At 43.3% G+C, this 288,358-nt stretch overlaps 1 protein-coding gene across 1 annotated transcript; it reads right to left on the bottom strand.

Moving 5' to 3' along the window:
• Window positions 1–50,219: 50,219 nt before the first annotated feature.
• On the bottom strand, window positions 50,220–175,769 carry LOC126154436 (uncharacterized). The gene is made up of 6 exons (XM_049916136.1): window positions 175,546–175,769; window positions 138,710–138,773; window positions 131,326–131,496; window positions 119,252–119,434; window positions 73,149–73,318; window positions 50,220–50,835 (listed from the first exon to the last, which is right to left on the bottom strand). Exons 1-6 carry the CDS (start codon window positions 175,767–175,769, stop codon window positions 50,220–50,222), a joined length of 1,428 nt encoding a protein of 475 aa, XP_049772093.1.
• Between the last annotated feature and the right edge of the window lie 112,589 nt (window positions 175,770–288,358).

Here is a 288,358-nt window from a genome sequence, read left to right as displayed (position 1 = left end):
GAGAAAGTACATTTCTGGCACAATTGGACTAATAGAAGGAATCAGTTGATAGGACACAACCCAATCATCAAGAAACCATGAATTTGGTAAAAGAAAGAAGTGGGGGGGGGGGGGGGGGGAGAAAAATTGTTGAGGGAGATCAACGCTTGAACATAGTAAGGAGCCTTAACTGGATGTAGGTTGTAGAAGCGACGTAGGGGACACACAGGGTACATTAGCGTGGAGGGCTGCATCGGACCAGTCTTAGGACTGATGACAACACACAAGACGAACAAAAACTTGATTTCGAGGATTAGGTTTTCATAATGCTCAAAAGGATCATATTTAAGCACAGTAATTTTGAAATTATATGTGAATATAATATTAAGTAACTATAAATACTTTGGTTAACTGAAACGACGAATGCCAGTTGATGGTGCTAACAACGTCCTGTTTTATAGTACCATGTCAAAAGATGGCATAATTCGTCAGAAACCTATAGTAACAGCTATTAAAACGTGGTTCAGAAGTTTTTTCATAAAATGAATTCTATGTTGCAATTGTATCCTGGTCCGATGTACTTTAACATGACCACTTGTAAAGATAAAGAAGTTTTTTCATAAAATTAATTCTATGTTGCAAATGTATCCTGGTCCAATATACTTTAATGTGACCACTTGTAAAGATAAGAGTGAAGAATAAAGTACATACAACATGTGAGTTATTAAAATTTTAAAGGTTGCGTTGTCTCTTATTTATTTTTTTAATTTTTTTTTGAAATTTGTGGTAAGGCCTTATGGCACCAAACATCTGATGTCATCGACCCCTAAGCTTACACACTATTTGATCTAACTTAAACTAACTTACGCTAAGGGCAACACACACATCAGTGCCCGAGGGAGGACTCGAGCCTCCGACGGGGTGAGCCGCTCTTATCTATTAAAGACAGTGTAAAAATATAAATCGCGGAAGGTAGGGGATAAACCACATCCGCATTTTAATTTGACATGAGATGAATAGACTGCTAATCGCGACGAAGACTCGATGTAGACTTTTTTCCTCATCTGATGATTACACATATTCTGTTGAGCACTCTGTGAACAAGAGGAGAACTGGTAAATTAATATCAAGGAGTATAGGTCGGTGTTTTCTTCGAAGTGACATTGTGGTTACCATGTTACATTCTTCGAAAAAACTTTGAAAACATCTATTTAAAATGTGCGTTGATGGTTTGCAATATTTGTATCAACAAATGAATTAGAGTGCACTAACCTACTCCATTAGTAAAATTTGCTTAACAGCTTTGGAATTCGGTGCACATTACCCTGAAACAACTCAGTGGAGAAGTAATAGAGCGCTGTATCTTGAGTTCTTGTAACTTTTTCCGTTACGAAATTATGAACAGTAGTACATATTTTTCAAGTAACACCTTGTATTTTATACTTGTAACCTACTTCCTCTCCTCAACACATGTTCAAAAATTGGTCACAGTGCGCCAGTCACGTAAATATGACTTTATTAAAAACGCAACGCAAAACTGGCTTCGTCTCTCCTGTAGTAGCACACTATGTAGATACGCAGTTCGTCCACTTGCTGGGGTTGACAGTAAACTAATGGAAACACAAGGAAATGCACACTGGCCGCATAGCCGACCACCTTCAGTTGAAGGTGAATACAGTGTTATCCAGCGGGGACAAGGTAAAAACACTACCGTCTGTGGAGAATGTAAATTACTCGAACAATATTTTGTTATTTACGGAACGGGTATATCTAAACGATATGTTGTCTGCAGTAAAGGCAGGTTTTAATTAAAAACTGCATCATTACTCTTCATTGAAGGTTGGCGTACTGCTACTCAGGTAGATGACCTCTACAGAGAGCAACATCTTGATAAGAACTCACCTTCCATACGGATGTTTTCTCGTCCAGTTGTGACACTTCAGGAAGCGGTAAGTTTAAATACAAGGCAACGTAATCGCCGTAGAAGAACGGACGAAGCAGCCGAAGTTATAGTTCACGCTTTTCTTTCAATGAGTCTGTAACGGAAAAAGGAAGTGGTGGTACGGCTCGATTGAGGTGTGATTATCATTAATCATAAATATATTTTACCCCTCGCTCGTCATTTCATAGCTGAATGCTCGAGATTCGTACCAAATCGTCTGAACATTATTTAATCGAAAGTGCATCTCCATAACACAAAGTAAAACGCATTTAATGTTAGTGGTCGCCAGCAGACGAATAATAAACAAAATAAAACAACTTTATAGTAATTTGACACGTCACTGAGAATACTACCTGGACTCGACAGCGATTTAAAATTAATTGAAATTGTATCACAATGTAACCACTAAAGTTGTTATTCAGTCAGCTAAGGCTGTACCATTCACAATTTCAACACAATTATTAAAATATGACATTTCTGTACAAATTAATTCCCTTGCCTGTGCGGGTCGTATTTCTTCACTATGTGCTTGTTTCGGCTAGAATGCCAAGGCTTAGTGCATACGTTGATGTTAAAATTAATGTAACTTTCTTACGTCTACGCATTCTTCATATACAGTTATTTTACACTTTTACTTACGTCTAATGGACTGTGCGGCTGGTCCCGGCGGAGGTTCGAGTCCTCCCTCGGGCATGGGTGTGTGTGTTTGTCCTTGGATAATTTAGGTTAAGTAGTGTGTAAGCTTAGGGACTGATGACCTTAGCAGTTAAATCCCATAAGATTTTACACACATTTGATTTTTTTGAACTTACGTCTAGCTGGAGTGACGGTCATCACGCGTTTTGGAACGGATATTTGCCTCATTGACAAGTTATACGCATCACGTAATTTCGTCTCGGATAAAAGACAGCTCTCACTCCTATGATGCTTTTTTATGTTTACAGAGTACGTATATCTCTGAAGGTCATAGATGGTGGTTGTGAGTCACATATATTAGAATTTTGTTGTTAACTCCGGTTAAAGGTTTTCAATTGTTTTTGTGTATCATGTGGATTTTATTCGTTTTCTTTCTGTAAAATTTGAATAATGTTTTCCAAATAATTTTTATATTTCAAATTGTTTAGTTCGTTGAGAATGTCATAGGGATATTTATTCGTACATATGTGTGTAGCCGGCCGGTGTGGCCGAGCGGTTCAAGGCGCTTCAGTCTGGAACCGTGCGTCCGCTACAGTCGCAGGTTCGAATCCTGCCTCGGGCATGGATGTTGTGATGTCCTTAGGTTAGTTAGGTTTAAGTAGTTCTAAGTTCTAGGGGACTGATGACCTCAGATGTTAAGTCCCATAGTGCTCAGAGCCCTTTGAACCATATGTGTGTAAATTTCCAGTTGTTTCAAAAAGTTCATATTAGGGCCTTTAGGTACAGTATGTAGTTTAAACATTCTACACACAATACCAGAGATGCGATTTGAGGGCGACAATGCAAATAATTACAGGAAGGAGTTCTGAAATGTGTGCAATAATTTCGTCAAATTAAACACTTGGTTGATAAAAAATGCAATAGATGCTTCAAAAAGCCAATACGGCATAATTTAGGCAGTAAAGGAGATTCTTAAAATCAGTCTTTGAACATTAAAATACTCGCAGATTCCTTAAATAAGTCGATACGAATTATTTTGAAAGGGAAATGGGATCTTTGGATACTAATTGTACAGTAAGCTTAATGGACATATAAGTACATTGTTGAATAGTGGAATAAATTGTTTCAGTGAGTCAATAAACAAACAGAGTAAAGAAATTAACAAGCTAGAAAGTATTTGTAGGAATATCGATGAGAAAAAAATTGATCATCAAATTAAGGTAGTTGTGAAAGACGCAAGGGGGAAGATCCACATACCGAACTGAATCAATATGTAAATGTTTATCAGGGATACACTGTGCACATTCAAAACAGTACTGAATCACAGTTACACGATTACGAAATAATACATCATGATAAATTGTCCGAAACGGTAATGGCAGTTAATACAGAACTCTATGAGAAAACTCAGAGCTTGGGGATTAACGTAAAACAAAAGATGGCGGAGCTCAAAAGCAAAGAGGTTGACAGTTTGAGTTCCGAGACGACGTGTGTGCATCCCGCAAGGGTCAGGGGGGAGTGAGGGGGGGATAGCTGCTGGACAGCGGCAAGGAAGCTTATAGAAATACTAAATTGGGCATTAAGCTATCCACTCTTCAGCCGGTTGTCACTATAACATCACCACGAAGAACGTTGTTCCCCCAGATTTTTTAAAAGTAAATGCTTTTCTGCTACTAAAATGTTAATTTTAAAAATAGACTGCCGGAAAAATATAATAAATCCTTTTACACGTGTCCAATTCACTAAAGATTTATTGTTGGAACAGTGCAAATGATGTCCATGTAATATTTACATTTACAGATAAATAGCTCAAGGTGTCCTGAGGTACCAGGAATAGACCCCTGCTGGAACACCCGTGTCGCTTCCACTGAGAGCAATGCTGGCGCTGACTTTGGCATCCAGTCGATCGTACAGATGGCGAACGCTGTCCTGGGATGCGTTGTTCCAGGCCTATTGGACCTGCTCACGTAAATGAGAGATATTGGTTTACGAGTCACACGAGTCACATCTCCTCCCATCATATCCCGCACGTGCCCTATTAGAGACAAGTCTGGGAATCGTGCTGGCCAGGGAAGTTGCTGCACGTCGAGATTCACGGGCAGTGTGTGGGCGAGCATTATCGTGCTGGAACAACAAATCTCCTTCATCTTGCAAGAGCAGCAAAATAATGGGTCAACATTCTGCACGTACCGAGCGCTGGTTAGCGTCCCCTATGGAAACACCAAATGTGAACGAGAGTTGAAGCTCGTAGCATACCAGACCATAAGATTTGGAGTGGGACCAGTGTGTATGTCTTGGACAAATGCACTGTACAGGCAGCGCTTTACAGGTCTACCTCGCACGCACAAACGATCATCACTTGCGTGCAGGCAGAGTCTGCATTCATCGGTGAGGACCAAAGTGCGCCATTCCGTCTCCCAAGTGATCCTCTGATAGCACCAGCCGAGCCGTGAACCTCATTGTTTTGGGGGAGTGAAAGATGGGCTAGAGGTGCGCATGCTCACAGTCCCTCTTCTAATAACCGTTTTTCAACAGTCCGTGTTGACAGGTACGGGGTCAAAGGCCCTCGTATCTGTGCTACGATAGCTGTGCGATCTGCCGCTGCTGCCCTTACAATGCGACGATCCAGGCGGGCATCTGTGCTGCGTAGACGTCCAGAACCTCGTCAACAGATGTGAGGATGTTCACGTGATCTCTGATACCAGCATCACTGCACACTGACGCAGCACGTTCAGCTAGTGTGGCAATTAGAAAGGACCATCCCATTATTCTGAGGGCTACAACCCTACCGCTTTTAAACTCTCTCAACTGGCTGTAGGAAGCACAAGTGCATCTCCGTGGCATGACGACCTGCTTGCTTCACACGGTTGCACCACACTCAGCCTTTTGGCTGTGAGCATTCCGTACTAAGGGGTAGACACAGATGGCACTCTGGTAGCTATGCCACTACACTGTCTGTTTGCGGACGACGCTGAAACCTTTATCAGAACACCGTTATCGGATCAAAATCGACGTCGTCCTTCCAAATGTATCAGTTTTCTTTCCGGTAGTGTTTGTCATCTTCTATGGTACCGGTAAGTGCGTGTCCGGCATATCAGTAACAAATCAAATGACGTGTGTATTTTGTCACCGGTCTTCTTTTTAATTAGAACCATTACTTTAAAAATTCAGGAGCTTGGAACACAATCTACTGAAAGACGTTAACACAAGGAATTAAGTGTTGCACGTACGACTTACTTCAAACAAAGCGAGTTCGCCTTCTTGGCAGTGACACTAACGAACTTTGGCATTATAAGTCTTTAAACGCTGCAACATAATATTGTGGTGATGATTTAATTGTAAGAACAAGAAGCTGCGACCAGTTTCGCTTAAAGATTTATTTTGCTCTTGAGCGTTGTTAAACTACAATGCTGTTAAGGCATGTACATTAAATGCATGTCATAGTCAAGGACTCATATTTTACGTTCGTTTTCTCCAGAATATAACAGCGATAGGTACAAGGTTGGAGTCCTGGGAAAGAAAAAATTAATGTTTCGTCTCGTCATTTCAGTTAAAACATCTAGCTACTGCCGAAAAAATCCGATATGTCACAGTTGATTGTGCTTCGATGACAATCCAATTAGGTTCTGGGTTCGAATCCTGTCCAGCACAAAGCTTTACCTCACGGCATTTCAAGTAAGTTGCTTGTGAAGAAGCAATATTTAACATCTCTCGTAATTCGTTAACAAGGACAATAGATGCTGGGTAGCAATTCGCGTCCGTTAACAAAGTTTACGTTATGTAATTTAAAGTTGATATTTACTAACTGATACTGTCTAAAATAGAGGTATATCACTCTCTGTATGCCTAGTCAGGAATGACTGTTAGTTTCCGTCAGTCACGAAGTCTCTGCTTAGTCTGCATGACCTGGGTTTGAATCCATATGCAGAACGAGACGGTTCGTCGTGTCATTTGAAGTTCATACATATTCTCAACGTGCTTCTTGTGAATAATTTAAATTTTTAATGTCATTTTGTGTTATATAATAAGTACGGTATGTTATTTTGAAGAGGAAATCATGAATACGACGAACTTACTATGTGAATTACCTATCTGACGTAATAATGAGAGTGGTAACATTTCATGTATGTCATTTATTGTAATAAATGTGAACTTACAAGTCTGGAGAACCGTCTTATCTGTGATAAGATGTTCCCTGATATTTGTAGTACATTGGTATTACTTTACATCTTGATTTATTGCGATACAGAGCAGTGTTTTCTAGTGGTGACTTGTTGGAACCATTTTCAATAGTCAAAGGACTGTACTGAGGGGTGATTAGAGGAGCTGCTAGACAGCTCGGTATTTTGGTTGCATTCGAATCAGGCGAAATGCAATTCAGGTCGTTTGGGTACTTTTGAGCACGACTGTACGTAGTTGTATCGATAGTTGTTAGACTGGTGTGATTTATCGATTAACCTAAATTTAACGGATTCCATATGATACTCAGATACACTGAAGGGCCAAAGAAACTGGTACACTTGCGTACTATCGTGTAGGATCCCCGCGAGCACGCAGAAGTGCCACAACACGACGCGGCATGGACTCGACTAATGTCTGAAGTAGTGATGGAAGGAACTGACATCATGAATCCTACAGGGATGCCCATAAATCCGTAAGAGTAAGAGGGGTGGAGATCTATCTCTTCTGAACAGCACGTTGCAAGGCATCCCAGGAATGTTCAATAATGTTCATGTCAGGGAAGTTTGGTGGCCAGCGGAAGTGTTTAAACTCAGAAGAATGTTCCTGGAGCCACTCTGTAGCAATTCTGAACGAGTGGGATGTCGCATTGCCCTGCTGGAATTGCCCAGGTCCGTTGAAATGCACAATGGACATGAATGGATGCAAGTGATCATACAGGGTGCTTACGTACGTGTCACCTGTCAGAGTCGCATCTATACGTATCAGGAGTCCCATATCACTCCAGCTGCACGCACTCCAAACTATTACGGAGCCTCCACCAGCTTGAACAGTCCTCTGTTGGCCTGCAGGGTCCATGGATTCATGAGGTTGTCTCCATACCCGTAAACGTCCATCCGCTCGATACAATTTGAAACGAGACTCGTCCGACCAGGCAACTTATTCCCAGTCATCAACAGTCCAATGTCGGTGTTGACGGGCCCAGGCGAGGCGTAAAGCTTTGCGTCATGCAGTCATCAAGGGCACACGAGTGGGCCTTCGGCTCCGAAAGGCCATATCGATGATGTTTCATTCAATGGTTCGCACGCTGACAGTTGCTGGTGGCCAAGGATTGAAATTTGCAACCATTTGTGGAAGGGTTGCACTTCTGTCACGATTCTCTTCAGTCGTCTTTGGTCCCGTTCTTACAAGATCTTTTTGCGACCATAGCAATGTCGGAGATTTGATGTTTTACCGGATTCCTGATATTCACAGTGCACTCGTGAAATGGTCGTACGGGAAAATCCCCACTTTATTGCTACATCAGAGATGCTGTGTCCCATCGCTCGTGCGCCGCCTATAACACCACGTTCAAAGTCGCTTAAATCTTGATAACCTGCCATTGTAGCAGAAGTAACCGATCTAACAACTTCGCCAGACACTTGTTGTCTTACATAGGCGTCGCCGACCGCAGCGCCGTATTCTGCCTGTTTACACATCTTTGTATTTGTATATGCATGCCTATACCGATTTCTTTGGTGCTTCAGTGTAGATGACCTTAGACATTTCATTGTTTATGATTAATTTCCACTACATACATACGTCCTCTAAATCATTTGGCAACTGGCTTTGATCTTCGGATGCCTTTACTAGAGGGTAATCGACAGCATCATCTACAATCAATTAAAGATGGCTGCTCATGTTGTCTCATAATTCATTTGCAAAGATGAGGAACAGGAGAGGGCCTAAAACACATCCATAGGTAATTGATGCAGTTTATGATGGAACATGTGTAACACAACACATAATGAAATGTGCATGGAAAATCTCTGAGCTACAACAGGTAGGTACTTTATTTCCAAACATAAACTGATTGTCATCTGAATTACATATAGTATATACTCTGTGCCGAATTTATAAAAAGTCCGAGGAGTTTAAGTGACATAGATATATTAACAAGTTCACAAATAAAAATAATAATTGGTTGCGGCTCGCGGCCTGGCGGAAGAATACAGGTATTTGGACTTGAAACTTACTTCCAGTAAGTGTACGTTCCTTTCATCTTCACTTTTTTTTGATGCTATGGATAAGTAATTGGAAATAAACTAGAGTTATCTATTTTCTAAGATCTACTGCTCATGAAAGAAAAATTAGTCAAAATAGAGGCAGTGGAAGCCATGAAAAACATAGAAAAGTAACGATCATCACCTAAAAGTGACGATGAACAGCAGTTAAATTAACCATTGCACAATGTCAGCCATATTATGTATCTTCTACATGTAGTGGTATTCTGTAATACGACAACTGGTTTGTAAGACCAGAAATATATTTCTTCGACGATGATATGTCAGAGACAGATCAGATACATTTCATCATATCAACATGCACTTGACAATAGTTCCAAAGGTCGAAGTAATGAGTGTGTGAAATAATTGAACAATTAACATTCAAACGGCGGAAATTTCTTTAATAAACTGTTCTTCAACGGTTGTACACTGACCAGTCATGTTAATATTACCACCTGTAAAAAACCTGTGTAGCCACATTTTGCAGCGTGGACCGCTGCAAGGTGTGCAAGGACAGAGTCAGTGAGGACGGCACCAGCACGATGTCGAGCCGTGCCATCTCCAGTGCCGTGGCCAGCTACACTAGATTTCTTGGTTAAGGATCCATAGCGGAAACAGCCCGACTGTAGTAGTCTCTATTAAGTTTAAATCGCTGTAGCTTGGCGGCCAGGGGAATACGGTGAAATGATTCTAGCGCTCTTAGGACCGCGCACGAGCACTGCGAGCTGTGTGACAGTTGCATTGACCTGCTGGTAGAAGCCATCGAACCAAGGAAAAATAAACTGCATGCCCAACGATAGATGCATACTTGTGTTGATCCTTTGTGCCTTTCAGAATCCCGAGATTACCCAGCGAGTGCAATGAAAACGTTTCCCTTAACATACCTGGAAAGATGAGGGAAAAAAGGGGGGAGGAGAGTAAAAACGAAGGGGGAGGGGGGAACCAATGGAGCGAGAGGACTCATAAGGGGGGGGGGGCTGCAGGGCAGACATGAGAGGGAATGGGGAAAGGCAGAGGAGGGAAATGCAAAAGGACTCAGGGTAGCGAAGGGAGGCAGAGAGAGGATAGTTGGGAAAAAACAGGATGGAAGTGGGGAGAGGTAGCCCAGGAAAAGGACAGAGGAATGGAGGGGGAGGTGAGGATCAGAGTTGACAGGAGGGATAAACGGAGAGGACAGAGGAATGGAGGGGGAGGTGAGGATCAGAGTTGACAGAGAGAAGGCTTCATCCGGGAGGGGAAGTCGCTGGAAGCCACCTTGGGAAAGAAGATGAAGTGTGTACAGATGGAGGGTAGGGGGGACACAACGGTGAAGGCGTGGCAGAGGGCTGGGGTTGGAGAGGACAGGAGAACCAGGTGATGAAGGGGATCAAGTAGGCGGGAGGTGTAGGGTATGCGGATATGTTTGAGGAATAGGAGCAGAGTTGGTAAAGGAATCAGGTCATAGAGGATCCGTATGGGGGACAGGAGGCATATACGTAAGGCGAAGCACAGTGCGTGGCGCTCGGGGATCTGGAGTGACTTGCAGAAATTGGGGGGGGGGGGGGGGGAGAGGGACGGATATCCAGGTAGGACTGGCATACTGGCATAACAGAGGTTGTGACGGATTAAGGATTTCTAAGTGTAGACCCCGTGGTCTGGGGGTAGCGTCTTTGACTTATAATCAAGATCGTCTTCGGTCCCGGGTTCGGTCCCCGCCACTGCCTAAATTTTGATAAATAATCAGCATTGGCGGCCGAAGACTTCCGGCATAAGAAGTCAGTCTCATTCTGCCAACGGCCTTGTCAAAGAGGGCGGAGGAGCGGATAGAGGTTCAGGGCACTCTCTTTTCCTAGGGGTGGGAAATTGCCCCTAAAGGCGGAAGAATCAGCAATGATCAACGACATGAGGATGCAGAAGGCAATGGAAACCATTGCATTAAAGACACGTAACGTGTATCCACAGGACATGTGGCCTGTAATTGAAGAAGTGTCATGATGATCTCTCCATTGGCAAAAGATTCCGGAATAGTCCCCCATTCGGATCTCCGGGAGGGGACTGCCAAGGGGGAGGTTACCATGAGAAAAAAATTGAATAATCAACGAAAGGATAACGTTCTACGAGTCTGGGCGTGGAATGTCAGAAGCTTGAACGTGGTAGGGAAACTAGAAAATCTGAAAAGGGAAATGCAAAGGCTCAATCTAGATATAGTGGGAGTCAGTGAAGTGAAGTGGAAGGAAGACAAGGATTTCTGGTCAGATGAGTATCGGGTAATATCAACAGCAGCAGAAAATGGTATAACAGGTGTGGGATTCGTTATGAATAGGAAGGTAGGGCAGAGGGTGTGTTACTGCGAACAGTTCAGTGACCAGGTTGTTCTAATCAGAATCGACAGCAGACCAACACCGACAACGATAGTTCAGGTATACATGCCGACGCCGCAAGCTGAAGATAAACAGATAGAGAAAGTGTATGAGGATATTGAAAGGGTAATGCAGTATGTAAAGGGGGACGAAAATCTAATAGTCATGGGCGACTGGAATGCAGTTGTAGGGGAATGAGTAGAAGAAAAGGTTACAGGAGAATATGGGCTTGGGACTAGGAATGAAAGAGGAGAAAGACTAGTTGAGTTCTGTAACAAGTTTCAGCTAGTAATAGCGAATACCCTGTTCAAGAATCACAAAAGGAGGAGGTATACTTGGAAAAGGTCGAGAGATACGGGAAGATTTCAATTAGATTACATCATGGTCAGACAGAGATTCCGAAATCAGATACTGGATTGTAAGGCGTACCCAGGAGCAGATATAGACTCAGATCACAATATAGTAGTGATGAAGAGTAGGCTGAAGTTCAAGACATTAGTCAGGAAGAATCAATACGCAAAGAAGTGGGATACGGAAGTACTAAGGAATGACGAGATACGTTTGAAGTTCTCTAACGCTATAGATACAGCAATAAGGAATAGCGCAGTAGGCAGTACAGTTGAAGAGGAATGGACATCTCTAAAAAGAGCCATCGCAGAAGTTGGGAAGGAAAACATAGGTACAAAGAAGGTAGTTGCGAAGAAACCATGGGTAACAGAAGAAATACTTCAGTTGATTGATGAAAGGAGGAAGTATAAACATGTTCCGGGAAAATCAGGAATACAGAAATACAAGTCACTGAGGAATGAAATAAATAGGAAGTGCAGGGAAGCTAAGACGAAATGGCTGCAGGAAAAATGTGAAGACATCGAAAAAGATATGATTGTCGGAAGGACAGACTCAGCGTACAGGAAAGTCAAAACAACCTTTGGTGACATTAAAAGCAGCGGTGGTAACGTTAAGAGTGCAACGGGAATTCCACTGTTAAATGCAGAGGAGAGCGCAGATAGGTGGAAAGAATACATTGAAAGCCTCTATGAGGGTGAAGATTTGTCTGATGTGATAGAAGAAGAAACAGGAGCCGATTTAGAAGAGATAGGGGATGCAGTATTAGAATCGGAATTTAAAAGAGCTTTGGAGGACTTACGGTCAAATAAGGCAGAAGGGATAGATAACATTCCATAAGAATTTCTAAAATCATTGGGGGAAGTGGCAACAAAACGACTATTCACGTTGGTGTGTAGAATATATGAGTCTGGCGATATACCATCTGACTTTCGGAAAAGCATCATCCACACAATTCCGAAGACGGAAAGAGCTGACAAGTGCGAGAATTATCGCAGAATCAGTTTAGCAGCTCATGCATCGAAGCTGCTTGCAAGAATAATATACAGAAGAATGGAAAAGAAAATTGAGAATGCGCTAGGTGACGATCAGTTTGGCTTTAGGAAAAGTAAAGGGACGAGAGAGGCAATTCTGACGTTACGGCTAATAATGGAAGCAAGGCTAAAGAAAAATCAAGACGCTTTCATAGGATTTGTCGACCGGGAAAAATCGTTCGACAATATAAAATGGTGCAAGCTGTTCGAGATTCTGAAAAAAGTAGGGGTAAGCTATAGGGAGAGACGGGTCATATACAATATGTACAACAACCAAGAGGGAATAATGAGAGTGGACGATCAAGAACGAAGTGCTCGTATTAAGAAGGGTGTAAGACAAGGCTGTAGCCTTTCGCCCCTACTCTTTAATCTGTACATCGAGGAAGCAATGATGGAAATTAAAGAAAGGTTCAGGAGTGGAATTAAAATACAAGGTGAAAGGATATCAATGATACGATTCGCTGATGACATTGCTATCCTGAGTGAAAGTGAAGAAGAATTAAATGATCTGCTGAACGGAATGAACAGTCTAATGAGTACACAATATGGTTTGAGAGTAAATCGGAGAAAGACGAAGGTAATGAGAAGTAGTAGAAATGAGAACAGCGAGAAACTTAACATCAGGATTGATGGTCACGAAGTCAGTGAAGTTAAAGGAATTCTGCTACCTATGCAGTAAAACAACCAATGACGGACGGAGCAAGGAGGACATCAAAAGCCGACTCGCTATGGCAAAAAAGGCATTTCTGGCCAAGAGAAGTCCACTAATATCAAATACCGGCCTTAATTTGAGGAAGAAATTTCTGAGGATGTACGTCTGGAGTACAGCGTTGTATGGTAGTGAAACATGCACTGTGGGAAAACCGGAACAGAAGAGAATCGAAGCATTTGAGATGTGATGCTGTAGACGAATGTTGAAAATTAGGTGGACTGATAAGGTAAGGAATGAGGAGGCTCTACGCAGAATCGGAGAGGAAAGGAATATGTGGAAACCACTGATAAGGACTGATAGGACATCTGCTAAGACGAGGGAATGACTTCCATGATACTAGAGGGAGCTGTAGAGGGCAATAACTGTAGAGGAAGACAGAGATTGGAATACGTCAAGCAAATAATTGAGGACGTAGGTTGCAAGTGCTACTCTGAGATGAAGAGGTTAGCACAGGAAAGAGAATTCGTGGCGGCCCGCATCAAACCAGTCAGTAGACTGATGACAAAAAAAAAAAAAAAAAAGGGTGTGGACAATTTTAGAGGGGTCCAGCCAGAGAGGAGATTGAGTAGTCGGAGATGGTTGCGGGCTTTGTATTGGATAGAGCGGAGATGAGGGATCCATGTGAGGTGACAGTCAAATGGTGATGCCAAGGTAGGTTAGGTGGGGGACAGGCGGATAGACCAGCACAGATGGTAAGGGAGAAATCGAGGAGCCGAAAGGAGCGAGTGGAATGACCTACGATGATTGCCTGGATCTAGGAAGGATTGATTTTCAGGAGCCACTGGTTACACCATGCGGCAAAAAGGGCAAGGTGATTCTGGAGAAGGCGTTGGGATCGTCGGAGGGTAGGAGCGAGGACAAGGAATGCAGTGTCATCGGCATACTGCAGGCGGTGTACTGGAGGGGGGGGGGTTGGGGTATATCTGACATGTACACGAAGTAGAGGAGAGGGGAGAGAACAGAGCCATGGGCCACACCTGCAGAGGGGTAGAAAGTGCAGGAATCGGCGTTATTGATGGTAACATAGAAGCGGCGGCGGGAGAGGAAGGAGGCAATCAGAGTAGTTGACAGGAAGGGGTAGGTCTGGAGTTTAAACAGGAGACCGGGATGCCAGACACGGGCATAGGCTTTTTTTAGGTCGAGGGAGACAAAAATGATGGAGCGACGGGAGAGGAGATGAGTGAGGCATAGGAGTTGATCATCGGCAGAGAAGGAAGGTCGAAAGCCACATTGGGTGTTGGGGAGGAGGTGGTGTCGGTGGAGGTGGTGATGGACGCACTGGGTAAGGATGGATTCCAACAGCTTGCTGAACACTGAGGTGAGATATATAGGGCGATTGGAAGAAGCATCAGATGGAGTCTTGTTGGGTTTGGAGAACATCAGGATACGGGAGGTTTTTTCACAGGTCGGGGTAGAAGCTGGCGGCAAGGATTACGTTGTAAAGGATGGCAAGGACTGCAAGGAAGGCGGGAGGGAAGTGTTTGAGGTGGCGGTAGGTAACGCAGTCATGGCCGGGAGCATTGTTGCGTATAGTGCGGAGTGTGCGGCTGATGTCCTGAGTAGTGATGGGAATGTTAAGTTCAGATGGTGGTGTGTGGCCCAAGTACTGGAAGCTGGGAGCAAGGGGACGAACAGAGGTATCCGTACAGTCGACTACGTCAGGGAAGAGGGAAAAATCAAATTGGGGTTCATTTGGGATGGAAAAAGGGGACCGATGACCTCAGAAGTTAAGTCCCATAGTGCTCAGAGCCAATTTTGATGGAAAAAACATTGGATAAGTGAGAGGAAAAGTGGTTGGCCTTACTGAGGTTGTCAGGAAAGGGACGGTCATCAAGGAGGAGAGGGTACTGGGGGGTGGGGCGGTTCCCAGTAAGGTGGTGGAAGGCAGACCAGTACTTGGAAGAGTTTATTGGGAGAATGGTATTGAGTTGTGTACATGTCTGTCGCCATGCGCGGCGTTTCTTCGCAGTAAGCATGTTGCGGATGTGTCGTTGTAGCTGCTGGTGGCGGGTGAGTATTTCCCAATCACGAGTGTGGAGGAAATAGCGGTGGAGGTGGTGGGATTCACGAAGGAGAAGGACCGCCTGTGGGCTGGGCAGGAGAGTGGATGGCTTTGGTGGGGATATGGGTGGCGACTGAATTAGACAAAGTCTTGTACAGGAAGGCAACAGTGCGGAAGATGTCATCAGGAGATTGGAGGGTAAGGTCATGACTTTCGACCTGGGACTGAATGGAGTCCCGGTAGGCATCCCAGTTGGCACAGGAGTAATCATGGTCACGTTTAGGAGGGATGTCACAGCGAGGAGCGGGCCGGGGTTCCTGCCTTCGTCGCCGGTATCAGATACAGCCATTTTGGCATGCATGGCGGCACGAGAACAGTCTATAAACTTAGCCAGTTCGGAAATGCTTCCACATTTGGCGCGTAAGCCAGTTACCATGAAGGTAATCACTCTTTTTCCGCATTACGACAACGACTGCACTTTTTCCCTCCTCCCCCCCCCCCCTCCCCCAACCCTCCATATACCCTCCACTGTTAGTGCTGCCACCTGCCGCCTGTGAATGGTTATTGCGCATTGACGTCTAACACGGGTGGTGGTCACATTAAAGGGATTGGAGCGTATGTAATCGTATAAGATAGTTATAGAAACCAATGAAGAACTGCGAAAACAAATAAATGTCACAATTGGCTTAAGTCAGGACTGCGGTATGTCACGTTTAATGTTTAATATTTATATCGACACTACCATACGAGAATGTATAGTGAGCACTATGGCTTTAAAATAGGACTCGAGGAAAATATGACCCAATACTCTGGAGGAAAGAAGAAGACGAAGTGGTGACAGAAAAAGCGAGTGTTTCTGCTTCTAAGAAGTTATACTGTTATCAGCCGACTGGGTGTGAAATAAGGATGACTGAGACGAAGTGGTGGGTGCAAATCTAATATTTGGCCGATAAGCTAAGAAACAAAATGTGACAGTATTGGACTCGGTTTTTGTATTAATGTGGTATGAGACAGTTCTTTTTTTCTTCTTCATCTTCGTTCTTCTGACAGTATGAGGAAACACCGACTGTTGCGATTCACACCCTTTGTCACCCAGATCTTTATTTCAGAAACAACAAAGGAACAAACAGCATAATTACTTTACCTGTGTGGTTCCCTTTTAATCTGTTTCACAATACTCGAGCCGCCAAGTGAAAGAGATTGTAAAATTAAATTTTTTCGGAAGAACACGGCCAATGATTTATTTAAATACACGCATACAATGTAATTAACGAAAGATAAAGCTGGTAAAGTTTAATTCACACAAGTGTGTCACAAGCAACACATTGTTTATTTTTCCCTCGGCAGCAGGTCAAGTACTGTAGTGTAGATGCAAGGACGCAAAATGGTTGCTATATATTGACAGGCAGAGATCACTTTGTGGCATAGTTATGAGCGTGCAGAAAACATCTGGTAGTAAATTATGCGATGTTTGCGGGAAGACTGTTAGAGAAAAACCAACTAACTCACTGAGATGGGTACATATTAATGTATTAATGATCAAGCTACCTGTACCTATACCCTTATCTAGGTGTAAGTATTTCAATACTTGGGTAAGTCACGTATCACTTTCGTGCTGAGAGCATGCTGGAAAAGTAATTTTGGTGGCCTGCCTTCCCATTGGCTCGAGTGAGTTCAGGTATCAGAGCCCATCAAGATATGACACGGTAGTGACGCAGAGATCTTTGTCGCTTCCTATCGATCCTTATGACACGTTAACTTCGTGAACAAGTGACTCGCACAGAGTGCAGCTGTACAGAATGTGTGAATTATGAAGCATGTCGGAGCGTATGGCGCGGATGTGTTTCAATGGGATTCTATAATGGGTCAGTAAGGCTTTTGGCAAGCGGAATTCATCGTCTTACGTGGTTTTCACAGTACTTGTAACCAGCCAAAAGTGTGTACGAACGAATACGATTCATTGGTTTATATTGTCTTCTCTCATGCTCTAAGCGTCCGATGGCAGTGTTTCTGCGCCAATGCTGATCTGTGCTTGTGGCATGCGTTGAGCCACGGTACCCTAATGGAGCCGTGGCTTCTGTACGTCACAGAGGTGCTTCTGGATAGTATGGACTCTCCTTGTTCAGCTCTGAGTCGATCAATGATAGGCTTTGCTGAGGCTCATCTGTTCACTGTACCAATCTGCGACAGTGTTCGGTGGGCCCTGTCATCAATACTTGGTTGCCCACAACAGTTGAATCCGGGGAGGTACTCCTAGCACATCCTTGGTTCTGTAGAGCGTGGAAAGTCCAGATCCGCATGTTCAGAGATGGACTGTCTCTTTTCCCGAACGCCCGCGACCTGTTCGCTGTCAAATACACTGACATCATCCGTCTTGTCCATTCTGCATTCGACTGTTGTGCCAGAGATCAATACAAGGTCTGACGACATTCCCGTTACTTGCTGCGTCAAACTATTACATTCGTAGATGAATCACTCACTAGCATGTCTGGATAGAGACACAAGAGCGCATGTTATAGTAAGGTTTGCCTCAAAGTGCTGTTTTACCGCAAAAGAGTAAGGGGCGAATCAGCAATGTTGTAAAATGTCGTTTATGTACTAACGAGTGCAATATTTCGTTGTTCATGCTCATACATTATTGTTTTAGTATTAGCAGGACCCTGGCCGCGCGGGGTAGCCGTGCAGTCCAAGGCGCCTTGCCACGGTACGAGCGGCTGTCCAGGTCGAAGGTTCGAGTCCTCCCCCGTGCGTGGGTGTGTGTTTTTTCCTTAGCGAAAGTTACTTTAAATTAGATTAAGTAAAGTGCAAACCTAGGGACCGATGACCCCAGCAGGGGACCCCATAGGAACTTACCACAAGTTTCCAAATGTTAAGAGTTTTCCAAGTTGGCAAGACATCTAACTTTCTTACACATTTGTATTCTTTCTGCGTGGGAAATGACAGTTCCGATCATCTAACGTTATCTTTTCTTTTCCATTTGCTCAGAATCCGTAAACAGCAACACCTCTTTCAAGAGACCAGAGCACGTCATAGAACAGTGGTGCTGTGAACGGCAGACACACACACTTTCATTCGCCATAGTGAACACACAATGGTGTCGCTATTATATCACTTCAGTAATAGCATCGCGGACAACAGAACCATTCGTCAGGCGGACGGAAACAAATGTGTCCGTCACTCGTCGTATTTAGAACGAACGGAAGCTGCTGAGATTAAGAGCTCACTCCATCAGCGGAAAACATGTCCCCGCATCAGCAGATTCATCACTTGAGGGACAGAAGTGTTCGAAATCGGCGTTATGAGACGCGGGCGTTGCGATGATGGATGCAACATCGTTTCCGAGAGTCTCAGCTCACTACTCGTTTGCGATCAATCGCCGCCAAAAATATATTGACGCTCACCCCATCTGACCTTTCAGTTCTTTGTGATTTAATACTACCCAAAGCAGTCGACATGTCCCAGATTCTCCGTGTTCTTTACATAACACGTCGTATCCTGAATACAGTGCAGTCGTCATGACGCCGTCCATCCAGTATGCCCAGAGGGCTGTTAAAGTCGGCCTTGCCAAACGGATTCGTTAGGTGAAGGCGTTAAAATTCAGCCGCTCTGTTAGTTACTATTTCTAACATTAAATAACAAACAAAATATTTATTGTGGTAATTAGTAGAGCTTGTTTTCCCTACGTAACCTAAGTTTGTTATTCATATTTTCAGGGACTCTTATGTTAAAGGCTTTTTCTTCGTTTTATTTATGACAAAACCTGGGCAAAAAGTCTACTAGGTAGTTGGTAGACTCTCCCCCTTTTATCAGTATCCACATGTGAGAGTGTGTATGTCGTATGTCTGGTTCTTATATCAAGCTATTTCATAATGTGCGTATGTGTGTGAAATTTTGAGAGATTTCCTAAATTACACTGCAGCGCCAAAGAAACTGTTACATCCATGCATATTCAAATACAGAGGTGTGTAAACAGTCAGAATACGGCGCTGTGGTCGGCGACGCCTACATAAGACAAGTGTCTGGGACAGTTGTTAGAGCCGCGTGTAGTGTCCGCGCGGTTTGAGGCACTATGTGACGGATTGCGCGGCCCCTCCCGCCGGAGGTTAAAGTCCTCCCTCGGGCCTAGGTGTGTGTGTTGTTCTTAGCATAAGTTAGTTTAAGTAGTCTGTAAGTCTAGGGACTGATGACGTAAGCAGTTTGGTCCCTTAGGAATTCACACACATTTGAACATTTTGAACAGTTGTTAGATCCATTACCGCTCCTAAAATGGCAGATCACCAAGACTTTATTATAGTCGATGCACGAGCGATGGGGTACAGCATCTCCGAGGTAGCGATGAAATGGGGATTTGACAGTACGGCCATTTCACGAGTGTACCGTGAGTATCAGGAATCCGGTAAATATCCGACATCGCTGCGGCCGGAAAAAGACCCTGCAAGAACGGGACCAACGACGAGTGAAGAGAATCGGTTAACTTGACGCAAGTGCAGCCCTCTCGCAAATTGCTGCGGATTTCAATGCTGGGCCATCAACAAGTGTCGCGTGCGAACCATTCACCAAAACGTCATCGATATAGGCTTTCGGAGCCGAAGGCCCACTCGTGTACCCTTGATAACTGTACGACACAAAGCTTTACGCCTCGCCTTGGCCACGTCAACACCGACATTGGACTGTTGATGACTAGAAACATATTGCCTGGTCAGACGAGTCTCGTTTCAAATTTTATGGAGCGGATGGACGTTTACGGTTATGGCGACAACATCATGGATCCATGGACCCTGCATGTCAGCAGGGGACTGTCAAGCCGGTAGAGGCTTTGTAATAGTGTGGGGCATGTGCAGTTGGAGTGATATGGAAACCCTGATACGTCGTGATACGACTCTGGCAGGTGATACGTACAGAAGCATCCTGTATGATCACTTGCATCCATTCAAGTCTATTGTGCATTCCAACGGACTTGAGCAATTGCAGCAGAACAATGCGACCCCACACGTCCAGAATTGTTACAGAGTGGCTATAGAAATCCTTCCGCTGGCCATCGAACTCCCCAGACATGACCATTAATGAGCATAAGTGGGATACCTTGCAACGTGCTATTCAGAAGGGATCTCCACCTCTTCGTGCTCTTATGGATTTATGGGCAGTCCTGTATGATTCTTGGTGTCAATTCCCTCCATCATTGTGGCTCTGTAAACTTTTCCGGCGTAATAATTAGTTGTATCAATTTCGAGTCTCCAGCGGGAACATCTCGTCATCCGGCGGTCCGCTTGGCTGCCAGCTTCAGGTGAGTAGGCCGTCGCACTATCTCGCCGGAACTGAAGTAAAATACATCGCGGCGTCTCTTTTATACACCAACCGTGGGTCCACGGCGCGTGCGAGAAAATAACTGCCCTCTAGCGACAGGCACAACAGCACGCCGATGGTAAAAACCCGTGAAATCGATAAATCGATGTCAAACACTATCGATAGTTTTTGAAGACCAAGGTACATTGAACCGCATTGAAGCGCAACTCTACCCTTAGGATGTTTGCGCTTGGTGGTAGGCTACACTGGCCGAATGCGCTTACTACGTATAATGTATCACTATGATTTGTAGGATTATCGGTTTACAGAGTGCAGAAAAAACAATTTGGCCAGAAGTGTAGCATCAAACGAAGGAATCTGAGTGTAGGAACGAGGGCTATATGCATCAACATCAGTTCCGGCTGTATGACAGTCTTCATACACGAAACTTGTTTCTGTTTGCCAGATATAAACAAATCACATTCTACTCACTATTGCTAGATGGGACTGGTGCGCAATGCAGAACGTTGATTGTAAGTACCCTTTCATCGACTAGAGTAGGTACCAACGAGTGAGTGAGTGTTCTAAAGCAGCAACATCGAATATCGTTTCCCATGGAATGAGCTAAGTGACATGCATTTGGCCTGTGGCGCTGCTCATGGCAACGCAAGAGCGGCTAGCGGAACTCACCAGGAACGTTATCCACATCACAGGCTGCCTCAGCAAAATACATTTGTGTTAGTTGACAGACGTATGAGAGAGATCATGGTACAGGCAGGAGACGCACTATTGGTACAGTGAGTATGACGAAGAATGAACTTGGCGTGGATCGGCGTCATGTCTCGAATGTCGTACGTGAGATTGGTCAACAACCTTTCCAGCGACAAAAGGCACAAGCCCTGGGTCTGAACGACTTCCCTGGACGTCTGGAATTTATTTGCTGATTCCTACAGCTAGTAGGATGACAGCCGCACTTCGCTGAACGGGTATTGTTTATGGACGATTCTTGCTTTACTCGTGAATGCATTTTAAAATAACACAGCAGCCACGTTTAGGCACTAAAGAATCTTCATGCTACGTATGGTCCTTAGCCATCAAGAGCGATTCGCTGTGAGCATGTAGGCGGGAATTGTGAATGGCTCACTCATTGATCTTTACAACCTCATGAGCTGAATGCTCACATTTACCCTGTGTTTTTGCAACAAGTAGCGTCAGCACTACTGCAGGATGTACTCTTAGAGTTAGGCAGAACATTTCGTTCCAATATGACGGCGCAACTCCACATTTTGCACTTGCTTCTGAAATCACTTAGACAGGACATTTTCTGATGCATTGATCAGACGCTCTGGACCAAGAGGGTGGCCTCCAAGTACGCCGGACTTCACACCAGTTGATTGTTTCCTCCGGGGCAGCAATGCAAGATAGCGTGTGTGCAGCGTCAGTCGAGGATGAACGGCACTTGATGGCTCATATTATGGCAGCAGCATAAGTGATTCAGATTACTCCTGAGTTATTGCAGAGAAAACACCAATCCCTGTATCTCCGCGATGTTCTATGCCAGCGTGAAAACTGTGGTCAGTTTGAACATTTACTTTCTCTTTTTAGGATATGTTGTAGCATGGAACATGGACATTTGATTGTTAGTGCTGTACGGTACTCCAGCTAAGAGCGGTGCATTTGTATGTAATGTCTTAAGCTTTTCTTGTTCTCATCGTCACGACCATTTAGTCCAAACATTTCGTTCGCCTATACATTGTCTGTGAATTACGTTTCACTTTTAGTAAAGACGCCCATACGTCAGTTTTCAATTACGATGATGTAGCGTTGAAAATAAGTAACTGCAACCCCTAGTTCCCATTCTCAAATTCCTTCATCTTCATCTACCTCTACGTGATTACTCTGCTATTCACAATAAAGTGCCTGGCAGAGGGTTCAATGAACCACCTTCAAGCTGTCTCTCTACCCTTCCACACTCGAATGGCGCGCGGGAAAAAACGAACACTTAAATTTTTCTGCGCGAGCCTTGATTTCTCTTATTTTATTGTGATGATCATTTCTCCATATGTAGGTGAATGCCAATAGAGTGTTTTCGCAATCGGAGGAGAAAACTGGTGATTGAAATTTCATAGGAAGATCCCGCCGCAACGAAAAAACGCCTTTGTTTTAATGATTGCCACTCCAATTCACGTATCATGTCTGTGGCACTATCTCCCCTTTTTCGCGACAATACAAAACGAGCTGCCCTTCTTTGTACTTTTTCAGTGTCAACCGTCATTCCCACCTGATGCGGATCTCACACGCACAGCAAAACTCCGGAATAGGGCGGACAAGCATGGTGTAAGCAGTCTCTTTAGTAGACCTGTTGCGCCTTCTAAGTGTGCTGCCAATGAATTTCAGTCTGTGGTTTGCTCTACCATAACATTATCTATGTGATCGTTCCAATTTAGGTCGTTTGAAATTGTAATATCTAAGTATTTAGTTGAATTTACAGCCTTCCGATTTGTGTGACCTATAACATAATCGAAATTTAACGGATTTCTTTTAGTACTCATGTGAATAACTTCACACTTTTCTTTATTCAGGATCAATTGCCACTTTTCGAACCATACAGATATCTTATCTAAATCATTTTGGAATTCGTTTTGGTCATCTGATGACTTTACATGACGGTAAATGAAGGCATCATCTGCAAACAATCTAAGACGGCTACTTAGATTGTCTCGTATGTCGTTAATATAGATCAGAAACAATAGGGAGCCTATAACATTTTCTTTGGGAACGCTGGATATTACTTCTGTTTTACTCGATGACTTTACGTCTGTTACTACGAACTGTGACCTTTCTGACAGGAACTCACGAATCCAGTCGCACAACTGAGGCGATAATCCATAGGCACGCAGTTTGGTTAGAAGACGCTTGTGAGGAACGGTGTCGAAAGCCTTCTGGAAATCTAAAAATATGGAATCAATTTGACATCCCCTATCGACAGCACTCATTACTTCATGAGTATAAAGAGCTAACTGTGTTTCACAAGAACGATGTTTTCTTAATCTGTGCTATGTGTCAATAAATCGTATCCTTCGAGGTACTTCATAATGTTCGAACACAGTATATGTTCCAAAACCCTACTGCAAATCGACGTTAGTGATATGGGCCTGCAATTCAGCGAATTACTCCCATTTCCCTTTTTGGGTATTGGTGTGACTTGAGCAATTTTCCAGTCTTAATGTACGGCACTTTCTGTGAGCGACTTGTTGTATATAATTACTAAATATGGAGCTATTGTATCGGCGTACTCTGAAAGGAACCTGATTGGTATACAGCCTGGACCGGAGGCCTTGCTTGGCTTTATTAAGTGATTTAAGCTGCTTTGTTACACCGAGGATAGCTACTTCTATGTTTCTCATCTGGGCAGTTGTTCTTGATTGGAATTCCGGAATATATACTTTGTCTTCTTTGGTGAAGGAGTTTCGGAAAATCGTGTTTAATAACTATGCTTTAGTGGCACTGCCTTCAGTAACTTCACCGTTGTTATCGCACAGTGACGGTATTGATTGCGTCTTGCCACTGGTGTACTTTATGTATGACCAGAATCTCTTTGGGTTTTCTGCCAGATTCTGATACAGAGTTTCGTTGTGGAAATTATTAAACGCATCTCGCATTGAAGTACGCGCTACATGTCGAACTTCTGCAAAACTTTGCCAATAATGGGAATTTTGCGTTCTTCTAAATTTGGAATGCTTTTTTCGTTGCTTCTGAAACAGCGATCTGACCCGTTTTGTGTACCGTGGGGGTTCAATACCATCACTAATAAATTTATGTAGTATATGTCTCTCAATTGCTGTCGATACTATCTCTTTGAAATCATTCCACATCTTTTCTACGCATACGTGATCAGATCGGGAGGAGTGGAAACTGTCTCTTAAAAAGGCGTTAAGAGTTCTTTATCAGCTTTTTTGAATAGATGTACTTCGCGTTTCTCTTTGATGGTTGTAGGTATTTGATACTGTCTTTCTGCCCCACGATTTGGTCAATTTTTTTCCCGCATCCTTTACTAGTGACGTGTGATTTAAAGTAACCTATTACTACGAAGTTTGAAATTTTGTTCAAATGAGACGGAACTGCTGAAATAACCGTAGACTTCGTACCGTATTCGACGACCTCTCCGTAAACCAGCGACCGTCACTCATCTTTTAGTTTGTTGAAGTTTGTGATCTCGCTCCCTATACAGCCCGCACATTGGGAGGAGGATCAGAATTTTATTTATTCGGAGGAAAAAAGGGGAGTATCTAACACAAGGAGTTTTAGGCATTCAGTTGTGTTCGCTTTCCTGTTGTTGTCCTTTCTTGTTATCCTGTCATCGTCGTCGTCCTCGTTCCCCCTTTATCCAGCATCAAGCCGAGTTGGGACGTTTATCGTAGATTTCCACTTTCCTCTGTCTTTCCGCCATTTCTCTTCTTCAACTGTTTTCTTCCTGTCATGATTCCTTCTTCTTAAAGTCGACTTTATTGAGGCAGTCCCTCTTATCCTCAAACTTAGTCTCCACCACATTCGTTTTCGTTATCTTGGACTCTCTTTACGTGTCCAAACTATTTCAACCTGTTCTTGCCAGTTCTCTCAATCAGATTCCCCACTTCAACTTCCGTTCCTAACAACTTCGTTTCTCACTCTCTCTCTCCTCGTTATGTCTAAAACACTTCTTAGGAATTTCATTTCACTGGCTTGGATTTTATTCTCCTCACTTTTTTTTTATTTTCCAGGTCTCCAGTGTACACATATTTTGTCACAGTTCAGTTAGGACTGCCTGCTTGCAATTCGAAACTGCAATGGTATTTCGTGGTGAGTTGTGGCGTTATGATTCATGATATTTCAAAAACAGCTGTGTTGGAAGGCATAGCGTTAGCATTGCTGCAACAGACGTCCTAGCCTCAACTTTATGTTTCTGACACTCAACGGAAAATGGTAGTAGTGCAGTGAGGCATCATCACGTTTTTTGAGTCCACCAGCTTTTGAGGGCGACAATTAGTCGAATTCGACCCAAATATCGAGATGTATATTCCTGGTTGCTTCTCCATGACGACATCTCAGCCCGCAAAGCGAAGATTGTGAGTGGGTTTTTGGACAGCAAATGGAGCACAGTCCTGGATCAGCCACCGTATTCGCCGGATTTGGACCAAGCTGGATTTTTTTGCCCACATTGAAGCTATCAATTAATGAAAAAAGTTATGGTGCAGTTAAGCACGTCTAAGAAAATTATATTGCACTAATAAGTAAACTCCTGAAAAGGGCTGCAATGACTGTTTAAAAACACTTTTCAAACGATTTCAGCTGTGTTTTGAATCAGGGGAGACCATTTTGAATAAAAACTGTGGTTTTATGAACATATTCTATGACCGTTTTTTGCGCGTAGGCGCAATCCTACCAGAAATATCTTGTACAGCATTTCCGTTCACTTCGTTGGTAGTTGGCTTCCTCAGCCCGTCACACACTGGTAAAATGCACTGCTTTGTTATCTTGTATCGTCCTATTATACTTCTGTACAACATGATTTATAATAGTAAGCTACTTGTCCTGTTAAATTCGGAATAGTTGCAAATATGTATCCTGAAACATACGCCGAATAAGACACTCTCTTCTGCATCAAGTTTGGTGGCAGGAAATGATGTTACAACACTATACGTCGGTTTTTCCATTTAAACTGCCATTTCCCAGCCGAACACTCCGAACTCACGCTTCTGTTTGCCTCGAGTTACCGCTTACGAAAATGTTTCGCGTAATATATCGCTACTGAGTTCTTCAAAGACACTGGTAGTCTGAGAGACGGACAGCTCGGTACAGAAACATGTCTGCGATTTAGAGTACGCGGAAGAAAATCCCATACACTTACCAAAATAAGTAGTTGAGTCAATGGCGCTAGGCTAGCGTTCCTGTATTGAAGCCGCCATTTGCAGAGCAACACTGTATTTGCACTTAGTAAATGATGTCAAATATCTTATGTAACGTTGCATGCATAATGATTTAATATATGCAAATAATTTTAGTAACGAGTCTGCACTCCTGAAGTTACAAAATAGGGTGAAAATGAAGTGGTTAGTTCAGTTTATACTGGGGACTACAATTGTTCAAGTCCAAGCTAGATGAATGAGAAACTCGATAAAACTGAGGAATATATGGTAGATAAAATTATGCCATGAAAATAAATTAAATACTGGCAAATAATCGCAAAAGACTGACGCACAGTACGTATCAGGAAATATTGAACAAGAATCAGAAGTGAAAAACTTTGTGAGTGATAAACTAATCTCACTATCTGCTCCTTCATAAGTTTCACGCAACTATGTTGTTCCAAAACTTGACGCATTTTCATTCATACGTTTAAGAACCGAACTCTACGTTCTTGAATAGATACTTATAAATTAAATATGAAGGATCCTGCGTCAGAGGAAAGAATTTAATTCATGGATTGTTTGGTCCTAATATTAAACTGTTGCTTTCTACAATCAACTAACCATTGTTGCCATGTGTTCCTGATTATCCAATGACATAAATAAATCGCAGCCATACATACCAACAGAATATCGTGACTTTTACAATGAATGCTAGCTTCAACCTCCACAACATCTGGTGACCAATTATGTTGCTAAAGCGCAATACATAAATACAAGATGTTTATTCAGTTTCTAACAGAGTAGCTTTGTGATGTAACAGAAGTGTCGTAAAACTATTTTACTTTTATTTCAAATAACATATTCTGTGTCGAAATTTGTGAATCATTAACAGTAGTATTTTTTTGTTCCTGAGGACCCCTGGCATAGGATAGGTAGAAAGAGTCCTACAACTTAGCAGTTTAAAACTTTTCTGTAGTACGGGTTAAAGTTTCTAAATTCGCTACAGACTGTTGCTGTTGTGTTCTTCAGTCCAGAGACAGGTTTAATGCAGCTCTACATGCTACTCTAACCTGTGCAAGCTTCTTCATCCCTAACAACTGCAACCTAGTATATTCATCCTTCGGTCTTCCTCTACAATTTTTACTCTGCACGCGTCCCTCCAATACTAAGTTGATGATCACTTGATACCTCAGAACTTGTCGCGCCAACCGATCCCTTCTTCTAATCAAATTGTGCCACAAATTCCTTTTGTCCCCAGTTCTATTCAGTACTTCCTTATTAGTTACGTGATCTACCCATCTAATCTTCAGCATTCTTTTGTAGCACCACGTTTCTAAAGCTTTTATTTTCTTCTTGTCTATTTATCGTCCATGTTTCACTTCCACACATGGCTACACTTCATACAAATAACTTTCAGAAAAGGCTTCCTGACACTCAAATCCGTTCTCGATGTTAACAGATTTCTCTTCTTCAGAAACGCCTTCCATCCCATTGCCAGTCTATATTTTATATCCTCTACTTCGACCATCATCGGTTATTTTGCTCCCCAAATACCAAAACTCATCTACTACTTTAAGTGTCTCATTTCCTAATCTAATTGCCTCAGCAGCACCTAATTTGATTCGACTAAATTCCATTATCCTCGTTTCGCTTTTGTTTGTTCATCTTGTATCCTTATTTCTACTGACTATTAAAACCAATTTACTGCCTTTTGTTTTCTAAGTTACTGCCGTTCATTTCAGAAACAGCCTTCTCCATCACTTCTAAAAAAAATTGTAGGCTTCTGTATTGGCCACATGATATCGGACAAGATGTAAAAATACATGCACACAGTAGCAAGATACCCCCCAATAATATCCATAGGTCTCCTCGCTAGACTGCCCCTTACAGAATGATTTCTTCTTTCCATGCAGCATATGACCGACTGAGTGGAGAACCATACCGGCTGAATGGAGAACCATTATTTCAGACAAGGACGATAAAATTGTATATGGTATTTCGCAGCTGATACATATACTCTTACAAAAACATAATTTAATTCGTTTCAGCTGATACATTTACTCTTACAAAAACATAATTTAAATCGTTTAAATAGTTAATATTGTAATTTAATATCCTGTTAATACGCAGACTACACATGTATCCAAATAGTGATTCCGTGTGTCGTTTGTGATATGTTACAATACAGCATCACCGGTCTATTGCGGTCTAACTGTGTTGGTGAGGCAGTAAAATTATCCACAGGGCAGTGACTGCATCACTGCAATTCACTTTGGAGGTGTGGCGGTGGGACTTGTAGTCCCGTACCACCCTCTGACGGTGACAGTACTACATGAGTCAGGCAGAAAAATTTAGCCTAACGTGGGCAGGTATGATTGGAAAGTATTGGACGTAGAATGGGGGCTAGTCCCGCCAAATGATGCGTCCGTGGTGGGCGTGCCAGACCTATCGTTAGCCATGGTCGGAATCCGATTCCTCTAGGATGGTTAGGGGAACCGGATGTCGATGCCAGCGGCGTGGAAGTGTGGTCCCAACGTGGCGTAACCCATGGACAGTGTCCCGCAAGGCATCCACTTTCTCATAGAGCCGCCGCGCGTTGTTGCGTATGGTCGTCTTTAGGGGGACGATATCAGCTTCCTCGTGGAGAGTGACAATTCTCGTGAGTGGCGGGGCGTGCAGACTCCACCTGAGCACCTTGTTCTGTAGGCGCTGCAATGTCCGCATCCTGGTGACACTAATCGTGGCCCATGCAGCAGATCCATACGTGAGGGCAGGCAGGATAACTGTTCGGTAAATGCGGAGCTTGGTATGCAGGTTAAGTTCCCTACTGCGAAAGAGCGGGTACAAAGCCCTAGTTAGCTTTTGCCCCTTGTTGGTGACATACTCCGCATGACAGTGGAAGAGCAACTTGTGGTCCATCTGGACCCCGAGATAGGTGGTTGTCGGGGACCAGGGCACCTGCACACCTGCAATCGAGATATTGCGGCGGAGGACTGGGCGCCGTTTCGTGAAGTAAACTGCCGTAGTTTTGGCGGCATTGAGAGCTATTTTGTTTGTACGGCACCAGGTGATAGTGGCGTCCACCTGTCGCTGGAGGCGGGCGACGACGGCGTCAGTAATGCGGCCAGTGGTGTATACTGCTGTGTCGTCAGCGTATTGTGCAAGGTGGCCCTCGGGGATGACCGGCATATCATTGACATAGATATTAAAAAGGATGGGAGATAGCACCGATCCTTGCGGAGTGCCTGCCGACAATTGGCGAATGCCAGAACGCATTCCCCGTTGAGCCACTAGAAAAGTCCTGCCACGGAGGAAGTCATCAACGATCTTGACATAAATATCCGGAATAGGGGTCTGTGTCAGCATCTTGTGTACGAGGTTGTCTTGCCAGATTTTGTCGTAGGCGTTTTGCAAGTCCAGAAAAACGGCAGCTGTCGACTTGGCAGTGTTGAAGCCTTTGCTGATGTGTTCAGTGATCCGTAGGACCTGAAGTTCAGCAGAGAGGTGCGAAGTGAATCCAAACTGTTCAGGACGGATCGTCCCAGCTGCTGCAAGAGGTTGGGAAAGTCGGTGAAGGATCACAGATTCAAGGACCTTCGCCATAGTGTTTAGGAGGCTGATGGGCCTGTTGTTGGTGGGGACTGTAGGGTCCTTGAACCTCTTGGGGATCGCAGTCAGCTTGGCTTGTTTCCACTGAGGGGGGAAAAGGCCAGATGTGAGACAACAGTTTAAAATCTTGGTGAACAAGATGAGTGGTGTGCGGGGAAGGTGGCAAAGATGTTCATTTAAAATTCCGTCTAATCCAGGGGCCGACCGGCCACGTTTCCGTCGAAGGATGCGCTGTATTTCTGCCATGGACGTAAGACGGGGAGCAGACTGGGGTGGGTGGTTGCGGAAAGCAGCAACAGCTGTCAGGACTTCATGTTCTTCCTGTAATTCGTTCGGAGAAAGGTCCTGGACCAGAGGGCGGTTTTGGGCCTCGAACGCATCTGCCAGCGTTTCCACAATTTGCAGGGTATCATAAGACAAGCCCGCTGCTGTGCGAATAGGATGAGCAGTCGCTGGCTTAGAACGCCGCAGGGTGCGAATGACAGCCCAGTCAGATTTTTGGTGGAGTAGGAAAGTGGACATCCTGTCCTCCCACTGTTCAGACCTCCATTCGGCGAGCCGGTGGCTGAATTCGCGTTGGAGGCGTTTCATTTGGCGTTTGTCCTGAGGGTCACGAAACTGCTTCCACCTCCGGCGGTAGCGGTTCTTCTGCACCTTCAGCTCTCGTAACAGAGGGGGCAAGTCGTCCAGGGGTGTTAAATTTCGAGGTGCAGTGGATGTGGAGAGTTTCACTGCTTTCTGTATTTTGGCAGTAAGGTAGTCCACAGCACGGACTATATTGGCCGGTGTTGTCAAATTGAGGTCGTGTCGAGTGGTGTTATTTAGTACCCTGGCAAACTTGTCCCAATTGGTGAGGGTCGCAGTGGAACGAACATCAAATGAAAGGGCAGCATTGGTGAGGTGCAAGAGTACTGGCTCATGGTCAGAGGCCAGTTCGTGGAGAACTTCCAGTGAAAACTGAGCGGTGATGTTTTTGAAGATGGCCACATCCAGAACGTCTGGCTGGCAGTTAGTACGGACTGGGATATGGGTAGGTTCGTGGGGGCCATAGACTGATATTGATAAAGTATCCTCCAGGTCAAGGAGGAGCCGGCCTTTGGGGTTAGACACGCGAGAATGCCAAGCTGGGTGCTTGGCATTGAGATCTGCCCCAATGATGAGCCTGTCGAAGGATGACAATGTGCGGAGGTCTGCTTCCAGCAGCGGCTTGTTTGGGCTCAAATACGCTGCTGCAAAGGTAATGGCACCAAGGCGTGTGGAGATGGTAACTGCTGTGGCCTCTATGTGTTCCATTGGCTGGAGGGGCTCTTGGGTATGGGCAAGAGCTTTGTTGAGGAATACAGCTGTGCCTCCACCACGGCGGTCGTGGCGGTCAGAGCGGTAACATACCATGTTGCGAAGGCGGAAATCGTCTGCCGGTTTCAGGTGTGTTTCTGTGACCAGTAAAACATCCACACGATAGTCATGGAGGAAAGTGTTCAATTCTGTCTTCATACGTTTTATGCCATTGGCATTAAAAATGCAAGTGACAAGATCCCGAGGGTGCTGGTGGTGGTGTGGAGGTCCATTCGCCATTACAACAATATTTGACTAAGCCCTTCCACTAGGGCGATTACCTTGGAGAGCCCGTCCTCCGACTGACGGATTTTTTGTGCAGTGTCGCGAATAACAGCCCGGATGTGGGGTTTCGTGAAAAAGGTGATGACCTGGAGGATTTCGCGCATGTCCGCCCGAAAAGACGCATCAGTCTCCACCACTGGGGGAGGGTCCCGGGTGGTCTGCTTGCCCCTACGGCGCGCAGGTGCAGGTGTAGTAGTAGGCAGAGTGGAGGTAGGGGCCGAGGGCTGAGATAGAGCCACAGATGGACTGGAGGGAGCTGCAGCTGGCTCCTGTAGTTGGTGAGTAGTGGGAGCTGTCACGGAAGACAGACAATGAGGAGGAGACCGGGCTGCAGCAGCAAAGGATGTCGTGGCAGTCCGGGCAGGAAGCGGCACAGGAGCCACCGAGCCATCTGGTGCCTGAGTGGCTGGTACCAGAGTGGCTGCTGAGGACAGTGCACTAGGCTGATCCCGCAAAACAGGATAGTTGGTCATGTCCCGTAGCGGTGGGGGAGGTCGATTTGTTCTCGGTTTCTTTTTGGGCGGACGAGAAGACTTCAGTGCCTTCTGGTAAACAGGGCACCCCCTCCAGGATGCCATGTGGTGGGGATCGTGCGTCGTTCCCAAACATCTCGCACAGGTAGGTTTCTCCAAAGCAGGGAGTGTGCAGTTCTCCACTAAATGTGGGCCAGCACACTTAACACACCGCAACGGCAGGGAGCAGTAATTCCCAGTATGTCGTAAACGTTGGCATTTGCGACAGATGGCTGGCCCGTTGCGGCCCTCGTACGATTCAATCCGGACTTTCGTGTATAGAAGATACCGGATTTGGTAAATCCGCTCTATGTCCTCCCTCCGGGAAAGGGAGACGACGTGGGTAGGGCAGGGGATCAATGCCCTGGTCTCAGGATTCCTCTTGCTATACTGGTGGACCAAAGGATCTTCGAAATCGAGTCGAAGCAGTTCTTCCTTGACCTCCTCTGCCGTAACCTCTGGTGGCAAGTCCTTGATCACGATTTTGGTGCGGCGATTACCCGACGTCTGGTGGGTAAAGTAAGGCATCGCCTTTGATTTTACGAAATCGAGAATGGTAAGATAGTCGTCCCTACTGTCAAGCAGGTATTTCACGTGATCTTTTTGGTAAACAGCTCTCAATTGGCCGACAATGAGCCGCTGGAGCTCAGTGTTCAGTTTCGTATAATTAGTGACATTATATACCACAATGGGGGGTATCTTCTCTTTCTTCAGGGGGCTTGACGGGATCTCTTGAGAAGGACGGTCGGGAGCATGAGCCATTTCCTCATCCACAGGACCATCCGGTGCGGCGTCCCCCGGCAGGGGGGTATCGGAACACGATCCGCTGCCACCACAGCCCGCGTGGGCGGAGGGGCGTCTGAAGCGACGGCCAGAGGACTTTCCGACTGGGTCAGGGTGACCAGAAGACTCGCCACGGTGGCGGGACGGCGTAGAGCGAGGTGCAGGTACAGCCGGGTGGTGGTCAGACAGAGCTGATGTGTTCGCCGCCTCACTACGAGAGAGGTCAATTACTAGGCGGTCAGGTGAATCGTCGGACGACGACGACGACGACGCGGATGAACGGACCCTGACACGCGACGGAGGACAGTCTTCATGATGATCGGTTTCAGTGCCGGTGGTATCAACCGGCGATTTGTGGCGGTTGGCGCGATTCAAGCGATCCTTCGCCCGTTGTGAGGTGGGCCGAGCATTGTGCGCGACGGGGGGCCGGGACGAGCGGCGTATCCGGCGCGGTTCTCCCCGAAGGGCGGCGGTGCAAGGGTCGGAGGGTCGCGAGGGCTGCTCCGCGAGCCTCTCCATAGTGGACTCGGGTCCGCCTGATATGGCCAGGGGCCCGGCACGAGAGGACTACGCACACCAAAAATCTCCCAGCTATCCTGGGGTACTAACTACTAAGACACCAACGCCGAAATATAAAATATACCAGCGCTGTTATGCGGTGTAGAACTGTAACGATACGACACGATAACGCACTCGCATTAAATAACACTTTCAGGGATCCAACCTGAAGCACGATCCAAATAGCCCGGTTTCTTTCATTTTGTATAGTGCCAACGACGATTTAGCTGCGAGAATGTAGGTGAATACCTATCATTCTTCTATATGTCAGTCTTCAGTGAAGCGACTAAAGGAATGCAACAAGTTTAGTGTGTACGTTATTATATTACTACCTTTTGGTATCTAGACTTGAGAGAGAAGGGAAGAATGGCTTTCTGCAGTATCCTGCCTATTGTTAAGGCAGCCACTGACGTCGATAAAGTTAATTAAACCTATTTACGGCTCTAGATGTGAAAAATAGCAGTTATTATCATTTGAAAGTCGTTGAACGAGTATAGTCAATACATCTGATGAAATGAAAGAATTTATTATTTACGAAGAATTGAGTTTCATAGAACCGTGGATTACAAACGGTGACTTTGTAATTATGGGAAAATTCATATCGAATTTTTTCTAGCGTTGCTGCAACCAAGGTCACTATTTCGGGAAGAATAATGGCCCGTGACTTTATTTGAGTATTTCCTTGCTAGCAGTCTGGCATCCACGCTTCATTTTTCACGAACTACATTTGTACTCAAAGAGTCCCCAGAAGTTTCAACTGTGTGATTACAACACATTTTAAGAGTGCAGGCAACCATATATATTCTTTCTACACGCTCTGCAGCTGAACGACGTGAACGTCCAGACCACCACTGCAGCCTTTATTAATTTTCAGTATTCATCTCACTTTACTTGACGAATAATAGTTAAATAACATCATGATCGATACTAATTAAACTGGTCATAATTAAAAGCAAACTCAGCGGAAAACCAAAGAATAAAATTCCAAATTTTAAATAAGAGATAATTCCTGCCACTATTAATTGCAGTTTATGAGATTTGGCCTCTTAATATTTCAAAACAACGACAGCTCTCTGATTGATTTTGTTAATCCTGCAACTGAAGACTAACATTATTCTTTGTCTTTTCAAAATCTGAAGATTCACTTGTTTTTCCACATTACGTAAATTTATTTGTTATTGGAAATTTTTTAATCAAAAAGTACTGCAAATGAGGAAATCTGAATGTTCAGACTGGGGTTTTCACATCCAATTTTACTCATTCCCGCGCCCAAATGGGTGAACCAACCAAAATATCTATCCGGTCTACAGTCAAAATGATTCCAGGCTTCCTGGATGAGTCATCAGACGCTCGAGCTTTTCACCGGAATGTTTTCTTTTGTTGACTTGTAAGAACGTGAAAACGAAAGGATCTGTTTGCAAAAGAGTGAAATAACCCCGCCTCATTCCCATTTAAGTAATAACAACTGCATCCTTGGCGTGAGGTGTTGACAAATAATAAGTTCCACTTTCACGGGGCTGTAAACTGTATCATATATAAATGATTTTACACGAAGAACTTTCAACTTATTAAAAACTACACTCCTGGAAATGGAAAAAAGAACACATTGACACCGGTGTGTCAGACCCACCATACTTGCTCCGGACACTGCGAGAGGGCTGTACAAGCAATGATCACACGCACGGCACAGCGGACACACCAGGAACCGCGGTGTTGGCCGTCGAATGGCGCTAGCTGCGCAGCATTTGTGCACCGCCGCCGTCAGTGTCAGCCAGTTTGCCGTGGCATACGGAGCTCCATCGCAGTCTTTAACACTGGTAGCATGCCGCGACAGCGTGGACGTGAACCGTATGTGCAGTTGACGGACTTTGAGCGAAGGCGTATAGTGGGCATGCGGGAGGCCGGGTGGACGTACCGCCGAATTGCTCAACACGTGGGGCGTGAGGTCTCCACAGTACATCGATGTGGTCGCCAGTGGTCGGCGGAAGGTGCACGTGCCCGTCGACCTGGGACCGGACCGCAGCGACGCACGGATGCACGCCAAGACCGTAGGATCCTACGCAGTGCCGTAGGGGACCGCACCGCCACTTCCCAGCAAATTAGGGACACTGTTGCTCCTGGGGTATCGGCGAGGACCATTCTCAACCGTCTCCATGAAGCTGGGCTACGGTCCCGCACACCGTTAGGCCGTCTTCCGCTCACGCCCCAACATCGTGCAGCCCGCCTCCAGTGGTGTCGCGACAGGCGTGAATGGAGGGACGAATGGAGACGTGTCGTCTTCAGCGATGAGAGTCGCTTCTGCCTTGGTGCCAATGATGGTCGTATGCGTGTTTGGCGCCGTGCAGGTGAGCGCCACAATCAGGACTGCATACGACCGAGGCACACAGGGCCAACACCCGGCATCATGGTGTGGGGAGCGATCTCCTACACTGGCCGTACACCACTGGTGATCGTCGAGGGGACACTGAATAGTGCACGGTACATCCAAACCGTCATCGAACCCATCGTTCTACCATTCCTAGACCGGCAAGGGAACTTGCTGTTCCAACAGGACAATGCACGTCCGCATGTATCCCGTGCCACCCAAAGTGCTCTAGAAGGTGTAAGTCAACTACCCTGGCCAGCAAGATCTCCGGATCTGTCCCCCATTGAGCATGTTTGGGACTGGATGAAGCGTCGTCTCACGCGGTCTGCACGTCCAGCACGAACGCTGGTCCAACTGAGGCGCCAGGTGGAAATGGCATGGCAAGCCGTTCCACAGGACTACATCCAGTATCTCTACGATCGTCTCCATGGGAGAATAGCAGCCTGCATTGCTGCGAAAGGTGGATATACACTGTACTAGTGCCGACATTGTGCATGCTCTGTTGCCTGAGTCTATGTGCCTGTGGTTCTGTCAGTGTGATCATGTGATGTATCTGACCCCAGGAATGTGTCAATAAAGTTTCCCCTTCCTGGGACAATGAATTCACGGTGTTCTTATTTCTATTTACAGGAGTGTATTATATCACGAATAATGTATAGCATCAATGCGTAATTAACAAGCGTTAAAGAAAATTCAGATGCTTTGTGTATGAAACGTAAAACAAATCTGTAAAACCGCATTCATTTTACAGAAAGAAGCAAATGATATTTTAAGGATACGGCGACTTCCTTTTCCTGTGACTTTCTTCTGGTTTCGCCGTCGATAGAGTGAGAGATAATGTTTCCCAATCCTATGTTACGTGCTTTCATGAAATAATAATACTTTTATTCTCAAAAATCAGGTGTCTGGCGGACATTGTAGATAACCCATTGGTTTCACAATAATGAATTAATGTTTTGCAAGTGGTTGTATTGGGAAATCGCGCTCACATTGTTTGAAGGTTTAAGTGACCGATTGCTCATGGCATTGTGTCCTTTAAGTATTTTACTGTCCACAAGTAGAACCTGCAAATATATTTTAACGAGGCCCAATCGAATATTCGTTAGCATCTTTGTATGTGGAAGCTACAATGGTATTTATCAATGATGATTCTCAGTAGCCACTAAGACCTGATACGTCGAAGGAATATAACCGGCAATAATATAGAGATCTGAAACAACAATGACTGAGTGTTCTAGAAAGACTGAACCAGTTGTGATGTGTGTAGAATTGCTAACTACATTGTGTCATAGGAAAACTTATAAAATTAAATAATACTCTCCCTCTTACCCGTCATCAAGGGAAGATGCGTTACAATATCAAATATTACTTGTTGCGACTAAAGACAAATTCTATGATTGTTTTCCTAGCTTGACAGCTAGAAACCTCAATAACTATTGATAGATATTTAACGGAAACTTCGCTGTACATCCCTTGAATGTGTACAGACTTCTCTGAGCGTTATTGTAGCAGGATCAAAGTGGCACTCCATAGAGACTTTGAGGCGCAACAGAGATACCGCTCCAGGCAACTCTCCGATATGTACTAAGCACCCTATTGGTACTGCAACAACGACTTCTCGTACTATCTACTAACTGCTACTTCTTCAACTGCTTTCTGGGAAAGGTTCAGACTTTCCGTGACTCTTCCCTGATTTCTGAAAGCGTCCAATCTTGGTTGGAATGATTCACAGACACAAGCGGCCTTTCTACCATTTCCGCTTTTGCCTTAACCGTCTGGTCACTGTTACCGCTGCTGTATACGCTTCACTTTCCACCAAGCATGCATTGTGTCTTCCCGACACCACACCTGTACGTTGCTTAACATTTTTATTTAATAAAGATTTTTTCTGTTTCTAGCATTCATGACTCTTACCTAATAAGTCATAATAGTACTGTTTTACTGTGTCACAGAATCGGCTCCAGGTGAAAAATAATACACCAAGCAGTCGAAACAGGTGATAATCAAGTAGAAACAATGTAAAGAATGGAGAACGCAAACAACTGCAACATATATAACGGTAGACAAAATGTTCTTGGTTTTTTGCAGCTTAGCGGATTTGCACACACATTCCGACCACGGGTAAATGTAATCAGTATGGGGTGTGACCAGCTCTGGCAACAATACAGGCCTGACCAAGTCAGGGCATGCTGTGAATGATGTCGTCAATCTCATGTTGAGACAATAACGGCCATTCTTCCAGCACAGCTGCTCACAACTCTTGAGGAATGGTTGGTTGATGCTGACGTGATGTAAACCGTGTCCCTTGTGCATCCCAGACATTCTCTATGGGATTCAAATCGGGAGAGCGAGCAGGCCACGTCATGCATGTAATACCTTCCGTTTCCAAGGAAACATCATCCACCTGTGCCCTAAGAGGCTGAGCATTATCGTCCACCAGTATGAAGTCTGGGCCCACAGCACCTTTCAACGACCGCACATGATACCCCAAGATCTCGCCACGATACGTAAAAGCAGTTAAAAATTATCGATCCACAATTTTGTGAAGAGATATTTGAGGGGTCAACATAATCCCTGCCTCTCCTCCTCGATATCAGTCTCTTTCCACAGTGTTGGGCGCCGAAATCGTGTTCCACTTTCCCTCCTGAGCAGAATACGTCGAGAATCATTCTCCAGATCAAATCGGGACTCATCTATGAGAAGAACGTTGGACCACTTTTCGACCGACCAGGTGGCATGTTGACGACTCCACTTTAGACATTCCCTTCTGTGAAGACACGTCAGAGGTACCCATACAACACGTCTCCGACAATAAAGACCATTCTGCCGTTTGCATTGATACAACACGTCCAGTGGATGCTACGAGGACAGATGCCAGTTGCAGTGCAGTACCAAGGGGTACAGTCGTGCCCTTACAGACAAATAACGGTGCTGCCCTGCCCTGGTCTTCGGGTACAGTTTCGATATCTATAAACTGTCACTACATCCGAGAGACAAGAGAGTGATTCGCATAACGCCATAGGTCTACATCAGTTTGCGGCTATTCTGCTTCCGTTCTTCCTATGGACCTCCACTGCAGAGAGTGTGTAGGCGTCTTCTCTGTGCAGTTGTACGCCACGGTTATGGATGTGAGACTCTCCGACAAACACTACCCCGTTTGACAGGTGTATGGTATCACCGTTGGGTGATTGTCCGTCGACCTGAATGCCGTCTTCCGTGCAGAACACGATCCTAAGGACGTCTGTTGACAGTTTGTGTGATTATATCGTGAACTACACACAGGATGGAGGAACAGCGGTTTGTTCTTTTTGTTTTGGACACCAGTGTAAACAAGCAAATGCTGCGGATTCGCGGACTCTGCACTTGTTGTGTTTTACTTTTAGAGGCATAAGGTCTATGGCTGACGGTCTTGTTACCAACGGTGTTGTTTTATTCTATGAGTTCTCAGGATTGCAGCCGGATTATGTTGACGTCTTGCCACAATATTTCGGCTGCTATCGTACAGCCATCTTCAGGTGAGTGCCCGCCACTGGACGGTAGTCTCCCTGATCCAGCTGCAATTCCGAAACCTCATAGAATATTCAGTACATAAAGGAAACTTCAAGAATCGTAATGTTATCTTTTATGCAGACGCATTTACTCCACAGTGTAAAGTGCTTTAAACATCTTACATGCCACTTATCTTGAGAATTACTGAAAGCTTGTCACCAGAAATAGCGGTACAAGAGTTAATATTATTCCCGATGCAATCCCGAAAAATAATGGAATGTGGAGTGAATGATGTTTCAGTATTTTAAACATAGCTGCGCAACAGCAACGGTTCCACGTAATAAGACTAAAAACAGCCGACCAGTTGCAATGGATAAAGTAATCTTTACCTAGGTTTCGACAGATTTAAATCTGTCTTCTTCAGAAGGCGGCAGTATTACATTAATATGGAATGATGTATCATCGTCGTTTTTACAAATATCTGCATAGATCCATTAGGGCTATATTTTAATTTGGACTAATGGATCTATGCAGATATTTGTAAAAACGACGATGATACATCATTCCATATTAATGTAATACTGCCGCCTTCTGAAGAAGACAGATTTAAATCTGTCGAAACCTAGGTAAAGATTACTTTATCCATTGCAACTGGTCGGCTGTTTTTAGTCTTATTATGAATGATGTTTGATAAGAGGCCGCCTAAGTTTAATCACATATTAGTTTGACATTCCAGTTCTTCGGGAAAAATTTAATTTGATCTATGGTGATGCGCCTTCTGTCTTATTTTAAACCCAGTTTGTGTGAAAGTATAATTTATTTTGCCTGATTACACAGTATTGTCGACGCCTTGCAATTAGAGGGCTGTTAGAGCTATGACCCTTTGTAGAGTCAGAGAATTTTCAGCGAAATACCATGTATCGTGGTAGTGAGTCCAAACTAATAATATTTAGGACGGAATTTCCAATTGTGACATACAATGATTGGACAAAATCACGAGAACACTGCGAAAAATACACGCTTGAACATAAACGCAGACGCTAGCCAAGCCTGGAGGTTGCGCTCGTGTATTTCATTGCGAACGCCACCTGTGCAATGTACTTAATACGTTGAAAATTTAAATCGAGCTACGAACAGTGTTCTGTTTGGCCGTCAGTACATTATGTCGGAGCTAAATGAATTCGTACGTGGGCAACCGTTGATACTCGTATTGTGGTTGCATGCGTAACCAAGGAAGCCGATGTGTTTGGTGCTCCAAGAGCCACTCTATCGAAGATTTATACTGCATACAGGGAAAGCTGAAAAACATTATCCGCCAAGTCACAACGCGAATGAAAGTGTGTGTTCAGTGATCGTGACGGAAGGTCATTCAAGAAGATTGCGACAAAAATAGGGAGACAACAGCTGCAAAAGTCACTTCAGAATTCACCGTCGCAATCGCGACCTTACCAGCAGAAAAACAACATGAACGGAGCACCACAAGCTGGGAATTGCAGCGGGAGGTGGAATTCCAAAACCAGCCTTGAGTGATGCAAATGCCCTTAACAGGAAAATGTGGTGCTGAAGCCATAAAACTTGGAATGTTGGGCAATGGAAGAAACCGATTTGGTCGGATGAGTCATGTTTCATACTGTTTCCAACCACTGGGCGAGTTTACGTCCCAAGAGTGAAATGTGGTAGAGTTTCGGTGATGATTTTGGCAGCCATATTGTGATATTTCATGTTCCCCGTGGTTATCCTGCAAAGTCACAGTACTGCCAAGGATTATGCGACTATTTTGGCTGCTCAAATCCGTCGCATGGTACAACGTTTGTTCCCCAGCGGTGATACAATCTTCCTAGACGACAGCGGCTCCGCGCGGGATTAGCCGAGCGGTGTGAGGCGCTGCTGTCATGGACTGTGCGGCTGGTCGCGGCGGAGGTTCGAGTCCTCCCTCTGGCAAAGGTGTGTGTGTGTTTGCTCTTAGGATACTTTTGGTTACGTAGCGTGTGAGCTTAGGGACTGATGACCTCAGCAGTTAAGTCTCATAAAATTTCACACACATTTGAACATTTTTGAAAGACAGCGCCCCTGTACACAGAGCTCGCATCGTCTATGACTTGTTTTGTGAGCACGAGGATGAATCATTGCATATCTCCTGGCTATTACAGTCACCAGATCTTAATGTCCATGACCTTCTGTATTCTACTTTGGAGAGAAGGGTACGTGATCGCTACCCACCTCCATCGCCGTTACCTGAACTTACCACTGTTCTACAATAAGAATGGTATCTGTTCCCTTTAAAACCACACAGGACCTGTATTTATCCATCTCGAGAAAACTGGAAGCTGTTTAGAATGCTATCTGTTTTCCTACACCGTATTAATGTCGTAATGTCTTATGCTTTTGGTGTTTCCATAATTCTGTCCATCCCGTGTACCTTACAACCGAAGGAAATTTCCCGTAAATCGTGGTCACAATCGTGTGATGAGAACTGTTTTTAGTTTATATCTGGAACACATAAAAAAATTTAAAATCCAGTTTCTGTGAAAGTATATATTATTTTTCGTCATTACACAGTATTGTCGACGCCTTGCTGGACATGGGCCTCGTATGATGGCTGCGCGTGTGGATGGGACTGATATCTGTACTCTGATCACAGGATACGCACATTAGTCATCGCTTTTCCAACAGATCTCAAATTTCTACAAGACGTTATTGTTCTTCTTTTATATACCTGATGAGGTGGAATTTACGTATTCGTTCGCGTACTTCGTAGTTATATCGGTAACTGATAAGCGTTATTCTGAAGCTGCAATTACTCTTTTTATCGTTACTAATAAGGACTCACGATTCAGAATCGTTCATCCGTGTCCCTATCATCACACAGTTCTTGTTGCTCTCTACAGTTGCCCTCCTTACGTTGTATCTTAAATTTATATTTATCATTTAAATTTCTCGACTTAGTTTTTACTATTAATTTCCTCAAAGGATGAAAATATAATGCATGGAAGTAAGCTTTGAAACTTATTTGGTGAGACACCATTACTGAAGCGATGTTATAGTAGTCCCTAGTACCCATGGAATCTGTTTTATCAAGCGATATTTCAAATTTATTCCCTTCGATTGCGTTCTATAATTGAAGCAGAGGGTTGTTGGAACAAATCTTTAGAACAAGAACGTATTACTTGATTATTTGCAAGTGTCAGAGTGCAATTGTAGCTATTCGTGTCGATTTAACTATCGATTATCAAAATGTTTATAATTCATTATCTTTTGGCGTAATATATGTATACATTACATAAAACTGGTGTCGTAAAAAACATTTTCGTACACCCATGTTAGTATACACTGAAACTATTTCCCTTGGACTCTTAGTAGCTCATGTTTGAGTTTTATCGTAGATATTCTGCGTTTTATATATTTATTTATTTATTCATCAACTGATCATCTTACAACTATATAGGATTATCATTATATCTGATGATATAATGATAATAAATAACTCAAATATACATACACAAAGAAAATATAATGGCGTTTTTGCGATTGTAGGACAGGTGGTTAACCATGGAAAAGCTAAATCAGTAAGGCTGTGCAGCAAAATCTCCGTCTTCCCGAATATGAAATCGGTGTCTTAAAAACTGCGCTGCCCCATTTGATTGGTCTCAGTTGTACAATTTTCCTTTGATTACACACAATTTTCACAAGATAAACTATAATATCAAAAACACTCTTGGGCTGTTTCTTTGCATCTCTCTCCACTACCACACACCCGCTGGCGTCTCCGGGACAACTAACACGCCGGTATGCCCCTTCCACTCTCTTCAGTCTACTAATCCTACGAACATAAAAATACTACTGTGGCTCATGCACGTCTCCACGCCGTTACTTAATTAAGTCTGAATTAGCACCACCCCACCCTTGTAATGACTGAGATGTAGAGCTAAGGAAAATGGCAATACATTAGTACCATGCACTGTAGAACTATGCACATGATTATTTTAAAACGCATTACATTTTTAATTATGTGTGTCATTGTGACAGAGTGTTCATTTTCTTTATTAAATTCTACTCTTATATTTCTACCTTTCAGTGTGTGGTATGAATTTCTTATGAAAAATGTTTTAGACGCCTTTCTCAATATATGTATTTCAGTAATCTTTTTCTTCTTCTTGGAATATGTATCATATATTTTTTACTCCCACATATAAAATGCTGTTGAGTTTTTTTTCCAGTTCTTCGCTGGAAAATATGAGTCCAACTCGATTTTGCTCAATTATTATATGTAGTGAACTAGTGAACTAGTAATGCTGGACTATTTTTTTGTTTTAGTTGTTAGTCTTACTGTGTTATACTGCAGTGTGAAGACTGGTGTCCGTATTCTGTATCTTTGATTTCCGCTGAGGAGCACCACTGCAAAACGTTTGGGGCTACATTAGGTACCTTAAAATTCTGAGAAAAAGAGAGTGATATATATATATATAAAACTTTGGTAGTGTTATTTAATTGTTCCGTTATATGCACAGTACATATCATTCAGATAGGTAAAAGAGATTTCGTAAGAACAGAGTATTAGAAAGTACAAGAATAAAGTTCGTATCAAGTATATAACAAGTTTTGCAGAATTGACTTGCGAGGGTACAACTATTTCCAAGCCTTCTGGCCGACGGCACATGTTTATGTGGTTTCTGTTGGGAAGATGTACCAAACTTGAGGATAATGCAAAGACGTTTTGTGAGCGAACTGCGCCCTCTTCTATTGAATTATTCACCAATGGAAAGCAAGCTATTGTTAGAACGTCCTGATAACGAAGAAGAAATATTAGTTTTGCATAAGTGTGATGAATAAGCTACACCATGGAATCGAAGGCTGGGACATAGTATATCCTCGCAGACAATTCGTGCTTTCATTTAGAGATTAGGCCAGACGTTCCTCCGACTTTCATTCCACTATAGTATGTGAGTCTTCTTGGTAAGTGATCCCTTTAAAATTATGTTAGCATAGTCTACTGACCTTACGCTCTTTAAAAAGGTTTTATTGACCTTAACTGCTAATACAATAAAAGACGTGTTCCTTGCACAAGTATATTTTCTGGATTTTTATGTAAAATAAATATTATTTTTTTCCATATCACGATGTATAACAGTTGCAGCCTTCACACTGCCTGTGTCGTAAAATGATCTGTATATAGTTAATCATTGCTTTCTGTTTTCGTTATCTTGTTACATTCATTCTGATGACCGCAGCGTGATAAATTACTACGGTGTTGAGCCATTTTAAGAAAGCTGAAGTGGGTATATATCGTACACCAAATCTTTTTGCGAAACAGTGGCTGAAGGAATGATGAAACATCTATTTTTAAACATGTAAAAATTGAACATATTTGGTTTCCTGCATAACAGATCGCTTCACAATACAGGCAGTTCGCTGTTTACCTGAGATGGCGTCAAATTATCCGCTCATTACCTAATCCTATTTTCTGTAACTGGATTATGAATTACAAAAATTCAAGTTTTAAAATATTCTGTGTTCAATACAAAAATTTCTAACTTTGAACTAAATTATGCTTGCTATGCATACTTTATTTGTTGTAAAAAACTTTCGTTCTTTTGAAACTGTTTTAACTGGAGGCTTATTTTTTCAGTACTATCAACAACCATGAGATGGTTTCTGCGAGAAATCTGCACAGCTGGACAATGTCGTCGTGATACAGATGGCAATCAGCAAATGTGTGGAGTTCTATGTAACGGAAGTCATGATATTTTGTATCGTGAACTGATTGGATATCACTTTGTCACGAGGAGTGGGATATTATTTACTGCTAAATAGAACTCGTTAGAATTGAAAGGAAACTCGTTAGTGACAACAGTACCGTTCATCACACTGATTGGTTAGCAGTATTTGAGAAAGTTCATTTATAATTCTCTTCTCACTTCTGTTATTCAAATGGCACGAAGCCCTCTATACTACCACTTCCGTCGTCAATAACACACAGCTGATTTTTTAATTTATCTAGAACAGAGAACATAGGACACATTCTGGCAGATATCTGATATCAAATATTTAATTCTGAAGCAATCAACGGGGACTGAATTGAAATGATATTTTAAAAACGTAATCAACATTTTTAAAGAGTCAATTTTCATATAAATTCAAAGACTCGGCTGGGTAACTTCATTTTATGGAATTATCTGAGAACAGTACACGAAAGTATACGTATATTCCACGGTCACTGTTCATGGAGAACGTAAACGTGAAGTCCCCCCCCCCCCGCCACACACACAAACATTTTAAAATTTTCACAATGCTTTCTTGCGCGCGGCTTCGACAATAAATCATATCGTCTTATAAGCTTGTGAGAAATGAAGGTCATTCACGAAATTGGCTCTCCCATCCGATTACCAATACTGCTTGCTATTTTTCTTTAGTGTTGCTAGTGATAGTACTGAAAAAAATATTATTTACTAATATGCTCCAGTTTAGAATCGGATCAAGTATTTTACTCACGAACGGCAGGCAAAAGGATTGAAAGAATTATTTATATCCTGAAATTTTGCTTTAAATACACGTTTACAAAAGCCAGTCGACAGTTTGCAATAACGATGCCCAAACATAATGCCTTCACTGTTGAGAGGATACATTGCAGAACTGCAAACATTAGAACACGTGAGGCTTTTTTAGCATGGTATAAACCTATTATCTGAACTCTCTCGTATATATTATGACAAAAAATTATGATAACTCAGTAGTTCTAAGAAATAAGGAAGCAACTAACTTAAACTAAATATTATATCTAAAGCTGCAATCTGAAGGCACAGTTTGCCCATTCTGACTGAATGTTTAGCCACAGCGTCTTTTCTTCCAGACAGTGACAAGAGCAAATATCGTAATTCTGTAAATATATGTCTCTTTAATATATGGTATGATTCCAAAAAGGACAAATATATAAGGTGCTCCCAAACAATAAAAAGATATTGTCTTAAACAGTGCCAAAATTACACATTAGAACACTAACTTTACTTTCTGGTAAATATATGTAGTGTAAATCGTAGCATTCGACGAAAATATCATCACGCAACATTTCGATGACACGAGTTGACTTAAGCATGATGTCCTTCTCCTTCTTCTCTTCTTCTTCCTCCCTCTCATCTTCACCTTTTTTTCTCCTCTTTTTCACCAGACTTGACGAGATTCGAGTAGAAGCAGATGCTCAGGACTGGAAGCATAGCGTTAAAATAACCTCGCGCAAACTGTCTGAACATTACATGGAACATCTCAGGAAAACGCACCGTAAGTCCATGTTCCGCACCATAAGTTCAAGTTCACCATCGTCCGTGTTAAATGAGCAGTTTTCACGTAATGAAAAGAATGCACAACCGGTCAGCAAGAGATACAGCTCTTGCGGAAACCACGGATTCGGGCTCTGCACTGGTGTAACCAGCTGGTGGGTCTTACAGAACGACTTTGCTGCCCGGAACGATGTCCTCAGCCTAGAACAACTGTGTACGGAAATTACTTTGCAAAAAGCACTTGTTTTTGCTCTTAACAATGGGCACGCTTGTAAGGCAATAAATTAGAATTAACAAATCTCATAATTTACGTGTTAATTTTTTTCTTTTCGATTTCAGCATTCAAGATTGATATTTGCGTTCTGTAAACTAGTTAAAGTCTTTTGAACACCTCTATCGGAAAGCCTCAAGTAATAAAGACGTTTACGTTTACTACTAAAATTTCAGAGATGTTCATTTCAAGACTTTTCTGCTATCGTCCCAATAGTTATGCTGTAATTTGAATTAAGGAGGCATTTGTAGCGCTTAGAGAAGATACTGAAGAATGGCACAGATTTGAGCACTCGAAGATCCATTCGGCGTTTGGAATGCAGAGGCTATTGATGACTGATAGAGGCCATGTTATGCTTCTTTATTACATGAAATAAAATACTCCATTTCGTAGAAGTCGATCTAATTACCAGCGATCAATTTCGTCTTGAAGATTATAAAACTGAACTGTAATGTTCCTTAACTAACTTCTCACTGGCACTGTAGGGTCATCAGGCCCAGCAGTGTAGAATTAACAGTATACGCTGAAGCGCCTGAAAACAAATACCGTAGCACGTGAACACGTACTGATTTACAGAATCAACAAATGTTACCTTATGGCTACTGAACTTCAGAAGAGTTATCAGATGTAGGAGACAATTGGAAGAGGTTTTCAGTAACATAGGAACGGAGTCGCCCTATTCATACGGAGAGACGACAGGTAGACAATAGTGAGTTGCAAGGTGTACAGGTTCTCGCATGAGGCAAGCAACGCGTGTTATGAATAGTAAGTTTGCGTTTTTGCTGTGTAGTATGTAAGTCAACAGCTAAACTCAAGTAATAGTTTCGCGTTTTCAGAAATGAATTCTTCGCATTGGATATAGAATCAGAATTACTGGGGCACTTCATAAGACATATTTTTACCGAAATTGAAAATAAATGATTTATAAAAAAATTGGGGTAGTGTTCAAATTCAATGATGACAATTTAAATGAGCAGCTAGTAGGAAACTATATGCTGGTGTTGTTGGAATACCCGCGAAGAGGCAGTTTTTACACAGCGGGAGGACCATTTAGACAGAAGTCTGGAAGTATTGCTACTCCTACACTATTAGTCTGACACTGACACGAACAGTATTTACGATAAAGTGTAAGGAAGAAAATGCGCAGGTTGCCTACATTCAAGCGAACACAAATCGACAAAACGGGTTATGCTTTCCTACGGTACCCTCGAAAGACATTGTGAATAAATAGAGTTACGAATACTAACTCGAGGAAGACTACAGAGGAGTTCGCTCTTTGTATTTCACCCATACTGCAACTGGTACACAAACTGCTAGCTAATGATCCAACGGAGAGCTTAACGTCATGAAAATTTTATGATAATTGCCGAACAGGATGATAGTATATGGAAAAGCATCATTATGAGTTACGAAACGACACTGAATTTGTCTTATGATTTGAGTGTGGACAATGTTCGGAGATGACATGCCGAGAAACGTACATTTAGAATGAATGTGGCACCCAAAAGAGAACATATTTTTGTGTTTACTGTAAGCTACATGTGTTTGGCCTACTTTCTTTGTCGAGGGACAATCTAGCATCCCGTATCGTTCAATTCTTGGGACAGCGATAAATTCCACATGGTAAAAGGACAGTTACTCTCACCGCCAGACAGGTCCACATCATATTGTCCTACAAATGCTAGGCAATAGTAAATCGTTACCTGGGTGATAGATTGATTTGTCGTGCCAGATCTCTTAGTGTGTGATTTCTTCCTGCGGAGTTTAGCAAAGCATGCGTCGCTGCCAGAACTGAGAGTCCGTCGAAGAACAGATCTGATTGACCCGATTCGGCTGTAAGAGACAATTGTCTGAATGTCTGCCTTACTGCAAGTGAAGTTCGCTTTTAGTGAATCCGAGATAGGCGTAAAAATGATAAATTTTGCGCTTGAGTAAATGGTGAGATGTAGCGTAGGTGAACAATAAGCTTTATGAAATTATCTGGACACTGACTGGCGAGAAACAGTATCTATTCGATACCCGACGTAAGAAATGTCAAACACTTAGTTGTAGTGGGGCAATGAGTGAACCAAACGGCGAAAGATGAAAATTTGTACCGGACCGACAGTCGGACTCCGATTTGCCGTCTTACGCGAGAGGTGCTCTTAACCGCCTCGGTTATTCGAGCACGCCCCCGACCGATCCAAACTTCCACATAACTCACGCAATAGAGTAGCGCCCCTTATCCATGAATCCACTTGCTCGCAGACTGTATTTTCGCAAGGTTTCTGATAGTGTTGTGCATCCGCACTGAAATACCGAAACTTCGTATGGCGTATGCACTATATATTATATAATATTATATACGGATATTTTCTGTTCTTTCAGACAAGCATGACCGAAAGAACAGACACCATCGATATATAATATCTATCCGAGTCTGGTGCTCAAATCAGCTAACGATGTAGCATACTAAACGTATTGTGTACCAGTTGTAATTGAGCATGTGTGCACTGGTATATTTTGAATCTTCGACCGGGTAGAAGGCAAAAATCGCAGGGGAAGACAGAGATGGAATGTATCCTACACATATTTAAGGACGTTGAGTGTAAGTCCTAGTCCGAAAAGAAGAGAATGACACGAATCAAAAGAACGATGAATGAAAAAAGAATAGGTCACGTCAATACTATTCCTTCTAGCTTTCGTTGTCGCCTTGGGAAGCATCACTGCGTTGCGGAGGGAGGTTCGGGGATCCAGTTTCCTCACTGTGGACAATGGTTTAAGTTTTAAATGTGTGACTACTGTGAGCTCTACAGTTGTAGGGTGGGACTGTATGTATAAAGACTGTAAACGATTTAAGAAAGAATAATCGATTTGAAAGTGTGCTTGAAGGAAGGTAAGTGATACTTCCAAGACAATAATCAAAGGCTACTTGGGCACTTATAAAAAATATATATTTTTTTATTCTGCACGAAATACCAGACCATGTTAACAGGACGTAATAGCCATATTATACTACATCGCGGAGTACCGTAATGTGTGTTGAAAGGTAACTGTGGAATGTACAGTCCAAATTTGGGTAACGTAAATAATGAAATACCAACCAAGTGAGGAGATATGTTCATTCCTTTTTGATAAAGGAAGAGATTTCAGCAGAAGGAGTCTAGAAACAGTAAAATCCCGAGGTGCTGCGCGATTTCCGACATTCTGAGACAGCATAGCGTCAAACGAGACCCACCAGCGAGCTGAGCTGGCCGCCGCACGTACCGCTTACGATACGAGTGCATCGTGTCCCCTCGGCCCGGCACCGACGTCCACAGCCCCTCCGTGGGGGGCGGAGACGTTATAGTGCCCCGGCCAAGGGGACACGAGCAATCCTCACGTGCGCACGAACTTGTAGACGACGCCGAAGACGAGGACGCTGACGAGTACCAGGACGAGCGCCGTGACGACCTTGGCGAAAGCGTTGAGGCCCGACTCGCCGTCGCGGCCGAGGGGCGGCCCGCCGCCGGCGCCGCCCCCGCGCCCTGCGGCCGACCCGCTGCCCCCGCGCTGGTCGCTGCGGCGCCGCTTGCCCGCCAGGCCGCGCGCCAGCGCCGGGAAGGCGAGGCTCTGCGTGAAGGTGAGCTTGTGCAGCGACTCGCTGAGCGAGTACGGCCCCACGGAGCCGCGCGCGGCGGCGCGCAGCAGGGCGTACTCCAGGTCGAGCGCGTCGAGCAGCGAGTAGCGCGCAGAGCTGCGCCGCCGCTCGCCGGCCACGCCGCCGCTGTCCGAGGTGCGCGACGAGCAGGCGGCGCCGTTGAGGCCGCACAGCCCGTGGTAGCTGCCGCCGAACGCCGCCGGCAGCGCCGCGCCAGGGCCCGACGCCGCCGCCACGCTCGTCAGCGACGACGCCGACGACGACGAGCAGGACAGCGGCGCCGACGCCGCCGAGTGGTCCTCCAGGGTCTGCAGCTCTGGCGAGCACCGCTGGGGGAGCTGCAGCGACAGCAGCCTGACGGCACAGGGGGGACGTTATAATGAAACAGGTTTCAACTGGAGTTCTAGCACTACAGAAAACTACTGTAAAAAACTACCAGTGCTATCCAGAGAGTAAGTTCCGATTAACCGCGAAATGGAAACCACTGTCATAATCAGAAATATTTTAGCTACAGCTTCCAACCACTGCTCTACATAGTCACCACTCCGACTTAGACATTTGTCGTAGCGCTGTAGCAACTTTATAATACCCTCTTCATAGAAGGCAGCCGCGTGTGCTTCTAGCCAATTCTTTACTCTCATCTATAGCTTGTTGTCTGTGCGAAAATGTTGTCTTCATAGCCAGTAGTTAATTTGAGCAGATATGAAACACAGAGGGAGCCAATTACGGGCTGTAGTGCGGGTGATCGAACACTTCCCATCGACAAAGCTGCAGGAGCATTTTCATTGCCCCTGCAGATTGCGACCGAGAATTGTCACGAAGTAGGAACCGTATGACAGTTCTGTAATGTGGGCTGCATAGCATTAGGCGAAATCTCTTACCAGGACCTAATACTTGGCGGGAGACACTATTTTCTACGCATCTGTATGTGCTCACTATGCGCTCAGAACTGTAAAGAGCGAAGTGATGCAACCGGCTAGAGACACTGTCGAACACATACGTGCAAAGCTTAATTAGACTTTCACAGTGGTTTCCATTTCTTGACCGATCGGATCTTGTATGTTGTATGTTGACCGGGGACCTAGAAACGACGGAGAGGCTCTGTCCCCGCGGCAGCCGCAGTGGTCCACAACCCCACGACGACTACCGCAGTCCACTTCACCACTCCGCCGCCCCACACAGAACCAAGGGTTATTGCGCGGTTGGGCCCCCGGTGGACTCCCCAGTGAACGTCTCACACTAGACAAGTGTAACCCCTATGCTTGCGTGGTAGAGTAATGGTGGTGTACGCGTATGTGGAGAACTTGTTTGCGCAGCAATCGCCGACATAGTGTTACTGAGGCGGAATAAGGGGAACCAGCCCGTATTCGCCGATGCAGATGGAAAACCGCCTAAAAACCATCCACAGACTGGCCGGTTCACCGGACCTCGACACAAATCCGCCCGGCGGATTCGTGCCGGGGACCAGGCGGTATTTTGCGCCCGGAAAACCGACTGCTCTACATAGTCACTCCTCCTACTTGTCGTAGCGCTGTAGCAACTTTCTAATACCCTCGTCATAGAAGGCAGCCGTCTGTGCTTCCAGCCAATTCATACGCTCATCCATAGCTCGTTGTCTGTGCGAAAATGTTGTCTTCATAGCCAGCAGTTAACGTGAGCACAGATGAAACACAGAAGGAACCAATTACGGGCCATATTGCGGGTGATCAAACAGTTCCATTGAAAAAGCTGCGCCGGCCGGTGTGGCCGCGCGGTTCTAGGCGCTACAGTCTGGAACCGTGCGACCGCTACGGTCACAGGTTCGAATCCTGCCTCGGGCATGAATGTTTGGGATGTCCTTTGGTTAGTTAGGTATAAGTATTTCTAAGTTCTAGGGGATTGATGACCTTATAAGTTAAGTCCCATAGTGCTCAGAGCCATTTGAACCATTTGATAAAGCTGCATGAGCATTTTCATTCCCCCTGCAGTTTACGACCGAGAAGTGTCACGAAGTAGGAATCGTAAGACAGTTCTGTAATGTGGGCTGCATAACAGTAGGCGAAATCTCTCACCAGGACCCCATACTTGGCGGGAGACACTATTTTCTACGCATCTGTATGTGCTCACTATGCGTTCAGAACGGTAAAGAGCAAAGTGATGCAACGGACAGGCATACTAGAGACACTGTCGAACACATATGTGCAAAGCTTTGTTAGATTTTCACAGTGGTTTCCATTTCTTGACCGATCGGAACTCACTTTCCGAATATCCCTCGTATAACTAAGTGCAGACTACTGTAGTTTCCATAGTAGCTTTGGTTATTTATAGTCGAATCCGCGCTACCTGCACGTCAGGTGCGTTGCATACCTTTTGGGCGTTGCCTAATACGCGATCAGTGTCTTACTACTAGTCCGCCGCTCGTGGTCTCGCGGTAGCGTTCTCGCTTCCCGAGCACGGGGTCCCGGGTTCGATTCCCGGCGGGGTCAGAGATTTTCACCTGCCTCGAGATGACTGGGTGTTTGTGTTGTCCTCATCATTTCATCATCATCCAGGAAAGTGGCGAAATTGGACTGAGCAAAGGTTGGGAAATTGTACGGGCGCTGATAACCACACAGTTGAGCGCCCCACAAACCAAACATCATCATCATCATCAGTGTCTTACTAGACTCCACTCTAAACCGAAAGTGGTGAACTGTCTAGAACAGGAGTAATCAAATTTTTAGCTTACCGGGGCCACATTGTAAGGAGATGGATATAAACGATCCTTTACTCTAAAAAAGCAAGATGGAATTGATTTCATACGTTATCCATGAGACTTCAGTAGAGGAAAGGTGTAAAAATGGGTACAGGTGTAATTCTGGTCACCCCTCGCAAAGAGGGTATAGTAAGTGCTGCAGTCGGGCGACCGGACTGTAAGCGGTGCCTGTTGTTGACAGACGATAGCAGTTCTAAGTTGGAAGCATTGTTTCAAGCAGTGTAGTTACAGCGTCGGCTATTGTGTGAATTGGTTTTTGTTCAGGACTGCAAACGTTTGGCAGGTATGTGGAACTGTTTTATTTTTATATACATCTGGTTAGTTTAAAACAATTTCTCTGTGATATCTGGAATAACGGAATCCTAAGCTACTCTTAGAAGCAAGTTATACGTTACACACGCTTTTAGGATAGACGTGATAGTGGCCTTGGTGCTTAAGAATGGTTGGTGTAAATATGGGCCCATTGGGTTGGTGTAAAAAACGGCCCCTATTTAAGGACGACCCATAACTACACCATCTCTTCTCTTAAACATTGTATAATATTAAAATGATTTTATGGGAATGTGGTTAGCCGAATTTTGTTTAAAGTTCATATATACAACTCACACAGCAACAAACAAACAAATAGAATTTTCAGATTGCGATAATAGACCCTAGCGCTTTAGTTCGCCGTTGCAGAATGCTGGCAGCAAAGAAGCGCTATGAATGTAAGAACCAGAGGCATCAGTAGCATAAATCTCAGGTGGTATGTCCCATAGCAGCTGTGAAAGCAAAGGAGGCTTCTGTGATAGGTGCTGTAAAACATTCGGAGTGCCTCGTACCACTTTGCGCCCGAGAGTTCTTAAACTTGATAAAATCCATGAGCAAGCGGTTCAAGAGACAAAGCTTGGAAGGAAACCGATTTTAAATGCAGACCTCGAAAAACAGCTAGTTTCTTATCTTATTGAGATGGAGCAAAAATTCTTTGGGTGCATTTTTTGGGTCTGAGAAGAATGGCATTTTTACTTGTCCACAGAAATAGTTTGACAATCCCTTTCAGAGGAGGAGAAGCAGGACGAGCTTGACCTGACCTTTTTCTTGAGAGACACAAGGATCAGATGGCAATTCGTAAACTTTGTGGAACTTCATATGACGGAGCCTTAGACTTCAATACACGGAATGTGAGGGTTTTCTTTGATTTATTGTCAGAACGCTTTTAACAAACACTCGTATCCAGCAGACCGAGTGAGTGGAGTCTATATTTTGTAAGGATACAAAATACACAATGGCTTCACACTGAATGATGTGCTGTTTTAATTACGTGAAAAAACAACAAAATAAACAAAGAAATGAAGAGAAATTGTCTGCTTTAGGTTTCTCTCTTACACGTTCATTTATGTTTCTTTCCATACCAATGCTACCGGTACTACCGGTAATGCCACCATTCATTACGTCGTTTATGTAGTGTACCAAAAACTACCGAATCATAGTTCTGGCGAAGTACAGCTTTAGTTGCAACATGTAAGGCTAATTAACCATACGTGGCACTTAGATGTAACCCGTACAACCACTCACAATGAATAACAGTGTATGATGTTTCAAAATGCTTCATCCGCTTTGGGAACACTATATGGTGGATAGTCATAAAGTTCTAATTATAATATTTCAATGTGAGTAGAGGCAAATGCGTGTGACTCTTAGGAAATAGTTTTGTTTTAAGCCACAAACTGATTTAACGTGGAAACGCGTTTAGCTGTGACATTGATTCTGGCGTCATTGCGAAGAACTTACCGAGCACTACCAGGACCCAGACTGAGACAATAAAGGTATCCACCGGAATATAAGTGAAAATCGGTGCTGAATTTAATTACAAAGTAATGAAAGATGTTGTCTCATATGACTCTTGTATATGCTCGGAATTATACAATACGGAAGTCAGAGGAAAGCTCGGATCGAAAGCATTGCGAAAATCCTGAATTGGCCTGTGCCGAGCGATTGCGAGAGCTACGACAGCGTCGTAAAAAGAAATCAATAAACGGCGCAAAGCGATTGCATAGCGGACCCATCGGAGTTACGGCGGACAACGGTGGTCCAAAATCGTGATTTATCTATTGTTTTACCATTACGATACTCTGTGTAACCACTGTATAAAACACATTACTCCACTCCATGCAGCAACAGAGGTTAATGTTCCGAAAAAGGAAAACAGTCTCTGATGCATGTGTTTTATTGATAATGACGCGCTGTGCAACGTTAACGCGCATCTTCAGATTTTCTTGGACAGTCGTGACCGCTCGTCAGGATAATCTGAAAATGCGCTAACCGCGGGGAAAGCATCATTACTACGAAAACACCAGAAACAGAGATTGTTTTCTATTTTCGGAACATTGTATGAAAAAGACTGATAATTAATCTACATATTCATAAGAAACTGACTTGATTTTCCTCGAGAGTATGGCACTGCATCTCATACTGCCGCAAGGGGCTTACGGGTCTCGAATTGCTCGATTGGCTTCCAAAGTCACCAACTCTTACAGTACGTGCATTTTTGTGGGTGTTTGTGAAAGTTTCTTTGCATGTTACACCGTTTGCAACACCTTCGGGTTAATTGCGACGCTGTATAGAGACAACAGCCAACGCAGTAACCCCAGATGTCCCCACAAAAATATGGGCCGAGTTAGCCTATGCGCAAGTGGTTTGGCGTGCATCCAGCGAAACGCACATTGAACATTTGTGAAAGGTAAATCAAAATCTTGATCTTAAATGTAATTTGCATGCATGTAACAGATATTTCTTTGGAAAATCTGATGATTCTTTTCAAAATAGAAAGGTAAAAGTATTTCTTTTGAAACAAATGATTTTCGTAGATTTACATTTTCAACAATGTCAATAGATGTTGTAATAAAGATGTATTGTGTGTCAACTTGGGATGGACGGAAAAATACGAGTGAGGTCCTAGAAAGAGCCTGCTCACAATTCCACCTGAGCGGAGACAGCAGAGACCGTTTGCTAACATGATCCTTTGTTATTAATATGATAACGAATTACCGACGGTGTATCTACGGTGATTTGGAACGATTATTGTTATTATCTTGCGAACCAAATCGTCATGATTTTGTAAGTTGCACTCAGTGATAGTTTCTAACGTTTCGTCCAACTGTGTTCTAAGGAAGGCCGGTCTCGTGACCCATAAAATGCTTTTGGCAGCGCAAGTTGCCCCCTACAGTACACTGCCAGAGAGCAGTAAGCCAGTCCCTGCAGTTCTTTTCTTAGCGTTCACAAAAATCATCGAAGATGAGTGATTAATGAAGCTGTCACTAAGCGATACCTAATTGTTCAAGGAATGTCTCTAGAAGAGAATAGATCAGTGATTTTTAGAACTTTTGTGGCATGTGCTGCACATGTATAATTTAACAGTTAGTGGAATTGTGTGACATGTTAAATTCTGAGTTCATATTTATAGTGCATCTTGCTCCGACTTCAAGGAGTACAGCTGCAGAGGCGGCAGACGTAGTGGATGCAATCCAGCTGAAGAGGAAATGTGACAGAGATTTTCTCCGCCACAAACACAACATAAACAGTATATGTAATGAAGATTTTATATAATTTGTACATCATTAATTTTTTATTTTCTTAAGTGTAAGGAATTAAATGTATTGTGGAAATACGTTTTATGTTCTGTCTGACTCTGTATGCAATTCAAGCATAAAAGAGAATGTTTTGGTCCCATTGGAGAAATTTTATCTGAGTGAAAATTTTGTTAAGACGCAAGAAACAAATTTAATCTTATTAGAACTGGGACACGGATGTGCAAAGAAGAACGGGAGGGACAATGTCGTTTAATTTGTGAAAAAGAGTAATAATTTCGCGGAAGGTAGGCAGTTTTCTTTGTAAAAACAGTCTAAGGTGTTACTGTACACGACGATTATAGTGCTCAGACAATGAAAGCAGTTTGCGCGCGCAGAGGAGCAGAACCCCGGAGTTGCTATCAAATTGTCATACAGCAGCATGTAAGAGATACGGGATTTTTTTGTAAGTTTTTAATGGAGAAGAGAAGACAGAAGAGGAAGAAGTCGCAAGAGACAAAATCTAAAGACTTAAAGTCTCTTAAAAGATTTTATCAGTGGGTCTCACTCAGCGGGACGGTGCTCAAGAGCCGAAGGGGGAATAAGCAGCATTTTCGTAAATTAATCTGTTCATTTACAAGACATCTCGCCACCATATTATCGTGTTTTCATGGAGGGAAGAACATCTGACGTACTGCAGTGCTTGCTACAGTCGACTTCTGCAGAAGATACATCTCATGAGAGCAAACAAGTACATTTCTCTGGTGGCAGCCATTATTTCGACGTCAGTGACTCTCTGTCTCGGAACAGAACATTACGTAGTACACTTCTTGCAAAGATAAATGACAGTGAAGAACGCTGGAATTGAATAAGTTATTTTGGAGCAAGAACAATAAATCGGACTATGTTAGATTTTTACATTCAAACGTAGAATTATCTCTCAGTCAAGTATTTCGCCGATGCAGTGATATCGTACTCACTTTACAGAACTGTATTAAATGGACCTCATGTTGTTCAACTGCTGTTAGTAATTTTGCAAGTTATTTTGAAAAAAAAATACATCTATTTATACCATACCATGTCAACATGTATTAACTAAACTGGACATGACTGACACGATCCCAAAAACTACAATCAAAATCTTTCGATAGACACTTCATGTCTCAAGTTTCATTCCGATTGCCATTTTCTCACAGTCTTTTGATTGGCATTTCACGTACAGATTGCATAATAAATCTGAGTTATTCACATTAATGTGTACATTCTTAGTCCTAAAGTCGATCTGACTATAATAACACGCAGCAGTTAGGTCAAGCCGGAGAAGCAATTTATCTATCGCAGTAGTTATATAAATACTATAGCGATTCTATATCTGTACCAGTTTCATGTAAGTCAAATTGTGTACTTTTATGTGAAATTAAGTCAGCCACACATAAGTAAGGCGAATCTGTTAGCAGTGTACTGAATTGTTTTGGAGAAACAGTAGCAGACGAAGAGGTAGCATCCTGCGTGTGTTCATTGAAAGTATTTTCCAGTTTTACTCAAGTTGTCTATCCGGCACATTAGTTTGATAATCATTTTAGAATTCCGCGTCACCGCGATATTCGTGGATTACTCGGCCTGGCCGGAACCTTAGAACGGCAGTCAAGCAGCGAGTTCCCATGACAGCACAGGGAAAATCTTGTCTCACTGCCTTCATCGTGGTCTACATGTTTTTCTGTTGGTTACTGAGGTGCCCCTGAAATTTCACATATTCCGAGTCCTGCATATTTTAACCTTCCAGCAGACAGTGTTAAGTCTTTCCTCCTTCCCCTCCCCCCTTCCCGCCCCTCCTATTGCATCCTCACTATTGGCTCTTGACAGATCGTCAGTCTTTCTATGAGCGTATTTGCATTGCAGTACTTCGCAGAATAATTAACGAATGCGGTAGACGGTGTGTGGATTCTCGCCGTGCTCAGGGTATTTGATGTGATATGTGCCCTTTGGGCTATGCCTAATGGCGAGCACGACAGAGAATTGCGGGAATCTTGGGACTCTTGCGCGCCGTCGGTCCCTGGGGACAGTGTGCTGTGCGAAGGTAAAGTGATATGTCTTACGGGATGACTAAGATAAACTCTAAGCGGCTGAAAATATTGGAGAGAGCTATTTAGAGCTAAGGTAGCCTTCCGGGGTCCGTCGTAAAGAACAGTCGTTGTTAACCAACTTGACAGTATGATGAAAGCCCAGGAAACGAAGTCAAAATGCTACTTAAAATGATGACTCCTCGATACTCGATGACGCCTACTCGAGTGAACGCTCAAGTCCTTTCACTATTCCTCCCCTCTTCCCCTCCCCCCACCCTAGTCCCCTCAGATTATATTCTACAGCTCTTACCACGAAAAATTATGGGCAAAAAGCTATGGAAAAATTACTCCTACGTGCTTGCGAAAAGTGAAGACTGGACATATGTTGAGGAATTGAAACTATAAGTATATTGGGCCTATTAGAGATGATTTTAAACCAGTTGATGTCCCTGAGCTCAGGGGAGAAGGCCTGCATACCTTTCCCTTTTACAGCAGCTATTCAAGCAGCTGTGAAAGTGTATATTATATTTAATGCTTGCCTAAGACACAGCACAAAGGCTATTGGAGCAATGCACAGAATTTACGGTTTAGAGAAACGGGCGTGTGTGAATTACAATCATTCCCTCGGTGTTTATAACTTATCTGACGTTAAAATGAGGGAGGCTCTTCAAAATTATTAAGCAGAATGTCATTCTACACAGACTTTTATATTTTGTGTCCTCCTATATGCGTGAACGTAATTAAGAATGGAACACACTGAATCAGAATTCATTAAGTGATCTGCCTTTTAGTACTCAATTTTTAATATTATGACAAAATTCATCTCAAGGTAAATTAGTAAAGACAGTGATAATCTCGCTATTTCTTGCTTAAATTACACCACCACCATATACTTGCTGATTTATTACCTATTTGCTTCTTATAGCAATACTCATATCATTCCAGAGTGAATTTTCAATCTGCAGCGGAAGGTGTGCTGATGTGAAACAGCTTGACCGTTTCTGTGTGCCAGGGCCGGACTCGAACACCAAATCTTTGCCTTTCGCGGTCAGGTGCTCTAGTGGTTGAAGCAAAGCCATCGGGGCGGTTCGTTAGTAGTACCTGGATAGCTCATCCGGTAGAGCCTTATAAAGACAAAAGTTTTGGGTTCTAGTCCAGGTCCAGCATACAGTTTTAATTTGCCACGAACTTCCCAATAACTGATGATTATGTTGTGTAATGAAACAGTCTTCTCCCTACGAAATATCAAGGGCAAGTGAAGTAATCGTTTAGTTTGAAGTGTAAGGAGAACAAACGCGGCGCCGCACGCTCACACAGAGCTCGCCGCGAAGCCACGGCAGTAGACGCGTTACGAGGGCAGCCGGCAAGTGCTGTCGTATCATGCGTTCCCAATCGCACGGAGCTCTCGCCTCAGTGGTTTGCTGTGCGGCCTAAGCCGCAGGCGGCCGTTTGCGTGCTGCGCGGTCAGTGCTCTTTCATAATCGGATTAGACGGCCACGAGCATGTGGTCAAACTGCCCGATAAGAGAATAGCTGGCTAAAGCTCTCGCTGGCGTCCAGAGTCACGCGCACATGCGTAGGCTTCCCGCGAGAAAATGTTTTCCAGCCTACAAGCCGATGCACATCCACCCCGCATTTCGATGACTTCGTTAGCTACATGTATGAGAACAGTCAAACATCTGATTCAGTGTTGAGTCAGTAGATGACTCAATGTCTCCAAAAACAATATGCTTGTACAAGTTTCTTTCTGTTGCCTACTCAGCCATCTGCCTTCTTAACTAATAAAATGCACTGACAACTCAGCGTGAGTTAACGTTTTCGTTTCTTCATTCGCTTACTGTTTTCAGTTTTTCCTCGTACCATTTATAATTTTATTTTCTCACATCCCCTTGAACATTCTTGCTAGTCGTTTCCATTCCACAAAATGTGGTGACGGTTTGTACAAAGAGCTGAAGAATCACTTCATATCCCACTGAGCTCATCGTATGTTTTTAGTTAAACATCTCTAGCCTCTCCTAAAGTGCGTGAACAGATTTCTCTAAAGCGGAATTGCCAGTGCCATGGAGGAGCGAAACATCTTCACGTAGGCAGTGATTAAAGAAAGCATTCGAGTGCCACCATCCATTTTCAAGCTTACTGATGGGGCTGTCAGGGCAACAAAATTAATCTCTTGCAATGAAACTCACAATCGCAGAAGACGTGCTGAACAAAATGTGATCAGTTTCTGAAACCACTCTTCTGGGAAAGAGTCACAAGATACATTTCAGGAAACAAATTAAGTAGCTTAGTCAGTAGCGTGCTAAAATCTCATACGGATTATCCGAATTCGACCCTACCTGTATGTTCGATTTTATTTTATTTTGTTTTCTTAATTGTTTTAAAAATTACAGTAACTTTCAATCAAAGTTAATGACCTGAATTATCATCAATTAAATAATCAAAAATTTTATTTCGTTTATGAAACGACTGTCACAGGCTACATAAAATGTGAATTACACTCATTAATGTTGTATTTTTAAAAAAAGTTGAATAATTTCAAATACATTTTAATGGAGGTGAATTAATTACCTCTGCCACAAAATTCTGGGTGGAGTTTCAATTAAATAAAATTTTTTACAGTATAATGTTCGTTTGTCAATTTTGTATTTTACGTGCAAGCACCAGAATGATAATTGTCATAAAAACATTGAAAACAAAAAATATTTTGGCATCTTGCAACATGCAAGCACCACAATGACAACTGTCATAAAAAAATTGAAAACAAAATCATTTTGGCATCTTGCACAATTTATGGAGGACGATTGTTTACAGGAACAACTCTTTTTTAAAAGATCTGTTGAAAAACGTGCCTCATTGATATTCCTGAAAACTTCTTTTTCTTCATAGAGCCTGGAAGCATACCAGGCACATCGGATAGTTCCTTAAAAATTAGCGATGACAGATGATGATGGACTATTGATTGTATTTTTTATACAGTCATCACGAAAATTTATTTCTCTATTGTTTTAAATAAAATAACCTCAAACGTTTTATCATATGTTTTACTTATCTATAAAAATAGACCTCACGTGATTGAACGAGTGGAGTGCTTTTCGGAGGAATCACTTTAATTGAACATGCTGGTGATTCCTTGTCATCCTGAAAGATTCTGACGTACAATTCAGGCTTCGCTTGCCCACCCCAAAGTCAATAATTAACGGAAATCGTTCTTGACTCACATAAGACTTCAAACTCCGGATGAGAGAGTGAATATGCAGTTCTGTCGTTAGCTTCTCATTTCTCATGTTCCTTTACTGTTTTCTTATTTTTTCTTTTTAACTCGTGGACAAAAGTTAGCTGTTGCCTCTTGTAAGCAAACAAACACTTGAGGTAGGATGTTTCCAGAAAAAGCATATTGAGCGGTATATGTATGCGTCACTTCATTCAAGTCTTGTCTTTTAACGAAAGTAGTTTTACTTCCTTTGACATCCAGAGTCCTTTTGTACAACGACTGATACTGAAATCCTGGAAGCAGAAAACACCCGACATTGAATTATTTTGTCAGACCATCGCAAAAGTAGAGAGCAAAATGAATTTTTAAATACCCTACAATAAATACTTTTCCGGTCAGCGTTGATAACAAAATCTTTGTTGAAATACGCTAGCAATTTTAAAGTATGTATTCGAAAAGTGTCTGCAGCAGCCTAGGTTTCTTTGCCCATGTCTGTTTCTTTTCTTGGAACAAATCCTTTCATTTCTCGTTGACGAATACCGTGCTTATTTTTTAACCTAGGAATCCAGCTTCAGAAGCTTTAAATTGGAAATCTGTAAACTGTTGCGCTGCTAAAGCCGACTGATGTGTATTCCGTGTAGTCACTTGGTGATAATTCTCTCGGGCTTCCACTAAACGATCAAATTACCAGGAACTGATTGTTGCTTACTTATCAAATTGATTGCCTCCATTTTTTATTTCTTCTTCCCATTGGGATAAATATTCCTTCTTTTTTAACCGGCTGCATCCTTTTTTTGTAATTTTGTAGCTTCCACGTGAGGTGAGCCTGTGGGATATTAACGAAGTTAATTTTGTAATGAAAAGAAAGACGGTCTACTTCTCTTGCCTTCTTTTCTTCTGGTTCATATTCATCCGATGAACTTTGGTCTTAGTACTTTTCGAAAGGTTCACCTTCACAATTTTCAGTTTCGTGAACAAGTTCATCATCAGACACAAGTATTTTTTCAGCCAACGTGTCCACAGTACGTCTGTGAATTTCTTCACCCGTCAACATTGCATCACGAGAAATTGTCGTTGAAGAATCCGAAGTAATCAAATTATTTGCAGCAAGCAAGCTTCTGTAAGAAACAACCGCATGTTTCAACATTATCTTCAACACTTTATAATGAATCTGCAGCTTCTGATACTTTCGCGATGTTTTCATTGACGGACATTTTCAATTCACAATACTGTAAAAATTCCAATTATATTTCACAGTAAAGAACGCTCCAAACAGAGCGAAAGTCAGGAATGAACTGGCACTGTAGCAGGGAATGCCCATTGCCCTATTAGTTCCGTCCGGGTGCGGGCCTTGACTCTTCCTGGCCGTCTGCCTGTTTGTTTACACAATAGGGCAGCAGCTGTACTCTGTTTTTCCACAAAGACGCCGGTTCCTCGAATTTTCAACGAATATATATAACCTTTCCACAGCTTTTAACATCGCCAAATTTGGTAAAAACACTGTAATGACAGTAACTAACGCTTTAATTTGCCTCAGTTAAAAGGCATTTGAAGTTATTCAACTTTTTAAAAAGAAAGCACAGAAAAATGTAATTCACATTTTAAGTAGCACGTGTCAACCGTTTCGTAAACAAAATAAAATTATTTATGATTTAATTGCTAACACCTTAGTTCATTAACTTTATTTAAAAATTGTTATAATTTTTTTAAGAAAACAAATTAAAACTGACACTGCAGCTTTTTTTGCTTTAACTGAAATAAAAAGTTTTGCATGAATGCGACTTCTTTTTAAAGCCGGATTTTTTTGTTCTTGCATTCATGAAATTACAAACTACAAAAAAGGGAAGCTAATGCCACCACCACTTTTGCCCTACATATTTAATAAGCAGCCCCAAAAGAAAAACTCCACCACTTCAGGCGTTGGCCCCTATCACGAAAGACCCCAATAACTTCTACCAAAAGAAAAGGAAAAAGAAACAGGAAAGGAGGACACGTGGAAGGTACTTTTTAGTTTTTTAGTTTTTATTTTCTTGTTTTTATTTATGTTGTTTTATTTTGTATTTTCTATTTTATCATAAATGAACCCACCTCCGTCGTAAAAGCGCGCTCTCGCAATGACTGGCGTCGCTTGCGATATCAGCGGGAAAGAAAATCTCCTGTGTTGGTGACAAAACAGTAGATCATCGATTCATGTTTCCTCGGGAGTGTGTATGGGGGGTTTGTATCTCCAAAATGGAGGAAGGGTCATATGTTATCAGCTCTTAGCAAGGATGATCCAGCTGCTAGGGGGTTGTGAAAAGCGCTCCGCTGACAGTTCGAGAAATATTGTTGGCACTTTCTTGACTATTGCTCAATGTCGTTGCCAGAAAGCGAGGGCTGATTTGTCACCACTACCAACAGGTAGTGGACTGCGTGCCAGCTAATCCAAGGCACTGAATAGGACTTTGCACGCGGAAGATAGTCCATGTCTGGGAAGAGAATCACTTGTGGGATGATGCTGTGTGAAGAGCGCCAGCACTGCAGGACCAAAAGCCAAACATTATTCGACACACCGCACACACGTCGATGGCCATCGTCGTCTTGCACGATACATGTGGTGCATAATGGTGGTGGCACCAAGTGAACCCAGTTGAGACTGGCAGACGTTCTTCCCACTACCCATCACATACGAGGTGGATTGGTCGTCCAAGGCAAGAGTAGGGCCGTTCACTGCCCGCCAAACGGCGTTCCACTTGGCGAGGGGCTGTTTTTCTTCAATCACATTCGGCAGAAGCCGCGATTGCAGCGAGGCATGCACTATCTTGGCCATCGGTAGACGTGGAGGGAGAAGCACGATCCTGATGTGGCTATATTCAAGAAAGAAATAGCTCAAGTGGAAAAAGGGTTGTCACATCTTGACGTGCGTGCTTACAAAGAGGGCTGTTGCTCGATGTGACAGAGATTGAGACCTGCTTTGTCCTTCGAAAGGGTGAGGGACCCATAGTTGACTTTGAATAACAGGCCTTGACTTATAAAGGAACCCAGTAGGGCTAACATGCTTCTGGCCGTTGACGGCCGGAAGGGGGATGTCTGAGCCACATGCGGGATTCGCGACGCGACATAAACATTTTCAAAACGAATCCGTTGCCGTTTCGGAGTCGGTGGTCTCAGGGCTCTGTTCGGATCAGGCGTAATAAGCGTTTGCTGTTAAGGGCCACGAATCGCCGCAAGTTGGTTGTGGAATCAATACCCAGACATTGTACCACGCCGAAGATACACAGGGGAGCGACGCTTTCACTGGGCAGCCAGCGGCCAATAGGAAATGCGCGAGTTTTGCAGACATTAGGGGTGCTGCCAGAAGCAGTGCCGCAGGACTCCGCCCATTCCAGCGCTGCCTGAACATCGTTGCCGCTGCGCAGGAGGCTAGGTCAGGGCTGTAGGGTGGACGGGGTAACACTGTCCAACCCTCTTTTGCGACGTGTTCAGCAGTTCTCAGACTTGTGTGGGGCCGAGCGTTATCGTGTCGCTGTGCTGTGGATGGTCTCCCCGACCGTTGCAAATCGTGGAGCTCCGCCGAACCGCCTTCTGATGGCGACTTACTTCTGTCGACAGCAGATGTGCCATAGGCTTTGCACAAGCGTTTGCCAATATTCCCCACCGATTCTTTCTCTGCAGTGAGAAATTCAATGACGGCAAGTTGCTTGTAACGTACATCACCTACAGACGCCATATTGAAGCTGTCCTGCAGCTACGCCATCTGTCGGAAGTGACAGGAACTTACCGCGCACACTCAGGAAACATCAAATAACACAAACGTAACGTTTCGCGTTTGTAGCATTGTATTCTTCTGTGAAAAAAAGTGCGACCATTACTTTTTAGGAAACCCTTGTAGGTGTATCACGTCCAATTACCAGGGGCCTCGCTCATGCCAACCGTCTGACAGTGCATATATAGGCCGCATGAACGGAAAAGCAACTGGCCATATTTCAACGGCCCGTGCACCCCGGACAACGGTGCGCGAGAGATAGACACCGTCTATACGTCTGGAATAGTGGTTGGTATAGTGTGTGAAAACCGCCCTATTGCCATGTGCATACTCCCACGTGTCCACGAGTCGAAGGTTGGTTATCACGTTGGAGAGCGCCGGACATGGAACGTAGTGTCACAGTCGGTTCTTCGACGCCTGAGTGGAGTTAAAGTCCCCATCCAAGGTTAGGGCATCCAGGCGTGCCGTAAAGAAGGGCGCGACCGTTTCTGCGAAGAAAGCGGACCCATTCACGGCGTCCTCTCAATCCAGAGGGCGCATAGATATTAACGATTCTGACATCATGCAGAGTGCGTGCTATGCCTCTCGCGTTAAGGAGGAAAGTGACGTCTTCGGTAATTAGACCGTCACGGAGAAGGACTGTCAGGCCATTCCAATGGCAGACGCGTCTGAGACGTGAGGAGTTTATCCGAAAGGGCCGACGAAATCCTTGAAATAGACCTCCTGGAGGAGGAGGACAATGTCCATATCCGCCGCATCCAACGTATCTTGTAACATCGCCAGTTTATGGCGCCCACGAATGTTAGTGATGTAGAGAGTCGCCAGTCGGTACTATTGGGTCGCCACGTCCGCCGGGAAGATGGCGTCCACTCCGGCGGCGGCCGTCAGGGGCGAACCAGCCGCAGCATCCGTCGGATTTTTAGTCAGTGTGTCGCATACGTCCCGACCCCTACATCGGGACATGCCCTACCGCGGAACCAGGCAGTAACACAGCGTCATATTCTACATCATCAGCGCAGGAGCTCGACGGTACAGGTGTGGTGTCCCTCGACGGGTCGACCGCTGTACAGCCAAGTGGAGTTGGCACAGCAGGACGGACGTCACCCAGGATGCTTGCGGGAGGGTTCGGCGCCGCCGCGTCACTACGACTTGGAACTGTCGTGGGGTGAGGTGGCGGAATCGTCCGACATCTGTTGCGTCATCGCACATGTTGTCGACATCTCGTGGCCCCATTCTTTGAAGATAATCATCCGAGGGCGAACGGTGCCTCTCCCGGCGCTTCCGTGGGGCCTTTTGTTTATGTAAATGCTGTTCTGTGTCGAATGGGTGTGGTTGTCCTTCTCTTCCTCTCCGGTAGGAAGGAAGGCAGAAGTCGGTACAACGTCAGGCGTCAGATCCATCTCCGTGTTGAGGTCAGCGGTACTAGTCAGGCGAGTGTCTCCTCCCGACAGTGCCTCTGGTTGCAGTGACGTGAAAAGTGTCGGATTAGTCTCCACGACGTAGTCATCACCTGCGACTGGTCGCATGGGTAATCCCGAAAATCGGCAGTTGGTGGTGTGACCGCGGCATAGGTGACAGGAAGAACTGTGGTTGGCGCAGTGGAGGCATCGTCGTTCAGTGGTGTCTATACAATCCGGCGCCGGATACAGTTTTGTCGGACATGCCCTTCCTGGCCGCAACCAGCGCAGGTTCGGGGCTGTCCGTTGTGTATAATGTACATCTACATATACATCAACATGGATACTCTGCAAATTACATTTAAGTGCCTGGCAGAGGGTTCATGGAACCACCTTCACAATTCTCTATTATTCCAATCTCGTATAGCGCGCGGAAAGAATGAACACCTGTATCTTTCCGTACGAGCTCTGATTTCCCTTATTTTATCTTGGTGATCGTTCCTTCCTATGTAGGTCGGTGTCAACAAAATATTTTCGCATTGGGAGGAGAAAGTTGATGATTGGAATTTCGTGAGAAGATTCCGTCGCATCGAAAAACGCCTTTCTTTTAATGATGTCCAGCCCAAATTCTGTATCATTTCTGTGACACTCTCCAAAATTTCGCGATAATACAAGGCGTGCTGCCTATCTTTGAACTTTTTCGATAACTTCCGTCAGTCCTATCTGGTAAGGATCCCACATCGCGCGCCGGCCAGAGTGGCCGAGCGGTTCTAGGCGCTTCAGTCTGGAACCGCGCGACCGCTACGGTCACAGGCTCGAATCCTGTCTCGGGCATAGATGTGTGTGATGTCCTAAGGCTAGTTAGGTTTAAGTAGTTCTAAGTACTACGGGACTGATGACCTCAGATTTTAAGTACCATAGTGCTCAGAGCCATTTGAACCAACCACACCGCGCAGCAGTATTTTAAAGCGTAGTGTAGGCAGTCTCCTTAGCAGGTCTGTTACATTTTCTAAGTATCCTGCCAATAAAACGCAGTCTTTGGTTTGTCTTCCCCACAACATCATCTGTGTGTTTCTTCCAACTGAAGTTGTTCGTATTTGTAATACCTAGGTATTTAGTTGAATTTACGGCTTTTAGATTAGACTAATTTATCGTGTAACCGAAGTTTAACGAGTTCCTTTTAGCACTCATGTGGATGACCTCACACTTTTTGTTATTTAGGGTCAACTGGCACTTTTCGCACCATTCAGATACCTTTTCTAAATGGTTTTTCAGTTTGTTTTGGTCTTCTGATGACTTTATTAGTCGATAAACGACAGCGTCATCTGCAAACAACCGAAGATGGCTGCTCAGATTGTCTCCAAAATCGTTTGTATAGATAAGGAACAGCAAAGGGCCTATAATACAACCTTCGGCAACGCCAGAAATCACTTATGTTGTTCTCGATGACTTTACGTCAGTTACTACGAACTGTAACCTCTCTGACAGGAAATCACAAATCCAGTCACATAACTGACACGATATTCCACATGCACGCAATTTCACTAAGAGCCGCTTGTGTGGTACAGTGTCAAAAGTCTTCCGGAAATCCAGAAATACGGAATCGATCAGAAATCCCTTGTCAATAACACTCAACACTTCATGTGAATAAAGAGATAGTTGTGTTTCACAGGAATGATGTTTTCTAAACCCATGTTGACTGTGTGTCAATAGACGGTTTTCATAATCTTCGAACACAATATATGTTCTAAAATCCTGCTGCATTTCGACATTAACGATATGGGCCTGTAATTTAGTGGATTACTCCTTCTACATTTCTTGAATATTGGTGTGACCTGTGCATCCACCTGTATCCAAGTAAGACGGCTCATGCTTCATCAATTCAATTTTCACTTGACGGACGCCACAGACTACAAGGAAGATCTCAAAGGTTTTTCATGTTTTAGCCGGGTGACTGGGTACATTGCCATGTCGACGTTCGGTTAAACCTCGAACGGGAGTTTGAAAACCGTAATTGTACGCAGGCTGAAACCCGTGTGGTCAGTAATTACACAACCTACGTTCTCGTTGGGGTGCTTAAATTTGAGGATTAGCGCATAGCGGCTCACAGTTCTTTGATGCGCATCTTGCTAAATACAACATTCCCAGTGATGGAAAAGTGAATGTCAATGACATCCTGCGGATCCAGGTGAAGATCATTCCGCATGAAGTTCTCAATTTGGTAACGTCTTTGGTCGTGCATATTATGCTTGGTGTGCGACCTTGATCTTTATCCGGAGGTAAGAGTGTGCCATGACTCTCTCATAAGAACGACTCAATACACGAAACCCCGGATAGAGGTGAACAAACGCGCGCTTGAACTCCACAGCAGCGGACGTCCGTACCTCAAGGCTGCGCGAGCCGAACTGCAGGTAGGATCGAACTTGAATCGGCGGTATCACATGCTGGCGCTGTGCTGAATGAGTTATTTCACCTGTCCAATGGAATGTTACTTCTGATTATATAAGAGATGCGTATTAGCTTACGCGTAACACTTTAGAGCCCTTTTTCTCAGAATTTTCTGAATAGTGTTCTTTAAGTTCCTGAGAGTGGGCGCCCATTGAGGTACACTACCAGCGTGCAAAGTTTCATCCTGAACTGAATTTCCCAAACCGGAAGGCCCCCTTGTAGGTGGACTACACCTGTCAGTTTAGAGTAATCGTTTTGCCTCCACGCGTCCTGCTGCTCAGGAGATGATAAGCGTTAATGGCTTTCTCTTGTCACGTGTACTTGTAGGTACTAACAAATCTAAACCGCACGAGTTGTAATGCAGATAATTATTAGCCTGTGAACGACGTGAATACTGATGTAATATTGTTCAGTACACCGTCCTCAGTCACCAATATAAATATATGCACTTCTACCCGTTACATCTTGCACACTGATAAGACAAAACATATGACTACCGTCCACTGCGACTTTGAATGCAGCCTGGTAGTGTTGCACGCGTTTAACGCGGTAACAAAGGCACGCAATTGGAGTAGACCCGGACGGAGGATCACTTCAGCGAAGATATAGGCTGGAAATGGGGAAATCCATTGAGATAAACGACTTTGACAAAGGGTAGATTATCATTATGCAGAGCCTGTGAACGGGTATCTCGAAAATGGCGAAGCTGGTCGAATGTTCACTTGCTATTGTCGTGAGCATCTACAGAAAGAAATAGGACAGTGAAACCACCACTAGGCGTTAAATGGTTGGACTTCCACGACTCTTCATCGAACTTTATCCGCTCTGTAAAGTAGGATGGGTGGTGATCTGTGGTATCTCTGCCGAAAGAGCGCAATGCTGGTACACGCACAAGTGTTTCGAAGCACATCGTCTGTCTTACGTTGCTGGATATGGAGCTCCGCAGCAGACTACCACTACGTATCCACATGCTGACCCAACGACATCGTCAATCACGATTGGAATGGGCACGGGGTCATCGGGATTCAATCGTCGATCAATGGAAACGTGTCAGTTCTTCAGGTGAATCACATTTTTGCTACAGTAGGTCGATGGTCGTCTCCACAAACGCCGTCATCGAGGTGAACGTCGGCTCGAAGCATGCAGCGCCCCACGGACGCATGCTGGTGGGAATGTATTATATTATGGGAGACATTCTCCTGCGTTTGCATGAGACCTGTGGTAGTAATCGAAGGCACGCTGACAGATGCGAACCACCTGCATCTCTTCTTGCTTGATGTCTTCCCCGATGGTGATGTCATCTTTCAGCATTATAAATGATCGTGTTTCTGGTCCAGAACCGTACTACAGTGGTTTTGAGGAGCGTTGTAGTTAACTTACGTTGACGTCTCGGAGACAAAATACACCTTATGTAAATCCTAAGGAAACCATCCGGGTCGCTATCGGGCGCCATCATCGTACGCAAATCAGCGGCCCGTTATTTACGGGAACTTCATGACTTTTGTGTAGATATTTAATGCCACATACCTCCAAAAACCAACCAAGAAAGTGCCGTATCGCTGATACTCAGAATGTGTGATGGATTTCGTTCCAAAGACGAACAAACAAGCTATTAAGTAAGTGATCATAATGTTTTGACTCATCAGTGTGTATCGAACTCTACAGAGACGTTCGTCAAATAACGGGCAGTAAAAGGTTACATTTTGATTCTATTTGCAACTGATATGCATCAACATGAGTTGTTCTGTGACAACCACAAGCCGGAATCTCTTGCAATGGCTGAATCACATGCAGCGTCAGCGCATGAAGATTACCGATGGGAGGCTAGTATGTACGTAAACTTCATCCCATCGTATCGCAGACATGTTGTAGGGGTGACCGTTGAGACTAGTCAAGGACCCGTATTTTCCTACAGGCATAAGTGGTGTGAATTGCAGGAATATGTCATTTCGTACCCTGATATTGATGATTTTGAGAACAGTGTTTAATTTGCTTTTCAGTTACTGAGTTACTGGCGTGCATTCAGCATCCATTCAAAAATTACCAAATCAATCCTGTTGTCAATACATCCCTACTACCTTATCTAGGAATTGGAGGGATATTGGTCTCGAAAATTACTAGTTTGTTTGACCTTTCATCTGGTCAGCCACAGACACTTGTCGATCTGACCGCCACAAAGAGAAGTGAGACACAGCGCTGAACATCACAGAAAGTCACTCAGTCTACTAGTTGACTCTGGCTCTACACGGCATCAGTGGTAATGGCGCGTGACAACTCCAGGTCTCAACCCAGCGCCCAGCAATTTGTTCCAGATGGTTTGTCGTGACACACTGCCTGAAACGTCTGCCCGGACTTCAGCTGTCGCCATCTGTTTATTTTTCAGAGCCATTCGAAAAATTCTACCGTCTTCTCGTGGTGTGTCCTGGAATCATCGAGAAAATGGTTCAAATTGCCCTGAGCACTATGGGACTTAACTTCTGAGGTCATAAGTCCCACAGAACTTAGAACTTACTTAAATTTAACTAATCCAAGGACATCACACACATCCACGCCCGAGGCAGGATTCGAACCTGCGACGGTAGCGATCGCGCGGTTCCAGACTGACTGGAATAATCCATGCCCACTGTTCTATCCACAGTCTTGACCACTGTCACCAATCGTTCTGCAGTAATTGCACTAAAGTTGTCTCTGATATCCGTCGGTATGAATCTGCCACATCTTACAAACCAATGATTTGAACTTTCTCAGAGGCTGAAAGTTGGCGATAAAATGCACATGCACATCCATGGAGAATACCGTATTACGATATCCATCTGAAAACTTCCATAAAATTAGTCACACTGAATAACTATCAAATACTCGCTCCGTTCTTTATCTATATAAATAGGTTTTCTCTGTGCTGAAAATAAGGTAGTATAAGCCTAAAATTTTAATCAACATATTCCACAGGTTTGGAAATACTACAATGTCAGTCTGGTAGAGTTCAGTCAAACTGCTCATTAACTGACTCATCCCATTTTTGTCGGTATACGGTATTATGTACAGTGTATTTGGCAAAATTTTAGCAACTATGCTGTTCACAGACTATAAGTGCAGATACTTCTACTGGTCACTGGGGACATAGTATTGAGCAACATTACATTGGTATTTATGTCATTTGCATACTAATAATTATAGCTATTACAAGTCATATATTTTTAGGTTGGGTAGTACCTCCATGTACGTGTGGCACAAGAAAGCTATCGATGCCTATTTTCCTTGAGACAGCAGGTCAGGTTTTGAAGCGGGGTTACTTGGACGCAGGACGGCTATACTGACAGGCGTAGTCTACTTAGAGGTGTGGCTACGACCATACAGAAACCATCAGGTCCTAAAGCTCGTGACGTGTTTGTGAGAATACTGCTCGACGCAGGGAAAACGCAACCAACAGATTTATGTGTGTACATTTTAAGGTACCACACATAAAATCATCTGCACGTATACTCGTCCACCGTGTGTGTTACTTAGTGTGCTGTATGGACGCACCTGGCGTGGTCGGGATGCAGCAACGCGCTGGACGGCCTCCTGGGTCCAGGCGAAGGCGAACAGGCGGTCGAGTTCCCTCCCCCTCCCCCACCACCGCCAGGCACACCAACAGGGGGCGCGCCGCTGCTGCAGCCGGGCGGCGCAGGTGGGTTCGTCGGGCACGGGCTCACCTGCGACGACATACAAGACTCGCTCACTCTGACCCAAGCAAAACACATGGCGCTGCAGAAACCTCCTGTGTTGGTTACAAAACACGAATAAGTCGACAATCTAATTAATCTAGCTGCACACAATCCACGTCTATCGTAAATGTCTCATAAATACCAATGTTACAATATCAGAGTAGATTCGATATTTGAAATCGATGCCAACACCTAAAGTTGTATCGATACCTCGATAATATTGGGGCACTTGTAACGACACCGACAAAATCTAACGGTGTTAATTGATTCAGTAGGTATTTTTAAGTTTCTCCTTAAAACAAAGGAGTTTATTTAGAATATGATGCGAAACAGATAAGCTTTCGTATATTTTCAGGAAGAAACTTGCATGTAACGTAAAATACAAACTTACACATTTTAGGACGAATATACCATACACAAAAATTAGGCAATTAGGAAGGTAAGCAGTAAATACAACCATTCCAGCCTGAAACAAAATAGTACGTACATACTGTGCTATCCATTCGTACTATCAGAACAATATATTATCATAAGCTTTTCTTTAAAGCAAATCCATTCGTTTAGAACAAGACTTTTAAGGGTAAAATACTATTCTAGAATACGTACGTATTGCGATGCGTTTGCACGAGTATAAAATCGGTATTCCAACTACTTTTCTAAGGCAGTGGGTACATGTTTAATAATACTAGAGCATGTTGTTGAAACCTATTGTATTCATTAGAGGCAGCAAATGTCACCTAGTTTTCACCACTGCCATTTTCTTTTCTGTATAACACAAAGATAGTGCGCACGATTTAATTATCATTAAATAGTAGTGCAAACTTATTATTTCATCCAACAGCATTCAATACTTAAGGAACTGATAGCCTGACATTTCTTACAACTGAAATTATCGAATACTTGGTATCGTAACTGATACCATATACTGTGTACTCAAACAACAGAGTCGATATTTACTTAGTTCAGTGACTTTCCCAGACGGCCGAGGCCTTAACGCGCCACCTCCGGGATTAGGGTAGGCAAGCCCGCACCCTATCGAATCCACTTCAGGGATTAGCGAAGTTGGGCCAGCCAGTCTAGGTATGGTTTTTAGGCGGTTTTCCACATCCAAGTATGTAAATATTAAGCTGGTCCCCAAACCCATGCCCTGCCTCTGCTACACAATTCGCAAACAATTAGAGAAGGCTCTCACACTTGATCATGAGATTTACTGTAGACGAAGACAGACGGGGTACTCAAATTCCATCCTCGTGGAGTGGTGGCGTCAGTAAGGGCATCCGAGCACCAACTGTCGCTAATATTACCAAACCCGTGTAATTGTACCGATACACTAGAGAAATTGGAAAATGCAGGAGAAGAAGAAGGAGACGAAGGGGAAGAAGACTCAAATTACAAATATCGTTAAGTCCCTGTAAACCAACAAAGATTGGGACCACAACACGCTCTCATTTTCACTTTCGAACTCTGGCAACGGTACGTACAAGATGTCTAAATACTCTGTTACCTAAACCTACAGTGTGACAGTACAGATCCGGGAAAACGAATAGAACAAGGTTTTATACTACGATGATTGGCTTATATGTTGTAGAATAACAACCAATCATATGTGCCATGCATCCATCCATCATTAAACACTCGTAATTACGCATTATACGTACACGGGTTGAGACAGCCAAAGACAGGCCACCCTAAATATACCCAGAAAGAAGAAGTACAGGGTGTCCAGAAACAGCCTGAAAAGCTTGTAAGGTTGTTCCAGGGTAGGTTATGCTGAGAAACAATTGTTAAGAAATTCCGATTTAATTAGCATTGAAGTTAGCCAATCAGGCCGTTGTGAGCGCAGATTCAAGCGACCAGCTAGAGACGGTTTCGCCAAATATGTTCTTCGTTTGGTTCCCTAAAACCGATCAAGGGAGCGAAAGAAAAATTGAACATGGGACGGTAGTAAGTATCGCACCCGAGCCAAAGACTGATCAGTCTCGTGCGCTGTTATTTACGCGATGAGAACAACTGACACTAATTGTATTTGGCAGGCCTCTTGAATTTTCGCGCACAACGGCCTGATTAACTTCAATGCTAATGAACTCGGAAACGACAAAATGTATCGAATTTTCATCGTAACAATTATTTCTCAACAGATCGTATCCTGAAACACTCTTACAAGCCTTTCACACTGTTTCTGGTCATCCTGTATATTGAGGAGCGGTTTCCCCCAAGTTACAGCGGACAATGCGGCGAATTTCTCGACTATCGCTAGTAATTTTTATCGTTTATAGTCGCCGAATTGCGACAAGCACTTTATTTTTTCTAATAGAACTGTACACTTCCTTCTGTGACATTTGAAAGATTCGTCTATGAGAACTTCAACGACATAACACGCATGGAATTCTATCAAATAGTGTCAAGATAACAGCCCACGAACAACTGTCCAGCCGTCAGGAGAAAAGGTTCCACAAACGTTTACCCTGTCATACCAAATACAAATAAGCAAGTAACTCGGTTACGGTTCGCGTGTTTAGTGTCACGGCTGTCTACCAAATGCTCAAAATGTTGACCTTGACCATTGCTGCACGCTATAAAGTGATTCTGGAGAAACAGTACCGTACGGTGAATTTCAATTGGAGTTAACGCCAGCATAAACCCATGTTATGAAGTATTTCATGCCTTCGGGAATTGTCAATGTTTCTTAATAGTCCTCTTGTTTTAATTTTCTCTGCAGATAAAAGTATATAACCGTTAAGTCTGGTGACTGTGAAGACCATTTTGCATTTCCCGAATGAGTGTTTGTCTTTACATGTGCAGAATGGGAGGGACATCTGTCATTTTGGTCCCACTCTAATGCGTCATGTCCTTGGGATCTCTTCCAGCGTATTGAGATTCCCATCAATGAAACAGAAACCAATAGTGTGGATCTTGACAAATATGCACCAAACATTGATAGATCAAGAAAGTTGTTTTTATCCACTTCTTTGAGTCAGCGTAGATTTCAGATAACAATTAGTACATATTGCGAAGAGTGACTTTCCCATGATTTGTAAAAGATGCTCCTCCCTTAAACAAAATTTGCACAGGTATGACCCATCACTATACGCTTTTCGTAGATAACATTTAGAGGACAGCAGTCAATTTTGAAAGTCATTGCCATGAATCTGTAGATGTAGCGAAATATGAAGGAATGAAATGCGCTGTTCACGGAACATTTATTTGGTTGATCCCTATTGTACTTCCCAGATGCCTCTTAGGAACATTTGTATTATGTGTTACTGCTGCGGAAATATTAGTTTCACTTGTCTTATTGGTTGCTCTTCTATTTCTTTCGCGTATTTTAGTCTCCACACTTCAGGTTCTAGAACTCTGTGTTATGATGTTTGCAAAGACAGATCGTGAGTGCTTGGCATGTTCTGGATACTCTTCGGCATACAACCGCTCCGCTGCTTTAATAGTTTGCCAATATTTGCCATAAACGATTTTTACTTTTTCGACTGTCGTATCATTGTGGAAGTCTCAGTAACTTTACTAGTGTGTTATCTGAGTCCTACAACGGCAGAACCCTGACTGATGGGCTTCGAGCGCACAGGCAAACACCAGAACCATATCTGAGTGTCCACGTATTTAGCTAAGTGGTAACGCGCTTGCCTCCTGTATAGAGGTCCGGGTTCTATTCCAGGCCGCGTTGGAAATTTTCTCCTGGATTTTGTGTTGTCCTCATCAGCATCTCATCATCACGGACTTGCGAGTCACCCAATGTGGCGTCATCTAAAATAAGATTTGCAACCCAGCGCCGAACTTCCCAGGTTAGGGCCAATAAAGCCACACAGTAATTTCATTTCATATCTGAGTTACGTTTTTACGTACATTTAGTACAATAGGGCAGACGTGTAATGAATCTTTTCTCCTGACGGCGGGCAGTGGTTTGCGGCGATGTAATCTTGGCGCTATTTGATCAAGTGCCGTATATGTTAGTCGTTCAAGTTAGAAGATTCTTTCAAATGCCACATAAAAAGTATATAGTTCCTTTAGAAGAAAACACAGTCGGTGCGGTAATTTGGCGAATATAAAAGATAAAAATTAGTAGCGAACCTCAGGAAATTTGCCGCATTGTCCGCTACAATTTGGCGAAAACCACACGTCCATATATTTATTCATTGTGGATGTTTTGGGGTGATCTTCTTAGCTGCCTCGCCGTATTAGTTCGATTTATTCGCATACTATGACCTCAGATTTGCTAGTTATGTAGGACAAACAATGTTGAGCCACATTTAAACCCACAATGAAGCCCGCCGATGGATTTGAACGGACGATCTCAGCGTTATGTGACAGCAACATCACCCATGGAAGTACAGGGCATGGAAACGTGAACACACAAAACATGCTTGTTCCTCACTTGGGAGAGGGTTTCAGGAGAGAAAATCGGTAACATTCGTTACTACATGTTACAAGTGTTACATAGTGACGTGTTGATAGAAGAGCTTGAATTGTCACTCTATTCACTAGTAAGAAGTTGCTTCTTAGGTAAGAGATTACCTCAAGAAATGTAGCCCTAAGTATGGTACAGGAACTTGCTGGGTTAAGTATCAGGTTCTGTTCTTCTAATCCGGTACACCCCAATTTATCTGTCACAAGCATTAAAGGACGTAGGAACTCCATCGTTCTTGAACGATGTGATTTGATGAACGTTCACCACTACATTCTCCTGAAGTTCTGGCGATACATGACTAAGGACGCGTAATACATACGTGGTGGTAGCATGTCCGGCCCAATAATATAATCACTAAGAATATATGTATGGTGTCTCATTGGTGACAACTATTTGTAGACACGGAATAGGTTCTACCGTGCCCAGATGTGTCTCTTGTCCATTCTTTCTCGTGTAAACAGGGCTTCATCCAAAATCCATATCCTCGCAATAGACGTGTGAAAGCAGACCGATATTTATTGAAACACTGAAGAAACACTTTTTCAGAAGTGACAATGCATGTTCTCAGAGAACCACTCACGTGATTGGGCACCGGGAGAGGCCTAAACGCGCAAAGTGCCCTCGTGGAAAGTCCTCGGAGATACATTACGCAGAAAATTTCTCGTCTCTCAAATTATCGGAAAATTGTACTCAGGAAGAAAGGAGACAACTTACCTATAGAAGTTGTTAACAACCTCTCGAAGAGTATCCCAACTAAATCCACATAAAAACATATTGGAAATGTCTCGAAGAATCCATTTTGAAAGGTATCATATAGTAACAAAATAATGAAGCAATTTGGTACAGATGGTAATATGACATTTCCCCTCGTTTTGGTGCCAGAAAGCAGCACCAAATGTTTGTGAAAATGTTTTTGATACACTCTGTACATTCTCCAATTCGCTGTGCAGTAAATGATAGCAGGTGTCTCTCATATTATAAAACATTTCCGCTGTTGTTCTATTTGTCTACAGGGAGATTAAAAGTTGCCTGCATGTTTTATCATTACACGAAAATACAGGGTGTTCACAAAAAGCGTCGAAGTTGTAGTACTCACCTAAAGAAAAAGAATAAATCCAATGAACATGAATCCATAGATGCATACCATCTGAGTTAAGACCAAAACTAAGAGACGGTAAAGCATAATTTCTCCGATAAACACGTTTTTCCAGAAGGTGTTTAACGTGGCGTCCATTCCTGACAATGCACCGTCCGGCATCAGGAATGATGCACCCTTGAAGTATAACCGGTTGTTGTTGTTGTACGAGTACCTGCTGGCACTCATTGAAGACGCAAACCTATAGTGTTCGCTCATCGTTGACTGGCGTGGCGTAGACCAGTTCCTTCAAATGTCCCCGTAAGCAAAAGTCTGGGGAATTGTATTCTGGTGAACGTCCAGGCAAAGATGCACCCCCCCGCCCCCAGCCCCGACGAATCCAGCGGTCCTGAAATGTCTGCGTCAGATGTTCGCGCACATAGTGACGAAAGTGTGCTGGTGCGCCATCATACATGAACCACATTTGTATTCGTTGTTGCAAAGGAACAGCCTACAACACGGTAGGCAAAACATTCATGAGAAAGTTCACATAATATGCCCCAGTTAACCATTGTGATAGCACGTACGGCCCTGTTAACCCGTCGCCAAGTATTCCCGCCCATACGTTGAATGATAATCGCTGTCGATACTTTCTTTCCTGAATTTCTTGGGAATTTACTTGTGTCCATACATGCTGATTACAGATGTTCATAACATCATCTCTTTTGAACCCTGCCTCATTGGTAAATACAGTCTTGGAAGTGAACAGTTGATCTGCGGAACACTTCTGCAACAGCCATTGATAGAACCGCCATCTGCCAAAATGATCCTGTAGCCTTAAGGCATGAACGCGCTGTAGATGATATGAGTGCTGCAATTGTTCATGAAGTACCCCAGGATAGGAGAGTGAGGCATGTTTTCTGGTGCTGCTATCCGTCGGACACTGGTCCCAGGGATTTCTTCCACTGAACGTACCACACATTCCCCCATGTCACGCGTGCGGACTGTGCAGGTCGTTCCAGTGTCCTCTACCGAGGTGCAAGGATACATTTTTCCCTCAGATGGTGGAAAAGTCTGCAGAATAGCTTATCAGGGAGCACTCTGCACTGTGGATAATTTTCAGCGTAGAGGTCACGGGTTCGAAGGCTACGTCCATTTGGTAAACCACAGCAGAAAGTAATATCCGCTTTTTCGTTTGTCGAATTGTAGACGTCCATTGCTAACGATTGGTGGAAGAGAGAAAATGTAACTGCACTACATCGTTTTTGTGTACAAACAGCGCTATAACAGTAAACATGTAATTGAATCCGCGTTTGGAAAAAGGTAAAACACCATGTTACGTACCCAGGGTTCACAGTAATGTACAATAAGGCACACAAACACGACAAAAACTAGCCTGCAACACGACTCGAGCCACACAACCGAGTACTCTGAGTAAGACATCATAGTACCCTCTGCCGACACGGCTGAGGATGCACCAATGCAACGACTGTGCTAATATCTGCAACCAAGAGTCGCGCAGCCCTTCCTATAAACACGTGTTTATCTCGTAAACTATGCATTTCCGGGCCCATGTTTATTGGACTTATTTTTCTTGCTTCGATGAGTACTACCACTTTCCAAAGTATTCAAGATTTTTTTTCGAGTTCCTGTGTAAAATGTCAAGCATGCGAACTGTACAATAAGCCGGCCGCGGTGGTCTAGCGGTTCTGGCGCTGCAGTCCGGAACCGCGGCACTGCTACGGTCGCAGGTTCGAATCCTGCCTCGGGCATGGGTGTGTGTGATGTCCTTAGGTTAGTTAGGTTTAAGTAGTTCTAAGTTCTAGGGGACTTATGACCTAAGATGTTGAGTCCCATAGTGCTCAGAGCCATTTGAACTGTACAATACCTCCACAGTCAGTCTTCAAAGATGCAAGGGTACCTGTGTCTCTCGCACGCTGGAACTGTATAAATACTTCTTCCTTAAATTAACAGCTTTTTGAGAGGAGAATGTTCACTTTCCGTCAGCAAGCTCCTGTATGTTCCCTGCGGATGACGGGAATATTACATTGTAGACTACAGGGGTCAGTTACTACCTTTGGACAGAATTACGAATTCTTCAAGCTCTGTTTTCAAAATGACGTCATGAAGACTACGATGCTTTTATCAGGGATTAAAAAAGGTCTCTTTTAGAGATATATACCGTTTTTGAGAAATTTTCCAATAAATTGGCATTCCATGCGTTTTTCTTATGTGTGCTTTTATTTCTTTATTACACTTGGCACTGCTTTGTACTACCGAAAGAGGTGGTGCAGTTACCACACTAGACTCGTACTGGGGAGAGCGACGTGTCAAACCCGCGTCCGGCCATCCTGAATTAGCTTTCCATTGATTTCCTTAAATTACTGTGCGTGGATAATATATTTGAAAGGGCGCGGTTGACTTCTTTCTCAATCCATTTTAGTCACACTTTGTGTTCCGCCCCTATTGCCCATGTTGTCGACGGGACGTTACACTCCCATCTTCCTTCCTTTTCTTTTTTCTTGTTTCGCATTGCTATCTCTACATGTTTATAGGTCTTACAGCGGTCGCAGGATTGTAATAAAATCCGTTGTCGGATTCAATGCACTTTCATGGATTTATTGTCTTTTATTTATTGACATTTGAAGAGAGTTACCGTTCCGTTCACCACGTTCAAAAATGGCTCTAAGCGCTAAGGGACTTCACATCTGAGGTCATCAGTCCCCTAGACTTAGAACTACTTAAGCCTAACCTAAGGACATCACACACATCCATGCCCGAGGCAGGATTTTAACCTGCGACCATAGCAGCAGCGCGGTTCCGGAATGAAACGCCTAGAACCGCTCGGCCACAGTGGCCGGCCTCACCACGTGCACATATTGTCTAACGCATTCTGGACGTTGGCACCGTTGTTGAGAGATCATTCTTCACTATACATATTAACATGATCAGGGAAGAGCTTGACGGTCAGCTCGATTACAAATAGGAATATTATCTGCAGTCCTTCTGCATTTTCTTCTCTCACCTCACAGCAGGTACCTACACCGCATGCCCGCCTGCCATCTTCAGCACTGCATTGCCTTCTGTTCGTCCATAGTGTTTCTACTAGATCACATATTAGAACAGAAGCTCCATATTGTCGTATATTTGTTACCTGTTGACAATTCAGCACAGTGTCGAACGCTTTTCTAGCAAGGTGGAAATCGAATTTTCTCTGTCGGCAGACCTATAAGTCAGAGCGAAATATAAAATCTTCACATATTGAAACTGGTCCAGAACCGTACTTCAAACTTTTCCTAATAGCAGGAATGCGGAAGTTAGTGAAGTTAAAACAGTTTTGCGCCCAATGACGGCATGAGAAAAATGGGCATGTCGTAATTACAAAAAAAGAAAAGAAAAGAAAAACTATACAGTCCGATACTTTGTAGACCTCTATGAAGAGACAGAAATATATGCTCACCTGAAAAGAAAAAACCCAGGGAAAAACCGTTAATGGGTAATGCACATTAGGGAGCATCAATTTGTTCGATATCTGCCGCCTGGTTATTGATAACTTCTTTAAAGATCTTCCATAGGTTTGCAGCTGTAGCTAGTTGTTCGTAAACATACTTCTGTAAGTAATTGAAGATGCGTCTAGACTATGCGATAGCACTCAGTGGTTTTCGGTACTTCTAATTTTACTCGTTGGAGGTCATAAACTTACGCTAGACTCGGACACCTCGAGCATTGAAAGTATTTTACACTTTTATTGATTCCAAATAATTACTTTCAGCTTTTATGTTTAAAAACATGCACTTATAATTCTGAAGCACGTCGGAATATAACAGTTTTATCTACAGCATGTTAACAATTTTTGAGATTGAACGTTATTATAATTACGAAACACCCATTTTCTGATGACGTCATTGAGCACAAAACTTCTTTAAATCGACTAGACTTCACTGTTTTTATCATTTGATGTTGATTCTCTACAGCATAACGAAAGCTGTGTATTATTTTTGACTTGTACTGAATACAAAAAATGGTTCTGAGCACTATTGGACTTAACTTCTGAGGTCATCAACCCTTGAACTTAGAACTACTTAAACCTAACTAACGTAAGGACATCACACACATCCATGCTCGAGGCAGGATTTGAACCTGCGACCGTAGCGGTCGCGCGGTTTCAGACTGTAGCGCCTAGAACCGCTCGGCCACCCCGGCCGGCGCACTTGATTATGACCTAATTTAGAGACCTAAACCTGTCTTGTGAATTTAATACATTTCTAAAAAAAGCAACGCTTTTCATTAAATGATCAGTGTTGATTCATAAAACGCCACAGTATCAAATGGTGATGAATGCGTGACTATTTCATTGTAGCAAATTTCTGCAAACGTAAGATATTTCATCCTAATATACGTTTTACACAATGTTACCGCCAAAAAAATATTTAGCAATTTGGAATGGATCTTCTTAAGAGCAGGTATTCTTTAATAGACGGCAGGTATTCACAAGCTGCTTAAAACGAACGCAGCTTATTTCTCGGTCCTGCCACAGGTGCCAGCGATGACAGCCGCTTAGCAATGCAGGTGCGCCGCGCCACTTGTTGCTTCCTGCTTTGTGTAAGCCCACTGGTGAAACGTGATGTAAACAAACTCGCCTAATGCGAAGGCACATAGGCTTTCAGGCAGACCAAGCGAAATCGGATTCTCCGTGAGGGTATCACTGTGCTGTTGAGATATGACACGCAACAGCTATAGGTGTCCCTGAAATGAAACCGAAAGAGAGATGTTAAATAACTCTCAATGGCTGTTGAAGTCAGTAAAAGCTCTAAAGGTGCAAGTTTGCGGAAACAAATCATTCGTGGCGTTGCGAAAAGAACCATTACTTCATTCGCTTTGCGTGATTTGCGGAAACTGTGAGAAACTTAAAACACGATAGGAGTGCCAGAGCTTAGAAAATTTTTCTGGAACAGAAGAGCAGTTTGCAAACCACCTCGGCAGGTATGTGGTTCTCTTTTCAATAAAAATATAAAGCAGCACTCTAAGTAAATCATTTATACATCCCGCATTTTTCTTCTTCAAGTAGAAGTAACGCGAATGAGACACATAAAGAGCTCAGGATACATATAATCTTAGGTTGATTGAAAATGTGTAATTGCCTGTCCAGAGTTGATCGAAGTCATTCTTTAAGTTTATGATGCATTACGGAATGGTGTGTCGAATCGTTAAAACTGAAATATTTTTGGCGAATGAATTTCAAATCACCGGCCAGCCATTCTGGTATTGGTTTCTGTGGTTTGCCCAAACCATTTAAAGTTTATATCGAGATGCCCAAACATATATAACATGGCTCGAAGGAACTTGGACCACACATAGAAAAAACAGCTAGTGAGGATAGCTGAAAGAAATATGCCATAACACGAACAGAAATGACATATTTATTCAAAGACAATACTTGCACTGAAGTCAGCGATTTATGAAGGTCCCCGTGACATTACAAACGGCGATACATAGTCCATAATACCATGTGTGATCAGCGCGGACGGCAGCGCACGCTCTGCAACGTGTTTCCACGTTGGCCATAAGGTTGGTAAAGAGTTCGTGTAGTAGGGTATTCCGTTCCTCCATCACGTCTTTGTCAGTTGCTGGGTGCTAATTGGGGCACGTGGTCGCACTTCAATATGTCTCCTCGATGCAACCCACGTGTGCTTTGTGGGATTTCAGTCGGGGGAACGAACACGGCAGCCCATTCGTCAGATTTCCTCTCGCTCCAAAAGCTCCGCCACGTGCGTTTTTCGATGAGGTCGCACATTGTCATTCATAAAAATGAAGTCAGTGTCGAATGTACCGCTGAAGAGACACACATGGGGAAGGTGTACAGTGTCACACTAAACTTGAGCAGTGAATGTATCACATTCAAAGATTTGGAAGTCAGTACGCCCATGCAACGTTATGCGCCCCCCACACTAAAAGACCTGGACCACCAAAATGATAATGTTCGCCAATGTCCCTGGGTGCATTACGTACTTCCCATCCACCAGCATTTGGAACATGATCGTTTTGGTGGTCCAGGTGTTATGGCATAGGTGTACTGGCCTCCAAATCTTTCAGCAACTTACACCTACTAGTCAACGTTATTGTGACACTGTTCTACGTCTACATCTACATAGATACTCCGCAAGCCAACGTACGGTGCGTGGCGGAGGGTGCCCTTACCACTACTTGTCATTTCCTTTCCTGTTCCACTCGCAAATAGAGCGAGGGAAAAGGGACTGTCTCTACGCCTCCGTATGAGCCCTAATTCCTCGTATCTTATCTTCGTGGTCCTTACGCGCAAGGTATGTTGGAGTCAATAGACTCATTCGGCAAACAGCCTCAAATGCCGGTTCACTATATTTTGTCAATAGTGTTTCTCGAAAAGAACGTCGCCTTCCCTCCAGGGATTCCTATTTGAGTTCCCTAAGCTTCTCTGTAACACTTACGCGTTGTTCAAACGAACCAGTAACAAACCTAACAGTCCGCTTCTAAATTGCTTCGCCGTCCGCTGTGACCGAGCGGTTCTAGGCGCTTCAGCCCGGAACCATGTGGCTGCTACGGTCACAGGTTCGAATCCTGCCTCGGGCATGGATGTGTGTGATTTCCTTAGGTTAGTTAGGTTTACGTACTTCTAAGTTTAGGGGACTGATGACCTCAGATGTTAAGTCCCATAGTCCTTAGAGCCATCTGAACCATTTTTTGAATTGCTTCAATGCCTTCCTTCAATCCGACGAGGAACGGATCCCAAACACTCGAGCAATACTCAAGAACAGTTCGCACCAGCGTCCTACATGTGGTCTGCTTCAGAGGTGAACGGCTCTTTCTTGAAATTCTCCCAATAAACCGAAGTCGGTCATTCGCCTTCCCTACCACAGTTTTCACTTGCTCGTTCCACCTCATATCGCTTTGCAACATTGTGCCTAGACTGACTGTGTCCGAACGTCACAGGTTTGATCTTTGTCATCACCCGCATTAACTTACATTTTTCCACATTTTGGGCTAGCTCCCATTCATCACACCAACTGGAAATTTTGTTTAAGTCGTCTCGTATGTACCTACCGTACACCACGGCATCATGGGCTAAGAACCACAGATTGCAGTCCACCCGGTCAGCCAAATCATATACGTATTTAGAGAACAACAGCGGTTCTATCACACAGCCCTGGGCCACTGCTGGAGATATCCTTGTCTCTGATGAACACTCACTGTCGAGGACAACATACTGGATTCTATCATTTAAGAAGTCTTCGAGCCGGTCTCGTATCTGTGAACTTACTCTATATGCTCGTATCTTCGTTATCAGCCTGCAGTGGGGGACCGTGTCAAATACTTCCTTGAAATCGAAAAATATGGAATCCGCCTGATCTCTTTTTCTACGTGCGTCTTTTCAGTGGTGCTTTCGGTCCTGGCTTCGTTGTTACGGATGTGAATGCGTTAACGTAACGAACAGCTCAGGTGGGGAAGCTCTTGGAACGAGATTATACTTAGCGACTAGTCTGACCGGCCCGGCCTCCCGACTGAAATCCTATCGGGAACTTGTGGAATACCTTGGGGAGGGCTACTGCAGCACGTCCAAGTACACAAACAACTACGCAGCAGTTGTCAGTTGTCAAACATGCTCGCGGAGGAATGGAACGTTGTACCACAAGAACTACTTATCAACCTTCAGGCCGGCATGGGAGCATGCTGCAGAGCGTGTATGGACGTCAGTGGTGATAACCCATCCTATTAAGAACCATATCCCGCAATTTGTAATGTCCAGGGCACCATGTCAAATTCTGATGACTTCAGTGTAATTGCAGTCTTTGAATGCAAGTGTCATTTTCCTGTTTCATGTGTATTGTTTTGGTTACCTTCCGCACTATGCAGTGGTAGTTCTTTCTACAAATTTTTATTTGTGGGACAGCCACAACCGTTTTCTACCAAATTTGTAAAACGTTTTTGTTGTCTTACGCGACTGAAATGCCTGGGCCAGCAGGACAGAGCAGATTAGGTTGTGAAAAGGAGCCAAAATGAGTTCCTGTCAGTTGCACTCAACATACAAACTTTATTTGTTGACACACAATATTATACAAGGATGCAAAACACTCAAAACTTTAATGGACCTCCTTTGATTAACTTTAGATCGGCTGAAGGCCACACTCAAAATCCAAGACGCAAGATCTAAGTAATAAATTGACATAGAAGGTGCTTCTGGAAGTGTCACACAAAAATATTTCTAAATCTTCAATCTAAACAGGCTGAAGGCCTTAGCACTTTAATTTTAATGGAACTCGTCTGGAAGCCGCATATTAGGCAATAAGAAGTGTTTCAATCCAACGGTGGGAGGCCTTATCTTAAAACAATTGAAGCAAATTCGGCTGAAGGCCCCATACAAAAACATCACAATCGTATGCCTTAAGGGCAAGGCAAGAACATTAATGTAAGAGATATTAAAACTCGGCTGACGGCCACACATCAACACGACAATTTAACTGCTTAATCCCTGGATAGAAGAGTTTCAATTTTAAACGTCAGAAGGCCGTGTCTCAAAATATTTCATATAAAATAAAGAATAACAATCTTAGGAACATCAATTTAAGAGATATTAAACTCGTCTGAAGGCCACATATCAACAAAGTAATTAAGCAGCTTAAAGCCTCAAAACATTTAATCTCATGTAAAATTGGACTGAAGGCCCCATATGAACGAATAACAATCTTACGCCTGAAGAGCAAGACAGTAAAATTAATTTAAGAGATATTAAAACTCGGCTGAAGGCCACACATCAGCCAAATAACTAAATCTCAAACAGGGAAGTTACTATGTAACAGACACGGAACGGCGCTCAGAAGTTTCCAAGGGTCGGCCTGGAATTGTAACACTAACACCCGTTTAGGCGAAACATCCAGCCTGACCAACAATCTCTAAATCGGAAGGCAACCCAACCGACAGACAGCCGACGAACCAACCAACTACCTGATTTCGGTCACCCTACCAAAAACACTACAACCAAAATGCCAGCGAGGCGAAGAGACCAGTAACACTCGTCTTCAAATATTGGTTTGTTAATAAGCCATGGAAGAATAACTACTGACATACATGAACATCGCAACGGCTCTGGAACTACACGCCGTGGAGGACAGGATCAACATGGTAAGAAAACATTCACTCGCTACTCTGTCGCAACCAACCAACTGGCTACTGCAGTACGCAGACAGCATTACAGCATTTAAAGCATTGCTCAGTCGAACTGACACTGGGTACACAGTGTTGCACGAAACACTTCCACAAGAAACTCGAACACTCGTGAAACGAATCACTAATGAACAGCTAGAACAAATCACCGGCGGGCACACACACAAATCCGAAGGACGGTCGGTGACGAAACGCGCGTCATCTGACCAGACGACCGACCAGCAACCAGCCAAGGTCGTTAGCACTTATGTGCGTCCGCTGTCCGTCGGGAACTGGAGACACGGCGATCCGGACACACTAGCTCGGACTCAATCATGCAGAGGTAACTCTTGCCCATTGGCCACGACGTCTTCGTACGAGAAGGAACCGAGCCACGTCCAGCAAGATGACCCAGTGAAGAGGACCAGAAACGGTCAAAAGACCAAACACACGTCGCCGAAAGAGGCGACCAACTGAACGACCGACCAACGGTCAATCCCGCTGCCATCTCCGTCCGTCGGACAGTTCATCCTGTGACGCGTGCGTTCGGCGAATACTGGCTGTCCGCGCCTCCCTAGCGCTCCTTCCCCGACTGCTGCTACGTCCCGACTGCACTTCTGCCGCGTTCCAGCTCCAACTACTCCAGGTCCGATCTCCCCTCACTGCGACACACGACGACCCAGAGATAATACGATAGTGCAGTAATCGATACGCGCTGCTGCTGCCGCTCACGGGCAGGCAAGACAGCAATTCAGTGACACCAGTAATTGAAATTAAAATTACGAGGCGGCCGTACGGTAAAAACAAGATGTTACATAATAGATGGCACGAACATGAGCCACACACCGCTGAACGACGGAAGACGCTATACACCACTATGATTCCGGAGTTTTAGCTCCATCGTCAGATGCATCTGAAAGCTAGCAGTAGTAGGATGTCATGTCTATGCCTACACAACTACCAGATGTTCACCTACTGCTTGTTCGGGCAAAGACATAACATCCTTCTACTGCTAGGTTCCAGGTACATCTGGTGGTGGGTGTAAGACCGCGTTGCCGTGGCAGTGTATAGCGACTTCTGTCATGTAAGATTTCTGTGAGTAAAACCTTTTTACAACTGTGGCCGATTGGTTACCGTGAACAATTTCTTCGTTTGTATCGTACAAGTTTCATGGAGCAACGTTATTTGACAGTGGCACATCATGCGAAAGTTACTTTCGTTCTTTAGTTACGCACACTAACATACCTCGCTACTTTTGAGCAACCGGGAAAGAGGCAGGTTGTCGACGAGAAGCTAAAGTTTCTTCTTTCTTTTTTCGCAGAGAAAATTGTTGCTGGGTCCCTCGCTGATAATGTTTCAGGAAATAATTCTTGGACAGGTTCAGCGAGCATGAACACTTGATAATCAGATTTACGCCTTAAGACTATTTGCGTTTAAATGAATGATCAGCTGTGGAAGACTTAGTTCGTCACGGAGTTATATATTAAACCATTCTCCTGTTACTTATCGCACAGAAATTACAATATTCTCTCACAGACCAGCACTGAATTAACAACAGGGATTTCCTTATTTGATCTTAGCCAGCATTGTCTGAAATTATTTATGTTTAGTAAGCTGCCCTGTTATTGGTGATCGTCGGATATCTTCTCTCTGCTATGGACTACCGTTTGTAATGTTGTTGCCGAATGTTGAACCCTCAAGAAAATTACCACATATAACCTACAGCGATTTTAACAAATTATTTAAGTTTCAGAGAGCGTAATGAAGGCAACAGTGTAGAACCACGATGCACATGTTGTGGTATTTCATCAGACCAGGTTCCAACGCATCCCTGCTGAATGATATTTCTGTAAGCTTCATAAAGTGTACAGTATTTGTCAGACTGTTAGAGTACCGGAATAAGAGAAGTGAGCTGAGTGAACATGCCATTGCAAACTAATTCATCTTACACGTCGTTCTCACATAGGCACGGGTATTTTTCTGATGAAATGTTTCTTCTTGAACGTGCTACGGAGAGGCACTATCTTGGCTTCTATGGCGTCCAAGGCGTAGTGTCCACGTTGGAGAGTTGACGCTATTCAGAGCAACTCTGATCGCTTATGGTGTCCATGGTGCACCAGGCGTTTATGCCAAGAGCTCCTCCACTATGACGCCGAGTAACACGTTGCACGTTACTGGCCTCATGTGTATGGGTATGAAGCAAACTCCGTAACCATAGTTGTCTAAACTCGAGGCATATCTGAGAAGTCGTTTTACTGCCCGAGTTCATGAAGTCCTTCGCGACAGAATGAAGGAGTAAAATTATCTCGGTTTTCAATTAGCATATGTTCTACTAAGTCTCTGAATTACCGACAGGTGTCACCATCCTCGTCGCCAGTGACCGACCACGGAATGCACTAACAGTTCAGTGTCCTCTAGAACCCCCCGCAAGTGGGCTACAGCACGTGTACATAGAAAGGAATGAAAGGAATGGCTAGTAATGACGGATAGCAGATTCCCTCATGGAAAAATGGTAAAAGATACGACTCAGTCTCGGTATCCCGCTCTTACGCAGCGCTCCGGTCTGTCTTAAACGTAGTTGTTCTCCGCATTCAAGCTCTGCCCGATGTTCAATCCCATGACAATTTTCACGAGTGCTCTAAAAATTATTTCGAAATCAATTATTCGCGTCATCCTCTACTTAATACAGTCACACTGCAAGAATATTTTACCCAAGTCCTTGTAATTCATGCGTGATTTAGTGTCTGTTCCCTAGGCACAAATTCTCCGCAGCTTATTTCTTTAGATTTTTAGTCAATGCTGCATTAGTATTTTGTTCAGCGCTACCCTCAGAAGTAATACAGATTTCATTATTATTATTCCCACATCCACAAGGATTTCCCGCAGAAGTAATACAGATTTCATTATTATTATTCCCACATCCACAAGTATTTCTGCTTGTGTTGATAAAAAAGTAGTAACACATCTTTTGTTTGACGGAAGAATGAGGTGACGCTGTAGGTAACAATGGTTCCATAACAAAGAGAGGCGACGTATAAATTCCCATCCTGCCTTCCAAAATGAACTTGCCAGAGGCTTTTCAAAATCGCTTTGGGCTAATACTCAGGTAGTCCCTGCATTAACGCTACAACTGATTTCCTTATACACGTCTATCTTTGGTAGTGCCTTCTTTCTTACGACTTTGTTGGCTTTATTGATCAACATCAGGAACACGCACACACAGTTCACCTGTAATAAGTGCACAGCGCCTGTGTGTGTGTGTGTGTGTGTGTGTGTGTGTGTGTATGTGTGTGTGTGTGTGCTGGGGGGGGGGGGGGGGGGGATGGCAGAAAGCTACACGCCTGCTTATTAAACTCCAAAATGATGCTGAGTATCGACATGCTGCTGTTATTCGTCATCATGTAAGTGAATATCTGCCCTCCATCCGTCCTCCTACGACGATTTTTTTGTGTGCTACAAGACTTAAAACTCTTCTGTTTCTCACCAACGACTTCCTCACTTGTCGTTAGCTGTACTTAAGACCATAAGTCGTCACAGGTTGCGACGACTTGAATTCCCCCGCGTGCCTCTCCCGTGCTCGCTGCACTGCAACGCGCCTAGTTGCGGCTGTTTCTTACCGTCACAGCGGTGGAGCGGTCTTGGCATTCAGCCTTCGGCCGGTAATTACAAATACTGGGCTCGCTCTTCCTGCAAGATGCCGCTCGTCGTACCGCAGCAGAGTCGTCTGATTGGTCCGTATGGGTGACAGCGGAGGTTACTATCCTGCGTTAATATTATTTGTTTGTTAGTTGGCGTCGGTGCTTAAGAAAGCTTGAATGCTGATATACGAGTTTCTGAGCGCCGCTGAATGGCTTGGCTGTTGTTTTTGTGCAGACGCTGTGGCAAATACACTGAGGTAACAATTGTCATAGGATATCTACTAATATTGTGTCCGACCTCCTTTTGCCTGCCGCAGAGCTGCAATTTGACGTGGCATGGACTCAACAAGTCGTTGGAAGTTCAAATGGTTCAAATGGCTCTGAGCACTATGGGACTCAACTGCTGTGGTCATCAGTCCCCTAGAACTTAGAACTACTTAAACCTAACTAACCTAAGGACAGCACACAACACCCAGCCATCACGAGGCAGAGAAAATCCCTGACCCCGCCGGGAATCGAACCTGGGAACCCGGGCGTGGGAAGCGAGAACGCTACCGCACGACCACGAGATGCGGGCTTGGAAGTCCCCTGCTGAGTTATTGAGCCATGCAGCCTCTACAGGCGTGTTTAATTGCGAAAATGTTGCAGGTGCAGGATTTTGTGCATGAGCTAATCTCTCGATTATGTCCCATAAATGCTCGATGGGATTCATGTCGAGCGATATGTATGGTCAAATCATTCACTCGAACTATTCAGAATGTTTTTCAAAGCAGTTTCGAACAATTGTGGCCGATGACATGTCGCATTATCATCCATAAATTCTTTAGGTGCGTGAATCCCATGATTGACGGAAAATAGTCTCGGTTGTTTAATTTGGACCAGAGGACCTGGACATTTCCTTTTTAATACAGCCAACATCATTATGGAGCCATCGCCCAATTGCCCAGTGCCTTGTTGACAACTTCGGACCATGGATGGGATCGTTGGGTCTGCGCAACACTCGAACTCTACCATTAGCTCCTATCAACTGAAACCGGGACTCATCTGAGTAGGCCACGGTTTTCCATACGTCTAGCGTCCAACGGATATGGTCACGAACCCAGCAGAGGTGCTGTAGGCGATGTCGTGCCGTTAGCAAAGTCACTTGCGTCGGTCGTCTGCTGCCATAGCCCATTAACGCCAAATTTCGCCGCACTGCCCTGTAGAACACGTCCCACATTGATTTCTGCAGTTATTTCACGCAGTATTGCTTGTCTGTTAGCAGTGGCATCTCAATGCAATCGCCGCTGCTCTCGGTCGCTAAGGGAATGCCGTCGGCCACTGCGTTGTCTATGGGGAGAGGTAACGCCTGGTACTCTCGAAATACTCGGAATACTGAAGTCCGTAACGAGCTCCAACTACCACCCGTGTTCAACGTCTGTTAACTCCCGTCGTGCTGCCATAACCATGTCCGGCGCCTTTCACATCAGTCACCTGAGTACAAATGACAGCTCTGGCAATCCGCTGCTCTTTTATACGTTGTGTACCCGATACTTCTGATATCCGTTTATCTATATATCGCTGTTCCAAGACTTTTGTCAGCGTTGTAGCGGCCTGAAGCTACTAGGGAGTAACCAGTTTTGAAAATTGCGAGCGCTATTGAACTGTAATATTCAGAGAAGTAATATTATCTTTGTGGCTAGCAGACCTAGTTATTCCAGGCATGGACAACAGCATGTTGTTTGTTAGTTGAGTATGTTGCAATATACTGTCCAGTTGAAATATTTCATCGTTAAAAGGATGCATTCTCTAAACTCGTTTACATTGTGCTTCTAGCTTGGTTAACCGTCATAAAATTTTACCGAAGTTATCAATTGTAGTTAAGTGTTTTAAAATTCTGCTTTGTTACAATTGTCTGAGATATAATTGTAATTAACATTACATGGGGATTTTCGCATTAAAAATTGTAATAAACAGATTATCACTTGCAAGGCTTTAAAATTATTTTAAACAGTTGAAACTGGGTGCTGAAACTGCATTAAACGCAATGTGTTAAATGAATATTCCACGCCCATTTTAACCTAGACCTTTCACTCACTGAAACTGTTACATTAACGACAGGTTGAACGATTTCAAGGAAGGTCGTTCATTCAAACTTACTCAAACTTTAATACACATTTATATGAAGTTCTGGGTACATTTTATAGCCTTTACACATTCTGAAAATTACTGGGAGATTAAAACTGTGTGCCGAATCCAGACTCGACGACCATCGGGCCGGCCGGGGTGGCCGAGCGGTTCTAGACGCTACAGTCTGGAACCGCGCGACCGCTACGGTCGCAGTTTCGGATCCTGCCTCGGGCATGGCTGTGTGTGATGTCTTTAGGTTAGTTAGGTTTAAGTAGTTCTAAGTTCTAGGGGACTGATGACCTCAGAAGTTAAGTCACATAGTGCTCAGAGCCACTTGAACCATTTCTTGAACCAGAATCGGGCTCGGGATTTTTTAAAATGTCCCGATTTCTAGTCTCGGTCCGGAACACAGTTTTAATCTGCCAGGAAGTTTCAGGCCACACTTCGCTGGAGAGTAAAAATTCCATTCCTTTAAATTCTGCTTGTTTTCATGTGATGTTTTGCTCTAATTTTAGCAGTTTTGATTGTCACAACAGTAATCTTTAATTTAGACAACTTTACATTTGCTACGAATGACTATTCAAGCACAAGACTTGAAAAACACATCATATCGCGATGAAGAAGGCTATTATGATTTAGTTTTGTTTTTAGTAATGCATATTCACACTACAGAATAACAGTTATTTCACTGTATTACCGCTTTTGGTTGATAGAACAGTCACATTCAGACTTTGAAATATTCATGACTTTTCTAGATAAGTATTTACCAAAATTACCAAGCTCGGCTACAGTTCTCCGTCGCGATATAATATCGTTTCTTTCTCGTCGTAGCTGTAGTAACTTTCGTACTATTTGTGGGCATCGTTCCTGACGAAATTCCCACAAATGATTTTATGTTTTCCCTATGAACGAAGCTGCTGTTGTGGAAAGAAGTTGCGAACAACAAACTACTGGCTATTTCATGTAGCAGCGAGCTAAGCTATTTGAGCGGTATAATTACATCTTATAGACGTTGCAAACCTAGTCGTCGGTGTTACTGAATAGCGTGCAGGTGTGCTGTGAAGAGGCGGTTATTTAGAAGGAAGGGAGTAAGTGGGTGCTTCGTCGCTATATTGTAACAGAGCTCCGCTGCAGTGGCCATTAGCGCTAATTACGTTGCACAGCTTCTGAAGGCCCGCAGGAAGTGACTCTTTAATGACACTCTGCTGACTCTGTCAGCTGGCGAAGGTATGCAGGTGCTTTGAAGGTGAAGTCTGTATGATCGCTAGATGAGAAAGTTAAGTGCAGAAGCACATTACAAAGCTAAACATCGAAACTTACACCACAAATGAACATTGGGTACTGCGGTAATGTAACGACTTGCAATGTACGATGGTTGCAGTTCAAATTTTATTTTTTCATATAAATAAAATTTGTTTTTAATATGACGTTAGACGATTGAAAAAAGATAGTTGTGCTTCTTGTATGATTAGATTTTCTGTATTCATAAAAATATTGTATGCTTTGAATCTGTGCAAACACTGCGTAACTAAGGAGTAGTGAAGTTAAATATGGCTAAAGACGAGAACTACACAGATCAAAAAAGTTTTCTCTCACCTCGGTTCCGATAGTTCCGGAACCTATACAGCAAATTGGAATAGAGATAGACATAAACATCATTTTCAACCTTTTTATTGCTCACGAAACCACACATTGCGTGTTGTACCATCATACAGCGAAATCTTCAGAGGTGGTGGTCCAGATTGCTGTACATACCGTTACCTCTAATACGAAGTAGTACGTTCTCTTGCATTGATGCATGCCTGTATTCGTCGTGGCATACTATCCACAAGTTCATCAAGGCACTGTTGGTCCTGATTGTCCCATTGCTCAACGCCGATTCGGCGTAGATCCCTCAGAGTGGTTGGTGGGTCACGTCGTCCATAAACAGCTCTTTCCAATCTATCCCAGGCATGTTCCATAGCGTTCATATCTGGAGAACATGCTGGCCACTCCAGTCGAGCGATGTCGTCACCCTGAAGGAAGCCACTCACAAGATGTATACGATGGGGACGCGAATTGTCGTCCATGAAGACGAATGCCTCACCAATATTCTGCCGACATGGTTGCACTGTCAGTCGGAGGATGGCATTCACGTATCGTTTAGCCGTTACTGGGCCTTCCATGACCACCAGCGGTGTAGGTCGGCCCCACATAATGCCACCCCAAAACAGCAGGGAACCTCCATCTTGCTGCACTCGCTGGATAGTGTGTCTTCAGCCTGACCGGATTGCCACCAAACACGTCTCCGAAGGTTGTCTGGTTGAAGGCATATGGCACACTCATCGGTGAAGAGAACTTGATGCCAACCTTGAGTGGTCCATTCGGCATGTTGTTGGGCCTATCTGTACCGCACTGCGTGATGTCGTGGTTGCAAGGATGGACCTCGCCATGGACGTCGGGAATGAAGTTGCGCATCATGCATTCTATAGCACACAGTTTTAGTCGAAATAAGACGTCCTGTGGCTGCACGAAAACCATTATTAAACATGGTGACTTTGCTGTCAGGGTTCCTCCGAGCCATAATCCGTAGGTAGCGGTCAGCCACTGTAGTAGTAGCCCTTGGGTGGCCTGAGAGGGGTATGTCATCGATAGTTCCTGTCTCTCTGTGTCTACTCCATGTCCGAACAACATCGCTTCGGTTCACTCCGAGACGCCTGGACACTTCCCTTGTTGAGAGCCCTTCTTGGCACAAAGTAACAATGCGGATGCGATCGAACCGCGCTATTGACAGTCTAGGCATGGTTGAAGTACAGACAACACTAGCCGTATACCTCGTTCCTGGTGGAATGACTGAAACTGATGAGTTGTCGGACCCCCTCCATCTAATAGACGCTGGTCATGCATGGTTGTTTACATCTTTGGGTTTAGTGACATCTCTGAACAGACAAAGGGACTGTTTCTGTGTTGCAATATCCACAGTCAACGTCTATATTCAGGAGTTCTGTGAACTGGAGTGATGCAACACTTTTTTTGATGTTTGTATTTTCGTGTAGTCAATACGAAAAAGCAGTAATTAACAAATATATTATAGGTAACCACTACTCAAAAAGTATTGATTCAAGCAGGTCTCGTGCAGATCAGTACCCACATTCCTTTGAATGTGAACTGTTAGGGCAGAATACTTCCCTTATAATATTAAGAGTGTACAGGTTCCTACTAGGAAACTTTCAACCATTTACAAGAAATTTAGATTCGTTGTCGATATAATTGTCAGACCAGAAGAAGAAGTTACTGTTTGTCAATGTTGTTATCTAATTTTATTGTATTAAGAATTCTCTCAAAGAAAGCGAGATGAAAATATTATTTGTCTGTTACAATCAGAGTTCTGCAGTGAAGATTTAAGGTTGTATAAAGCAAGAAAGCACAGCATTCACTGATAACATTTTCATAGCCATTGCTCATGATGAAAAAATATAAATTATTTGTGCACTAACTTACCATGATGGCAAGTGATGTAGGAAAGAGTTCTGCGACATGTGTATGAATCAGTGAGATTAACTGACTCCAGGACAAAATGTTTTATTTATAAGGTAATGAAAGTGGAGTTGGGTTAGGTACATATGAAAAGAGATGTCAGCTTCCAATACAATGTATTTGGTAATGAATGTATGTCAGTATCTGGAAATAGCTTTCCTCAAAAATTGTGCAAAAATAATTTAAAATGGAAAAGTAAATATACATAATTTATAGAACCAGTAAATATTCTGTATCACTCACATTGTACAAAAATTATTGTACTATTTTTCAAAAATAGTTACTGAAAGTTTCAGAAGTATACATAAAATGACATTCTATACATATACCTTAACATATACTTATACATAAAGTAACATAAACTAATATTGCTAACAACAGAATTGAAACCATATGAAAAGTAGTAAAATGTGATATAAAGATAATAGAAAATGCACTAGATAGTATCACATCATCATCATCATCATCATCATTTAAGACTGATTATGCCTTTCAGCGTTCAGTCTGGATCATAGCCCCCCTTATACAGTTCCTCCATGATTGATCCCCTATTCAGTGCTAACATTGGTGCCTCTTCTGATGTTAAACCTATTACTTCAAAATCATTCTTAACCGAATCCAGGTACCTTCTCCTCGGTCTGCCCCGACTCCTCCTACCCTCTACTGCTGAATCCATGAGTCTCTTGGGTAACCTTGCTTCTCCAATGCGTGTAACATGGCCCCACCATCTAAGCCTGTTCGCCCTGACTGCTACATCTATAGAGTTCATTCCCAGTTTTTCTTTGATTTCCTCATTGTGGACACCCTCCTGCCATTGTTCCCATCTACTAGTACCTGCAATCATCCTAGCTACTTTCATATCCGTAACCTCAACCTTGTTGATAAGGTAACCTGAATCCACCCAGCTTTCGCTCCCATACAACAAAGTTGGTCGAAAGATTGAACGGTGCACAGATAACTTAGTCTTGGTACTGACTTCCTTCTTGCAGACGAGAGTAGATCGTAGCTGAGCGCTCACTGCATTAGCTTTGCTAAAACTCGCTTCCAGTTCTTTCACTATGTTGCCATCCTGTGAGCATATGCATCCTAAGTACTTGAAACCGTCCACCTGTTCTAACTTTGTTCCTCCTATTTGGCACTCAATCCGTTTATATTTCTTTCCCACTGACATTACTTTCGTTTTGGAGATGCTAATCTTCATACCATAGTCCTTACATTTCTGATCTAGCTCTGAAATATTACTTTGCAAACTTTCAATCGAATCTGCCATCACAACTAAGTCATCCACATATGCAAGACTGCTTATTTTGTGTTCACATATCTTAATCTCACCCAGCCAGTCTATTGTTTTCAACATATGATCCATAAATAATATGAACAACAGTGGAGACAGGTTGCAGCCTTGTCTTACCCCTGAAACTACTCTGAACCGTGAACTCAATTTACCGTCAACTCTTAACTGCTGCCTGACTATCCATGTAAAGACCTTTAATTGCTTGCAAAAGTTTGCCTCCTATTCCATAATCTTGTAGAACAGACAATAACTTCCTCCTAGGAACCCGGTCATATGCCTTTTCTAGATCTTAAAGCATAGATACAATTCCCTGTTCCACTCATAACACTTCTCCATTATTTGCCGTAAGCTAAAGATCTGGTCCTGACAACCTCTAAGAGGCCTAAACCCACACTGATTTTCATCTAATTGGTCCTCAACTAATACTCGCACTTTCCTTTCAACAATACCTGAGAAGATTTTACCCAAAACGCTGATTAAAGAGATACCTCTGTAGTTGTTACAATCTTTTCTGTTTCCATGTTTAAAGGTTGGTGTGATTACTGCTTTTGTCCAGTCTGATGGAACCTGTCCCGACTCCCAGGCCATTTCAATTATCCTGTGTAGCCATTTAAGACCTGACATTCCACTGTATTTGATGAGTTCCGACTTAATTTCATCCACCCCAGCCGCTTTATTGCACTGCAATCTATTGACCATTTTTTCCACTTCCTCAAATGTGATCCTATTTCCATCATCATTCCTATCCCATTCTACCTCGAAATCTGAAACATTACTGATCGCATTTTCACCTACATTGAGCAACTCTTCAAAATATTCCCTCCATCTGCCCAAGGCATCCACAGGATTCACCAGCAGTTTTCCTGACCTGTCCAAAATACTTGTCATTTCCTTCTTACCTCCCTTTCGAAGACTGCTAATTACACTCCAGAATGGTTTTCCAGCAGCTTAACCCATAGTCGCCAACCTGTTTCCAAAGTCTTCCCACGATTTCTTCTTGGATGCTGCAATTATCTGTTTGGCTTTGTTTCTTTCTTGAACATAACTTTCTCTGTCTACCTGGGTTCTGGTATGTAGCCATTTTTGATACGCCTTCTTTTTCCTTTTACAGGCTGCTTTGACTGTATCATTCCACCAAGCTGTTTGTTTCATCCTACTTTTACACACTACTGTTCCAAGACATTCTTTAGCCACTTCTAGTACTGTGTCCCTGTACCTTGTCCATTCCTTTTCCAATGACTGTAATTGACTACATTCAACTAACTGGTACCTTTCTGAGATCGCTGTTATGCACTTGTGCCTGATTTCCTTATCGTGAAGTTTCTCCACTCTTATCCTCCTACATATGGACCTGACCTCCTGCACTTTCGGCCTCACAATCCCAATTTCACTGCAGATTAAATAATGATCAGTGTCATCAAAGAATCCCCTGAATACACGTGTGTCCCTCACAGCCTTCCTGAATTCCTGATCTGTTATTATATAGTCAATGACAGATCTGGTTCTCCTGCCTTCCCAAGTATACCGGTGAATGTTCGTATGTTTAAAAAAGGAGTTTGTGATTACTAAGCCCATACTGGCACAGAAATCCAAGAGTTGTTTCCCATTCCTGTTGGCCTCCATATCCTCTCCCAGAACACTGTCCTTGTCCTTTACTCTAACAACTACATCACTGAGTGCCTCATAAAAACTATCCATCTTATCTTGATCTGTCCCTTCACAATGCGAAAATACTGACACAATCCTAATTTTCTTGCTAGATACTGTCAAATCTATACACATCAGTCGCTCGTTTACATACCTTATTGCAACTACGCTGGGTTCCATTTCTTTCCTGATGTAAAGCTCTACACCCCATTGTGCTATTCCTGCTTTGAGTCCTGACAGGTAGACCTTGTATTCTCCCACTTCCACTTCTTTCTCACCCCTTACCCGAATGTCACTAACAGCTAAAACGTCCAGCCCCATCTTACTTGCAGCCTCTGCCAGCTCTACCTTCTTCCCAGAGTAGCCCCCATTGATATTAATAGCTCCCCATATCATTACCATTTGTTTGCCAAGTCGTATCTTAGGAGTCCCTGGTTTGTCAGTTAGAGGTGGGACTCCGTCACCTCCAAAGGTCCGAGGCATTTTGCTCTGATTGTTGCCAGCATCATATTTAATGTACCAGGGAAGCAGGTTGCTAGCCTTACTTGCCCCGAGTCCCATTGGGTTTTACCCCTAACGGCTGAGGGACTAACCGGTGGATTTGGTAGTCTTTGCCATATGAGCACAAGGTGACCATGACTCTGAATATGTCTGAGATGCCCAGCCTTATTCCAAAGTAACTGGTATCCCGACTGTCAGGACCACTTACTTGGCCACTCATACGTTGCCCGTGGTTCATGACTAGGACATGACTACAGGAACCCACACCATGAACCACAGATAGTATCACACTTAAATTAGATTTTTTTAGATTTGTTGCCACTACTGAAATACCAGTTACAGTACAGACATTTAATTTAAGTGAGATAGTATCACACTTAAACTGTAACTGGTATTTCAGAAGTGGCAACAAATCTAAAAAAAAAATTTCAACTGTGGCTAAATAATTCACCTAAAAAGCTAGTGGCTTCAGTGAAAATTTTATTAAAAACTTGATGCATGTTTTAGTAGAGCCCACTTCTTACATAAAAATTAACAGAACTATAACAGTATATAATATCAAAAGCTTCACTTTTAAATATAATTATGAAGAGCTGTTGTAATTTAAAAAGTGTATTTGCTTTGTGGCGATTTAAATTATTTTATAAAAAAAACAATATGAAAAATCTAAATGGCTATGGAATCATTATGTAACCGAGTGAAAACTATTTGCTGTCTGATGCTACATATCTAGTGTAATGTAGCGTGTTAATTGTGCTCTTACTTTACACATGTGGAGATTATTTGATATAATGTTGTTACATGTGATGATCTTGGGTCATTTTACATTTATATTTCACCAAGTGTACAATAAGATTGAGATTTACTGCTTGCACATGATTAATGACAGTGTGACATAAATCATAAAAATTTTTATTCTGCAATCTGAAGATGGCTAGCAACTTACAATGAAATTAGCAATCAGTAGAAGTAATAAATTGTGATCTTGAGGGGTATTAAAGATTTTTCTGAATCAAATAAATGTAAAAAATCTAAGCAATTATCATCCAATTTCCTTACAAACATTTTTGAAATGTATGTGTAAGTTATGTGTTCAAGAGTAAGGTCACTTTAACATAGAGATAATTCCTTCAGGGCAACACAGTTTGGGTAACAGAAGGTTTGTTGACCTCAAAATGCCAATAAAACGTCTACTCAGCATATATCATAAACCTTACACAATGAAAGTCTGTTGTTAACATTATCTAGTTAATGGATCTGAAATTATGACATTCTCCCAAGACATAGGCATGCATGAATATCCATCATATGTGATAAAGATAATTCATAAAACACTTTTGAACGGTTCAAACAATGTTGGCAGGAGAGATGGTTCACTGACTGGTGATTAATCATGAATGATGTTCTACAAGATTTGCTATGCTGTTCTAGATATATGAAAGATACTTCAAGTAGGCATGATACTCTTAGCAGATGAGAGAAATTTGATTACTAACCCAATCAGATAGAAATTGTTAATATTATTTTTCAAATAATTGGTGAGTATTTCTCCACAGGTTATTTCAACGTAATTTTGGGAAAATACTGTGTATGCAATCTTTTACGACCAACAGTAACCATTAAAAATAATCTAGCACATAAATATGAGTCAATCAATAGGCCTGAATGTTTCAGAATGTTTCGATCTTCTAGATGTACTTATTGATAAAAATCTGAAGAGCAACAAATATATTAACAAGATCCTCAATCAGCTAGGTTCTGTAGTCTCAGCGTTTCCTATTTTTCATGCTAATAAAAATCTTCCGTAAGAAACCTAAGGAATTTGAGAGTAATTGTAATGAGTGTAGCTACAGCATTAGAAGAAAAAATGACTGTTATTGATTACCAAGCATGTCAGTAATTTAGAAGCTCAACATGAAGGAAAACATTTCTTAGATCATTTGCCATGTAACATAAGATGGGTGTCAAACAGCTAGGAAAATTTCAAATCGGCTCAGAAAGCATTTATTCTGGACTAATTCTATTTTTTTCACAAATATAAGATTAAATGCTACTAGCATTTGTAGTGTAAGATACAACAGTAATTACCATACTATTACATTTATATTTATTTGTTAATGTGAGTAGTGACAAACACCATTATATTTAAGCCAAACAAATCATGTATACATAGCCTGCAACTGACATGTTCTGCTTTTTTTCTCTCTTAATAAAATATAGAAATTGTAGATACTATTCCTACTTTAGTTAACAGTTCAGTCAATTACCTCAGGTTAGGTATTTAGCAGAGTCTCTTACAATGGATTGGAGCTCTCACACCTCATAATGTAAATATACTTTATCATTATGATGATAATCTTTTTCTATCATCCTCTGCTGAAAAGGCAACCTCTAAATTTTTCCATCACCAGTGATACATATCGAAGTAGCCACTATATGTATTGTAATTCCATCTACCCCACTTACTATTATGATGTCAGCTCCATTATTTCTTATCTCTTGGATGTCAGCAAAGAAAATATTTCATTCTTTTATCATTCCATTCACTTCACTGCTCTTTTCTTTATGTGTCTGTATTTTCTAGCAATATCCATTGTGCACCCCTGAACTGATCACTAAAGGAGTCTAAGTTACTTAATAATTTCACAATAAAAGGCCATTGCTCTCTGGTAAAATATATTTACTGTTAAGTTTAGGTTTCAATATGTTGGAGCCTTCATTGTGAAAACTATTGTTCATGAAATGCACTCCACTTTTATTTTGTTGGGTTTATTCCTTTTGCAGAGGTTTCAATCAATGTCTTCAACTTCACCAAATATAAAAACTTTTCAGTTGGTTCTATGACATCATTGATAATTTGCATCATTGAATTGCTTATGCATCATTTTAGTCTCACTGTGATTAGTTTTCAGCCCTATTTTCAAGAATGCTACTTCGGCAGCAAAATGAAGGTGAGTCAAGTATACATCACTGCCATGTATTGCTTTTTGTTTTTTTTCTGGTTTGAGGAGTGAAGGTTTCTTTAGGCTGCTTGAGAATAATTTTAAATATATGGAGACTGGCTCCTGAGTCTTTATTCACTTCTGAATTTATACTTATTCTGATGTCTAATGGAATGTTTAACATTATATATTTTATTTATTGTACAAAAAATTTGAATTAACAGCATTTTCTCAAGAGTTGGTACTTCAGATTTTGTTGCTCAAAATCAATGAATATGACAAAAAGTGATAAATCGTACTCATCAGTGCATTTCGTTTCGTTCCACTGTTCTACATTAATTTATAAAATCAACTTCTTTTCGATTGATTAAATCTGTGTGTTTTTGTAATGCTGTTGATGATATTTATGTGACTGTATTGCATATTATGTAGAGTATTACTCAACATATGAAAATCGTGGTAAACTCAAATCAAGATGTCAAGGTGGCGAATATGAGGTCCATTTTGAATCCAAGTAGTTATTCAGCGTAGAAAAAATACTTGGGGAGCAGAAGTTGACAACATAGGGAACCAACAAGTGTTTATGTAGTGTGGATCACTTTGGAATATTGCTGAAAATTGTTGACGCTTACCTTACTGCCTTTATTTATTTTTACTTATTGCGGTGCTAGTTAGTGTACATATTTCCATTCACTGGTTGGAAAATAACAAATGAATGCTTCATAATTTGAATGTGTGACGCAATATTGCTAAAACTGCAGTAATTGCTTTTGGGTGAAGTACATAATGGTACTTACTGTTGTCGAGTACCCTATGCTTGTATACAGGTTGATTCAGCTGCCCCTACCTACAGATTTTATGCAACTTGCAACGCCTTCAAATACCAAGTGCTAAATATTCATTTTTGCTCACTGGCTATATGCAAACTGTTAGTCCTACAGAAAAATGAACACCGTCCTTTTGTAGGATATTTACTGTAGTTATATTTTGTACTGGGGTACTTTTGCGCCAGAGGCCTTTGTTTTCGAATTATCGAAGTAAAATGTACAAAAGTGACCTCCAGACACGTCTATCCCGAATAACTCCAAAACTGTGGCGTCTAGCGGAAACGTATTTCAATACAAAATGTAACTACATTAAACTTAGCACATAAAGATTCTGTTCATTTTTTCTGTAGAGCCAACAGATTGCACGTAGCAAGAGAGAGAATACGAAAATCTCATGCATTAGTTTTCAAGACACTGTGCGTCGCATAAATCCTATAGATGGGTGCAGCTGAATCATCCTATATACGTACATAAGTGGTGACAAAAAAAGAAGAAAATGACGTGCATCATTTTTGAGTGGATTAGAACAACGTAAAAAATTTCAGAAGAATAGGACATCATTATTTATCCTGTATGTTGAACTTGAACATCTGTAAAACGGTTTTCCACACGTTAGTGCACAAACTGCTTAGATATCCACGAAGACTAGTATTGGAACGATCATGTGTATAATTTTCGTCTTCTCCAAAAATTTCCACTTCGACCTTGACCGCTGCATACAAGACTACCTGGCTGCATACCCCAGTATGAACAGAGCCATTTGGCCTACGCACCAGCTTATGCAATAACCCAATTAGAAACGGTTTCCCATGACCCGTTCATGTTAATTCAACCTTCACAAAGCCAAGTGGTTGATTCTGACAACCAACTTCTCTTGCAGTATTCTTCCTCAGACAGAGAAATTGTTTCATCTGAGAATTCTCAAACAGTTTTGAGCAACCGTCCCCAGCAATATGAGTTGCAACACCCAAATCCCAAGGTGACATCCCCAGCTCTAGCTGAAGATAAATTCGATTGTTTTCTTCGACTACTGAGCGAACGTGACGCAAAGCGTGATGAACAATTTGCGCAATACCGTGCAGAGAATGCTAAGCGTGATAAACAGAACGCAAAACGTGACGAATACCTCACCGGCAGCATTCAGAAATTAACCCAAACTATCGACACATTTAAAGATGTAACTGACAATAAATCACAGGATATCATTGAAATGCATAAGCGTGGTGTTACTGACCTTAGGGACAGAATCTATGTAGTACTTCCACTAGAATCTATTGAAAAGCTGCAACAAACTTCCGCTGATCATTTTGAGCACATACAGGCCTTATAATCATGTACCGAATCCCTGACATCTGATGTCACTCAACCTAAAACAAAGGTCAATGAACAGGGTAAGCAGTTCCGCTCACAATTAGAAAACATAACGGAAAGAGTAGGCGCTTTGGAAACTCAAGCAGATAATGAATTAGATCAGGCAACCCCAGTTCCCTTTACAGAGACAACTGAATACCAAGCTCTGGCTATATTTAAGAGTAAACAAATTACTATTAATGAACTACAAAACGAGAACTCAATTCATAATAAACTTTCCGATATTCAGCAACAATTACAGGACGACAGTGCACCTCGTAATTTTATCCCAGAACATCAGGAAAATTCGTTTGCATACCAGCAACCACAGCCCCCATTCTTAACTTCACAGGCTCCATTTGCACGAGATTACCCTGTACAAAGTAGTACCTTCCTAGGCAATTTTCCTTTGCCCCATGATGCTCCTTCTTTTGCACGTCAAGACAATGTAGATTACAAACACTTCCTGTCAATCAAGAAATTTAAGACGTTCCGGAATAACCCGAATGATTTACATCCTCTTGATTGGATTCAGCAACTTACATTCGCTTTTCCTCCAAATTGGCCAGTGGCACATCAATTAGAACTTGTCTGCAGTTTCTTGGAGGGCGAACCTGCAACGCGAATGAGATACATTGCACGGCAATGTTTGCCTTTCCAGTCATTCCAACAACAATTTCTTGACGCTTAATGGAATCCCACTTCACAGCGTGCTGTGAAAGATCAGTTGCTAAATATGCCACCCTTTTATAATTCACAATTTGGCACTTTGACACAATATTTTGACCACATGATTCAACAGAATCAACATTTAACTGAACCTTACAGCCCTTCCGGTCTCATTCAGCTTTGTATTTCAAAATTGCCTAGATCATTGAGAGTTCCGTTGCTGACAGGAAAACGCACAGAAAACGTGAACACTTTTCGTGATGTTTTACAGCTTCTTGAACTGGATGAAACACACAGTCCACGATCTAGTCAATACTCTTTCCCGGAATCACAAAAGAATAGAGACAACCGTTTCCGTAATAACGGCAGGTAGTTTCCGAATAATAGACGTCAATTTGGAAATGCAGGATGCTTTCTTCCACAACCCCAGTATCAGCAGAATGTTGTGAATGCCTACCCATCCAAGAATCAAAATTATCATCCCCTTCCGTCAATGTCGTTCCGCAATGGTCAATATGGCAATACTCCACAAAATAATCGGCGGTACAGTAACAACCAGAGAGCCGGCCGGTGTGGCCAAGCGGTTAAAGGCGCTACAGTCTGGAACCGCGTGACCGCTACGGTCGCAGGTTCGAATCCTGCCTCGGGCATGGATGTGTGTGATGTCCTTAGGTTAGTTAGGTTTAAGTAGTTCTAAGTTCTAGGGGACTGATGACCTTAGAAGTTAAGTCCCATAGTGCTCAGAGCCATTTTTGAACAACCAGAGAAACTGGGAGAATCAGCGGAATAATTCCAACACTTCTTTTGTACAAAGAAACCAAATGTGGCACCAGAACCGCCATCAACCATACGGAACCAATGATAACTACCAACGACGACAAACCTTTGATCGGCAACCCACTCATCAGTACAGTCAACAGAATTTTCCAAATCGTAATGATAATTATCCAATTCATAACCAGAGACAAACCAATGACAGCCAACAGAATTGCAGCAATGACAGACGAGTACCATTTCATCAACCTGATTCCCGGTTACACCCAAGACATGATTTCAATAATTCATCAGGTAGAACAGAACAGTTAGTAGAAGTTCGTCCACCAAATCCACGAAACAGTGGAGAGCATCAGCGTCAAACAGAACACCAACAATACCAACTAACTGCAGTGCCTACCGCGTGCTCGCTGGAGCGCGAGCGGTGCCATGATTCTTCTGAAAATTTTACACCACACGTTATCCATTGTGACGATATACGAGAGGACCTTCTGCTGGAAAAAATCGAACTACAACCAACTGTTCATCATCCCCTCATTAATATTTCGATAGGCACACACAAATTATCTACAGTCCTTGATTCGGGTTCTCCCATTTATGTTATTAGTGAAGCCGCTTTTCAAAAATACGCCACTGTTTCTACCATTCCAACACTTCAGAGATCCTCGAAACAATGCGAAATGCTTCGAAAACGCGCGAATTACGCCGTGTTCCCGCTAAGTTGTGACACAGCGCATAGTAACGAAGGCACAAGATACAACTAGAAATCGGACACGAGGTACGGATGGGTGGCGTGCCTCCACCAGTGGCGTACGGGACCTGAATCTTGGGGTGGTATTCTCACAACACAGAAAATGCACGACAGTTCCCCATACAATGTCCATGTTAGCACATATTGAAATTCAGTAGTTGCTAGTGGTGTTGTTATTGTCTAATTCTGTAGCGCTCCAAGTTCCATGAATGTTCAGATTTAAGCGCGGGAGCTCCATGGCCACTCTAGACACACGGTGTCCTCATGTTGGAGTAGTTGTTCACATTTGTCGTCGGGCTTCATCTTCAGTAATAGGAAATCCAGGAACATATGAACGACGTGGAAAGTGCGTGCGTTGTTTCTGCCTGTATATCTCTACACAATGCATCTGTTGCAGTACTTCTGGAAAAAAATGAAATGGACTATGTGCTGGTAATATAAGGCTACTCCAGACGGTTTAAATGGTGCTAACACATCGGTCACTATCTTCAACATGGTGAGATTTGTAATGTTCCCATGTCGCGTCATCTGAACGGACGACGGTGTCTCCAGAATAAAACAGGAAAATATGGTGCCAGATCCATTTATGGCGGGTGAAAGGCCACATTCGCTGAACAACTTTGTGCCACTATTCTGTACGTTCATCATTAGTTGCTGTCCACGGACTTTAAACCGCCCTCTGTGCTGCTCTCAGGTTACCTGCGAAGAGGGTGCTACCTGTTCGTTGAGGAGTGAACGCCGCCCAAGGGGGTACTTCGTGCAAAAATTTTGCGAAAATTAGCCTCTGGTATTCCCTGTATTGTGAGATCCTAGATAACATATTTGTAGGGTAATAATGTGCTTACATACTTTATAACATGAAATAAAAAAATGTGGAATATTTATTCGATTCTTTGTTACTTAGCTACAACACTGTGTATTATTCAAATGATTCCTCCCAGTCTTGTACATCTGAGCAGCCTGTTTCTGTTGGGGACTCCTGTTCATCATCACTTTCAGCTTTAGGGACCTGCCTAATCCATCTCTCGCTTGAGGACAGTAAATGTAATGTTTCCTTTAAGATAGGTTTGCTGGTTTTCTTTGGCTTTGGACGCATACCTGTTATCAATGGAGCAGGTGTTAGCAGCAACCTGATTACTGTGCCCACATTACATTCTTCCCATGAGGATTTCCTGGGGAGTGTTTGTCTGTACATACTAAACTAGCTATTGCGGGGCTATTTTGCTTCTTCTGATAAACTGGGCATGATCAATGACAGTTGGGCCATGCACCAAGATACTGTGTACAGTGGAGGACAGAAGCTACGATAGATACAAATCAACATACAGTCTTGCTGCTTCAGAAGTAAAAGCAGGAAATTGTCTTTGTCTGCTTTACGTCTACTGGAAACAGCTTCTAGAGTAACCCTGAATCGATAGATGAGTTACAGATTTACATCTGTTACTTCTGCTGATGTTTCAAGGTCTGCAAAATATCTTGATGAACTATCCTGAAATAATGGAAAGTAATCCACCAACCTAAGCTTAGTACTAAATGGCCATACCTTTTCCTTACTCGCCACTTTTAACTGCAGACACTACTCATAATCCTATCCAGGCCATGTTGTAACCTACCCCTCTTACTCAATTGACCCATTTTCCTTATTTTCAGTTACTATAATTTCTCTAGTTGTGTTAGAAAAATTTACCTAGTATAATCACTGCTGCTTCACTCACCTGCTTAATATCTCTTATATATATTATCTGTTTGTAATTTAGGACCAATTACATACAAGATTATTTTCTTCAGCCACATCTCTGGAATATATCACCAGAGTTCATTGTTCAATTATTTTCTTCTATGTACAACTGTTGTAATTTTTGTGTAGTTCATTAGCTAATCTTTACGTATTTTATCTTAGTGAAATAACACAATTTCACTGCACCACATACTTATCTTTGTGTCTGATGATGGTACAACAGCCGAAAACCGGTTCGTATAACAAATAATAAATATTCTAACACATCACCGCGGTGCTGTGTGTGTTTCTTTCATAATGTACAAAATCCACTACTAACCGACAGAACAATCAACGCCAAGTATCTGCTACTGGTATTTCCATCATTGCTATTTCTGTATTCTTGGGAGCATCTACAATTAATCGCAATAGATTTATAAACATTTTTATGTGGCTTTTTTCCTCTCTTGAAAAAGTTTCCTTTCCTTTTTTTAACGGACTTGGAGCTTCTTGATGTTTATTTTATACGACAAATGCAACAAAAATTCGAAAACTCTAATTCGCGCATGAAGTATACACAGGCCGAACAGAAGAGCTTCTGCATTTACTACTTTGGTTTTTGACAAGTCACTGAAGTCTTTTGAGGGAGCCTTAAAAATAAAGCATCTCATTGTCAGCGCTATCTCTTTTGCTGCGCTGTAGACTTCTGCATTTACCACAGTCGCGAGGGATCTGTGTTTTATGGATAAATCACTCACTGTTCTTTCTGTTTTTCTTTGTTGTAATGTTTCAATTTGCACGTTGATGTAACCAGCTTCTTCGTTAGTAACAACAGATGTTTCATGAATAAATCTCTTACAGACCTGCGACAGTAAAGAGATGATGTAGGATTTTTCCAAACCATTATTTATTGACTCGTGCTGCTAATAATTTGGAGAGGGTCTAAAGATGACAGAAATGTATTTGCATCAGAAACATGGTTGTTCTAAAACTTTTGTTTAAACTGAATTTGCTGTGAACCATCACAGTTCCATATGTAGGTAAGTTCCAATATATTTGTGACACCATTTGGAAGATCATTAAAAAGCTCTTCCAAATAAGGTATTAATCGCTCACACGTGTGCTCAACCAAAGCTTAACGCTGAATCTCTCCACATGTGGCAGTCACCTGATAGGATTCATAGGATTCACTTACAAGGTAGCACTGCTTTTTATACTCTTGAAGAATATTTATTTAATCGTGTGGTGAACTTATACAATATACAATGGGTTCGATCGTTGCTCACATCCGTAGGTATAACCTAAATTACCCTACACTTGACCCCTGGGTGGTGCTAAACGAGCAACAGTGTCATAGGTGATACACAATATGTCCGGAAGGATACTGTAACAGAGATAGACTTTCTCATCAGCGGTTCGTATTGTTTCACTGTCAGGAAAGCTTCCTCAAAGATTAATGGAGCTTGGATGTGTGAAAGTCGCCAATCTGCTTGTAAGTCTTTAAGATTCTGATCTAATGCTTATCTGTATTTAGCTCCTCGTGTAGAAGATGAATTAATATTTTTGACCACTTTGAAACCCTCAACATTTACAGATTCTTGAAGTTTTATTTGACTGACATACATCCTTTCTGTGGCTCCAAAATTGTTTCTCAGTACTGTCTTACGCCTTTAACTGTGTTAACATAACTCAACGAACGACTTAGATAACCTACCAATGCAAGATGGAATTTTAATGGTACATTGCAGCTAATTATGGTTATATTTTCAGAAAGTACTTGCAACTTTGTTCCAAGTAAGCAATATTTCTTTCAATTGTGTGTTTGTATAAGACATGCTTTGTTTAAAACCTTTCTTTTGTTCACAAGGGAAGGGGTACGGTCTGATATATAATTTTCAATAAAGTCCAATTTTTCATCTTTATGAAATCGTAGAGGCCTTTTCTTGTCATAATTTTGGCTTTCTAGAGACCTAGGATAAAAACAAAATGCTTTCAGAATTTATTTCGGAGACGACATTTTTTACAGCAGAAAACTCATTAATGTAGAAATTATCGTATAAAATCAGATTTCGGTATTACACTGCTGCTTTTTTAAATTTTCAGTAGGAGAAGGATTTTCTCACACTGTATTAACAAATCTGCACGAAACACACATAACTATAACACAACGAATGTTTACTAATAAAAATAGTAAATAAAATGAATGAAAATAATTATAAATAACGGTACGTACCTGAATCTTCGGAATCCATTTTGCTTTCCTCCACACTTCAAGTAAAAACACACCTGAACACATTCACAAACGCAGATGGTTTCAAGCCAGTAGAGAAGCTTCAAATGCTTTGTATACAGGCTAGCTCTGCTGCATATCAGTGCACAGTAAAAAAACAACACAGTATCTCAGTAATGCCCGATATTTTATACCATCGCAGGAATTTATGCATTCAGGGTTGGGTTGGGTTGTTGGGGGGAGGAGACCAGATAACGAGGTCATCAGTCTCATCGGATTAGGGAAGGACGGGGAAGGAAGTAAGCCGTGCCCTCTCAAAGAAAGCATCCCGGTGTTTGCCTAGAGTGATTTAGGGAAATCACGGAAAACTTAAATCAGGATGGCCAGACGCGGGACTGAACCGTCGTCCTCCCGAATGCGAGCCCAGTGTTCTATATGCATTCAGGGAATTACTCAGATTTTAAAAGTGAAATATGGCCAGCTTTTAGGGCTAAAATACACCTATGCTCAGCAGTGCGCTTCAAAAGTAGTAGTGTGTTTTGGCAGGGGGGGGGGGGGGGGGATGGGGGGAAGGTTGAAAATCACATAGGAACTTTCGAGAATACGATCTCGTTCTGCTCCCAGGCCACTTGGAGAACTGCAAATTGATCATGCATCAAACTAATCAAGCATCTTAGTTTCTTATTAGGTGATTTCTAGAATTCCCTACTTGTTTTCGTTTCGTAGCAAACAGAAGCTGGTTTCGTCGCACTGTATTCCCGTGTACGACTTCTTGCGTATATTACACGCTTTTAATTGTATTGCTAATATACTGCGCGTATTCTGCTTCATTTTTACTCATATCCATAGTATTGGGTGCAGTAAATTATTCCATATTTATTTTTGATTCACATAAAAAGTTGATTTTGTCCCATAGCGTTTTGCGGTCATTCGTTCCCGCCTGCAAATCAGTGTGTGAGCTTCTGGATTTAAATATATCGTAAGTAAGTTGCTCGCATTATACTTCATTTTTGTTTATACACTTTCTCGTACTTTTTCGCGCTTAGTGGAGATCTACATGATAGCTTTTGACGGAATTGGTTTTCAACTCTCTTACATCTAGTCGCGGAGTGAGCATGTGCTTCTGATTTGAATGATGTTGATTCTTGGCGCCAAGTACGCATTTTAGTATTAATGACAGAGTAAGTAGTTATTTTGCCACGTACTATTATGCAGCAACGCAATCTAAGTCGAAGTGCATATTTATACGTGGGATCGTGTGCTGTAGTATGAACATGCTTCCACCGTGCTGCTTGCTACTGCATTTAGTAAACTCTAGTTATAAAAAGTCAACAGTAGATCCAGTGATGAATGTCTGAGAGTGTGTGTTACTTGCTTTCAAGTTTTATTTGCAGTGGGAGGATGATTGTAGTATACTATTTTCTACTAAAATATGCTCTTATTGTTTATAGTAACTACTGCTACATTTTTTTGCATTTGCAGCTAAGAATATCTTAGTCACTAAAGTTACAAAGCGTTCTCAGTGGAAAGAAGCAATACCATCCAAAGCGAAGTAACAAACTTGAATGCCAATTCTGGCATAAGCTGCTATCGCGGAGTTTTCTAATAAATGCAAGAAAGCGTGAAAAATGGATGTGAAATATAAAAAAGGTATAGTGTGAACAATATTTAAATTAAGCAGTTAAATTAAGCAATTGACACACAGATTCGTAAGCAGGAAAAAATGTACATGAGTCCACAGAACACTATGTTGTAAAATGAGTTTTATATGAAAGAGAAACAAATATGGAATCATAAACTGCAAAAAATATGCATGTGAAAATACACAGAGCTGACAAAAGTCAGGGGATATCTGCTGATGTCGTATCGGATCTTCTTTTACCCGGCGTAGTGCAGTATCTCGACATGGCATGGACTCAAAAAGTCATTGGATACGCCCAGAATAAATACTGAGGCAGACTCCCTCTATAGCCGTCTTTAACTGCGAAAGTGTTGCCAGTGTTGCGAGTGCAGGATTTTGTGCACGAACTGACTTCTCGGTTATGTCCCACAAATGTTCGTGGGTTTCATGTCCGGCTCCTCGGATGGCCAAATCATTCGCTCAGATTGTGCAAAATGTTCATCAAATCAATCGCGAACAATTGTGGCCCAGTGACATATTGCATTGTCACACATAAAATTCCATCGTTGTTTGGAAACATGAAGTCTATGAATGACTCCATATGGTTTCCAAGTAGCCAAACGTAACCATTTTCAGTCAATTATCGATTCAGTTTGACGAGAGGATCCAGTCCATTCCATGTAAACACAGCCCACACCATTATGGAATCGCCACCAGTTTGGACTGTGCCTTATTGATTAGTTGGGCCCATGGCTTCGTGCGGTTTGCGCCACATTCGAATCCCACTCTCACCAACTGAGGTCGGGTCTCATCTGACCGGACAACAGTTTTCCAGCCGATATGGTCGCGAGCCCAGGCGAGACGCCTTAGGCGATATCGTGCTGTTAGCGAAGGCGCTCGAGTCCGTCGGCTGCTGCCACAGCCCATTAACGCCAAATTTCGCCGCACTGTCGTTACGGAAACGTTCATCGTAGGTCCCACATTGATTTCTGCGGTCATTTCACGCAGTGTTGATCGTCTGTTAGTATTGACAACTCTACGCAAACGCTCTCTGTCATTAAGTGCTCTGTCCATGGGGAGAGGTAATGCCTGAAATCTGGAACTGTCGGCACGTTCTTGACACTGTGGATCTCGAAATATTGAATTCTTTAACGATTTACGAAATGGAATGTCCCGTGCTCTAGCCCCAGCTAACATTCCGAGTTCAGACTCTGATAATTCCCGTCCTGCGGCCACATATCATGTCGGAAAACTTTTCTCAGGAATCATCTGAGTACAAATGACAGTTCCGCCAAATCACCCTGTTCACGTGATACTACGGTCATCTGTAGTTTTGCATATCGCCATCCCATGACTTTCGTCATCTCAGTGTAAAGCAGAATACGAGCAACACACATATAAGTCGTAACCAGGAAAATAATGTGATGCAAACCAATTTCTTATCAGATGTTTTTACGGTTTTGACATGCGCCAAGGTGAATTTTCTTCCACTTTATAATTGCCATACAGTCAAAATTACAATATTTGGTATTACAAATAAATAATTTTATATGAAAATGAGGCCACGATGTGATTCAAAAAGTTTTGGATGGGTTTATACTCATCTAAATTACAATAAGTTAATCTTAAAGCTAAGAGTAAAAAATGTTGAAATTTTTCGAACATATTACTTCGCAGGGTCACGAAAACTTTTCAGTTTCCAAGCACGTACCTTAGTACTACACTACGAGACCAACACATAAAATATAAATGAAAAATATCGCGTATTTCGAATTGAGAATACGGGTTTTCGTGCCATACTTTCTCGTATTCGGAGTTCATTGCCAAGTCACTTCCGTTATGTGCGTCCGTATTGTAATATGGGCCCCTGGTTATATTCTGGTGTTGCGTGGTTTTTGGCTGGGGCAACAACAAACTGGTGGCAGGCTTCTCTCTCGTGTCCTGTTCGAGAAGACAGCAACGAAGCGGTGGATGACTGGGGCGTGCTGTGAATCTGCATGTGGAGGCTCATGGTGTGGGACTCCAAGCGGTTCCTGACCGGAAGAGTGTATTCAGCATGTTGATTATGAGTTACTACGGTGGTTGTATGTAGGGGGAAATACTATCAATCGTTCGCAAAGTGCTGCTATAACTGATTTTCAACTTTTTCTTTAATATCTTGGTTTGTGGAGTTCTTTTAAGATTCTTTCCGTCACCACGTAATTTTATTATCACTCCAAAGTTTTAAAAATTTAAAACTTAAGCAGACATAACTAAATTTTATCTATTCCAAGGTGGAGTTTGAGATATTGGTTTTTATGGAGTGAGCTTTAGATTGTTTGTTTCCTAAATCGTTATGATTTATAAGGGTTGGGATGTAAATAAAGCTGCTAAATGGTTCAACAAATGTCCTTGGTCACAACCGAAACCAGCCTTCCGCTCTCCAGCTTACCTAATAGATGTGTTACAAAGACAGCACTTTTATCTGAGGGGAATGTGTCTGACGAGTCAGCGAGCATACGCAGTAGTCTTGTGCAACAGAAGACACACAGGCTAATAGTGACATAGAAGTTGCGAAAACGTTTCTAGATACGGCAGGATGTGTGTTAATGGCTATATTTTGGATACTTAGGGCACATTTGAGCTGTAGGATTTGTTACACCTTGGCTGATCTAGCGTTGGATGTTTCTCCTCCCCTGCTCTCCGTAGCTGTGAAATGATGTTAAGGACAATATGTAATTCCTGATCGATCCATACCATACTGCGTCCAGCCGTCAATAAACTAATCATCAGTAAAGTTATAGTGTCAACCAAAAATTATTCCCTGCTCCATTAAACCTACGACTCGTAACTGGTGCGCACAGTAACTTCAGATGTTCAGTTCCCAGGGGCTGTTGCTTGACCTGGACTTAGCAGTCTTATAAAGGAGTGCTCTGAGTCTCAGCTCCTACCGCGTGCAGTAAGGCCTCCACTTGTACTGAAATGAAATGTCGTGTGGCTAGGGCCTCCCGTCGGGTAGACCGTTCGCCTGGTGCAGGTCTTTCGATTTGACGCCACTTCGGTGACCTGCGCGTCGATGGGGATGACATGATGATGATTAGGACAACACAACACCCAGTCCCTGAGCGGAGAAAATCTCCGACCCAGCCGGGAACCGAACCCGGGCCCTTTGGATTGACAGTCTGTCACGCTGACCACTCAGCTACCGGGGCCGGACTCCACTTGTACTGCACCACGGCGAATGTCTCAGTTTAGCCAGTGAGTCCGAAGAGGATGGTAGAAGAGGCGTACAGTATGACTAGCCCTACTTTTCTATCCCAGTTCTGCGGCGATTAAGACAAACCGTCCTTGGACTATCCTAGTGAGTAGCATTCTTTCTTCCCGTTTTTCTGAAAAGTTCTCTAAGTTTATGTCCCTAGCAAAAGCAGTATCAGTCCGTCAGCTTTACGAAACATAATAAACTGACATAATAAACTGATGATATCGACACAATTAATAATGATTAACTTAAAACTAGAAATTTCAAAAACTAACAATTTCCTGAGAGCGCGTCTTACACCAGAACTAGTACATATTCTTTACCTTGCACATTATTCGTTTATTTATTAATATAATCGATTTCTGCCATTGAAATATTGTCGCAAGAAAGTTTACTTGTGACGAGTAGGCTTCATTGGATGAATTTCCGTATTGGAAAAAGCGACTATTATTAACAGATATTTCTTAAGCAAGATTACTTAATACCCGCGTAAATAATAGTGCTTTTCCTACATACCTCGCTACTGACGTAACGGGCGTTCTCGTGTCTAGCCACTGCGCCTCATACCATCCTCCACTGGCAACGCTATGTAGCCCACCGCCTCCTTCAGCTAGCGTGGGAAGTAAAATCTTACTCCCAACAGTGTCCATTCAGCAGTAAATCGACAGTACCGTTTTACTTACTGAACGCCACATGATATGTACATAAGCAATACAAAATTATAAAGATGAAAAAAATAAGGAAATAAAATGTGGCTTGAACAGAAGGAGTAGCTTAACGTGTCGTCTCGTCTACGTCATTAATCTTCGAGGCGTCTCGCTGTATGTGTCGGAGAGTACTCCATCTGTCAGAAATGTTTGGGACAGGTATTTTTAAAAACAGAAAATCGCACGTACCAAGTCATGATCTTAGCTCCTATGGAAGTAGCCCCCTTAGCTATCTACACGCAGTTGCCAACGTGTGTGGAGGTCTTGGAAGCAAACAGGAAAATTTTCAACTGCGATACCTGCAAACACATTTGTGACAGCTCTTATGATTTGTGCTATAGCTTGAAGAAGCTTTCCTTTCAGTGCCCTTTTCGCTCGCGGGTATAAGACAACATTGCAAGGTGAGAAGTCGGTAACAGATAAAAGTATGGGGTCTTGCATTGTCAAGCAGTAAGAGTCAGCCCTGAGAATGACACAAGTCTGGGCGGTGACGTTGAATTGCTTGTCGCAAATGTTCCAAGATTTCGATGTAAATGGTGTGGTTCACTGTTTGACCTGGAGTACCAGATTCATGGTAAACTAATTCTTTACTATCAAAGAATGCTATTAACATTATCTTTGTTCTCGAAGGTTGTCGTTTGACTTTTTCCGAGGTTGGTGATGCAGGACTCCGCGATTCAGCACATTGACGCTTTGTGTAAGGGGTCATATTAGTAGAACCAACTTTCATCCCCAGCAGTAATCCTTGACGGAAATGTCGGATCACGTCAGGCTGTGTCCAGTAGTTCGTCAGAAATTCTTCGTCTTTTCTCTTTTTGTTCGCCTTTTAGTGTGTGAGGGACGAGTTTTACATTAAGTTTCCGTTTTCCTAAATACCATAAGACACACATCACGATTCAAATTAAGTTTTTCTGATATCGCACGCACAGTTACATGGCCCTCATCCCTCAATATCCGCTCTAGACCCTCCACGTTTGCTTCTGTATGTGTTGTGGGCGGGCGACCAGCTCTGAGACCGTCTTGTACATAATCTCTGTCTTCACGAAACCTTTTATGCCACTCGAAAACACAACTTCTTGACTGTTCCTTGCCTGCATATGCTTGTCCACGTTCCACTAGCTATTTTCCCAAGGTTAACCCAGAACATAGTATTCAGACTTTGCTCACAATCAGCATCCATTGTGTCACTGTAACTAATGCGCCACGAACCCGAATAGTGTCTTGCTAAGTTGCCACCTAATTTGCGCGGAAACTTTTCGAAAGACATTTCAAGGACACACGCACACCAGGTAACATAAAAACATTTGTTTCTTGTAGTATTACAAACTTAAGAAATAAAAACAACATGTCCTGGAACTCTTCTGGCAAAGGGAATATTTCGGGGACCCTTATCGTGACCGTCTTTCCAGCTCCATTAATGAATGCTGGAAGAACCAAGATGAGAAGAAGTCCGAGCTGGAACTTTCATGACTTCGAGGTTTGGTCATTTCGTTTGATGTATGACACAGGAAGTAATATGTTCTTAGATTGTTATTCGAAAGAGTTCCTAATACGTCACTGTGCATGCTGAAGACACAGCATCATAATGGTCCAGTATTTCTTGTTGATCTCGAGGATTCGTTAATTTAGGAACACGAGGGAATCGCATCGACGAACTGAGCTCGTGAGTCCTTTTTACAGGTTACAAATTAGCGGCAAACAGCGGTGGCGACGCGCTTGCTCACCTGCACGGAGTCGATGCCCGAGTCGTGCTGGTTGGCGGAGGCGTCGCAGCAGCCGGGCTCGTCGTCGCGGGCGGCGGCCACCACGCTGGGCACCAGCGCCAGCGGAGAGCCCGGCTCCTCCGAGGGGAACACGAAGCTCTGGCCGTCCGCCTCGCCCCGCGGGGAGTCCTGGCTCGGCCATACCTGCACCCGACACCGACACGTTCCGCACTCAGCCGTCCCGTACACACTGCCGTATACACTACTGGTCATTAAAATTGCCACACCAAGAAGAAATGCAGATGATAAACGGGTATTAATTTGACACATATATTATACTAGAGCTGACATGTGATTACATTTTCAAGCAATTTGAGTGCATAGATCTTGAGAAATCAGTATCCAGGACAACCACCTATGGCCGTAATAACAGCCTTGATACGCCTGGGCACTGAATCAAACAGAGCTTGGATGGCGTGTACAGGTACAGCTGCCCATGCAGATTCAACACGATACCACAGTTTATCAAGACTAATGACTGGCCAATTGTGACGAGCCAGTTGCTCGGCCACTATTGACCAGACGTTTTCAGGTGGTGCTGGCCAGGGCAGCAGTCGAACATTTTCTGTATCCAGAAAGGCCCGTACAGGACCTGCAACATGCGGTCGTGCATTATACTGCTGAAATATAGGGTTTCGCAGGGATCGAATGAAGGGTAGAGCCATGGGTCGTAACACATCTGAAATGTAACGTCCACTGTTCAAAGTGCCGTCAGTGCGAACAAGAGGTGACCGAGACGTGTAACAAATGGCACCTCAAACCATCACGCCGGGTGATCACCAATGCACGCTTCCAATGTGCGTTCACGCGATATCGCCAAACACGGGTGCGACCACCATGACGCTGTAAACAGAACCTGAATTCATCCGAAAAAATGACGTTTTGCCGTTCGTGTACCCAGGTTCGTCGTTGAGTACACCATCGCAGGCGCTCCTGTCTGTGATGCAGCGTCATGGGTAACCACAGCCATGGTCTCCGAGCTGATAGTCCATGCTGCTGCAAACGTCGTTCAACTGTTCGTGCAGATGGTTGTTGTCTTGCAAACGTCCCAATCTGTTGACTCAGGGATCCAGACGTGGCCGCACGATCCGTTACAAGCCATGCGGATGATATGCCTGTCATCTCGACTGCTAGTGATACGAGGCCGTTAGGATCCAGCACGGCGTTCCGCATTACCCTCCTGAACCCACCGATTCCATATTCTGCTGACAGTCATTGGATCTCGACCAACGCGAGCAGCAATGTCGCGTTACGATAAGCCGCAATCGCGATTGGCTACAGTCCAACCTTTATCAAAGTCGGAAACGTGATGGTACGCATTTCTCCTCCTTACACGAGGCATCACAACAACGTTTCTCCAGGCAACGCCGGTCAACTGCTCTTTGTGAGTGATAAATCGGTTGGAAACTTTCCTCATGTCAGCACGTTGTAGGTGTCGCCACCAGCGCTAACCGTGTGTGAATGCTCTGAAAAGCTAATCATTTGCGTATCAGAGCATCTGCTTTCTGTCGGTTAAATTTCGTGTCTGTAGCACGTCATCTTCGTGGTATAGCAATTTTAATGCCCAGTAGTGTGTTTCAAATCAGGCGTAACTGCATAAAGCCTTTGCCCGAACATTTGTTTTGGCGTAAATGGTGAAGAAAGTTTTGTAACACGAACAACACTCGGCAAGAAAAGCAAGAAAAAAGTTTCCAAGGCTTACAATTCGAGCTATTAAGAAATGTGTCAGGCATTTTGAACCATACAACAAAAGTATGGCGAGTTTGAAAAGTCCGGGAACACTTTAAAAAGTTTATTGGAGTCAGATGAGTAGCTTTACAAAGTAACAGTACAGGGTGCACATTAATAAAACCGACAAATTGCAGGGACGGACTGCTGACCGTAAATGGAGGAAAAAGTTCCTATGTTCATGTGTCCGGAAACGTATCGTTGCCACGGTAGCTGGCGCTGACGAATGAAAGTTCGTCTGACTACGTGGAGCGTGTTCTTTCTGAGTTGCAGGCCGTCTGGTTGACGCAGCGTAGTATAAGCACCAGAATGGCCCGGTATTGCTTTCGGGGACAAGGCGAGACGGTGTTTGTGTTCTGCCAAGCACGTGGAAACGGTCGAACGGCAGCACGGCTATAACAAAACAAACACCCTCACACACATCAGATCAACGATTTTGCACAAAGTTTCAAGCCCTTTGTCGGACTTTGTGTGTTCATGGGTCATTCTACATCTACATCTACATCTACATCCATACTCCGCAAGCCACCTGACGGTGTGTGGCGGAGGGTACCTTCAGTACCTCTATCGGTTCTCCCTTCATTTTGGACAGACGAACGTGCAGGAACGCGGCAGACAGCATATACCAGATTTGGAAGACCGGGTTCTACACCATGTTGAGACTAACCCTAACTAAAGCTCCAGGCAAGTCACCCGCCAACATGGTGATGATGATGATGTTTGGTTTTGTGGGGCGCTCAACTGCGTGGTTATCAGCGCCCGTACAATTTCCCAACCTTTGCTCAGTCCAATTTCGCCACTTTCCTGGATGATGATGAAATGATGAGGACAACACAAACACCCAGTCATCTCGAGGCAGGTGAAAATCCCTGACCCCGCCGGGAATCGAACCCGGGACCCCGTGCTCGGGAAGCGAGAACGCTACCGCGAGACCACGAGCGGCGGACCCGCCAACATGGTGTAAGCCAAAGTACGATTATGTGAATCCTGCATGACAGACATGTGCGAACGCGTGCATCGCATCCCATGGAGGCCGTTTTGAATATCTGTTGTGACGTGTATGGACAACTCTGTGCTGTATTCTGGGACGGTTTTTTGTCGTTGCACGCACACTATGCATTTCCAGGGACCCGTTATAGGATCTTTTTTTCTTTCTTCCCAATCAGGAATTCACCCTTGCAGTTTGTCGATTTTATTAATGTTCGCTCTGTATACATAATTTAAAGAGTAAACTTGTAGCCGGCCGTTATGGCCGAGCGGTTCTAGGCGCTTCAATCTGGAACCGCGCGACCGCTACGGTCGGAGTTTCGAATCCTGCCTCGGGCATGGATGTGTGTGATGTCCTTAGGTTAGTTAGGTTTAAATAGTTCTAAGTTCTAGAGGACTGACGACCTCAGATGTTAAAGTCCTATAGTGCTCAGAGCCAAGTAAACTTGTATCTTTTTCCTCATTACAGTCGTGACGCGTAGTTTTATGTTTGATCGCTTCGTGCTATCGTTATCAAGACGGTGCTATCTGGAGCTGAGCAGGGTTTCCGCATCCTAGAATTTCACAAAACAGAGAGTGAAACTGATGTCCAACGACAATTCAGGATGAACTACGGAAAAGCAGCAGCAACCAGAAAGGCAATCTACAATTGGCATGTGAGCTTCGATGAAACTGGATGTTTTTGAGATAAGAAGAGAAGTCGTCGGGAAAGTGTGAATGCAAATAACACTGAACAAATGAGAAAGTTCACAAGGAGTCCGGCAAAATCTCTACGCAGAGCTTCGCTTGAATTGGAAATGTCAACAATGACTGTGTGGCCTGTTTTGCATAAAAAATTAAACATGAAACCACAGAGACTACAGTAATGCAAAACTTATATCATATAGACAAAGCACAGTGCTTCGAATTTTGCTGTGCATTGCAGGTCGAAGATGATGGTGTAAGTTCGATATTTTTTTTCGGACGAGGCGACATTTCATGCAGATGGGAAAGTACAGAGGCACAACTGTAGGACTTGGGGAAACTCAAATAACATTGTTGAACACGAGCGAGATTCTTCGAAGATCAGTCTTTTTGTGCCATGTCTCATAAGAAACTTTATGGACCTTTCTTCTTTGAAGAACAGACTGTTATTCGAAAGTCCTTCCTTCAGATATTGCATAACTGGTTAATGTCATATTTGCAAACAGAATCAAGAGAACCTTGTCCTTCAGTTAGATGGTGCATCTCCACATGTTCACCTTGATGTCATGGCACATCTGAACACAGTGCTGTCCAATCGTTGGAATGGTCGTGATGGAGCAAGAGACCAATAGGTGCTAAAACGACCTCCTATCTCCCTGGATATTGTAATTTCTTTTTGTAGCGTTGCGTGAAGTATCTCTTTCAGATGACGTTTTGGAATTGAAACGGAGAATAGAACCAGCGACAGCCACAGTCTCGGAAGACATGTTGGCCTGTGCATTGCAAGAGTTTGTAGGATAACACATGATTCCCACATGATGTGTATGTGAAGCGTATGTTGTTGAAAAGAACTTACAAGTTTGCTCTTTCAAATAATGTATATTATTACTTTGTGATGCTACTCATTCGGCTATAATAATGTTTTCCAGGAGTTCAGATACGCGCTGTATAGGTATTTTAAATAAAAATGGGTGTTTGTGGTGACAAACAAATTAATATATTTATATATAAAATATAATATGATGAAAAACAATTGGTTAAAAATACCTTTGAACATGTGGTGTACTGAATCTGACACAGCACATTAAACGTGTGGGATGATGTTTCCTGTAAGACAGTTCTTGGTGCATTATACTTCTTAATAACACAGGTACTGCTGCTTCTAATGTACAGGGTGTATGGAACGTACCTAGGTTTTATAAAGTGGATGTACAAGGAGACGGAAGCATAATGCAAATGGAGTGAACGTATAGGCTATTAAATAAGGTTTGCATTTCTGGAGTCACTGTGCGGGCATGTATGAGCTGGCTCCGAGGTCATATTGCCATACTGGCGACGATACAGCTACAGACATCTGGTTACCAGGCCAGACTTGCGCTTCATGCTCGGCATTTATTTGTTCCATCTTCTTCGCTTCCTTCCTTCCTTCTTCTTTTCCCCTCGGCAAGCGCTTGTTTCTTTATTTTCTGCAGTACAGAGGGTTGCCGTGAGAGGAGCTGTACACACCAGGTGGAAAGATGGCCGGTCGCATGACTGTTCAACAGTGAGTACAGTGTACTGGACGTTACGAAGTCTGGAATTCCAACGTTCTCGTGCAGAGATGGTGACATACTGTGAGTGGTGTCGATGCCACAATTCGCTCAGGGAGAAAAAAATTGTCACAGAAAGTTAATGACCAAATGCTCTGTTAAAGATGCTAGGAAAATGGTTCTCCATCTACGTCTCGATCTGATGATAAAGTGGCGAGTGTGCAGGAAAGGTATGTATACAGCCTTTCGAGAAAGTGTACTCAGAAGGTAAGCGTATCTCAGGTCTTGCATAAAGAAATGAATTATCGAACATGGAAACCGTATCAAGTGCAGCAGCTAAGGACAGAATGAAGTACGGGGAGTCGATTATGCATTGGCACAAAGATTGGCCTCAATTGTATAACAATATTTTCTAGAGTTACGAGACCGTATTCCATGTGGGAAGCTTTATCAGTCGACGCAGTGCCCACTATTGGGCGAAAGACGATCCAAGTATTACAGTGGAGAAGATGCAGTCTTGCTCAAAAGTGACTGTGCGGCGTGGATTGACAGTCACAAATGTTATCAGACAATTCATTATGTGTGACCCAATGAACGCAATACGCTACCTGCGTATGCTTCAAAATTTTGTTTATCCCCCAGTATTTGCATGGGAAAACATCGAAGACATTATTTTTGTACAAGATGGCCCATCGTCTCACTTTGCAAATTTACGAGCTTGGGTGGTTGAGAGGCTTCTAAGACGTTGAAAGGAAGACGCGCACCACCATGACCGGCCTGAAAGAATTCCTGACCTGAGGCCATGTGACCTCTTTTTATGGGGCTGAGAAAAATGTGAAGTGTACCAGACGAAACCTCACACAATGGAAGAGTTGGAAACACGGATTCGGCAAGCTAACGGCAGTATTCCACACGACCTCCTCCATAGGACTGTGGATTCCATACTCCGCAGTTTGAGATGGTTTTTCGACGTCGAAGGCGCCTACATCGTATTTTAAAGTATGCATCCACATTCTTATACAACAATTTATGCACTATAATAATTTTAAAGAAATTAGCGTTGTAAATGTAGAACGTATTTGCCTTTTTCAATACCTACTTACTTTATGGACACCCTGTACATACGCTTACTTACATATTACTGCTAGCACGATAACATTACAGCTGAACCTTAAAATTTTGAACTGATACTGAAAATTACGCCATTTACCATCTTTGACTCTAAAAAATAATAAAGTTTACAAATTTGTGACACAAACGCGACAGTTACATCACGCAAGTTCTAGAAAATGACGGAGTGATGTCTGCGCTTTATTCTAAACAATGCATGCTTCCGCTCTTTTGCAACAAACCCGAGAAACACCAAGTGGTCCATACTACCTGTCGACCCATATCAACCGCCGTCCCCCTAATAATGAAAATAATGACTCTCCCGGTACTGGTGTAGAGAATGGGAGTAAAGCCGTTAAAGGAAAGATGCATACAGAAGCCGGTGCTTCAATACAAATTGTGGCTACAGGAGAAGTAATAGGAGAAGAAATAGCATAACTGTTTACGGAATATCTGAGGAGGAATGCTGTTCTACAAAAACCGTAGACAATGTGGTAAATTTTCTCTTCGCCTGAAAAGAGAAAAGCAAGACAGTCCATAAAAACACCAAGGACTTACCTGCCTTCTGTTCGTAATTTACTTGACGTTCGCTAATATTAACAACGACCTCATTACAGAAACACAGAATTTAGTCAGGGGAAGGAAGCTAGTTTTCGAAGTAAGTATATTAAAATGAATCGTATATCATTCGTGGAGAAGAAAATATATTACCACTCTGAATGGTATTAATAAATTTTGGAAAATATTTTGCTGCGTTCCAAGAAAATATGTTGTAACAGCCATTAAGAAATATATCACTGAATCAACATCTCTTGGTATAATAAAGAATACATGAAATAATGCTAAACTTACCATTAGACTTAATCTGAATTGCACATTCAGAACTAAAAGAAGAATCCAAACCTTGGATTCCACTTTATCAAAATTAATTTCAGCAGCACTAAATGGAGGTCTCAGGTCTTTAATTTGGGGAAAAGGAAAACAAATTAAGAAGAAGCATATCGGATTCACCTTGTCCTGTTTTGACGACACGCTTGAGATTCAAATACAATAGTTCAAGATTTATTTTTAAATAGAAAATTAAACAAATTTTCAATGAAGTCATATAACCAATTGATAAATTTTAATTTCGAGAGCAGTTTCAGACGACGGGTAGAAAGACAGCACAAGGTATTTACTAAGTATTAAAAATGGTCGGCATTGCTTTTGGTAAATGAGTTTTCTCAATGAAGATTCCAAGGTTTCTGATACGTGAAGTTTGCCGTTTGCTTGTATTATCAGTTGTGACTTACGGTTGTGACACGTGGAGTTTTGATACGAAAACTTCCAATAACCAAGATTTGATCGGCTAGCAATCGAGAGGTGAATGTTGGGAATCACTACGAGGGACGGGAAAAGAAACACATGAATGTGGGACTCGATTAGAATGGAAGCTGTAACTATGAACGTAATGAATGTGAAGTAGATGTGTGTGGAACGTGCTTGCCAACACATGGAAGGTAGACGATTCAATTAAGTTCCTAGACTGAGGAAATGATATAATGGAAGGTGAGTTGACGTCATGAAGGATAAATCCAAAATATTGTCTACATAACTTGACATTGACTTGGTATTGTAACTCTTCACAGCCTGATGTACAGGAAAAAACGGATCCAGTGAATCCACGATCGGATACAGTGAGACTTTCCCAAAACCCACAGAAGATGGATAGCTGCAGCTTATGTCAAGTGTCTGCTTCACTCTAAAAAGGGTGTCCCATTTAAAGACTGACTTTCAGCTGCGTGAGTCCACCAAGCGTCGAGCACCTAAGACACTAACTTAAATTCCGCTACAGACAGGCTTGTTGTTAAGCGGCCCTCCTTGATGGCTCGAGAATACATAGAAACGCCTGAAGGATGGGCTTTCGCACGATCCGATGGTAGATTTTTTAAGCATCCAAAAACTTTTCTCGTCTTACCTGATGTTCTAAATACAAAGTTGCAGAAGACACATGCTGTGAGCCTGCTGGGAGCAGGGGAATGTCCACTAAAATCAGAGAGGCCAGTAACATCTTGTCTGACATCAGCGGCTTCCTACCAGGACAGGGATTAGGCAGGAAAGACGAAGAAGTTAAGCAACCAGAGTGTTGCCTCCAGAGCAAACGGTGTACATGAAGACTAAAGCTGCAGGCTGTCAGTCAACGCCCACACGACACCTCAAGAGATCTGTCGGGAGATAAACAAATCACACCACCCACACAGGCTTGAATGTAACACTTACTCCTTCCTGTGGTGCTATAAAGTAACTTACTGCTCCCTTCATGCCTCGTGTCTACGCCCAGTCAAACAGGCCCTGATCCTATTTTTGTTATGATGATTTGTAAAAGATTATAATAATAGACGTTAATATTTTCTTGTTTTATCGTCAATTTACAATGTTAATTTCGATTCCATTACAGTATACATGTAGAGAAAGACACTTACATATGGCTTTCACACTTTTACTGGATATATTGTTGCAGTGTGTGATGGAACAGTGTTACTTCACATCGTTCATAGTGTGTTACGAAATATGATTTGTTGATTTACGAACATTTCATGAGGCTCATACAGAGAGGCGTAATCATCATCCTGTGAAAGTGTAATTTGATATTACGTATTTATCCGTTGTTGTAGCCTTAAGTACATAAATGAACACGAAACGAGTAAGGTCTCAGCTTATCCTAAGAGCAGTAAAAATTATGTTTATGCAGTGCACAATATTCTTCCAAAGAACAGTGGCAGTGATTAGCCCTGAGGACGGCCTTATTGTCCCGTTTTGTAAATACCTTTACAAAATGGCTCTGAGCACTACGGAACTTAACAGCTGAGGTCATCAGTCCCCTAACTAATCTAAGGACATCACACACATCCATGCCCGCGGCAGGATTTGAACCTGCGACAGTAGCGGTCGCTTGGTTCCAGATTGAAGCGCCTAGAACCGCTCGGCCACACCAGCCGGCAAACACCTTTTCTATAAGGGGAAATTCGGAGTAGGCTGACCTGGTAAACAGCGTAGAGACGGAGTGGCAACTGTGCCTTGTCGTTTTACGTTTTGGAAACGCCTTTTCTCTGGTAAGAGGTATACTATAGACGGACTGGGCTGTGGAGATTACCGTCCTGGCAGCGAGCATGGGAAGTCATGTTGCGATGCTTTCTGCAAGACATCGACTGTTTGTGCTAACTTTGGTACAACCGACTGCAACAAGTAGTTACGAGCACTTCTGCATATGAAAGTCGTCTCTATTTTATCGCTGACATGGATGCAAGATTTTTCCAGGCATTATTAAGTCTTGCAAATACTGTACCATATTGTTTTAAGTATTCTGCTCAAGGGTAGACATCATTGTACTTTGGTTAGTTAATTTATTAGAGGAGTGAAGAATATGCAGGAGTATGTTAGCAGTAAGTCCTGCACTGCATCTGGCAAATTACAGACATTTTATTCTCTGTTATAGTGTAGGAGAGTCACAGTCACGTTCATTCAAACTGTGTTAAAAGTGGTTTTAACTTAATACAGTGTCACCGTTTCATTTCAGACACATATTTCACTTTGCTTAAGTAATATCTTGAAGTTAACAAATTTTGGTTGGAAAGTTGCACCACTGAAAACAGTGATGTTGTTGTGTATTAGTGTAAGAAAACGAGTATGTTAGATTTGATGCGTTGCATTGTTTCATTATGTGCTTGACTTTCATTAGCTTAAGTTCCTTCACTCAAAGGTCAAAATGAAAGTAAGAAAAGCCTAAAGACCAGTGCAAACTGCAGTTTTATTTAAAACTTACTTAAAGTAATACGTTGGCATGCTGAAAAGAAATGCCTGCGAATTTTCTGTGTGACAACTCTTAATGCTTTTTAAAATAAAACATACGCTAGTAACATATTTCATCTTTACTCTTAACGCTTACATATTTGCAGTCGTCTGCCGCTACAGGACTCCGAATTGTAGTGTGTAACAATGTCGGTACGTGGAAGCAGCTTGCTGTAATCAAGTTTCGAATTCGCAGACTTCCTCCACACATGGAACTCCCTCTCCTTCAGCATGACAGTAGAAGACCGCTCACGAGCGCTTAGATTTTTGTTTTTCAGTCATCAGTCTCCTTTCATGCGGCTGACACGAATTTGTCACCTGTGCCAACCCCCTCATCTCAGATTAGTCCTTGCAGCCAACGTCCTCAATATTTTGTTCGATTTATCCCAATCTCTGTTTTTCTCTACAGGTCTTATCCTCTGAAGCTGCCTCTAGTACCATGGAAGTCATTCCGTGATGTCTTAACAGACGTTCTATTGTCCTGTACCTTCTTCTTGTCAGTGTTTTCCATATCTTGCTTTCCTCGCCGATTCTGCGGGGAACCTCCTCATTCCTTACCTTATCAGCCCATCTAATTCTCAACATTCTATTCTAGCCCCAAATCTATTCGGTTTTCACACACTGCATGTTTCATTATCATAAAATGCTGTGCACCAAACATACATTCTCAGAAATTTATTCCTCAAATTAAGGCCTATGTTTGAATACTACTAGATTTCCCTTGGCCAGGAGTGCCCTTTTTTCCAACTATTCTGCTTTTTATGTCCGGCTTGCTTCGTCATCCCTTAATTTGCTGCTTATGTAGCCTTATTCCTTAGTTTCGTCTTCTTCGTGACCATCAACGCTAATTTTACGTTTCTCGGTGTTTTCATTTCTGCTACTTCTCATTACTTTCGTCTTTCTTCGATTTAATCTGAATCTATATTTTGTACTCATTATACTGTTCATTTCATTCAGCAGATCATATAATTCTTCTACGCCTTCACTGAGGATAGCGATCTCATCAGCGAATCGCATCATTGATATTCTCTCACCTTGTATTTTATTTCCAGTCTCGATCTTTACTTTTACTTCCGTCATTTCTTCTTCGACGTATAGATTGAGCAGTAGGCGCGAAAGACTATGTCCCTGTCATAAATCCTTTTCAATAGGAGCAGTCCGTTCTTGGAAAAATTTGGAAATTTGTGGTAAGATCTTATGGGACCAAACTGCTGAGGTCTTCAGTCCCTAAGCTTACACACTACTTAATTTAACTTAAACTAACTTAAACTAAGGACGACACACACACTTCCATGCCCGAGGGAGGACTCGAACCTCCATCGGGAGGAGCCGAGCGGAGCGTGACAAGACGCCTTGGACCACGCGGCTACCCTGCAAGTTTCGTTCTTGGTCTTCCACTATTATTGTTCACTCTTCCCCAACTTCTTTGCGCACTGATTCTTCCTGACTTGTCTCTTTAGCTTCAACCTACTCTTCATCATTACTAGATTGTGATCTGAGTCTATATCTGCTCCTGTGTACGCCTTACAATTCACTATCTCATTTCGGGATCTCTGCCTGACCATGATGTAATCTCACTGAAATCTTCCCTTACATCTCGGCCTTTTCCAAGTATACCACCTCCTCTTGTGAATAATGATCAGAATATTCCCTATTACTAACTGTAATTTATTGCAGAATTGATTTAGTCTTCCTCTTCTTTCATTCCACTATCTATCCCATATTCTCCCATACCCCTTTCTTCTTCCCCTGAAACCTCATTCAGTGCTTCATGACTATTCGATTTCCATCTCCCTTCGCGTACTGAGTTACCCGTTCAGTATGCTCATAAGAGCATCATGTAACTCTGTATTTTACGAATAGGAAAAATCCAGATGGGGTCGTTTTAAGGTGTTCTGACCAAGATTTTCCGGAAGTTTCCGTTGGTTGTAAGGCAAATGTCGTGGCTGTAAATTCACTCTCAAATAGGCTACTCCCAATTATGAACCTGTCTGCCCCAGTACCGGATCTTGCACTAACAAGGCCCTGACTCAAGAAAGCATCAGAACTCGAGCAGTTTGTTCTGTCTGTAGGGCAAAAGAATAATAAAAAAAGATCTTTCCATTGCAGTCAGTATTTTGTACTGGAGGGCGTGTCCCGCGACTCCCCGGCTGTGGCTGTGCCCCTTACCTGGAGCAGGGGGAGGCCGCCGGCTGGCGCGGCGGGCCTCTGCTGGTCCCCGCAGGGCGATAGCGAAGAGTCCCTGGTCCCCGTCCCTGTGCCGGAGCCGTTGGCCGCGTCGGCCCGGCCCGCGCGCAGCCCGCTCCACAGCCGCCGCAGGCCCAGCTCCTTCAGTGGCATCTGCAGCACAGCACACCACACCCACACTGTTACCAAACACGCCCACAGAAACAAGCACATACGATATACGAGGGTCACTCCAAAAGAAATGCACACTTTTTTTTTTTTAAATCCGTCTTTTATTCTACATGTTTGAAAGTTTTACAGTGCATTGATACATTCTTTGGGAACAATATTTTCATTTCTCCACATAATTTCCATCCCTTTCAACTACCTTACGCCATATTGGAACCGGCGCTTGTATACCTGCACGGTAAAATTGTGGACCAACCTGTTGGAGCCACTGTTTGGCAGCGTGCACAAGGGAGTCATCATCGTCAAACCTTGTTCCACGAAGAGTGTCTTTCCTTTCAGTTTCCCAAAGAGGTTCAAATGGCTCTGAGCACTATGCGACTTAACGTCTGAGGTCATCAGTCGCCTAGAACTTAGAACTAATTAAACCTAAGTAACCTAAGGACATAACACACATCCATGCCCGAGGCAGGATTCGAACCTGCGACCGTAGCGGTCGCTCGGTTCCAGACTGCAGCGCCTAGAACCGTACGGCCAATCCGGCCGGCATTTCCCAAAGAGATGATAGTCACATGGAGCCAGGTGAGGACTATAAGGCGGGTGTTTCAGTGTTGTCCATCCGAGTTTTGTGATCGCTGCCATGGTTTTTTGACTAATATGTGGCCGTGCATTCTCGTGCAACAGCAAAACACCCTGCTTTTGGCGATGTGGTCGAACACGACTCGGTCGAGCTTGAAGATTCTTCAGTGTCGTCACATATGCATGAGAATTTATGCTGGTTCCACTTGGCATGATGTCCACAAGCAAGAGTCATTCGGAATCGAAAAACGCTGTAGCCAAAACTTATGGTATGGTTTTGAATGTTTTTTTCTTGAGTGAATTTTCATGATGCCACTCCACTGATTGCCTCTTCGTCTATGGTGAAAAGTGATGGAGCAATGTTTCATCACCTGTCACAATTCATCCAAGAAATCAAGAAATTCATCTCCACCGTTCTCGTACTGTTCCAAAAGTTTGCTGCATACCGTTTTTCTTGTTTCTTTGTGAGCCACTGTCAACATCCTGGGAACACACCTGGCACAAACCTTTTTTAACGCCAACACTTTCAATATTCTGCAAACACTTCCTTCCCCTATCCCAACGTAGCGTGTCAATTCGTTCACTGTGATGCGTCTGTCAGCTGTCACCAATCCGTCAACTCTCTGCACATTGTCTGGAGTGTGTGCTGTACGAGGCCTGCCACTGCGAGGACAATCCTCAATATTGCCGTGCCTGCTTTCATCACGTAACCTGCTTGCCCACCGAATAACTGTACTGCGATCGACAGCAGCTTCTCCAAACACCTTTTTCAACCCCTTCTGGATGTTTCCCACTGTCTCGTTTTCACAGCACGTTGCTCCTGACGAAAGTCAAGTGTAGCAGCCATCTTGAAGACATGCTGTGACGGCGCCACTCACGGGAACAGGTTGAACTAAGTTTGAAAACAATCGGGAAGGATGTATCTACACACTGTGAAACTTCCACACATGCAGAATGAAAACTGTATTTTTACAAAAATATTGTGCAATTCTTTTGGAGTGACCCTCGTTTGGAGTGACCTCTAGTGGCGTTAAAGCGATACTAGGTTTCGTAAGAAAGAGTAAGTGAGGAGGAATGGAAAAGAACCTTGACGATCTGTAAGATGACGATCAGCTACGTTTTCGGAAGGCAGCTGAGACGCAGTTCTGACCTCGCTCTTGACAAACGAATCATGACTTCAGAAAACACGTCAAATGGTGCAAGATGCTCGAAATTTTCAGAAAAATATGTCTAATCTGCATAGAAAGACAACTAATATACAGAAACATATAAGAACCAAGAACGAACTACAGGAATAGAAGACTAAGAACGAAGTGCTGTGAGTAAAAGGATGTAAGACAGGGATGCAGCTTTTCTGCCCCATTGTTCAGTAGAAATAAAATATTGGTGTGTACACGCAGATTGTCTCGGGAGGCCAGCGGAAGTGTTTAAACCCAGAAGAATGTTCCTGGAGCCACTCTGTAGCAATTCTAGACGTGTGGGATGACGCATTGTCCTGCTGGAATTGCCCAAGTCAATCGGAATGTACAATGGACATGTGTGGATGCAGGTGATCAGACAAAATGCTTACGTACGTGTTACCTGTCAATGTCGCATCTAGACGTATCAGGGGTCCCATATCATCCCAACTGGACACGTCCTACACCATTACAGAGCCTCCACCACCTTTAACAGTCTCTGCTGACATGCAGGGTAGATGGATTCAATAGGTTGTCTGCATATACGTATACGTCCATCCACTCGATATAATTTGAAACGAGACTCGTTCGACCAGGCAACACGTTTCTAGTCATCAAAAGTCCAATGTCGGTATTGACGGGACCAAACAAGGTTCAAAAATGGCTCTGAGCACTATGGGACTTACCATCTGAGGTCATCAGTCCCCTAGAACTTAGAACTACTTAAACCTAACTAACCTTAGGACAACACACACATCCATGCCCCAGGCAGGATTCGAACCTGCGACCGTAGCGGTCACGCGGTTCCAGACTGAAGCACCTAGAACCACACGGCCACACCGGCCGGCCCCAAACAAGGCGTAAACCTTTGTGTCGTGCAGTCGTCAAGGGTACACGAGCGGGCCTTCAGCTCCGAAAGCCCAGTTCGATGATGTTTCGTTTTATGTTTCACACGTTAGCACTTTTCGATGGCCAAACATTGAAATCTGCAGCAATTTGCGCAAGCGTGGCACTTCTGTCACGTTCGACGATTCTCTTCAGCCACCGTTGGTCCTGTTTTTCCAGGATCTTTTGCCGGCAGCAGCAATGTCGGAGATTTGATGTTTTACCGGATTCCTGATATTCACTGTACACTCGTGTAATGGTCGTACGGGAAAATCCCCATTTCATCGCTACCTCGGAGATGCTGTGTCCCATCGTACGTGCACCGATTATAACACCACGTTGAAGCTCACTTAAATCTTGATAACATGCCATTGTAGAAGCAGTAACCGATCTAATAACTGCGCCAGAGACTTGTTGTTTTATATAGTCGTTGCCGAGCGCAGCGCCGCATTCTGCCTGTTTGCATATTTCTGTATTTGAATACCAGTTTCTTTGGCTCATCATATAGCTTTCGGACTGGGCAATGTCTCTGGAACCTTGCAGTTTCATTTCGTAAAATACTAGTTCAAGACGGTGAAAGACATTCATTGGTGAAACTGAAATTCTGAGTGAAAGTCATGAAGATCTATATTGTGAACGTATGCTTTCCCGGCGTATACAGCTGGCGAAGAGTTCTCGAGCTTCCAGCTGGGTGGCGGTGTCTTCAAACTGCGACTTTTCGACGAGTGACATACTCATCATCTTATAGCGAAGAAGATGATGAGTATGTCACTCGTCGAAACGTCGCAGTTTGAAGACACCGCCACCCGGCTGGAAGGCCGAGAACTCTTCGCCAAGATATATATCATATGCAGAATGAAATCAACAGTCTACTGAAAGCAGAATAAGGGTAGAGAGCAAAAACCGAGAAAAGACGAAAGTAATGAAGTGCAGCAGAAATGAGTTCAGCGATTACCTTAACGTCAAATTTGGGGAGCGCGAAGCAGACGAATTGAAGGAATTCTGCTATCTTGGAACCAAAATAACGCTTTGGAGAAAATTTAATAACTAGGATCACATTCAGTGCTATTTATTCGTGATTACCGCTTTCAACAGTTAATGCTGTCATCTTCTGATATTTAAAAAAATTGTTGTTATACGCACTGGTATGTTATGATTGTATTACATATACCATGTTGACATTCTAGTGGTTATTACGTGACACATTCCACGCAGGTGCTACATAATATCCACTTGAATGTCAACATCGTATGTGTGATACAGTCGTAATGGAACAGGACGCATAATAGTAATTTTTTTAAAGTTCCGAAGATGAGAGCCTTAATTATTGAAACCGGTAATCAGGAATAAATAGCACTGAATGTCATCTTGGCTATTAAATTTTCTACAAAGCAATTAAGGATAGTTACTTTTTATTTCTAATGGTGAGACACTTCAATCAAAATAACATTTGTCGTTCTTCAATATCCCCCACATCGTCATGCCGAAATAGTTAACGGTGTCAGCGGCCGGATGTCCGTGCAACGAGCACAGTATTTCGGCAAGTGACCACGTTTCCATCGTTAGGGGTACACCTGACATGTGGCTGTTAACCCGTGAACCATTTCGTCAAAATAGCACTTGATGGATGAAGCAAGGAGGATATAAAAAGCAGGCACGCACAGGGAAAGATGGCATTCCTGGTCCAAAGAAATCCACTATTCTCAAACACTGGACCTAAATTTGGGAAGAAGTATCACGTTTGGAACACAGATAACAAATGTTGCAAAGATTAGGATTCCGTCACGGGCCTCTCAAAACTAACAGGAGGACTGAGGCGAAAGACATCTAGCGGAAGACTCTTACCAGAAGAACGGACAGTTTAGTGCAACTTCTCCTGCGGAATCCAGGAATAGTTAACTTGTTGTTGGGAGCAACAATGAAGGAAAATTTTTTTGTGACAGACGAAGACAAGAATATGGTAAAGAGATATGAGAGGATGTTTGGTGTAGCAGCAAAGGTGAGATGAGGACATTAACACAGGATGGGGAAACCTTGAGGAAAGCTTAAAATATTAACACGGATAGCGAAGTAATAAAAATCGCAGTAGGAGTTTGTACAGGGGCTGCAAACCACGTAACATTAGTACGTACACTGGCACAAATGGCCGGAGAATAAAGACGGTCCCTAGGGGCACCAAGGATGAGCTGCACATCGCAAATGATACGTTCTGGCGCCAACTGCGTTAATTTTCACTGGCACTGCTATGGTGGCTGCAGTTAACTCTGCGCTATCTTGCTGTACCAACCTGTTGTGCAGTAAATTTAATTTTGTGGTTAATTATTGTGCTAGAGAAGGAAGTACTTGCAGTACCCTGGAATAGAGTCTCTCTGGATGTGACGGAAAATCCGCCTACATATGGCAAACAAGCTCTTCACCTAAATAAATTAATGTAAGGTGCAAATAATTCCGATAAAAATATAAGGGTAACACCACACCATGTAAATCGTAACATTGTAAATATGCTCATCATAAATACCAGTTTTAGGTACTAGATGACGGGCGATATGTAATAACAACAATTATTATGAAAAAAGTAGTCATCGTCGTCCCACTTCGTCGCTCCTGTCAGTGTTATATATCGTTTGCAAGCAACAGCATACACCACCGCCTTGTGAATGAGCAGAAAGTTTCTGTGTTTTGTACAACAACGTGGGCGCCCAAGTCTTTTGTGAGACTGCACGTAAGTGCTCTCTGCAGACCACTACCGCCCTCAGTAGTTGACGAAACCGAGTATTTTAATATTTTGACTAAAATTTTCACAGTAAAGCGCATGTACATGTCTCCGATGTGCCTCAGATCCAAACCCGTAGCTCAGGGAGCGATGATAACCCAGTTGCACACCATCGCCATTTCGGAAACTTCTGCTTTGCTAGTTAAATGCCTTATAGTTCAGCCGCCATAATTAGGTGGGTTTACTTTGTAGCTCTGTATCAGCTCACTTGTTTTACTCAAATCCAAATCATCAGACCACTACACTACGGTCTTAGCTTTAACAGAGGGAACACTGCGAGCTGGTTATACAACTTCACAGACAGTGGACAGCATTGTGTTGTCCAATATTGACCATTAGATTACGGCTTTCATGACGCATGAAACTGAAACTGAAACCGGAGGAAACCAGGGAAAGGTGACACACGCCAGGTTACCCACCTCCCGTAAACAACGCTCAGGTCGCAACATCCATCGTAATACTACAATGTCCGGGCCTTTGTCCTGGGATCAACTGCAAGACATTTTGAACGTGCAGGAAACTTTCAGTTTCATGACCACTAGATCATAAATACACTCCTGTAAATTGAAATAAGAACACCGTGAATTCATTGTCCCAGGAAGGGGAAACTTTATTGACACATTCCTGGGGTCAGATACATCACATGATCACACTGACAGAACCACAGGCACATAGACACAGGCAACAGAGCATGCACAATGTCGGCACTAGTACAGTGTATATCCACCTTTCGCAGCAATGCAGGCTGCTATTCTCCCATGGAGACGATCGTAGAGATGCTGGATGTAGTCCTGTGGAACGGCTTGCCATGCCATTTCCACCTGGCGCCTCAGTTGGACCAGCGTTCGTGCTGGACGTGCAGACCGCGTGAGACGACGCTTCATCCAGTCCCAAACATGCTCAATGGGGGACAGATCCGGAGATCTTGCTGGCCAGGGTAGTTGACTTACACCTTCTAGAGCACGTTGGGTGGCACGGGATACATGCGGACGTGCATTGTCCTGTTGGAACAGCAAGTTCCCTTGCCGGCCTAGGAATGGTAGAACGATGGGTTCGATGACAGTTTGGATGTACCGTGCACTATTCAGTGTCCCCTCGACGATCACCAGTGGTGTACGGCCAGTGTAGGAGATCGCTCCCCACACCATGATGCCGGGTGTTGGCCCTGTGTGCCTCGGTCGTATGCAGTCCTGATTGTGGCGCTCACCTGCACGGCGCCAAACACGCATACGACCATCATTGGCACCAAGGCAGAAGCGACTCTCATCGCTGAAGACGACACGTCTCCATTCGTCCCTCCATTCACGCCTGTCGCGACACCACTGGAGGCGGGCTGCACGATGTTGGGGCGTGAGCGGAAGACGGCCTAACGGTGTGCGGGACCGTAGCCCAGCTTCATCGAGACGGTTGCGAATGGTCCTCGCCGATACCCCAGGAGCAACAGTGTCCCTAATTTGCTGGGAAGTGGCGGTGCGGTCCCCTACGGCACTGCGTAGGATCCTACGGTCTGGGCGTGCATCCGTGCGTCGCTGCGGTCCGGTCCCAGGTCGACGGGCACGTGCACCTTCCGCCGACCACTGGCGACAACATCGATGTGCTGTGGAGACCTCACGCCCCACGTGTTGAGCAATTCGGCGGTACGTCCACCCGGCCTCCCGCATGCCCACTATACGCCCTCGCTCAAAGTCCGTCAACTGCACATACGGTTCACGTCCACGCTGTCGCGGTATGCTACCAGTGTTAAAGACAGCGATGGAGCTCCGTATGCCACGGCAAACTGGCCGACACTGACGGCGGCGGTGCACAAATGCTGCGCAGCTAACGCCAGTCGACGGCCAACACCGCGGTTCCTGGTGTGTCCGCTGTGCCGTGCGTGTGATCATTGCTTGTACAGCCCTCTCGCAGTGTCCGGACCAATATGGTGGGTCTGACACACCGGTGTCAATGTGTTCTTTTTTCCATTTCCAGGAGTGTATAATAACGCAACTGTGAAATAGTATCCATGAATATAGGAAATAGAAGTTTGTTCAACTGAAAGTATGTAGGAAAATGGATGGCATTGTTCATGGAACCATCATTGTATCGACCGTATGTGATTTAGTAAGATGACGTAAATATCTGTTGTAAAACTCGAACAATAGTCTAATCCCCGCTCTGTTCCTAAGGTATCTTAACCATTGGTCCACATGTTTCAGCAACAAGCCAAGAGTCCTGCGAATTACTGATTGGAAATCTGCGGGCGTAGGTTGTGGATTACGTAAGGTCTTGTCGATCCTTTCGAAGTTTCCCGTCTCACAAATGTTATTGTTTTCCCTAATGGCCTGTGACATGTATTAACTCTGTGTCGCCCCTTGTCACCCACCAAATAGCTCTATGTTAGACAGAGTAACTAAATCTGACTGAAATCTGTCCGAAGGTTTGATAGGCCAGGGTAACCACACTTACCTCCTTTTTGTTGTATATTGGTGCGAGTGGACTCTAGGGCGTGCTCAGAAGTAATGCTTCCGATGTTTATATGTGAAAACTCTTAAAATATTATTAAATAAAAGAAATGTCACTAACGTTCAAAATCTTTATTCTTTATATCTGCATATTTACCCTACTGGCCATTAAAATTGCTACACCACGAAGATGACGTGCTGCAGACGCGAAATTTAACCGACATGAAGAAGATGCTGTGATATGCAAATGATTAGCTTTTCAGCGCATTCACACAAGGATGTCGCCGGTGGCGACACCTACAACGTGCTGACATGAGGAAGGTTTCCAACCGATTTCTCATACACAAACAGCAGTTGACCGGCGTTGCCTGGTGAAACGCTGTTGTTATGCCTCATGTAAGTTGGAGAAATGTGTACCAGCACGTTTCCGACTTTGATAAAGGACGGATTGTAGCCTATCGCGATTCCGGTTAATCGTATCGCGACATTGCTGCACGCGTTGGTCGAGATCCAATGACTGTTAGGGGAATATGGAATCGGTGGGTTCATGAGGGTAATACGGAACGCCGTGCTGGATTCCAATGGCCTCGTATCACTAGCAGTCGAGATGACGGGCATCTTATCCGCATGGCTTAACAGATCGTGCAGCTACGTCTCGAGCCCTGAGTCAACAGATGGGGACGTTCGCAAGACAAGAACCATCTGCGCGAATAGTTCGACGACGTTTGCAGCAGCATGGACTATCAGCTCGGAGACCATGGCCGCGGATACCCTTGATGCTGCATCACAGACAGGAGCGCCTGCGATGGTGTACTCAACGACGAACCTGGGTGCAGGGTGCACGAATGGCAAAACGTCATTTTTTCGGAGGAATCCAGGTTCTGTTTACAGCATAATGATGGTCGCATCCGTGTTTGGCGACATCGCGGTGAACGCACATTGGAAGCGTGTATTCGTCATCGCCATACTGGCGTATGACCCGGCGTGATGGTATGGGGTGCCATTACACGTCTCGGTCACCTCTTGTTCGTATTGACGGCAGTGGACGTTACATTTCAGATGTGTTACGACCCGAGGCTCTGCCCTTCATTCGATCCCTGCGAAACCATACATTTTAGCAGTATAATGCACGACCAAAGTTGCAGGTCCCGTACGGGCCTTTCTGGATACAGAAAATGTTCGACTGCTGGCCTGGCCAGCACATTTTCCATATCTCTCACCAATTGAAAACGTCTAGTCGATGGTGGCCGAGCAACTGGCTCGTCAGAATACGCCAGTCACTACTCTTGATGAACTGTTGTTTCGTGTTGATGCTGCATGGGCAGCTGTACGTGTACACGCCATCAAAGCCCTGTTTGACTCAATGCCCAGGCGTATAAATGCCGTTATTATGGCCAGAGGTGGTTGTTCTGGGTACTGATTTCTGAGGATCTATGCACCCAAATTGTGTGAAAATGTAATAACATGTCAGTTATAGTATAGTATATTTGTCCAATGAATACCTGTTTATCATTTGCATTTCTTCTTGGTGTAGCAATTTTAATGGCTAGCAGTGTATTTCTCAACATAGTCATGCTAGCGACGAACACACTACTATCAACGAGAGACCAGTTTGTTGATACCTATCTGTGGATCGTTTAACACTGTTGGTGAAGCCACAACCTGTCCGCTGCTTGCACCGCTTCATCACTATCCATATGAAGTCTTAGAAGGTGTTCTTCAGGTTTTGGAGACAAATGTAAATCGGATGCGGTCAAGTCGGGACTCTATGAAGAATGACTGATGGCAGCGAACACAATGCGTCAGACTGTTGAAGATGTCGCAGCGCTCGTGTGCGGTCTGACACTGTCACGCTGAAGGGGAGGGTGCGCCTTGTTCCGACGAAGTCTTCGATGAAACTCGATTACAGCAAGCAGTTTCTCATGCAACGACATAATTACGTTACTCATAGTCGTGTTATACGCTATCGGCAGAAGGCTGGTACTTGCGTCAGCGAAGAGGGAAATTCGACCAAGTAATACGTATGACGTGTAACACCTCAACAGACATTGAGAAGAGAATAAAAAATTCGAAGCATTACTTTTCTGCACGGTCTCGTAGATATATTTCGTATCTAGCGTTTTCTCCTTGATTTTTCGAAAAGTATTTGAATCAAGTGTTCCTAATTCGTAAAAAGTATCACCCTTTCGATTCTGCTGTGGATGTTTCTTAATACAAGGTTAACAGCCTTATTTATTTAGCAGGCGAGAAATCTCCCATTATCATTTTTGTTGTTGTTCCAGAGAATTCCACTGTCTGAAAATAGGAGCGGATTCGGCAAAATTGAACCGGCCAGGAAAACAATTACCAGACTGACTCGAAATTTGTACAGAAACCAGATGGCAGTTATAAGAGTCGAGGGCCATGAAAGGGAAGCACTGGTTGGGAAGGGAGTCAGAAAGGGCTGTAGCCTCTCCCCGATGCTATCCAATCTGTATATTGAGCAAGCACTAAAGGAAACAAAAGAACAATTCGGAGTAGGAATTAAAATCCATGGAGAAGAAATAAAAACTCTGAGGTTCACCGAAGACATTGTAATTCTGTCAGAGACAGCAAAGGACCTGGAAGAGCAGCTGAACCGAATGGACAGTGTCTTGAAAGGAGGATATAAGATGGACTTCAACAAAAGCAAAACGAGAATAATGGAATGTTGTCGAATTAAATCGGGTTGTGCTGAGGGTATTAGATGAGGAAATGAGACGCTTAAAGCAGTAAATGAGTTTTGCTATTTAGGGAGCAAAATAACTCATAATGGCTGAAGTATAGAGGATATAAAATGTAGACTGGCAATGGCAAGAAAAGTGTTTCTGAAGAAGAGAAATTTGTTAACATCGAGTATTAAGTGTCAGGAAGTCGTTTCTGAAAGTATTTGTATGGAGTGTAGTCATGTAAGGAAGTGAAACGTGTACGATAAATAGTTTAGACAAGAAGAGAAGGTTTCGAAATGTGGTGCTACAGAAGAATGCTGAAGATTAGATGGGTAGATCACATAACTAATGAGGAGGTATTGAATAGAATTGGGGAGAATAGAAGTTTGTGGCACAACTTGATTAGAAGAAGGGATCGGTTGGTAGGACATGTTCTGAGGCACCAAGGGATCACCAATTTAGTATTGGAGGACAGCGTGGAGGGTAAAAATCGTAGAGGGAGACCAAGAGATGAATACACTAAGCAGATTCAGAAGGATGTAGGTTGCAGTAGGTACTGGAATATGAAGAAGCTTGGACAGGATAGAGTAGCATGGAGAGCTGCATTAAACCAGTCTCAGGACTGAAGACCACAACTACAACAACAGCGTTTTATCCTTGATCTTTCGAAAAGTATTTGAATCGAGTGTTACTAATTTCGACTCTGCTGTGGATGTTTCTTAATACAAAGTTAATAGCCTGATTTAGTTAGCAGGCGAGAAGTCTCCAATCATCATTTTTGTTGTTGTTCCAGAGAATTCCACTGCCGACCATAGAAGCGGATTGGGCAAAATGGAACCGGCCAGGAAATTAATTAACAGGCTGACTCGAAATTGAGCCTCGTTAATTATCAGGAAACATGCCTTTTACGCTATTACAGAGACATTGATTTTGTTGTTTTTGATATTGTTACATTAATTATAATGTTTTAACTTTATAATTAACTTTATAATTGATTTTGTTGTTGTTGATATTGTTACATTAATTATAAAGTTAACAATATAAAAAAATCAATGTCTCCGTACTTGTGTAAAAGGCATTACAGTTGCGTAAATGAATATACGATCCTTTCCAAACATTAGACATCATCGTCAAATGTTACGATACGTCACAGCATCTTTGATATTCATATCTTTGTAAGCTCTTTGTATGTATCAAAACATATGGTGCGTGATTGAAATCGTCTCAGTGACAAACCTAAAGTGTTCAGTGAGAAAAATTTACGTGTGCAACAATAAGAATGCAGTGGGAATGTATTCACATCTGTTGGACGAATGTTATGAAAACAAACACTCCAATCCGACATTTCACGTAAGTCACATGCAACGAAAATCTGCAACGCAACCATCTGTGTTTGGCGTGTTTATAATTATGTGTTATTTATATTTTAGGACCATTAATCTGTAAAAAACACACCACATGTCATAAAGAAAGCGTGTAAACCTTCTGAGGATGAATCACGCCGGCCAGTGTGGCCGAGCGGTTCTAGGCGCTTCAGTGTGGAACCGCGCGACCGCTACGGTCGCAGGTGAATCCTGCCTCGGGCATGGATGTGTGTGATGTCCTTAGGTTAGTTAGGTTTAAGTAGTTCTAAGTTCTAGGGGACTGATGACCTCAGATGTTAAGTCCCACAGTACTCAGAGCCATTTGAACCATTTGAATCACAACGATTCGAAACCGGTACGGCACCCTTTGAATAAAGGATCTGAAAGTAAATTTGTGGATGGTTGCTGTCCCAACACCATCAACATCTAGAAACTGTTTAATCCAAATGTGGATCAGTTCACAGAAAATGAACAACTGTTTGGATATTTTCAGCAAGACGGAACAGCAGCACACAGCGCCTTGACAGGCTCGTGACAAGCGCGTGAGACGTTCGTCGAGGAGAGTATAATCGATCTCTCTTCCTATGATTTTTACTTTGGGCTAAATTGAAGGGGCAAGTATACTCAAACAATTCTGTATAACTAGAAGAGGTATCAATGGCCTTGCGGCAGTGATAACTCTGGAAGCCGTGACATCACACAAATTAAGCGTTGTCGGGCTCGGTTAGCACTTAGATTGGTGGCCGTCAGGGTCTGCCGAACGCTGTCAGCAAGTGGAGTGCACTCAGCCTTTGTCTGGTCAATTGAGGAGCTACCTGATTGAGAAATTGTGATTTCGGCAACGAAAACTCGAAACGGTTGACCACATGCACCTCCATATCCGTATCCAGCGCCTCCTGTTGCTTGATGATGACACGGCTGTGGGTCGGTATCTTTGGGCCTTCGGAGGCCTTTTCGGACGGACTTGAGTTTTTATTAGAAGATTAAAAGCAGAACGCTGAAAACATATTGCTGCAATCTCTCAGGTTGGAGTGTTAGGACTGCTTCACAGTTTGATAAATCGACCACAGCCCTACTTCGATGCCAACGGTGGCCAGTTCCATCATCTTCTGTGTTGTTCATTAACAAGGGTCAGTCTGAATGTAATTTTTTCCTGGCCACTTTTATTTTGACCACCTTGGATCTTTATTTATGCTCGTCGTTAGTAAGCTTGCACTACGGGCTGATAAGCTGAAAAACACTCGCTACACAGGTTTTTCCTGGCTTTTCTGTCGCATCAAAATAATCAAATCAGTTTGGTACGAAGTCAGGTACACCGTCATATCGAGATTCCAATACCGTGCTATTCAGCGTGTTCCATGATTTCCTTTAGTTCTTCCAGCTTTTAGTTGCGTTTTTAAGTTCCATTTTGCTATTTTAAATTCTGTTGCTTTCCGTTTTTTAGGTTTTCTGTTGATGAGGTTAGCGTAAAAGCGGGTGATTCCTCGTTGACAGTCAACAGGGCAGTGCAGAAGGCAAGGAGAAACAACTCTATTAAAGCTTTATAGTCACGAAAGAATAGACACAGAGTGGAATTAAGTTATGAAAATCAGAGCGCAGAAACGTAAAGGAAAGGTAATACGGTAAGGTTTCTTTGACCATAATTGTATCATCTTCGTAACAAATAAGCTTGAATCACCACAGATTGTAGCAAAAGGAAAATTTTTATCTCTTTAACGCTGTCAAAGCTTCTTTTTTAAGATAAGTGTAACTTCAAAAATGTTAGTGGCAGGTTCTAAATTTTTCACAGATAGTAAAATTTTTGTTAACTCGCTCACTACTGTATTTTCACGTCCATTAAGGAGTCGGTTCTCACTTGCTCCAAAATTAGGTGAAAAGTTACCTTAAACGCCACCGACAATTTGCTAAAAAGAGAAGTGCGTATTAAACAGGTTCCGTACCAAAGAGTTTCATAAAACTGCTACACTTTTCCACCCAATACAGTGGACCGGAAGTAGCAGTTACCTTGCAACGTACTGTAATTTGTCATGCGTGAAATTTTCTGCAGCGCGTGTGTCGCAGTATCCTCTCCCACTAAGAGAACATGCTGGTAACGTATCCATTCGCATCTTCCGCGCTGGTAGTTCTGCTTGCCTGCTGGAAAGGATTTCAACTTGTAAGGTAACACAGAAGCACTCCCTGCGGGCGTATTTTTCGCCGTAATTCCAAATAGCACAAGCAGATTATTTCAAAAGAGAAAATGATTTGCTTCTTTGCGGTCATTTATATTTGTGTGTAGGCGCAATAGGTTGTGTAATTACAATAGGTGCGGTGGTAACCGTTCCAAGGACCTCAAGATATCTCGGCGTCTATCCACAGCACAGGAAACTTTTCATTAGCTAAGCTCGACGATGTTATGTAATATCGAACTTAAGTGATGCCCCAGCACTAGGGGAATCAGCCCAATAACTCAGATTAAGAATACGTGATCAATATACAATTTGCAATTAATGAGCGGCGAAATGAGTACTTCACAAAGATGGAGAACAATCGTGTCTGTTGAGCGACACATTAGGTGATGTTAATGCTTCTACAGATATTGTATCTAGGTCTTTTACATCAATATCTCAACTGTTAAGGAACGGCATCTCTGTTACGTCGTTAAGGTTACATGAATATAAATAGTAAATGTACACTACAAAATTATAAGTCACTTTTTATGAACCCTGTAATTGTCTCCCATTGCAGTGTAGAAGTTTTAAATTTGGTTCAAAGGTGCACACAAGCTTGCTTTGTAATGGTGCTGAGGCATGGTGCCCTGTGACGTCATTCTCGGACACGGGGATGCTTAAAACAGCAAGGAGTCTACACATGCGAAAAAAAGCCGGAGTTTATGAGTTCATATGACTTATAATAATGTCACATTGGTAGAACATTATTCTAAAATTCTGTCTAAGAGCGCCGTGAATGTATGGAATGATGAAAAAGGCATCACAGCCTCTCTACCCAAATTTCGACCCTTCTTTCGACACCTCTGCAAAGGAGGTCCGAAACACGACACCAAGCGTTTAAATCATGTGGTTTCCTTGCGAATGAGCGAGAGAAACATTTCAGATACACCGCCGCTCGGAATAGACACGAAAAGACATCTGGGCGTTTATATCTACCAACTTCGTGGTCTAGACGACAGTTCGCAGTGCGATGAGCAATATGTTGACGACATTGATGATACTTGACACTGCTGGCAATCTCCTGACGCTTCAACCCTTCGCCAAGGACATCGTGGTCCAGCAAAGGCGACTGGGCCTGATAGCACCCACTTTGAGCGCAATGCGACACGAAGAGAAAGGAATATGGGACGTACGACAAACGTATCCTTTATGACAGTGCAGCCAAATTTGGTGTTAATGGGCAGATAACCGACGTGAGTGTCTTTGCTAACAGCACGACATCACCTGTAGTGGGCTCGTGACCATATCGATTGGACCCTACACAACTAGAAAACCGTGGGCTGGTGAGAAAAGTCCCTATTTCTGATGGTAAGAGCTGATGATAGATTTAGAGTGTGGACGGACCCCACGAAGCCATGGAACCAAGTTATGAACAACGCACTGTTCAAGCTGTTGGTGACATCATAGTGGTGTGGACTGTCTTTAAATGGAGTGGCCTGGGACCTATGGTCCAATAAGACCGATAATTGACTAGAAATAGTAATGTTTGGCTACTTGGAGTGCATTTGCAGCCATTCATGGACTTCATGTTCCCAAACAACGATGGAATGTTTATGGATGACAATGCAACAAGTCACGGGGCGACAACTGCTCGTGATTGGTTTGAAACGTCCCCTTTGGAAAATTAATGAATAACTGTGCTGATAAACCTCTTACATTATTTGATTTTCAAACAGCTGAGCAGAACTGAACGTACTCAGACATTTCGCTCTTTACTTACTCTGATCAACACTAAACTGACACACCATATTTTTAGCGCAACGCAATCTGACTTTAAAAAACCACTACAAAAGAATGGCCCTGACTAACAATAACCTATACATTTCATGAATCACTTACCTCACAAAAATCTTCGTTACTCAAACTACTGCAATACAGCGTACGCCAATACTGTCAGCTGAATAAAAGATTCTAACTACTGAAGGCACTAACTACTGATAGGCATAGTTAGCAAATGAAAGATTTTGATAGAGAACAAACAATGTATTTACCTTAATAGTGCTCAAAAGTCATAATATTTATATCAGTTCATGACATCCAGTCTTACAAATTTACTGTCTCTGATGGACACACGTCCAGATCATCCGCTCTCAAAACTCCGCCATATCTCTCCCCTCGTCCACCTCCAACTGCACAACGCTACGCGCTGTTAACAGCAATATGCCCAACACTACAATAGCATATACTCCAACAATGCAAACCAGCCACAGATTGCACACAGCACAGTCAGTGATTTTCATATAGAGCGCTACATGACGTTACCAACATAAAAATCTAAACAGCCTACTTACAAGTTTAAAGAACATTCTGGGGAATTCGAGGGAATGGTTTGGCCACCCTGATCGCCCGACATTAATCCCGTCGGACATTTGAGGGATATAATCGAGAGGTCAGTTCATTCACTAAATTCTGCACTGGCAGCACTTTCGTAATTATGGACGGATATAGAGACAGCATGGCCCAACATTTCTGCAGGAGCTTCTAAAGACTTCAGTCCATGTCACGAAGAGTTGTTACAGTATGCCGGGCAAAAGGAGGTCCAACACAACATTAGGAGATATCCCGTGACTTCTGTCATCTCACTATAGTAGCTTACTAGGACCCGAAATAAGATACAGATTCTCTGGTTATTCCTTATATTGTCAACTCAAAGAACAAACATGTTATTAACGCAGAAATAAACATTTATGTGTGTGAGTCGTTTATTCTTTAGTGTTATGAAATGGTTCGAAGTTGAGTCACTACGCAAGTAAGGCGAAAAAAAGAAAACAGAATTTTCAATACGTTTGCGTCTTCATTGTGTGGTCAACGTGAAAAAAATAGAGCCTCAGACAAAATGGAGGCGAAGACGTTCCAGACTTTGTCGAATACGTACGGCTCGACTGCCCTTGAAGTAATTTACACACTTATTGTAACCGCAGCAGCACGAGAACAGCCGACCAGCTTCACCGGTTCTAAGACTCTCGTTCCCAGATGCTGGGCCATAATGTTTAGCCCCTTGTCATAAATCACTGATATCAGGATATTTTCCCCTTTGCTGCCCATCCGTTTCAGGTCTGCTTATTATAACTAGCTTGCCGCATCATGTATCCACAACACCAGCATTTAATATACAATGTTGTCGAGGTCAGTGGTCATAATGTATTTTCTCATCAGAGTATTTCTCTAGTGTCCAGTATCAATTCATCAAGGGTGGAATCAACCCACCCCAAGAATGTTGGATAATGTGCAGAGAACTAATGGAGACTACACTGAGGTGACTAAAGTCGTAGGATAGCTATATCTACACATACAGTGCTGGTATGTCGCGTACACGAAGTATAAAAGCGCAGTCCACAGGCAGAGCTATCATTTGCACTCAGGTGATACATGTGAAAATGTTTCCGACATGATTATGGTCGCACGACGGGAATTAACAGATTTGAACTCGGTGTGGTAATAGGAGCTACACGTACGAGACATTCCAAATCGTTAGGGAATTCAACATTCCGAGACCCACTGTAACAAGAGGTTGCCAAGGATACCAAATTTCAAGCATTACCTCTGTCCACGGACAACGTTGTGGCCAACGGCCTTTACTTAATGGCCGAGAGCAGCGGGGTTTGGATAAACTTTGTCTGTAGTAACAGACAAACAACACTGCATGTAATAACGGCAAAAAGGAATACCGGACGTATGACAAACGTATACTTCAGGACAGTGTAGCGAATTTGGTGTTAATTGTTTATGTCAGCAGACAACTGACGGGAGTGCCATTACTAAAACCACGACATAGCCTGTAGTGCTTCTCCTGGGCCCTTAACCATATCAGTGGACCCTAGACAACTGGAAAACTATGGTCTGGTCAGATGAGTCCCGATCTCAGTTGGTAAGAGCTGATGGTAGAGTTAGATTGTGGCTCAGAGCCCACGAAGCCATTGACCAAAGATGTCAACATGGCACCGAGCAAGCCGTTGGCGTCTCCATAATAGCAAGGGCTGTGTTTACATGGAAAGGACTGGGTCCTCTGGTTGAACTGAACAATTCATTCACGGGAAATGGTTAAGCTCTATTGCATAGAGACCATCTGCAGCCATTCATGGATTTCATGTCCGCAAACAACGAAGGGTCTCAATTGTTCGCGCTTGCTTTGAAGAATATTCCGGACAGTTCGAGCGAAAGATCTGGCCGCAGAGTTCGCCCGACATGAATGCCATCGAACATTTGCGGGACGGAATGGAGAGGTCAGTTCGTTCACAAAACCCTGCACTGGCTATTATGACGGTTATAGAAGCAGCATGGGTCAATATTTTTGCAGGGGACTTCCAACGACTTACTGAGTTCATTACACGACCAGTCGCAATACTACGCCGGTCAAAAGGAGGTCCGACATGATATTAGGAAGTCTCCCATGACGTTTGTAAGCTCAGTGTACGTGGAGAGATTGGTGCATTTTTGAACCTGAAACCAATGTATTTCGTTCCCAGATCTCAGTTTTCCATCGTATACTTGACATAAAATGCCTTCCTGTTCGATTCTACAGAGAATATTATGTGACAGTCCTATGTGATAGGCTGGTGTGTGTCGAAAAGCTACGACGTCGAAGCTGTGCATGGTAAGGCACGTACCAACATGTCTACAAGACAAATAAGTGACCCGCTCGTAAGCTGATTCAGTGAATTAGATCCTTTTATGTAGCAAACGACTGGTGATTTATGAAAAAGGAGCGATAGTGCTTAAGGTCTGAAATATCTCTCCAGCTATGAAACTGGGTGGAATGAAGGTTCTTGGGCAGACTGCTGCAACAGCATACCACGTAACATGCTGAAATAGTCACTACGGCATACGTCATTACAGTAAGAATCATCTTCCAAGTTGCAGAAAATGCGTTGTAGACGATGTGTATGTATGTGTTTATGTACAGGGTGACAATTATTGAACTATATGAAAAAAATCGTCAAAACTTCTGAACGGTTTGCGATAGGACTTTCATACTGCACTGTTGGCCGCGGGGCATGATGGGAGTTTGTATACGTATGCATGGTTTGGTTACGTGACGAAGCTCCTTACCTTTGGGTGGGTTCCTCAATAAGCAAAATTGGCACATTTGTGGGACTGAGAACCTGCATTTCGCGATCGGGAAGTCTCTTCACCCTCAACGGGTGACTGTGCGGTGTGCAACGTCCAGCCACGGAACAATCGTTGCGGTATTCCTTGACGGCACGATGACTATCGAGCGGTACGTGAAGGTTTTGGAAGATGATTTCTTTTCCATTATCCAAAGTAACCCTGATTTCGATAAGATGTGGTTCATGTAAGACGAATCTCGACCCTATCGAGCAGGAGAGCGTTTGATGTCCTGGAGGTGCACTTCGGGGAATGCATTCTGTGTGTGGGGTACTGACCTGGGCCTCTATTAGCAGTCATATTCTCCGTATCTGAATTCATACAACTTCTTTTTGTGGGGATATATTGGAAACAAGGTGTACAGCAATAACAAAAGAAACCATTGCTGAGCTGAAAATAGCCACTCAGGAGGTCATCGACAGCATCGATGTTCCGACTCTTCAGCGGGTTCTAACAACCCTACCACAACAAAGGTCAGAATTTAATAACGATTGTGGTGTCGCTCACGCTGCTAAATACTGCATTTTCGGGTAACAACAGTCATATTATGTGGCAGTTGTCATTAGAGCACAGTTAATAAAGTCATTTCATGTAATAATAAAAAAACTAGGCACTCATCTTTTTGTGTTTCCCACGCTGGTCTCGTCGTAAAATCATGGCTCAATCGTTGAAAATCTAGGTGGTTATGATTCCAAGCTCGGATTCAAAGAGGTCTAGGTTTTATTCTGCTATATTCAAAAGTTTTGTAGATGCGCTTCACAAATCATTCTTGAAGATTACACTTTTGCAGGACAATGGTGATGTAAAAAAAGCAATCAGCACTCCGAATTTAAGTTACACTTCTTTTTAATTGCAATATCACGAAAACACAAAAAATCACTTCACAATACAAAACATACTTGAAAACATCTTCTCACAATCACTTTTAAAGTTCACATTTTATAAGCGGACTACGTTATGCGTCTTTCCAACATGACGTCCAACACTTGACCTTTTTAAGGCCCGACTCTCTGACAACTTAACAACCAGCTAACTATCGCTTACGCGCCCAAAAATCAGAGTTACAAGTACGTCAAAGATCATAGTGACAGAAGAAAGAATACACATAAGAATAATATCATTGCAATATAAACATATCTATGTATCAAAAGTGAAGTAAAATCTGAATGTTGTCTGAGAAATATGTCAACTACTTTGTAGAAACACAGTAGAATATTACTGGTATCGAGAGGTTCAGATGAGGTACAATAATGGTTACGTAATTCAAGTACCATTACAGGGTCGTGCAGAACTTCGCTATTCGTCTGCGTTACATCATCGTCAATGATGGCACGCATATCGAACATGTTTAACCTAAATCCGAATATCTGTAGTGACGTTTAGATACTGAATAAAGTGTGCCCAAGCCGCAGATTGTAAATAATTTACGATTTTTTAATACAGTTTAATAATTGTCATACTGAACGTTATTCTTGTGAGCTGCTTTTGTCAGCTATGAAAAGAATGGTAAGCTAGGAAATTCAGTTCTTAGAACGCTGCTTTCTTGAAGAACACCCTTTCTCATCTTTTATTCCTGCTCTTGATTTGAAAAGACAGCTTGTAAGGAAAACGCTGCAGCTCACTTGGGAGCAAGTGAGCTACAAGGAATTGAAAAGCAAGCGCTGTTTCTCCGCTCTCTGTTCCCCTGGCTCTTAAGTTTCTGTTATTTTAAAAAGCACATCATAACAGTAAGTATTTTTATTTTCACATATAACGTATTTTTCAGTTCTTCATGATGTAAGTCAGACACAGCGCCTTGGTCTAGAAGACCTTCAAGTGATATACGGTATCATTTTAGCAAAGTGGACAAAAAAAGGGAAACGCCGCTACTGCCAGCAGTTAACTTCCTGTTCTTCTGGCCCATCAAACCGGAATATGCCCAAATTTCTAACATTCTCTGAAACATTGTGGGTCAGAAAGCCGATAAATATTGTAATCAACCGATTATTCTTCTGCAGAGATTTTAGAAATGGTTTCTCGTGGTTCGTCCTCATCGATGCCTAAGTCCACTTCAGATGAAGTTCTTCTTACAGGAAGTCAAAGTGGTTATAAATCTGAATGCAGGCCACGAATGTCGCTTGGTTCCTAATTTGATGGCGATTTTTTTTCCTTTTGTGATGGTCTCACCTCCAACGGATTTTCGTATGCAACAACTCATAAATCTGATCGTATTAAATCATGTTATGGCATTATATATACAATTTTTAAACAATTGTAAATACGGTTTTCTAAATTATGTTTTACAAATTACTAGCCGCAGCGGCCGTGCAGTTCTAGGCGCTTCAGTCTGGATCTGCGCCTCCGCTACGGTCACAAGTTCGAATCCTGCCTCGGGCATGGATGTGTGTGATATCCTTAGGTTAGTTAGGTTTAACTAATTTTAAGTTCTAGGGGACTGATGTTAAGTCTCATAGTGCTCGGAGCCATTTGAACCATTTTACAAATTCGAAAAATTTAATCAAACTAATGCCCAGTTATGTGATAAAATTAAAAAGGATTTGACAGCTATAATGGAAACGACAGGTAGACAACTGTAAATAATAGTTTCTGTGACCTCACGGCACATTTCATAGAAAGAAAATCTCAAGTCTTCCATTTCTGACTGCTTCCAATATGAAGAAACACTACAGAAAATATTTCGAGTTGGGTAAATGCTGTTACCAACAAATATAATATCGAAGTTAAAATCACTGTCATAATAAAGGATGATGCTTCAAACTTGAAATCAACTACCGTACTTCTGAACCTTCCAGGTATCTCGTGCTTTGCACATTCTTTAAATCTCGTGCAACACGCAATACAAAAGACAGAGGTCGAAAGAGCAGTTATATTTTCAAAAAGAGCAGGTTTACCTTAAGAACTCTTGAAATTAAAAAAAAAGCCTCACCAACCAATAACTGCTGTACGGCTACGAATTCTTCAGTTTAGGAGTTCAATTACACAATCAGTCAGCTCCAGGAAAACCAGGACCCAGGACGTGCGGCGAATGTCGAACTAGACATATTTGCCTGAGATATATTTACTTAGAAGCAGAGATCCCTTAAACTTATGAGGACCCAGATAGTTACTGTGTCCACCACTTTATCAGTTGGTTCTGAAAAGGTTATTTAATATAGACATGTCTGTGTTCCGCGAGCGTGGCTGTTCAAAAGGATCCGATTCACTTCATGTAAACTTGGTCAAATTTTGCTTATAGCTGCATAATAATTTGTATATTATTGATTAGTTTCTTCCTCCTGGACATGGATATTGTTGTGTTGGATGTAAACGACAGCAAAAGACAAGAAGTTAGAAAGTTAATTTCAGGTACGATGTAAACTTTATGTTATATTTGGTTCTCAATAAAATTTAAAAAAGAGCATCAAGAATGAGTTTTATTTTCATAATTTACCCTTGATAAAAATATCAAGAATTTTGTTGAGATTATTTAAATTTTTACTGAAGAGAAATGTAAAGAACTTTTAGACAATTTTAAAACTACAAGGGAGGCAACAGCAAATAATTAATTGTCTATGTTCTTTCAGAACTTGTTAAAATAACGTAAAAATACAGATACATTGAATTAAAATAACAAGGCACCTTTGTTTCATTTTAATACATGAACGGTGAGTGGCGAGTTGTGTAAATATCTAGGTGATTCCAGTGAGTGAGTGATTCCGATCCGATTCCCAAAAATAACGGTTTTGTCCATCTCTAGAGAGTCGGAGCATATGAAGAGAGAATACCTTTAAGATTCTTGTTCTCTATTGTCATATATGCAGAATGGCGTCATTATTGCAGACCTGGAAGTAGAGGACAGTGCCTAGTACTTACTACAAACAGATCAAACGCTTCAGTAATCGCCCTCATGGAGTACAACTCAACAAAAGAAGCCATAACATTTACCACTTTAATCGTAATAGGCAACTCGCAGCATGCGTTTATAGATGAATCATTTTACATCTAATTATAATGGATAAATTCAGAAGATTTGCCACTATTGGTTGCTCAAAAGAGAAAATGGCATATTATGGTCTATGACTGAGTTCGTATTTCATATTTATTCACAACTGAAGGCGTATTAGGCAACTGTAATTGAACTCGACTAGCCTCATTCAGAAACCCAAGTCAAAACTTTTTACTAGCAAGATGAAAATCGTCTCCTAGCATTGTAACATTGAGTGACGTTACATATCCTCACACCACGCAAAGCATAGGTACTTAAAGTGCCCCCGTATTATGAACACGAAGTTGTCCATCTTTTTCTGTTTTGAATATCAGCTGGTCAGTCAACGCTACATGACTCCAACCACAGTTTCATTAGATGCAGCAAACGCATGGTGTTATTGGGAAAAATATCATTCGACCAGCAGTTAAATGCGACCCATCTGGGGAAGAATGTAGCTAGAAAAGCATCTCATTCCCCCACTACAACACACCATTGACATGTCAAGAAATCGTCTACAGTTCTTTAGTTTCATAGTGAAATATATCAAATACAAGAAGGGTCAAGTAAAACAGACCCAGAAAATGTTTACAATTTATGTACAATAAGGTTGAAACAGGAGTGACTCCTTTGCATAGCCACAGTTTTATTCGCTACATAGGCAGTTTCGCGCCATTCTTCCACTAAGTTTTGCACTTTAGACTTTGATGAAGGTTTTGCGAAAACGCTCCTGGTCTTAATCCCCTGCGCAAACAGTTCCACACACGTTTCCCATGGAGCGTGCTTCGCATGTCACTCGGCAAGTAACACCAACAACAACCGTGAGCACTATTTTCTGTTGCATTCATCTAGTGTCTAAACATGTCTGGTCCTCCCAATCATTCAAACGTACTGAAACAGCGAAGTTGTGGTATCACGTGCAGATACCACGCAATTGGCGTTTACTGCCGGTAACGAAATAGCAAGTTTTCGTTTGACGCTGGTAGCGGTCGCGCCGGATCTGGCAGACCCAATGGGTCGAGCCCACTGAGCCACGCCTTCAGCAGCTCTGGACTATGAGCGTCTTCTGCCACCACGATACAGGACGGTCGGCGCCAGCCAGTCAGCGCACTCACACTTGGAGTCTCTTCATTGTGACATTGATAGCTGGACTCTGTTTCTCGTTGCATTATTTGTAATCAGTCTTCCTACACTTGGAGATATACAACTTAAGTTAATCTTCTGTTTGCTGTGCTATCTTGTTCGCTATTAATTTCTGCTCCTGTCCAGTTCCTTACGGCGACAGTTGCCGCACCACTCTGTAGACCACCTCTGGTTATTGTTGAGTACGAGGTCGTACACAACAGAAGTACTCGGGACAAAGCATGCAGGCGATTAACATGAACAGACATGTGACAGCAACAGATTTGTGGACCGAAATCACGGTTTCTAGCATGTTCTGTGATATGTAGTTCTCCTGTTTATTAGCAATGCTCAGTTCTGCGTCAGACTTAATAAAATATTTTCTAGTTAATTTTCTTTCACCCACCTGGTGCGTACCCTATTGTAAGTGGTATTTTACATGCTTCTGTAGCTCGATGCATAGAGCACGCATATCTTAAAATACTCCTGTGATTTTCCTGACGCGGCCATTTACTGTTGTTACTGATAGTTATCAATGTGTAATCCCTAAATGTCCACAGAGACTAACAGTAAGATCTCGATTGTCTCGATTTAGGCCTTCCAGAAAGGTAGAAGGAAAACTACAATATATGAAACCAGAGTATCCAATAAAATGAGATCACAAACTTCCTGGAAAAGGATGCAATACACTACGGGAAGTCGCTTAACCTCCATTTTCATACATCCGAACACGTCCATGAACTTGAAGCAAGGAGATATAACATACGACAAGAGTAATAGGGAGAACCACTATGGCCTGGACGCCGCGAACACTCTTTATTAAACTTATTCTCCACAGAAGATCGCGTTTAACGGGTTGGAATTGCAGTAGATGAGGCCCACTGAATGTAAATGGGTGCGCACCTATCCCACCAGTTTCTCTGCCAGCTATAATAAATAAGTGATTTAAATTAGTTATTCTGTTGATATGAGAGGATGGACTTCACTTTACGGAAGAGGCTAAGCAAACTGATCAACCAGCTTCCCGCTAGTATCACTACTATCATCGCACCAGAGAAAAGAACAACATACAGACTAATCAAGCAACTTTGAGGTACTGAAAATTTCTATTTAACTGGGTGCTTATTCCCATCAAGAGCTTATGTACCGTACTAGGAAGTTTCAGGGAATGATGCTATATTTACATCCACGGATTGCTTAATTGATTATTTTAGGTCACTATGAGCTGCTCTTCACTACAGTGAAATAAGTAGCATCCTAGACGGATCATGAAAGTGACTCAACACAAAAGTAAAGAGAAATGTAGTGATATGAGTTAATAACTTATGAAACGAAAACTACCTGAAAAATCAAAATACTCCTTGATTCTAAATCACCGTGAAGTCTTAGAATTAATAGGTTTGGTAAACACCAACAAACAGCTCCTTTTCTCTCCATTTGAACTCAAAAAGGTGCCCTGCTTTATATTTGAAATATGGTTCAAATGACTCTGAGCACTATGGGACTTAACTTCTGAGGCCATCAAACCCCTAGAACTTAGAAGTACTTAAACCTAACTAACCTAAGTACATCAAACACATCCATGCCCGAGGCAGGATTCGAATCTGCGACCGTAGCGGTCGCGTGGTTCCAGACTGTACCTCCTAGAACCGCTCGGCCACCCCTGCCGGCGATATTAGAAATATCTTTTGGCTTTTGCGTCTGGGTAGAACGATCGATGTCGATGTATCTTTGTTAACACGTGCATCATGACAATGCTTCGAGTATGTAGAACGTACTTGCCTAATTAATGTTAGTAAATACAGGTATTTCATACTGCCATTACTTACTGTAAAAATTATCAGACTCAGATAATGTTCTCTAGACATGAGGGGATGTACAGGCAGGCATGAGTGGACAGGAAGTGGCCGTACGTAGTTTGGTGATCGAATGAACAACAAGATATTTGCTACAAAAAACTGATCCCAAAGAGGTTTATTGCTAAATGTGGGTATACATCGGTGCCTAGAGAAGGCGAGAAGTGACCAAGGATTCGCTAAGTGCTGCACAAGAAGGCCTAAATCATGTCATTGGTGAGTGAAACAGGAACTTGTAACAGGACGAGCGCTGGCGAACAAGATATGGATGCGCCCCTGCACAGTTCCCTGCGCGTTTCCACCCAAGGCAACTTGTTATTCCTCTCACGCATCCCCGCTGGCCAAGGAGGCTGAACAAAGTTCCCTGTCGGTGTCCCTCGTTCAGTACCCATCACTATGAGAACCGTCAAGGCGTGAGACCGTGACACAGCCCGGTGTCCAAGCTGGCTACCATGTTTCAACAGGGAGAAAAGAAATATTTTTTTCCCGTTAATTGATCGGATCTGTCCTTTCCAATGTGGGGGCACCAAGAACAGAAAGACAAAACATATATCAGATATTATACATAAATCCTGTGTATAGAGAATGAGGTGAAGGTGCTAACTGAAGAAAAATTAGGTTTTGTGAAACTGTAGGACTCCAATGGTAGGGAGCAAGAACGTTGAATATTCACGTATCATTTGCATTCATTTCAGTTCGTCAAAAGATGGCGAAATCAGTACTGGAAGATACGACCTGAATCACAAGTTGACATGTTAGTAGAGTGTCCTTTAAGTAGAATATGTTACAGTCTGTTGTGTGGCTAATGTGGCTAACCAATGAGTACTATATTTCGGGGGCCAAATGCATGCAAACGGGTTTCCAACAACAAGAAAAATTAGGGACTAACGAGATAAGGTTCCAGAAGTTACGATAAAAAATGAAATGAGCGTATGGCATCTTTGGTCGAGAGGCCCCATTCGGGGAAGTTCAGCCGCCAAGTGCAAGTCTTATTTCAGGCGACGCCACATTGGACGAATTGCGCGCCGGTGATGAGGTTGACACGATGATGAGGACAACACAACACCCAGTCCCCGATTGGAGAAAATCTCCTACCCGGCCGGGAATCGAACCCGGGCTCGTTTGCATGGGAGGCGAGCACACTACCAACCAGCTAAGAGAAGATACGATACTGTCATGCGAAAACGATGGAAGAAGGACGGATCTGATAGTATGAATCAAGCTCCTTTTTCCTCTACGCCAATAATCGTAGAAAAATAAGCCTTTCTGTGCTAGCAGTATTCGTTTGTTCACTGCGACTTCTTACATATTATGATTATTCCAGACGGTTTTATATGCATCAATATTATCGTTTCATACCTAATTCCCTCCGTAAGTGATGTCATTCTGACCACATATCCAGTGTGAGAAACAGTCTTGAAAGTTCGTAAGCGTGTTGCATGGAAGGAGAAATAATTCTTATTCAGCAATAAAGTTAGTGAATCAGACAGTTGCGTACGCAAATTCAAGCAGACTGCAAGAGACAGTGTCGTCAAACGTATTCGTCGTTCGGTTTCCTCAAACTAAACAAACATAGTTATTTCTCTAATAGTTAAAATTTATCGCTTTCGGAAAAGGTACATTTTACTTTGGTAATGAGCGTTTCAACAAATGTAGCTCAGGGACCCACAGGTATCTGCGTATTGCCGCGTATTAGTCTGTGCAAGTGTTTGAATTTGCGCGCGCAGCCACATGATTGGGAAACTTCAACGATAAATAACTCGGAAATGGCACAACGTATTTAATTTTTTCTTAATAATTTTTTCTCAGCACAACATCCCGTGCAACATCCTCACAAGCTTTTTAGACTGTTTCTGACCCCCCTGCATAGAATATGACAGTAACAAAATTATGTCACAAAGTGAAAGTTACGGTAAAACAGTATTAGGAGACTATTGAGTAATTCCAGATCTTCCTTCTCCTTTTTCCTGGATTTGTTCAGTATCTTCGCGGGGTCGGCATGTTAACGTGGAAAGAAATCTGTGTATCCTATTTTTCTACATCCAATGTTATCCAGTGTGACTGTTTGAGAACGTTTTCGAAATCAATGCGAATTGTGTAACCGAGGCGGGACATGGGTTCCAGTCCGGTGTTCACTTAGTAGGATGCGGGAAAACGCCTAAAAACTGCATCCCGGTAGTCGGCACACCAGGCCTCGTCGTTAAGCCGGCGTGCTGTTTCGACCCAGGACCTGCGCGTCTCCCTGATTCCCGGAAGCGTGTGCTATTGGTGCAGATCTGATAATTCAGCTGAGTTTTGGATTCTTACTTCAACCCTACAGAACACAAATTCTTATCGAGCTCCAGCTCATATTCTTCAGACTCACTGGATTTCCGTTGTGTTGCATTCACTTATACCTCCGATATGCTCTACTAGCCTCCAGCGATGTGTCAGTGACTGCAGAATACATGCCGCGTCAAACTGAAGCTACTTTTAGGGCCAAAGATGGACCAACACATTGTTAGGTAGCAAATCCAACTAATGAGTGTTGTCATACAAAAGACATAAGACAGGATACACGAAGATCAAGGAAGTCATCTAAAACGTAGCCTGCATGGTCTTGTAACTTGGCAGATCGCATCCACTCCCACTCCATGAAAATCATTCACTAGATGAAGCTGGCCATCCTATACCACTTTCAAACTCCAGGTTGATTATAATTAAACTTCCGCTACTTGGGATGGCCCCATGAAAAACGAGTGATCGTAGGACAATGGAACTTTGTGGAAACATTTGTAATAACAGAAGGGAGAGAAGTAACGAATAAACCATTGAAATAGATACTTTCTAACTACCACATGGGAGAGTAATGATGGTTAATTGCGTACCACTTCTATATTCCATGTAACAAATGTTGTTCAACTGACGGCCGTCTGATTCGACGACAGCCTGGAAAAGCGCTGGAGATACTATTTCACAACTGTTCGCAGCACTTCGAAACCGGTGGATCATGGAATGTTCAGCTGCGTGCACTGCTTGAAGATCGCTCACTACGTCCAGCATTCTTAGCCATGGCAACAGCATAATCAACAATTTGTGGGGCAATTGCCCGTCGGCCTCTCCCGGAAGCAATTCCCAAATCGCCAGTTAATTTAAACTTCCGAATCATGTTCTTCAACCGCGGTGTGGAAAGAGGAACTATCCTTATTCCTTTAAAGCATCGACACGCGCTTAGTGCAGCATCAGTATTGCTGCTGTTTTGATAAAACAGCTTTACGAGGAAAGCGCAGCATACTTTGTCCACCATACAGTAAATAGTTCTCCATCGACACTGGCACAAGTAGTAAAAGTTTAGTTATAACCACTCTGTACTTACATACGTTTTCAAGATGTTAGAACGTAGAGAAAGTTACATTTGTAACGTCAGTCACTCACCCTGATTAATGTTTTCTATAGTGCATCAAAAATACTTAAGATGAGTACCGAAGTGGAATATGTAACGAGGTCACTCGCGAGTCGTCTTTCAGTCCTTTTAAAGTGACGTGTCTTCTGTATCGCCACGTCCTCAATCTGGTGTTGTGTAGTACCAATCCATTCTTATATCTTCCTTCTGATTTTGGAATCCCAAATGGTTGCCAATGCAAGTTTAGCATGATGTTTTCAACATATTTGTGATACGAGGTCGATCTTTTAAATATATTCCCGCGCATTAAATACCACAGCACACAACTGCCTAGTATCAAGTGAGCATAGGCACTGTAATACGTCAACAACAACGCGTTAAGTTGCTACTTACAGATTACATTCTGCAATCATGTCTTGTCATCTATTGATGAAATTGCCACCAATGTTCAACATAGGCTTCCTGACTGGAAAGCCAGCAGAGTGGAGCAGTTTATTCACAAGTGAATTCCTTGAAAGACAGGGGGACATTATTATAAGGGTTTTTGGATGGCATTAAGAATTATTTCATGAAAAATGTGTGAGGAATGGCGTTATATGGGTACCTCGATTGCTTTCACGTTACAAGCAATGGATTTATCACTTGCATGTTCAATTGGGTACTGCACCTAATAAGTAACATTGGTTACGAAATTCTGAAAGTATCTTGACTGAACACGTTGTGATAGGCAGAAACATTTAGGCTCATTGCTGTGTCTCGGAATCGTCAACTGGTTACGTCTCTGACTATATATGACGCACCATAACTAATCTTGCTAGGTGTTTTCAAACATTTTTGTTTTGATTGAAATATTACCGTGATTGTACTCTGACTAATGAAATGAACAAGGTTCGTTTAGGACTATCACAATGTACAGCGTACGAGCATGGAGAGCTGTGCATTAAAATGGGGTATCGGGAATACCCTTACGGTCTAATGTTTAAAGTTGCATGAAATATAAAGGGTCGCCCTTGCGCCAGGGTACATCCCGTTTTGAACTAGTTTGATATTAGAGCAAATTTTCTTCAACAACCATTAGAATGGAAACTGTCCCTACTTAAACATAGAACTTCACTAGTCTCAAAATAGCTGGCATATGGTGCTCGAATAAATATCTTATATGAGAACATATTTCCGGCAGAGGCTTATTATTGATTATTAACATTAACTGTTAACTAATACAGCCTCCGGAAAAATATTATTCTGCAAGATATAAAAACTGATCTTTCAGTGTACCTAATGCGATTACTGTCACATTTATTCATTTTTTTTTGCACTGAATACACTCCACTTAAAAAATACAGTAATATGTTCAGTTATCATTGTGTCTTTCATTTTACTTTGACAAGGTTAGTACTACACTGACAAAATTTGAATAGACGTCACCTTCTAGATGTACAAATTCGCTTACCAACTTTCGTTTATATCGCACACCACGAAGAGTGCGATATAAACGAAAGTTTGTAGGCGTAGTTATACATCTGGAAGGTGATGGCTATTCAAATTTCGCGTTAGTCGCGTAAGAGTGGCGCTAGTAGCGGCACTATGAGGATGCAAATCAAGTTTGCCTTAAATATACGCAGTATCGTTCGTGAGCGATAGTTACCTTTGAGACTAGACGTGATAAGTTGATGTTAATCAAGAATGCCGTTAAGGCTACAAAGACTCGATTATCAACACCTCACTGAATCTGAACAAGATCGTGTTACAGTGCTACAAGAAGCTGGATCTTTCTTCTGCTATACTGCACAAGGACTTTGTAGGAATGTAGCCTCTGTACACGACTGATGGCAGCAGTTGTCACCAGAATGTACTGTCGCAAGAAGAGCAGACTCTGGGCTCCAGATGGCCATGTGGAAGACCATCGTGTTCGGCGTATGGCTCTGACGCATCGTATTCTGCAGCAGCAATTTCAGCAGCAGCAGTTGGTATCACAGTGACTCAACAGACAGTTACAAACTGGTTACTTCAAAGACGGCTTCTAACCAGATGCTGTGTAGAGTATATTCTCAAACCACACCCATTTGGGACTTCAGTGGTGTAAAGTGAGAGCTCATTGGAGGGCAGGGAGAAAGTCGGTTGTATTTTTCTGATGAAAGGGGGTTTTGCCTCGGTGCCAGTGATGGCCCCACGTTGGTTAGAAGGAGGCCACTGTGAGACTGCAACCAACCTGTTTGCATGCCAAACAAACTGAACCTACACTGGAGCTATGGTCTGGTGTTCAACGTCTTATGACTGCAGGAGCACTCTCGTGGTTATCCCACGCATCCTGACTGCAGTGTTGTACGTCAACCTGGTGATTAGATCTGTTATGCGGCCATTCATGAACAGAAATTCAGCGAGTGTTTTTCAACAGGATATCGCTCGTCCGCATACCAATGTTGCTCTAAAGAATGTCGACATGTTGCCTTGGTTTGCTCAATCAACAGGTCCGTCTCTAATCGAGCACGTATTAGCCATCATCGGACGGTAACTCCAGCGTCATCCTCAAACAGCGTTAATCATCCCTGTATTGACCCATCAAGTTCAATAACCATGGAACGTTATCCCACAAACTGACATCTGGCACCTGTATAACACAATGCATACACGTTTGCGTGCTTGTATTCAACATTCTGGCGGTTACACCTGCTATTAATGTACCAACATTTCACATTTGCAATGGCTTATCTAAATGGTTCAAATGGCTCTGAGCACTACGCGACTAAACTTCTGAGGTCATCAGTCACCTAGAACTCAGTACTAATTAAACCTAACTAAACCTAAGGACATCACACACATCCATGCCCGAGGCAGGATTCGAACCTGCGAACGTAGCGGTCGCTCGGCTCCAGACTGTAGCACCTAGAACCGCACGGCCACTTCGGCCGGCGCAATGGCTTATCTCACGCATACATTAACCTATGATCTTGCTTTGTTAACCTCTTAAATATTTTACCTAGACAAATGTATTCCAGAAATTTCATTACCCTACACTAATTATTTTTTGGTATTGCGATTCTTTTTCCGTCAGTGTATACGACCTTGCTACATTCAGGCTCTTCTGAGTTTGAGAATCACTTAAGCCATCGGTCAGCTGAAGAATTTGGTTTGAAAGAGAAGCCCTCTGTAGCCTATGGCTTTGAGTGTTAATGAGTAATACTGAATTCATTTGGACTGTGTGCATTACAAAGTGTCGCTGAGTGGTTTGGCGGGTGGCTGTTCGCGCGCTTGTCATGAATAAACCTGCGCGCCTGACGCCATCCGTTCCCGTTATTCATGAGTGCCGGTCCTAACAGAGAAACTGATTTGCGTAAATAGCTTAATCCACGAGATCATTAACTGCCTAACTACGACCACAGTTGCTGGGAAATGAAGGCTACGCGCCAAATAACCTGAATGACGTCCACTGCTCTGGAATATTTAACAGTTAGTGCGTGGAATTGTGCAGCGTAATAGCTGTCAGGCAGAGCGAGCTCTGTAGCTGATGACGTATTGATGTCACCTGCTTTCGGTTATCGTGGAATAAAGAAATGTAATGCCGAAAAACTCAACTGTAGTATATTGTTAAACTGGCTTGGCGAAATTCTGGACGGCAAGTTTTTACAAAGGAGTAATCGAAGGTAGTAGTGATAAAGCAACAGGCCGTTTGAGAAAATTCTCAAATCTCCACCGGGCTACGCACCATAAACAAAACTCATATTGTGTGATGAGAGTACTGTATCACTGGCAGCATTCTAGGTATGGTTATAGACAGGTCGTAGCATCCCTGGGGAGGAAAGGAATGAAGTCTCCATATGAACATTTTAGGTTAGACATAATCGTGGTGACTGAATACCATTTTGAAAACAAATATAGCGTAACAAATATCTTTATTTGCAATACTTTGATGGGAGTCAATGTATCTCACCGCCAAAATCATAAGAGTTTATTTGACATTAATATTGGACAAAATTTATTTTATATGTGAAATGCTGTGGAAAGTCTCTAACGGTATATACTGTCGTATATTTATTTCGTACTTCAGTATTTATAACACGTCTCTCTACTGTTAGTAAATGTAAAGGTTATATTACGGCTCGAACGAACCGCGTAACTTCCACTTGGTACGACCTGTCTACAATCATACTTAGAATGCTGCCAGAATTTCGCAATTTGCCCAAAATTACCCCTATGTTCAGTACATTAACTCCAAAATTAGTGGCATGTCTTCGATTTTCTCTTGGACACTCCCCGCGTCAGTAAATCATCACGTAAAAGTGTTAGCAATGTTAAGCTAAGGAGCAGTATTACATACTTATTTATAAACTTAAAAAGTGGTAAATTATACCTGATATACTCTAACTGTCAGAAGAAAGACGAAAAAATGTTTAAATAATATGAAGTACATAATAACGAGTTCCATTTGCAACTACATCTATTACGATGTTTTTAAGCTAACGATAACGTTTAAACTTGGCATGAAGCACACGTCAATAAGTATAATCCTTCCATTTCAACATTTTGCTGTTGCAACATTTTATCCGGATCAGTACTTGTCTTTGTTGGCTTTCTTTTCAGTTTTTGGTAATGAATCAGACCCGAGAATATTTAGTGGAATGCAGGCGTCTAATGCACTCTTCTTAATTTTCTTACAAAAATGTGTGATCAGAATAAGTAATGAGAGAAATGTCTGAGTACGTTCAGTTTTGCTCAGCTGTTTAAACATCAAATAATGTAGAAGTTTCCAGCACAGTAAGTACAATTTTCCAAAGGGGACGTTACAGAGTCCCATAAATATTTCCCATTAGCTTCAGATCGGACGAAACAAACCACTGTAGTCCGTAGCCTGTGCCTTTCTGTAACGGGCAGTTATCCTTCTGGAAGATGCCATCACCGCGGGGAAGACATCAAGCATGAAGTGATACAGGTGGTCCACAGTAATGTTCACGTAGTCCTCAGCTGTAATTGTGCATTATATTACCAGCACAGGTTCCACGGAAGCCCAGGTGAATGTCCTACATGACACAGTATTGTCCCCACCGGCCTACCTGTGTGGCGAGCTCCACGTAACGATTGATTATGGGGTTATGGGACCCACGTGTCGAGCAGCCGTCCGCCTGGATGTAGGTGTATCAGAACACGACCATCAACTTGATGTAAGAAGAAACGCAATTCACTGGCTGGGCGATACGTTTCCATTATTTCACGGTCCAGTGTCGAGGATCCCGTGCTAACTGCAATGTAATTGACGATGCTGTTACGTCAGCACTGGAACATGTGCGGATCGTCTGTCGCGGAACTCCATGTTCAACAATGTGCGATGAACGATGTGCTCTGAAACTTTTTCCTGCACGAGAACTGCGCTCTGTCGTCAGATCACCCACAGATTGCCGCCTATTCTGGTTTACAGAGTGGGGAAGCCTTCATACGCCATGCTCTGTGATGTCTCTAATGCCTTGCCGCATACTTGTTGTTTCACCGTCCTTCAACCACTTTCCATAGATGCTCACGACAGTAGCATGTGAATAGCAGAACAATTTCGCTATTTCCAGCACCGATCCACAGTGATCTCTCCTCTGTCAAAGCCGCTTGTGTTGGTGGATTTCCTCATTTATGGCTCGTATTGTTACTGGCCATTACAATGAATCTTTGATCGTCTCTGCTCAACTGTTAGCAACTCATGGTGATGTTGATTCTTGATCACGGGGCTCCGGATTAGATTCCCGATCCTGTCGGGAAGTTCTTCCACTCGGGACTATCTGTGTGTTGTCCTCATCATCATTTGATCATCATCGACGTGCAAGTCGCCGTAATTTGCACATTTTATTTAATTTATGTTCCACTTATTTACTTCCCTTACCACGTCGCGCGACCGCAGTGTCACCAGACGGCATTCCGTATCGCGGAGGGCGGTGGGTACAATGTTTTTGCTCGTCACTCTACGTACGCGCTTTTTTATCTGCGGAGCTGTTTGCAGAATTCAGAGGAATTAGTGGATCATTACTAAACTTCTTCTGACTTGCAGAGTTCCTGTCCGCTAAGAACATGCATAATTATATTTCCTCCACAGTGCTCGTCCATGTTCTCCATGCTCGCCACTTTGAGATTCCCATACGAGGCCGAACGGTATTGTGCATCCGCACTGAAGGTGAAAGAGGCATTGCCCATCGAGGCGAATCAATTATATGCCCTTGGGCATGGGTGTGTGTGTTTGTCCTTAGGATAATTTAGATTAAGTAAAGTGTAAGCTTAGGGACTGATGACCTTAGCAGTTAAGTCCCACAAGATTTGACACACATTTGAACATTTTTGAACAGTTATATGAATGCGTGGTGTGTGTTCTTTCGGACATAAATCCACCACCTTCAGTGCGGATGCACAGTTACGTTCGACCTGTGAGACTCCCAAAGTAGCGAGCATGGAAGACATCGACGGGAACTGTGGATAGGTGGCACGAGGTGGGAATGTGGGTCGGCCGAGAGGCGTGACGAGATAATCCACGCATTGCGATAAATACTGTGTTCGGATGGTGCAGATGATAACGCAACTGCCTAGTAAGCAGAAGAACCAGGATTAAAATCCCAGCCCAGCACACATTTTCACTCGTCGCCACTGATTCCGCATAAAGTCCCCATGCAGCTGACATCAACAGTTCCTTCTCTTCCATTTCATTCCCTTTACTCCCCCCCTTCCCCCCTCCACCACACACACCTCACCTTCAGTTTATATAACGAAGATAGTAACCCGCGCTCGAGGACGAGCTGCTGAATGGATCTTACGATATTTTGACGGTTTTCGATAAATCTAGTCCAGTGTACATGATAATAGTAGAAGTATCTATTAACACACAGTAATACAATTGTGAGGCACGTCGACTTACGTACCATACGAAGGAAGATATTTTGTTGGAACTCAATACGAGTTTCCTAATTTTGGTCCCTTCATTAAGCCCTCAAAACCACAGGGTCAGTAATTTTCTTCATGGAGCTGTGGGACTCAAAATAACGACACGAATTATTTGGTTAATACTTGTACAAATATTGAATATAGTGCCTCTAAATGATAGATGAAATCAGTATGACATTATTTAGCAGGGGAAATTAGTCGCTGAGGTGGCTTCCAATTGCACCTGACCATTGAGCCGCACGAAATTAGAGGAGTTTATCACCAAGCTATTATGTGAAGCTTGCAGATTCAGAAATAATGATACGATTAAATCCAAATTCGGAGGATGAATAGAATAGTGTATGAGGAATATGTTATTTAAGATTCCAAAGAAATGATGTCGTTGATGCTCGACAGCGCCTCCTTTTGTGTGACTGGGAAGATCGCTCTTACACCGAGGTCGGCCGTCAAACGAATGGAGACGTGAAATCAAGTGGCACTTTGCAAGTACATGTACCATGACTTAGTAGGAACATATCTGGCAAAATGCGGCGGGCACAACTGTCTTTAAAGAACGAAGGGTACTGTTGTTTTTCTCACCTGCAAGATCAACTTACGTCACCTATCGAACATGAGTAGGACATGTTGATACTTGGTGTAAAAATAGCGGGACGGATATTCATGAGGAATATACCCATGGTGTTTAGAGGCTGTGACGGCACCATGTGGAGGTTTTACACCACGTGCCTGATATTATGGCACAGCCTCATGCACCCTTTCAGTGCCGTAGATTGCACAAACGTCATTGTTTCATTGGAATGTTGGCTACACGATGCCAGTTGGGTTCCGCCTCTTTATGCACACCACAATACTTCGCATATTATTTTTCATGTCCAGACATATTTCTTCACATCTGTGTCATTATCAGTGGGCTCGTATTCTATTGTTGATTAGGCTTTGTTAGACCTAATCAATTACAAATGAAAGTAAGAATTTGGCAATAGATTAAAAAAAAGTAACCCTCATTTTCATTCAGGAATTTTATAGTAAAAATTATTTTCAGACTCCTATGAAACCTAACAGCATTGACGGTGGAACTTTTGTGCTGACTTAGGTTTGAGTACTAATTGTATTATTATAAGATTCCGTGGTTTATAAAAGCTGGATGAACCGAATTCTCATGATTCCTCATGCGAACACGTCCCTGAAGAAAGACTCACAAGGTTGATGAGAGGGATCGGTAACTGCGATGCTACTTTGACATGGACTGTGGACCCAACAGAATCCTCCTACCAGGCTCTTCAGTACCAGCGTCCTAATAAAATAAATCGCATTGTCTTGCTGTGTGAGTGACGCAGAAGATAAGTTTTAACCACCTAACTAGAACGGCATTCTTTCTTTGAGAACAACAGCACGCTTTCTTCGTGAAGTGTAAGAATTTTAGCTTGAGTGTATTTGTCAAGTGTAGCTTAACGAAGCGAGTGTCTGTAGAGTTTTATTGTTGCATTTGTGTTTCTGGAGTGTCTACGAAGTTTTATTGTCGCATTTTTGGTTCTCATGACCGGTGAGGGTGAAGCCCCGTGCCGACATCCAACCACCCGTTTCTCGCGCATCATCAACGAGATCTCCGAGCATAACATCCTCATCCGAATGGCTGATAACCATCGTCGGTGTCATAACTGCCCCCACGTCATGAGACACAACGAATTCAATCCAACATATTGACGCGAAGTCTACATTGGCAAATTCATATGCAGGGCATCCGCAGCTGGTGACGAACGAAAACACCGCTGATAGCTGGTAATAATTGTTTCTGATCAACCTACCTGTTTCGCTGCCTCGTCTTCAGGTGCAACAAAAATCATTATATTACTCCATCATAGGTAAACCCAACGATCTTAGCGAAGGTATTACAGTTCTGGGGATACTGTCAATATTTAAAAAGAGTAGACGAGCGAAGGCTGCGTGGGAAGATGGTCCATATGATATCCTCAACTAATGTTGCCAGGGACATTACGTGGACCACTTTCTCAAGTAGCCTTCGTTAGTGTACTTTTTAAATATTGACAGTATTCTCCGAATGGCAGTACCTTGCCTAAATTTGTGGGTTCACCCTCGTATAATGGATTAATACAGGTTGTACATAAAGTCCTGGAACACTTTCAATTATTTCTAGCACAAGAACTAACCATTGTACAGATGTCATATATATTGCATTTTGATGAGAAACTCTGAAAGGTTTTTTTTACAAATATTCGATATTCGAACCATGAGTGACCCGGCAGTCGTCAATACGGTAATCGAATTCTTCTCATGCCCGTCCCAGCATGGTATCGTCGACTGTGGCAGTCGCTTCCCGTATTGTCTCCCGGAGCTCTGATACATCACGTGGTAGAGGCGGTATATACACCAGATCTTTAATGTGTCTCCACAGAAAACAGCCACACGGACTGAGATCTGGTGATCGGGGAGGCCATTTCATGAAACAGCTCGCTCCGCACCTGAACTCGCCACGTTTGCGACTAGCGCCGACTATCGGCAATTACCAAACTACGCTGTGGCCGTATATATGAAAAAACTTTGAGAATTTCTCTTCAAAATGACATATGTAAGCCGCGCGGGATTATCCGAGCGGTCTTAGGCGCTGCAGTCATCGACTGTGCGGCTGGTCCTGGCGGAGGTTCGAGTCCTCCCTCGGGCATGGGTGTGTGTGTTTGTCCTTAGGGTAATTTAAGCTAAGTAGTGAGTAAGCTTAGGGACTGATGACCTTAGCATTTAAGTCCCATAAGATTTCGCACACATTTGAACATTTTTACATATGTGTGATATCTGTACAATGTTTGATTCTTATGCAATAAATAATTGAAAGTGTTCTCGGACTTTATGCACACCCTGTATTATAATGTTTGTAACTATCTGACATTTTCAGAAGAAGACCGATCTCTGTATCATTGTAAAAAAAGTTCCAAAATATAAGTTCTATTGCTCACATTGCAGTTGATGCATATTCTGGTTACAAGTTCGACGAAGTGAATTATGAAGCCGCTACATGTGGTACATTGCCATCTAGCCTGATGGCAGTGTACCACATGTAGTGGCTTTATAATTCACGTATCCGATTATCGGATGATAGCAATGTAACTTTGCCGAAACTAGTAATCAGGATTTGTATCAATTGCGATCTGGGCAATAAAGCTGCTACTTTGGAAGCTTTTTAAAATTCTTATAATTTTTGTTGCACCTGAAAATGCGACTGTAAGCCGCGAAACCGTTAGCGTGGTGACTTAAAAATAAGTTTTACCAGCTGTCAGCAGTGTTTTCATTCACCAGAAGCTACACTGGTGTGCGAAACCTGAGGACGAAACCAACTGTCGCATGATGTGACAGTGCTAAGTAACATAGCTCGATGAAATTTGGTCCGTACGTAGAAAGAACTGCTAGAGTATGGTACGTAAGATAACTGCATGAAATGCGCAATGGCACGAGCAGAAATGACACTTTTATTCAAAGCCTATAATTACACCGAAGTCACCGCGATTTATGATGTTCCTCAGGACATTACCAAAGGCGGGACATGGTTCTCAATAGGTTGTGTGATCACGTGCTCCCATGCTGGCCCCGAGATTGGTAAGAAGCCCTTGAGGTAGGACGCTCCATTCCTCCACCTGCGCGGTTGATGGCCGTTCAAATGGACTTGCAGCAATACGTCTCTCCAGCGCATCCCACGCATACTTTACGAGATTTAAGATGGGAGAGCGGACAGGCCGGTCCATTTTCTCAATATCCCTCGCCAATTGAGCGTACATAATGCACACAGGGACATTGTCGGATATGAACATTTTGGTTGTCCCGGTATTGTGGAGTGGAGAGACATAATGTTGCAAGGGCGTAGTGGCTTCAAAGTCTCTGAACACGATACACTCGCCAGTCACCGTTATTGTGTCACTGTTCTCCTTCCCCCTTTTCTTATGTTCAGGGGTGTACTAGATCCCGACTTCTCTTTTATGGATGGCAGTGCACGACATCATCGAAGAGCGCAAGTGGAGGAGCTCCTGGAACGAGAGGAAATTCAGCGAATGGATTGGTCTACCAATTCGCCCGACTTGAGTCCATCGACCATGTATGGGATGCGGTGGGGAAACATATTGTAACACGTCCGCATGCTCCAAGGAGCATCTGGCAGTTGTCATCCATGCTGGTGGCTGACTGGAACACCCTATGACGAGAACTCCTCACTGAACTTGTGCGAAGCGTAGGACCACGTTGCAATACGTACATCGCCGTCCTTGGTGATCAAATGCGCTATAAGAATCTTTTGTAATGTCCAGAGGATCATCATAAATAGCGGTGGCATCAGTTTAACTATTGTCTTCTAATAAAAGTGTCATTGTTCGTATCATTGAGTATTTCTTTCAGTTACCTTCTGTACTGTACTGTACTGTACTATATTGTACTGTTGCAGTTCTTTCTATATATGGCCCAAATTTAATTGGGATTTGTTATTGGCAATGGTACTTCATACGAAAATTACTTTTGTTGTTAAGTTTTGCACGTTAGTGTAGTTACCACCCTCTAGCGGGCCAAATACGGCTGTGAACATTTCTTGTATTAGGCTTCGGAGCATCTACCTCCGAATCGAGTGCGACCATATGGACATGTGCTACTGGCTTCTCATACAGTGGCGGTTGTGTTGGCACCTCTCCACTTCTACATGATTACTCTGCAGTTCACACTGAAGCGTTCGGCAGAGGGTTCATACAACTACTTCGAACTATTTCTCTATCATCCACTATCGAATAATACACCTAAATAATCCCGTGCGATATCTAATTTCTCTTGTTGTATTATTTTATTAGGATGGTCATTTCTTGCTCAGTAGGTGAGAGTCAACAAAACGTTTTGAGATTCGGAGGAGAAAGTTGGTGATTGAAATTTCGTAAAAATATCCAGCCGTAACGAAAATTGCCTTGTTTTAATGATTGACACCCCAATTGGAAGAGCATATTTTGGACAGTATCTCCTATCTTTCCTTGTAATAGAAACTGAACTGATCATTTTTGAACTTTGTTGATATCCTTCATCAATTCTATCTGGTAAGTACCCCAGCAGTCGAGAAAAGGACCGATGAGCCAAGTATAAGACGTCCGTTTGTTGCATCTTCGCCCAATAAAAAGCTGTCTTTGCTTTCTTTCACAACAACTTCTATGTTATAGTTATGGTGCAAATTGTTCCTAATCGTAATAGCTATGTATGATCTGGAGAAAAAGAAACGAAGTACCACCGCACCACGAAGAAATTATCGGAATCGGACGAAAAGTCGGTAAATGTGTTGTGCATGCAGAGACAAAATTGACTATAATTTCAGAAAAATTGGATTATTTATTCAAGAGAAAGATCTTCACAAACTAAGCAAGTCAGTAACGATTTGGTCCACCGCTCTCCCGTATGCAAGCAGTTGATTGACAGAGTTATTGGATGTCATGCTGAAGGATATCGTGCCAAATACTGCCCAGTTTGCGTGCTAGATCGTCCAAATCCCGAGCTGGTTGGAGGTACCTGCCCGTAATGCTCCAAACGTTCTTAATTGGGGAGAGATCCAGCGATCTTCCTTGCCAAAGTAGGATTTGGCAAGCACGGAAACAAGCCGTGTGAGGGCGGGAATTATCTTGCTGAAATGTAAGCCCAGGATGGCATGCATGAACGGCAGCACAACGGGACACGGAATGTCGTAAGGGCACTGCTTTGCTGTATGGGTGCCGTAGATGACAACCGAAGGGGTCCTGATATGAACTGAAATGGCGCAACAGACCATCACACCTGGCTGTCGAGCCATATGGCGGGCGACATTCAGGCTGGTATCAAGCCGCTGTCAAAGGTGTCTACAGACACGTCTTCGCTGGTCATAGGGGCTCAGTTCGAAATGGGACTCATTTTGCTACGAGTTGTCTTCGTGCTTGTCAAACTCTACCTTGGTCTCTGAACACTATTGAACAACACGGTTAACTTACTGAGGCTTCATTATTAATTACGTTCAGTTATATTTTCAGTAAGAAAACAAATCCGGTAATGATAGTCTTCTACTTGTATTAGTCTTCTTCAGCTTTAAACAACGACACTCGGGTATTCCATAACTGGATCCAAAGTAGGTGACAATGGTTGAGGATAATGACAAGATTCAGTACCTACAGATTTTACGTATGTTACTTATTAGGCAACTAAAGTCACTCAGATTCTGCCACAGGGTAATGCCTCACAAAGTTTTAAACATGAACGAAAATCAAACGATCTTACAGATCGATGCAGATGTTAAGCCGCTGCCTTCATTATCTTTGGGAGCCAGTTATGGGGCGGGATCTTGATGTTGTTGGTGCCTGTTACATCTGCCCACACTCTTCAGGCTTTCAGTGCCTCGCTGGTAACAATTCCGTGGGTTTACTCTCACGTCTCGCAACGAAGTCAGTCTTGGTACACTCTGCTCCGACATCACATTCGCGTCCAAAGTGAGCGCTTCTTCGCAAGTTTTTGCTGTCTGTCAACGATGTTGCTTTTCCTAATTTTCCCTAATGGCATTAACCCAGGATATTTACATCATAATACAGTATAATTTATGCAAGTTACAGCACATATTAAATTTATAGTAAACACGCAATATAAAACATCATATTTACAGTGAATATATTTGACAAAAAATTTTAAGTAGCACAGCTGTATCATAGTGTCACAACTTCCTGTTAGTTACTATGAACTGTGACATTTCTGACAAGAAACTACGATAACTGTGTAGGCTTCTGCGCCGAGAGATAGTTGATGTAATAGTTTTCTGAATAACGTACTGCGTCATAATGTAGAAGTTTTACTGGAGAAACCAACAGTTCGGACACAGTTACAGTGACATTCATCTGGGTCTACGGATGACACCCAGCAGAAAACCTCTGTAACTGTCGCGAAACGTTGGTGCCTCATGTATAGTTTTCTTACGTAATGATATGGTGCTATACTCAGAAAACTGTGTCAAGAAACCACGAATTCAATCGCATAGCTGTGGCAGATCGCTCAATTTAACTAACCCAGAATGACTCTCTAATTATTCCTGCTCTGGGTTGGCAACGATTATTATTGGTAATGAAAATGTGTCGTGGATGTTGCTGCTGCATACAGGTCATCCTCATTGCTCAACTATTCTGTGAAAATAGCCGAGTCCACAATTATAGTCCACTCCAGAATTACTGTTCACTTTTGGATATCGAAAAGAGCGCCGGCTGATTTTAGATTAGGCCTTACACTCGGTGGCATCCATTCTTTTGCAGTGCCAGCGTTAGGTCAAATATCGAACGAGATAGTAGAGAAGGGACACAGTGATCCAGCGGCTTGTCCAGTTTGGAACAAGAGAGAGAGAGCGAGACAGAGCTCGAGACAGAGCGAGAGAGAGAGAGCGAGAGAGTGGAGGGGAGGGGGGAGATGAGATAGAGTGGAAAAAGGGAGGGGAAGAGGTGGGGAGGGTGTGACACGTCGTAAAGGCGGCGCGGTGCAACAGATGAGCCCCGTGCCCCGCTGGCTGCGAGGTTTTATCGCCGCTTTTAACGGCGGCGTAAACGCCCGGCCCACGGCAGCTGCTCGCCGTATGGTTCAATTTCCAATTTAGGCCGCCGCCGCCGCGGTGCGCCGACGGGACGGCCGTAAAGTCCGCACGCCGCCACACCACACCACACAATGCCAGCACCCTTCAGCGCGTGCTCCTTATTCGCCAGCACTGCCGTTATGAAACTGGTCTGATCTGTCGGGTGGCCTACGTCTAAATTCTCGTAGTGGTAAATTTTGTTAAACCACATCACTCTGGAAGGAAATATAATACTAACATCAAACTTTTCGCAGCTGATTCGGTTATCTGCAATGAAGTAATGCCCGGGAAAAGCATCACAAATATTCAGTAAGATCTTGATAAGATTTCAAACTGGTGAAAATATTGCTTTAAGAGTTCAGAACGTGACGAAACGTAAAAGTGTAGTGTTCCTCGATTACTACATCAGTGTATGACAGCTGTGATCTGTGAATAAGTACAAATACCTGAGTGTAGCAATATTTAGGGATGTGAAATGGTGTTATCAAATAAGTTCAACTGTAGGTGTAACAGATGGCCGACTTCCCTTCATTGGCAGAGTAGAGGGAAAACGCAGTCTACAGAGCAAACTGCCTACAAAACACTCGAGACCATTCCTAGACCCTTGCTCAAAGTCTGTGTGACCCATACGAAATAGGACTAAAGTACATTATTCAACATACACAAAAGAGGTCGGAATAAATGGTCGCCAGTTTGACTCATGTGAGGACACGATTCTGAAGAATTTGAACAGGAAGACGCTTCAAGATAGATGCAAACTATCCCGCATAGTCCAACTTAAAAAGTTCAGAGTACTAGCATTAAGTGAGGATTCTAGGATTTTCCTTTGTTCTCCTACGTATCGCTGCCTTAGAATCCGTTAAGAAGTGATCACTCTAGGGGCTATTTAAGAACCTGCCCGGATATCAGCGCACGATTGCAAGGCCGCTTCCGGGATTCGGGGAGGCACGCTGGCCCGGATCGGATCCGCCCGAGGGACTGACGAGGAGAGCAGGTGTGTCAGACGGGCGGTTTTTAGACGGTTTGCCTGGTACCCAAGGGCCACTTCACTTACACGATTCGCATACACTTAGAAAACGTTCTCACACTTTCACATGGGATAACTCTAGACAGTCAGTTGTGGTACAGGACTATTGGTACAGGATTATTTTCGTCCATGTTGCTTGCGTTAATAATTTGTATCTCCTGACTATTTTACAGCATAATCTTCATTCTGATTACGGTGCATTATTGGACTCTATCTAACCTTTTGAATAGTTGTCCCCGGAGCAGAGGTGAAGATAGAACTACCTTCTGAACTGCTGTGATGAAAGTCTTTTATAATTTCTAAGTTTAGCGCTATGCAAGACTCCTAGTTAATGTCTTTTATGTTACGCTAATTGGTTTCAAGTTTTCAAAACAGCTTGGTCAGGTTGGTTCAACTTATTAAATGATACCTGATTTAAAAATGAAATAAAAATCATTGAAGTTTGTTTTAAGTAATTTTTTTTGTGGCGTGGTACGTATGAATCCTCTTAAGCAGTTTCAAATGGCAGATGCAGCACCTAGATGCCCAAATCAAGCAGTAGTTGTCATACGGAGGACGTTATAAACAGGCTGTATTGCTAATTGTAATTGTACTTACAACTGATAGCCTTTCGTTGCGTTTGGGCGCTAATTAAGTTTTGGGTTTCACGCTCAGCTGTGTAAGATAGCTACACGAGCAATTTTGGCTATAGGACATCTCAATAAGCAACATTTACTACACACATTAACAAAAGTTTTTCGTCACCCCAGTTCCCAGAACTCCTGAAGATAGATGTAGACTGTGGATATTGTATCGCAGACACAGCCCCTTTTACTGTTCAGGGATGTCACTAAACCCGCCCAAAGATGTAAAGAACCATACATGAGCAGCGCCTATTAGACGAAGTGGGTCCGACAACCGATCAGTTCCAGTCATTCCACCAGGAAGGAGGCATACAGCTCGTGTTGTCTATAGTTCAACCATGCCTTGACGGTCAGTACCGCGCATTATTACTTTGTGCCAGGAAGGGCTCTCAACAAGGGAAGTGTCCAGTACGCCTTAGATAAGTTCGTACCGACTAAGGTCCAAAGCGAGGGGAAAGATCCACCGTGGTATAACAATCATGTACGAAAGGTACTACGGAAACAAAGAAAGCTTCATCATAGGTTTAAGAGTAGTCGAATCATAGCTGATAAGGAAAAGCTGAACGAAGCGAAAAAGAGCGTAAAGAGAGCAATGAGAGAAGCATTCAACGAATTCGAACATAAAACATTGGCAAACAATCTAAACAAGAACCCTAAAAAGTTTTGGTCATATGTAAAATCGGTAAGCGGATCTAAATCCCCTATTCAGTCACTCGTTGACCACGATGGCACCGAAACAGAGGACGACCGAAGAAAGGCAGAAATACTGAATTCAGTGTTCCGAAACTGTTTCACTGCGGAAAATCGTAACACGGTCCCTGACTTCAGCCGTCGCACGGACGCCAAAATGGAAAATATTGAAATAAACGATATCGGAATTGAAAAACAATTGCTATCACTTAGTAGCGGAAAAGCATCCGGACCAGACGAGATACCCTTAAGATTCTACAGTGATTATGCTAAAGAACTTGCCCCCTTTCTATCAGCAATTTATCGTAGATCGCTGGAAGAACGTAAAGTACCTAGCGACTGGAAGAAAGCGCAGGTCGTTCCCATTTTCAAGAAGGGTCATAAATCAGATGCGAATAATTATAGGCCTATTTCGCTTACGTCAATCTGTTGTAGAATAATGGAACATGTTTTGTGTTCTCGTATTATGACGTTCTTAGATAATACAAATCTCCTTCATCATAACCAACATGGATTCCGCAAACAGAGATCATGTGAAACTCAGCTCGCCCTATTTGCCCAAGAAATTCACAGTGCCGTAGACACTGGCGAGCAGATTGATGCCGTATTCCTGGACTTCAGGAAGGCATTTGATACGGTTCCGCACTTACGTTTAGTGAAAAAAATACGAGCTTACGGAATATCGGACCAGGTTTGTGATTGGATTCAGGATTTCCTAGAAGAAAGAACACAACATGTCATTCTTAACGGTTCAAAATCTGCAGATGTAGAGGTAATTTCGGGAGTACCGCAAGGAAGCGTGATAGGACCTTTATTGTTTACAATATACATAAATGACTTAGTTGACAACATCGGTAGCTCCGTGAGGCTATTTGCAGATGACACGGTTGTCTACAAGAAAGTAGCAACATTAGAAGACTCGTACGTACTCCAGGAAGACCTGCAGAGGATTAATGCATGGTGCGACAGCTGGCAGCTTTCCCTAAACGTAGATAAATGTAATATAATGCGCATACATAGGGGCAGAAATCCATTCCAGTACGATTATGCCATAGGTGGTAAATCATTGGAAGCGGTAACGACCGTAAAATACTTAGGAGTTACTATCCGGAGCGATCTGAAGTGGAATGATCACATAAAACAAATAGTGGGAAAAGCAGGCGCCAGGTTGAGATTCATAGGAAGAATTCTAAGAAAATGTGACTCATCGACGAAAGAAGTAGCTTACAAAACGCTTGTTCGTCCGATTCTTGAGTATTGCTCATCAGTATGGGACCCTTACCAGGTTGGATTAATAGAAGAGATAGACATGATCCAGCGAAAAGCAGCGCGATTCGTCATGGGGACATTTAGTCAGCGCGAGAGCGTTACGGAGATGCTGAACAAGCTCCAGTGGCGGACACTTCAAGAAAGGCGTTACGCAATACGGAGAGGTTTATTATCGAAATTACGAGAGAGCACATTCCGGGAAGAGATGGGCAACATATTACTACCGCCCACATATATCTCGCGTAATGATCACAACGAAAAGATCCGAGAAATTAGAGCAAATACGGAGACTTACAAGCAGTCGTTCTTCCCACGCACAATTCGTGAATGGAACAGGGAAGGGGGGATCAGATAGTGGTACAATAAGTACCCTCCGCCACACACCGTAAGGTGGCTCGCGGAGTATAGATGTAGATAGATGTAGATGTAGTGGATGATCGCTCCCTACGGATTATGGCTCGGAGGAACCCGACCGCCGCCCGCGATGACCGAGCGGTTCTAGGCGCTTCAGCCCGGAAGCGCGCAACTGCTACTGTCGCAGGTTCGCATCCTGCCTCGGGTATGTATGTGTGTGATGTCCTTAAGTTCGTTAGGTTTAAGTAGTTCTAAGTTCTGGGGGACTGATGACATCAGATGTTAAGTCCCATAGTGCTCAGAGCCATTTGAACCATTTGAACCCTAATCATAAAGCCGCCATTTTGAATAATGCTTTTCGTGCAGCCACAGGATGTCATATTACGACTCAAACTGTGCGCAATAGGCTGCATGATGCGCAACTTCACTCCCGACGTCCATGGCGTGGTCCATTATTGCAACCGCGACACAATCTACATCTACATCTACATTTATACTCCGCAAGCCACCCAACGGTGTGTGGCGGAGGGCACTTTACGTGCCACTGTCATTATCTCCCTTTCCTGTTCCAGTCGCGTATGGTTCGCGGGAAGAACGACTGTCTGAAAGCCTCTGTGCGCGCTCTAATCTCTCTAATTTTACATTCGTGATCTCCTCGGGAGGTATAAGTAGGGGGAAGCAATATATTCGATACCTCATCCAGAAACGCACCCTCTCGAAACCTGGCGAGCAAGCTACACCGCGATGCAGAGCGCCTCTCTTGCAGAGTCTGCCACTTGAGTTTGTTAAACATCTCCGTAACGCTATCACGGTTACCAAATAACCCTGTGACGAAACGCGCCGCTCTTCTTTGGATCTTCTCTATCTCCTCCGTCAACCCGATCTGGTACGGATCCCACACTGATGAGCAATACTCAAGTATAGGTCGAACGAGTGTTTTGTAAGCCACCTCCTTTGTTGATGGACTACATTTTCTAAGGACTCTCCCAATGAATCTCAACCTGGTACCCGCCTTACCAACAATTAATTTTATATGATCATTCCACTTCAAATCGTTCCGCACGCATACTCCCAGATATTTTACAGAAGTAACTGCTACCAGTGTTTGTTCCGCTATCATATAATCATACAATAAAGGATCCTTCTTTCTATGTATTCGCAATACATTACATTTGTCTATGTTAAGGGTCAGTTGCCACTCCCTGCACCAAGTGCCTATCCGCTGCAGATCTTCCTGCATTTCGCTACAATTTTCTAATGCTGCAACTTCTCTGTATACTACAGCATCATCCGCGAAAAGCCGCATGGAACTTCCGACACTATCTACTAGGTCATTTATATATATTGTGAAAAGCAATGGTCCCATAACACTCCCCTGTGGCACGCCAGAGGTTACTTTAACGTCTGTAGATGTCTCTCCATTGAGAACAACATGCTGTGTTCTGTTTGCTAAAAACTCTTCAATCCAGCCACACAGCTGGTCTGATATTCCGTAGGCTCTTACTTTGTTTATCAGGCGACAGTGCGGAACTGTATCGAACGCCTTCCGGAAGTCAAGGAAAATGGCATCTACCTGGGAGCCTGTATCTAATATTTTCTGGGTCTCATGAACAAATAAAGCGAGTTGGGTTTCACACGATCGCTGTTTCCGGAATCCATGTTGATTCCTACATAGTAGATTCTGAGTTTCCAAAAACGACATGATACTCGAGCAAAAGACATGTTCTAAAATTCTACAACAGATCGACGTCAGAGAGATAGGTCTATAGTTTTGCGCATCTGCTCGACGACCCTTCTTGAAGACTGGGACTACCTGTGCTCTTTTCCAATCATTTGGAACCTTCTGTTCCTCTAGAGACTTGCGGTACACGGCTGTTAGAAGGGGGGCAAGTTCTTTCGCGTACTCTGTGTAGAATCGAATTGGTATCCCGTCAGGTCCAGTGGACTTTCCTCTGTCGAGTGATTCCAGTTGCTTTTCTATTCCTTGGACACTTATTTCAATGTCAGCCATTTTTTCGTTGGTGCGAGGATTTAGAGAAGGAACTGCAGTGCGGTCTTCCTCTGTGAAACAGCTTTGGAAAAAGGTGTTTAGTATTTCAGCTTTACGCTTGTCATCCTCTGTTTCAATGCCATCATCATCCCGGAGTGTCTGGACATGATGTTTCGAGCCACTTACTGATTTAACGTAAGACCAGAACTTCCTAGGATTTTCTGTCAAGTCGGTACCTAGTATTTTACTTTCGAATTCACTGAACGCTTCACGCATAGCCCTCCTTACGCTAACTTTGACATCGTTTAGCTTCTGTTTGTATGAGAGGTTTCGGCTGCGTTTAAACTTGGAGTGAAGCTCTCTTTGCTTTCGCAGTAGTTTCCTGACTTTGTTGTTGTACCACGGTGGGTTTTTCCCGTCCCTCACAGTTTTGCTCGGCACGTACCTGTCTAAAACGCATTTTACGATTGCCTTGAACTTTTTCCATAAACACTCAACATTGTCAGTGTCGGAACAGAAATTTTCGTTTTGATCTGTTAGGTAGTCTGAAATCTGCCTTCTATTACTCTTGCTAAACAGATAAACCTTCCTCCCTTTTTTTATATTCCTATTAACTTCCATATTCAGGGATGCTGCAACGGCCTTATGATCACTGATTCCCTGTTCTGCACTTACAGAGTCGAAAAGTTCGGGTCTGTTTGTTATCAGTAGGTCCAAGATGTTATCTCCACGAGTCGGTTCTCTGTTTAATTGCTCGAGGTAATTTTCGGATAGTGCACTCAGTATAATGTCACTCGATGCTCTGTCCCTACCACCCGTCCTAAACATCTGAGTGTCCCAGTCTATATCTGGTAAATTGAAATCTCCACCTAAGACCATAACATGCTGAGAAAATTTATGTGAAATGTATTCCAAATTTTCTCTCAATTGTTCTGCCACTAATGCTGCTGAGTCGGGGGGTCGGTAAAAGGAGCCAATTATTAACCTAGCTCGGTTGTTGAGTGTAACCTCCACCCATAATAATTCACAGGAACTATCCACTTCTACTTCACTACAGGATAAACTACTACTAACAGCGACGAACACTCCGCCACCGGTTGCATGCAATCTATCCTTTCTAAACACCGTCTGTGCCTTTGTAAAAATTTCGGCAGAATTTATCTCTGGCTTCAGCCAGCTTTCTGTACCTATAACGATTTCAGCTTCGGTGCTTTCTATCAGCGCTTGAAGTTCCGGTACTTTACCAACGCAGCTTCGACAGTTTACAATTACAATACCGATTGCTGCTTGGTCCCCGCATGTCCTGACTTTGCCCCGCACCCGTTGAGGCTGTTGCCCTTTCTGCACTTGCCCGAGGCCATCTAACCTAAAAAACCGCCCAACCCACGCCACACAACCCCTGCTACCCGTGTAGCCGCTTGTTGCGTGTAGTGGACTCCTGACCTATCCAGCGGAACCCGAAACCCCACCACCCTATGGCGCAAGTCGAGGAATTTGCAGCCCACATGGTCGCAGAACCGTCTCAACCTCTGATTCAGACCCTCCACTCGGCTCTGTACGAAAGGTCCGCAGTCAGTCCTGTCGACGATGCTGCAGATGGTGAGCTCTGCTTTCATCCCGCTAGCGGGACTGGCAGTCTTCACCAAATCAGATAGCCGCCGGAAGCCAGAGAGGATTTCCTCCGATCCATAGCGACACACATCATTGGTGCCGACACAATGCAGTGGGGTACATATGGGCCCAACAACTTGCGTAATGGACCGCTCAGGATTGGCATCACGCTCTCTTCACCGATGAGTGTCGCATATGCCTTGAACCAGAAAATCGTCGGAGACATGTTTGGAGGCAACCTGGCCAATCTGAACGTGTTAGACACACTGTTCATCGAGTGCCGCAAGGTGGAAGTTCCCTGCCGTTTTGGGGTGGCATTATGTGGGGCCGACGTACGCCGCTGGTGGTCATGGAAGTCGCCGTAACGGCTGTACGATACGTGAATGCCATCTTCCGACCGATAGTGCAACCATATCGGCAGCAGATAGTATCATATGTCATTGAATAGTAGACCGACTGAGACCTGGAAATCATTTAGTAAAATGATGAATATTACCTATTCTACAGGGTATTAGTTAGGTTACCATTGAGACGATGGTGAATATTCTTACAATTTTGTGTTGCTCGCTAGATTAACGTTTCACGTTAATGTTTCTCAGGTTGCTCATGTTATCATCTTACAAGTGATATATCAGTTAGTTGAAGGGCGGCTAGCTTGAATGATTAATAGTGTTAGTCAGGATCTGAATCACTGAAATATTTATGAAATAAATTTATTAGAAGAGGTACTTCCTGAATGAATGAGAAATTAGCTCATTAACGAATATTATTTTCATGTTCAATCGCCGACTAAGACCTTTGCCAACTATACTGCTCTAAGCCTCCAGTTCAGTGAAGAACAGGAGATTACTGATATCTTGTAGGACAAGCAGGCGGAGGATTGTTCGATAGTGTCTTCCTGTGAAAGGGATCTTGACCGCATTTGTAGTACTACTGGGGGAATTCGTTTTAGCGATGAGAAGAAGAATGGTTCAAACAGTGTCGCCCAAATTAAAAGTTCATCTTTCTTTGAGAAATGAATTTTTATCAACCAAGACAATTATTGCTTTCATTGCAGTGGGTCAGGCCATTCTGCTCGAAACTGTCCGTTACTTAGGAAGGCGGCCAATACCAGCCGCCGCCATGAGCGGCCGCCTCGACTCGGCGCTGCGCCCGGCGTACGACCGAGGTGTGATAGTATTAGTACCGTGGTTCGAAATTCACGGCCGTGTGTATTCATCTTAATTAGCCAAGAGTCAGTTTGTGCACTGTGGGATTGGGGCAGTATTTTATGTTTAATGAATTTGTGCTGGCTTTTGAGGTATAAAGGCATATGTAATTTTTCAGCATTAATTGCAGTTCAGCAAAACTGCTGCTCAGTCAATGGCGAGTCGGTTCCCATTCTTAGTCAGTTTAGTGCTCACATTAAAATTCGTGATTTGTATAGCAAAAGCTTAGTCCGTGGGCTCTGAGCACTATGGGACTTAACTACTGCGGTCATCAGTCCCCTAGAACTTAGAACTACTTAAACTTAACTAACCTAAGGACATCACACACATGCACGCCCTAGGCAGGATTAGAACCTGTAGCACCTAGAACCGCTCGGCCGCTCCGGCCGGAGCTTAGTCCGTGATGCCATTTTGGGCTGCGATTTTCTTGGGAAGGCAAATTGTGTAATGGATTTATCTAATAGGATATTTTGGTTTAAGTTCAGGACAGAGGTATCAGTTTCATTATCATTCCAGATTTGGGGCTAATTACGTTCAAGCTAGTGAAACAGATATTGATGTTTCTAATTTCAAAGGGGAAGAAGCAAACTGCTTGTCACAGTTATGGGCGGAATTTCCTGATGTTCTTACCTATCGTTTACGAACCGCCTAATTGATCAGATTCAGTTAAGTGATAAAATTCCTGTTTTCCATCCACGTTGTAGATTGTCTCTACCTACGACAGAGGAGATGCGAAAGGTTATCAATAAATATTTGCAAGAAAGGGTCATGACACTGTCAACGTCTCCATACGTGTTACTCATGTTTCTTGTTCCCAAACCTAGGGGCGAAGATTAGAGACCCGTTGTTGACTAAGGGGCCCTAAACCGTAAGGTAATTCTATAGTCGGTTCCTCTTCAAGATCTGCACGACTGTTTTACGTGGTTTCCTGGGGCACTTTTCTTCACGGTGTTAGACCAACTGTACAACCAGGTTTCTCTTACTGAAGATTCTAAACTTTCTTTCTTTTTTTTTCTGAGCCTTATTCAACAGTTACGCAGGGTCGGCCATGGTTAATCGGATGTGGCGCGGTAGGTTTAAGGGATGGCTGGATGCCCTTCCTGCCGCCACCCCGTACCCCCCAGGAAGGATTTCGTGTACCCCAGCTGTCTGTGTCTAATGTAAGCCATGGAATAGTGCGAACGTGTTGCAAATGTCTGCGAGGCGTGTAACTGAAGCAGAACGTGGGGAACAGGCCGGTATTCTCCTAGGGGTATGTGGAAAATACGCCTAAAAAGCACATCCAGGCTGGCTGGCACACCGGCCCGTCGTCGTTAATCCGCCGGGCGGATTCGATCCGCGGCCGGCGCGCCTACCCGGGTCCAGGAAACAGTGCGTTACCGCTCTCGGCTACCCTGGCGGACCACTAAACAGAATTTCGTACCGACTGTAACTTATATGAATTTAGCCGAATTCCACTCGGTTTGTCCGTCGGTGTTACTGTTCCCTCCAGACTTTTGGATTCTGTGAGTTCAAGTTCCGGTTTGTTTGCAGCTATTTGGACGACGCAGTTGTGTATAGTCCGTACATTTGCGGAAGGTTTGGATAGGTTGGGGGAAGCCGGCATTAAGATCAAGCATAGTAATGTGAATTTAGCACGTTGAGAGATATTGGGTTTGGGCAATTCGGCTTCAGTAAGTGGGGTTGGGTCAGACACAGAGCGTATAAGAGCCATTTTCCAGAAGAACGCTACCGCTCCCGTACGGGATGACAAGAATCAATTTTCCTTCTAGCAGTGTAGAACACCATTGGAGATATACGTAGTGCCTGTCCAGAAGCGTTTATTGCGTTAGTATTATTGCTGATTCGTATCGGCATTCTATGCAGTGTTAATGCATTGTGTGGAAGGTAAAAATGCCCTGCGCTTCTCTGCGTCGCAATGATTCATGAGACGCGCTGAGGAGGTCAACATGATTTTGAGAAACACCCTGTAGATGTGTCTTCTGACATAGTGGGGTATGTGTAGTGGTGAATCACCTTCTCGCTCATCAGTTTGCAGATCTATGAAGGAGGGAAGAGTATGACAATAAGCCGGTATCCTATCTGCCCTCACGCGTCTTCGCTCCCTGTTCGACCCCTCCATCCTTAATATTTGTTTTTAACCCACTTTATTTAACACTAAACTTTAATTTTATGCTATTATAACACTATTCTTATTTTTAATAATCAGCGATTTTTCATTCCCTAGAGAAAAAATGAAGAGGACCGTTTTCGCAGAAAATTTAACACAGTTTAATTTTGTATGAAGAAACATTTTCGCTAGAATCCACGATTTTCTAGTTATTCAAGAAAACGTAAAAACGTGACGTAAAAAAGTATCACCCTACCCCAACGCGCACACCCCACAGGTGGCGATGTTTGATATTTTGTTCATCGCACCCCACCCCTCCTACCAATGTACAACACGAATTTTTCGCTTCTTTGGCCATCGTTGACTGGGCTGAATGGAATTATGTATTGGTTAGGCGTGTGGGACCAAAGTGAGAGCAGCTGGATCGTCACGGCAAGCTAGCGAGAAATCATCGATGGTTTTCCTCAGGCCGCAGGAGTTTGGGGACGGCGGTTAGCCGTTTGTAAGCAAGATCTGCGCATAAATGGCTCCTAAAATAACATCACTTGAAACACACCAGAATATGCATTGAGATATATTATACATATCATGAAAAATGCTGAAGTTTGGATGTCACAGTAAATGAATACTTTTACAAATACCCATTAAATATGGCTCTGAGCACAATGGGACTTAAAATTTGAGGTCAACAGTACCCTAGAAGTTAGAACTACTTAAACCTAATTAACCTAAGGATATCACACACACCCATGCCCGAGATAGGATTCGAACCTGCGATCGTAGCGGTCGCGCGGTTCCAGACTGTAGCGCGTAGAACCGCACGGCCAATCCGGCCGGCTCCCGAATGAAACCTGCATGTTAATGCGCTGTCTGTGTGATGACTAGAGCTTTTGCTAACAACAATGTACACCAGGGCAGAGGCACCAAGCGCGAAGGTAACAGGATCGAAACTTAGCAATAACTGTAATCTCTAGTACTTTACCGGAAAGGGGAGGTGTGGTTGTGGTTTGCAGAAGCTGACTACCATTCCTCGCACCAGTGACCAACGCCGAATAAATTTGAAATCACTCAGCATTCCCTGAGAACCGATACGAGAGCACACACTGTAGTACGATGACACACAACGCTCGTCTTCCCGGAAATCTCTGCATGATATCTGCTGCTACTCTCGCTTCTTATCATCTTTCACGCCAAATCATCAGCATTTAACATATTATCGTCACATCACTATTACACAGATATATGGTTTGTATTAGGTTGATCCTTTAATACACAAAGGAGATACAGATAACATAACACAGACTTTAGTCAATCATAAAATATTTTCCTTCACTATTTACAACACCCTATCAACGCTGGAGTAAATTTTCGATTCCGCTACTGTAGAAACCACGTGATTTTCAGGCGAAGAATCTGTCTGGCTATGTTCGGAGCCCATTTTCTTCCGTAAAGGAAGTTCCTTGAAGGTTGTTCGATACGGAGTGGAAAAGCTGAAAATCTCAGGGTACAAGGTCAGGTGAATAAAGCGGGTGTGGGATAACTTCCCAATCAAACTAATGTACAGAGTTTTTTGTCAGTCTAGTAGAATGAGTACTGTCGTTTCGTGGAGTAGCATCATTCTCGCGGTTTTCCTGGTCGTTATTTTTGGATTGCGTCTGCAAAACATCTCACTTGTTGACAGTAAATGTCAGCAGTGATGGTTACACCTCGGTGATACAATTCGTAGTACACCATACTATCGCTGTTCCACCACATGGATGAGAACGGGTCTTCGTACGGGAAGTTGTTTGGGCGCAACCATTCCTTTCTTTTTCTTATGTTTACATGAAAACTCCATTTCTGGTTACCAGTAAGAATACAGGATGGGAGGGGTGGTGTTGTTCATTGCACTTCCTAGTTTTCGAGTACGCTGACGTGGAACATTATGAGTTAATGCGTTTAAATGATCACAAACCCCGAAGGTCTTCCTGAACGTGTAGTCGTTAATGTTAAAACCATCCCTCTTACAACTAGAAAACCATACTCTTGGCATGCTCAGTATAATGCCATTATCCCCATACAAGGCGCAAGTGTTTCTGGCTGCCTGCACTGCTGTCACTACACAAACAGTAGAACACGTCTGAAGTATTCTGATTTCTCCACTTGGCACTCCATTTTCTAGCGTCCACAGCTCCACTCACTATGTGCAAATGACCAAATGGCAATATGTAAATTCAAATAATAACAGTGAATTACAAACAAGACATGACAATCGTTAAATGAACCCATTGCAACCGGAATACGAATATGCAAAACAAAAACGCTACGAACTTATGCAACAACTTAAATTAACTTAAGTTGTTGTCACGCGGATCATGATTATCATATTAACTGCAACTTCTTTCAGTCTGTCGATTCAAAATCTTTTGCGCTTCCCAAACATCTTTGGTCCTTCGCTTGCTACACTAGAGCTTGCTTTGGTTGACGCTAATTTCTGATTTTTTGACACGGCTATGTAATTATTGGTGAATTCTTAATTCTTTTCAGATTTTGATAATTTGTTGATTTTAAATCTTCGTTCGTGATATGAACCCTGTTGATTTTCCTACAATGTTTCTCATGAGCAAACGACATTGCAGTGGAGGTAGTTAAAATATGACATTTGTTTTAATTGGGTACCGCTTAACCATCCCCTGGCTGTCATTATTGTCTTTTCTTTAGATAACACCATTTCAGTTAGACTTTTCGAAAACTCGCAGGTATGGGGCAGTACACATTTTGCTAATACGCCACGTTGGTCCAATGCGAATAGGTCGAGCGGGGCGAGTACTATTACCTCCCGATTACGTAATATTAATCCTACTGATCTTTCTGTTTGGGATCATCACAAAAGTAGCATGTGCAGCATTCCCACTGATATGTTTGAAGAAATGAAACAGTGAATTGCGCAGTTTTGTCAAGATTTACGAGATGATCCGGGGACGTTTGAAATAATCTTTGGATCGCTGCAGAGGCGTGTAATATTGCATCCAAATCCTAGGGTAACGCAAGGAACACCCCCTTCAACGCCCCCCTTCAACGCCTACAAGGGTACTGTAAACAGTAACATGTAACATGCTGCAGTAATCCTTCATATCATGTTAAGGTAGGCCATACGAGAAATGTGAGCGTTATTAAATAGATACTTTATGCAAAAGTTCACATTTCAAATCCTTTCGTGGAAACGAGGACTGTATTCCTCACTTAATATCAGCTCGTAACCACACATTCGCAACTGCCTCGTAAACATTTCGTTCGCGAACCCAAGTTTACCGGGACATTATCGCCTCTTCTATAATACACTTACACAAGTGTCAGTTTTTGCTATTAATTATGGTACTTCCTTTACAAAACGTTCACAGTTTGCCGATTTTATACAAATCTTATCGTTAGTATTTGTTTTATTATTATTACTTCGACTACGGTTTTTGGACAGTTGAAGTAAGCCTAAGGGTTAATGACTTGAAAGTACATCACTTACGCTATATGTGAAAGGCTTTAAACCAGTCGACTGGCTGCATAGACAAGAGAGACGTTGTCTTTTCCCGAGCCGGCTGCGAACTTCCTGCACTCAGTAGTGAGGGCAGAGCTAATCTCACGCGAAACCTTGGGTCACGCAATAGTAATCGCTTAAGTTGCACGGAAGCTTCAGTCTTATGACGGTTTCGTGCAGTGAAGGTCCTTTGGAGAGAAATATGGAAGTTTATAGAGACTTCTACATTAATTCCGTGGTCAAATATTCCACAATATTACTTTCGAGTACTTATATATACTAGGAAAATTACAAATAAAATTACTATGTACGTAGCTCCATGTTTAAATCAACTTCTCATTCAGATTCTTCAGACTGGACTGTTTCGACCAAAAGACACTTTCCTATGATGATACGCCATAAGCAATGTTATTTTTATGTGCTGTAAAAATTAAGTTCTTTGAATGAACGATCACATATCGGTATAATTACTGATATAAAACGTCCTTTGCCGGCCGGCGTGGCCGAGCGGTTCTAGGCGCTACAGTCTGGAACCGCGCGACCGCTACGGTCGCAGGTTCGAATCCTTCCTCGGGCATGGATGTGTGTGATGTCCTTAGGTTAGGTAGGTTTAAGCAGTTCTAAGTTCTAGGGGACTGATGACCATAGCAGTTAAGCCCCATAGTGCTCAGAGCCAGTTGAACCAGTTGAAAACGTCATTCTAAATTTCATGACCTACATTAATAATATTTTATATTAGATAAAACAAGCCTCTAATTGTAACGTGGAAATATCGAAATATATCTGGGTAGCAGTTACAAAAACAAAGAGAAAATATATTGCTTAGCGGGGTGTACACATTGTACACTACAATTAAGTAAACACGAACTTTAATAAACATGGTACAATGTCATGGTGATAGCTCACGTTTACAGAATTTCCTAATTTTAATCAAGAATTTACTCTTGTCCCACAGTAGAACTAATAAATCATGATGAAGCTCTCTTAACGTATGAAAGTGAATATGTTTCTCATCCAACAACTACCGAAGTATAATTTTCCAGAAGTTGTTGGCCCAAGCACATTCCGACAGCAGACTGAATCCATCATGTCTATTAAAGATGGAAGTTATACGTAGTTTCATCCAGCGTCTGAATCTGTGAAGAGAATTCAGACAGCATTCAACGTATCCTATTTTCACAGTCTCAAGTGAAATAATATTGTAACATCCTAAATTAATTTCTTCTGTTTGTCTCAAGTTCAGTACATGAAAGAGAAAAATAATGACACGGACACCTGATTTACGGTCCATTCATTCGGCTATCACCCTTTTATGCAACTACCCTTAGATACTCCGTTCTTATAACATGTATTCGTTTACAGGTTCATCAATTTCCTTCTGGCGAGATCAATACAACTAACTTCGTGTAAGCACTTGAGAGTAATAATGATGACAACAAATGACAAGAAGGTGCATATTAAGTCGCAGTTTAAACAAATGGCACGCTTTGGTCAGCACAAATTGCATTTTATTAACAGAAATTAGTTCTTACATAGTAATAACACGATGTATACTGGAGCACTGCTAAAGTGTGGTTAGACCAAAAAGGGCATCAACCGTGTACTGTTACGGATAGCACAAAAGGCCACATGCAGACAACGCGCAGCCGATATACCCCTACAGACCAGTAAATGTGACTGGCTTTACATATTCACATCGTCCAGTACTTGCTTGCAATAGGAAAGCTGATAGCATCAAAAACACAGACGAAATCCAAACACCATCTGCATAGAGGGGCTGATTTTGTAATCAAACTGCTCTCTCCGATGTCAGTTACGGTGTATAACAAGAAACAGTCCGCTGCAGTTGGCACAGGAGTCGTCGTCGACGCGCAGCAACAACAGAAGCTACTCAGAAAATAACAAATCAATGGATGTGTAAATGAACTGCCGCAGGTTGCAGGCACAGTCCAGATGCTGCTCATTACACGCCCAGACTATTACAGAGATCATTTCACATGGCTCACCGCGGAGCGTTTCCCCTCCCCCCTAAACCACTACCCTACACAAACTATCCGAGTGCCATCTCACAGATGAGACCAATGAGCGTATGCGTCCGAAAGTCTGAACATCGCGTTCTCATATTTTGCGACACATCGACTGCAAAAACTAAGGGAATTTGGTGTGCCTTGTATTATTACAGAAAAAGAACAACTGGAAATGACCTGAACACATAACGCATTTAGAAAACGTTTGTATCAAACTTCCAGACATCGGATTATTGAACGGAAACGGCATATTTACTAGTCACGTATACATCGCTTACCAAGGCATATTTACTAGTCACGTATACATCGCTTACCAAGGCATCGTGGAGACAACATTTTCCTAATGAACGTTGACTCATAGACAATCAGTTTCCTGTGATCAAATGTTGAAATATGTGTTTATTTCTAAGGGACCAAACTGATTATGTCATTGGTCCCTAGACTTACACACTACTTAAACTAACTTATGCTAAGAACAACACACACTCCCATGCCCGAGGGAGGACTCTAAACCCCGGCGGGAGGGGCCGCGCAGTCCGTGACAGGACGCCTCAAACCGCGCGGCCACTCCGCGCGGCTGACGATTGTGTGCAAAGCATTATTAGTATGTTGCACATTCTTTGAACCACTATGCGATGAGCGCCGGCCGCGGTGGCCGAGCGGTTCTGGGCGCTTCAGTCCGGGACCGCGCTGCTGCTACGGTCGCAGGTTCGAATCCTGCCACGGGCATGGATGTGTGTGATGTCCTTAGGTTAGTTAAGCTTAAGTAATTCTAAGTTCTAGGGGACTGACGACCTCAGATGTTAAGTCCCATAGTGCTCAGAGCCATCTGAACCATTTGAACTATGTGATGATTTTCAGAGCACAGGTGTAGAGACTTTTAGTAGCAAAACTGATTCATTTTCCGCATGTCGCCTTACCTTTGTTGGGAGCTCCGGAAGACAATTTTTTTCCCTTTTATTGTTGTATCAAACGTATACTTCTCTGCAGTTTGGAATCTTCTCCTCATCAGCATGTTTTTGTTACTGATAATACTCAAAGTTCAACGCTAAAATTGACAGGCAGTACTTCGGAATCTCATTGTGTTGTTCACATCTTCAAGCAAGGAAACAGGTCGAGACAAATAAGTGAACTTCTTTCTTTCTGGCCCTTGTTTACACTATATCGTTACTCAGTTGTTATACTTTGTGCAAATGCAACAGGATGTTAATATGTATCGTATCAGAATGCTTTCGAAGGCTATTTACAATAAATTTATGTCCCCTTCTATCTCTTATCTGTACTAATAATAAAACTGTAAAACCGTAGCGTCTGTTTGAACACACTTATCAGATCTACTAGACAATTTTTCATAGGATTTCCACAGATAAGTTGAGCATAGCCAGGAGCAAAGTATAGCGTTTATTTAATCAAAATCAGCTAACGAAAAAATAGGATATCATGCAAAAATGTCGTATATGTTAGCCTGAGCACGCTAATTTCAAAAGTACTGGACCAACTTTCATGGATTTTCACGAGAAACATGAGCGTCGCTTGGGGCAACATGTAGGCTTTATTTAACCAAAATCGGATCACGAAAAAAAACCATAATTTAAAAAGTTTTATCCTGTGTCTATCTGTATGAACACGCTAATCGAGAAGCAGTAGAGATGCTTGGTAGAACCCTTAGAGATATTTTTTTAGAAGGCATAAGGCCAAAAGCTGTTTGTGGCGGGTGTGCATCTTAGTGCCAGCCACTTTTCGCACGCCCAGCTGTAGATAGCTGTCTGCGGTTTTTTTTTTTTTTGCTTGCATAATCGCAGATTCCGACAGCCTTGACTCTGAATATTAGTACATTTCTCATTGAACGCCGCCATTAATAAGCATTGTATCAGTATCCTCACATTTTCCAATCTTTTGATGTTTGAAAAGTGCACCATTGCATGTAAAAAATATGTACTTGCTTCGATATCTCAGTTTGTAACGGAATTACGCTCCCCTGCGAGTATTATAATTTGCCGAAGACATCGTTTCGACATCTTGAACAGTTACAACAGAGGCGTTACGTCTTACGCGACTCACCCGGTGTACCAACACAGCAACGAGGCTGCGGTACTGAAGAAGTGATGTGAGCGGTGTTAGCTGCTCCGGACTGCAGAGATCAATGCGGGCCACCGCAAGGAGCGTCGCCCGTAACGTACCGAACCACCAAACCCGTCTCATCCATCCTCTTGCAGTAATGTTCCGAAGGCGCACACCTAGGTAATCAGTTTATTTTGATCGAGCACGTATTCATCACACTTTCACTACTCATTACAACATTAATTTACGTTGCCGCCTTTCAATTCAATTCTTATGATGTTTGTTTATGCTACTTTTAGGCTCTCTACTGGAAAACGGCGTCATCAAGTTAGTTCGATTCTTCAGCCTCCAAAATTACGTTATAACAATTGTCCACAAAATTCGCACAAACCCCTTCCATTAACGCCTTCTTACAGGTAGATTTAACCGATTAGTTTCCCAACACTCCAGGCAACTAGTAAAAATCTTTTTTGGAGGATAGGTGCTCATTCTCACAGTAGAGGCGTGGACCACTAGTGTAGATCTAGACACGAAAAACAGGGGCGGTTGTCACAAGCCCGTACCCTGGTGTCCAGTGTGCGACGGTCACGTGCCGCATAGTGTAAGTTCTCTTACGTTGTTCGTTGATATTCTCATAGTTTTTCTTCCTTCTTTTGACCGTCCATTTCTTTAGGTACACTGGTGTAAATTAAAGCAACAAACGGAAATTTTGCAAGGTTGTTTTTATTTTGCCACAAAGCAGTATAAACAGGTGAGAGTAAAATAGAAACAATGTAAAGAATACAGAACGTAAACAACTGCAATATGCATAACGGTGGACAATTTTTTTTCCCTTTTTTCCATCTGAACGGATTTACACACACATTTGACAACTGGTTAAGTATGGGGGGTGACCACATCTGGCAGCAAAACAGGGCTGAAAACGACAATGAATGCTGTGAATGATATCATCAGTCTCATGTTGAGGTAATAACGCGCGTTCTTCCTGCAGAACTGCTCGCATTCTTGGAGAGTGTTTGGTGGGTGCTGACATGATGCAAGTCGTCTCCCTAGTGCACCCCAGACACGCTCTATGGGATTCAAATCGGGAGGGCGACTAGGCCGCTCCATGCCTGCAATATCTTCCGTTTCCAAGAAAACATCAACCGCTCGTGTCCTATGAGGTCGAGAATTATCGTCCATCAGTACGAAGTCTGGGTCCACAGCACCTCGTAACAACCGCAGATGAGGTCCCAAGATCTCATCACAATACCTGTCAGCAGCTAAACCTTGCCGATTCACTCGTACAATTTCACGAAGCGGGGTTCGAGTAGTAAACAAAATCCCTTCCCACACCATTGTTCCTCCTAAATATCGGTCTCTTTCCACATATTTGGTTCCCAAAATCGTGTTCCACGTTCCCTCCAGATGCGAAAATATCGCGAATCACTCTCCAGACCAAATCGGGATTCATCTGTGAAAACAACATTGGCCCATTGTTCGACCGTCCAGGTGGCGTATTGATGACTCCACTCTACACGTTTCTTTCCATGAAGATGTGTCAGAGGTAGATATATAAAAGGTATCCTACAGTAAAGGCCACTGCGCTGAAGCCTCCGGCAACCGTTTGCCTCGATGCAACATGTCCAGTGGATGCTGAGAGTTCACATGTCTGCTGCCGTGCTGTCCTACTTCCTTTTTTCTATGGCCCTCGATTGCAGAGAGTCTGGTAGACATCTTCTCTGTGCTGTATTGCACCGTCTGTGACTATGTACACAGCGATTGTGGATGTGGGGCTACCCAGCAAACACTACCTTGTTTCATAGGTGAATTGACGTCAACGTTGGCATGGTTGTCAGTTGACCGGAATGCCAAATTCAGTGCAGAACACGATCGTACAGACCTCTGGTTGGCAGTTTGTTTGATTGTGTCGTGAGTTAGACACAGGACAGGGAAGTTGCAGTTTGTAGCTTTACTTTTGGACACCAGTGTAATTTTGGACACCGACCAGCGTTTCATTCTGACTAACCCTACCGTATTAATTAATATTTATAGCTGGGCAGTGAATCCCTACTATTATTATAACTAAACAGTTGTTGAGTGGTATATGATCTCTCATTTTCGTTTTTGTATTTTCCTATTATAATCTTGTTCACCGGAATATGAGTTTATAATAGCCCGAAACCGTTCGTGATTGGACCAAGAAATCTACATACAGCTGAAGCGACTTACTGTCTGATTCCACGAAGCTCAGTTCCGGATGTCCTTCCAACTAAATCTTATGTAAAAATATCTCTTAGACAGTATACATAATTTGAAGCATTTTTAATGGTTATTGTTCGTATCTAGTTATAGCTGAACTGAAAATCAAAAATTTGTTTAAGCTCTCGCTGTGAAAGGATTTGACGAGATAGTGACTCCACGCGAACATGTGTCAGACATAGAAAATGATTCGGCACTTCATATTATGGTAGTATGGTCATTATGTCTTTGGTTGAAATGGTTCAAATGGCTCTTAGCACTAGGGAACTTAACATCTGAGGTCATCGGTCCCCTAGACTTAGAACTACTTAAACCTATGTAACCTAAAGACATCACACACATCCATGCCCGAGGCAGGATTCGATCAGCGACCGTAGCAGCCGCGTGGTTCCAGACTGAAGCGCCTAGAACCGCTCGACTACAGCGCATTATGTGTTTCTTACAGATTAGAAGTAAGATATTTTAGAATAACTGAAGCTAATTGGTAAGAAAGAGTTCACGGAAAAATTCTCTGGGAAACAAGCGAATAAACGTTATTTATTATAAGATAGAAATAAATGAACTGCAGTTATTCTCGTAGAGCGACTTGGATTGTCGTTTATCGAAATTAACGATTCTTCATCAACAATTAGAACTTTGTGGAATCACTTACCAAACTTTGTGCTGTTCGCTCTTCAAACATATCTTTCTTGACCATCTTTGTACATTTACTTCCTCTTGAGAAACGTTGCTAATAATATGATCTCATTGAAAAGGGACTAAAACATTCAATTAAGGGAGCAGTTAAAAGATAAACGAATTGAATTATTTAAAAATTTTGTATTTATTGTCCGATACCGATCCTGCAACTTAGAAATAAAATGGCTGCACTATATGGGAATAACATTAATAGAATGTACGGTATGAAAATGGACAAAGACATATGGAACTTTGGGTCTGGCCATGATTCGCGCTCGGATAGTCGATGTTGATCCACCCAGCACAGATTTTCGTTGTCGTCATTCCATTATACAGCTGGAGTTGTTTCATATTCGCAAAGTGAGCCTTCGGCATTTAACGCCACGGACATGTTTGCCTTCAGGCCCGTCATCGTTCCCGTGGTGGTATTAACTAGTGTGTTGCACCGCATATTAGTGTACTGATTTGCGTGAACTAATGGCTCTTTCTTACCAAAAAGCGAAGTTCACTTTTGATTCACGGTACACACTACCGAAGTATACGAATTTGAACGTTTGTTGGTCGATTTGGTGAAGCTCGACCCAAGGGAGCTGATGGGAATCCACTTGTCTATTGTTCCTAATATATTTGACGTCAGTCTCTTGAGTGAAGTACCGTGCGACAGACTCCTTTTGCTATCTAAGGACGATTACCTTTTTTAGAATGAGATTTTCACTCTGATTACCGTTTTTGCCATTCACACGGGAACGTGAGTGTAGTTTCAGTTGATCATGCTGGCACGGAAGTTACGTCTGTTCGCGTATTCTAATTCCCATTCGAAGTTCTGAGGGACATTGTTACTGGCGTTTTCCGGCCGTATGGAACAGTCCCCAGTCATATTGCAGAGAAAAGGGCAAGTTTCGAGACTATCCAGGTGTGTGTATCAGATACGTATCGAACTCCGGAAGCATATACCACCTTATGTGTGCATCGGAGGGTGTTGTTCCATCGTTACAGATGACAAACAACAGAGGACTTGCTCCAGCTGCGTACAGGAAGGTCATATTCGATCTGAGTGTCTCCAACAACGTCTAGTTCAGCTCCCTCGTGATGATCAGCAACTTCCACCGCGGATGACGTCATCACCTTTTACGTATGTAGAGGTAGTCAAAGACGAAATGGGCAACACGGTTGACAGACCATTACTTAAAGGGCTTCTGCATTGAGCACCTGACCACCTATCGACGTCTACGACGACGGACCAGCCACAACTACATCACGATGACAGACAATAGCTGTGGCGTTGAGGTTCGTCTGCGCGTCGGCTCAATTAGACTTGGAAGCTGGTCTGCAGGAGGACCGTCTAGACCAGCAGTAGGTAGACCATGTGAGGGAAAAAAACAGCAGCCGCTGAAGAAGCGGAAGAAGAGGCGGCTGACGGTAGAAGAAGAGCAATACAGTTCGGATGACAAACAAGATAGCGGGAACGAATGACGTAAGGATACAAGGATGACAGCCAAGACAGCCCGTACGAACGAGGTCTCGATCAACAACAGACGTGGGCGGAGTGACAACCATACCGAGAGTGACGGAGCGACAACCACATGACGGTGAGAGGAAGTGATGCAACTGAATTGTGATCCTCCAGTCTGTCATGGGGACTGCCCCCGCCCCCCTCCCCCTCCCCGCCAGTGAGCGCTCCCGTCGCCCCAGTGAAGGACTGGGCTCAGGAAAAGGAGATATGTCTGGAGATCAAGATGTCGATGTTATGTCAATGGTTCCCACCGACACAGAGTCGGAACGAAGCCAGAACTACGACAACTAATGAGGCAGGGCAGGGCGTTAGGCAGCCACAGAGGAAGCTAAACAGTCATGCAAATCTATGTTGTTTGGAGCGCCAACAGATCCAGCTGATTCTGATGTCTTAGGCTCATCGCACCGTTACTGTAAACGTCAATGATACTAGGAATCCGATAAACGCAGAAAAGCTTAAACATATGTAGCAAGTAGCGGACATGGACATTGAGTACGCACTGGAAGTACGAAACACCACCCCACTGAAGTTTTTTGGATATGATGTTTATGCCTCCAGAATGAGATTTTCACTCTGCAGCGGAGTGTGCGCTATTCATGATGTTTATGGTTTAGTGGGTGACAAAGGCGGCGGTAGCACAGACATTTTATTAATTAATTACCATCGACCTGTGGTGTTGCTGTTACTTTAGGATACGGTCTTCCGGTGAATGTCTGTTCGCCTTCTGGATTGACGAAGGGACGCGGAGGGACAGCCTTTTATATGGCGGATGTGCTAGCTCCCTTCGCAGGTGACGATTTCAGTTGTGTATTTCAGCCCAAGGATCAGCATCCACACTTCGTTCCCTGCCTGGCGGTACAAGCACTGGTCCAGGAATTTACTCTATCCGACACCTGGGAACTGAAACACGGTGACCGCCACGGGTTCACAAATGTCATGAGCCATTCGGCGAATCGCTTAAACAGTATCTATGTGACATATGGGCTACGTGCAGCAACGTTTGATGCTGAGGTACGGCCAACGGCATTTACAGACAACCAAGCTTGCATGTGCACCATCGCTCTTCCAAAACAAAGAACATGACGTAGCAGAAGCCCTTGAAAACTTAATGTCACATACTGGATCACGACTGTTCCTGGGAGGTCAAAGGCAAGTGATATCAATGACTATGGGATCAAGGAGCAAGTGATTCGACACTTACATGGTGGATCCGCTGTATAAAACCGGCCTTAAGATAGGTTTTTCTTAGATATGGCTGCGAAAACTCATAGTTGCATCGGACGACCACCGAATTTTAGTTTACGGCCCTATGGGAACGGACAACGCCACTTCCCTCCCCCGCACGGCAGATGGCTGTTCACCGTATAAAGGCTCAATTGCTGTGACTTACGTCTATCATCAAGAAAGAAGTCGAACTACGCGTGAGAATGCTAGTTGCGTTATCCAGCGAACGACCATCATTGCATTACGTCGTGAGAGAAAAACAGCAGCGTCTTTGATCTCCCACCAGGGAAGCTGAAACGGACGAATCTATAAGAAATTACATCACAATGGAATATTACACGTGCTTTTACCGACCATTATCCTAGTTTATACGCGGGCAACATTTGGACAAAGCAGAAATTGAGGACGTACTGCGCTACATGCTGGCTGTCATCAGTCCCACTGAAAGTGGACGACCTCTTGGCGGAAACCAGCAGGGAGAATAAGGTTGACCTGAAATTCGGTGTTTCCAACGTATCACCTGGACGAGATGGGCTCCCGACTGGATTCTACTGAGCCTTTTCTGCTCTGGTGGTAACGACTTGGATACGGATATACAGTGAACTGCAGATGCTTACGTTCCAAATCCCCTCCGAATTTACGATGGGTGTTATTATATCCACTCCAAAACCACTTGGTTATGTTGTTGAACGCCGATTACAGGATATTTACACGTATTCTTCGGGATTGTCTCCACTCAGTGATATCGAACAAGGTGTATTTCGGTAAGAAATGTCTCGGTGGAAGGAATAACATACACACGGCACTTGGATATAAGACTGATGTCAGCTGACAGATTGCAAGGCGCCCTGTGGCAATATATTGTGACTACCTTTCGATCGGGTGGACCACGTTATTTTGACGCCGTCATGAAACGAATGGGAATCCTCCAGCTGTTAATTAATGTGATCTTGAAGTTTTTTCACGGTTCAAGGTAATGAGTCTTGGTAAACGATGCTAGCCTTGAACAACTCCAAATTCAGCATTAGGTGCGGCAGGGCTGCCCCCTGTCGGTCGTTTTGTTTGCAATCGCTCTCGAGCCAGCGCCAGACGGATTTCCGTTCTGGACTGCGTCGTTTCCACGCTGTGCATAGACTCCGATGAAGTTGTTCTCCTCGCCAAATCCGAATACGACGTCCAGGCGGCGTTAGGATGGTTTCAGCAGTACGGGGCGGTGGAGCAAAGACCCGTCATATGGGTACGGGTAGGGGATGCGACGATGGACACCGGTACCTTTCATCAGGGTGTCCCATCTTAAATGTTTGGGAGTGGTGTTTAATGGCAATACGTGGTTTTCGAAGGTTGTTACGACGGATTCGTGCGTTAGTGTGGCAGTATGTGCTGCATGCCACTGATATCCTAAAGAAAGTACAGTACTTTAACGTCTATTTGGACATCTTGTGTGGGCTGGCCTGCTATTTATAATCCGATACGATACACCGATGCTGCCATCGTGGGAAGGAGGCTTCGAACAGAGCGCGGGCTTGTATTTCTGAGTACAATGTATCGATTTTGGAGGAGCGAGGGCGTCACTTTAAAGGGCACAGTGATAGACAGAGTGGGCCCTATAGATTCGGCAACCGGTTAACATTGACCACATTACGTCGCCTCTGACGTCCGGTCCTTCATTATTGACTATAGTTACCTTCGGGAACAGTTGCCGATGAACAGGCAGTCCAGAAGGATATTCCTCGTTGCTTCCTACGACAATGTGCACGCAATGTGGTTGAACAGAAATACCCAGCGATACGGTCGAGGAAGGTCTGTCGCTCTGCTCATCACTCCTCTCTTCCTACGACGGTGGGCCTTCTGTGGTGTATCGTGGTGAACGGCGAATTCCCGAACCGTCAACGACTGCAGGTCACTCATCTGGTAGATACGCTGTTGTGTGTCCAGTGTGCGGTTACCGACTCTAACGAACACCGTTTGGTTTGTGGCACAGCCAATGAGTGTTGGGTGTTAACAACGAAAATGTTAACCTTGTTGTTGCGTACTACGCACACAGCGATTAATGCCATCGCCCTGTTTTTCCCGATAGATGCCTATTTCACCCCCACCAGGGCAAACGAAGTGAAATGTATAAAAGAGATCGCAACACGTTATCGGGAAGGTGGTAAGGGCGTCTTAGAGTTGTGGCATAATTACGAGATGGATATACGATCCTACAGCGACACGAATAGTATAGAACAGTTTCGACACTTACAGGGTGTTTCAAAAATGACCGGTATATTTGAAACGGCAATAAAAACTAAACGAGCAGCGATAGAAATATACCGTTTGTTGCAATGTGCTTGGGACAACAGTACATTTTCAGGCAGACAAACTTTCGAAATTACAGTAGTTACAATTTTCAACAACAGATGGCGCTGCGGTCTGGGAAACTCTATAGTACGATATTTTCCACATGTCCACCATGCGTAGCAATAATACGGCGTAGTCTCTGAATGAAATTACCCGAAACCTTTGACAACGTGTCTGGCGGAATGGCTTCACATGCAGATGAGATGTACTGCTTCAGCTGTTCAATTGTTTCTGGATTCTAGCGGTACACCTGGTCTTTCAAGTGTCCCCACAGAAAGAAGTCACAGGGGTTCATGTCTGGCGAATAGGGAGGCCAATACACGCCGCCTCCTGTATGTTTCGGATAGCCCAAAGCAATCACACGATCATCGAAATATTCATTCAGGAAATTAAAGACGTCGGCCGTGCGATGTGGCCGGGCACCATCTTGCATAAACCACGAGGTGTTCGCAGTGTCGTCTAAGGCAGTTTGTACCGCCACAAATTCACGAAGAATGTCCAGATAGCGTGATGCAGTAATCGTTTCGCATCTGAAAAATGGGCCAATGATTCCTTTGGAAGAAATGGCGGCCCAGACCAGTACTTTTTGAGGATGCAGGGACGATGGGACTGCAACATGGGGCTTTTCGGTTCCCCATATGCGCCAGTTCTGTTTATTGACGAAGCCGTGCAGGTAAAAATAAGCTTCGTCAGTAAACCAAATGCTGCCCACATGCATATCGCCGTCATCAATCCTGTGCACTATATCGTTAGCGAATGTCTCTCGTGCAGCAATGGTAGCGGCGCTGAGGGGTTGCCGCGTTTGAATTTTGTATGGATAGAGGTGTAAACTCTGGTGCATGAGACGATACGTGGACGTTGGCGTCATTTGGACCGCAGCTGCAACACGGCGAACGGAAACCCGAGGCCGCTGTTGGATCACCTGCTGCACTAGCTGCGCCTTGCCCTCTGTGGTTGCCGTACGCGGTCGCCCTACCTTTCCAGCACGTTCATCCCTCACGTTCCCAGTCCGTTGAAATTTTTCAAACAGATCCTTTATTGTATCGCTTTTCGGTCCTTTGGTTACATTAAACCTCCGTTGGAAACTTCGTCTTGTTACAACAACACTGTGTTCTAGGCGGTGGAATTCCAACACCAGAAAAATCCTCTGTTCTAAGGAATAAACCATGTTGTCTACAGCACACTTGCACGTTGTGAACAGCACACGCTTACAGCAGAAAGACGACGTACAGAATGGCGCACCCACAGACTGCGTTGTCTTCTATATCTTTCACATCACTTGCAGCGCCATCTGTTGTTGAAAATTGTAACTACTGTAATTTCGAAAGTTTGTCCGCTTGAAAATGTACTGTTGTCCCAAGCATATTGCAACAAACGGTGTATTTCTATCGCTGCTCGTTTAGGTTTTATTGCCGTTTCAAATATACCGGTCATTTTTGAAACACCCTGTATTTAGGTGCATTATTCCAAGATCCTCCGGACGGTTGGAGTGTTCCAGGTGCGAGAGGAATATAAAGATAATGTGCAGTTAGCAGGTTAAGTTTACGCCTGCGGTACGCAGGGACTATGTTATTCTTTTTCAAGATGACAGACTGGATTCACCTACTAGCTCGTCGCAGTGTCGTGTTTTTCATGTGCTTTCTTACATAAGAAGTCGAAGAGCGTCTTGTTTCCCCTTATTTTACGTTCCATGTAGATTATTGGAAGGCATGTTTATAACCATGTTCAAAATGGCTCTGAGCACTATGGGACTAACATCTGAGGTCATCAGTCCCCTAGAACTTAGAACTACTTAAACCTAACTAACCTAAGGACATCACACATGTCCATGCCCGAGGCAGGATTCGAATCTGTGGCCGTAGCGGTCGCACGGTTCCAGACTGAAGCGCCTAGAACCGCTCGGCCACAGGGGCCGGCTTTATAACCATGTAATTCGTTACATGTAAAATAAAGAGATGCAATACAAAAATTATCCGCAGTGGTTTATATTGTGTAGTGAAGGAGGGGGAAGCTCTTAAGCAACCACTTGCTTAAAGCGGGAAATTCGGATTCGATTTCCAGTATGACAGAAATTTTCATTGACGTCATTGCATTATAGCTGCAGGTGGCTATATTGTCAACCGCGAATATGTCTTAAGGCAAAAAGTAGTGCAATATTCCAAGGGTACCATTTTCTAGTGGACGTTTGCAGGACTGAAAAACTTCAGTAATGAATTCTAGCTTTTCAGATATATGTTGTAAAGTTTCCTTATTTCACTTCCGTTGTTCTACGCTGAAAATCCTGGCAGTAGTTCAGAATTCTTCGTTGTAAGATGCAGTTTGTGTACTGTCGCAAAAAGTTTTCACGGATTTTTAATTTTTTAGTTTTTAATGTTTACAGTCTTCGTTAACGTCTCCTGAGTTGTAGTTCTACGGCCGATTACCTTGGCCACATACGATATTGCGGAGATCAAGGAATTAAATAAACCCATCACTAACCTCTTTACGCTGAAAATACTGAAATAACAACTTCGTCAAGCTCATTGTGCTGCATTGTGCTGCACCCTGTGAGGTGGTGAGATAGAGATCACTGAAGAGTAAGGACTAGGCACGCTTTCTTCTCTTCTGCGACACGAAAGTTAGTTTCTCAGCCACATGTGAACGCCATAGTGGAAAGCAGAACGTAAGCAGAAATTACACTGCCTCGTTACTGAGCATGCAAATACGGAACCCAAGACCTGTTTGTATGCAGACAGCGGGGCTAATTTAGAGGGAGAAGTCTCCGCAAATTACGCTGTGTCCCGTTCCCTACTGTTATTTGTCATGTGCCACCACGAGGCCCGTCACCGTTCGTCGCGGCTTAGAATGACGTGTAGCCGAGTTCTGGCTGAGATGTGTGCCGACATAAATACTACAGCGTGTTGCTGCCCGTTACCATATCTCCATGTCGCAGTCAACGGCAATTACAGCCTATTCAAGAACACTTATGCTGGTGAGAATGTTGGCGGCGGGCGGTACGCAGTAGCCTAATTCCATTGTGTTGTTTTTTCAGCACCAATGAAGATACGAACAATCTCAACCCACACTCAAAAACTCATAGGAGTCTGTGGTTTGTAGCCACGAAGGCACAGTGAGTGTCATCACAGATTTAAGCGCAGCTAAGGTCTTGTTGATAAAAAAATAGCTGAATAATGGCAAAATAAGGCCAAGGAGAGCAATGCGAGAAGCCTTCAATGAAATGAAAGTGTATATTTGCCGACAGATCTGACGAAAAATCCAAAGCCTAAAGCTAATAAACGGATCGAATTCGTCTATTATAAGCTCAGTGATAATACTGGCACAGAAACTGAATGTGATACACAGAAATCCGAAATACTGACTGCGGTCCTGAGATTGTTTCACAAAGGAATATCGTAGTACGGCTCCTCATTCAATCATTTCACGGGAAATCAAATGGTAATTATTGAAACAAGTGATCGTCTAATTAAAAATCAACTACAGTCGCTCAAGAAACAAAAGGCAAATGAAACACCTGTAAGATCCTCTGGAAGTTATGTGTGAGATATTACTCTCCTTCTCGTAGGTAACATTGGAGGTTACGTGAGGGTAGCCATCCGGGTTGGACGAGCGGTTCTAGGCGCTACAGTTTGGAACCGTGCGACCGCTATAGTCGCAGGTTCGAATCCTGCCTCGGGCATGGATGTGTGTGATGTCCTTAGGTTAGTTAGGTTTAAGTATTTCTGCGTTCTAGTGGACTGATGACCTCAGAAGTTGAGTCCCTTAGTGCTCAGAGCCATTTGAACCATTTTTTGAATGTGGGGGTGTAGACCAGTGCCGAATTGACAAGTCCTGAAGAGGTTGGCTTTATGAGTCATCTTTAAAAGTATGTCGGGATTTAGCTAATGGAATCTGAAATATTGCCACTGTTTCGTTTATTTTTCGAAGGAGATGTTTTTTGCATTTACAATGTCGTCGGGCCACGGCTATATATTAATAAATTTCTGCAATCAGTATTATTAGTTGGTTCGCATCCAGCCTTTTCTACCACATCAAGGGTTACCTCTCAGAGGGGCATGCACACATCCCACAAAAAATAAATTACTACAAACTTGAATTTTTCGTTTGGACTTGGATTGGGTTATTCAAGTCCGTGCGAGGTAACTCGGAAGTTGCCGGGAAGTTCTTTCTCTATTTACTGAATTCTCTGAAAGTTCTATCAGTCAGAATATTAAATATCGACATTGTAAAGCTGCCAAATTTTTGCTGAGGATAAGAGAAGGCTTATATATTATTTATGTTTCGCGGATGAAATGTTTAATGGTAACAAATCTTTTGATGGTATAGGTATAAAACTTGTACACTATACTGACAAGAGGAAAGCTCACATTATCGGAATGAAATATGCGGCCAAATATTTTCTATGGACATTTGCACGTAGACTCTTATCCAGTATACTATGGTAGAACGATTTCGTTTCGTAACACGGGAAAGAGCAGGGCTGCTTGCATTGCATTCTATAACTCCAGGGGCGTTAAATCTGGTCACGTCCGCCCAGGGAAGGGACCCGTGCACTGACAATCTCTGTCCCTCGTATCACATCATTTATTCAACACACATCTATTCGTGGCCGGCGAGGAACAAGGAAAATTCTACAACATACTGTGTCTCAAAGCAAATAAACTACAATAAAACTGAAGATATGAGAGACGCCTATAAACTGTATAATACATTATCTACGCCGAGCACCCACATAATAAATCGTCTTAGGGCTTTTCCACATTATGATCAAATACACTACGCTCGCGGTTGTGATCTTTATTATATAAGAAGAGAAAGAAAATTCACCTTGTAGGAATCATCATTTGCTCTCTTTCAAGGGTACATGTACTTTTTTGATGATTGCCGAAAGGATAATATTCTGACCCGCCTCTACTGCTTCTACTCTGATTGTACAACTACGAATGATTTGTTTGCATTTATAAATGGTTCAAATGGCTCTCAGCACTATGGGACTTAACATCTGTGGTCATCAGTCCCCTAGAACTTAGGACTACTTAAACCTAACTAACCTAAGGACATCACACACATCCATGCCCGAGGCAGGATTCGAACCTGCGACCGTAGTTTGCATTTATAATTAAGCTTCAATATTCCCAAACTGTTCTGCAAAATAAATTTATTTTGTATCAGCGTGGTGATACACAATGACAAACAGTATACCTGCACAAAGTATAATTGCACTAGTGTTATATAAAACAGTAAAGGTGACTAAAAAACTGCGCATTGTTGAACTAATATGTTGCCTAGCCTCGGCTACAACACCGTCCACTGCAACAGATCGAAAAACCACGTTGCTAACTATTTTCAATGCTGATATCATCGGAAGAGGCAACGAAAGCAGGTCATATGACTTTTGACTTGCTAGATCGTACCTAGCTAGTGACAATTCAAAAATAATCAACCAGAGCAGGCAAGACACTTGAAAGTTACCTATTCACCAAAAGATTACCCTCAAACGTCAGAAATAGAAGTTTAAGGTTTCCCCCCTTTCCATTCCCACCATCAGAAGAGGAAATTGTTAGTAAAGAACCGACGTTTTTTAAAAATGATCAGTAGCAAAAGAAAAAGCACACGTAGAGACAATCAGGACTCAATTTAGTCTAATGATTCGATCGAGTTTCAGAAGATTCAGTCACTATCTGGGATCAAGAAAGCTAACAGTGACATCCATTGTCATCGGGAAGAGCTACATAGGACAGTAGCTCTGAGGAACCACTGTGGAGAGGCCATGACGTGAAACTGTTGCCTTCTATAATGCCAGAAAACCAAAGTAATCCCTACTTGTCGCATGCCATGCCACTGGTCACCTGTCATCTGCCCCCCCCCCCCCCCCTCCCATTTCATCACATGCTGTAACCTCTTCTACCGCACTCCATCTTAAAATATATCTACTTGCATTAGTTCATCAATTTTTACAGTTTAGTCTATATTATTACTCTGAGCACAATCGTTAAAACGTGCGGTTCTAGGCGCTACAGCCTGGAACCGAGCGACCGCTACGGTCACAGGTTCTAATCCTGCCTCGGGCATGGATGTGTGTGATGTCCTTAGGTTGGTTAGGTTTAATTAGTTCTAAGTTCTAGGCGACTGATGACCTCAGAAGTTAAGTCGCATAGTGCTCAGAGCCATTTTGAGCCAGTCTTTAAAACCTGTGATGGTACTGGTTTGTCACATGCTGCTAGGTGACAATATACAGGGTGGGGCAAATAAAAGTGTCCGGGTCACCAGATCTGTCATTGTGGGATTACTTTCTGTGGGGAGCCCTCAAGTATAATGTATATCGCAACAACCCTCATAGTCTCCAAGAACTAGAACAGAACATTTCGGATGAGGTTGCAGCATTTCAAGCAGCCCAGCTTCGATCGGCCTTCAGCAGTTTGCTGACCGGCCAAAGGTGAATGATGGCAACGTTTAACATCTACTATAGGCATGTTAGTATTTTATTTCCTTTCCTTTAAACAGCAGTGCCTGTGAATTCTGGTATTTCAGATCGTGTTTCTTCCAGTTGATGGGGCATGCCAACTGCAGGTTTTGGGCAGTGGGCAGACAATGGCGGAAAAGTGGGAGGTTTACCATCGGCAACTCCCATGGGCAGTGGTCACATGACTGAGCCGCTTTGGGTGTCTTTTAAACCGAGTGTTTCAAAAGTGCCTTTCAAAGCAGTGCAGGCCACATGAGCTGCCAAGAGATTTCCACAAAAGTCTACAAGTTGTACTAAAAGCAGAGAACAGAGCCAGTGTTATGCGTCCAAGAATGGTGTGGGAAGTGAGCTGCATTTACACTACAAAACATCATTGCGCCAATCATAAAGCAAGGGCCAAAACACTGCCAACTTTTAGTTTGTCAACAGAGAACACAACAATTGTTGGAGAAGAAATTTTGTGACAGCTTTCCCTGAATGCCGTTGTCACTGTGCAAACCTTGCGATTTTCTCCTCTCCTACGGTAGCGTTGATAAGTGTGTCAGACTAAACGTCAAGTAGTCGATTTTGGGGCGGGAACACAGCGGCATATTGCGTATTGTTGTTGGAGAATTGCTGTTCGATGCTCTGCTTCAACTTGGCGCTAGATTGGCTGTTTTAGAGTAAGCGCCGTATTTAGCAATTGTGTTGTATTTACAAGGGGTCGCTCATAATTTGCGTGTCTATTTTACAATTTGTGACTGCTTTTTATCACTAATTCTCTATCATACTTGGGTAAAAATTCAATGATATCCAGTATGTATCTCTGTTGTGTCTCACCCAGACTCCAGAAGATGATTTCCATCTCTATTTACAGTCTTCCAGAGAGTATCAGATGCCTTATGCATAGATACAGCATTTATAAATCTGGACTTTATCACTCGGGGGTTCAGAAAAAATCTTAATATTGTACATATATTTATTTTTACATTTTTTGAAAACTAAATTAGGTCAGTTCAACTTGCACAAAATTGGTTGAGAGCAAGTGAATTAGTATTTTCAAGATAATATTTTCTCGCTCCATCATTTCCTCTCACAACATTCTGATGAGGTAAATATTTCCATTAAAAATAAATATCATCAGAGGACTCTAGCTCACTGAATTGCAGTCTCACTGTTCACAATGTAATATGTGCCATCACTAGAAACATATTGTTTTCTTTTAATCTGGAAAATTAGCTAGGTCCTTTTCAATTATACGAAGTGAATCAAATTTTATTTTGTGGGTAAGGAAACTTCAGCTGTATTAGCTCTTAGCAGCGTGAAAAATTATCACTTTCACGTTTGCACGATTTCGTAAGATTCTGTATGAATATGGAATCGCTTGTTTGGTCATTTGTGTGTTGAGTTCGTGAGTGTGGCAGACAGCTTGCGCAAAAAGACTGCTGAAGCCCGGTCGACTCACTCATAGTGCGACAAGTACGACAAGAGACAAACATTTCAAACCACGCTCGGTCTTTTTAGTCCTTTCCCAAAGGTGAAACTACCTCTAATGGCAGTTGCTACAAGGCAGAAGCAGTACACTGTTTCGCTTACTACCGCCTCTGTAAAGAACCCCACTAGCTTGTCCGGCAGTGACAAGAATGAATTAATACTTCATTAATTTTATGTAAACATGAGTCCACATGTGCTAGAATGTGAAATTGGTTGGATCCAACCAATTGACAGTTGCAGGTGGTCATGGACTCATTTCAGAAATAATAATTCGCCACTTAAAAATCTTGTGCAGTAGGTTTTTCTTCGTTGTGAGACATGGTCGTATTTTCTGGTAAGACTGTCTTCAGAATCCTACAAAATTACGTCCATTGGCTGTTGCCACATATAGATAATCAGTGAGACATTCTAGAGAACGTAGTTGTATTTACATTTGGTTGGCTTTCGGGTGGAGTTTCTACTAGGGGGTAGGCACATCGTACTACCGTACCGTATACAAATGGAATGCATTAAGTTTTTGCTCTATACTGTCAGGGTTTGTACGCAGCTGAAGGAAAAGAATAACTACAGCTTTGGAGAATTAACATTAGGATGTCACCAAATTTTTTTGGTTGGAAGTGAGATTCAGAAACTTTGCTGAGCACCTTGAGGAACCAGCTATAAAACTATTGTAATGATGAAACAGAAAATACTGGCTAGTTGATATTTATCTGTAAACCCAGATTAGACTCAGGCAAAAGGGAAGTATTACACAATGAAGCGCCAGCTCGATATTTATCAGACTTTGTGATGATTTTAATCATGTCATGGTATGAACTGTCTGTTCCAAACTGAGGTGCATCGACAACAGTATGACGTGTGACCTCTGGGCCGAAATGCACTCCTTCTCCGTGCTTGATGCATATGATGCATAAGTTAGCCTAATGACCATTGCTGACTGGAGGCTAGTTTGATAGTATAAATTTTCCAGTCGCATCCCATACATGCTCTGTGCGTGAGAAACTAGTGAACAGGATAGTCCAGTCGAGGACAACGTATTCTCATAGGTTTTGTGATGTGAACAGCAGTTTGGTTTCCGGTATTACCTGCTCCAATATACAATTTAGTAATTTGGTCCTGTACGGATGGCGACGGGTTCACCGTTCTTGTCACCAACTGAAGAGCTTTTGATCTCTCTTCAACAACTACCAATTCAGTTCTGTTGACATTTGCAGTAACTCTTTACTCCATGATTCCAGTATTTGGAAAGCTATGAGTCTCGAGAACTACTGCTGCCTGAGACATTTCACCAGTGTGTGTGGCGTGGGCGTCTATCTGACAGCCACAGATACAGGGGCTGCTCATCACTTAACACCCCAAAAGACACTCAGTGCCCATTTGACTTTGGCATATTGTTGTCAGTGCTATAAGTCAGCTGAAAACGGCGCTTGATAAGTCTAGACCTTTACCCAACATTCAGAAATCTGCCAGTTGCTGTTCGTGGCACCCTCTGCCTGGTCGGACGTGGTGTTCTAGTGACAAAGCAGGTGAGGTAAGAAGGACAGCTCGGGGGAACGAATGCAGATATAACCACGGAGATTTCAGTCTGTTTTAATATTACCTGCACCTCTCAACGACGTAAACTGTCGTCAGAAATGACACATGGTTCGGTTTCACGTATCGCTGTATGTCGTCTTTGCCTAGTCAGACAACTGTTGTAGATTAGAGGTACACCAATCACCGAAGTGGTATCCAATCGAAAGACTTGCACCTGGCACATGAAATTACATCCTCTGCCTGGATTTCAGTTGTTATCACCAGTCTATTTGAGCAAGCTTGTCGAACAACTCTTTGATCTTCTCATGCTGAAGTACTTCTGGGAGAACCTGTACTCACACCTCTTGCCGCACTATTGTCCTGGGTCCATTGTGTCACCTCTTGATCTTTCGTACTGATATGTTTTGGGTAAGCCGTACGCCATGCTTTGACTTGGAGTTGACTGGCACGCCAGGAGAGACTGCTGTTTCTGGATAGGCGCCGAACAAGTGCAAGAGACACTACAACTTCTGGTTTTTTGTTTTGGCCTATCCACAGGGGCAGCGCTTTTGTCTTGCCTGTTAGATTCTGTGCCGGTAGACCTAAAATTTACAGTACATCCTTTGCTGAGCATATAGAGCAGCTTAGGCAAGTGCTTGGGCTTCACCGTTGAGCCGTCGAAAATGAATCTGGCTAATAGAGATAACTCTTTCTTCGGGCATGTGGTATCAGCCAGGATAATTAGTGTAGATCAGGTCCATATGCAAGATATTTACAAATTCCAGTCTCTCAGGGACAACAGGGGCGTTGCCCAAATCATCAGTCACAATTTTAGCCACAATTCTACACAATTTCTGGCCCCACTCAGCAAGTGTGTCGCAAAAATGAGAAATTCCAATAGGGATAATTTCAACAGTAAGTCAATGATGCCCTGAAACATGTGTCGAGCAGTGTTCCAGTAACAGATATTCTAGATTTTAAGCCGCGCGGGATTAGCCGAGCGGTCTAGGGCGCTGCAGTCATGGACTGTGCGGCTGGTCCCGGCGGAGGTTCGAGTCCTCCCTCGGGCATGGGTGTGTGTTTGTTGGTCCTTAGGATAATTTAGGTTTAGTGTGTAAGCTTATGGACTGATGACCTTAGCAGTTAAGTCCCGTAAGATATCACACACTTTTTTTCTAGAATTTAATTCATTGATTGTTGTGCATACAGATGGGTCCACTTCGAAGCAGTTGATAGACAGTGGAGGCCTTTAGCGTATGCTTCGAGAACGTTTCAGGTGCGGAGATAAATTATTGTGAGATGGAAGCTTGGCCATACATTCCACCCTAGAAAAGTTTAACTTCTACCTAGAGCTTAGGAAATTCAAATTTGATACAGGTAACCAGATGCTGAGTTTGGTTGTCGTCAGGGCTCGTAAGAGCAGAAGAATTTAGCGGGGGCAGATCCAAATATCAGCCTTCCAGTTTGAAGGATAGTACGTATCAGGGAGGGAAATAATCAAGTCACGGATGTGCTTAGTCACGTATTTCAGGAGAATAGCCTCAAATCGCACGATGACGAAGAGGCACTAGATTTCATATTAAACGCAACAGAGGTTCCTTTACCGTTTCTTGATCCTGAGGAGAGACAACAGCAAGATTGTGAGTTGGGCGAAATTCGGCCAGAGCAAGAGGATGGACGGCTATTCCTTGGAGGGGCATATGCACAAGATCTGACCCTACCAGTTTCAGTATCTTCATCGTCCGTTGCGAGGGAAGAATGGGGTGGGGGCACCCGGGACTATACAAAACGATGACTGAAATAAAAATTTTCACCTGAAAAAAGTATGAACTCACATATTAACAGGTTGGTAGGTCTTTGCCACGAACGCAAGACCGTTAAGCCTAATACTAAAACTGTTTTTCTGGATTTTCTGCAGTCCACTTGAGAATATAAGCCTATTGTTTGTTGATTATTTGGGGCCTCTCTCATGTATATAAAAACGTTAATACCTTACTTGTGGTTGATGCTTTTATAAGTTTTGTCTTGTTGCCTAGAAAGGAATGAGAACCGCCATTAGATCTACAACTTAAGTGGACCTTCTAAATTCGTAGTGACAATGTACCTGCATTTAGGTCACGTGAATTCAGAAGATATTGTTTTAATAACAGCAATTCTCTCGTGAGAATTACCCCATATGATCTTCAGCCGTCTTGTGGAATATGTTAACATCATTCTCATTCAGAGAAACGTCAGAATAATTCCGTGAATTAGCCTAGCCTTATCTTTACTATACCTGTCTTGAGGCCCATAAGACAACGCCAGCCAAATAAACCATTTAGCATTAACATTTGCAATCGCTCTGCCCAGTCTCAGGACTGAAGACCACAACAACAACAACTAAAACTGCCTATATGATTAAGATTTTCATTACTTGGATTAATTAATCATACTAACAGCTCGATGGAGCGTATGGAACTTGAGAATATTGGTGCTAAATGGGAAAAGGCAAAAATTAACATTTGTCTTGCCCATCACAGACAGGCTCCTAGGAATAATCAAAGGAGATGCATGGCTTCAGTGACGGTGGGGATACTGCCGATATGAAAGATTTCTGGGGGCAAAGCTAGGGACCACGGGGGATCATAGGCAAAATGTTGCTCCAGTTTCTCAGGTCGTTAAGATTGTTCCACGTGAAGAAGCCACTCAAGTGCAAGAGGGGACAGAGAAGGGGTTGGTCGGTAACTCTGAACAGACACGCTGGCAGCACACGAGGGGCCGCCCGGAGTGGCCGTGCGGTTCTAGGCGCTACAGTCTGGAGCCGAGCGACCGCTACGGCCGCAGGTCCGAATCCTGCCTCGGGCATGGATGTGTGAGATGTCCTTAGGTTAGTTAGAACTAAGTTCTAGGCGACTGATGACCTCAGAAGTTAAGTCGCATAGTGCTCCGAGCCATTTGAACCATTTGAACCAGCACACGAGGATTGTCTGGGACAGGAGCGGCTGTTACCTTGTAAGAGTGGCAGCATTTCCTGTTCGGAGGTGGCTGTTTGATGGACAGCTACGTATGAGCCCTTCATTTCCTTAGTGGCAGTTATTTGTTGGTTTCGAGCGTTTTCATGGGGAAGCCTGCTTCTAATTCCACCACAAAAGTACCTCTCTGAGTTGTACATTCTGGGGGACTATTGTGGCTGATGTCATCATGGAACGGAAGTTGATGGTGAGCTCCCATCCCATCAGCCGTATTAAATCTTAATGTGGGACAAAGTGAATGAATTTATGTTGGTGCAGTTCAGTGTTGATAGCCCTCGCAGGAGCATGGCTACCTCAGGAATTCGGTGTTCCTTTGTTTACAATTTCTGAAAGGGAGTGCCAGTGGTAACTTATGAGTATTTTGGGTGTTTCCGGTAACTGTGACTACTCACCGTCTGTGTGGCACCTTACGTTAAGCTCTTTTGGTGCTCAACATTCTGAGCTGGCAGTCAGTTTATCTAGTAAATTCATTTGTGTTTTCAAATGTTAAAAAGAAGAGGGGGACAATGAGCACTTTATCTCCTACATCTGCATCTGCGTTGTTAACCTGCAATTCACAATTAAGTGACTGGCAGAGGGTTCATCGAACCACTTTCAAGCTATTTCTCTACCGTTCCACTCTCGAACAGCCTTTGGGAAGAACGAACACTTAAATCTTTCCATGGGAACTCTGATTTCTCTTACTTTATTGAGATGGTCATTTCTCCCTATGTAAGCGGGCATCAACAAAATATTTTCACACTCTGAGGAGAAAGTTGGTGATCGGAATCCTGCCAGAACGAGAGACGCCTTTGTTTTAATGACTGCACCCCCAATTTATGTCTAATATCTGTGCCACATTCTATGCAATAGTAATACAAAATGAGCTACCCTTCTTTGAAATTTTTCGATGTCCTCCGTCAATCCGATTGGATCTGAGTCCCACACCTCGCAGCAGTATTCTAGAAGAGGGCGGACAAGTGTAGTGTAAGTGTCTTTAGCAGAATTGCATTTTCTGAGTGTTCTGCCAATAAATCGTGGTCTTTGTTTTTCCCACAATATTATCTGTGCGATCTTTCCAATTTAAGTTATTTATAATTATAACCTCTATGTATTTAGTTCAGCTGATAGCCTTTGGATGGTTCAAATGGCTGTAAGCACTACGGCATTTAACATCTGAGGTCATCAGTGCCCTAGACTTGCAACTACTTAAACCTAACTAACCTAAGGACAGCAGACACATCCATGCCCGAGTCAGGATTCGAACCTGCTACCGTAGCAGCAGCGCGGTCCCGGACTGAAGCGGCTAGAACCGCACGGCCACAGCGGCCGGCCAGCCTTTGTATTTGTGTGCTTTATCGAGTAACCGAAATTTAGTGGATTCATTTTATTACTCATGTGGATGATCTACGCTCTTCATCATTTACAGTCAATTTCCACTTTTCGCATCAAACAGATATCTGAAATTACAATGAAATCCAGATCTTTAGCTGCTTGCGGGCGTTGATAAATATCAAAGGGGACAGTTGAAAATGTGTGCTATGACCGCGACTCGAACCCAAGATCTCTTGCTTAGCGGTGGCGCAGTGGTTAGCACACTGGACTTACATTCGGGAGGACGACGGTTCAATCCCGCGTCCGGCCATCCTGATTTAGGTTTACCGTTATATCCCTAAATCACTCCAGGCAAATGCCGGGATGGTTCCTTTCAAAGGGCACAGCCGAATTCCTTCCCTATTATTCCCTGATCCGATGAGGCCTATGACCTCACTGTTTGGTCTTCTCCACAAAAAAATACGCTACATGTCTCCTGCTTACATGACAGACGCTCTATCTATCTGTGCTACCGAAAACACAGAGGATAGTGCGACTGCAGGGACTTATCTCTGGCATGCTCCCCGTGAGACCCACATTTCCAACTTACTGTCCACACACTACATTTGTAGTGCCCCTGCCCACTATATTCATTACTCACGGCAGTCAATCTACCGATCCCCGTAAGTTCAGGCTATGTGAGTGCATCCGCACTGAAGAAGATCGTTTACCAGCAAGCTTTATGTATATGAAGATGGTATCTGTTCTTTCGGACATGTCCGAACACGGGCATCACAATATCATACCGATGGTAGAAAAATAAGTAAACTGTTTATTATTAGATCTACAATTCTGCTTCCACCGTTTTGCAATATATGTCAGTAGCGGGAAGTGGTGGTGCAGGTGTTAGCATTTATAAACATAACACCATCATAATATTAGTCCATTTGCGACTGGATCATAAAGTTATTCTCGACTGAATATGCATAGTTACGAGCCCAATTCTCGTCATTTGAGGGAAGTTTCAATTTTCTGCTTTAACATGAAGAAATCTGCCGCTGAGGCTCATAGAATGCAGTGTAAAACCTATTAAGAAGCACCTGTAAGTGAAAGAACGTGCAGAGATTGGAGGTTTGAAGCCGCAAACCTGGATGGCGGGGGAATAGAGGAGGTTTCTGAAGCTACTGAAAGAATCACAGGAGATCGTTATTGAAGCCGAGCACTGAAAGACAAAGGGTCACAGTACAGCGATAGTCATGTAAAGGTGGTTTTGCACCATGGCAATGGTCGACCGAGTGGCACACCGCCTGGCTGACCAGCACCTCAGGTGATATGAGAGAGCGCAAAATTGGATCTATTCATGGATTTCTTCAAAAGACGCTCAGTTCTTCTGCCGCGGGGTTCGTACGCCACCCGAAAGATGTAACGGTTACCTAACCTTGAAGACGGTTAGTACATTTAATGCCTGTCACTGTAATTCATTTTGTCACAGACGATAGATCATATCACGATTCTGGTGGTACGTTCCACAGTCTGCACAATACAGTCGGGATGATATTTGTTTCCAGAGCGCTTTCGTAATATCTGAGATATATTTAGCAAAATTTCAAATGTGGACTCGTCAGTAAAGCAAAGTTGAAACGAAATAAAAAAAAAAAAACTATTACGATGTGCTTCAGGAATGGCCTTGAACTCAGAAAAATTTATTTATCACTATTGTGTGAAGGCGAATACTGTCTAATTTATTAATACTAGCTGATTTTTCAGAAGTCCAAATCTCTATGCTTATGCTCCTTTGCACATTAGACGTTTTGACATGATAGCATCAGTTAATTTTGGCTTTCAGGCAGGCCTACGAGCCTTGAATTTCAGTTGCGATAGATTGCGTCTTATACTCATTTCAGATGCAATAATACCACTGTGTTCCAGCTTCATTTTAATTTCTATTGTACAAGGAAACCAGTTTTCACGGTATATCTTTCTCAAGGAGCGCTCAGAACTCGCTTAAAATATTTTTCCTCTCCCACACCTCTTCTTCCTTTGAAAGGCAGTTGCGCATCAGAATCTATTTTCTTCTTTACGCGCCTTATGGATGATTCTGATATGCTCAATCTTCGAGAGCTCTGACGATTTGAATACATATCTGTGCTTTAATCTTCAGAACTTTTTGAGGCATCAAATCATTTACTTTACCCGTACTTTTCGTATGTTACAATACCTAAAATCTCTCAGTAATCAATAAACTTTATCTTTAGAGGCTACAGAGGGTAAATACATCAGGAAACCAACAATTTCAGATGTTAATAATGCACTCACAGTTCAAACACGTCAGCTGTTCCTGTTTTAAAAACTGTAACTGGCAACTGTTCATGAACGTCAGCTCACACAAGAAGGATGCAGCAGAACCAATGAGCTCGCTTCATTCCATAACAGCTCTATAACAATATTTAACCTATTAAACAATGATAGGTTAGCCATGATAGAAAACCAGTTGCCAGAAATAGAAGCATCGTCAAAAAAATCAAATGCGTCGAATAATACAATGGCGAAAAAAAGTCGCATCAGGAAAGTTACTAGCGCAGAATAATGACATTTCGGGAATGCATTTGTCTAGGTAAGATATTTAAGTGATTAAGGTTACACGAGCAGATGTTAATGTAAACGCGATATAAGCCATTGCAAATGTGAAATGCTGGTAGATTAACAACCGGTGTAACCGCCAGAATGTTGAATGCAAGCATGGAAACGTGCATGCATTTTGTTTTACAGGTGCCGTTTGTATTTCGAGTTGTCGTCCAATGATGTCCTACAAGTGGTCGATTGGAGACAGATCTGGTGATCTAGCACACCAAGCCAACATGTCTACACTATGTAGAACATGTTGCCCCCTTCCCCCCCCCCCCCCCTCCCCTCTTCCACAAGGCTGCTATTCGTTCAAAAATGTGTGTGAAATCTTATTGGACTTAACTGATAAAGGTCATCAGCCCCTAAGCTTACACACTGCTTAACCTAAATTATCCTAAGGACAAACACACACACACCCATCACCGAGGGAGGACTCGAACCTCCACCGGGAGCAACCGCACAGTCCATGACTGCAGCGCCCTAGACCGCTCGGCTAATACCGCGCGTCTGCTATTCGTGAATGGCAGGCAGCACAATCAGTAGAATCGCCACACTGACGTACATACACTCCTGGAAATGGAAAAAAGAACACATTGACACCGGTGTGTCAGACCCACCATACTTGCTCCGGACACTGCGAGAGGACTGTACAAGCAATGATCACACGCACGGCACAGCGGACACACCAGGAACCGCGGTGTTGGCCGTCGAATGGCGCTAGCTGCGCAGCATTTGTGCGCCGCCGCCGTCAGTGTCAGCCAGTTTGCCGTGGCATACGGAGCTCCATCGCAGTCTTTAACACTGGTAGCATGCCGCGACAGCGTGGACGTGAACCGTATGTGCAGTTGACGGACTTTGAGCGAGGGCGTATAGTGGGCATGCGGGAGGCCGGGTGGACGTACCGCCGAATTGCTCAACACGTGGGGCGTGAGGTCTCCACAGTACATCGATGTTGTCGCCAGTGGTCGGCGGAAGGTGCACGTGCCCGTCGACCTGGGACCGGACCGCAGCGACGCACGGATGCACGCCAAGACCGTAGGATCCTACGCAGTGCCGTAGGGGACCGCACCGCCACTTCCCAGCAAATTAGGGACACTGTTGCTCCTGGGGTATCGGCGAGGACCATTCGCAACCGTCTCCATGAAGCTGGGCTACGGTCCCGCACACCGTTAGGCCGTCTTCCGCTCACGCCCCAACATCGTGCAGCCCGCCTCCAGTGGTGTCGCGACAGGCGTGAATGGAGGGACGAATGGAGACGTGTCGTCTTCAGCGATGAGAGTCGCTTCTGCCTTGGTGCCAATGATGGTCGTATGCGTGTTTGGCGCCGTGCAGGTGAGCGCCACAATCAGGACTGCATACGACCGAGGCACACAGGGCCAACACCCGGCATCATGGTGTGGGAAGCGATCTCCTACACTGGCCGTACACCACTGGTGATCGTCGAGGGGACACTGAATAGTGCACGGTACATCCAAACCGTCATCGAACCCATCGTTCTACCATTCCTAGACCGGCAAGGGAACTTGCTGTTCCAACAGGACAATGCACGTCCGCAGGTATCCCGTGCCACCCAACGTGCTCTAGAAGGTGTAAGTCAACTACCCTGGCCAGCAAGATCTCCGGATCTGTCCCCCATTGAGCATGTTTGGGACTGGATGAAGCGTCGTCTCACGCGGTCTGCACGTCCAGCACGAACGCTGGTCCAACTGAGGCGCCAGGTGGAAATGGCATGGCAAGCCGTTCCACAGGACTACATCCAGCATCTCTACGATCGTCTCCATGGGAGAATAGCAGCCTGCATTGCTGCGAAAGGTGGATATACACTGTACTGGTGCCGACATTGTGCATGCTCTGTTGCCTGTGTCTATGTGCCTGTGGTTCTGTCAGTGTGATCATGTGATGTATCTGACCCCAGGAATGTGTCAATAAAGTTTCCCCTTCCTGGGACAATGAATTCACGGTGTTCTTATTTCAATTTCCAGGAGTGTATTTGCAGTAAGGATGCATGGGATAAACACGAGAGGGCTACTGCTATCACATGAAGTCGCTTTCCAGACCATAACGCCTGGTGTAAGTCCAGTGCGTCCAGCACGCAGTCAGTTTGGTTGCAGGACCGTAACTTACCTCCGTCTAATCAACACACGGCCATCATTGGCACCGAGGTAGAGGCAGCTTTCATGAGAAAACACGACAGACCTCCATCTTGCCCTCCAATGATCTTTCGCTTGACTCCATTGAAGTCCCAAATTGCCATGGTTTCTGAGCGCTACAGGGGTCTGGCTCGGAGCTGTCCTTGAAGTAACCAACAGGTCGTTGTGTCACTGTGGCGCCAACTGTTGCTCAAATTGCTGCTGCAGATGCAGTACGACGTGCCAGAGCCGTACGCCGAACACGGTGGTCTTTCCTCTCGGTAGTGCCACGTGGCCGTCTGGAGCCCGGTCTTTTTGCGACCGTACGTTCTCGCGACCACCGCTACCAGCATACAGTGGCTACATTCCCGCCAGGTCTTCCTGCACCAGAAGGTACAACCGGTTTCTCGTAGCCCTATTGCAAGACCTCATTCGAACTTTGGCGCCTTAAAAGCGTTCTTGACTAACAAAAACTCACCACTTCCAGTCTAAAACGTAACTGACACTCACACCCATTATAAACGTGATTCACATCCTCATGTGTCCTCAGCTCATGGTCTCGCGATAGCGTTCTCGCTTCCCGCGCACGGGGTTCCGGGTTCGATTCCCGGCGGGGTCACAGAGTTTCACTTGGCTCGAGATGGCTGGGTGTTGTTGTGTGGTCTTCATCATTATCATTCATCTCCATTACGGTCGGAGGAAGGCAATGGCAAAGCATCTACGCTAGGAATTTAGCTAGTACAGCGGTGCCGGTCTCCCGCATCATCACCTACGCTCTGTCAAGGAGTATGCGACTTAATCATCCTCATAGTGGCGTTACTAACCCCACTCTTACGCAACTGGCCAAAATTATTACAGACATCATATTTTAGATGTACAAACACACCTACCAACTTTAGTTTAAGTCACACAACTCCTTATTGTTGTGATTTTTTTTTCCGTCAGTGCGTTATGGCTAGGGATCGTATGTACCTTCACACCACCCACGTCTTTGTATATTTACGACCCGAGAAGGCACTGGTTCCGTTCGTGTAAACATTCCGCTAGTGAAAGATGCGGAAATTGTAAATCTCAGCTGTCAGCTGACCACGGTTTCCCCGCTGGCCCGAACTGTCCGCGACGTCAGTGGGCAGTGGGCTGGCAGTGCCACAGGGACGGGCTGCCTGCAGACGGCCGTGTTTTGCCGCCCCTTAACCGACCCGGGCCGGCCACGAGGCGGCGGCAGCGCACGGCTTCCGCAGCGCCGCACATTGTGAGGCGGGATTTACGGGCCTCCGCTCCCGACGCACCGCCGTAATCGTCTTAAGGCGCGGCCAGGGCCACCCGGCCGGCTCCGGACAGGGATTACGGAGGCTTCGCTATCCCGCAGAAACACCCCGCTGGAATCTTCCTCCCAGAGGTTAACGGACCACGCGGGGCGCCAGTATTAGGCCACCAATTACTGCAACAATGAGTATCACAGATAACTTTGGTTGTCACTCAAATTGAGCCCCACACACCACCTCCGCCCCATTTTCACTCTCTCTCTCTCTCTCTCTCTCTCTCTCCCTATGCCTCTTGATGACACATCATGGTTTAAGTGGGAGTCGGCATTAGAATTTATAATGTGGAAGCCGTTGTGAAGCTCTTAGTGTTCCGTGCATTACGAGTTCCTCCAGTTCCACTGTGTAATATCACTTCTTGAAACAATATTCTTTGTATGTCTGTAAAAATCCAATGATTCGATTAACAGTCAGAGATTTAATGTGTTAATTCTTGTGTAATAATAGACGGCGCAGCCTCCAGATCTTTTAGAGAATAGATACGACAAACTTGGCTGTTCTCGTTTGTCTTTCCTGCTCCATCCGTTTGAATGTAACTGGTTCAAATGGCTCTGAGCACTATGGGACTTAACATCTATGATCATCAGTCCCCTAGAACATAGAACTACTTAAACCTAACTAACCTAAGGACAGCACACAACACCCAGTCATCACGAGGCAGAGAAAATCCCTGACACCGCCGGGAATCGAACCCGGGAACCGGGGCGCGGGAAGCGAGAACGCTACCGCACGACCACGAGCTGCGGACTTGAGTGTAACTATCGTGGGCTGTAGCCATTAAAGATTTCTAATATAAGGAACTGATTTTGAGCTACCAACGTGTTGCATCTTTATTACATCCAGCAGATCAAACGTTTATGCGAATATGTATTGCGTTACAATTTTTTCAGCTTTTGTCGCGGGCCAGGCACAACAAAAATGGCTCTGAGCGCTCCGGCACTTAACATCTGAGGTCATCAGTCCCCTAGAACTTAGACCTACTTAAACCTAACTAACCTAAGGACATCACACATATCCATGCCCGAGGCAGGATTCGAACCTGTGACCGTAGCAGTCGCACGGTTCCGGACTGAAGCGCCTAGAACCGTTCGGCCACCCAGACACAACACTTCAATGTGGAACCGATCCGCCATTGGCGTCATTTTATTACTAATTTACGAATTTCATTTTTGCTTATCGTACAACCAGAGCCCGCCGTCATTCAAAGAAGAATTTTTTTGAATTAATCATGCAGCATAGAGCGGTTCTGAAATCGCAGTATGCTATTTATGTTTTCTAAAATTCCGTTGATCCACTTCCTATCCTGAGCCACTTCCAAAACCGATCTGGAACACTTACAGGCTTCCTTCAGATAATGTTTTATTTGAAATACTTGAGTGAGCAGCAGTGGAAGACAATTCACAGAAACTACACGACTAAAATTAGTCCTGTTTTTACTTTCGTTCACATGCTGTATAATGTCTTTAAAAATTCTTCAAAATTGACACTTCGGTAGCCCGCATCTCGTGGTCGTGCGGTAGCGTTCTCGCTTCCCACGCCCGGGTTCCCGGGTTCGATTCCCGGCGGGGTCAGGGATTTTCTCTGCCTCGTGATGGCTGGGTGTTGTGTGCTGTCCTTAGGTTAGTTAGGTTTAAGTAGTTCTAAGTTCTAGGGGACTTATGACCACAGCAGTTGAGTCCCATAGTGCTCAGAGCCATTTTTTTTTTGACACTTCGGTAGGAGAACGTGAAAGCAAACAACGTTACATCTCGTAATCTTAAAGTTTCAATCAACTCGCTCAGATGTACGAACTGTTCAGAGTACAAAGATGAAAGTGGCGTCTTTGTGTTGTGGAGGAGCCATGCTGAGTTCTCATTTTACTTTTCTTTACGACAAAGTATTTAACTAACTGTATGGAAGGAAAATTTACGAAAATTGATTTCCTAACGACGATTATGAATCAAGACGCCTTTTTTTGCTTTCAAAGTTATTTCTGTATATAATATAAATGAATATTTTCATCTGATCCGAACCGGAACTTGGCAGTTGAACAGCTATGCGATCGGCGACGACTTCATTACGAGAAACAGACCAAAACTGGCTCTGAGCACTATGGGACTTGACTTCTGAGGTCATCAGTCCCCTAGAACTTAGAACTACTTAAACCTATCTAACGTAAGGACACTACACACACCCATGCCCGAGGCAGGATTCGAACCTGCGAGCGTAGCGGTCGCGCGGCTCCAGACTGTAGCGCCTAGAACCTCCTGGCCACCCCGGCCGGCCTGAAACAGACCGCTAGATTTGTAATTTACAAGTTACTGCTTTTACCGATAAGGTACACGCTAGTATCTTTTGTCTTCATAAAAACTTATGGCCAGATAAATGTCCGTAGTGAGAGCGCAGACTATTCGCAACGGTAAATTACGATGTGGATGTTCAACGAAAAATACCTGCTTCCTTAAGGGTGATCATTTACGGAGTGTCGGATCTTCCTTTGTGCAATATTATCGTAAATATGACGTTTGTACCCTCAGTACAGCAAATAAATCTATTTTGATAACCCATACAGCGTTTTCCCTCAGAGTTTCCAGTTTGCGTGAGTTTCTGGCTGCTTCTTCATTCTCGAACGTATCCTTACCAATTTTGACAAGAGTGTATTTGTTTGTATTTAACACTGCTGCAGGTCTTTTGCGCACGCTGTCAACGGAGATAAGCAGGGATCCATTTTTTCTTGAGCTACACAGATGGGCTGAGAAGTATTTCTCTGGCTTACCAGCATCGATCCCACGCCCATGAAAATGACGTCGAAATTTGATTCGTAACATTTGATGAAACTGCTTTTTCCATTTTCAATACCTCGAAACAAGAAATTCTAATAGCAAGAAAAGTTAGTAACTACGGCATGAAGAAAGAAGCAAGAAGCGAGTAAAAAATTACAGCACACAATGAACGATGACACACAATACCAAGCTGCCTAAGCCTGAAGCCTGTTGTAAGCGGAAGGCTTTGTAAGTTTGATAATAATGGGAGTGAAGGTCTGGGTCTTCCTGCCACATGTGGTTGCTGGGGCCTTGTGTCCTCGTAATTTCGAATAGGGCGCAGTAAGTCATGTTTTTCTTCATGATTTTTTTCTTCATGATTCCGCAGTGACACTGTCTTTAATTAAAAGCTTGTCTTTTTCTTTTGATTTTTGTACGGTCATAGTATTATCTAACTGATTCACGTCTCCATTAAAATCGTTGTACATCACAATAACACAACAAGGCAACCGGCAACGAAAAATAATCCATTGATATTATAGAGATAGTATGTGTAAATATACTGATTGTTTTCAAGTGATTTTTGATATAATCATATGGATGTGTGCTGGGTGCCAAATGCTTTGCCGCAGTGGTAACACCGGTTTCCGTCACATCATCGAATTTAAGCGCTCTCGGGCTTGGCTTGCAATTGGATGTGTGACTATCCGGTCTACCGAGTGCTTTTGGCAGGAACAGTGCCCTCAGCCCTTGTGAGACCAGTTGAGGAGTTACTTGATAGGGAAGTAGCCGCTCTGGTTTCGAAAACTGATAACGGCCGGCAGAGCGGTGTGCTGGCCACATGCTCCCCTGCCCATCTCCCTCGCCCCACCCCCCTCCGCCCACATACGCATCCAGCAGTAACGCCTGTGGGCTGAGATGAGACGGCGGTCGGTCGGCACCGTTGGGCCTTCAGCGCCTGTTCGGTCGGCGTTTAGTTTAAATACGATTGGTTCCGTAAGGTAGATATGAATCCTGTTTTATCGCAGCGGTGTGGGAGCGGTCACGCCTTGCTGTTTGTAGAACCCTTGTACTGTGGGTGGGATTGCGGGAGCCACATTTTAGACGGTGGATTTCTTGTATCACACACAAATTATGTAAAATGATACACTTAATACTCAGATCTTTGCTACAGTTTTCTACCCCTCTGCACTCGGATTATTGAACTGGAAGTTTTACCTATTAGTCACAGTTATTGCTCAGTTTTACAGCACCAGAACGAGAAATATAAGTCCTATAAAACAGTTCCTAGAGCAGGTATCTTTAGACGTCCTCTAATAGTTGAGAAGAGCGTAGTAAATCACTTAGTGACTAAGTTCAGCGGAAGTAATTGTCGTACTTTTGACAAATTATATCCACAAACGAAGATGCTTTGTCAACTGTAATGTTTATTTAACTTCCTAGAGTTCAGCTTATAAGGAATAATAAGTAGAGCGTTAAAAATCTGGAAATAAAGCGTTACAACCAATGACAACGTGTGTATTCGCCCAAAAAGTATTCGTGGCCCAAACCAAATACTAGAAATCATCTACATACAGTCAAGGTTATCATAACATCGAAAGAATGGTTGTATATCACACGCACTAAAACTGGAACTTATCAGGTCCAATACACGGTGCGAAATGAACCTGGGAGATATTCTACGAGAAACAGAGCATTGTGCTCTTGTACGTAAATTGTACGAAGATTCTTCTGTTACCCGACGCTGGAAGGGGCGTCTGTGGTACGGCCCGCGCTGACAAATAGCCAAGCGGCTCTTCCAGCACTAATTGCGAATACATTGCACAAGTTCAACGGCTCTAGAGGATCACTTAAACATACCAATTATTTGGGTTGTGGGAATTCTCTATCCAGAGAAACTGGAGTCCATTATTTTTTTATGTACACAAAGAGAAACGTTTGTATGCTGCCAAATAGCTCTGAAAATAATTTTACATTCTTATCGTAGCTAATGACAAAACGAATCTTTCAAAACTGAAGGATGATTTAATATAACAGATATTGTTGATCTGATTGTGATAGCAGACTTGACGGAGCATGTAAGTCTCATTAAAAGCTCCTTATGTTTTAAACAGTAGTAATTACAGAAGTTAGTCCCAATTGCTATAATCAAACGGGAAAGACATGAAAACAGCTGCTGAGCAACTCAAGGCCTCTACATTTGGATTCATGTTTTTACTCATAACATCAAATCAGTCTCTGACTAATGAAAACATGGAAGCAAAACAATGCATGAAGATTATTCGTTGGCGTAAGTTTAGTTGGTTGGTTGATTTTAGGGAGGGAACCAAACAGCGAGGTCATCGGTCCCATCGTATTAGGGAAGGAAGTCGACCGTGCTCTTTCAAGCCAGCCAACCCGGCATTTGCCTCAAACGGTTTAGGGAAATCACGGAAAACCTAAATCAGGATGGCCGGACGCGGATTTCAACCGTAGACCTCCCGAATGCTAGCCCAGTGTGCTAACCACTGCGCCAATTCGCTCGGGATTAATTTCAGTATTTCACAGACGTACAGCGAAAGTGTGATCAGTAACATTTTTTCATGGGTCTAGAGGTGTATTAACGTACAAGAAAATACATCTTTGCATAGATAGACAACTAGCATAAAAATGTAAACACGAACGACTAAAGACATGTCTACCAGATGTCTAATATGAATATAGCGCTTGCCGGTACTATGACAGCTCATGGTAGGCTAGCGTGAGCACCGTATAATGACGGACTCCCTTAAGATTAGAGATGTTTGTTGCGCGCGAAATTGCAAGCTGGAGATTACGTAGTATGTACTAAACGACAGGTGCACTGAAAAAGAAATAAGCAGAAAAATAATGGAACTAACTGGAGAAACTATAATCTTTTAGGTTATGTGATTACAGATTATCATTTTCAGTTTGGCACCAGTCTGCATCGTTACATTCTGTTTGACTGCCATCTGTTGTTCTTTTTTTATTTGGGGGATTGTTGATGTACACGCACAAAATCATTGTTTATGAATCTGGGAAAAAACTGTAGCCAAGCTGACACCGTAAATGATTGTCCTGTATCAGTCGATGATAAACTGGAGAAGTGACAGTAATATTCAGCTAACAAAGAGAGGCGGAGATAAAAGGAATTTTCGTAATCATGAAGTGAAGATTATTACTTTTCGATCACTGAAATACTATAGAACTGATTTTTTTATATAGAAACTGACGGATACATAAGTTGACTATTTAAAAACCTATTCTCCCTAACTGCACCGGCCGCGGTGACTAAGCGGTTCTAGGCGCTTCAGTCCGGAACCGCGAGACTGCTACGGTCGCAGGTTCAAATCCTGCCTCGGGCTTTCATGTGTGTGATGTCCATAGGTTAGTTAGGTTTAAGTAGTTCTAAGTTCTAGGGGACTGATGACCTCAGATGTGAAGTACCATTGTGCTCAGAGCTATTTGAAGCAGTTGAACCTAACTGACTGGCGGCATTTACACTACTGGCCGTTAAAATTGCTACACCACGGAGATGAGGTGCTACAGACGCGAAATTTAGCCGACAGGAAGAAGATGCTGTGATATGCAAATGATTAGCTTTTCAGACCATTCACACAAGGTTGGCGCCGGTGGCGGCACCTACAACGTGCTGACATGAGGGAAGTTTTCAACCTACACTCCTGGAAATGGAAAAAAGAACACATTGACACCGGTGTGTCAGACCCACCATACTTGCTCCGGACACTGCGAGAGGGCTGTACAAGCAATGATCACACGCACGGCACAGCGGACACACCAGGAACCGCGGTGTTGGCCGTCGAATGGCGCTAGCTGCGCAGCATTTGTGCACCGCCGCCGTCAGTGTCAGCCAGTTTGCCGTGGCATACGGAGCTCCATCGCAGTCTTTAACACTGGTAGCATGCCGCGACAGCGTGGACGTGAACCGTATGTGCAGTTGACGGACTTTGAGCGAGGGCGTATAGTGGGCATGCGGGAGGCCGGGTGGACGTACCGCCGAATTGCTCAACACGTGGGGCGTGAGGTCTCCACAGTACATCGATGTTGTCGCCAGTGGTCGGCGGAAGGTGCACGTACCCGTCGACCTGGGACCGGACCGCAGCGACGCACGGATGCACGCCAAGACCGTAGGATCCTACGCAGTGCCGTAGGGGACCGCACCGCCACTTCCCAGCACATTAGGGACACTATTGCTCCTGGGGTATCGGCGAGGACCATTCGCAACCGTCTCCATGAAGCTGGGCTACGGTCCCGCACACCGTTAGGCCGTCTTCCGCTCACGCCCCAACATCGTGCAGCCCGCCTCCAGTGGTGTCGCGACAGGCGTGAATGGAGGGACGAATGGAGACGTGTCGTCTTCAGCGATGAGAGTCGCTTCTGCCTTGGTGCCAATGATGGTCGTATGCGTGTTTGGCGCCGTGCAGGTGAGCGCCACAATCAGGACTGCATACGACCGAGGCACAAAGGGCCAACACCCGGCATCATGGTGTGGGGAGCGATCTCCTACACTGGCCGTACACCACTGGTGATCGTCGAGGGGACACTGAATAGTGCACGGTACATCCAAACCGTCATCGAACCCATCGTTCTACCATTCCTAGACCGGCAAGGGAACTTGCTGTTCCAACAGGACAATGCACGTCCGCATGTATCCCGTGCCACCCAACGTGCTCTAGAAGGTGTAAGTCAACTACCCTGGCCAGCAAGATTTCCGGATCTGTCCCCCATTGAGCATGTTTGGGACTGGATGAAGCGGCGTCTCACGCGGTCCAACTGAGGCGCCAGGTGGAAATGGCATGGCAAGCCGTTCCACAGGACTACATCCAGCATCTCTACGATCGTCTCCATGGGAGAATAGCAGCCTGCATTGCTGCGAAAGGTGGATATACACTGTACTAGTGCCGACATTGTGCATGCTCTGTTGCCTGTGTCTATGTGCCTGTGGTTCTGTCAGTGTGATCATGTGATGTATCTGACCCCAGGAATGTGTCAATAAAGTTTCCCCTTCCTGGGACAATGAATTCACGGTGTTCTTATTTCAATTTCCAGGAGTGTATTTCTCATACCCAAACAGCAGTTGACCGGCGTTTCCTGGTGAAACGTTGTTGTGATGCCTCGTGTAAGGAGGAGAAATGCGTACCATCACGTTTCCGACTTTGATAAAGGTCGGATTGTAGCCTATCGCGATTGCGGTTTATCGTATCGCGACATTGCTGCTCGCGTTGGTCGAGATCCAATGACTGTTAGCAGAATTTGGAATCGGTTGGTTCAGGAGGGTAATACGGAACGCCGTGCTTGATCGCAACGGCCTTGTATCACTAGCAGTCGAGATGACAGGCATCTTATCCGCATGGCTGTAACGGATCGTGCAGCCACGTCTCGAGCCCTTAGTTAACAGAAGGGGACGTTTGCAACACAACAACCATCTGCACGAACAGTTCGACGACGTCTGCAGCAGCATGGACTATCAGCTCGGAGACCATGGCTGCGGTTACCCTTGACGCTGCATCACAGACAGGAGCGCCTGCGATGGTGTACTCAACGACGAACCTGGGTGCACGAAAGCAAAACGTAATTTTTTCGGATGAATCCAGGTTTTGTTTACAGCATCATGATGGTCGCATCCGTGTGTGGCGACATCGCGGTGAACGCACAATGGAAGCGTGTATTCGTCATCGCCATACTGGCGTATCCCCGGCGTGATGGTATGGGGTGCAATTGGTTACACGACTCGGTCACCACTTGTTTGCATTGACGGCTCTTTGAACAGTGGACGTTACATTTCAGATGTGTTACGACCCGTGGCTCTACCCTTCTTTCGATTCCTGCGAAACCCTACATTTCAGCAGGATAATGCATGACCACATGTTGCAGGTCCTGTACGGGCCTTTCTGGATACAGAAAATGTTCGACTGCTGCCCTGGCCAGCACATTCTCCAATTGAAAACCTATTGTCAATGGTGGCTGAGCAACTGACTCGTCACAATACGCCAGTCACTACTCTTGATGAACTGTGGTATCGTGTTGAAGCTGCATGGGCCGCTATACCCGTACACGCCACCCAAGCTCTGACTCAATGCCCAGGCGTATCAAGGCCGTTATTACTGCCAGAGGTGGATATCCTGGGTACTGATTTCTCAGGATCTATGCACCCAAACTGCATGTAAATGTAATCACATGTCAGTTCCAGTATAATATATTTGTCGAATGAATACCCGTTTATCATCGGGGTTTGTCTCGGTGTAGCACTTTTAATGGCCAGTAGTGTATCTTGAAAATGATGATTTCACAGTCTCTACCTGTCCATTTCTGATTCTTATCTTCTTGCTTTTATCGTCGAATCTTTAATATTGTGGCCTTCCAATTTGAATACTCGTAAAATGTGAACATGCATCACATGTGTAATTACCGGCTATGAGGAGCTTGCACTGTCCCACACCATAGCGTTCATTAGACCGCATTTGTCTATTTAGGTACATAAAACAGTTTACAACTTATTCAAAGCTAATCACAAACTTCGTGTTGTTCATTTGCACATTGTTTCAACTGCAAGTATACTGACCCGTCCATAATTGCCACGAAACCATCCTTGTCTATTCAGCTGAGCATTTCACCGTCAATCATCGGTCTCCCGCCGTCCCTGTTAATCAATTTCACACGCTATTTTCAGCGCTGAGCAGCACCGCGGCACGCGAAAGTAACGAGCAGCTGTGTGGCACCATCACGATCTCGCGCCAGATTCATTCTATCTATAATGCGCTTTTAATTCCTGTTCATGCTCTCACGGGAAAGGATATTAAATGAAATAAAACGAAATAAATAGACAAGAAAACAATTATTACTTGCATTCGGCTTACACCGTTACATCCGGTCTCTTTTTTGCCACGATTGTATCACTTACTTAAAAGACTGAACCCTGCAATGATTGGTACAGTTCCAATAGTCATAGGGTTTTGCAAAACTTTATTTATTTATTCACCATGTGATGAACTTCCTTTTAATTGAAATTCTGGTTCTAACGGAAATTTCAGTTTTATCATTGTAGGGCAATGCCTTGCCGCAATGGATACACCGGTTCCCGTGGGATCACCGAAGTTAAGCGCTATTGGGCGTGGTCGGCACTTAGATAGGTGACCATGCAGCAGCCATGCGTTGTTGCAATTTTTAGGGGTGCACTCAGCCTCGTGATGCCAATTGAGGAGCTACTCGACCGAACACTAGCGGCTTCGGTCAAGAATACCATCACAAAGACCGGGAGAGCGGTGTGCTGAACCCATCCTCATCCTCCTCTGAGGATGACACGGCGGTCGGATGGTCCAGGTACGCCACTCGTGGCATGAAGACGGAGTGCTACACAAAAATGATTGCAAAATTGCCACAGTTACACAAATGTAAGAAAATTTTGTGACATTTCTTTCACATATAAATTTCTTTTCTTTAAATTCTTGTAATAGGGTCCGAAACCTGTTAAAAGAACGTCACATTCCGCTCATGGCTTTAGGCAGCAAGTGTAGCACTCTCGTTTCATTTGCAGTGCTCTAGCAGACAAAAATTCTTTTGGGTCCGGTATGCACCCCGTATGCCTCTGGCCCAAGCAATTGCAAGGCGCAGCTTAACGCGACATGTTAGCCACATAGCGCCTGAGTTCTTCGCATTCAAGAAGAACTGCCAGTTTTGAATGTCATCTTAAATTCCAGGAACAGCCCAAAGACCAATTATTGATCGAATCCCAGACCTTCCGAAGTGTATTTATAGACCTAGAAAATCGTTGATCCTACTCCTAAAAACATGTCTTGGAGCTTTTAAAGGAATGTCTCCTACTTCTGATTATCCAGCATTCTTGTTTCACGTTTCGACGGGAAACAAGCCGGCAGCTAATCTTATTGCTTTCGTATACGCTCGAAGTTCCATGAAGTATGGCCTGACACTGATACCCTACAAGTGAGTAGCTACCCGACATAGGCGATACAACTGTATGAAAAAGCAGTATGCTTCGCAGATATTCTGTTTACCGTTAGACACCCGCTCCACATGTGTGCTTTAAAATTTTCCCGGCGAATTGAATGTTCAAACAAATTTAAGGTTTGCAGCCGGTCGTCGTTAATTCATCGCACGATATTTCGACTGGTCCCCTGCCACTGATATTCAGGTGGGTCAGCAAAGACTGACGAAGAGCTGCTCTTTTCCGCAACACATGCGTCAAAATCAAGTTGACAGACAGGCCACTTTCCACACTCCGCGGGGGCAGCGACCTCGCTGGTGCAACTGCGGAACTCAGCTGTCTCTTGTATTGCCGTCACACTCTGTCGTCTTCTGTTACAAGAAATCGTGGTGATGATGGCGTTCCATGAACCGTCCAACTACTAGCCACTATCGTGGTTCATGAAACATTCCCCCAAGCATATTTCCACTGATTCTTTGATAACGGAGACCCAAAAAGATGTTGCTTTGGTCAGAATCAAAGTTATATCGTACTCTACTCAATGTCTAGTAGAAATATAGTGTTCGGAAGTGGCGGACTTGTTTGGTTGCAGAAGCGAGTGCAACGTTGATGTTCATTGCAGCGTTCTTTAATAGTGCGTGTGGTCAGTTCTGTGTAAGCCATACCACGCTGACAAGACCTTCCGCAGAAAAGTTTTTCTTCACTGATCCACAAAGATCTGAAATTGACATGGTGGACAGAAGATCACTTTCACCTGAAATTTGCAGATGATTCTTGCTGTATTGAACGAAATGTTGCCCACGAAAGAAAGAAAAGCTTAAGATTTTTTCGGCGTGTTCTCTTCTCTGTTCATTTCCTGATTCTTAGTTTTAGCTGACAGTATCCATTTAATCTGCTGCTTAGAATATCCATTTTTTCTTAACACCGTCTTTAGGTGGGCGAGCTCTTTAGGTAAACTATCCAGATATCAGCCAGTGTGATCTCTGTGAACGAGTGTTTCAAGAAAGCTCGTAATTTGCGACAACTGAGGACAGCTTGACGCTTGCAATTACAAACCAGTATGAGTGGGCTTACGACAAACTGAATGCTCCAGAGAGCCATCATTCTTTCGACTAACACACCCAAGAAAGGCAGACAACCATCTTCCTCAATTTCCTTAGCAAATCGATTTTTGCTATGAATGGTATTAAGGTGGTGAACCTCAATTTGTCCTCTCCATGAGGCCACACTATGAAAGTGTCGTCCGCATACTTCCAAAATACAGTTTGTTTAAGGGCAGCAGATTCAAGCGCTCTCTCCTCTAATTCCTCCATAAAAAGGGTCACCAAGGGCTCGAGGTAACGGAAGAGCTGCTAGTCGGCTGTATCAGGAACATTTCCCACAGCGTAGAAACGCCATTCCACAAACCTTTTGCCAAAGTTACGCAGTGGCTCGGAGAAACGGGTGCCTTCAGAGTGAGGAGAAATGTGGTGCTTCACAGAAACGCCTCACGCCTGAATTTGAGGAAGATGTACTGCAGCACGTTGAGGAGAACTCGTGAGCGAGTACTCCAACAATCCAATGCAATGGGCATTAGTCACAGCATCATCTAAGACATTCACAATGAGCAACAATTACAGCCGCACCACTTACAAAGGTATACGCAATGTGTCCAATCGATTTCCCACAACGTGTTGCCTAATTCAGAAGGTTGCTAGCCACTAAATCGACACACCCATGTTCGCAAGCCAAGGTCTACGGATGAATGTATCTTCACTGGGGACTGTCTCCTGAATTCGATAAACAGCCATGTTTGGGCAGACGAAAACCTTCCTGCGACGCATTTTCAGGGATCTCAGCATCGTTTTGGTACTAACCTGTGGGCAGGTATTCTAGACGGTCATTTGATTGGGCCATACCTCCTTCCACTCAAGCTATCTGGGCCTACATACTTGATCTTCCCACAAGTATTGAATCCTTTCTCGGAAGCTGTGCCACTGCATACCCGTCATGAAATGTGGCTTGAGCGTGATGGTGCATACTTCGCTTCTCACGTACGGTTCAGGACATCTTAACATACGATGTAGTGAAAGATGATACGTCGAAGTGGTCCTACAACGTGGCAGCCGTGATCGCCGGATTTAACAAATAATGGTTTAATTCTTGAGGGGTCGTAGCAAAGTTTAATTTACGACACTCCTGTAGAGAATGAGGAAGATCTGCTGACACGAGTTATGACCGCTGCACGAGAAATCGAATATCCGCCAGGTGGGATGGAGAGTGCTTACCAGAACATGCTTCGTAGTATAATGTGTGTTAGGCATCATAGGTACAGTGGCTGTAACAACGTCGGTGGTCACCACGTCGAGACCTGTTGTAATGCGTCAGTTTTGTTCTGTACGTGTAGTATGCTGGGCTCTTTTTTCTTATGGAATAATGTAAATAAGTAATGTTTGATTATAAATACAAACAAATGTACTTAAGTGATAAATGGATGTTTCGTTATGTTTTCTTTCGAATCATTATCTAATAACTGTACTGTGCCACGCCTAACTCAATTCCTCAAGCAGAAGTGCATGAGTTAAACATCTAAATTGAAACCGTCTTAGAACGGAAACGGTATATTTCCGGAAATGTGTTCCTTCAAAATATTGCATACTCACTCCTCTCTACAACTCCTAAAAATTCGTAACGGGAATTTCCGAACACCCAGTATAAAACGAATTTTATAGGTTAGTTAAGTTACATACTTCACAATTTACATACTTCAAAATTTTTATCGTGATAAAAAATAAAACCACCTACAGCCGTCATTATGATTTGATTTTATTTTATTTTGTCGCAACCAATTTCGACGCTTCGTTGCGTCATCTTCAGGTTGTTTTGATGCGGTACAGGTTGATACGATCCCCATGCATAGCATTTCAACATTAGATTCGCATGGATTCGCAGACAGTCTGAAACTCACGTGTCAGCACTCCAAACATCAACTGTCAGAGAGAGAGAGAGAGAGAGAGAGAGGGAGAGAGAGAGAGAGAGAGAATATTAGGACAAATATTTAAAGTTGTACTTTTTCCTTAGGAATCATTAAACTCATCTTGAAGCCGTAGGTAGTATCTTTAAAAATAAATCTTAATCACAACACTCTAAAAATATACATGACAGTTATAGATCAATTAGCTTTTTACATACGGAACTCTTGACATAACCTTGCCACAGTAAACTTTACGAAGTTAAACTGAGAAAACAGATCAATAGCTTTCACTTATATCGAACCATCTGCTACTACTTCAGACCTACCAGTGCAGTAAATATTTAAAACAATTAAATGATGATAAAACACTACAATCCTTTGCATGGACTAAAAGAAAACGGTTACAAGCATATGTGAACTAAAGACTAGTCAAACTTAACAATGATTTTAAAGAGGGGATGAAGGATTTAACTCAAGACCCTGATATACTTGTCTACTACAAACCAATGCAATATCATAGGCAATTTAACAAGCACCCAAGTTCACACGAGGAGGCAACATTATTTCAAACCAACGAATGATCCAAACATGACGGAAGAGAGACAACTAAAGTGACAAACTCATTACGAAACGCAATGTCAGCCAAAACAACGTCGTTCACCCATTGAGGAACCTCACTTTAAGAACTGTCACATTGCTGTACCATCCTATAGCAGTAAAGAGGGAAACACGCTAAATAGCCTCCAGTAGCACAAAATGTCTGGTGAAGCAGTGCTAACAGACTATAACATCCACATATGCGATCACTGGCGGGGCGGCTATTTACCATCTTGCGAGCTCAGCTGAGAACAACGCTAGCATGGCTCAAAAAATGGTTCAAATGGCTCTGAGCACTATGGGACTTAACATCTATGGTCATCAGTCCCCTAGAACTTAGCCCGCATCTCGTGGTCGTGCGGTAGCGTTCTCGCTTCCCACGCCCGGGTTCCCGGGTTCGATTCCCGGCGGTTTCAGGGATTTTCTCTGCCTCGTGATGGCTGGGTGTTGTGTGCTGTCCTTAGGTTAGTTAGGTTTAAGTAGTTCTAAGTTCTAGGGGACTGATGACCATAGATGTTAAGTCCCATAGTGCTCAGAGCCATTCCCTAGAACTTAGAACTACTTAAACCTAACTAACCTAGGGACAGCACACAACACCCAGTCATCACGAGGCAGAGAAAATCCCTTACCCCGCCGGGAATCGAACCCGGAACCCGGGCGTGGGAAGCGAGAACGCTACCGCACGACCACGGGCTGCGGACAACGCTAGCATGATCCCGTCACTTCCGCAGCCATCCTTATCGGTATGTGCCATGCATAGCATCCACCAAGGCCCATAATCAGTGCCGGCCAGTGTGGCCGAGCAGTTCTAGGTGCTTCAGTCCGGAACCGCGTGACTGCTACGGTCGCAGGTTCAATTCCTGCCTGGGGCATGGAGTTGTGTGATGTCCTTAGGTTAGTTGGATTTAAGTAGTTCTAAGTTCTAGGGGACTGATGACCTCAGATGTTAAGTCCCATAGCGCTCAGAGCCATTTTGAACCCATAATCAGCACACGGCAACGAGAAAGCCTGTGACACGGTACTGGCTTCATTGTTCAGCGATCGCACCTCTATGATTGCTGTATGCAAACTGCCTGCCCGTCGACCCACTCTAGTGCACAGTGTTTCCACTTCCCCAATCCCAGGCATACTACTTGCTGGGTCTCATAGATAGCCAAAAAGCGCTCACAGACAGCTTCTCTGAAATTGGTAGAGAGTAGGACGGCTCATCCCTCTCTGGTGCCTTAACCTCTCCTAAAGATAAAATGATCGTCATCTAAGGGATCCTTCTTCTATATCTTATTCTTGTCAGCAACTTGGATGCATGACCTGTTGAGCTGATTATGCGATAGTTTTTGCACGTTTCACTTTTTGCTGTCTTCAGGATTATGTGTTAAATGTAAGAAGATAAATAGCGAATTTCCCTTTGCAGTGAGGCCATGTGATACCAAAGATAGTTGTTGGGTGCCGACGTAAATTGAAGCACCCACAAAGTGCCATAATATTTGAATGAAGTAGCTACTTCCGCTTGTTTCTTCTCTCGTGAGCAAAAATAAATATGCAGTCTTCCACTCCACAGCTTTTAATCATTGTTATTTACGCTATGCAGTTAGGGACATAACAACCAAACTTGTAATAGAAAGGTGCTTTTCTTAACTTTTGTTCTCATAGATAAAGGAAATTTCACTCGACTGAAAAATCCGCTCTATAGACGGCCGTATCATGGCTTAGAAATAAGACAATACCCGCCAAAGTTTACAGCGTTCTTCTTTACTGAGTTGTCTAGATGTGCTAATTAGAGTTACTGTACTTTGATCAAAATGTCAGTTTCCATTCAGTTTCACTTTAACTGCATACTGCAGTATTACATATAAATGGTAAAGTGTCTTGGTTGGCCCTTGGCCTACCAACCATTTTTATACCTATACAAAGAACGGACATATTGTATCTGTCTTACAGTACTAATCTTTTCCATTTTCACATTTTACAGTTAACTGGCGGAGATGCTACCTCTGGATCACGGTGTTCTGGGTTCGATTCCCGGTCGGGTAGGGGAGTTTCACCGCCCGGGTACTGAGTGTGTCGGTTGTCCTTACCACTTCATCACCGTTGGGGAAAATGACGAGACCGGACTGTGAAAAATTTGGGATTTCTAAGGGTGCTAATAACCATGCAGTTGAGTGCCCCGCAAATCAAATGACAACATCATCGTCATCAAGTTTGGGAGAATGAAGTAAAGTCACAACTTAGAGTCTCTAAAACGGCGAGGTTTCTAGAAATGTACAAGGTACGTTTTATGCAGTATAATTTTCAGTTGCTAGTCTTGCGGCCTAACCACCTTCCCAGTTCGATAAAGATGACCTTTCTCAAGCTGACCGTACCAACTACAAATCCTACACTCTTCGTTAGCCACAGACTTTGAACCGCCAAACCACAGTAAGTTGTGTGTGTTAGAGAAAGAGCGAAACACCGTTTGAGAAAAAAAAAAGGTAGACGGAAACGACAGAGTAAAACATCTCACATAGCTAAGGTTTGCAAATTTTGTTCACAATCTTAGCGGTAAGTTGATATTGATAATGATGAGTGCTCACTCTGATTGTTAAAAAGTATAAACTACGACATTGTCTTGTTGGGGAATGTTTGCTGCTATTATAGTCCTTAAATCAACTGCATAGCTTATATAAGTCTCATATTTTCGGATGAACGCATTTGAAATCATATGTTTCTCTGAGTCGTATTTTATAGGAGGTAACGTTAAAGTGGTGTGTTAAACATTGATCCAAACAGCTATAACATTTTCTTGTTCTTATTATTAAACTTCTAAGGCTATATGGAACATTAAATGTGGTGGGATGGGAGGGAGAGGCAGTCATTAAAAAAGTGAGTGCCCCCCCCCCCCCTCCAACAAGAACAAAATCCTGAATCCACGTCTGCACCATGCAACCATATGAAGTCTTCTAGTTGAGGCATGAGTTAGGTTCTGTGTGATCGGGCCAAATCTCGGTGTAGGAACGAGAGAAGACTTTTCTCTGCACTGAGAAGGTGTTTTAAAATATCGCAGCACTCGCGGCCGGGCCTGGAGAGCCTTGCAGCCCATCCATCTCTGGCGCCGCGCCGAGTCTGCTACATGCTACAACACACAAGGGAGAGGCGCCGCGCAGCACGGTGGAATGCCACGGCCCCGGCCGCAGGCGCCGCGTAGGCAAGCCCGCGGCACAGGCTGACCCGTAACTGCAAAGCGAACAGAAGAAAATGGCGCCTGTGCTGGGTTTTTAATATGAGTCTTCTTTAGCTACACCATCTCCGTTGTAATTCTAATATCAATGGAAACGTTATTTCCTCCTTTATAATTTGCTGTAATAACTGACAAAAAGAACTTGAAAATGTCTTGATCTAGGCGAAATGTTGTTATTTTACACTTCTCTTAAATGTTTCCTTTTCTTAAATGCTTACAAATTATCCAATTTTATTATTATTCTTTATCGTAACCATTATCTTTTTATTGGCTTGCTCATAGAACTACGCAAATACAAAGCAAAAGCAAGCGATTCAAGCAGATGGTAATAGAAGCTTGATAATACGTGCTAAAGTACACAAAACTATGTGAAAACTTTCTCGAGAGAATGTGAGGAACTGCGAACAAATTTGATAAAACTAACAGTTAAAAAAACAAGAGTAAGAGAGAGAAGTGGAAACTTACGTTGAATGAAAATCACGTTTCGTCTTTTAAATTTATGATGGAGCAGTAAAAGAGCATAAGAAGACATTTGCAAAAGCAAAGATTTCCTCGAGATGCCCCTACGGAGATGTTGATAGATTATATCATCTTCTTTTAATTTCGCTGGTAAAGGAGTTTATATAGGCTCAGAAAGCAGCTAATTAACAATAAACTAAGTAAATGAGAAAGTGCATCCAAAACCGGAGTGGAGTTAAATACCTTGAAGGAAAAAAATTCTCAACACCAAAAAGTAATTAATACAGAGTAATGAAATTTCGAGAATACTTTTCTGCACGTAACATATTTAAGTAATAAACATTCCAAAACCACAGGTTAATGTATGCGCGAGATAAGTCATTGTAAATGTGAAATGTTGTTTAATAACAGGTGTAACCGTCAGAATGTTGAATGCATTGTTTAGTACAGCTGCCGGATATCAGTTACTGGGATGCAGTTTCATGCCTGTCGGTTAAAACAGGGACGCTTGAGACTGGTTGTAGGTGACGCAGGAGTTGTCCGGTGAAGTCCCACAGGCGCTCGATTGGAGAGAGATGTGGTGACGGAGCAGGCCAAGGCAACACGTCGACACTCTGTAGAACCTGTTGGGTTACAACAGCAGTCTGTGGGCGAGCATTACCCAGTTGGAAACAGCGTCTGAAATGCTGTTCATGGATGGCAGCATAACAGGCCGAATCACCAGATTATCGAACAAATTCGCAGTCATCGTGTGTGGGATACTCACAAGAGTACTTTTGGGGTCACATCACTGAAAAGCTTTAAAGAGAAAGGTTTCCCAAAGCTTTCAGTGTGGGTGTTTGCATTTGTATGCTGGCGCCTGCTAGATACTGCTTCGTAGTGGTCAGAAAAAGACGGACCTGAAACATGAGACCCACGTTGATACCTCATTTGGTTAGAGAAGATTTGGTACCTTTTCCAGTGGATCCCACTACAAGTTCAGCTGTTGCTGTACATACAATGAGAGCTTCGCACAGCTATGAATGGCGAGTGCTCTACGAAGGGCATTTTCGTTACGGCTACAGGACGTACGGCAGAAAACATTCACTTTTCCAGTGCTACCGGCAACTATTACTCAGCCAGATTTCATTCATTTCGAAGCATTACTCACTCGTGATGGTATGGTGAACATAAGGAACACCTATGTGTCATAGCAACAGATTTCGTACAGCACAATCATGTCACATCACCAAATGAATATTTTTGTAAATGCCTGCATTGGGACTGTAAACGACTATCTCATTTCGTTATGTCTTCTTCCTCGCGCCTATACTACCTGCTCCTTATCCACAGCTTTGGATCTGACCGGGGGGAACCTGACAACGCTCTCGATTATTTCTTGTGAGAATCTCGCGTATTTATGTAAAACATTGAATACACAAATAGACTTAATTGGTAGGATATTAGGTACCTGTGATACTATTTGGAACCGAAAAGGGTTATTGGAAACTGTGCAGCAGAATCTTGTACGCCAATATTATGCGACTTACATCAGTTTTGTGGTCTTGTACCCAGCCTAACAGCGCCTCAGTCTTCAACTTAGACATCGTTATCGAGTCGTTACAATCGCTGCCAGACAGCGTGGCCTTTCCTTGGAGACACTCGCAACGCATCAAGTGTTGCCCTCAACTACAGCGCATGGCTAGTATACAAGCGCCTGAATCGGCCAAAGAAGAATACTCTAGACCTTCAAACAGCTAATGACATAACCTGAACTGATCGGGGACTCCTTCCATTGTCTGTGGACTCGGATATGTAATGGATCATAAAATTGCAGGACTTTGGTATTGTGTTCGACATCTTAGCTTAGCATCCCTGGATATTCTAGTTAAGCTATCTATGTTCTGTTTTGGGCTCTAGAGGACTTCAACTCGCCACAGTCAGGTTATGAACTAGTTCGCCTGTTTTACTGAAGCTATTATTCCAGTATGTGAATAAATTAGAATATTCGTCAAGTTTAATGTGGAATACTTCAGTGATCAATACAGTTGTTGTTATGAAGAATATAACCAATTAACACCTGAAAGTTAAACCTAATTATTGTACTACAGAAGCGTGACGTGTAAGAAACGCAGGTTCATGTACAGAGAATTAATGGAAACAATAGAGGAAAGCACCCAAACCTGGACCCAATTTTGTTTTTTAATAATGTGTTTTAAAGAGCATGTAATCTTCACTTTATAATATCATGCATCATTTACGCTTTACTCTTAGAAAATATAATTAAAAGTTATCAAAAAAGTGTTTTTTGAAAAACCTTTCACTGACGAGTTTGAAAAATAGCTGCCAAAATCAAACCCCTTCTAAAAATATTAAAGGAGTGCTAAACAAAACTGGAAAACGTATTATATCACAGAAAAAATAATTTAATTCAAAGTAGATACATACAACATCATCCATAGGGTGACAGAATTTCTCTGTGTTTTTTCTTTGAAGAAACCAAGAATCCTGTCATGGATGGCTTTCTTTCTGATAGTTTAGTTTTGTGGCGTTTAAGAACAAATGTAACCCACTTATTGACAGCAGTTTCATTCTGAAAGAGTGTATAGTGTTATTTCTGTTTGGCAACTGTACAAAAATTCTTCTCTATTCATTATATGTAAGCCCAAAGGAAGAAGCTTCCATAACATGACGAAACCCGCTCTTGCTCAAGATCTTTGCCAAAACTGGACGTCTGCCTCGATGATGAAGAAACAAAGAGTCTTGGCTGCAGGATTTTAATCATTATTTATTTACCAACAACGCGTTTCGCTTGGTTCAGGTGTCTTCAGATTGGACTACACAAGAATTATACATTTTCTTAAAAGTGGCAAGACCCCATCTTGCTAACAGGAGTTAACAGCAAGAAATTGTAACACAACCGTCATTAAACAGTGTTAGGCACATAGAATACCGAGAACAGGAAACGTCCCAGAAAATAACTGTCCTCGTCAAATATTCAGAAACTTGCGCTATGTCCTATAAATTCTGGTCAGCCCAGTGACCGGCTCTGTCATAATACAATGTGTAACACACTATGAAGAAAGAAAAAGGAGAAAACAACAGATTACCTTGTAGAGGTATGAGTCTTAGTGCAGTTAATACAAAACACTAACAGGCCTTCATAGATCTGTCACTATGTAAACATCTTAGAGGTGTAGTTGATAGAATTCGGACAACACGAATAATACAGACCGTGGGACCACACAGAAGCATGCGCCAAGTGTCTGTATTTCACGAATCTTGGGGTCTATGAGCTTGGAATTACAGAGTGTTCATTAATTGCCAGATATAAACAAGAGTTAGACAGCAAAGCGCGAGAGCTATCACGAATCACATAAAAATCTGATACGCAGCTAATCGTATGAAAAATTGTCTGTAATCTGCTTACAGATGTGGGCCAAATAAGAAGGTAAAAAATAATAAATAAAACTGAATGTTGTACAGTAGACGTGAAAACGCATGAAGGACCGTTAATTTGTAACTACAATCGTCAAAGATGGATGAAAGAGGTAATTGGTGTTACGAATACAATTTAAAAAGCTTAAAATTGAAATAAAATTGGAGAATTAAAAACTAGAGGCCTAAAATGCTGCCAATGTGAGATGTACAAAAATCGTAAGGTCCTCCATAGGGAACAAATATTTTCCTGTGAAAAATGCAGGAGCCGAATGCTAGCAGTAGTGGGCGATCCATAATTTACAAGGCATAAAGTAGAACTATGATCAATAAACCAGTTATGTGTGTTCGTTTATTTAAGTATGTGTGCACCAGCTTGTCTGTTGAGTTCCTGTGTTGTCCCCAGTTGTGTAGTATAACAGGAAGTTTGACGTAAACAACAAGAACCCGTGTCCAAAGATAAAAATTGATATTGTTTATAGTAGTAAGTTAAAGCATAATCCTAGAAAACAAGATTGTAAGCAAAATACCATATTGTTACAGTGACCACTGAAGATGCTTCAGAATATAGCAAACTCATTTAATTTTAATAAGACTTTCATTACAGTTTCAAAATATGTCATTTAACTTAAAAAAAAGCTTGTATACCTACAAATTTGGAAAAAAGAGGCCGACAAACAAATATGACAACACATAATTTCTAGCTTCCCTGTCTTAGGTATAGCTTTATTACTTTGTATGCACTTTGTATTCTATACGGTACAGATATGTTGGCTGTCACACATTCATAAAATCCGCGTATGATATTGATGACACCTAGGATTTTCTGTGGCAAATGCTGATAATATGACACTTGAAGCATACTTGCATTTACACATCATTTACTAACCATAGAATTGCTATGTCCTTTCGAGATTACGGGTGGCCCACCACTGCTAGCACTTGGGTCCTGCATCCTTTCACAGGAATATTAAAAAATGCTTATATATTTGTTCCGTATGAAGGAACTTAAGATTTCTGTGCATCTCACATCGGCAGTGTTTTAGGCCTCGAGTACTTAATACTCAAATTTTATTTGAATTTTAACGTTTTTGATTTGTAACCTGTTAATTTTTACATGTCTTTGTATTTTTACCATCAATTACCTCTCTCTTCCATCTTTGATGATTGTCATTACCAATTAAGGGTCCCTGATGCGTTTTCACGTCTTTGAACTATAGCACTAACAAATGTATTTATTATTCTTTATCTTATTATTTTGGCCCACATCTCTACGCAGATTACAGACAATTTTTCGTATAATTAGTTTCATATGAGATTTTTATGGGACATGTGATAGCTCTCATGCTTTGCTGTCTAACTCTTGTCTATATCTGGCAATTAATTAACACTCCGTAACTCAAAGCTCAGTGACGCCATGCTTCTCTGTGTTCCCACGTCTCGTATGAGAAACTACACCTCTAACATGTTTACATAGTGACAGATTTCTGAAGGCCTGTAAGTGTTTTGAATTCACTGCACTAAGATTCACACTTCTACAAGGTAATCTGTTGTTTTCCCCTTTTTCTTTTTTCTTAGTGTGCTATACGTTGAATTACGACAAAGCCGGTCACTGGGCTGACTATTTTTTGCCTATTCTATCAGTAAACAGAATTTATAAGACACCCCACAGTGTTTCTGAATGTTTGACGAGGACAGTTGTTTGCTAGTACGTATCTCACGTGCCCAACACCGTCTTACATCACTAAGTTGAATTACCATTTTCGCCAGTAACTCCAATTTAGCAAGTTGGGGTCATGCCACTTCTAACATAACGCATATTTCTTACGTTGTTTCAATAAATTAAAACAATCATGCAATGATAAACAGTAACCGACTGAAATGAATTCTGTTGACTAATACTGTCAATGCAGCAGGCTATAACTAATTATACTGTTTGTCAAACTAGGTAAATCGCCGAGATGCATCCGTATAATATCGGAAACTGCGCCAATCTTCCTCAACTTAGACAGGTCGTATGAAGGCCACATTCCTATTAACAAATGCTCGGTCGTACTTATTTTGAGAAGGAGGCATGTAGAAATAACTTTGTTTTGTTTCTCCATACAGCTAAAGATATCTAACGGATATGCATCTTCCCCAACGAACGGGATAAGAACTATTTGCGATGGAATTCAATGAAATGGGTCGTCAGTTATTGTGGTTCTTGCAGCGTGAAGAACAATCCTACGATTTGGTCTAAGTCATTTTATTGTGACCACAGTTAACAAACTGTACGGCGATTCAGAAGAATTAAACTACTAGTATTGAAACACTAAATAATCTCTTATATTCTTTACGAGAGTTATCATAAGCTTAGTAAATCTCTGTTGTCTCTTTCCAGTCTTAAGTACAGCTACTGACTGATCTGACTGATACACATCTCCGGAGAAAACTATAAAAAACAGAGAATGTCACGTTTTCTAACAAGCTCTGAGCGTTTTCTGTCTATCAGTCTACCACACACTTCACTTGTCACCTTGAAACTTTTAAAACAGGCAGTAACTGTTTGTTATGCAGATGAGACAGAGAGGAACGCACGAAGCGAGAGACCTAGCGACTCAGCACACACACACACACACACACACACACACACACGCGCGAGGACACACGCGCGAGGACACACAAAGGCACGCAGAGAGCAGGAGGAACGTCTGCAGGCAGGGTATAATTTTCTGCTTTTAGAGATATGAACGACTAAGTATTTTGTTACTTCAATGAAGAAAACGTTAAGAAAATTTACAGAAAACGTTTCCCTCTATTGGTTAACATACTTAGCTCACGAGATTTGTTGCTGAAAGTATGAACGTGTTGGAAGCAAAAATGAACTTCTTGCAGTGAGCTGAAACGATGGAATAATCTAAATATTGCGAGCACGTCATAAACAATTTTGATCTAGTAAAATGCTATTGCCCACAGAAATATTCCCATTTTATTAATTGTGCTATAATAACAGTATTGAAAATAGAGGAAAATATTTCTCTCTAATGAGTCTTATACTGTGAGGTGTTCCTGTAACAAAATACTAGAATTTATAGTCGTTGTAATCTTTCAAATCGTACGCCATGTTTACAGGACCCGATCCTGTACTTAGATGTATGCTACATTCCATACATCAAACTGTATGTCGCTGCTACTGAGAACAAGGTTCACGAACAATGGCACTATTTTCGAATCCAACATCCAAGATGTTGGACAGCTGTTTCGGAGAATATCCAGTCACCTGCCTGTCATAACATTTATTCGTCGAATTCCACGAATATTGGTCGTGGCTCTGATTGGCAAGTGTGCATATGTTTATTAACCCTATATCATACTGGAAATTTTCCGCATGTCAGATTATACACTGCCGAAAAAATTTAGTACACCCTTTTAGAATTTTCCAATTCTGTCTACATCCGTTGCTGCAACAGTGAATATGGAGTTCTGAGGTATTAGGTATCGACTTCGCTGAAGCACCCATAGCCCGCCGCGGTGGTCTCGCGGTTCTAGGCGCTCGATCCGGAACCGCGCGACTGCTATGGTCGCAGGTTCGAATCCTGCCTCGGGCATGGATGTGTTTGATGTCCTTAGGTTAGTTAGGTTTAAGTAGTTCTAAGTTCTAGAGGACTGATGACCACAGATGTTAAGTCCCATAGTGCTCAGAGCCATTTGAACCATATTTTGAAGCACCCATATTAGTACGTGGCGTAGCATCTACAGGCGACAATGCAGGCGCTGACTCTGGCACTCGGATTGCAAATGCTGTCCTGGGATACTTTATACCATGCCTGCTTGGTCTATTCATGTAGCACTGTTAGAGTTGTTACTGATGAGTCGCACGAGTCCCTTCCCATGGCATGGCAACATGAAGTCCAAAAATCGTTCTGGCCAGGGAAGTTGCTACATGTCTTGCAGAGTACGTTGAGTTTCACTGGCAGTGTGTGGGCGAGCCTTACCCTATTGAAACAACACATCACTTTTCTGTTGCAATAACGAATCTAATAACACTGCATCCACCGAGCGCTGGTTAGCGTCCCCTCCAAAAACAACAAAGGTGATCGGGAGTTATGAGCTCATCGAATCCCAAACTATAAGACCTGGGAAAAGGACAGTGTGTCTTGGATGAACACAGTCTACGAGACAGTACTCATTAGGTCTACGTCGTACATGCAAAAGACCGTCATTTGCTTGGAGGCAGGGTCTGTTTTCATCACTGAAGACCACGGCACCTCATTCCATCTTCCAAGTGATCCTCTGACGGCTCCAGCCGAGCTGTGAACGTCGATGCTGTGGTGTGAGTGAAAGATGGCGTAAAAGTGTGTGTGCCCGTAGTCCCACTGGTAATAACCGATTCACAACAGTTCGTGTTCACATGTCTGGGCTCGCAAGCAATCGTATTTGCGCTGTGCTGTCTGTACGATCTGCCACTGTTCCCCTTACAATACGATTATTCTGGTGGGTGGGTGTGCTACGTGGACGTTCAGAACCACGTCTGTGGGCGAGAGAATATTCTTGTGACCACTGATACCAGCATCGTTGCACAACTGACCCAGCAAGTCCAACTTGTGTGGAAATTATGAAAACGACCATTCCACCATTCGGAAGGTCACAATTTAACACCTTCCAAGCTCACTGAGTCGAATGTAGGAAGCAGTATTACATCTCTGTAGCATGGTTGCCTGCTTACTTTACATGTTTGCACCACACTGAAACTTCTGGCTCTGAGCATTCCCTGCTAAAGGGTAGGAACATGTGGTGCTCTGGTAGCTGTGCCACTGCGCTATCTGTCGGCGGACGATTTTGAAACTTTATTAAATACATCTACCATCCCCCAGGTTGCATGAGCCGGCAGCGGATCAAAATCGACGTCGTTTTCCATGTATACTATTACTGAACCCACTTATAGCTTTGGATAATTTCCTTTACTGTCCACAACCACGCAAAAATATTTCTTTTTCTTTACGCTAATAGAGACGTTAATTTAAGTTTTCCACAAGCTTATCTCCATAGGACCCGCCTCCGGAACTAACTCGGGAGTTAAGCCATTTAGAATTCTGGAGGTGGAAGAAATTTTCACTGCCAGTCAGAGGCCCCCTTATTGATTTTCTAAAGAAGCAGACTATGTGCTGGCACCGGGTTTCACCTTCTCTCTTCCCTTCATCCACCACAGCACAAACCCTACACCACACTGGTCAAACACTCGTCAGAGTCTCCACATGACTCAGATGCACACTTGACATTTCATAACGGGTCGGACGAAGACACCGGCAAACCACCTCCATCAGGCCCTTGCCATGACCAGTGTTGCAGCTGTCCTGCATATGGTCCCCCCTACCCTCGTTCACTGAACATTGGACGATTTATTTTTATTATCTCCATAGGAATTGTACGAGACACTCTATAAAGATATTTTGCGCGGTGAATTCCAGCATTTTGCAGCTCTAGGAACCTGCAGACTTATTCAAAAGAGTGGGATAATGGGTCCAGTTTGTGTCCATCGAGTATCGCTGTTTTCAGGCTGTGCCTCCCTTACAAACAGAAAAAAACTAAAAAAATAACAGGAAAAAATAATCGTAATCAAATTCAGTAAAAAAAAATGTTCAAATGTGTGTGAAATCTAATGGGACTTAACTGCTAAGGTCATCAGTCCCTAAGCTTACACACTACTTAACCTAAATAATCCTAAGGACAAACATACACACACACACACAGACACACACACACACACACACACACCCATGGCCGAATGAGGACTCGAACCTCCGCCGGGACTAGCCGCACGATCCATGACTGCAGCGCCTTAGACCGCTCGGCTAATCCCACGCGGCTCAAATTCAGTAAGAAAAATAATAATTAGTATAAATAAAGAAAGAACAATACAAGCGTTTTCTCCTGATAGATGTGATCACACGTTAATTCTGCGAACATCTGTTTTTCTGTTTAATTTTACTATTGAAGGTGAGAAATTTCCATTGAAATTTATTACTATAGAGACATATCTTTTAAAATTCGTGAGTTGTTTTGCTGCGCCAGTATGCAAAAATCTGATACTAATATATTATTTTGAGTTAGTTTTTATGAGCAGTGTAGCATAAACAAAGTAGTGGTCGCTTATCTGGCACTACATTAATTTGATACCATCACATGTCAAGCTATAGCTCAACACTACATTTTCCCACTCAAACACAGTCGTTACTTACCAACAAAACGAAGAAATTTATGAAGCACAACTAACAGTTTACTGAAAATCTTCCGAATTGACAACAATATTCTCTGTCCGCCTTCGTTTATTCAGAGCTTAATTTCTCCAGTTTTAGGTTTAATACACATTTAAATATTATTCCATAAGTTAAGAAATTAACAGACATTGCAAAGTGTCAGTTTCAAAAAGGGATTACAAATATACACTCCTGGAAATGAAAAAAGAACACATTGACACCGGTGTGTCAGACCCACCATACTTGCTCCGGACACTGCGAGAGGGCTGTACAAGCAATGATCACACGCACGGCACAGCGGACACACCAGGAACCGCGGTGTTGGCCGTCGAATGGCGCTAGCTGCGCAGCATTTGTGCACCGCCGCCGTCAGTGTCAGCCAGTTTGCCGTGGCATACGGAGCTCCATCGCAGTCTTCAACACTGGTAGCATGCCGCGACAGCGTGGACGTGAACCGTATGTGCAGTTGACGGACTTTAGCGAGGGCGTATAGTGGGCATGCGGGAGGCCGGGTGGACGTACCGCCGAATTGCTCAACACGTGGGGCGTGAGGTCTCCACAGTACATGGATGTTGTCGCCAGTGGTCGGCGGAAGGTGCACGTGCCCGTCGACCTGGGACCGGACCGCAGCGACGCACGGATGCACGCCAAGACCGTAGGATCCTACGCAGTGCCGTAGGGGACCGCACCGCCACTTCCCAGCAAATTAGGGACACTGTAGCTCCTGGGGTATCGGCGAGGACCATTCGCAACCGTCTCCATGAAGCTGGGCTACGGTCCCGCACACCGTTAGGCCGTCTTCCGCTCACGCCCCAACATCGTGCAGCCCGCCTCCAGTGGTGTCGCGACAGGCGTGAATGGAGGGACGAATGGAGACGTGTCGTCTTCAGCGATGAGAGTCGCTTCTGCCTTGGTGCCAATGATGGTCGTATGCGTGTTTGGCGCCGTGCAGGTGAGCGCCACAATCAGGACTGCGTACAACCGAGGCACACAGGGCCAACACCCGGCATCATGGTGTGGGGAGCGATCTCCTACACTGGCCGTACATCACTGGTGATCGTCGAGGGGACACTGAATAGTGCACGGTACATCCAAACCGTCATCGAACCCATCGTTCTACCATTCCTAGACCGGCAAGGGAACTTGCTGTTCCAACAGGACAATGCACGTCCGCATGTATCCCGTGCCACCCAACGTGCTCTAGAAGGTGTACGTCAACTACCCTGGCCAGCAAGATCTCCGGATCTGTCCCCCATTGAGCATGTTTGTGACTGGATGAAGCGTCGTCTCACGCGGTCTGCACGTCCAGCACGAACGCTGGTCCAACTGAGGCGCCAGGTGGAAATGGCATGGCAAGCCGTTCCACAGGACTACATCCAGCATCTCTACGATCGTCTCCATGGGAGAATAGCAGCCTGCATTGCTGCGAAAGGTGGATATACACTGTACTAGTGCCGACATTGTGCATGCTCTGTTGCCTGTGTCTATGTGCCTGTGGTTCTGTCAGTGTGATCATGTGATGTATCTGACCCCAGGAATGTGTCAATAAAGTTTCCCCTTCCTGGGACAATGAATTCACGGTGTTCTTATTTCTATTTCCAGGAGTGTAGTTTGGAAGTCTAGCAACACTACTGATGCTCTATTCTGTAGCCGAATATTATGATGCTATGTGAGCTAGAAGCACTCACACTAACAAAATTGATCCCAGCTAAACGATAAAATGAAAAGTGTCACTGTTATGCTACAGTTAATATCAGTGCTTCATGTCTTATCTGATATAGCAGCACCAGATATCAGGCGACAAGAGAGAGAGCCTCAAGAACGGCGTAAGACGTATAACGGGTCAGTTACCAAAAACACTCCAATCAACACAGTTTTATCTTATCTACTACAAAGAACTAGAAGCATTAGAATTCAACAATTTACGACTTGCGATTTAAAATGCGCCGCAGATCTCATCGGCCAATGGTTCGCAGCAGACTTCGAAGTCAGGGCAGCGACAGCCTCGATACACCATTTTGAAAAGAAATGACCGGTTTAGCTGTAAGTTTTTTATTTGTAGTCATTACCGGTTTCACAGCATTTCAGCTGCATCATCAGATGTAGTCTGTACAAGGTCATAAACAAAGGCGCACGTAAGGTACAACAAAACATAAATAAAATGAAAAAAATATATACGAGATTGTCATACTCATAAAATCAAATCAAGTTTCAGGTCAAAAAAGAGAATGGGGTGACTCAGTGCTCATAATCAGCTAATTTTCGCTAAGTGGAGGACGTCAATAATAAGATCACATAGAACTCTCCCATGACACCTAGCAAGGAGCAAACTAATAAAAGGAAATTCCCAATAAGGTACTACCAGGTAGGTAAAATACTCATACTAATAAATCTCAATCACCAAGAGTGTCGGTATCTGCTGAGCTATCGGAGTCTCCACATGCCGAAATGGCGATCAAAGCACAGTCACATAAGACAGTGTTTGCTGTAGAAGGTCTAGCGAATCATATGAGCACCAACCGTATCCTCTACGACACGATGTCAAGAAGAAAATGGAACCGCCTCAACCGCAACAGATGCAGGCTGTAAATCACTCCTTTATCTATGAGGACTGTTGCTTGTGAATACGCACAGGAAGCTTTAAGCAGACTGCAACGGCTGAATAAAGGCCTCTACAGACACTGTTCTATGATTAACTTGCTTGGACAAAGCTCTGACATTTCTAACGTTTCTGAATGACCATTTTATACAATTTTAAAATAATCTGTATAAGTAAAAATGCTCGTAATCGTGTACTTATAACACTTTGCGATTTTTTGTAACAGTGTTTCCTACTACTAAATTTATAAGATAGTATTTATAAAAATAGGTATCTAAAGACAAATGTGTATTCCAATGCAACTTTGTGTCAAAATTTCAAGCCATTCGGTCAAAAACCTTCGAAGTTTTAGGAATAGGAATATTTACTGATTCTATATTAGTGTGAACATAGAAGTTTTTCTTCAAAATCTCAAACCTCCGAAAGCTCTTCATGCATTTCTTTGAAAAATTTGACATGTCCGAATTTTCACACACACATATATATATATATATATATATATATATATATATATATATATATATATATATATACTGGAAAATTATCTCGTGTGTATTTAATAAAAGGGGAAACGTTATAAAAATGTAAATGTTGGTTTGTTCAAAATCGTTAATCTCCGAAAGTTCTTGTTCAGTTGCTTTGAAATTTTGACACAACGTTGAATTCTAATACGAGAATATTTTAGGTGCTTATTCTTTAATATACGTGTATTTTTAATACATATAATACTGTATATGTAATGTAAAATATAAAGGGAAAAACATTGTTACCAAAAATCTTAAAATGTACCTTTCTGATTTATTTCAATTTTTTTCACGTTTGTGCAGATATAAACTATACACTTTTTAATATATAAATATATATGCATAAATATACGAGGGCTATCCACAAAGCACATTACGGTTTGGAATTAAAAATAAATAAAGTATTGGAAATATTTTTATTATATACAGATGAAAGCCACACTTAAATACTACTTTTCTACATAGTTGCCATTTAAATTAAGGCAATTATCGTAGCGATGGACGAGCTTGGAAATTCCTTCGTCGTAAAATTCGGCCGCCTGCTCCTTCAACCACGTGGTTACCTCTTCTTGTAGCTGTGCGTCGTCATCAAAACGCTGCATAGCCAACCACTTCTTCATTGCTGGGAATAAGTAGAAGTCGCTCGGTGCCAGGTCGGGACTGTACGGCGGCGCATGAGGAAACAACTCCCACTTAAAAGATTCGAGAACTTCACGAGTGGCATTTGCCGTGTGGGATCGGGCGTTGTCGTGAATCAGCAAGATCTTTGAGCCCAACTTTCCCCTACGCTTGCTTTGTATTGCTCTTCTGAGGTTGTGCAGTGTTTGGCAATACCTTTGAGAATTTATTGTAGTGCCTCTTTCCAGGAAATCCACAAAAATCACACCTTTTCTGTCCCAAAAGACAGTCGCCATCACCTTCCTTGCCGACATTGTCTGCATGCATTGCTTGGGTTTTGGGGGGGAATTTGTGTGCCCCCACAGCATTGACTGCAATTTTGTCTTACAGTTCACCTGCTTAACCCATGTTTCGTCTCCAGTAACGATGCGATCGAGTAATGAGTCGCCATCTTTCTCGTAAGCGTCCAAAAACGTTAACGCTGCAGCCATTCGCTGATTTTTGTGAATCTCTGTCAAGATTTTTGGTATCCATATTGCACAAAACTTGTGGTAACCGAGCTTTTCGGTAATGATTTCGTGCCACAAACCTCGTGAAATTTGTGGAAAACTCATAGAGAGTTCCGTTATTGTGAAATTACGGTTTTCACGGACCGCGGCATCGACTTTTTCGAAAAGTTCGGCTCTTCGTCGTGAACGTTAGTTCGGCGATTTTTAAATCTTATGACCCATTGACGCACTCCACCTTCAGTGATTATGTTGTCCCCATACACTTCACAAAGCTGCCGATAGATTTCTATCGGTGTACAGTTTTTTGCAGTCAGAAACCTTATTACAGCACGCACTTCACACTTCGCGGCATTTTCAATTAACGCTGACATTTTAAACTGTCACAGTAACTGAACGGAGTACAGCACGAACCTCTCACTAGCACGGCAGGATGTCGACTGAGCGGCGGAATGCCATGACACCAAGATGGCCGCGCTAGTCCCGCCCCTAACGGACACAAACGAAAACGTAATGTACTTTGTGGGTAGCCCTCATACAATAGGGAAACGTCGTTAGCAAACAGGAAAGTTGTATGCATTGCTTATTGGTTTACAGTTACAGTACTGCTACTACTAGTACAGAATCTGAATTTCAACTAACAATAAATAAGACTCAAGTTCAGAGAAAGTGTGAAGAGGAGATGAATGTAGAAAACTGGAAGGAGGAGATAGACAGAGAGAGGGGGTAGGAGGAGATGGAGAGAGAGAGGAGGAAGGAGAAGAAGAACAGAGAGAGAGAGAGAGACGAGTGGGCGATGGACTGAGAGAGGAGCAGAGGGAGGCAACAGGAATAGATGGTGGGAGGGTGGAGAAGAAGATGAACGGAGAGAGTGGGAGGAGGTTGTGGACAGAGAGAGGGTGAAGGGGGAGGAGGAGATGGACAAAGAAAGTGTGAGGGGAAGGTGGATAAAGACAAGAGAGAGAAGGAGATAGGATGTATATCCAATTGCCATACATATTAGAAACGTGTGCTTTCTCTTTTCTTTCTTATCTGTTGAAGCAAACTGAGCCACAGCAAAGCGTAATCGAGTGCAGCTAGTAACGTTAATATTCTTGTATGATTGTTGTACGTCTTAATTGTTTGCTTCAGATGCGTTACATTTCTCTGTAGCTTTCCCATACGATAAATAAATAACAACTACCGGACGACAGTTATTTGCAACATATTTCTGAAGATGACAATACACAATTTGTTAGTGGTTCCCTAGGTCGATAACTTTGCTGTCCCACGAAACTCAGAAAAACCTTCGGAGGCGTTGAAGAATAGAACGAGGAACCCTCTCTAACAAGATGACTATCAGACTGTTTTCGAATTTAGTATTATATCTCTTCCTTATCGTACATTTCTCTTGCATCTGCCTAATAGAAGCTCCAAAGCCGTAGTGGCGGCTGCTCGTGTTGCACCGGCGGAGACTGTCTGTGACGCAGTCAGTGTCGCGGCTGTGGCTGTCTCCCCGGGGAGGCGGCTGGTGCTCATTACGTGCCTCAGCGCTCAGCGCTCAGCGCTCAGCCCCCACAACCGCCCCCGCGCCCGCCCCCCGCTCCTTACAATGACACTCACCGCAACACCGGCTGGCCGCTCCAAATTGAAATACAGCCCGCCACAAAAGCGACTCCGCCTTCCATTTCCGTTTGCTTTTACCTGCCTCCCTTTGTCTGAGGTTTCTTTTCGCCGGACGTGTTCCCAACGTTTCTGAAGGAAAAAAAAAAAAAATAGGAAAGAAGAGTAAGCTGCCAGGGAGTGTCGTTTCGCTTCATTTGAGGTGAAATCCGACACTTCTCTCCGCCCTTACATGCAGAAGAACTATCTGCATGATGAGGCAGTACTCCTGTTGAACACGTCGCAGGTTCATGCTTGTTTTCCGTGAAGATGACGGAATAGACTACTAATGGTTGTACTTCAGAATCAAACGTTCTTATTATTAACTCATCAACGGAGGACAAAATGATACATCTTATGCTCCGTCCCTTCGGCAGTGCAATTAAAACCGTAAATCTATGTGCAACGACTGAAATTCAATTCTGAATAAAATCTATGTTTACGAGCCGCGTCAATTCGAATAAATTATTAGAAACGCTGCAGCCTGAAAACCGAGAAGATTTTATTGAGGCATGCCATAGCGAAACAATCCTAGGGCACAGAAATTTATTCCAGTGAGACATACTTAGCTGCAAAGAGAGACAATGGACATTCCATATAAGAACAACGCCTTGACGTATTGGAGCGTCCACTCGCTAATTGAAAACTGCACAGACATGCCGTACTGTACAGAAATCTACGATATCTAGAAATAGGAAAACCCAAATCTTCAGCTGAACCTCTAGTCCATATTGAGGATATAAGCGACTACTTTGATGAACACACAAGGGTGCAAAGCATCGATTCCTTTAAAGTATCAGTCGGTGCAAATAAAAAAAAATTAATTCAGCAACCGGTAAGCCGTAACACGGTCGGGAGATCAGTTGCGCGAAGTCGTTCGTTACATGCAGGGCACGATAATATAACAGTGCAGATAATGAATTTTCCCGCTAGATCCTCTGCTGCCCAAAATAACTGATATTTTTAACCATTCTCTGAACTCCAGCACCTCTCCAACAACGTGGAAGCGGGGACTCATAAAACCATTACCCAACCAAGAATACGCCAAACAGCGTTCCGACTACAGATCCATTTCCATTTTACCAGTGCTATCTAAGACTTACTAAGTATTTAATAGAAAATAATCTTTTAGATGAATACCACTCCGGTTTCCGGCAAAATCGCAGCAGACTTATAAAAGTGACAGACGAATTGAAATAAGCCATGGATGAACAACAAGGCAACTATTATATGCTTTTTGAATTTCAACAAGGCTTTCGGCACAGTCGATTTTGGCATTCTACTTGCTTAACTCAGAGGTCAAAATTTTTTCTTCAAGTGCTGTGCAGTGGTTCCACTCTTACCTTACATCTCGCCAACATGTATAATGATACGAGCAAAAAGATCACAATGGAAGGATGTGGTATCAGGAGACCCACAAGAATCAATTTTGGGTCATTACTCTTCTCATTATACCTTAATGACAACTATTCTCTCCCACTGCAATTTTCACCTACTCGCAGACGACATTCAGTTAGATCTAAGTTCAGTACAAAAAACCTGTGCACAGCAATCCGGCATGTAAATACTAACTTACTCGCCCTACCAGTGTGGGTGCAGAGCATACGATTGAAACTTAGCCAACCTAAAACGCAAGTAAACTTAGTCGATAACTAAAGACTTATTGCCTCTCAGTTCAGGGAATATCTTCCACCGTTAACCCCAAATGGGGCAGAAATAACCTTTTCTTTTTCTGGACAGAACTTGAGGATAACTCTGGAGAATAATTTAGACTGGACTGAACACACAACCACAGTCTTTAAGAATGTATCGGCGTTGTTTCACTCTCTAAGGAAATATAAAAAATATTTCCTTTAGATGTTAAAAAGAAGCTCGTAGACATACTAATACTCCCCATACTTCATTATGGTGATTACATTCTCCAAGAAATTTCGTACGGAAGCTCACGCAGGCTGCAACTGGCGATAAATGCTTTTGTACGATAGATTTGTGACGTACGCGTTATCGACCATATGACACCAGTCTGCGAACAATTATGATGACCACATGCCGATAACCGTAGAGAGTATTATACTCAGTGTTCGCTCTATCGTCTTCACTATCACTGTACTACCTCTTACTTGTCTTTAACTCCTAGTCTACTATCTGAACAACACAGCAGATATACTTGTTCTCAACAAAGTAACATTCTCAAGTAGCACTGCCATACTTTCTGAATCATTTCTGTATCGGGAACCCGACTCTCTAACAATTTCCCTCAATATATCAGAGGAATTAAATTCCTTCCAAACTCCGAAAGACCTCTAATGGTCCACCTTCTATCACAGTAGCCATCTCACTTACATTCTGTGCATCTCGTTCTCCCCAGTCCCCTACCCCAGAGCTTTTCCCTACCAATTTTCGGCAGAATTCTCTACTTATATTCTTTTTTTCCTACCAGTCACTGTGATTTCAATCCTCTCACCCAAATTTATCCATTCCGCTTCTCATAATACTAAACCTGACATCAAATGTGCTAAGCTAATCTATATCATTCTAAATGCTCTTTAATGTTATTATTATTATTATTATTATTATTGGGCAGTTTTATAACAATATGTTTGGTGGATGGTGGTCCTGGTCAGATGTAAGAGAGGGCTTTGAGGCCCTAATCTGGTCAGGCTAAATATTTAATAAATATATAAATAAATAAATATTGTTTCTGCTAGTAAACCTTGTACACGTCATGTTTTTACTTAGGTGCATTGCATAAGAAGCTCCCTCTTCTTGTTAGAAAAACTAGATGATGATATAGAAACCACCTCTGAAGTTGATGAAACATGCTAAACTGCAACTACCATATACACTCCTGGAAATGGAAAAAAGAACACATTGACACCGGTGTGTCAGACCCACCATACTTGCTCCGGACACTGCGAGAGGGCTGTACAAGCAATGATCACACGCACGGCACAGCGGACACACCAGGAACCGCGGTGTTGGCCGTCGAATGGCGCTAGCTGCGCAGCATTTGTGCACCGCCGCCGTCAGTGTCAGCCAGTTTGCCGTGGCATACGGAGCTCCATCGTAGTCTTTAACACTGGTAGCATGCCGCGACAGCGTGGACGTGAACCGTATATGCAGTTGACGGACTTTGAGCGAGGGCGTATAGTGGGCATGCGGGAGGCCGGGTGGACGTACCGCCGAATTGCTCAACACGTGGGGGGTGAGGTCTCCACAGTACTTCGATGTTGTCGCCAGTGGTCGGCGGAAGGTGCACGTGCCCGTCGACCTGGGACCGGACCGCAGCGACGCACGGATGCACGCCAAGACCGTAGGATCCTACGCAGTGCCGTAGGGAACCGCACCGCCACTTCCCAGCAAATTAGGGACACTGTTGCTCCTGGGGTATCGGCGAGGACCATTCGCAACCATCTCCATGAAGCTGGGCTACGGTCCCGCACACCGTTAGGCCGTCTTCCGCTCACGCCCCAACATCGTGCAGCCCGCCTCCAGTGGTGTCGCGACAGGCGTGAATGGAGGGACGAATGGAGACGTGTCGTCTTCAGCGATGAGAGTCGCTTCTGCCTTGGTGCCAATGATGGTCGTATGCGTGTTTGGCGCCGTGCAGGTGAGCGCCACAATCAGGACTGCATACGACCGAGGCACACAGGGCCAACACCCGGGATCATGGTGTGGGGAGAGATCTCCTACACTGGCCGTTTACCACTGGTGATCGTCGAGGGGACAGTGAATAGTGCACGGTACATCCAAACCGTCATCGAACCCATCGTTCTACCATTCCTAGACCGGCAAGGGAACTTGCTGTTCCAACAGGACAATGCACGTCCGCATGTATCCCGTGCCACCCAACGTGCTCTAGAAGGTGTAAGTCAACTACCCTGGCCAGCAAGATCTCCGGATCTGTCCCCCATTGAGCATGTTTGGGACTGGATGAAGCGTCGTCTCACGCGGTCTGCACGTCCAGCACGAACGCTGGTCCAACTGAGGCGCCAGGTGGAAATGGCATGGCAAGCCGTTCCACAGGACTACATCCAGCATCTCTACGATCGTCTCCATGGGAGAATAGCAGCCTGCATTGCTGCGAAAGGTGGATATACACTGTACTAGTGCCAACATTGTGCATGCTCTGTTGCCTGTGTCTATGTGCCTGTGGTTCTGTCAGTGTGATCATGTGATGTATCTGACCCCAGGAATGTGCCAATAGTTTCCCCTTCCTGGGACAATGAATTCACGGTGTTCTTATTTCAATTTCCAGGAGTGTATAAGACAACTTTCTGCAAAATATGAGGCACAAGACGGTATAGATTTCTCCGAAAAGGTCAGACATTCCGACTGACGTTCCGGACGCTGAGGCAACAGCTAGCTGCAGTAGTCTAGTAGTAGACGAGACGAAGTGTCCCGGCGCAGTGCTAGCCGGCGCGGCGCAATCGATACGAGACCACACGGCCGATACCGGAGCTGCGCTTCCCAATTTAGACTCCCAGTACGTCCCTCATTAGACTGGCCAGACCAAGCGGCGCCTTGCTAGGCCTCATTCACAACTGCACTTCCTATAAAGACTAAAAGCAGCACCGGTCTCTAATTGCGGAAGCTAGTTTTACTTTCTGTAGGGTAAAGGGAATTTTAGCAATAATACCACTAACAATACAGACCGTGCTAAATCACCTGCTTGCGTTACACTGTTTAGTCCACAATTATCACCACCTCTGTCTACGTTGCCTAGCTTATGACTCATGGAATACTGATTACAGTGGCGAATCAGGTGCAGGACAGCAAGCTACTTTGCATTGCGTGTCGTTCAGTGCTGTCGTTCATGAAGTACGTTTACATCGAAGGATTCGGAACTGGAAAGACGAGATCGTGGCCCTTGCAGAGAGATGTATTTATTGAATATTGAGGAACAGGGTGCTGATACAACTGAATTACAATCAGTATAGTTTTGGAAATAAATAAAAGTTGCCACTACCCAGGCCGTAATGAAGCTACCTGGATGAACTATACACCGTTAGTAATTGAAGACGGTTATTTCGACAATCTTTTCTGGGCCATTAACTTCATCAGAAAATCTCAAAAAGCGAGTATCTTGGGTCTGAAGTATTACAATACAAACAGAATGGAAATGCTGATATTCCATGAAACAACGAAAAAGAGACAATTATTAAAAGTTCTCGATTACAATCTACCTTTGCCTTTATAATGTGGTAAATATGTACAGGATTAATGTTCCGGCGAATGTCGGTTGCGAAGTGGTAGAAGGAGTCGTTGCAGAAGCAGATGACGAGATGACGCTTGTCGCAGGAAAATCTGGAGCTAACCTGTGACGGAGATGGATGGAACCTCTCTTCTAGATGCAATACTGGAAAACAAAAAAGAAAAAAGTGAATAATACTGACAGCTTGCGATTAAAGGAATGTTCTCAGGCACAAGAAACCAAAGTACGAAAGTTCTCTTACAAGGAATGAAGAGGGAAAATTCAGCGCGCACTTAACAAATGTTTGTTCAGATGCCTCCAGCAACTTCTAGATGTTAAGGAACGGAGGAGGGCGAAGCACTAAATGCAGACACCTTTGAAAATTGAAACTGAGACAAGATAATCTGTGACCGTATTGATATAGGTGCTTCTCAACACAGATCAAACAACGAAGAGAATAAAACAGTGGTCGCCGAGTGAAGGACCAAACTAAAGACGTGAGTATTCTTGTACGGTACTGTCAAAAACCGTTGACATATATTCGTAAACGGAGTTACATTAATGCCAGAATTTCGGAGTGGATACTTTGTTGAGGTGCAACGGCTAAGTGAGCGTAAGGAATCCGAACAGAGATAAATACACTCTAACACAAAAAGGAAAGCAAAAGAAAAGACGCACCAACAAAAAATTAAACGAATCAGACGGAAATCGGTACATGTGATTTAAATATACAGTCAAACAAGTGATCACAGTTTTAGAAAAATTGGCTGATTTGTTCAAGAGTGATAGCTTCACCAATTGAGCAAGGCAATGACTGGCTGGTCCACCTCTGGCCCTTATGCAAGCACATATTCGGTATGGCATTGATTGATAGAGTTCTTGAATGTCCTCCTGCAGGATGTGATGCCAAACTGATGTCCAGTTGGCACTTTAGCTTGTCAAAATCCCGAGTTAGTTGGACGGCCCTGCCCTTAATGCTGCAACCGTTCGCAATTGGGGAGAGATCTTACGATCTTGCTGGCCAAGGCAGGGTTTGATAAGCACGAAGACAAGCAACAGGAAGTCTCGCCCTGTGCAGGTGGGCAGAATCTTTCTGATATGTAAGCCGAGGATGGCTGCCATGAAGGGCAACAAAACGGGATGTGGAATATCGTCGACGTACTGCTGTGCTGTAGGGGTGCCACAGATAACCACCAAAGGGATTCTGCTATAAAAAGAAACGGCATCCCGACCATGACTGGGTCATAAAGGTTGGTGTTCCACTGCTCTTCGGGCCGTCCCCGGACTTGTCTTCACTAGTCGTAAGAGCTCAGTTCGAAGCGGGACTCATCACTGAAGACAATTGTAGTCCAGTCAATGAGATTTCAGGCCGAAGATGTGCCTGGAGACCCCTGAACAGCAGGGAATACCGACCTGACGGTCGCCCACCATGAGACCCAACAACCAAAAGCGATGGTCTCTACTGGGAGTTCAGAAAAGTTTTCCACCACACACATATCGCATAGTTCGTCCTCTTTAGCGGATACTTCTTCCTCAATATTCTTTTCACCACAGGAAATCACTACGTATAGACACTTGTCTAATCCAGCAAACTGCACACTCAAGTCACGTTGTTTCTAAAGCCGTTAACGGGACAGGTCAGCTTGTGTACACTGTACATATTGTCAACGAGTCGCGAAGGCTCATTTCAAGGTCAGCCCGTGCTCGCAACGCCTTTTTACGCCATGAAGTGTAGTCATTAAGATAAGTTGACCGCTGAACTGGGAGAGCTCTGCCTATCCAGATAGTATGCAACCGTATTCACACAATCAGTTTAGGCTCTAGGCGTTCTTTACGAAGAATGAACTCACATCCTCTTCTTTCAAGTGGTGCATGAAGAACGTTTGCAATGGAGCACGTGAAACACAACATATCACTGACGCCTGATGATGGTGGCGACAGCCAGGCACCAGCGCGCCTCTCAAGCTTCTAGTCCGCAGGACCAGCAGGGATGTTGTTTGGTCGTTCTTTGGGCCGTAACCGGGTTGGATGTCGGATGCCTCCCATCTCTGTCGAGAGTTTTATGAGAATTGTGCAATATCGACGGAGGATCCTCTGACCTACACTTTCTGACAAAAAATTGAAGCACCCAGAAGAAAGGGGAAAGCTAAATCAAACTTCACAGACTGAAGAATATATGCTGTTATTTCAGTGATCAAATAAAATTTGCAAAGAAGTATGTGCCCACTTATCGGTATAATGTGCATCTCCTCTTGGCGGGATGCATGCCTTGATTCGACTGTAGAGTGTGTCGTAAAGCCGTATCCTCTCCTGATTGAAGCTGGCTTACCACTTTTTTAACAGGACCATACTCAATGCGTGACGGAGTTAACGTCCGAAGCTATCACCGGGTTCTGTGGGGAACAGGTTTTGGAATCTTTTTGGCCATGTGAATACCACAGAATCACGCAGGCAGTTCATAGACACACCTGCTGCTTTGAAAAATGGCACCACGATACTGTTGCTTCGGAGGTAATACGTGAGGAGAGTGGTAAGGTAAAGGATTGGTAAGCAGGGCACATGGGCTGCTGGAGTGGAATTATTACCCCATTTGAGGATACAAAAATTTATTTTCACCACGAATTAAAACAGAGCACTGGTAATAACACAGTGATTAATTAGCACTTGCAAATTGCGGTGATCTACACCGATTATTCAGTTTTATGCAACAGCAATCACAATATTTCAAAAACATTTTGAAAGAAAAACAGCCTTATGTTCCCAACCCTAAATTAATAAAAAAAATGCTTTAGACAAATACAGCTTTAACATAACTGCAGATCTGAGCTCACTAGTTGTGAAAGTAAGTCAATTGTAAGGCCTTGTGAATATGAAAAATAACAATTTGTAAAAGCTATTAGGTTTCAAAAAATACTCAAATAGCAAGATCTCATAAATACGTGAATTAACTATTATAAAAAAAATTCGGCAACATGATGTTATGATAGCCTGAAAGATCTACTCAGCAATTAGCACATTCTCGACGTTCGCGTTCACATCGGCAGCGCGTCTGAATTCCGTGCTCGAGAGCTTAAGTGACAACAGGCACAAGGGCCTGCGCACACCAATAACGGCTTCTAGAACACACAGTCCCTGTGTTAATACACGGTTCACTAAAATACTAAAACCAACAGCTAAGCACTAGGTAGGGCTAAATGCAGGAAGAGATGTTAAACGTTATGGTGTGACAACCGCAGTTACTATTAAAGCAATAGTTCATTAAACAATGTCCAATCACGTGAAATAATTTATAAACACAACTAGCTCAAGGTGATAATGACTAGACAACCGGCACACAACCTTAAATACCAAAGCACCGTTTGACGGCTCAAAATTGTTACTATTATAGTTGCCAACAAGGAAGATGTTTGGAATTCCAGTTTAAATTAGCGGCTCAAGTTTTATACAGAGAAATTCTCTGTGCTCTGTTTCCACTGTATTTCTCTTGAATTACAAGTGTGGCCGATATTAGGCGGTTCCACTTTTTATTATTATTGTTAATATGTTAATTGGTCAGTTTTATGAATCACTGCCCCTGGCCGAGTCTCCATCACTGCCCCCGGCCGAGTATCCATCACTGCTCCCGGACATGTCTCTGTCACTGCCCCCAGCCGAGTCTCTGTCACTGCCCCCAACTGAGTCTCCATCACTGCCCCCGGCCGAGTATCCATCACTGCTCCCTGACAAGTCTCTGTCACTGCCCCCAGCCGAGTCTCTGTCAATGCCTCCGACCGAGTCTCACCTCGCGAGCCGCGGCCGTCCAAAATAGAGGCGCTAGCCAACCAGGACGCCGCAAAGCGCGTGACTTCGACAGAGAAACTATGCTGACAAGAGCCTCGCAGGAAGTCACGGTTCAGAGACAATACGCTCATGGCAAACCACTGTGCCGCCCAAAGCGCAGCTGTGACCTGAAATGGCAGGTGACCAGATGACTTCCCATACCGTGACTCCAGCAGTAGCACCACTGTACCTTTCCAAAACATTGGACGAATGGGACTTGTCCACAGGTCTCCGCCATGCTCTCCGAGAGAAGGTCATCTTGCGTGGTGCAGAATCAAGATTCAGCGCTGAACACAGTGGGATGCCATTCATCAGCATTCGACGCTTCCCAGTAATTGCAACACTCCAGCTGTAGCCGTCTGTGTTATGGCGTTAACAGCATCCTAATCCGGCGGCTCTTAGTTAGCTACTAACTGTGCAGGATGAAACTGAACGATGCAGGGAGTCCATTACTTGTTGTCAGATTTACAATCTTAAAAGTAACAAAAATTGTGCTGACGAACTAGTGACAAAGCTTAGAGGAAAGCACACGAGAAGGCAATAAAATACTATTCAAATACAACATCTAGGTCTATTTAAAATATAACAAAACACTTTGGTGATAACGGTAACTTCAGACGGTAACGGCCTTAAGACGGGGGCGCACAGAATTATTCAGCTCATACTACACATCGACAGCGCAATGTGGCCACAAACAGACCTAAAGGCTGCTGAAGATAACAGGTAGGCCTTGCCGCCTTGACTAAATGCGTCGCACAGTAGTAAGTTTTCACGTGTACAGCCCCAGCCGCTGCGCGATACCGTTAATTAATCAGACCAGTTGTGTGCTGTGGGTGACCGAGCCTTCAGTGCGGCCGTACCGCGGTCAACCCAAAAATTTAGATCAAATACCCTGACGGAGAAAAAACGCAACATCAAGAAGCAGTTGTTTGAAATAAACAAAAGTTTGGCAGGCGTCAGGCGTGCATCTCCATATGAAATATGATATCTATTGAAATTTCGCACCTGTCGCATAAGAGTGGCAACAGTCGCGCCACTATGAGGACGTAAATCACATTTTAGTTAAATACAAGCTGTGACGGTCGTGAGAGTTACGTTACCTTTGAGACTGGACGCGGTGAGATGATATTAGTCACAACTGCCTCTAAGCCTCACCGAATTTGAACGACGTCGTGTAATAGGACTACGAGATACTGTGCGTACCTTCTGCAATACTGCGGAAAGACTTGCAAGGAATGTAGTCACCGTACGCGATTGCTGGCAGCCGTACGGTACGGTCGCAAGAAAACCGGGGATTCCCGTCCACCACTTAGCACAACCGAGCGGTAAGATCATCGTGTTCGGCATTTGGCTCTGGCGCACATGCAGCAGCAATCTGAGCAGCAGTTGCTACCACAGTGACACAGCGAACTGTTACAAATCGTTTGTTTCAAGGATAGCTCCGAGCTAGAGGCCCTGTAGCGTGCATTCCACTGACCGCAAACCACCGCCATTTGTGACTTCGGTGGTGTGAAGCGGGAGTCCGGTAGAGGGCAGGGGAGAGGTCTGTTGTGTTTTCTGATGAGAATTGGTTCTGCCTCGGTGCCAGTGATGGCCGTGTGTTGATTAGAGAGTGACCAGGTAACCGCCTGCAACACACCTGTCTATGTGCTAGACACACTGGGCCTACACCTGAAGTTACGGTCTGGGGTGCGATTACCTATGACAGCAAGAGCACTCTCGTAGCTGCCTCATGCACCCTAACCGTAGCTCTGAACGTCAGTCTGGTGATTCGACCTGTTGTGATGACATTTATCAACTGTATTCCAGGGAGGCTTTTGCAGCAGAATAACGCTTGCCCTCAAGTCAATGTTGTAGTCCAAAATGTTCTGCAGAGTGTCGATATGTTTACTCGATCACCATTTCTGTCTCCAATCGAGCACATATGGGGCATTATCGGAGTACAATACCAATGTGATCCACAAAACGGCATTAAGAGTGCCATACGCATGGGTCTCTACCCCGTAAACATGCATCCTGCACCTATACAACAGAATGCTTGGACGTTGACATGCTTGCATTCAACAGTGTTAGCGGCTACGCCGGTTATTAATGCACAAGCATTTCACAATTGCAGGGGCTTATCTCGTGCCTACCTGCCTACCTGTGATCTTGCACTATTAATCACTTAAGTAAGTTACCTTCACAAATGTATTCCAGAAATTTCATTGCCATGTGTCAATTATCTTTTGGTGTTGCGATTTTTTCCGTCGGTGTAGTTAACAACAGTGGTGCACTACTGCTAAGTTAACCAAGCAATAGTACAACTACTGCACGTTACGGTGCCTCAGGAAAAACTAACAGGAGACAGAACAGCTGCAGAATATTAAATCCTTTTGAGTCAATCAACAGGTTGGATGCTACTCAGTCATTACCAGACCGAAATTATTTGAAAACACGCCTTCACATCAGGAATCATTTAACCATGCAACACTATACATGGCCACAGCAACCCTTCCACATCAAATGTCCGCTGGCTCATAACCAGACCAAGATCAAGTGACTAGCTCCGCAAAACATAACCAAAGAATCAGTGGCAGTAAACAACCACACCGAGGAAGTGAAAAGCATACAGATTACAGTTGTTCACAAACGCAGCAACATTCTGCTCTGATGTTCAAATTCGAGAACTAAACGTTAATCAACACTCCGTCGCTAGCAAATCCAATTTGACACCAACTAACCCTGTTGTTACAAACAATCTTTAGTGTAAAACGCAGCATATTTAAAACTTAAGCGTCAGAATGGGTGGCAATTGTGGGGTTTAGAAAAAATAATCCTTTAATTCCGTTGCGCAGTGTATATAAATGGTGGCTATGATGTGTGAGTTATCGTAGTGGGGGATTCTGCCGCAAAATTTCAAGATACACTTACATTCCGTTCGTCAGAACTCGGAATTAAGAGAAATAATCTGAAGTTGCCGGTAAAATCGAATTTTTACGCTTCGCAAAGTACACATAAATAACCCAGGAATTGAAACTGCGGAACACTTTGGTCTCACTGTTTTGCACGATGAAACGTCTTGCAAATCTCATGAACTACACAGTTTTTCTCAGTTGTCGGCAACCTCTGTAAGACAGTAAGTAAAGCACCGATGCAATATTCCGGTAACTATGAACCTATGGACTTCTACTGCAGGGGAAGACCGAGGAGGAGCAATACCTTGGGGAACTGTTTCGTGCAATTCAGATGTATTGCTGTTAACTGTAACTTCCTCATGCATGCAGAGGGAACTCATTAATTAAGAAGTCGGAACCGAATTTTTCGGAGTTTCGAGCTAACGCAGCGTAAGACTCTCCGGGGATGCTCTTTGTTCACGGGCTCCCATTCGTCACTTACCGTAGGCATGTTCGCACTCTCTGCCACACACCACCCGAAAAAAGGCGGTGCGCTCGGGGACTGCGACTTCCTTACCACGCACACTAGCAAGACCGTCACAATAACTTCCTAATAAAGTGACTCACTGTAAATTTTTATGAAGTCCGGTTCTTCGGGTCGCGCACGTCCGATTCAACCTAACAGCGTCAATTTGACTCCCATTTTCCTACCGGGAACTGTGGTGCTATTCTCACGTTTGAATGGAGTGTGGTTCTGATCCCTGTCAGGTCACTAAAGAATAACCGAAAGAAGAGCAGGAGCCGCCTGTTTGTATCGGTCCTGAAACATAATTTTCCGCTGTGACTAAAACGACATAGAATCTGAAGATCAATAGCTAGCAACTTTGCGCACGACCTCAGCATCAAAAATGATATGAAGGACGAAGATCCAGCTAGGAAAGTCACAAGGTTGAGAGAAGTTGCGAATTACGGTTCAAGTAAGCGAGTCATGCCAAACTTGTGGAATACTAAGATGTATAAGAAAATCAGTTCACGGATAACAAAGTTTAAAGATGAATAAACTCTGAGAAGAACATGAAAAAAGAAAGATTTCGCGCATCAGTAGAACAGAAAGGAAGAGAGAAATTAATTGGTCACCTTCGTCAACGCAACAGATTTCTGGCTAATATAATGGAAGAAATGATTCAAAGCAAGAAAAGGAGATGAAGACAGTCACCAAAACACTCCAGAAACTATGTAGGAGCACTCACATACGACAAAATGAAGAGACTAACAGGCATAAAAGGAAAAGAGCAATTATTGCCAACCAATTTTCGAATTAATGTTTCTAATTTTGTTTTCATCAATTCACTGTTACGGGACATGAATTGGGACAAGTCCAAACTGCAATACCGTGTGTCGCGATTTTATTTCAAGTTGATTTACTCAAAGGAATGTGGTAATTACGGCACATTTGCCAGAAATGTTCTTAAGGAAGATGTTCTGGAGTGGTTGCTTCTGCAACAAAGCGTGTGTACGGTGTGTTACGCTTAGACAAAGAACGAAGCAATTTGAAAGGTAAGTTGTACAAGTAATTCAAATAAAAACTGAGTGTCTAGTCTTGCACGTATGAAACTGATTTCTGTGTGCATTTCATCTCCACCCTGATTGAGTATTCTCCCATAAATTCTTCTAGAAATACTTGGTTTTGTGATACCGATGTACAATGGCGAATAATCACACTTTCAGTGTCAACAGTAATTTAAACGGTGAATTTTGCGATAATTAAAACACAGTGGCGTGGAAGCAAGGACAGCGGGAGAAGCGGTGGCAGGATCCCTCACCACACAGAAACATCGGGTGGCAGAAGCAGAAGCTTCCTGGCTTTCAACTCTGGTCACCCAAAATACTAACAGCATACAGATTTAAACAAAATAAACTGTTTCGCGCAACATTTTAGTGTGCAATAAGCAATGATATTTAGAACTGATGCACAGTGTTTAACATTTCCCATTTTACGTGGTAAACCAAATTATTTATTCAGAAGTATTCTCAGAGGCGAAATTTCACGATGAGAGAGGGAAATAAAACCATCGGTAGAGGTGATGAAGTGATGTACATCAACAGACAAAAAAAATTACAATTTAAAAAAAAATGGATGACTTATTCAAGAGAAAGACCTACACAGATTGAGTAAGTCAGCAGAACGTTGGTCCGCCTCTGGCCCTTATGCAAACAGTTATTCGACTTGGCATTAACTAATGGGGTTACTGGATGTCCTCCTTAGGGACGTCGTGACAAATTTTGGGCAGCAGGGTCGATAGATAGTCAAAATCCCGAGCTGGTTGGAGGGCTCTGCCCATAATGCTTCAAACGTTCTCAGTCTGACGGAGATCTGGCGATCTTTCTGGCCAGGGAAGGGTTTGGGAAGCAATAAGACAAGCAGCAAAAACTGTTGCCATATTCAGCGGGCATTACCTTGCTGAAAGGTAAGCTCAAAATGGCTTGCCATGAAAGGCAACAAAAAGGGCTGTGCTGTAAGGATGCCGCGGATGACAACGAAAGCGAGCCTGTTATGAAAGGAAATTGCACCCCGGACCATCACTTCTGGTTGTTTGGTGGTATGGCTGGCGACAGTCTGGTTGATACCCCACCACTGTCCGGAGGGTCTCCAAACGCATCTACGTTGGTCATTGAGGCTTAATTCGAAGCGAGACTCATTACTGAAGACAATTCTACTCCAGTCAATGAGATACGCCCCAGATAATGGTCGTATACCAGCCAGACTGTCGCCTTCTATACTGCCCAACATCTGGATGTGATAGTCTGGGATGCCATTGCTTATCATAACAGGACCCCTTTGGTTGTCATCCGAGGTAATACGTCCACGATATTTTACACCCCGTTTTGTTGCCTTTCATGGCAATCCATCGTGTCTTTACATTTCAGCAAGATAATGCCCACCTGCACACGGCGAGAGTTTCTGCGGCTTGTCTTGTGCTTGCCAAAATTTACACTGAGCAGCAAGGTTGCCGGTTCTCTCCTCAATTGAGAAGGTTTGGAGAATTGTGGACTGGACCCTCCAGCTACCTCGGGATTTTGACGACCTAACGCTCCAACTGGACAGAATTTAGCGCTATTTCCCTCAGAAGGACATTCAACAACTCCATCAATCACTGCCAAGCCGAACAGCTGCCTGCATAAGGACCATATGTGGACCAACACGTTATTGGCTCACTCAGTTCCTAAATCTCTTTCTTCTGAATACATTGTCTAATTTTTCTAAGGTTATAATCATTTGTTTGTCTACAAATGTACATCACACCTGCCGATTTCCGTGAAATTTGGATAATTCCTTCCTGATCCGTAGTTTTTTTTAGTGTTAGAATTTACTTTTTGCGTCTTTCCTAGAGCTATTGTGTGGAGTTAACATTTCATATGAAGCGTTATTGTCTCTCTGATATAAACTCTCAGAAAATATCTCTCTCAATAAGCTTTTTCACTGTGCAACTAAAAATAAAAGCAGAACATCAACATACAACGTAAATACTTTGATATCCTTGTAAAACAACTAACTCTTCTAATTTATGTTTCTTATTATGTAAATTTTATATTGTTGTGTGTTGTGTATTTGGGTGAGTACATGAGTGTTGTGAATTAAATTCCGACACCGAATGAAAGGATATCAGTCGAAGAACAAACATAATAGAAAAGCAAAGCAGGAAATATTAACTTAATATATGACAAAATGTTGGGTACTCCTCTCATTTCTTACGCAACTATATCCCCTGTCGTAGAACATTCAAGAGTTTTGTCATGAAATATAGACACGTAAAGTATTAGTGCCTCTTCAGTTATCACAGCATTTTACCTGGTTCTACATTTTATGTCCCCTGTTCGAAGAAAATCTAACAGATAATGCAATTTAGCGGATCCAATGATACGATCAAGATTTGTGACAAATGGAAATTGTGGTCCCATTGACCACTTTATACTTCCTTTTCAGCGTTGTCAAAATGCTCAGTAGTGCAAATTACCTCAAAGATTCAATTTGCCACGATTTCGTCTCCATACCGCCCAACCCTTCCGACACGCAAACGTGCGAGTACATGCACTGTCCCACCCATTCTCCAACTTCCCCCATCTCCCCACCCCCCTCACCATCACTCACACACACACACACATACGAGAAAGAACTCATAGAGAAATGCCAACAATCTTCAGATGATCGCTCGAGGTAGAAAGTAGACTATATGGAACATGAGTTTATTAAAATGTTGCAAAAACATGAAATTATTATAAATTATGAATCGCACAATATCATTAGCACTGTTCGGCGGTATTTCAGTTGCCTTTTACCTACTTGTTTGATTGGAGAGACACATCCCTTGTACTTTCTGGAATTAAGTGCATGATTGGATAGAAACTGGAAAAAAAGGTTGTTCATCTTCTCTAGTACAATTCCTTTGTAAGACGGGAAAAGATTTAAATAGGTCTTTCATTTTCAATCACCAGAAACCTTTCGAAAGCTTCTCGAAGAAGATTAAGATTTAACTGTCTGTCGACGACATGCTCGTTACGGAATGATCACTAACTTGTGGCAACAACACGGAAGGAAATCAGTCGTGTCCTTTTCAAAGAAACCACTCCGGAAATCTTCTGAAACGATTAACGGAAACAACGGAGACCCAAATCAGGATTGTAGGATGGAACTTTAACTCACGTTATCTCGAACACAAATCTAGTTCTTTAACCAGTTCTCCACATCGTTCGGTGAGCGAAAAAAATTACCTTCGTATTCACACTTTGACAAACTTAACAAGGAAGGAATTTTAGGACTTAGCGTCTCGTAACAATGAGGTGACTACAGAGGGAACAAAAAAATGGTTCAAATGGCTCTGAGCACTATGGGACTTAACTTCTGAGGTCATCAGTCCCCTAGAACTTAGAACTGCTTAAACCTAACTAACCTAAGGACATCGCACACATCCATGCCCGAGGCAGGATTCGAACCTGCGACCGTAGCGGTCGCGCGATTCCAGACTGTAGCGCCTAGAACCGCTCGGCCACTCCGGCCGGCCTCAGAGGGAACACAAGGTTGGATTAGACAGGGACGAAGTTATCATTCGGCGGTGAGCTTTTGGAGGAAATTGTCCCGGCTGAAGTGATTCCGAGAACCCAGTTAATATCAGATAAGAATTTGAAGCCCTTCTTTCTGAAGTCGATCCTAATGCGTTAACAACTGCCTGCCCTCGATTAAACAAACGAGTTTATGAATTTTTTGCGAGTTGTTTGTAAAGCTTTCTGTTGTTCGGACGGGTGCAGTCGGTTACGCAGCATTATATTTCGACTGTGTATCTTGTCATCATCTTCAGTTAATACCGCTAGAAAGGTCGTCTTTGTCACAACGTGGCTTCTTTATACCCTTATCGCCTGCTTCCCTACGTCTCACTATCCGGCCACACACGGCATCGTCTGGCGTGGGACAAGGGGGTGATCGCCGACTGCCGGGCGTGAACTCCGGCCAGACAGTGCTCATGCGGTCCCTCTCGGGCGCGAAAATCGGTCTCGGCTGAAGCTATCACATCAGATGGCTGGGAGCTGGGTTCCACACAGTACTGGGAGTGAAGCCACTGTCCCTATCGATCATGCCCTCGGCACTAGTATCTCAACAACCTTCTTTAAATCACAGTCCCAAAGCTACAAGCTTTGTCTTAGCAGTTCTGCTTGTTCATACTTCATTGAGTCACCTGTAGAGTTTGTGGGTTGGTTGTGTTCAGTGTATCTCTTCTGCTCCTGACACCTTATTTCGACCATCCACACAGCATACCCGATGCCTTACCGTATTTGGATGGAATAACAGTCTACCTGATTTAAGCCTTACCACATTTGTGTGAAATGTGCTTTTACACGTGGTTTGCGGATCATCACGTCATCTTTGACCGTACCTATTTGTGCACGAATTTCAGAGATGGACAGAAAACGCATTTAAATAACGGCGATTCAGGATGGAAACTGTAACAACGTATCACAGTAAAGGTTGACGCAGCAGTCACTTCAATGGAGCTCATCGACATGTCAGTACCTACAACTTGTTATTTTTCTCCGTTTTGTCCTCCAAGTTGTTCATGAATATGTTAGCAAAGACACCAATGTCAAAGATCCTCAATTAAATAAAAAGCTATTTCGATGACATAGTACGCCTGATCGATGAACTACGTATAAATGTAAAACAGTTAAACAATGAAACAATGAATTTACGTCCAAAAATAACCTTCACTTTCGAAACAGAAAGAGATAACACACTAAAGTTTGTGGGTTTCACCAGCAAAAGAGTAAACAATACTCATGACTTCATAATATTACTGGAAGTAGAAACACGAACACCATCATTCACAATCAAACCACCCCATTGCAGACAAATAAGGAAACATCAGAGTCATACTCTACGCATTAAACAGAATACCCATAAGCAGACTGAACTACACACAAGACCTAGAAACAATAGATCAAACAGCAGCAGGAAAATGGTTATGATATCCACATGATTAACAAACTAAACCAACAAATATGTAAATGTAAAAGGAATGAGCAGGTCACATGCAACAATACCTTGTGCAACAACAACACAGAAGAACGAAACACACGAACAATAACCACTTTGAAGACACAAAAGAGCAACAATATTAGCCTACAATAGTGAAACAGTTCACAGAATAGGCAACATTTCAAAAAATGACTTCAGATAGCGTTCAGGACTGGCAACAGAACACAGGAAACACCCGCAGACAGATTCAACATATCAGGCATAAATGAACTTACATGCAACGCTTCTCAGTCAATACAAACGGCAAACATGCAGGAACTTCAAAACAACACGTCAGACCTCTGAATAGTAACAGCTCCCAAAGCACAATTGTTGTGGTCACCTAACAACTGACAAACGTTACCCAACTAAAATAGAAACATTTAAAAATACTAAACTCCAGCCACAGCCTATATCATAATCTCACAGTAGAAAAAAATTTCCACGCACAGAAGCATTATCATAAGGGAAACAGATTATAAACAATTCCACTACACTCTGCAAAAGATACAGTCTTTAACACGTAAAAAGAACTTTACAGAAAAGACGATGCAAACAAACATAATCACGCCAGGGGTGGTGAGAGAGACGATAAACCAAACTCAAACTTGGTGCAACATACTTGAGAAAAGCGAGGTCCAACTGACACTGGACGCGCAAAAACAACTTTTACACTGTGTTTTGACGAAGTGCCATCGGTGGTATTTTGAAATGAAACTCTCCAAATATGAGTAGTGATTGTGCGTGCTTATCAACAACTCAAGACAACCCAAATGAAAACGTATTTAAGAGAAATAAGAGTAAGTAATCGCAAATATAGTCGCGAAATGTCTTAGCACGAGGAAATTACGTTTAGATGTGAACTGATGAGTTAATTCTCCGACAAAATTCACATTACTGAAGCCTGAAATTTTCAGAGTGGAGACGGCGGCCTCAGTGTAATCTGTGAGGTAAATTTTTTTTAATTTAAAGTTTTTTAGCTTCTAGACAGCAGTCTTTGTCCTTAATTAATGCACGATAACTAGTTTCGGTTGCTTTCTACAACCACCTTCAGATCGTCCACACGTAAAAAAGCGGCTAATGTGCAATAAAAACTTACGTAATTGGCTGTAATCATTCAATACATCCATTGACCCACAATACGAATGCATGCATTCCATGATTATGACTGATGATGATAGTTTTTACTGCATTTTCCCAGCTTTTTTACGGTCGACGATCTGAAGATGATTGTAGAAAACAACCGATACTAGTTATCGTGCGTTATATGTTTAAGGCAAAAATTGCTGTCTAGACATTAAATAAAATTTAAAATAAATACTCGTATTTTCTTCTCTCACAAGTTCACATTAACATAATGTAGTTACAGATGGCTAGCTACCAGCACACAATAATGTATAGAGGGCCCTGGATGTCCCTTTAATGTGAAACTAAGGTAATGACGATATCAACAAACAAAACCTGTTTTCGGTTAATTTTCGTACGTTAAATGTCACTTAAAATGTGTTCGAATTTTGCAGACTGAAATAAAGAAAACACACTGAGGGTGGCGCGAAAGTGCTGAAACAAATTCGGTGTTTTGGATAGCAGATCGACGTTATATTCAGCAGTTTTTATGTGCAACACGGCCAATGCAAGAGCAGTCAATCCTAACCATGAAGAGCACACCACTCAAATCTTTCTGTGGGAGCACCGATTTATCTTATTTTACTAAGATGATAATGTCTATCTTTGTAGATGGTAGTCAACATTACATTCTGGAGAGCAGATACTATTTCAGTCATTTAGGATTCTATGATGGGTGGCAGTTTCGCAAATAGAGCATCTTCTTCTGCTGTTTGCAGTTTTCTGAATAATAATATTAAGCCATTTCTAGCTTCTGTCTTGGCGTCAGCAAAAGTCATGCATAGAAGTTCCAAGGAGAGAAATTCAGGCCTGTTGCTCCGTTTTCCACATAATGCCTAATCCTGATAACTTTGCTGAAAATTCATACGTACCAAGTCGTTAGCAAAGGTAATCCCTTACAAAAAATAAGAAAATGACAAGTTGTTCAGTATGACTGCTGGAATTCGCCGAAGGAGTACGTTTGCCTGGGATGTATATTGGGGTTGACGACTACTTTATTAAGCGCTCAGCCGATCCGCATAATTTTATTCTTAAACACGTTACAATAAACGACTGGTAGTTCCGTTTGATTACTCACCATCCATAGTTGTGTAAACGTTCTACGTTTCTTTCATCTCGACAATTACGTTGCTACGCGCCTATAGAACTTTTCGCTAGAACACGCTGGGAAAATCGAAGCACCTGTACTCCACCACCTGGCGAATCTGCCTTTATCGAATGTCAATAATCGATAAAAACGTATTTTAATAAAATCTTCTGTGGCTTCCAGTCACGTCCCTTGGTTCAGAATCAACGCCCTTTCAGCCACGTTCTCTCAGGCTACGTTCGGTCAACTTGTAACTACAGACTGTAGTGTGGAATCCTGGAGAAATGGTCCAGTATAGTCATCATGACGTCACTGGTGCCTAGATAATCGCCATAATTATAAGGCAATACTACCACTCCTCTCCTTTAACTTTGCGGTGAAGTTGCACCTGTCTATTCCGAGAATAAGCTTCATTGTTAGTCCACGGTGACCTTCCTTTCTGTTACGACAGAAAATTTAGCCAATGTCTTCATACACATGTTTCTTGCAACGATAAACGTGTAATGAAAATTAAACGGCGTAGAAGAATTTCACTCTGGACTAACAACGAAGGTAGTTTCCTCAATATGCAGATGAGACTACTTCACCAGACATATCTACATCTACATCTACATCTACATCCATACTCCGCAAGTCACCTCACGGTGTGTGGCGGAGGGTACCTTGAGTGCCTCTATCGGTTCTCCCTTCTATTCCAGTCTCATATTGTTCGTGGAAAGAAGGATTGTCGGTATGCCTCTGTTTGGGCTCTAATCTCTCTGATTTTATCCTCATGGTCTCTTTGCGAGATATACGTAGGAGGGAGCAATATACTGCTTGACTCCTCGGTGAGGGTATGTTCTCGAAACTTCAACAAGAGCCCGTACCGAGCTACTGAGCGTCTCTCCTGCAGAGTCTTCCACTGGAGTTTATCTATCATCTCCGTAACGCTTTCGCGATTACTAAATGATCCTGTAACGAAGCACGCTGCTCTCCGTTGGATCTTCTCTATCTCTTCTATCAACCCTATCTGGTACGGATCCCACACTCCTGAGCAGTATTCAAGCAGTGGGCGAACAAAAGTACTGTAATCTACTTCCTTTGTTTTCGTATTGCATTTCCTTAGGATTCTTCCAATGAATCTCAGTCTGACATCTGCTTCACCGACGATCAACTTTATTTGATCATTCCATTTTAAATCACTCCTAATGCATATTCCCAGATAATTTATGGAACTAACTGCTTCCAGTTGCTGACCTGCTATATTGTAGCTAAATGATAAGGATCTTTCTTTCTATGTATTCGCAGCACATTACACTTGTCTACATTGAGATTCAATTGCCGTTACCTGCACCATGCGTCAATTCGCTACAGATCCTCCTGCATTTCAGTACAATTTTCCATTGTTACAACCTCTCGATACACCACAGCATCATCCGCAAAAAGCCTCAGTGAACTTCCGATGTCATCCACAAAGTCATTTGTGTATATTGTGAATAGCAACGGCCCTACTACACTCCCCTGCGGCACACCTGAAATCACTCTTACTTAGGAAGACTTCTCTCCATTGGGAATAACATGCTGCGTCCTGTAATCTAGAAACTCTTCAATCCAATCACACAATTGGTCTGATAGTCCATAAGTTCTTGCTTTGTTCATTAAACGACTGTGGGGAACCGTATCGAACGCCTTGCGGAAGTGAAGAAACACGGAATCTACCTGGGAACCCGTGTCTATGGCCCTCTGAGTCTCGTGGACGAACAGCGCGAGCTGGGTTTCACACGATCGTCTTTATCGAAACCCATGCTGACTCCTACATAGTAGGTTTCTAGTCTCCAGAAAAGTCATTATACTCGAACATAATACGTGTTCCAAAAATCTAGAACTGATCGACGTTAGAGATATAGGTCTATAGCTCTGCACATCTGTTCGACGTCCCTTCTTGAAAACGGGGATGACCTGTGCCCTTTTCCTATCCTTTGGAACGCTACGCTCTTCCAGAGACCTACTTCGCGTACTCTGTATAAAATCGAACTGGTATCCCATCAGGTCCAGCGGCCTTTCCTCTTTTTAACGATTTTAATTGTTTCTCTATCCATCTGCCGTCTATTTCGATATCTACCATTTTGTCGTCCGTGCGACAATCTAGAGAAGGAACTACAGTGCAGTCTTCCTCTGTGAAACAGCTTTGGAAAAAGGCGTTTAGTATTTCGGCCTTTAGTCTGTCATCCTCTGTTTCAGTACCATTTTGGTCACAGAGTGTCTGGACATTTTGTTTTGATCCACCTACCGCTTTGACATTAGACCAAAATTTCTTAGGATTTTCTGCCAAGTCAGTACATAGAACTTCACTTTCGAATTCATTGAACGCCTTTCGCATAGCCCTCCTCACACTACATTTCGCTTCGCGTAATTTTTGTTTGTCTGCAAGGCTTTGGGTATGTTTATGTTTGCTGTGAAGTTCCCTTTGCTTCTGCAGCAGTTTTCTAACTCGGTTGTTGTACCACGGTGGCTCTTTTCCATTTCATAAAGAAAAATCTCGACAAATCTTGGGTATGGTGATGGCTCGTTCGCTCCGAAACAACTAACTAAACTCCGACCGAACAGGCCATGAAGGCCCAACGGCCCGAGCGGCCGCCGTTTCATCCGTAGCTCACAGGCGTCCCTCGACCCTGATATGGAGGGGGCATGTGATCGTCACGCTCCTCTCCCAGCCGAATGTCAGTTTACGAGACCGGAGCCGCTACTTCTCAGTCAAGGTGCTCCTCGGTTTGCCTCGCAAAGGCTGAGTGCATTCCGCTTGCCAACAGGGCTCGACAGACCCGATGGTCACGCAGCCAAGTCCCAGCCCAGCCCGGCAACGCTCAACTCGGTGATGTGAAAGGAACAGGTGTTACCAACGCGGCAAAGCCGTTGGCTTCGCTTCGACAATCATATAGGCAGTACAAATCAAAATGCGGACAGATTCATAAAATGTATACCTTCCTATGGCTCACGTGAAACCATTATGAATTTCTTAGCAGTAAAAGAGTAAATTACTTACGTTTTGCTTTCACACGCGATCTTTCTGTTTTGTTAGCCTATGAGGTATTGTGTGACGATTTGTCATAGTGTATGTGGACAAACAGCCGAATTTCCTAATTGGAAAGACGATAAGTAAATTAACGGTTGTAAAACAGTTTAGAAGTGGACGGAAGACTCTGGTTTTATCGTCTTTTCGACAGCGACAACGTTATAGGCGGAGCACAACGTGAATGAAAGAGGAATAACTTGTCAGAATCCTACGTAGTGGAGGAATCTCAATAGCCAGTTCCTTCTCCTAGGAAGAGAGTTCAATATACTATTCTTTTTAGAATCTATTCATTGCATGCTGCATACATCGACTTACTTTTCTACATCCATTCATTTCAGTCCAATTGAAATGCTTCTAGTTTTTGCTTCTTCATTTCCTACTCTTGACATTTCAGCTCCTTTCTACGCTACGGAAACAATCGCTACGGAAACAATTTTTGACCAGTCAGTAACAGATAACAGTAAAGCTCGTTTACTGAAAATATATTCGACCACGCCAATATTCTTTCTCTGAGTTTAAACTCCCTTGGTAGGAGTGATTCACTTCTACTGTGTCGCCGTAGTTGTGATGTTTAGCTCATAGGTATTTTGTTACCTACAATTCTTTCTTCTTTGTTTTTTTTTATCTGTAATCCATATTTAGTGCTCAACAGGCAGCTCACATCATGCATCAGGTCTTCTGTCTCTTATTTACGGCCAAAAGGACAATATAGCTTGAAAACCTGAATATTATCGGCTTATCCACTACTGACGAATGCGAGGTCGTGCCTGTAACGTAATAGTTCAGCTGAGCTACAAAATACGAACTGGCTCCTGTATGGGGTCCACAGCCCCACTCCCTTTTCTTTCTTCAGTCATCAGTCTTCTGACTGGTCTGATGAGACGCGCCAGCAATTCCTCTCCTGCGTTAACCTCTCCATATCAGAACAGCATTATCTCTGTCCTCCTCTACAGCTCCCTCTGGTACCACGGAAGTTATTCCCAAATGTCGCTGCAGATGTCCTATCATCCTGTGTCTTCCCCTTGTTAGTGTTTTATATATATTCCTTTCCAATCCGATTCCTGCTGAAACACTTCATTCCTTTACTTATCTATCCGCATAATTTACAACATTTTGCTGTTCTGGTTTTCCCACAGTCCATGTTTCACTACCATACAGTGCTGTGTTCCAAACGTACAGAAATTTCTTCTTCAAGTTAAGGCCTGTAATTGATATTAGTACACTTCTCTTGGCCAGGAATACCCTCTTTGCCAGCACCAGTCTGCTTTGTATGTCTTCCTTGCTCCGTCCGTCATGGATTATTACGCTGCCTAGGTATCAGAGTTCCTTAACTTCATCTACTTTAATCCTGATGTTAAGTTTGTCGCTGTTCTGCCTTCTGCTGCTTCTCACTACTTTTGCTTTCTTCGATTTACCCTCAGTCCACATCTGACTGTCTGACTGTCCATTCTAGTCAGCAGGTCCTATAATCCTTCTTCACTGATACTGAGGATAGCAATATCATCAGCGAATTTTATCATCGTATTCTTTCACCTTGAATTTTAATTCCACTCTTGCAACTTTCTTTTATTTCCATCATTGCTTCTTCGATGTATAGATTCAACAGTAAGGGCGAAAGGCTATATCCTTATATTACATTGTCTTTAATTCGAGGACTTCGTTCTTGGTCTTCCACTCTTATAATACTCTCTTGAGTCTTGTACATGTTGCTATTATCAGCCTCTCCCTCTAGCTTATCCCTTGTTTCTTCAGAATTTCGAACATCTTGCACCATTTTTCATTGTCGAACGCTTTTTCCGGGTCGACAAATTCTATGAACGTGTCCTGATTTCCTTTAGTCTTGCTTCCATTATCAACCGCAACGTCGGAACTCTCTCTCTGGTGCCTTAGAGGCCTTCAAGCGTGTACCTTAGTACTTCTGTATCCCATTTCTTTGCGTCCTGCCTAGTCTCCTAAGCTTCAGATTACTCTTCATCATTACAAATTCCTGGGAATGCCTTACAAACCAGTATTTTATTTCGGAATTTCTGCCTGATCACGATGTAATTTAATTGGTGCCTTCCTGTATCTCCAGGCCTTTTCCAAGTATACCTCCTCCTCTTGTAATTTTTTAACAGAGTATATTTTGCCTCACACAGGTCGAGGGTAGGCTAAATATCGATACCCGAGCGCCACGATCGTCAGAGAGACAGGTGGAGTGCAGCCAGTGTGCGGGCCAGAAGTAGCTAAGAGAGCTCTAAGCGAGCAGGACGTGGAGCAACGGAGGAAGGCTGCCCGTAATACGTACAGCCGACTGAGCATGTCCCCGACGCCACGGGTTGGCCTTCGGCAATTTAACAATCGTGACAAAAGTGTTTATTTTGAAGTGTTTTATTAAGTATCTAGTTCGTACCGCTATTAAACTTCGAGTCGACCCCGCCGTCTATCCACAATTGGATTGCAGTGAGGGCTGTGGTGTGTTAATACTAATTAATGTTATAGCGTGTGAAGGTATCAAAGAGTGACATGCGGTGAGTATAACCATGATTAAATTGTAAGACGAGGGGAGTAAGTGCTTCACATTTGTGTGAAATCAAGAATATAACACTTAATTACAGTGGAAAATCGTAGTTACTATTATTACAATAGAACCTTACTGACTGTGTTAATTCAGTACTCAGCAGCCGAAACACTGTTACGAAATAACTTTCACAGCAGTGGTATCCGATCAACGTTTATCCTTAGAACGCGGCCAGTACAACTCTTTTATTAGGCTGCAAATCGGTGATTAATAATATCCAAAACAATCAGGAATGTTTCAGTCTCATATCGTCGAGGTGCAGATAAAAACACTTAGCTTAAAGCCTCTTACTAATTACTGGTTCACCCGGATGGTGTACGGATCGGAACATGTGTGTAGTTACGTTGAATCTGGTTACGGATGTAGAAGCTGTTAGTGGGTTAAGACGAAGACAACGCAGTTTTTTAAACCTATCACTGACTGTGCAAATACTTTTTAATTCTTAATCTGAGTATGAACTTCAAATAACTAATGCTATTCAACTGAAGACAGAACATATTCTCGAAAGTCGCCGATTTTAATGTGAAATGCATCCATAAACTGTGCCGTTGAGCCAAGCTACAATTCTTATTAATTATTAACAAAGATCGTCCCGTTTCATTCGTGTTCTGAAATTTTCTTTCACTTTCTCCACCCTTAATCAACATTCTATGAAACTGAAACTTCCTGGCAGATTAAAACTGTCTGCCGGACCGAGACTCGAACTCAGGACCTTTGCCTTTCGCGGGCCAGTGCTCTACCATCTGAGCTACCCAAGCACGACTCACGCCCCGTCCTTACAGCTTTACTTCTGCCAGTATCTTGTCTCCTACCTTCCAAATTTTGCAGAAGAGACGAGATACTGGCAGAAGTAAAGCTGTGAGGACGGGGCGTGAGTCGTGCTTGGTTAGCTCAGATGGTAGAGCACTCGTCCGCGAAACGCAAAGGTCCCGAGTTCGAGTCTCGGTCCTGCACACAGTTTAAATCTGCCAGGAAGTTTCATATCAGCGCACACTCCGCTTCAGGAGTGAAAATTTCATTCTGCAATATTCTATGAACTTAATAGTGGCTGTAAGGTCAGCCAAGGACCGCACGTTCTTCAAACTTACTTGACTTTAGATTTTGACCTTATGGCATATACTCTTCATACGGTTATACTTTATTTGATTAAAACTATGCGGACACCTGTATGTAATGCTGAATTGGCCACTAGATGTCATGAGAGGCGGACCCGCCTACATAAAACGTGGAACGGAGCATCGTTGTGTCAGTAGAGGAGCAGAGACAGCAGAGTGGGTCGGTCAGCAGAGCTTGGTGACTTCGAATGTGGACTAATCAATGGATGTCACCCTAGTAACAAATCCCTTAGGGTTATTTCGACCTCCCTAAAGCTGCACAGGTCGACCAGTGATGTGACTATGAAGTGGAAATGAGAAGGAACAACCACGGCTTCACCGAGACCAAGAAAACCTAATATACTGATAGACAGGTATGTCGAGCTTCGACTAGGGTAGTTGTAAAGAATGGCATAAAATCAGAGGAAGGAATCGCTCCTGCATTCAAAAATGGTACCAACAATCCAGCTAGCTCAATGGCTGTGCCTAGGGAATTAGAAAGAGCGGGATACAATGATCCGGCAGTTGACACTAGCCGTGTTTTACTGTGATCACTGCTAAACGACGCTGCAGGCAGCGTAAGGAGCGACGCCACTAAACGACTGATGACCGGAAACAAACGATTTGGAGTGGTGAGTCACACTACACCTCGTGCTAATTGATGGAAGGCTTTGAGTTTGGCGAATGCCTCGTGAAGGTTAACAGCAATGAAGCAGATAACTAACAGCGAAGTACGGAAGAGATAGTGTTATGGGTTGTTTTTCGTGGTTACGTCCTTTATTGTGATGAAGGAAACGCTAAATCTGGAAGGATATGAACATATTTTATATCACTGTGCACTGCATGCGATAGGAACAGTTTGGAGACTAGGATTGTTTGTACCTATATGACCATACGCTCTGTCATTTGTGAGGCAATGGTTTATGGACGACAACTGAAATGAAATGGACTTGCTACCGTCCAGTCCTGAGCCCAATACCTCTTTAATGAATCTGAACGTCGTATTCGCTCCAGACCCCAGCGTCTCACATCACCCTTGACGGAGAATGGGCTACCACTCTTCCAGAGATATTCAGACATCTCGCTGGAATTGTCCCCAGCAGAGCTTAAGCCTTCATAAACGCGAAGGTTGGGTATGGTATTCACGTAAATTGCTAAAAGACGACAAATTATATGAAATCATGAATTGTCTCCTAATTTTGAGGAAAGTGAGACTCGTTGTAGCGGCAACTGAAGGAGTCAAAACTTGAATGGACTACGTCAACGGCAGAACTACAGAAGAAGAACTCTTCAAAGATGCGTCCTTCGTAACCTGGGAAAGCGGCACCTTGGAGCGGGAGAGTATACTTTTCAAGTTTGCGGAAAATATCTGTCGTATATCACCCAAAGCAATAAAAGCTTCGCCTGAAAGTAGATCCCCGTGAGTTTCTTTGGGAAACAAAAAGCCAGTCCGAGATCAATAGCGATGAAGTTACTTCTCCTACCGCGAGTGGTCCGACAGCTTGGCGCTGCCGATAAATCGTATGAAGAAAAAATACCTCCCGCTGAGGTCTTTCCCCGGGGAGCACCACTTCAGCTGCCAGAGTCAGCATGCGATGGCAACGAAGCCAACATCGCGACGCACACAGACACACTCATTCACATACGCGAGAGGACATCGGAAACATAAAGACGCTTGTTAAAAATATATATTACTGGGGAAGTGGAGTGGAGTGGTGGGGGGGGGGGGGGAGGAGGAGGATAAGAGTGGACTGAGTGTCACACACCAAAGCTGTTGGTTCACGGTTCACCCCCAGTCGCCTTCTAGATTTTTCTTGTGGCTTATGGCTTCGTCACATCTCACACTGATTTTTATTCATAGTCTTAATGAAACAGTGATGTTCTTGCAATAATACCCGTTAAACTGCATAAAAACCAACCTATCAACTTTTCTTCAGAAACAAATTTGTTGAGTTATGGGTCATTCTGTCCTATGATTGAGGGTCTTATTACACTACAGGAATGATGAAGAAACAGAGAAGATGCGAAGAAGAGCAGAACGTTACGTTACACTTTCATTTAATAGGCGCGAAAGCACGACGGAGATGCTCATCCAACTTCGATGACAGATGCAATAAGAGAAGCGTTGCGCATCACAGAGTGGTTTTTGTTAAAATTCCAAGAGCGCAAGTGCGTAGTAGAGTAGAGTAAACCACTATACTGCTTCCTGCTTATCTCACAAAAAGATGATGAACGTAAAAATTATAGGATGTCGAGTTCACACGGACCTTACCAAAAGTTAATCTTACGCTGGACCATTCCCTTCTTGAACAGAAAACGAAGAAATTGGCTATGGTAAGTAAGCTACACTCTTGCACACACCATAAGATCACTTGTGGAGTGTAGATGTTCATGTAGCTGTAAATGTAAAGGAAATCACCAATGCGGTCCCTTCTCATTTTACGCGTTTTTTTGTTACGTCCTTTTTCCTTTTTGTCTATTCGGTACAAATTTTGAAGCTGGTTTTGAGCCAACATTCCGATGAGCTAGAGACCTGAAATTTTCAACATACTTCAGAGATGGATGGCAATGCAATTCTAACTCGCTTTCTTCTCTCAATTGTGACGGAGAGTACACTGTCTTTCTGTCTGCCTGTTTTGCAACTGATTTTAAAATAACTTTCCTTCCAGAGTTTCTAGGTACTTGAAACTTTCAACATAGCTCATAACTGGATGAAATCGCTTTCTTATCTGATGTGTGGCGGATGGTTCTTTGTGCACCACTGCTGTTTTCTCCTTTTCGTGCTGTGTTCGCGAATGTTTTGTGGTAAGAACGATTGCTGACAAGCCTCCATGTGAGCTCGATTCTCTCTAATTTTTTCCTTCACGTTTTCGCGAAATTCACATAGGAAGAAGCAATATATATTTAAACCCAGTCGAAGGAAACTGAACCTTGAATTTACATGTCTGTCGTGATATCATTACAATGTTTGAAAAGGAATGAAAAACTTCACCACGCAACACTAAAAAGCAGAAAATAAGTGTTTTAAAAATTTTTAAACGTTCTGGAAGGTACTAAATAGCATAAAATAATTTCCATTGGCCCCATTCATACTCGCTATCCCTGACACATAGCCCTTAAAATTCGAGCTTAAGAATTTTTAGTAGCTATACAATATTTGTCAAATTTGGCGCGTGCAATAGATAATAATAAGGAGTGTAGAGAGTAGCTGTCGTTGATAAATCACATGGCAGATCATATCATTTGCAGTGCAATATATCTGTTAGTAATGTAGGTGAACTATTCATGCATCAGTTGGCTACTGAATGCGCCCCACCTTTTTCGTTTTAAATTTCACAAGCATTGTTGTAGCTACTAAAAATTCACAAGCACGAATTTTCAGGACTATCTGTGTCGGATTAGGAAATAGTACGGGGCTACGAGATATTATTTTATACTTTACACAACATTATTTTATACATTATTATTTGTTCATCCTTTAGTATTCCTTCTGGAAGAATAATGAACGCATACGCATCTGTCTGCCCATGAATTTCATCACACGCGGGTAACGTGCACTCCTGAAACGTGTACATGTTGCTGATGAATCTGGAATTCACCACTGCTTTAAGTCTCCATATCACTTGAAATCTAAGAGATTAAGTTCAAGTGAACGAGAAAGTGATGCTACTGCATTCATAAATCCATCGGTCAACAATCGTTTGCGTTAGGCACTGCCGTATGAGTTCTAGAAAATGAAGCGATGTAATGACGTCCTACATCACTTGTATTTCTACAAAAGTAAAGTACCAGAACAGGTCCCCATTTCACTGTTTACATTGCTTACGCTGCAGGGAGTCATTGACCTCGTCCTGATGCCAGGACAGCCTCAAAACGATGGTTGGCAATGGTTCATGTAGAAGAGAGTATCTCAGATGACGGTGCACACCGACAAACAACCATGCTTCACAGGAAAAAAGCCTACAGATCTGAGGACGAACCGTTCTAGATACAAGATAAAATGGCGCATATTTCAATAAGTATATGTCTCCGGCCATGTTTGCGCAACACGTCTTTCTACGTAGTTTTGACGGGATTCACCTCGTATGAGACTCTAGAACATTTATAACGTGAAAACACGCCAAGGTGCACCGTGGCTTTTAATTTTGAAGAGACGCGGTATTTTGAACATGGAAAGGTAGTATTTACTGTCTCTTAGTCCACGTTAAATTTTAGCTTGCATCTTAAATGGCTGGGTAAGTTAGCTCGTAGGTCAAAGGAAGGGAAGGACATGCCACCAACGAAAGAGACTATCCATAGCAAAGGAATGAGGTTCTTAAGACAATCTTAGGGTTGCGTCTGCCCTTCCATTAATTTTGATGTCTGGATGAAGGGTGGTTCAACCCATTAGTTGGATAATGTTTAACTTTTAGTTATTTCTGCTGTTTTTTATAGACAAAATGCGTCTTTATAGCATGGCATGTGGAGAGTGGGCGTGAAGCGTAGCGTTGTGCTATGACGTCGGCGGGAACCTGAATGGGATGAATTTCGATATACATTTACAGAAAGCTGATCAGGTTATATGAAATTCAGCAATGCAAACAGTTTCTTAAATAATGTAACAATCTCAAACTAAAGGTTTTCTCTTTAAGATTTTGAAACAGAAACAGTTCTGAAACATCCTGACAAGTTAAAAACTATGTACTATGCCAGGTCTCGTTCCCAAAGCCTTGAAATAGTAACTAACTCTCCAGGCACCGTGGTGGTCGTTGATACGCAATAGTTGGCCTTTGATTAATCATCAAAGATCATCGTGATGTCATGTACAGTCGAGAATGCCGGTAACACCATTACTCCCAGACGATTACTCTGTAGTCTCTCAGTCAATCATGTCAAAACCAAAGACTGTACGTGCTTTTACGGCCAAAAAGTGGACTTCCTGATGTGAACAGCCTCCTTGATGACACATACCACTATGTAAATTAATGAAATGATGGTTTCGTCTCCGTCGCTAACCTCTGGACAAATACACAAGGGCGTACTGAAAAATAATGTCTCCGAATTTTTTTCTGAAAACTCTTAAAGCTTTTTAATGAAACAAAAATTACATCTTTATTCTTCATGTTTACATATCTGCAGCCTTGTGCCGGAAGAGGACTCCGAATTGTAGCGTGTGACATGGTGGTCTGAAACGTAACTTCGTTGTGCATGAGACACAGCCTGCTACAAATCGAGTATCGAATTAGAACAATTCGTCCACACATGAAGCACCTCCTCCTCCAGCATAATAGTGCGAAACCATACCCCAACGCTGCGACATCTGCGACGATACGACGCATTGGGTTCACTGTCATCGATCATCCTCCATACAGTCCCGCTTTGGCCCAATCCGATTTTCATCTGTTTCCAAAATTTAAAGAACACTTTCGAGGACTTCACTTTGGTAGTGATGAATCGGTGCTGCGAGTGGTGAAGGTGTGGCTCCGTCAACAAAGTCAAACCTTCTACAAGGACGGTATTAACAAACTAGTCTCTCGTTGGGAGAAATGCGTTCGTTACCAGGGCGACTATATTGAAAAATAGCTATGTACTCATAAAGAATAAAGATGTAGAATGGTGATAAAGTTTTTTTTATTTAAAAAGCGTTAAGAATTTTCGCATTAAAAAAATAGA

The sequence above is a fragment of the Schistocerca cancellata genome, chromosome 2 (assembly GCF_023864275.1).
Source record: "Schistocerca cancellata isolate TAMUIC-IGC-003103 chromosome 2, iqSchCanc2.1, whole genome shotgun sequence".
NCBI classification, from domain to species: Eukaryota; Metazoa; Arthropoda; class Insecta; order Orthoptera; family Acrididae; genus Schistocerca; species Schistocerca cancellata.
Note: the sequence above shows the minus strand (reverse complement) of the source record. Positions and strands in the feature narration are given on the sequence as shown.

Coding starts and splice junctions, on each gene's coding strand:
- LOC126154436 (XM_049916136.1), bottom strand. CDS start 175,769: ATGTGGTTTAACAAAATTTACCACTACGAGAATTTAGACGTAGGCCAC. Junction 73,319..119,251: donor CGGGCATCGACTCCGTGCAG/GTGAGCAAGCGC, acceptor ATGTCGTCGCAG/GTGAGCCCGTGCCCGACGAA. Junction 50,836..73,148: donor CTGCATCCCGACCACGCCAG/GTGCGTCCATAC, acceptor CTGTGCCGTCAG/GCTGCTGTCGCTGCAGCTCC.